Source organism: Catharus ustulatus, chromosome 2, assembly GCF_009819885.2.
Source record: "Catharus ustulatus isolate bCatUst1 chromosome 2, bCatUst1.pri.v2, whole genome shotgun sequence".
Classification (NCBI taxonomy): domain Eukaryota; kingdom Metazoa; phylum Chordata; class Aves; order Passeriformes; family Turdidae; genus Catharus; species Catharus ustulatus.
Window position 1 is genome coordinate 32,238,793 of NC_046222.1, and position 285,629 is coordinate 32,524,421.

Genomic DNA, 285,629 nt, shown 5'->3' on the forward strand with positions numbered 1-285,629 from the left:
GGTTGGGCTTGGTGATCTTAACAGGCCTTTTCCTTCCTAAATCATTCTGTGATTCTATGACTCACTTCTGTGACATCAGCTCCACTTCTTCACATTAGCTCCATCCAGCTGATCCCACAATAAAGTAGGGTCCTGGGTAGAAAAGATCCATAAAATGTCATTCTTTCCCTGTATAGTAATGAACTGTCCTACTGAGGAAGCACATCAGCAATTTACTGTGGAAATGGAGGACACAAGTCACCCCAGAAGAAACTGGGATGTGGAAACATACTATTGTAATTATTTGTGTTTCCTTTTATCCCCCTTAAGTTCATAGGTCTGAAATACCCAAGCTATGCTAACAAAGTAAGTTTGAATTGTCTGAGCAGCCTCTTCTATTAACGACTTGTTAAAGAAAAGAGTTTGGCTGAGGTGTAAGTTGATTAGCTCACTGGTAATTAACTGATACCCAGAAAAGTAACAAAGGATTTTGTCAAGTAAATAATGACATGATCTTTCCTTTCCTTCTCCTTCCTGCAATAAATGAAAGAAATATAACATTACATGAGCAGAATGTGCTTCATTTCCAGGCTAAATAGAAAAATTTGCATATGCTTGGGGTAAATATGCCATTTTCCTAGAGATCAAGGAAAAGAATAGCAGCTGCCTTCCCCACTGTTGGTGCAGTACAACTGAAGATATTTCAAAATTTTAATTTTTTTTAGATGTTTGACATTTTAATATATGTGCATCTGCTTACCACTGAGACTTTGCTTGTTGCTAGTGGTTTTCTCTTTTTGTTCCAGAGATTTTTTTGAGAGTAGCAATATAAGGAAATTGCTTTTGCTGTCAATGAGACCAAGTGAGAAGCAGCGCACAATTGGATGGACAGGGTTTATAGAGTATGATAAATCATATTTCATGTTCAGACACTAACTGATTCATGACACAAAATACAGATGATGAATGGTTTATGCATGCTTTCTTCCTTCAACTGAAAGTTATAAGAAAAGGGGAAACACTTGCAACAGCTAATTATTCCAATCTATTCCTACTGCTGTTTTAAGGTAAAAAAAAGTTTCAGCCCGTCTCCCTCACAGACCAGATTAGCCTGTCTTCACCCAGTTTCTTGCTTCTTGACAATATTTTTCCTTCAAAATTTGCCTTAACTAATCCTTATATCACTGGACTTCCATTCCTGCAGTAGGTGGTCACTGAGCTGTCCTTGACTAATCTCCAACTGATCACAAGAGCTGGGCAGGAACTTTTTACAGGGGCATGCAGTGACAGGACAAAGGGAGATGGTTTTAAACTGGAAGAGGATAGGCTTAAATGGATAGTAAGAAGAAGTTCTCTAATGTGAGGGTCGTAAGGCACTGTCACAGGTTGCCCAGAGAAGCTGTGGACACTCCATCCCTGGAAGTGTTCAAGGCCAGTATGGAGGGGGCTTTGAGAAACCTGGTCTAGTGTAAGGTGTCCCTGTCTCCCATGGCAGGGGTGTTGGAATGAGATGATCTTTAAGGTCCTTCCAACTGTAACTATTCTATGAGTCTGTGATCATACACTTGAATTGGTATGACTGGGAAGGACAGATACATACCAGGAGCTCGTACTTGAAATCAGTGATACCCAAAATTTTAGCAGTATGAATGTAGATGGGAGAACGCCTCAGCTTGAAGACCTTTGGGAGGACAGGTTAGCAAACTGATGTTGACACCCCAAAGCTTGCTACTGATGGCCTCCTGCCTGCACAAGGTAGTTGCTATCACCAGGAAATTCCTGCCTAATCCACCCAATGTGTCAAGTCACATAAATCATGAATATTCCAAAATATTTCCTGCAGGGTTGAAAACATGTTTGTTGGAAAACAACTCTCTTACCTCTCTGCCACAGCAATATCATGATACTATGTATAGATTCTTACCTTAACTGCAAGCTGCCAGTGCTGTCCCTTCTCTTTGCCAAAAGGAGCTGATTGCAAGAGAGAACTAGTGATGTGTTCTCATCCACACTCCTTCTTGTCTCCATTCATGGGAAGGGAGCTAGGATAGGAACAAAAAAAGAGGCGTGCTACTGCTGTTCTCACCATCCAAAAAGTGCTGCTGTCATTTTGCATCCCAAATGCATTCTGTGCTGCCTGTTCAAGCACTGTAGAAAGCCAATGTGTCATGGCTCTCGTCCTCCAGGGTAGCTCTCCTCCCAGATTTCAAACAGGGAATTTATAATTTGTCCTAAAGACAGGTGACTGCAATGAATGGTATAATGCACAGAAGCAACAGGTTGCCCAGGGAAGTGGTGGAATCACCATCTCTGGAAGTGTTCAAAAACCTGTGGATGTTCAAAAATCCTAGCACTGGGAGACATGGTCTAGTGGTGAGCATGGTGGTAGTAGATTAACAGCTGGACTCAGAGATCTTAAAGGTTTTTTCCAACCTCAACAATTCCATGATTCTAGGATTCCAAGTGAGAATGCTTTCCATAAATGCCTCAATTCCAGCCAGCTGAGGTCAAAGTAAGTCCAAGACCCAATAAGGTCTTCCTATGGATGCTGTGAGCACAGAAAACCTAACAGGTGCTTCATTCACCTCAAACAAAGCAGAGTTCCTTTTCAGAAGAGAGTAAGGACCTGGGATTTATTACCTACCTGACCTCATCCAGCCAAAAAAGCCAGAACATCTAAGCTTAATTCAGTTCATAAAATCATAGACATTAAGTGGCCTTGGGGACAAAGCATCTGAGCACTATATGGGATAAAACACTGGATGTAGAGAAGTTCCAGTCATCCGGGCATCCTCCTGGCCTTCAGCTGTTGCTCGGAAAGAATCTCGAATGACCCGAGATGTCAGCATCTAAGAAAGTGGACTGAGCCTGTAAAGCAGGATTCAAACTAAAATTAACACACTTACAGTAATTTCATGACTATAAGGCGCACCCTTTTGACTAAAATTTTCCCTCGAACCCGGAAGTGCGCCTTATAGTCCAGTGCGCCTTATCTGATGTACAAAGTTGAGAAATTTGCCAAACCGGAAGTGTGAGCTGTGAGCCGTGGGGGGAGCCGGAAGTGCCACGGCAGCCAGCTGGGGGCAGGCCTGGAGGCCCTCAGCACCGCCCCTGCCGGGTGGAGGCGGGCCAAGGGGACCGTGGCACCGCCTCTATCGGGTCCAAGCAGTCCCGGGGGCCCACGGCTGCCGAGTGAATTCCGCCCAGAGGGGCTGTGGCACCCCCCTTCCCGGGTCCAGGCAGTCCCAGGAGCCCATGGCTGCCGGGTGAATGCAGGCTAGGGGGCCCGCGGCACCCCCGCTCCTGGGTCCAGGCAGTCCCGGGGGCCCATGGCTGCTGGGTCCAGGGGGGCCCGGCAGCTTGCGGCACCGCCCCTGCCGGGTGGAGGCGGGCCTGGAGGCCAATGGCTGCCGGGTTGAGGCGGGGCCTTGGTCAGCAACCGCGTGGGGTGAGCTGGGGGCGGAGCCTCGCTGCAAAAAAAAAGTGCGCCTTATAGTCTGGTGCGCCTTATCTGATCTACAAAGTTGCGAATTTTGCCGACTCCGGGGGGGTGCGCCTTATAGTCCGGTGCACCTTATGGTCGTGAAATTACTGTAAATATTCTTGCAAACTTTTTATGAGTCTCTTCATTTTGAGATCTGTGTATGTAAATTAGCAGGCAGCAAAAGACAGCTTGCTAGGCTTTTTCCTGAAGAGAAAGGTGTTTACAAGTGTAAACAATGAACTGTTATGGCATTTGCTTTTGCTATTTTAAAGCACTAGAATTCCAAAACACAAAGGCAAACCAATTCCCAGACTACTTTGAGAGTCAATAAGATTGAGGCACATGACATTTGCGCTTTTGAAAAGTCTCCTTCCCTTGACAGATTTTCATTTGATGTTTCAACTTAAACCAGTGTACATTTACCATAGACATTTTGGAGCTGGTAAGGGTTCTGATTCACTTATAAGGGTGAATTAAGCTCTGATAAGTGGAGAAGAGCTCTCCTTGCACTGCTTTTCCCTTGGGAATGGATGAGCAGCAGGTTAATCTCCTCCCTTACCAACTTCAACCCTGAAAATTTATGCAAAGTGACATGAATTTTACTTCAAACTAGTACAATGGGTTGAAAGCTGCAGGTGCTTGGAGACACCTACGCAGGCTGTGTGCTTGCAGAGCAGTAACCACCAGGTGCAGAAAAGCTTCAGCTTAATCCACTGCTACAAAAAAGCAAATATCCTCATTTTGGTAAAATAGGGCCTGCTGTGGATGGTATAACCTGCCTCAGCTTTTGATTTCAGAGGGTTTGGGATACATCTTTATAGACCTCAGCAGACAGGCTTTTGCTGCAAAAGGGTGGAGAGGAGAAAATACCTCCCTAAAATCTGCTTTGAGGATCAGTTGTAGGACTGAACCATCCTCTGCATGAGGAAATATTCTGTCCCTGGCAAGTCACACCTCCTTCCCTTAATATCTGCACTCAGGAGCCCCTGTTTCCATCCCACTCCTTTATAACACTATTCAGGTGGTTGTATTCATATCTGAGCCCATCAGTGCTGGCTGCTCACAGCATTTATAGAGCTGCAATCTGTGATGCTGTCATTCATCACCGCAATCAGTTGCCAAAATGCAACAATAGCCTTGAGAATATGACTAAGAACAGCCATATCCCACTGGTGAAATTATGAATATTTATATGGCTCTAGGACATGAGTCCCCTTGTTGATAATTTACAAATGCCTGACTCCATTTAACTGCAGCACAGGCATTTCTGCTTTACCTAGGAATGAGCAGGCAATCAGATCTGTTAAAGTCCATTAAAGTTTCTTGGATCAGATCCTTCATCATGTCAGGAAACCACTTCTCTTTTTCACTCATTCAGGTGCCAATAACTTAGCATGATGTTACTCCAGGTGTAATTATCATCATCTCTGCACCAGTGCTCATAAAGAGTCCTCAAACTTCAGGGCACATTACAAAGAGTCTGATTCGATCTCTAATAATCCTACTTTTAGCATCTTACTCATGCTATTTGCATATAAATCAATGGGATAAATTACATGTTACACAGGATTGGGCTTGCAGAATCTAGATATGTTGATGCCCTTTTCCTGTAACCAGTATAGACTAGGAAATTCAGAAAGCTGCCAATAATGACTTTTGGAGCTGCAGTATTTAGAAACCATCCTTATCATGGAAAGTAAGACTTGAGAGCTGAGAGTCACACCTCAGGATTCCACACCTAAGATGGTGTAAATGCTACCCAATAAAAAAAGTCCTAAGAAGAGGGACAAGTTCATAAGATGCATAGAGGGCTGGAGCACCTCCTCTGTGGACACAGGTTGAGAGAGTTGGGATTGTTCAGCCTTGGAAAAGGTTCCAGGGAGACTTTAGTGCTCCTTCCAGTACCTAAAGGGGCCCCAAGAGAGCTGGAGAGGAACTTTTGACAAGGGCATGGAGTCTTAGGGCAAGGGGAGATGGTTTTTGAACTGGCAGAAGGCAGACTCAGATTAGATACTAAGGAAATTCTTTTATGTGAAGGTGGTGAGGCACAGGAATAGGTTGTCTGGTTAAACTCTGGATGTCCATCCCTGAAATTATTCGAGGCTTTGAGCAACCTGGTCTTTTAGAAGGTGTTCCTGCCTACAATGGGGGTGGGGGGTTGGAACTAAAGGATCCTTAAAATCCCTTCCAACTCTAACATTCTGTGGTAATTACCTGTAAAATTTGAACAGGCAATATGTAGGACAAAATTCAGTTTTATTTTTATGACTGATATCTTTATTTTAACATTATGAGAACCAAGCACTGAAAACATCTTTGAGATTTTATATCAATTTTATCTTCCGCTTTGCACACATACACTGATAAGAGGGAATAAGTACAGTCTTCCCCAAAATATATCTCCATAACGAGTTCTAAACAATCTGCTCATTAGGTCTCATTTTATGCAGAAATAAAACAACCAGCAGCACAAGCCATGATAAAGTGTTTGCACAAAGCAGAGATAAAAGTGTTCCTCAGGTGTCATTCCCTGAATTTACCTGATCACAAGGAGCTGAACACGTGCCATTCTTGCACAGCAGTGCTTTCCCATTGCCAAGCAAAATACTACTGGATCCACACACTAAAGTGACAGGACTTTTCCCTCTAGTGGTGTAAACTGACATGATTCAATTACCCACTCATCAGTTAAGCCACAAGGTTTCAGGGCAACATTAAACTGGATGGAAAGAGGATCCTTTGCCACAGGCAACCTGAGGCCACAGGAAACCACTCCATCGGCATGACAAGCACATTTTTAGTAATACTGAAAATACGCATTTCAGTAGCACTGTTTGGTTTTTGCTATTTCAGAAACAAGACATTCCCTCCATAGATTGTACAGATCAAAGAACACCCAAAGCCCAGACAGAGGTAGGTTTGATCCTTTAATCAGATAGACCCCATTTAGATGCAAAGAACTTTATGCTGCCACATTATATCCAATACAGTAATGGACAGAACAAGGCGTAGCTCAAGGTTACAGAGGAAAAATACTGATTTTAATATGTATACTTGTCACAGCTGAAGCACTCAAAGTTGGTTTTGTGGAAGTCAAGTTTACCTCTACAAAACTTTCAGGGGAAAAAAAAGTATCTATTGCAATAGTTTGGGGCTGCCTCTTCAACACCATCCTTCTGAGTGCAGTGACTGAAAGGTTTGTCAGAGTTCAAAAGCAAAGGACCAAGCCACAGAACAAGGCAGAAATAAATGCATATTGTGATGAAGATGACTACATAAACATGCCAAATAAATAAAAATTCCCTAGTGAATGGGATTAGGGCCTAGCTATGAATTTTTCTTGTATTTCAGCAAAAATCAGAATGGATGATAACCTACATTGTTGGTATCTACCACATAAAATCCTTCATTAATTTATTTTGCCCAGTTTTAAAGCTAATTTCATGTCTGACTACTTTTCCTAGTGTGATGGCAAATCCTCTCATGGCCAGCACGCACATGATGAGAAAAGAAACAAGCACCAATATTTTAAAATATTTATTTAAAGCAACTGTAATTCAATATTATAAAAGTTGCCTACATTTTTCCACGTTTTTGCCATTTTTGCTCCTGGTGAATAAATATTTAACTATTAGTTAATATTTTAAATATTTCACTGTTCTCTCCTTAGTTTCTGAACAACTGCAATTTCAAATTTTTAATCATTTTTCTATCAAGAACTTCTAATCTTAAAATGGTTTATCATGAGAACAAAAATCAGAGTCCTACAAACTTCCTTATTATATAAACTGAACCTTCAAAAGTCTGAAAAGCTAAAGTGTATCAAGCAGGCCAGAATCCTCCTCATTGTTTACAGCTTGTTTTATGTATCTCAATCAGTCTGGTACTCTTCCAGACCCCAATCTTGAAAGTCTAAATCCGTGGAAGTAATCTAGGACTGAAAAATATAAGAAGACAGGTCTGCATATAAAAATCTACAGGGATTTGATATGTTTTGACAATTTAGGTGCATTGTCATTGGCATCACTAAAATAAATTTTATTTTAGTGCTTTATAGCATGATGAAAAGTAGTGATATATGTTAAATACATCTGTACCTGATGCTGGAAGCAATTATATACAAACTGAACTTCAGAAGGCAAGATAGTCTTCAAAATAGATGTGAACATTCTGAAACAGCAGTATTTACAGTATGAAAGGTCTGTGCTTAGACTGGCATTTCTTAGCATACAGAAGGAAAGGTGAGAAGAAATGAGATGTGGAAAAGGAAGCCTGTGTATTTATATGCAGGTATAACAAATTCTGCTGGCCAGCAGGGTGTAAGCAGTGTGTACAGCCCCCAGGGCCTGCTCAAAGGTTCTCCTCAAGTCTTTGGATTGCCTTCTGAAACACAAAACCCACGCAGTATTATCAGGCCTTTACTGGTACACTTTATTCTTTTCCCTTGTGTCTCAAGTCTTTCCATTTTTAGATTGTACTTCCCTCTGGATACCAACTCTGCTTGAGAAGCACTTTGCATATTATGGGTGTAAGTATAGTACACACGTAGTAAGCACTGAGGAAACTAAATAAGGCATCAGTGAGAGGAAAACCCCCCTTTAGTAGGCAGTGCTATAAAAAAACTCCTTCCGTCTCCCAGCCCACGACTATGAGCAACACTTGCCTCTTCATTGCCTTCAGGAAGAAATTCTTCACTGTGAGGGTGGTGAGGCACTGGCACAGGCTGCCCAGGGAAGTTGTTGATGCCCCATCCCTGGCAGTGCTCAAGGCCAGGTTGGATGGGACTTCGAGCAACCTGGGATAGTGGAAGGTGTCCCTGTCCAAGGCAGGGGGTTGGGACTGGGTGGTCCTTAAGGTCCCTTTCAACACAAATCATTCTATGATGTTGTGAAGCTGTGTTTCAACAACATGAAGGCAGCAGGCTGCCTCGCTCGCCTTACATGAAATCTTTAAGGAAAATCGGAGTGGAAAGCTGAGGAAAGAAACCTCCTCACTGCCCCCGGACCGGCTTGAAGAGCGGATAAGGAGAGCGCCGTGATGTTGCAAGTCCCGACTCATCCTCACAGGGGCATCGCGCGGGTTCCCTGAAAGCCAGGCATACGCCGCGCCGGTGTTTCCCCACAGACGTTCCCCGCAGAATTTCTCCACAGACTTTCCCCACACCCACACTTCCCACCACGCAGCGTTTCCCGACCCCGCCTGCTCCGTCCGGCAGGCCGCAGCCCGTCCCCATGGCGACCGCGGCTCCGCCCCGCCGGGCGGGCCCAGCGCCGGCCCCGCCCGCTCTCCCGCCGCCGCCGCTGCGCTCCGGGCCCGGCGCCCTTCGCTCTCCGCTTCCCCTGTGCCCTGGCTCCGCTCTAGCCTGGAGTGGGCGCCGCGATGGCTCCGGCCGGCGACCGGGAGGGCTACTGGGGGTCGCCGACCTCTACCCTGGAGTGGTGCGAGGAGAACTACGCCGTCTCCTACTACATCGCTGAGTTCTGTGAGTGGCCTCTCCGGCCCCGGTTCCTGCCCTGGCCCGGGGGCCGCGTCCCACCGCCGCCTCCTTCTCCCTCTCCGCAGCCCTTAGTGCTCTCTCCCCGCGGCGGCGGAATCCCTCCTTCTCTTTGGCCCCTCTTTCCTGCGGGGTGACGGTGCCGCTGCCCCCAGCCGACCCTGGTGGCTGGAAATGGGTGTTTTCCATCGCCTTCCCCCACAAATCCGTGTCGGAAGCACGGGCTGGTGTTGCCCCTCTCTTCCCAGCGCGTTGTTTGGGCCCCCATCCCAAGCGTGTCCCTTCGGCCTGTGTCCGTAGGGATGGCGGGGCTGGAGCGGGGGTGCCGGGGGCGTGCGGGGGTGGCCGGGATGGGGTGGCCCGTGAGGTGGCTCCTGGGGGCTGTCAGGGAACTGCGGTGGTTGTGTGGCACCGCAGGCATGGTGAGGAGAGGGGTTCTGGCTGGAGTCGTGCTTGGGATGCACGCCGTGAAACCGCGTGAAACGGGACTGCTGCTCTGCTCCCCGTGAGTGGAACCATCTGCCCAGCCTGCACGGTCAAACCGGGTGCAACTGCTCAGGGAGAGAAAAGGTATCTTCCTATGCAAGATGTGTCTTCGTCCAGGGAAGACACCTTCCCCCAGCTGGTCTTCGGTGCCTCGCCATGAGCGTCATCAATCAGCTGGCTCTGCTGCAGGTGCTGGGAGTTAAGCGAGGCTTGGAGGGTCTCTCTGTTTCACGTAGTTGTCTTTCAGGATAGCTCAGAGCACTGGCAAGAGAGCAGGCCATTGGTTTGACATCAAAACTCTGTTATTCAGAAACAGTCAGGATTTAGCATGTTTTAGGGAAAGAAAGAAGGGGCTTCAACTACAGGGTCATCCATCAGATGCTTGAGAAAGGAGTGTCTTGCAGGTGATAAAGATCAAGCCCTATGTCACTGAGGTTTTGTTGAAAAACTAAATATTTTTGTGTCCTGGGCAGTGACTTTAAAGGGTGTAGTAATTATAATTATGAGCTGCTGCCTGGCAGACGCCCTGTACTACAAAAAACTTTCACACGTATAAGGTAGGTGGCTGCCTTTGAAGTGTTAGGGCCCTGGGTGCTAAAGCGACCAGGCTCACCTACCCTGAAGTGCTTGAAGTGGGCAATCTGCAGAGGCCTTTCACATAGCTGGGATGCTTCAGCAGCGGTTTGGAAGAGCTTGGCATGCAGAAGATGGAGGGTTCTTGGTATCCATGCCAAGCTGTGACTCCTGGTTGCAAACAGTGACATGGGTGAGGATCCAAAATGAATAGTTGTGAAAGAGGCTTCAGAGTGTAGGAATAGGAAGGAGAACAGGATCTGAAATGAACAACAGCAGCATAAGCAGCTTAGAAGCTCAGAGGAAAAAGGAAGTTGGTGTGTAGATTTATGACTGAGAAGAGGCAGGCTGGCTGAAAAGGAAACAAAATTAAATACTCTTAAAAAGGGACAAACTTAGAAGAATGAGACTTTTGCAGAGTGTGTAATTTTTGTGTTTTCCTTGTTGTCAAGCATAATTTGTGAGATAATTCTCATAGGGAAGAGGAAGTTCTGTTTCTTCACTAATGTAAAAATAAATTTGACTAGCATGTAAATTTTTAAAATAATCCCTGCATTGTTGGCCTTGTTAACTGATACTTTTTGTCTACTTTTGGATTATTCAGGAGAAGGGATATGAGGATGAGAGTAATGGGAGGCAAAAAGACTTGTGTTCTGAAGAAAAAGGGAGTAGCTATACAAGGTCTAGTCCCTCCTTATGGTTTTGGTATTTCGGACTGTGGTTTGTTGGTCTGTCAAGTTGCACTGAAAAAAAACCTGTGTATAAGGGCTGTGCTGTGTAAGATAAAGCGTTTAAATGGTCTAAGTTAAAAATGCAAAGCAGTAAGTAAGCCTGCTGTGGGTGTAGGGTTAGCTTAACAGCAGCTAATTTCAATCCAGATGCCAAGATGGGTTAGATTTTCTTCAGCAGTGGTTCTGTAACAGTGCTTTCAGGGTCTGAGGCAGTAAGTGTTGTGAAGATATTATTTGAAGTTTTACCTTACAGAAGACTGAAAATCAGTTTCTGACTTGGTACAACTCAGCTGATTGTAAAAGTTTTTGCATTAAATGTTTGTTATTAATGATTTATAAGAAACTTTGGAGGCCCAAAGATTGAAGAATACTGGCAGGTCCAAACCAAATAGGTAGCAGGCTGAAGAACCAAACAGAAAACTTGTTGTGAAAATTACATTTTTGTGCTATTTAGCAATTTGGTTTTAGCATGCTACTTTTAGTACAAAATTGCTACATTGTGTTCCAAAAGCCCACATGCAATTCCTTGCCATTCGCTCCTTAAAGAACTAGTGTAAATGATGGCAGCTTATCAATTGTATCTAGTGAGTCATGTGGAAGTGAGGCAAGGTGGTGGTACAGCACTTCATACTTGCATTTCCTTGATGTACCCCAAACACAATGGCATGCATTCAAAAGTTGTTTGTTTTGGGTTTTTTTTAATAATGAAAAATGTTTTTTCTTGCCTTTCTGAGTCTGCACCTAGTCAGTTTTTCTCCCCTGTGGAGGTGGATGACTAACTGCTCTACATCCGTCTGTGGAATGTTAAACCAATCGACATGGAAAGCCAGTTGAAAACAATTGTTTTGTGAGCTTAACTCTGTTAAGCCTTAAAGTGAGTCTTACATCCCCCACTGATCAAACCTATTGTATGGTGCAGTAATTCCTTTTTCAGGGTTTCTCATTGACTCCTGTGCGCTGGATGGTGAGTAGGCATGGTTTTGGGTTTTCTTCATTCTTTAAAACTAAACTTTTCCAGGTCCCAGTGCTTGAAAGCTGAATTATCCAAACTTTTGTACACTTGATTAAGAGAAATAGTAAAGGATAAACCCACCATCCTCCCACATAAGCAAATAGAAATAGGGCAAATGTAGGTTCTGGTTTTTAGCACTTATCCCTCAAATGTTACAGCTTACTCCTTATTTTAGCAGGGTTGATGTTTCAGGCCAGTTTAGCCCACATAGCATTGAGTTTTTGGGTCTGTTTTGTTGTGAATGTCTGTGACAGGAGCCTTACCCTTCTTGCATTCAGTCATCCCTGTAAGAAGAGTTTTTCCCGTAGAATATGATCAGTGAATATGACTAATCTTCACACATTCCTTTGCTGAAAGCATGTAGAGTAGTACCAATTCAAACAAGTATTTTAGGTTCAAAGGAGCCTTGTGTGGTACATGAGGGCTTATAATTCTCAGTCAGGAGGATTATGGGGGCGAATTTGTTGTTGTTATCAACAAAATGCTGTGTTCCAGTTTTGGATCAAACTTGACTCATGTTTCCAGTTATGTTGCTTTGAGCTATCATTGTCCACAAGTAATATGCATCATCTACAATATGTCTGGTTTAGAGATAGTATATCCTTATGCTGGCATTTACAACAGCAAGCATCAAGAACATTGCTTCAGGCTTCCCAAGGAATTGGTGAAATTGTTTCTTTTTGGCTTCTGGTCTTGTCTCAACATGTTCTGATATCTTTGTATAAGAAAATATTTCTTTTATTATTATGATTATTATCATTACCAGAGTTAAATGCATTAGCTTTTGTTTTCATTAGAGATCTGGTAAGCAACTTCTTGTAACTGGGATTTCCTTAAGGGACTCTTATTTAGGAAAAAACCTACCCATGTCATGAGAATCTGCCCATGTTTCTAGCTATTTTTGTTCTGCTTCCTTAAAGCCTTCTGATTTTTGCCTCAGACAAGAGATTGAGATAAGATTACCGTTACTCGTGTTGTTCAGTGTGAGATATCTCATTATCTCACATCTTGGAGGGCGCGGAGTGCCGTCCAAGCATTCTCTACATTGTGAACATTGACACAAAAATACTCTTTTTCTTTTTAGGCATTGTTCAGAGAAGACAGCTGCCAAAGATGCACAGATCTCTATTTTCCATGGGGATCATTACTTTAAAACATAAAAGCTTGCAAAATTTGCTTAATTTACCTCTCTTAATTTAGAAAAAGGTCATTAATGTTGAATTTGTACTGCCACGTATGGGTTGTCACTTGTTCCTTGCGGGTGTCCTGTTGCATTTTGCATTTTTTGCCAGAGGCTTTGGAAAGCAGCCAGAGACTGTTGGGCTAGGTACTCGCTATGTGAGAGTGAAAAAACTAAAATAAAGCTGTCTGCCTTCAAGAGCTCTGCCTGTTTTTTCAGTGATAAAGTGATAGATGAAGGAAACATCATCAAGTTTAATTGGGTGTGATCAGCCCAACTGTCTGGCTGAGATGGAGTGATTTAAAGATGACAAGACACAGATGAGTTCTAAAGAGTGGTTCAACAGAAGAAAATGTCACAGGCCTGTAGACTTTAAGACTGAAAGGGATTTGAGTATGCAAGTTTAATGACCGCATTGGAGGAAACCACATCACAACTTTCCTCTGGAAATTTATCTGGCTTCTTGAGGAAGCTCCCTCAGGTGAGGAGACACTGCAAGCAAAAAGGTTAAGGAAGCATTAAACTAATTGATGGTGAGTGTAAAGTCAAGTGAAGTGTGCAGAACAGTTCTCGTCTGTGCAGTGCATTTTAGGATGAACACTTCTAGCCTTTTATGCTGTGGACAAAAAGAAGTTGAAAGAAAGGCTTCTTTCTCCAAAGAATAATATAGCAGAAGCAAAATCATAAGCCAGATGGTCTCTGCTGTCATTTTTTTAATTATTTCTTTCTGTTTGATTTTGAACCAGTGGCAAATACTGTTGCATTAATTTATTTCCTTTCCTAGGCTGTAAAAGTACATTCTTGGCTTAAGCCTAAAAATAGTCTTGTCACAGTGTTTTGATGCATTTTGCCACCACTTGTGATTTATATATTATTTTTAATTCTTCCTTGCTTTTTATCTTTCATCCATGATGCACCTCTGCCTTTTATCTCATGACAGTTTAATTTTCAGTTTTCCCACCAGCCTTCATTGAAAGATGAGGTTGAAGGCTTTTGGAAAGCTGATTTCTCCAATCATCAGTTCTTACTTATCCATCATTTTATGGATATGCTTAAAACCTGGTAGATGCTGTGCTAATGGATCACATGTGTGTTTATCTACTAATATGTGTGTAGTTATTAAGCAACAATAAAATTCTTAAATATGGTTTAACAAAGCATTTGATTACTCTATAATTAGTGCTTCATATTCAGTACTTGTACAGCTGGCAGTTGGACATCTGCCACTCCAAATGGTAACAGAGCAGTGACATTTGTAAAATTTAATTTTTCTTATATGCAAACTGAGGCAGACAGATTTATGAGCTGCATTATATGAATTTATATTCATATAATATATATGTAATGTATATTTGTAGCTAGAAATAGGAAGATTAATTTAAAATAAATGATTGTAAAGGATCACTGCTGACTTTTAAGTTACTTTTAATGAGCTTTTAGTCACAGATTAAAATCTTTTGTCTTTTCAATCTTAATTGAAAGACAAAAAGTCTTTGGTTGGATTTGTTGTGTTGTATGTGTGAAACTGCTATTTATGTAATGCATTTTCTATATTTGCTGGTGCATTTCACAGATAAGTGGGAAAGTTTTGTTCTCCTTTTTTTTTTAAGAAGAAAGATTTAATTATCGATGCAAACATGTTCAAAGGAAGTCTGGTAATTGTCTCGAGTCCCAACAGCTCAGCAGTGTAGGGTTGTTTTATCTTGTGACACGTGCGAGTGCTCACACACTTGGCTGTTCCTCTGGCTGTCCCAGGACGATCATGGAAAGGTTTGTGGCTCATGAAAGGTTAATAGAAATGCAAAGAGTTCTTTTAATTCAAAATGTGTATCAAAACATGATATTATAATGCTAGAAGAGAACCCACTTGGAAGTGATTGTCAGGGCAAAGCGACTTACCTTAGATTGCCTTTAGCTGGGGGAATCTTTGCACCTGCCTCATTAATTGCACTCATTCTTCCATCCATTAGCAGAGAAGCTGAGCTGCTGCATGAATTAAAGGTACTTGCTTATTCTGTCTTTGTGGAAATACTACAAAGAGCAAAAGAATGTGTCAGGAAGAGAGAAATTCTAGAGAAGGTTGCAATAAAAAAAAATCAGAGCAATACTGTTTTAGTGTAAATCATTTACCATTGATTCATCTGAATATGCCCACATAGGCAAGCTCAGGGTAAAGGCGCAGTGATTTTGCTGGGTACTGTTTAGACTTAAGGTTTCAGGCACAGACCCTTCTTTGTACTTGAAAATGCAATTACAAATTTTCAGAGTTTTTGTGCTAGCTCAAAAAAAATGCAGTGTCTAACCTTGATATTTTTTTTTCTGTTTCTAGAAATTAATTTCCTTGAAGAAATATGCTGCATGTGCACTGTGACCAGTGACTAAAAAACTGATATTACTAAATGATCGTTGCAGCCTTCACCTCCAGGATCATGATCTGCTTTACAGTGAGGTCCATCATCCTCTGGCAGAGTACATACTTCAGCGTGTCTGGAGTTTGGGAGGCAGAAGTTGTTCTCTCTGTCAGTCTCGGTGGAGAGAGTCCACCCTTTGTACCCCTTCCTCAGCCTTACAAGATTCCTCTTCAGTTCATTGCCTCTCCACCAACTGGTGACTCAACCTGCCCTGCACATTGCAGTGCTTTCCTGAAGGAAATTCCAAACTTTATTTCAAATTTGAGATTAGTGTCCAGTCGCATGTCTATTTCCCAGCTGTGTCCTAGGGCTTTAGTTTCTTATATTTGGTTTCACATTGTTCCTTGGTTCCTTTGGACGTGTTTGTGAATGTATTGTCCTTGGAGTGACCCTGAAATGGTATATGCAGAGTGTGTGTCTCTTAAAGGATCTCTGTCTGGCTTTGTGAACAGGAAGGTATTTTCCCTTAGCCAGTCCAGGTTATAATGCGATTCTCCTCTCTAACCAGAGGAACTGGAGTAAGGGACAAGAGTGTGGCCTGATTAAGCTAGGCAAGGTTCAGGACTTTTATATTTGAGGAGGTGAGATTTAGATTTTTTCAGGCAGGTAAGCAGACAAGCAAAATTAGGAAAAGACATGGTGATAGGAGTGAGCTGAACATCTGTATGTTTTGTATGAATTTGGTATGAATTTTATATGTATTCCAACTAGTAGGATTTCAAGGTATCAACTTAATGGTCATAAGACATGACCCTAAAAGCTCTTTATACAGTGCTTTAATGAGCTCATTATTTGCAGTAAGCTAATGATGCCACTGCTCTGTAGGCCAGGTTTTTAGTAGTTGCCAATTCCAGTTTGATAAGGATTTACATTTGAACAAGCATCTGGAAAACAGATACAGTATTAGCTCAAAGAAGTCCTTTAGAGCACTGAGCATTAAAATTAGTCTGGACACTTTTCAGTCTTGGGACAGAGATATGTCTGTGTTAACCTGGCGAGCAAATGACATCTCTTTCTTCATCTCTTCTGGTCAACACCATTTGTTTGTTCAGGCAAAGACCTGCTTCCTGACTGGAAAGCATGCTATTGTGATCCCTTCAAATGGGTATTTTAAGCTTCATTGAGGAAACTCAAGGATAACTGAAAAATTACTTGCTTGTCTTTGAGAAAGAGGATCTGCAATTCTGGCTTGCTCTGAAATCAAATGGGTCATCTGCAACAGGAAGCTATAATGACCAACAGAACTGATGAACTGATTTTGTTGTCACAGAGTTTACATTTCTTGAAGGTAAAATGAGCATACCTTTCTTCTACAAGAACTTACCTTTTCTTGCACAGCAAACCTTTTCATGTTTGTGTAAGTCTCATTACAGATTTGATTATTCTTGGAGGGTGTTTGTAGTACTGCTCTCTTGCCAGATACTTCCAGGTCTGGTGCTGACCCCAGACTGCAACAGCCATGCTGCTCTGGGGGTTATTGCACACAGCTGCAGAGTGTATTTCTACTGATATTCCTGCATTCCTTCCACAGGATAATGAAGTTATTTCTTTTTTTAGATGTTTATTCTTATAGGCTTAAGAAAAAACCCACAAATATATAAATGTGGAGTTGCTCCAGGCAATATTTTGTTCATTAATGAAAAACTGATGTCTGTCTTTTTTTTTGTTTCCTTTTTTTCCAAGTCATTTCACAGTTGTGAAAATGAGCTGTATAAGCCAAAAGAATAAACTATATAAAATGTGCTGACCCCAGTGTGTGAGTAAACAGCCTGTAAAATCATAGAAGCAAAACTTTTTGATTTATTTTTTTCAATTTAGTAGCAAAAATGTAGAGAAGAGGTTGGCAATGCATTTCTGTTTGTACCAGTTTAATGCCATCTCCATAAGCTGCTACTAGCAGCAGCGGAGTGAGAGTTCAGGGCTTTCTTTAGAGGTAACAGAGCAAAAACCAGAGGATCATTGCTGGTTTGTGCTGGTGGTGAGTGCAGTGTCTCTCTACGAATCAATTCAATTGAATTCTGTCAATGCCTTGGAAAGCAGCAGAGAAATGCACTGTGGTAGTGAAATCATACAGCAGATGTTGTTTTCATTCACTTAAACAAACTGCTATGCCTTTGTGATCTGTGATACCACGGTTGCTTTTCACTCAGAGTTTTGGTGGCTGTTAAATCTTTCAAGGCCCAAGTTTTGTAATCCTCCAAGGCTCCTCAGAATACATTCTTCTGCACAATACATAACATCAGTGCAGTACAGAAATGCTGAAACTCTTGAGTCTATCCAAATTTAATTTTTTGTGTCCTCCCCCCCCAATTCTGTGCTGCAGAGAAATACTGTAAAGCAATTTCCATTTCTTAAACACATATCCTTCCAAGCTCTTCAGTGCTGATTTCCACTTGACTTTTGTATTTTTTATTTCTACAGTCTCAAGCATTTCCTCTGAAAGATATCCTCTGCCTGCCTTTGGGCCACCATTTGCATTGGGAACATGGTTAATTTGTATATGGTTTTCAACTATTTTGTATCTTATTCAGTAAAACAGATTTCTGCCCAAATTCCTTCCACCCAGTTTATGAACTATTATTGTGTAGGTACTATATTAATTTATATTTGTAACAAAAAGATAGTGTTTAAAGCTTGAACCTTCAGTGTATTTTATATCTCTTCCTTTATTTGGTTTAGACTGTGAGATACTTAAGGTATGAACTTTGATCTTACTATCTCTGTGTAGAAGCTTAGTTTTCCTTCCAGATAAATAACTTTTGCCAAGGTTTGTGGATGATAGATGATTGCCAGTCTTTTTCTTCTCATTTTTCAAGCATGAACAAGAGGGTTGTCTTGAAATGACAATTGGACAGTGACTAAAGAATACAGTTGGAATTAGTTGTAGACTAGGAGTGACAACCTTTGAGTCTTGCATTATTGAATTAATTGAGTACTGTTGAAAGTTCTTGCTGTAGGTTGTTATATTAACTGGAACAGGTTATTTGGAGAAATTAAGTATCTAAAGAGAGATTAGATATTTAGGAGTGAAGATGATGACTCCAGGTCACTTCTGTGATCAGTTCAGTTGCCTGTCATCACAGGTTTCGGGTAGCCTTAGGGTTTTTCATTTAAGGCAGCCCTGACAAAAACCAAAAGAACCCCCCAAAAAATAAAAAAAAACCCCAAACAAACAAAAAAAACCCACCAAAAAAAACCAAAGGGTGAATATCGCCAATCAATATTTCAGTTACTGCTGTGTGTCTGAATCAGGCTGGGGTTCCTGACCAGTTTCGTCATCCTCATGTGTTCTCCTAGAGTTGTCACGTAGTATCTCACCTTTAAGTTCCGGCTATCCAAGTAGAGCAAAAGAACAGTGTGAGTCATTAGTAGGACAGTCTTTAATTATTCTGGACACCCAGAGGAAATCCATATTGATAGTAACAAAGGGGGAAAAGCGAAAGGATTTGTGTTTTGAAGTCTGGAGCACTGGCACACCTTATTGAATGCTGCTCACAGTCCAGTGAGCACGTTGGGCTCCCCTAAGTCTCAGCTCTCCTCTGTCACTGCATAGTGCCTGGGACAGTGCTACCAGAGCCTGTGGGCTGATACAGCTTCTGTGCCTCAAGTTGGTTTTTCCATTGTAGGGAGGGTGACAGATGCTGTGTTGGATGTACTTGGTAGCTCAAAGCTGTCAGGTGCTAAAAGCTATGCTTGCTGCTCTGGACAGATCCTTAGACTTAGAGCAGTTGGTGCAGACATGGAACAGGAAGCCAGGATGCTGACACTAGCATAGGAGAAGAATGTCTGGAAGGAGTTAAGAATGATGAAAATTAAGTGGATGATCAATGTAATATATTGGTCACTGCTTAGTTTTAGCAGGGGCTGAACAGTAATCTCCATGTCTGTTATTTCCTTCCAGTCTAACATCATCAACCTGCCTTAAAATAACATTTAAAATACGCTTTATTTTGTTTTCCAGTAAAGGATATAAAAGAAGCAAATCTGCCCTTCAGCAACAAGCTTATTGCATGTAATATTCCAACTTTACATCATCTCAGCCTAATCTCTTTAGACTTTGATTGCATTTTCCAGATGTAAGCACTTGCTTTTAGCGAGCTTTCTAGATTGGTATTTCAAATGATCTGCCTATGTCAACTGTTTTTACTTTAAATTTGCTTTCAAAATCCTTCCAGGTGTACTTCAAAGTAATTGGTGTGCTTGCTATCATCTTAGATTCATGTTTATTAGGGAAATTATGCTTTCTTTCCGTGTGGTTTCCCACACCGTAGGAAAGCAATATTAAAGTGAGACAGGATGGCATAGAAGCTGGCTGTAATGCAAGTTTATTCCTTGCAGTCTGGTTAATTGAGAATAAAATGTCCTGTAAAGAAGGTGTGTACTATACTATCATATTTGTCAGAGCTGCTTCCTGCAGTCTCAGAAAAAATGGCCATGAATAGATTCTAGCGTCTTTATTATTGCATTTCTAAATACTGTTATTTTTCACGTGATGGTACATTCAAAATGCAAAAAGCATTTATTAATGTTCTATGATGCCCTGCATTTGTGACAGGCATTGGTGTGATAAACATGCAACTACAGTAAGATAGTAGGCTTCAGAAGGGAGACAGTACTTGACTTTTTAATTTAGGTGTTATAGCTATCCTTATTCTGGCCTATCACTTCAGAATATTTTCATCGCAATTGCTTTCATAATTATCTGTTGAACTTCACAGCTGGTCCTGCATATTTTTAATCTGCCCTTTTAATGCTCTTCTGGGGAAGAGCAGTTAATCCTCATCTCGGACTTCAGCCATGAAATGTTTTAAGACAGATCCCTCTGAAAAAGGCAGCAGTCACCCTTCCTCGGGAAAAGAAAAAAAATCTTTACAAGTTCTGAGGCTTTAGACCCTTTTTCTTTTGTGATAGCCTTTACGAATTCCAGGAGAAGTTCATTACATTAAACATGAGAATTGGTAACCCAAGCACTGTTCCTGGAAAGTACCCAGCTATTACTGTGACTGTATTTTCTACTTCGAAGCTTTACTTATGAGAAGTGGTGTGGTGAACTCATTCATTTTTATTGTGGCAGCTAAGGATGGTCAAGTGGCTAGAGGAACACACTGGCGTTTGAAAGTCCTGGCTTCAGTTTTGTGCAGGTTTCTTTGTGACTCAGACAGCTTTATCCAGCCTGTCTTGCAGGGCTATTGAGACAAAAGACTAGGGTTGCTTAGACTCTGAAGTAAAGGAGACTAAATAGGTGACGAACATGTTTTAGATTTGAGGGGAAAGAGTAAAAATTTCTTTGGCCCTGCAATGCGTTTCACTGTCTAAATTTACATGTGCACCATAAACACCAATGTTGTATTTCAGGGATTGCAAGGGTATCTTCAAGGGTATTGGTTTCTTATGAAGAAACAAGTGGAGCTTTAAAATGTTAATTTGTTAAGTATTAGCTTTCTCTCATTTGTTTTTAGTATAATTTGCATAAGAAGCAAGGTCAGTGTTAGTGTAGTCTTGTGTTAGGTTGAAGTTTTCGAATGCCTTTACTATACAGTAGCAAAGCAGTTTGCAGAGATGAGGGTAAGGAAAAGGATAGCTTAATTGTAACCTAGGGCAATTCAGAAGCGGTTTATAATAAGGGCCTTTGTAGGATGTGCATACCAAAGAGGCTTGTGCATAAGAAAATACACCCACACTTTGCAGGTTTGAACTGAGCTTACTTGTGTGTGTTCTGTTAGTCAGCAGTCTCTTCTAAATACGTGTTGATTGTTTTGATGAACCCAAGTAACATGAAATAGTGTAATCAGACTAAAACCATCTAAAAATATTAGCTGGACTGGTATGATGAATGCCAAGGGAATTAATTCTGCAGCTGGAATATAAAGTACGTAAAATCATAAATCAGAATGTATCACTTGACACAGCATGTTGGAACCACTTATAAATGTGCACTGGAAATAAAATCAAATTGTGATGTTAATAATTTTTTTTTCTAAAATTGCCTCTTTACCCCTCCCCAATCCAATATATCACTGAAATAGTTTGCCTCTTCAGAAGGTATCAACTTACATATCCTGGAGAAATGGAGGCTCAGCAAGGGAGAGGCAGCCTAGAAGCGCTGCCCTGCATGCTGACTTTGAACACTTAAGCCTTCCAGCTGGCCACCAGCTCTGCAGCAGCAATGTTGCTTTCAGATTGTTTGGCCTTGTCTCAGCGCTTGGACTTACTGGAAGCAGCTCTGCTGCTGCTGGGGCTGAGACACGTGTGACAGGAACACACTGTGCTCACACCAGTGGTATGCATCTGAGTTGATGCTGGCCTTGGGAAGGAGCCTGTGTTCCCGCCTCGTTTGTCACCTTTCTTCACCCGCGGTGCTTTGTTTTCTTCATGTATCTTGCAGTGTATTGTCCATTCTGCTTGAAACTCTTCCAGGATTCATGGCTTCTTTTGAGAGATGTTGCTGCTGCCAAATGCTAGATTTCTAGATGTCCTACTGAAACTTCCCTTTGCCTTGGTTCAACCTGTGAGCGCTCATCAGAATGCTTTATTTAGTAATGCAAATAATATTTCTTTTCAATCCTCCCCCATGGGAATCCTTTGGATTCCACATTGCTTTCTTGTAACTTCTGTGTGGCGGAGATTTAGGTAGCTATTCTTTCTCTTTTCAGGTCTTCTTTTTCCTGTGTAGTACCCCTAGTTGTTTTATCTACTCCCTCCCTCTCATTTGTGCCTTACAGTTTTTCTCATAATAATATGACCACTTCTATACAGAGCTAGATTAATGCAGCATTCCTTTGTAATGTATTTCATGACATTTTTCTGTACTTTTTTATCTGTCTTTTATGGTTCCTATGATCTATGTGAACTTGCTTTACTAGATCTTCCTAAGTATTTAAAATAATATCAGAAATCTATAGTCTCAGTAAAGATCCATTGATTTGAGTTGTTTATGTTTACTGATTTTTATAGTTCCTCAGGAAGCTTTCATACACAGTTTATACAGTTCACTAGTTCCTTCAGTATTTGTATCCTTCAGTATTTTTCCTATTTTGTTATTAGAAATGTATTGGCCTATACAAGTTGCAGCTGAATTGCTGAAGTTGTAGCCTCAATTAATGTCTCAGTAAACAAAATCAAGACCAGCCTAGTGTTTGGAAAGGAGAATTATGCAACATAAGAAATGGATCTTGTAGCTTAAAAGCAAACACCCCACAATCCTTTTTTACATTTTATTTAATAATTTGATTTTTTAAGTCAGCATTGGTCCTGTGTTCCAGCCTGCAGTATTGCTGTGCTGTATTTCACTGAGTGACAGGAAGTTTATATTGATCCTTCACACACATTACCAAGTGGAGTGTCCAGTAATTATATATTGGCAAAATTCCTGTCAGGATGACTTGGTTTTCTCCCCTTGAGGTCCTTCTGAAATATCAAATGGAAACAGGAGTTTTAATTTCCTGACACTCTGAAGTGCAGTTATTGTAGATTTTGAAGTGGAATATATTAAAACTGGCTGGTGGAAATGAAAATCTAATTGCTGCTCTCCCCTCCTGGTGATAGGCCAAAAGCAAAAGTTAAAGGGTTGAAGCTAGTGACCAAACCAGGTGATTCTGCATAGTTGGTGGTTCTGAACAAGAGAGCATACCTAGTGGTGGATGGTTATGCTCTCAAATGTGCCTGAATTGCGTTGCTTTGCAATTTCTTGAAACTTGGCAAACTCCCTAATAGTGAGCTGTAGTTTACACCAGAACTGCATGAGATGATTCCAGAAACAAAACCATGAAATAGAATTCCTTATATCTGGAAGCAGATAGGATAAATCAAGTTCTGCATGATGCCATCTGACAGGTTTTGTTTTTTATAATTATTTTTAATTTCTTCCTGCAGTTATGGAAAAAGATAAAGCTACATGATCCAGGAATTGACTGTGCAGAGCACCATGATAACCAGACAATTAAATGGATGTTTTCAGCCTCAAAACCTTGTTTGTTTGCCTGTGTGTTTTACTTAAAGGGATACTTTGACTCTATTACAACTTAGTAAAGTGGCTGCTATTTTCTAAAATATATACTTTTCTCCTGTTTCACAGTGAGATGCAAAAATCTTGCTGCTGAAAAATCTTACTGTGGTTAATGTTGTGTTTGTTAGTCCAGATATTAAATGAACTCTTATATGTACAGCCAACTTTTTAAACAGCAAGTGTTTTCTTCTTTCCTCTTTGAGGGTAGTGTTTATTTCTATTGGTTTTAAGTCTTGTACAAACCATAAGAGAGTGAAAAGTCTTCATTTATTTGACAGAGAGAGCAAGAACATTTTAAAATTTTAAAGATCCTTGTGCTTGGTAAATCATGCTGTCATTCTGTGTACAAACATAGGAGAAAGCATCTCTTAACACAGGATAAATCACACTGATAAGCTTGTCAAAAGTTGAACATGATAATTTTTGCTTCTTTTTTATGATAGCACTTTTCCTCCCTCACTGAAAACAACATCTTTATTCTAACTAGCAGTGTTTTTCCTTTTTGCATCCTGTTCATTATTCCTTTATGACCATGTTCTTTTACAACTTATTTACAACTTTGCTTTTTTTTTCTCTTTTGGCACTTCATCCAAATTTATTGTAGCAATTGCTTTCTAGTGTGGAATTAACTACATATTTGGAAAAATAGAAATTTTATGAAACATACTTCAAATTTGTGTCCTTCCCAACTGCATGTACTGTCTGTACAACAGTAAGCTCTATATTGTACCTGTGTTTGCCTGTAGAAACTTTTCCCCCTTTAAGTTATTTTTCTTTGTATTTGTGGTCAGTCTTTGTACAGATGTTTGTGTTAATGATAGTACACATATATTTTAGTGCCTGAAGGTGACTGTGAATGTACATGCATTAGGAAAAGATTAGGTTTTACTGCTGTATTTGTACAACGGGGAAGCTGTACAGTACGGGGAGCAGATGTGGTTTAACACTCATACTGTTCTTCTTCCTACAGACAGACGCTTGTTGAAAAGATGTTTTGCATAAATTTGATTTTGTTCTGGTATCTTATGGCATTCTCAATGAATAAAACATTGCTTTGAAACAATGGTTTACATTAAAACAGTCTTGAAAGACCTCTATGGAAATTTGTGCAGACAGTCACATTATCACAATTAGACATTAATTTAGCCCTGTACCTAGTACCATGTTCAGTCTTTGTGGGTGCTCTGGTTTAGTACTCTGATAGGCCACTGCATCATGTAATCTGATTGTGGAGCTTCCTCAACTCCACCCTGAAAGCAGGTTCATCGTGCTGCTCATTTCTGTTGGGAAGCACTTGTAAATATTTCCTCTCTAATGGGAAGCTTTCCTCTTTATTCTAGCCAGGATTTATTTAGGGTTAGTTTATATCTATTTAGTCATTTTCAGTATTGTCCTTCAGTTCAAACAACTCCCTTTTGTCTTTGGCATTGACCCACAATGTCTTTACAGAGCACGCAGTTTTGTTCCATCCAGCCATTGTTTTGTTCAGTGAGCTGAGCAATTTTTGTCCCTTCTGAAATTGTAGGCTCCCATTCATCACTCCCATCTGAGCGGAGCTTCTCTGCACCTGATGAGCTTTTTCTTTTATCAATATCTAGAGAACAGTGTATTCTACTGTCGTCTTGCATGAAGACATAACTGTTTTCACTGTTGGAAATATACTATAACTTTTCCAACAGAAAAATAACTATTTTTCTGTTGGAAATAAATTTAAGGGGTTTGGTGTATACAGTGATGGTTTCTGGCCAGTTATGAGACAGTCCAAATTCACTTTTCTGCCTCTTCAAATAGATTTATTCTACATAGGGAATAAGGATTCATATTCACATTGAAAGTTGTGTTTGTGGCCATCATATTTAATCCTGTTCTTGTCATTTCAGTCTGCAAGTTCATTCATTTCTCCCTCAGATAATGTGGTTTGCCTTTCTGTTTGATGGACATGCTGAAGATAAAGTGTTGAGAAGCAGTCTTTGGTCACTAAAGAAAAATTAGGTCACTCCCTGGACCAGTATTCAAGGAATCCAGTAGTGAACTATAAGAATGCTGTACAGAGTTAAACCCAAGTCTATCCATGTGCATTCATCAAATTTCTGATGTACCCTATTTCTTGTAGGCATAACCAATAATTTCTTCTTGAACTATTTTGCATCTCTTCTGCCTTGTTAGTTGCAGTTTCTCTATCATCTGGTTTTCCCATGGAGTTCTGCAGAATTATGTTCCCTCCATTGTTAAAAAAGGAACTTTAGTGTAAAAAGATGAGATTTTTTTTAAATTTTATTTTACAGTTTGAACTGTTTTCGCATTTTCAATTTCCATATTTATTTCCTTCAAGGCTTGTTTCACTTCCTTGTTTTTTAAGTAACTTTAGAGTTATGGGTTTGCATTGTGTCACCTTTTTTTTTCTTTCTTGGTATTCTTTGCTAATCTCTGTGCATATCCCACTGCCATTTTTTTGATGGAATTAGTAAAAATCCCTTTTAATGAATTTATAAACTATTCTGTGTGAGGATAATCCTGTAAAGACTAGCAAGACTTTTATGAAATATGCATTCCTGGAGACCTTGGGTTTTCAAGAGGTCTTGGAGTTTTTGTTCTTGAAAAAAGTAATTTTGCTAGCAGCATGCCAGAGGACTTGATTGTTCCCCTGCCCCCATTTCCCCTTTTAACAAAATGTACACAACTTTCATTAAGTATGTTTGCAGATAGGCTTGCCTAATCCATGCTGCAAATGTTCTGAATAATGCAGGCCAAAAAGTGCAGAGGAGTGGCAGGAATGTACAGCTAGATTAGGTCTATGGTATTTCCTCTCTCAACAAGATGGTCCCAGATTAAATGCTCGTAAATTTTCGATAATTTAATGTAATTATAGCTTTACAGGAAGTGTTGAAACCTTCCCTTCCCTTTCCTACAGAAGAATCTGTTTTCTGCATTCTTACACCCATCTGAGTTTGTTATCCTACTGCAACTCTCTTCCACAGTCATGTGCCTTCCCAATTGTGGATAAACATCATGGTATTTCTTTTGTTTGGCATTTTCATATTTGAATTTTTGCCAGGCTTTTGACAGTTTCATAACTAAGTGACCTTGAACACTGACATTTATATAATATCTACTGGCTTCTATTGAAAATGGGCATAGTTGAGCACCGCTTTAGAAAGCAGAAGTTTTGCTATCCAGAATATGTAACCTTTATTCTACTTTTCAAGACTCAGTGACATGTTTGCATGACTTACAGGAGGACATGGCAATGGTCAGTGTGTCACACAACAGCATTTGAGTGTTTGTACCCATTGCAACACTGTGGGAATGTGGTAAAAGGCTAAGGATGCCACAAAGAATTTAAACATTAAAAAGATCTTTTATATTGGTGTGAACTGGTATATCCTTGCAGAAGGTTTTTGTTTTCAGCTGGGCTTCTTTTACATGGAGGAACTTACTTCAGAGCTGACTAGAAGAGTGAGATTTCTGGCACATTTGACTGTTAAAACTTGGTGAAATTCATGGTTGGGCAGGATATGATGTAGAATCAGTAAGGGAATGATTTAAAGAAATTATGATAAAAATTGGATGAGATTTTTAACTGGTTGAGAAGCCTGTCTCAAAGTAAGATTTGTACATACATTGTGAGAATATAGAAGAGCTACCTTGCTCATGGGAACTAGGAACACTTCCGCTACGTGTGTTCTGAAATAACCTTTTTTCCATTTGAGTGTGAGTTTTCTTTAAAATTGTGAAGTATAAATTTTTGTTTTTAGAGGTGCTTAGGGTTATATGAATACAGTTTGGTATGTTTTGCTTTTCTTTTGGATGGATCTTGGCATGTAGTACTCCTGAAAAATAGCTGCTTGAATTAGGGGTGTAATTCAGAAAGGACCTGCTCACTCTTTTCTTTGTTCTAGAATGTGAAATGCTTCTGGGGTTTTCTGCTGAATAAAAAGTACAGAAATAAGGGGGAGTTTGGTGTCTTCATAGCCTCATAAATTGGATATTCCATTGGGATATTTGCAAATTAGATTTCAGTTTTATATATATTTAACTGTTGGTGTGTGAAGATGTGCAGTTTGTTATATAAGTGTTTTTTAACAGATTTGCTCTTTCCTAAATTGTATGGCATTTAATTCCCATAACATAACCTCTATTCTCAAAATTATGATTTGTGGTTAAACTAAAAAGCTGAATCTGCATCCCTTCTGTTGAGAGATGCACCATTTCCTTTTGTTTCACTTAAACTTTGCAGGATTTCACTGCATTTTTTCGTAGGTCAGCACAGTTTGGAAAAGAAAAACAAACCAAATCTAAATCAGTGTACAAAAGGTGGGCTCTAGACATTTGTTTTGGCTTTTGGTCTCTGCAACACATCATTTCTTTGCATTGGGTAGAATGTAGGATAGAGTCCTGGAAAGGTTTGGGTTGGAAGGGACCTTCAAGACCACCTAGTTCCAAGCCCCTTGCTGGGGGCACAGGCATGAAAACTGTTGAACCTGTCTGTAATGAGTGAATGTAATTTTGTTATATTTAGTTAAAGTGCACAGTACCCAGTTCTAAATCACTGCTTTGTGTTTCTGTCCTACAGGGAACACAGTGAGTAACCTGATTTTCATTCTACCTCCAATCTATGGTGCGATTCAGACCTATAAAGATGGCCTTGAAAAACGGTATTTAGCTGCGTATTTGTGTCTTACAGGTATGTGTAAAACTTAATTTGCTCTTTCATTATAAAGAGGGCTCAGGCAATGGAAAATATATCTATATATTAATAAACCTGTAGTTAAATCCAAGTACTATGTGTGAAAAGTAGACCTCAACTTGCTATACTTGTTAATGCTCACAGAAAATTTATATCTATTGGAGGGACATGAAATTAGAATACACTAAATAATTCAATCAAATTTTAAAGTGGCCCTTTTTTGGCTTTGGGTCCTGCTCAGTGTGTCTTGGTTGGCTGTGTACTTTTCTGACGATTTACAGAAGGTGTCTTGTGTATTCTACTTATAAACAGTTTCACACTGTTTTAATACTTTTGTGACATTTGTATGGGAGAGTAATATAGGAAGTGGCTAAGATATAGAAGGAACTGGGAAGGTATTCTTTCATGACTTTGAATTTGTTTCCACTTCCTCTTTGGCATATATCACCCAGCCATCGTGTCTGGGAGGTTTTGGGAGAATGGAAGAACAGCATGATATTCATGTTTAGATCAACTCGAGGGAAATCTGTCCATTCTAAAATAACAAAATTCAGAAAAGAACCAACATGCTTTTAAATGTTAATTGTGTGACTAGAAGTCTTGTGCCTTATGAGAAAAGACAGTTGAAGATGGTTCAGATTTGGCAATTGAGTCTCAAACTAGATTTCATAGAATCTCTGTGTTTCACAGGATTTCTGTGTTTGCTATAGCTCCTGTCTTTATGGGGATTTTCCCAGTCTTCGGAGTGGTAAGGGATTGATAAATGTTATTTTTGATAGTGGCATGTTAGGTATTTAGGCAGACATTGTTGAAAAACACATATCCATATGCTAAATGGATCCTTGATACCAGTTAAACTGTAACATATACAAGGTGCAAATTCACAAGTTTTCAGTTATGTCAGCTTTGCTTAGCTATGTGAAAGATAGGCGGGACAGTGCACTGCTTTGCATGTTGTCTGAGCACTTTCTAATTAGCCATTTGTAGGCTTTCTGTGGTTTCAAGTAATTACTAATTTTTGTCTCAGTATGAAATAGAGAATTCTTAAAGGTCAGGGTTTACTTTTAAAAAGACGTGGTAGGAAATGGTGTGTAAATGTTTGCTGAAGTTGACTTTGGGTGTTCTTGAATCAAAGTGTCCATACTGCCATTCTTTTTAAACTGTGAAAAGGAACCTCTTAAATTAAAACTCAGTTTGAAACTGACTTCACTGTGATTTGTGGCTACCTCTGTCAGTGACAGTTTATGATGGACAGTGTGTACTGCTATCTGACCAGAATATTGGACTGGCACACCAGATGGGCATTTCTCATATCCCATTTAATGTTTAAAATATTTTAAACAAAGCAAAAAAACCCCTCTCTTTGATCACACTACATACTTTGGATTTCAGTTTTTCCTCTCTCGTGTTGCTGAAGGCAAGCTCAGCCTGCATTTAGACAGCACTGCTGGAAGGCAGTCCCAAGTTCCATCCAGGCCCTGCTCATCTGTGACTGAGTTGGCTTTGATTCCTGTCTGAAGTGATAAATGGCTTGATTTTTATCTCATATGTTGGAACCTAGCATTAAAGGTCTCTCCAAAAGCATTTCCCTTCTGCTTTATGTCTGCTTCAGTATTGGTAACCCAGTTTTACAGCAGTTGAAAGATGTAAAGAAATGTAGAAGGCTTTATAGTTTCTCAGTGAAAAACAGGAGCAAGATGATTTTGAATCACAAACCACTTAACATTTGCTCTGCTACAGAATAAAAGCAGTGAATGAAAACATTAAAAAAAATTAAATATGGTTTAAATGTGTTAGGAACATTGGCATTCTCTCTGTGAATGTGACAGAACAAGAAGCATACTGAAGTGGAGATAGAGTACAGTAGTTTCACGAATACAAGCCGCACGGATTATAAGCCGCACTTCCGGTGCCTCGGCAATGTTGCTGTCTTTGTCAATAGATAAGCCGCACCCCGAATATTAGCCGCACTTTCGTTCGTCGCGAGAATCCGTGCGCAGCTTTCACAAATTGGCCAATTAGTAACAGGATCGCGGCATAGCGGGCTTTACTGGCTCGGGGTGGGGCCAGGCAGGCTCGGCCCGCTCATGGTTGCCGACGGGGCCGGGTGGCCCAGCTCAGCGCCACGGCTCGGCGGGGCTGGCCGGGTGGTGCTGCCGCCGCCGCCGGGCTCGCTGGCCCCCCTCTCCCGTCAGCACCGCCCCGCTGCCGCGTTCGCTCGCCCGGCTGGCAGGGCTGCCGTTGCCGCTGCCGGGCTCGCCGGCCGCCCCGCGCCGCGTTTGCTAGCCCTGCCGGCAGGGCTGCCGCCGCCGGGCTCGCCGGCCACCCCGCGCTGCGTTCGCTCGCCCGGCCAGCAGGGCTGCCGCCGCCGCCAGGCTCGCCGCCCGCCCCCTCCCGTCTGCACCGCCGCCGCGTTTGCTCGCCCTGGCCGGCACTGCAGGCCCCCGCACCGCCAGGCTCCCCCACGCTGCTGGCCCCGATTCTGCTGGGCTTCCCCCGCTGCCAGGCAGCCCCACCCGTCGGCCTTCCTGCTTCTGCCATGCTCCCCTGCACTGCTAGCCCCAGTTCTCCCAGGCTCCCCCGCCCTGCTGGCCCGGGCTCTGCCACCCCCCTGCCCCGCCCTGCTGGCTCAGGCTCTGCCGCCCGCCCCCCCACACTGCTGGCCCCGCCTCTGCCAGGCTTTCCCACCTCTGCCGGGGCCGGCCGGGCTCCAGCTTGGCTTGCGGCTGCCGCGGGCTCTCACTTCCGTGTTGGCAGCTTTTAGAATTTTGTTAATGTATTAGCCGCCCCGGAATATTGGCCGCACTTCCGGGTTTCCACCAAAATTTTGGTCAAATTGATGCGGCTTGTATTCGTGAAATTACTGTAAGTGTACAGAAAATTCTTTTTGTAAGAAAATACCAGACAGAATTCTTTCAATCATATGAATTTTATTTATTAATAAGTTTCACTCTAATTTGTAACAAATAATTATAGACTTAACTGTGAAAAGGTAGTGAATTTAACACAAACTTGTGATTTCACTTGAGGCAGCATGCTTCATTAAAGACCATGCAGCAGAACTTCTAACTGAGGGTTGTTTTGTCCAAGTAGAAATTCTTTAACAATTCTACTGGGAAGATGGGAGTGGAAGGGAGGGCACTTTAGTTAAGTTTCAACAATTTAGAGTAGTTCCTGAGACTTTACAAGATACAAGACAACTGTCAAAGCCAACGTTAAAATTAAATCTGTTAGCATTTGAGAACGTAAGAGGTATTTTTTCTAGACATTATTTTGATCCAAATCAGCTGGTTTTTTGCATGCTTCCAGACATTTAGCTGATTGTCACTTCCTTCATGTTTTTCCACACCATGTTCAGTGCTTGACTTTTATACCCACAATTTCTTTGTTTGACATTTATTTCCTTTTCAAAGTAAATGCATTTTGAATTATGGAAGCGGTGCTTGTTTTGCATACACATTGTAAGATCTTGGTTGCACAACCAGGGGCATTTCTAAATTATTGTTCAAGTAAATTTTTTGTTCATACTGGTGCCAAGACTGAGTTACACTTTTCAGCAAGGCCTTTGGGATACAGCACACTGTTCTCAGCTCTTTTTTCTACTGCCTTTCACGATAAAGTGCATGTTCTCAATTATCTCAGTAGGAATAGGATATGATTTTTAAGCTGTAGAGAACCATTTAATCAATGTATAAATTGTGAAGAATAATCTTAAGCCATTATTTCAGTATGTTGTGGCACCTGAAGTAGGTGGAACAAATAATCAGTCCGTTACTACCTCAAGAAATAAGCAGTTGGTTTTGAGTAGTTCCTTATGATTTTGGGGTATTGTATCAGGTTCTACACATGCCAGTTCCTCATGCATCCTGGGGAACTGTGATTCTGAAATGGTTCCTATTCTAGAAGGGTCTTGATTTTTAAAAAATTGTGTGTATGTGTGTGTGTATATATATATATAAGTATATATAAAGAAGTGTAACTTTCGGACCTAAGGAAACAAGAAAGCACTCAATGAAGCAATGTTTGCTAGATTCTTCACTTGAAATTTGGAAGGGTTGTTCTGATTTGTGTTTCTTGGCCTGTTTAATAGGGCTCAGTCGTTCAAGCAGTACTAAAGTGGAGGAAAGAAAAAAGGTGCAAAAAATTTTCTATATTAGGCATAGCCATAGGAACTCTTAAGCAACTTACTAAATTTAATTTCCATTAAAACTCTGAGTCTGTGAGAACAGTTGTTAAAACCTCGTCAGTCAGAGTTAATTCCCTTCCTCTTACCTAATACCTGTAGAGAAGCTCCCAGAGCTGTGTCAGTGTTGGTAAATCAGCTGTGGTTGGGAACATTCCTGAGTGCTGAACCCAAGCAGCATGGAACAGCCCATGTCTGTTCATCTTGGCCTCCAAAACAAGGTGACCACGTACAGATTCCCGCCTGAGTGCGGGCCCTGGATTCTGCTGGCTGCTGGGCTGTGCCTGGAAGCTGCCTGGGGAAAGTACTTGTTGGAACAGGCCAGATTCATACCACAGACTGTTCCAACAACTCACTAGTGCAGACACTTGTGCTGCCATGTCTGGGAGTAGTACCAACCAAGCCGGAGTTTAATTGTAGAGCTGTACCTCTGGAGTAACCAGTGTCTCTCCTCTCTCTTATGTGGTGGAGGGAAACCATTACAGCACAAAATAATCCATTAAAAATGGTTAATTTAATTCTACTTTTTCATCTTATTTCATTCTTTAACTTTTATGATGCAGTGTGATGTTGTTAATGTTCAATTAAGTTTCTATCATGGTAAAAAAAGTAAAATGGAATTCAGCTCCAAATTTAAACACCTAAATGTATGTGTCTATCTGTGCAGAGGGTTCTGTCTGCCAGTGCAGTCAGTAAAGCCAGGAGAATTATTTGATTTGTCCTAAAATACCTGTTTGGCCAGCTGCATTACTCTTAATAATGACATTCCATAAGTGAAAGCTTTGACACCTGAATCATGTGTTGATATCTAAATAAATGTGTTTGCATCTGTGAAATCCTAATAAACTGCTTTTTTCTATAGAGGATTTAGGCTCATAATGATAATTTTGAGTGCTGATGGATAGTTACATCAAACTGAATTATCACTGATTATGTAATGCTTCCTAAAACTATTGAAAAAAATTCCTCTAGGATTCAAATCCTGAAGGTTTATAGGGTTCATATATACAGCTGAATCTTTTGTATAATATTAGCTTATTTCTAGCCATAGGTATTGCCTGTAAGTTTTTTGACAGTATGATACATTGTTTTTTACATCATCTTATCACCACTGTTTTATCTGCTGGCAGTAACCACGCTGCAGGACAACAAAAGACCCTGTTAGTCTACATAGGGCAGCAACCATGACTTTAATTTCTAGTCTTCTGAAGTGCCATTTTGATCTCATAATATTGTGTTAGTACATAACTTATATATATCCCCTGTAACTTGGGAGGTTCATTGATGTAAAAATGCCAAGTGACTTTTAGTATTTATGAAAATTTAGTTACAGTAGTTAGAGAAGAAATGGTACTTACTGCTTCAGATGATACTAAAGCTTCCCAACCAATATTCAGCTTTTAGTGAGTTAAACTCCTTTGCAAAGGAAACGCCTAAAACATGAAAACTGTAACCCCTGCTTGCAAGGTAAGGAACAAATTTATTGTTCAGTGTGTCAGTGTGTGTATGGGAGAGTTGCTTCTCTTGAAGTCTTGTGTCATTGCGGTGATCGTGATCACTCATGTTTTGAAAACTAAAAAGCTGGCAGAATGTCTCATTGCAGATGGTTTTTGTGAAATAAATATTTCTTAGAAATGCCTCAAACCTGGAACCAAAAGATCTGTCCCTGTAATCTTTGCTTCTTTCAGATATGTTTTATATGGACAGATACTATAGGTAAAACATTGTTCTACAATGCATAGTAAAATTTCATAATCAGAGAAACTCCATATGTGATTACTACACGGAAGCAAGATGGGTTCATTCATTTTAACTCTAGAAATTAACTCTAGTCATGGGATTAATGACTTGAAACTCTAATATCTACTGCATTCTTGATTTTTTCAAAGACTGAAGAAGAAAAATTAATCTAGAAATAATTTCTCCTTATCATATAGGAGGAAGGGAAGGAGTTCAGTTGCTGATTGTTGAGATTTATTACCCCAAATAACATTAAAAAAACAAACAAGAAAACCCCAACAACATGTTTTGTTAATTTAAAATGTGTTGAAATTTCTTATGCAATGATTTTGCCCATACTTGAAAATGACATTTGTTACAAATTGTAAGAGTTTGTATTCTTTGACAGCCAGGAGAATGGATGGCACTGTTTTAATGATGATGTTAATGGGTTTTTTCCTCCAGAATGAGCAGTTGTTGTCATATATTCTGTATACAAAAAAAAAAGGCTATGAGAATTTCTCATTAGAATCTCAGTGAAGGTGAAAGCAGTTGTTTCTTATTGTTTGGAAGGATTTTTCAGAAGCAAACCAAGATAATCACAGTTTTTTATTTTCTGGTACGAGCTGTGCTTAATTTTCCCAGAGAAATAATAACATTGAAGTGTTTGGTAATACATTTCGAAATGTTGCTGTATTACAGTTTTGTGTTTCAATAAAACTACATGGTTAGGTATTTAATTTCATTGAGTAAGTGTAATAATCACAATTCTAGTTAATAACATCTGAGGAAGCATCTCCAGACATGTCTCTTGACTGTCCTGGCAATCCTTTACAGAGTGCACAGAGATAGAATTATTGTTTGTCCATCAGTGAAACTTGACTGATGTGTAGGCAGGGTGATACTCTAGCCACAAAATATGACAGCACTACTCGCTGATCAAGGTTTGAGTGCAAATTATTTGGCTTCCTCTGAAACTACAGTCTGAGGTAAAGCATAATTTCTTGAAGGAAGGCATCACATTACTGTACTTGTTCTTGCAAAATAAAACTGAGGTGGTGTTTAATGAGAGTGTTTTAGTGATATTTCAAAGTAACAAATGATGCATTAAAGACTGTACCAGCTTTGCTCTAAACAGAGAAATCCAAGAAGCGTTATTCATGCCTGACTGAAAAAAGCTGTATAGGCAAAGCATATGTCTCATAAAATAATTTCAGATGTGAATTCAAAATGTGTAAAGAAAGTATTTCAAATAAATAGAGATCATTTCTTAGAAGCTCATCTTTCTATAGAGAAGACCCAGAAACAGTGATCTCATTTCACAAAACGAATCCATCCTTTGTGGGGTTGGTTTGTTTACCTCAAATTTCTGGTTCTGAGTTCTAGTAGCAATTCACTTCTGCTTTTGAATCACAGAATAGTCTGTGTTGGAAGGGAGCCACAAGAATCATCGAGTCTAGCTCTTAAATGAACAGCCCCTGTGGGGATCAAACCCGAGACCTTGGTGTTATTGGCACCATGTTTTGTGGAGAAAACAAAATGCTTTTGGTGAAATACATGTTTTAAAACTGGACAGTAAGCAGAAATATTGAGAGGCTTGCAGGAGGACTAGTTATTGAATGATGCCTTTACTTATAAAAGGGTTGGAACAGAGAAATATTAATTTACTTAAAATTTAAAAAAATAAAAGGAAAATGATTAGCTGATGTATAATATTCAGTTTGGGTTCCCTCTGCTCCTCTCCTCTTTGAGATTGCACCCAGCTCATAGAACACAGTATTGAGAGGCGGTAAAGAGGACACTCACACCCAAAGCCCCTAAATTCAGGGATTTCGCTGATGATTAATATATAAAGTAGAAGACTGTGGAAAACTTGGGGTTTGTCTCTGCAGTGGACTGCTGATATTCTAATTTCTTTTTCACTGTTAAGCATGCACTTCATGCATTTAAGTTAATGTACCTGAACTGATGATAGTTTTGATTTGGTTTCAGCTGTAGGATTGGGATCTTGGTGCTTCCACATGACCCTGAAGTATGAAATGCAGGTGAGTACTGATAAGTAGCTGTGAATCATTTTCTGTGTGTATCTCACTGTGCAGTCATTTTGTCATTTCTTGGCTAGATGAAACTTGTATAAAATGAGTTAATCTGCCTTAAGTATCATTGTACATGACTCCTGCTCTCAACAAGGCAGTAATGCAGGTCTTGTTTCAATAGGTATTTTCCACTGATTATATACAGAAATATATACAGTAAATTCACGAATACAAACCGCACTGAGTATAAGCCGCATCTCTGGGTGTTGGCAAATATTTCGGTTTTTGTCCATAAATAAGCCGCACCTGAATATAAGCCACTCTGTCGTTCGCAGCGAGGACCCGCATGCAACAAAGTTGCCAAATACTAACAGAACCACGGCATGGCGGGGTTTACTGGCTCAACTAAGGCTGTGCAGGCTCGGCCCGCTCGGGGCTGCTGACGGGGCCAGGTGGCCCAGCCCGGCGCTGCCACTCGGGGCTGGCCGCCGCCTCTGGGTTCGCTCGCTGCGGCGCCGGCCGGGCACGGAGAGAGCGCCCCACTCACGCCGCGGCACTGGCCAGGCACGGAGCACCCCCTGCTCCCGCCCCCCCCCCCCCCCCCCCCCCCCCCCCCCCCACCGTCCTCCCCAAGCTGCAGCAATGGCGGCGCAGGGGCCCCGTCGGCTCCCCGGGCCGCGGCAATGGTGGCGCGCCCCTCCCCCCGTCCTCCCTGGGCCGCAGCAATGGCGGCGCAGGGCCCCCATCGGCTCCCCGGGCCGCGGCAATGGCGGCGCAGGGCCCCCGTCAGCTCCCCGAGCCGCGGCAATGGCGGCGCAGGACCCCCCGTCGGCTCCCCGAGCCGCGGCAATGGCGGCGCAGGACCCCCCGTCGGCTCCCCGAGCCGCGGCAATGGCGGCGCAGGACCCCCCGTTGGCTCCCCGAGCCGCGGCAATGACGGCGCGCCCCCCCCCCCCACTCCTCCCTGAACCGCGGCAATGGCGACGCGCCCCCCCACCCGTCCTCCCCTGGGCTGCGGCAGAGGAGGAAAGAGAGCTCTCCCACCTCTCTCCCTGCCCCCCGTGCTGCCTGCAGGGAGCCAGGGCAACACAGTAACACTGTAACAATTGCGAAATGCCGGATTTTACTGGCAGGTGCTTGGCTCGGTGCCCTGGCTGGCACGTCTGGGGTTGTAAATGTCAGAAAATTATTCACATATTAGCCACCCCCGACTATTAGCCGCACTTCCGGGTTTCCACCAAAATTTTTGTCAAATTGCTGCAGCTTGTATTCGTGAAATTACTGTACTTGCATCTAAAATAAGAGCTATCATCAATTGCTTATGTTGGTAGAGGATACTTTATCCTTTGGGAAATCATGTTATGTTTTTCACAAGATGTTATTTTAAAATTCCTGCAGCTTTGGCATAACAACAAGTAGTATAAACTAGAGTTACTGCTATTTATTGTAACTTGTCTCATCTTTATGTTTCTATTTATCTAGATGTACCTGTAACATTAATACTGAAATCAGTATCTCCTGAGTAGCAGTAATTGAGTCATCTTCTCTCTTATTTTCAAGTAGGCAGCATTCTGTAACAAGGCACAGGATATAGGGATTTTCCTGGTATTTCCTGTTTTCTAAAGGGACACGGGGAGTCTTGTCCTGTCGTCCTCTGTCAGGCCTGCAAAGATTAAGGAAATGCATCTTTGAATACAAGTCACAGTGAAGCAGGATTTTGTTCAAAATTAAGAAACCTACATTTAAAAGTGTTCTGGAAGTCTGTGTTCCCACCACAGTCAATGGAAATCAGTGGAGTGGAGAGAGGGAGTTGTCTGGGCTGGATCATTCTACAGACTCCACTGGCAATCTTTGCTCAAAAGAGATTCATTTGTCTAAACAGAGATGTTTAGTGTTATTTTAGACCCTGTGAGTGTTCTCGCAAGCCTTCAACTTCTATCCCACAGTGGTGCAGGTTTCTTAGACTCCCATCATATCTGCCAGTCTTGGATGGGTGTATTGGAGGTGACAGAGCATCTCAGGTGGCAGTAGGGAACTATGCTGTGGCAGCTGAATTAAGTCCTGCATTTCTGCTGATCATAGTGGGACCTACATATTGCTGGTTGTTTGCCTCCATAATTCTCTGGTTTGTATTTCTGGCACGTGGTAGAGACTGTCAGCTTCCACAGAGCATACCATTGTCACCATGCAAGAATATTTGGTGCTTTTCTTACCATGAAGAAGGTGGTTTGTAGAGCTGTTTCACCACTCCTTCCCAAATTAGGGTGCCCTGTGCCTATACTTGGTGGTGAAACTGCCTTGAATTTCCACCTTTTTCATATTATGTCCCCATCTGCTTGTTTCTGTCATGGCCAGTATTTCAAATCCTCTTTCTCACACTGATGCAGACATAAGCAAGGGGACCCTGAAGTCTCAATCAGTAAAATGATCCAGACTTGAAACCTTTTATGAAGGGGGAGATTATGGGTGTTTTGATTTGGGTTATTTTTTGATTGTTGTTGGAGGCTTTGTTTGTGTCTCTGTGTGTAGTGGCTTTATTTTAATCAGAATCAGTTTGCTGCTACTTGCCAATAGTTCAGGTGTTGCATCAGAGCAACTGAGGGGCATGTGAACTGTAGTAAATAAAGTGGGGCAAAAGCAGATGAGAGGGAAGCAGGAAATGTCTTGCATCATCTTGTCAACTGATGTAAAAGGCTTTGTGTGAGGTGGAGAAAGTTTATTTTGCCAGCCAAGTGAAATCCACAAGTGGTCCAAAGTTATTCCAATTGTTTGTTTACTGATCGCCATAGAGAAAACAGTTCAACCAGTAAATAAACTTTTCTTACTCACTTTATCTCTTGTGGTTAAAAAAACAGCATAGCTATTCAAGGAGACTTTTTTACATTTGTTTTGCAGTCTTAATACTGTAAATTATTGATTCAATTTGCTTAATTAAGAAAACAGGAAAGTTTCTGTTCTTGAAAGCAATTGTTTAGAATATTTCTGAGGAGATCACCCCTTTTTCTTTTTTTATGGGAATCTACTTGATTGGATTCTTGAGGAATGCACAAAATGCTTATTTAGCCAGTGAAATCAGCTCTGCAAGTTCCCTTCTTTCCATGGTTCTTCATTGTCTAGGCATGCCTTTGACAGTACTCCTAGAAACATTAATTCCTTTGGATACAGAAGTCATTGTCTTCTATGTGCAAATTCTAGTTAAGATCTTTTGAGAGGCTCTTTGTTGCTGCTGTAATGTCCCTGAGATGCTGCCAACGTATGAACTTACAACTGTAATCATCTGTCCAAATTTGAAAAATTTTTCTGTATTGTATTTCTTGTTCTTCCTCAGCTTTTTTCTTTTATGAGGTGTTAAAATGACTCGCACTCTTTAACAGGCATGTGAATTAATCCTGTAACTAATTCCTATCAGACTTGGAGGAGCACATCTCTGAATTTGTAAAATACTATTACTATAAAGCTGAATTCAGCTATTGCTTCTATTTTGTCCCTTCTAAGGCATCACTGTGAAGGCGAGGTGCCACCAAACATGCCTGTTAGCTTCACCTGCTGCCAGTGTTCCTGATACTGTCTTTGTCCTGCCTGTTGTGGTCCCTGACCCTGCAATGCACAGGTGCTGGGATTTAAACCTTGCTCTGCAAGGTTGGTTGTGTGCTGGCTCAACATCTGGACCTGTTTGCCCATAAGTCAGACCAATCTGATCTCCTCAGTGGAGAGAAGCAGTGGCAGTGTGGGGGAAGAAGCAACATTTGTCCTGTCAGTGGCAGCTGGACAGCAGAACTGTTTCGCATTCTTGTGAAACAGTTCCTGAACTTTATATGACCAAAAATCACAACAAGCTAATAGTTCACACTCAAGATAATTAGATTTTTGTTAGTTAGATTTTTGTTTTGTTTTGTTTGCAATAGGAAATTTCAAAGCTAAAATGAAGTTTTTAACTGTGCGGTTAGAAAATTATCCCAAAATGAGCAGAATCAGGCTGGCTTTATAAAAGTGTTTGAGTAAGCTGCTTACTGCTCTTACCAAGTCTCTTTGTTCAGAATAACATAGTTAAGAACTTGTTAAGTACACTGTAGCAGTAGTAGGAAAGCAATTTCTTTACAGGCACAGCTACCAAGAACTTTGAGTGATCAAGGAAAAATGTCAAAATCTTTTTTGCATCTAGTTCTTGTTTTTCTTAAAAGTCAAGCTCTAAAAGTTCTGAAAGCCCTAACTATTAATGTTTGCTTAACATATTAGAAATCAGAGGCTGTGGATCTTCATTGATCCATTTGTATCCTTGTTCTTTTCCATGGTTTTCAGTCCTTCTTAAGAGGTGGTAAGTTTAACTATGTATTTATAAGCAGAAATTCACAAAAGTTCTTTGATGTGAAGTTTTACAAGAAAATTATGCTATGATTCACTTTCCTTCTAATGATGAATGGCAATTTTGAGTGTACCTGCTATTGAGAAATCAACTCTCTTCTGATTGCAATTTCAATTCCATTCTATTAAGGTGGCAAGTTCCTAGAGAAATAACTGTTTTAGTTGTAACACACCAGTCTTCTCCCGAAGTATAAAAATTATTTAAGACAATAAAACATTATATGTCTCCATAATTTCCAGGGGGAAAATCCAACAAAACAGCCCACAAGAACCCCACATCAAACAAACAAAAAACCGTGTCTCTGAATTAAAACAACATAAGAAATTTCTAAAATTAAGAAGCAAACATGCAAGCATATTACCCATCCTAATAGACTAAAATTTTATTTTGTGCTATGGAAAAATTATGTTTCAATTTCTCTGTAAAGCAAGAAGATGCTACTGACTGTAAGGTCGTAGATGGGATGGTCTTCTTCAGCCTGGCTTTACAGAACTAATTCCTACAAACATTTTGAGAGGTATGAGCAGCAAAAAAGTCAAGATGCTTTGAAGGCGTGGGTGTTTGTGAAGAGTAGTATTCAAAAGATTCAGAGTAATAAGATTTTTAATACAAAGGCTTTGAACAGGGTTTGCTGAACAGGGTTTGACAGTGCTACGTGTTAGAGTGCAGTCGAGAAGATATCCAAATAACTTAAATACTCCTGTTTACTTAAGACTTACCTCTCCTTAATTAACTTAGACAAACTTGTGAGTTGAAAGTAGCTTTCATGTTTTGATATCTTTGCTTTTTATAGCTGTTGGATGAACTGCCGATGATATACAGTTGTTGTGTGTTTGTCTACTGCCTGTAAGTATTTGTTAATCTTTTTTCTTGAATATTTATGAAATGTTCACTTTTGAAATACAGAGTCTCTGAAGCCAAATGTGGCATATATGGAGAGAAGGCTTCTACTGCTTTCAGTGAGATCTGTTTTTGTATAGCATTATGATATTGGAGTGCCAGGCTGACTTTAGTCCCAGTTTTTGCAAATTTAGATATATTTTACCAGTTTTAATTTTAGTAGGGAAAAAACCCCCTCATTAAAGACTTAGTATAAAAACAGCAGACACAATAAAATCAACCTTAGTAATGCCTACAAAATTAGCAACATTATAATTTATTGGAGCTGGATTTCTGTGATGTAGTCTGGCTCGAAATGCAAATTTCAGGTTTCTGGCTAAACCTGCTTTTCACTCATCTGGAAAATTAAAGGGACAAGATTTTATGAGGAGTTAAATTCATATTTTGGGGAAAGTGTCGTGGAACATGCATGACAGCTTAATGCAATGGCAGGATGTGTTCTTCCATTTAATTTTGGGAGCAATGTAACATTTGACAACTGTAAAGATACCCTTTGGCTTTTTCTTACGTGTTGCTGCCAAGACCTGGATTTAATATTTGTTCTATCACTTGGCAAATCCAAATGATAAATCTGCTTGTTGCAGACAAAAAGAAGGAAAAAAGATCTTTTTGCTTTTGAACATATCAAATATTCAGCTCTTGAAAATTTTGATGTCTTGGTGAAGATTACTGGTAGCTTGCAATGGAGATGAGATGCTTTAGGACTAAACACCTATCTGTGGAAATTGCCCTCAGTTTGTGACTCATACATTAGTGTGATTTGCTCAAACTCAGGACAAGAATCATAATGCCTCTTTTAGTGGAAATATTTCCATTGTAGTTCCCTATTGCCTTGAAATTGCCTTTGCGTTTGTCTGATTTGAATGTGATTGGAAAAAAAGGATGAGAACTGGCTACAAAAATCTATCTGAACTTTTTTTTAGTGCAGTGATTACTTTATTATCTTCAAAAGCACTGAAGTTTGTTACTGCTTTTATGCCTCCAGTAAGATTCTGTGTATGTATGTCTGGTAGCAATTAAAATGCTCCAAAAATTGAGCTAATGTGTCGTTTAGAAGGCCTTTAATAATTGTTTTAGTTTCCTTTAGGTTGCAGGTGGTTGTGCACAGGACATTCTCTTACACATCATTCAGTTCTGCTCATTCTCAAGCTGTATAATTTAGCAAGCCTTTTTGCAATGTCGTACATTGTGCTACCTTTAGACTCTTTGTTTCTCATATGTGTTTTTATTTTATTTCTTTTTATCAGTTCATAATGCTGTCTATTTCTCCAAGTTTATAAACAAAGAAACTAGACAAATGTAACTTGGAATTATATAGACAGCTTCCTCCAGCCCTGATCATAATGGGCTTCTCAAAATTCATTTTTGTTGACTTTTTTGGACCTTTTTTCCAATTGAGATAGTCTGGGATGTCTGTGTATTTCCATCGCAACTGAGACTGAGGTGTAGTGTAGAGATTGTGAAGTAATTTTAATTGGTTGTTTTACATACTGGGAGCAGGCAGGTGGTTTTACCTTCGGCTTCTACCAGTATCCCACCTAGCAAATTTGCTACACTGCAACTGTAGTGAAGCCATAAACAATCTACATTTTAACAGATCTGAGTTCACTGTTTTGCAAGGCAGTTCTTTTCCTACACTGCTGTTTGCTCAGTAATGTTTTTGACAGCTGTGTTGCATTTTAAGCTAATTTCTAAATTGCCGTCTGTTATCACCCTGTAAGCACCTTCTAAAGACACTTCTGCCTCACAAACTTTTCTGAGAGTGGGTTACTTCTTGGCATATGCTTGAACTTATTGGTGTTAGGGTTTTTTTATTTTAGTTTTTTTTTTTTTAACATTTATTGATAAGAGCATGTTGTTTGGGTTTTGTTTTTTTTTAAATAATGTATCTTTATTGAAGGAGTTAGAATTTCTTGAGGGGCCTAAGACTAATTTGGATTAATTTTCTTGCAAATTTTTTAATATTATACATTGGAAATTGCATCCATTATATGGTGAGTGATGAATGTTATCTCTCTCCTTTATCCTCTCTTCTAGGTATGAATGTTTCAAGTACAAGAATACAGTCAATTATGCACTGCTTTTCTTTTTAATAACATACAGCGTCGTAGTCAGCATAGTAAGTAACATTTTCTAATATGGCATTTTCACCCTTAGGTTGGCAGTTTTTCTGACAGTGGAGGAATGTTATAGAGCCAATACTAAATCTCTGTCACTTCCAGTCAAGAAAGACAAATTATTCTTTTGTTGGGGAAATTATGTTGCTGGCCAGAGAAAGCTGAAATCTTTCTATCTAAACCATGGTATAGAATAAATAAGGAAGAAAAGCAATAATCCAGTTGCTAGAATAGGAATGTGAGAAAAACAGTTGTCATTAACTCAATATGAGACCTTGGATAAGCTGTGTTCCTCACCTTCTCTCACTTTAATTTATCTGTAGAAATAAAAACCATTCTGTTTGACTGTGAAAAAGTGAACTGTGATACCCAGTCCAGGATGCAGACTGGTGTTTTAAAATAGGCAGAAAAAGAGAAGAACATAGCTATTAGTTAAAAGGCTTGTAACTTTTTAACACACAGCTAAATTGACCCTCTTTGTCAGTGGAGTGTTCTTCCTTTATGAATAAATTTAGTTTCATGCTGGCTACCAACTACAGATAGAATTTCCTATGTAATTTTTTGTTGATAACCATTTCTTTAAAAACTGGAGTATTATTATAAGTCATCTTCAGCTGCCAAAATACTTGCCTTGCCTCTTCTGTTTCTCCTAATACTGTTTAAGCTTGTGGCACATTATGTCTAAGGTCTAGTGCCCTTCCTTCTTCAAAAACATAAATTAACTGTATTATGACTAGGAAGAACTGCTAGCTTTTTGTGAAAATAATTGAAATGTTGAATTATTGTCAAAAACAATAATAGCAAATCAAAGTTGAGTATGTTTTCTTCTTGCAATGCATATTGAGAACATCTGGTAACTTCAGCATCTTAATTGTTTTTGTATGTGTTCAACTCTACTGAATAAAAAGCCTTATGTTAGATGTTATTGTTTCTATTTGTGCTTCTTAGTTTAAAATAATTCCACAGTTAAAACCTCAGGTTCTGCCAGAGGAAACTTCAAATGTTTGACTGACTTTAATGATGCATGGATAGGCACTCATGGCTTGATTCTAACAGGAGAAGCCTTGGTAATATTTAGATGAATAATATTATGATGGTTCTGTCGCAAATTATTTCTCTTTTTTAATGTTTCTAGGTTTACCTAAATTTGAAAGAGCCTGTATTCCATCAGGTAAATCTTGCTCAATTGGAACAGCTAATTTTGTTTTTTAACGATGCTATTTTAGTGGAATGTGTTAACAGTATTTTACTACTAGAAGAAAGATGGAAGGAAAGTGCAATTTGCCATTTGCTTTTTCTTTAAAAATTATTGCTACCTGTAGTTTTACCATCCTCTTACTTAGTGAATTATTGCTAAGAGTTTTAAGAATTATTGCTACCTTAGTGTCACTGTCCTCTTACTTAGTGACCTGAAAAACTAGAATGCTTCAATGTGTGTTGTGTTCCAGCTTTTGACCTAATATTTCCCGTGGTTTTCATCAGTGGTAAGTGTAATGAGGTGACCCTAAGGTGTGTGCCATTTTGAGTCTTTTTCTACTGCTTTCCATTAGCAGCTGCTTTGTAACTATGACCTTACATCATAAGATGGCTTGATTGACTTAGCACCACGTTCCTCTCTCTGCTTTAATACATTAGCTTATTGGTTTTTTTCACTACTCAGTCTTACTTTGTGGAAATTCAAGGTGAGTTTAAGCACAGAATGCCTTCTAGGGTTGTGTAGCAGAGTTCTTTGTGCAGGCTTAATGACATATTTGGTACAGGCTCTTTTGTAGCAGCCCAAGAGTATTAATGTGCATCCCCTGCCTGTGGGGATAGGACTTGCATGGCTTACCTCCTCACAACAGGTTAGAAATTATGCTCATTTCTGTATGCCATGGGTAGTTTTCCCTCATTTATGATTTTTTTTATTAGGGATAACAGCTGAAAAATTGCCAAGTAAAAAACACTGAGCTCTTTGCAGGACAGAGCTTTAAAGCCTTGATTTTTGAAATTGGTAGTGCCACTGCTTGTCAAAATGTGCCTTCTGCATCAGGAGTTGTAAAAATGATACGTGGCTCTTGTTGGTGGATTAGTGATGTGTCGATCAAGAGAATAAATTTTCAGCTGCTCCAAATAATCTCCCCTAGAAACATGAATTGTTACTCTACCTGTAGTTTTTTTTTTAAAAATTGCAGTGTGGGGTTTTTTTTGGTTATATTAATTAAATCCTTTCTTTTTTCCTTTTACTTACATTTCCAGCAGAAAGATACTGGCTGGGATGAAAGTGACAATTTTTGGGTTTTTTTACTGAGCTGATCATAACTGGTTTTGAATGAAGTGACTTAGAATAGTTTTGTTATCAACAGTGGCAAAATTTACTTTTTGTAGTGAACTTTTATCTCTTAAATGAAACTTGGGCAAATAATTGATTAATTGGAATAAATACATCACAGCTTCACTATAGTCCAGTTTGATGTATCAGCACAGGTATTGCCCATGTCACAAAAACTAAAACAATAAATATCATTACTTTTTGGAAAAGAGGGAAATAGGGAAACTTTAAACTGTTCTCCCAGACCTTTCATTTTCTGCATCTGGTTTCTCTTAGGTTCAGAATATGAATTCCTTGTAATAAGTTTTACATGAGGAATCAATGTAGAAAATATTTGGATCCCATAAAAGTGTTGGACTTTTTACAACAATTCTTTGCAAATTGATTTTTATGGAGAACATACAGTTGTGGCCGAATGCCAAATGTTCAAGTACTGTACTCATTTTTTCACAGTCTTTGCCAAATATGTTGTAAATCCTGAGGAAAATTTTCCCTGACTGCACAGCTGAGTAAGGTTATTTTCTTAATACTTGTACGTTATTTTAGAGTGCATTAAAAAAAAAGTTAAATAATTTCTGTAAACATTTTCAAACTTAATGGGTCACTTAGTCTTGAAGTAAAATTAAATATGCTTATGCAATCATAGTTTAAATTACAATCTTTCTGACTGGGGTAGAAAGCAGCATCAGGAAATAAAGCAGCATTTGATTGCTCTAGGTGTTTGTGATCATTCTAAGTTGTCAGCCTTGCAAAAACAGGAAGAACTACAAGGATAGCTTTTTGTTGTTCATTGTTTCAGTATGGATTGCGAAGTTTTTTCCCTCTGGAAGGAGGCCAGTAAGAATGGAAAAGAAGATCCTATTATATTTAGCAAGCAGAATCCAAGCCTCATTTTTCCCCAAATTACTTTCTACTTGTCTTTCCAATTTAGGCTCATAAATTGCCAGCTGCCAGCAGGGCATAAAGGTGATTTCAGTTTGTTATCCATGGCACAGTGGCAACAGAGACCAACTTCTTTTTCTGCATCCACATATTAAGAGAGATCTGTAAGAGTTTTAGTGCTTCAACTGTAGGAGGGGTGAGATGCATGTTTTGGGCTGTTGGAGGCAGCACATCATTAGAAGGAAGAAACCAATTCCTGCCTGACGAATGATCATCTGTTTTTTGCCCCCTCATCAATTAAATGAAATATATTAATGGGCTTTACAGGCATATGTTGTCTTGTTTATGTTCAAATCTCTCAGGCTAGAGCACTATTAGTCCTAATTTTCAAGGTGCTAAACAACCCTACATCCCAGCTGCCTGGTTGTTTTTAAGCCAGCATCATTGTCACTGAAAACATCTGTGCCTTTCCCCTCTGTTCCATCTGGCACACAAATTTATTTTCTGAATTTGATTGGGAAACTCAACAGGTTTTAACTCTCCTTGGAATTAATTTTAAATCAGATTAGTTGTTCATCCCTGTTTACCACATGTATACAAAGAAAGGGACAAGGAAAGAATGGCTGCTAGTGTGAAGTGATCCACAGACATACAGAGACAGCCCTGGAAGTAAAGTAGTTACTCTGGAAGTTAAGCTTTCAACTCACGTCTTGCAAGTAGCCTTCTTTCTAGTATGATGAGGCTTAAGAAGCTGTCACAAACAAAGCATCTGATTTGTCTGCTTGCTGCGTACCGTATCTGTTCGCTTGTAGTGACCAAAAAAACCTCGTTCAGCTAGTGGGCCAAATTATGTGAATAGTGAAATAGTTCCAAAAACCTGTTTTATTTACGTAGTCAATCTACTCTGACAGCTTGAGGTAAATTTTAGCAAACAAATAATAAAAAGGTTAATGGAAAAATGGATTAAATAGCTGTTTCTTCTACATTAGGAAATGTGAATGTAAAAAATAGGTATTCTAACATATTCTTGAGGCATCTCATGAGAAGCCAACTGAAGAAGCAGATCAGTAGGAGAGTTGTAAATAAGGTAAGGTAGTGACTAGTGAAAAATGACTAAAGGATATGATGAAAAAGCCTGAATTTTCTTGGAATCAGTAGTGGGATTGTTTTGTTTGGTTGGTTTCATTTTTAGCAACCTGTAGCAGGAGAAAGAAGAATGTACTGCTGGTATTTGTGATGATACAAAGTTCAGAGTTATCACTGTGTACTGGGCAGGAAATTAAGAGATAACTGAGAGGCCCTGAGGACAAGGATGAGGACTGTTTCAAAACGGAAGAGGTGCACTGATGGACGAATACAAACTGTTCTTGTTCTAAACTGTTCACAGATCTCCAGAGGAGGGGAGGGAGTGCCTGGATGTGTTCACTGTTTGCAGCATAACAACATGACCAGGAATTTTTTTTAAACTTTTGGTAGACGTAAAATACAAGTATTGGATTTATGTCTCCAGGTGACTTTGAGTAAGAGGAAGAAAGTAAGCATGACAGGAAAAGGTACAGTAAATTCACGAATACAAGCCGCACTGAGTATAAGCCGCATCCCTGGGTGTTGGCAAATATTTTGTTTTTTGTCCATAAATAAGCCGCACCTGAATATAAACCGCTCTGTCATTCGCAGCGAGGACCCGCGTGCAACGAAGTTGCCAAATAGTAACAGAACGGCGGCAGGGCGGGGTTTACTGGCTCGGCTCGGGCTGTGCAGGCTCGGCCCGCTAGGGGCTGCCGACGGGGCCAGGTGGCCCAGCCCGGTGCTGCCGCTCGTTGGGGCCACTGGGGGCCAGCCGCCGCTGCCACTGGGCTCGGTCACCACGGCCCGGCACTGCCCTGTGGTGGCAGGCAGGGACGGAGCCCCCCCCCCCGTTCCCGCGGTGGCGGGCGGGGACAGAGCCCCCCGCCTCCTCCCAGAGCCACGGCAGTGGCGGCCCGTGTCCCCCGCCGCCTCCCCGAGCCGCGGCAGGGGTGGCCCGGGTCCCCCGCCGCCTCCCCGAGCCGCGGCAGGGGCGGCCCGGGTCCCCCCTCTCCTTCCCAAGCCGCGGCAATGGCGCCGCGGGGCCCCCTCGTCTCTCCCCCGGGCTGCGGCAGAGGAGGGAAGGAAAGAGCTCTCCCTCCTCTCTCCCCACCCCCTGTGCTGCCTGCAGGCAGCCAGGCTCCACCTGCCGTGCAACAGAGTAGCAATTTGTAACAATCGCAAAATGCCAAATTTGCAGCAGCTTGGCTTGCCACTCTGGCTGGCACTTCTGAGGTTGTAAATGTCAGAAAATTATTCACATATTAGCCGCTCCTGAGTATTAGCTGCATTTCCGGTTTAGGAGCAAAATCTTAGTCAATTTGGTGCGGCTTGTATTCGTGAAATTACTGTATTTAATTTACCTTAATACAAAAATGAATATATTTTTTTCTCTAGGGGTGTTTTAAATATACAAGTGCAAAGAGGAGAGTGAAATCAAGATAAATGTATATATAGAAGTATGTAAGGGAGCCTGAAACCGCACGAAGAATATGTTATGTCCGGGCACAACCTGTTCATACTTGCAGCATTCACCATTTTGGGGAATCTAGATGGATCACTGGATGTCTTACAGCTCCCCAGAATCCCTTCTGCTGCTAAGGCAATAGTTGGTTGTAGGCTTGTGGCTAATATATTGTGCCTTTTAGTGGAATGTGTTCTTACTTTCTGTACATTCAGATTCCCCAGTGTTGTCTTCAAAATGATGTTTTCAAACTTGTCTTCAGCACAGGGCTTTTCCTGTTCTGTCATTGTCCTGCTGATGAGCACGTATCAAAGTAACTTGAGTGACATTTCACTCCTACACAGCTCATTTGGGGATGTCTTCCCATGTGAGTACAGCTTTCATTCTAGCTGGTGCTTCTACCTGCACAGTAGCTTAGGGACTGAGGAAGGATATTCTGACTCTCCAAAGGTTCAACTCTACAAGTTGCTGAAGGGGAAACTTGACTTTCCATGGCAGTGTCCCAGGAGCTCTACAGCAGCAGTGACTTGTGTGTCATTTTGCCATCACATACATACATCTAAACAGGGCCAAACCCAGTGAATCTGATTTAGTTCATTCGGGAGCTGTAACTGAGTTGAGTTACTTGGTATTTCATTGTAATCTTGATGATCCTTTCTTTTCCTTTCAGCTCAGATTTCTTCTCCAGAAATCCACACTCACATAGAACTCAGTTTTCTTTGTTGAAAATTGCAAATACGGTTTCCACATTCAAGTGCTTAAGTAAATATCTTTGGATAGCTGGTTGGGGTATTAGATAACCTGGTTGCCAAGAACCCAAAATCTCTCAGTGCAGTGCCCAACATGTATACTAATATTTGAGGCTGATAAATTGACTTTATTAAACAAGCATAGTAGAAGGCCAGCAGAGGAAGCAAAAGTGGGAATAGCAGGCTACTGCTGCTTTTTGTGCTAGAAGGGTAGATGAACCAGTTTTGCATGCTTCCCTTCTCAGTATGGAGTACCAACCTTGCTTCTGACTTACATAAATGAATTTGTGTATCATTTGTATAATTGCCTCCTCATTAAAAATGCCACCAGACATGGAGCCCTGAAGTGCTTACTTCCCATTTGTGAATTAGGAAGTGCTTCATATTTGGCCTTCTTATGATATAATCTGCTGTGTATTCATCAGACTATGGGTTTTTCCCTCAATTGCAAAGATACCTTCAAAGCTGAAATATGCACAGCTTTATTTGCATCTGAAACAGCAAAGAGGGAGCTGTCTAGTGGTAACAGAAGATTGAGATTCTGATCTTTCCTTTTGCTTCAATTGAAGTACAAAGATGTTCTTTGGCTTACAATTTAATGACAGTGTGAGACAAAATAGCAGAAAACTTGCTTGGGCTGTCATCTGTCACTTAAATGATGTGTTAAAGAAAAGAAAAGAAGGACAAAGGAAGCTAAAGGAATTGAAAAATTTAACTTGAATACGGCAAATTTTTCTTTTTTTACATAATACTGTACTTTGTCCTTCTTTGGATGGATGGGTAATACCTAAGAAAGTTTTACCATGATAAAAGTAGTTGAACCATGGATGGTAAAGGAGATAAAGTAAGCACTGCTGCCTGACATCTCAGCTAAGTTGTGCAATTTGGTGTGTAGCCCTCTAGTAAGAAACAGCTGAGGGAGGTGTGCAGCTACAGTCTCTGTATATCACAGCAGAACCTCCTGGGTGCTCACCTTCAGTGAGGAGGATTGGAGCATGCAGAGCAGAACAGCTTGTTGTTCCAGTCTTTCACAGGCTTTTAAACACAAATGTGTTTTACTGCTAACAACCTGTTTGGGTAGGGAAGCGGAAAAGGCAAGAAATTGAAGTGTCAGCTATGGGCATGTTTTTCTTATTTTTCTTCAGTCACTGCTAGGTTCTTTTTTTTTTTTTTTTTCCTCCCTCCATTAATACTGTCCTCTTCTGCAACCCATTAACTCACTAGGAAATACCAAGCCGGAAATGCTGCAAAGAAAGCTTTTCTTAGCTTTTGCTCTTTCCTACTTTTAGCAACTGCTGAAAAAGGTAGCATTTTACCTAGACTCTAGGCACATTCTGACACTATAGGACGCCCTGTACAAAGAATCCAAAAGCAATTCGGATACAAGCATAAGGGTGGTCACGACCCCTGATGTGTATGACAGAAATTGCTCTTAATGGGTAGGTTTTTCCCACATCTCTACTGCAAAGGAGTGTTTTAGCAACGGAAATTTTAAGAAGGAGAAGATCAGCAAAGAGAGATCAGCAAATCAAACTGTAATTTGGATTCTGGAGGAGCCTTTCTATGAGTATCTTCCTCTGTACCATCCCTCTCTCTTTCAATAAATTGCTGGATTTGATTAGAAAAAAATGAAGAGGGCCATTTTAAATGAGGCTGATAATGTATTTATGTGGTGGGATCTTTTTAGGCAAAATGTCAGCAGTGAAGAATTGTACCAGCAGACAGCACCTAGCACACCTGAGCACTCACTCCCCTTCCTACCCTTAGTTTGGGACTGAGATGCACTTGATACTCAGGCTGTGTCTACCAGGTTTTGTTGGTTTTCTTTTTTTCCTGGTTTATGTGCTGTACCCTAACAAAGGGGACTGGAATTAACTAACAGCTTTGTATAAATTGCAAGCCAGAACCAATTAGCCATTCAAATAGTTTTGCTTTGTTTAGCTCTACAGAGCAGAGCACACAGTAGTAGTAGTTTATTTACTGAAGTTCTTTAATCTTGTACTGAATGCAAATGAAGAGCTGCTGTGCTGACTGACTTTGAATAGTCAGTGTTGGAGCTTACTTTTACCTCTTGTCAAACATAAGGGCTCTGTTGTCTGTCTTGTTCTGTATATGTGCACTGATAATACAACATGTGCTGCTAACCTTATCCTTAAAGCTGAAAGGAGTTTGCAAATTTGCCTTTATGGACTTTTGGAAGGCAAGTTTCACTTTGCATTATTACAGTAACCTATTACTAGACATGCTTAAAGGATAGTAGGATCTGAACACCCTAGTTACAGCAGAGTGAGAGAGAGGCAGTCCCTGTCTCAAAGACAGTCAAAAAGAAGGAGGTTGTGAGGTGGTCAGTAGAACATGGTAAGGACACCGGTTTTTAGCACACTTGTTTCTGTTAGGTGTAACAGCTTTTAAAAATAGATAGCAAAGGTTTATAATTTTTCTGTTTCATGTAAAACAAAGGCAGAATTAGAAACTAACTAGAAGCAGATGAGAAATCTAAGTCAGTGAACAAAGAAGAAAAAATTACTGGGAGGCCTGTGGGCCACTGGAAAGAGGCAAAAAGAGCAAGGCACAGCTGCTTGGAACAAACTGCCTTTTGGCAGGAGGAAACCAGTGTTCAGAATAAAAAGTATAGAAAGTAATTGAATGTCACCAGTGTCTAAAAATTCTCCTTGCTGCAGTGACTTCTGCATCACTCTCAGGCATGACTGGCCACATTTTTTTTTCTTCTTTAATCTGTACATCTTGGAGGTGGTGTTACATGGATTTTAAGTTAGTGAATAAAAAAAAAGGAGAGTGATTTAAAGATCACGAGGCAGAAAATAAATTATTACTTTGACTTTTTATAAGTCAGGTGATAGCATTCAAATTCATCAAGTCTGCAGTGAGTCAGATTTTGCTCATGGATCTTTTCAGAGTGTGCAGCCTTCCCACTATATAATTAGATTGAATCCAAACAATCTGTAACAGTTGTTTGAAATGCTTCCTGGAAAGTTCTTCCCCATGCTCAGTGTGGGAATAGCACATAACCTATTCAGGTGTTTGCTTTCAGGAAACATATTAATCAAGTATCAATGAAAGAAGTACAGCTTTCAAAAACAGTTTTAGCTGATGCTTGTACAGTCCTGTGTTAAAATGCACGGAGAGAGAAGAGATAGTAGGGGTTAGTTACCGTTTTTGATTTCAGGATGCTTTCCGAGTGCCATCTAGTGTTTGCTTTCTGATTCAGAACAGTGGAACATTGGTTTTACACAACTGGCTTTTCCTGTAATTGTATAAAGGACATGCTTTATAATCATACTTGTATTTGAAACTTGAACAGAAAACTTTCTGGAGATGAAGTTAGAAGGAATTATATTTTCCGAAGACTTAAAAATAAAAAAAAACCAGAGGCTTCAAAAAATTTTTACTCCTGTAGCATTTTATAAGGTCTCTTGAACCCAATTGCTGAATTTTATCTCTCTTTTTATTTTCAGATCATGTATGGAACACTAGTTTCCATCATAGTTCTAAGATCTGTTTATATAGTATTATGGTAAGTAACCATTTAATTCAGCATTGCAACTTACAACATAGCATTTGCAGCTTTTTTTTTTCTTTTTGTCAGCTTAACATGAGAAATTGGCAATGAGAGAATTCCTTTAAGTAGGTGCACAATGTTAGTTCCTGGGCACCCCTGGGCTGAAAGAGAATGGCTCATCACCTTGCACTTTTTTGAAGCCACTGGGATAACATTAAACCAAACTGAGATTTCCACACTTACAATCAGTGTGTACTGTCAGTGTTGTGCTGGTGGCTTCAGCTGTTAGCCTGGGATTTAAACAAAAGTGGAGTTTGTCTTCATATTGCTGGGTAGTGTGAAATGTGTTGCTAGTGTCCAGACTCTAATGATAATACTGGGAGAGTGGTAAGACTGCAGAGTGGAACCATCACTTAGTAATTTCCTTTCCTCTTCCCTGCTCAAGTATTTAAAAAATAATAATGCATGATAGTTTTTCTTTCAGTTTTGATTGGATAAAGTTAGGCATAATGTTATGGAAATTGAAATTAAACTGTAACAAAAGGTATTAAAAGTGCTTGGAGACATTGAGAAGCATTAGAATTGTCAGAGCACAGACTTGTTAGGTAAAAGGGAGTAAAATGGAATTTAATCAATATTGGAGTAAACATACACCTTTAGCTCTCAGAGTCTCAGTTGATTGTCCGTTTCTGTCTATCCCCTGTGCTTATTTGGTGTTCTCATGCATTTGGGGATTGCTTCTGAAAATTACTTATTTCTTTTTTCTGTCATCATTCTAAATGTGCTTTTTGTTAAATTTTGTTTCAAGTTCCACATGTGTCTGTTCAGAAACACAAGGAAGAATTTAACAAAATGTGAATTTGAAGTATTGTAGAATCCTCAAATATTCTGGGTTGGAAGACACCCACAAGGATCGACTACATCCATTGTCTCACCTTCCAACTGCCGTTTCAGTTCATGTGGTTTGGCTGTCCCCAAGAAATTCCCACAGACCAAGTGCAAATGTTTGGACTTTTTTATTACGCAAGAACTTAAAACTGATAGTGTGTTGCAGCTTTAGAAACAATCATCAATTTAAAGACACTTTTCAAACCTATGGACTGGAAATTTTAATCCTCTCCTAGAGATCTTCAGTGATACTACATTAATTCACCTCCAAGGGGAACTAAATTGAATCAAATTGAAGTAATTTTAATTCTTATTCAAGGATTTAGCACAGTTCTAGTCTCTTAGATTAAATGTCTCTGTCTCTGTAGACAGACTCTTGGGCCTGCTATTTTTCTACTTCTGCAAATTCCACACAGTTATGGGTTCTCATTATTTCTGAAGCATTTCATAGTCTTCTGTCTTTAACAATAACATCACTACCTTCCCTCCCAAAGTATCATTCATTATTTTGCTCCAACAAAGTCTGTCTCTGAAGTTCCACCTGCTTTTCACTTCAGTTTTAGGGGCTTGGAGTGTATATTCTTAATTAGCTGGATCACTTCATTGCAACAGGGCCTTACAAACACTTATTTCCCCCATTGGTGTTATTATGTAAACTGGGTAGAAAGTTGGGATGGGAGGAGAAGGAGGTTTAAATTGCTTCTAAACTTTAACTAAACTACTACTAATTTTAAATTAGTTCTGCTAGAGAAGCTCTGCCAACCTGAAGGTACCCTTTCTTTTCTCCAAAATTCATCCCCAATCACACTTTATAGGTTTACTTTCTCTGCACTGCTAGAACATATTCCTGTATTTCCATCAGTAGGACTAGCACTTGGTCAAGCCTCTTCCAGCTCACCTACTGACCCTGATTTCTGCTTGTTTTTTCTTACTTCACTTCCTATCATTCATATTTTCTCATGCGGGCCTTGAAGTCGCTCTGAGATTAGAGTGAAAACCCAAAGAACAGCACATTATTCCCTCCAGGCTATTTCTTCATCATATCCTCACCAGTTGTTGCTCTTCCTGCCCATTCTCCCCACACTTTTCATCTCCTTGTTAGGTCTGCTCCCTTCCCATGATTACAACTGGGCAAATGTTATTCTCTGTTCACAAAGCATGTTCCCTATTAATAAGTCATGCCAGTTGATTCCTTCACAAAACACCACTGTTTATTCCTCAACAATTCCAGCTATAATTATCTAATTACCAGCATGTTTAATATATCATTTAGTACTCTGTCATGTCATGGTCTCACTTATGTCTCTGGACCACTGGAGGGGGGTAATATTACAGTGTAGTCTTTGCCATGACTGCATGGTGTTCCACACATTTATTAGACTAAACAAATAATAATTTTGCTATTTTATATTGGCAGTCAATTTGTGAATATGTGCAGCTTGTATCTGGTTAGAGCTTCCTGCCCTAGGCAAGCTACCTGTTGTGTTTTGCACTGTTTCCCAGTGCTTGCAGCTCTGAAATGTGCTGTAATACACACAGTGGAGGAACAGGCAGCTCAGGAATGTGTTTTAACCCAGAATCTCAAATGAGTGTTCATAATACTTAAAAATAACTTGAGCAGTATTTCTTGGCAGCCTTTCAGGGCTGGATTTGGGTTTGCTTTTGGGCTTGTCTTATTATTGGGAAAGGAGCCTTCCATGTAGGAAGCTTACAATTTCATGGTCCAACCTGAATGAAGGGAAAGTAAATTTATTAATGCTGCACTTTCTTTCATCTGATTCTTCAGTGTTTTTCCCATATCGTAAAGAATATTTTTTTCTGCCAAAATTAAATTAACATTTTTCTATTCCCAACAACATTTAGCTCAAAGATGAGCATAAAAGTACTGGAGTTTAATACCATTTATTTGCTTAGTTGTTGGTCATGGTGGTCTATGTTCACAAAAGAGTAATTTTGAAAGACCATATTTATACAAATTCCATAGTATAGAGGTATTGTTTCTTGGCAAAGACCCTCTTCTTTTGGGAAAGGGTACTAGTTGGTAACAGGACCTTTTTTCTTTCTTTTTTTATTTTTTAAATTAAAGAATATACATGGGACTGAAGAGTTAGTACATTTTAGTCAAATTCAGTTTTCCCACTTTTTGGTTTTGCTTGGAGAGTGCAATGTTTAGGAAAACAATTAATATTATAGAAGCAAAAGAACAGTCTTGGAGAACATAAGATCAGGATAGGGGAGGAGTAAAATACAATATTTAAACAGACAAAATTTAAAGGATTTTTTTTTTCTTTTGGGGAAAAACCTAATTGATAAAGATTTTTATTTATATGTAACAACATTTCTGTATGTTGCACATAATTACTGTAGTGTATATTAGTATATTTCTGTATCTTAGAGCATTCTGAGCTAAACTTTGCATTATTTCTCTCTCTAGGGTATACCCATGGCTTAGAGGTCTAGGCTATACATCTTTAACTGTATTTTTAATGGGATTTTTTCTCTGGAATGTGGACAACATTTTCTGTGATAAATTGAGGTGAGTTTTTTCACTTGTCTGGATAGCTCTAATAGCCTTTCTGTATAAAGATTGGATTATTTTGGAGGTGCATATTCAAGTCCATCTCCTTGTATGTATTGTATGCTGCCTACAAAACATTCATGAGATTTTATCCAGATTGCTCATGACTAGAGTCAGTAGTCAACATGAGTTTTTTTAAACATTTTTAACAATTTCTAGATTTATTTTTTTGTTATTTCTCTTTAACTTCAAATTAAATTGAGAGAAATAATGTCACTGAAGTAATTTTGAGAATCTGTGGCGGACTAAAGTAATTTTGAGAATCTGTGGCGGACTAAAGCCTGTTATTCACACTTGATTTCATCTGAATGTGGTTTTATCCTGCTTGATTGGGTTTTCTAGGTTTCTGCTCTTGCCATTTCCCAGGAAAATGTCAAAAGCAGTAGTTCTGCATTACTGTTCAAGAAATACCTATAACAATATCCATGTTACCCATAAACAACACTTAGTTGCAATCCATGTGTTGCTCAGCAAGCTGGAGGAGCTGGTAAGGTTAATTGCAGCATGGAAAGGTTAATTCCAGCATCCAGAAAAATACATTTTTGACAATTTGAAACACTGTTATGCCATGGAGTTTGTGTTGTACAGAATTGTCCTAGTAGGCTGGTTTGTCAGAGCCAAATAACAGTGTGCTGTAAAGAAGTCTAAAGTTTTCCATCCCTTTTGGCTCTGCATTCCCTGTGCTAGGTTAAGCCAACTGAAAGTTAATTCCAACAAAATGTTCTTGAAACTTTTTTTAAATTAATATAATACATGATCCTTATCCCTAGGAGCACTTGATACAGATGAGATAGAGTAGTTATTTGGCAGCACAAGTAGCTGGGTTTACAGTTACTTTGCAAATATTGGCATCAGGGTTGATTTTTGCAGCTGCCTCACATCACTGGTGAGATCATAACCCCCAGGTCACCAAACCTACTGAGCTGCTGTGAGTCCATGGGGCTTTTGAACTGGTTCCTAGGCCCAAAAATGACACCAACTGCTGAGGCACATTTTTCCATCCTCATTTCATAAGGGGAAAAAACGTTAGTGTCTTTCCTGTAATACTTGTTTGGTTGTGGTGCTGGAAAAAAAATGTACTTGTTTACTAGCTTTAATCAGACATCTGCAGAGACTTGAATTTCTCCAGGAAGTATTATAATTTGAACCTTTGGAGAAAATACATTTCAATTCCTTGAAATTCTTTATTCTCTGAAGGTCTGACTGGTGAATCATCCACCTACCTACTCTGTTTGCTTCTAAAGTTCAAACCTGAGTTTTGATTCAGGGTTTTTTGTTTTGTATTTCATTAAATCTGCAGCTTGTTTTAAAACAAGTCTAGCAAAAAATCTGTAGCACTCAGTTTCTCTGGTTGGAACCACACACTTGAATTTGAGCTTTGAAATTTCCTGCCATCCAAAGGCTCAGAGATTGTGCCAGGCTGACAGTATATATGTTCCAGTGGCATTGCTGGGCTCACTCAACTGAAGCTCTGTACTAATATTTTTGACTGAGCAGCTTTGGAGCAAGCACTATAACATCAAGCAGTGAGGACATATTTCAGGAGCTGCAGATTTTTCTTCCTAAACACGTGAAATCATTGTTTTCCATTTTTTGTTTTGACAAGTGAAATTAAAGTGAAAATAAAAGACCAGCAGATGCAAACAGTTCCTTCACCATCAACCAAAACAGGCATTATCTGCAGAAGCCTAGTGAGCAGGAGAAATAAGAGCAATGTAGTTCCTTCTCTTTCTTTATCTCCATCCCTTAGCCACTTTCCATGTTGCTCACACCCCATAACTACAAAATACTAAGCACATTGGTGGAGTATTTCAGACCCTCTACTTTAATTGCTTCCACTAAACACCCATTTTGTCCCTGTTTTAGAGTCCAACAGAGAAATGCAAATTGAGCTTCCCTGGAGCTGCAGAATAGGTGGTGTGATCGCTGGATTTAAAGTGATGATGTCTGATAAATCTCATTTCCTCTCTTGGACCTTAAACTCAGAATTTCATCCTATGGACAGTAGTTCACAGGGTTTTGTGGAGGAGAATGGTAGAATTCATTTGGGATTGTGGGATGCCATAAATATATTCCCTGAAATTTGTGTCCAGAAGTAATTGATCACTCATCATATGAAGAAACATCTGTTTTCTTTGAATGTATAAGAAAGTCAATTTGCTGATATCTGTACTGCTCTGTACTGGCAGTGTGAAGTATAACTGCTGCTCCTCACCTGCTGAAAGCCTGACTCCATGAAGCCTCACCTGTCAAGCACATGCCTGAGATATGGAAACTATAATGGATGATCTGACAATCCAACATTGTGATTTGAGATTGTTTAGCTGGGAAAAATTATTCCATTGCATGATATTTCTTCCTTTCAGAGCATTACGAGAGAAGATGCCTCCTGTGGTGGGAGCTGTGACACAATTTCATGCATGGTGGCATATTCTCACAGGCCTTGGTTCTTACCTTCATATCCTGCTGAGGTAGGACATGTTTTCTAAACTGGATGTTCAGAGATCTTATGAGTTTTCTGAAGTTCAGACATACTTCAGAATGTTGTATCATCCAGAAGAGCAGGAAAATTACTTATTAAACTGATGTGCAGTCTTCTTTTCTTTGCAACTGATCTAAAAACTCTCTAATTCATATTCTTCAAAATGTAATCACTAGTCTTTAAATAGTCATGGTTCTACAAGAAAATTTAATTCAGAAATGGGAATCCTGTGGCAGTTAAACCAAAAATATTTGACAGTATATTAATTTCAGAATGTAAGCCATTAATACCTGTCTGTTCTTGAGCAGCAATCCTGAAGTACTTAAACATGTTTAGATTTAGGAACTTAACAAATCTTTTGATAGGCACTGTTGCTCCTGAAAACCAGCAGGCATCCTGCTGTAATGCAGAAGGGTGATGGCTGACATAGTTGTAGTGGAGCTGTTCCCAAAGGGGCAGGGTATTAATTTGAGGAAAAGATTTAAACAAGAATGTAAGTTAGCAAGTCTGGAGCCAGTAGATTTTTGTCTCATTTTTGCTCTGTACCACCATCTAGTGGAACCAGGGGCTGGAATACAATGTAAGCTGAAATCTGTGAGGAATTACTGCTGTTTGTTTGTCATCTTATGAAATAATATTTTACCACTTAATCCATAACAAAGAGAATATCTGTTTTACGTATACATCCTCTGTGTTCAAGAAAACTTGATTACATATCAATTTTTCTACATGTAACATAGTATTTACCTTTTGTGTCAGATGCTAAAATACCTAATAAAAGGGAAAGAAAGAAGAAAAATAAGTACATTTCTATTAGATGATCTAATAGCTTATAGTTGCCTTTATGTGTGTGTATATATATGCAAATATTTACCTACACATATGTAAATGTATATATGCATACATACGTACATAATTAAATATGTCAAGGTATATGGAAAACAGTTGCTCCATTTTGGTTTACAGGTTGTCTGCTACCCTAAAGAACTGGAGGTAATATTTTAAAGAAAATTCCTTGCAGGAATCAAGCATAGGCATGTTTTTCCAGCATACCACAAAGTGGCATTGCCACTTAAAAAAAGTAAGGTCATTCACAGGAACAGATATACTGAGAGGAAAAAATATCTGAGAACAAAAAATAAGATATAGAATCAAGCTATGCTGCTTTTTCCCCTCTTAACATCTGCTTTAATTTCATCCTTCTAAAATTATTTTGCTGATTAGTCTGATATAAGGGGATTTACTGGAAGTTGATGTCTCCTATGTTGACTAAATCTAGGCAGAACGGGTAACTCTGCAATCACAGACACAGTTCTTTTCTAGTTGGAAAATAAAACTGGGACCAGGACATCCTTATTTTATATGCTGTCTTATACTTGAAATTTTAAGCATGCTTTTTTCCTTCTCCTCAGTTTATATACAAGGACACTTTTCCTGAAACATAGGCCAAAGGTGAAGGTAAGCAAGCAGTATTTTGTGCTTATTAATGTACATTTGGATGTCTTGTGCTTTGAACTCTTGGTGGGGCTCAATAATCATGCCTGTTAGGATACTGTCTTTGACTTCTGCTTACATCCCAAGAAATGCAGTTGAAATTTTCCTAGAATTACAGAATGGTTTGGGTTGGAGGGGACTTCAATGATTATCTAGTTTCACACCCCCTGCCTTCCACTAGACCAGGTTGCTCAGAGCCCCCAGGTTACTCCAGCCTGGCCTTGAACATTTCCAGGGGTGGAGCATCCACAGCTTCTCTGGGCAAGCTGCCAGTGTTTCACCACTCTCAAAGTAAAGAATGTCATAATATCCAATCTGAACTTACTCTCTTTCATTTTAAAGGCATTCCCCTCTTTCATTTTAAAGCTGTCTTATCATTCGATTATGTTTAGTAGTGTTTGGTTTCTGTTCCAAAAAACATAATATTCCAAGGAATCTTTCCCCTATTCCTATTTTTCTTTTGACAGTTTGTTTTTGGAATATGGCCTGTTCTGTTTGTGGAGCCACCCAAGACACTTTGACTGAGCCCTGGGCAGCCACACGCGATCACCTGGCCTGGCAGAATAAAGCATTTCAACAGTTACTCTGGCTGAAGTGTCAAAATTATGGATCCACCCAAGTACCATTGCTATTAAAGGACTTCTCTGTGCTACAAGGCCGGAACAGAGCAAAGAGCTGGCACACTAGGGAAATAGCACTTAGTGCAGCTTTATTCTAAGTTGTTAAAACAAAGATTAAGACACAAGAGGTTTATGTATATATTGTATAGCTGATGATATTGAGATCATATTTCGTGCTGGTCACAGAAGACTAACCAATTTTGAAGTGGATTGCATATGTTTTTTCATTCAGTTTTCTGTTCTTTCTGTGGTCTAAACTAATATTAGTAACTGAATGACAAAACCAGGCCATTGATGGCCAAGCTAAGCATTTGTGTGGCCTATAGTGAACTGAATGCTTAACCCAAACTACTTTAACCTTGCACTTTTATACAATTAATGAAGTATGTAACGGTTGATTTAGGCCTTTATTCTACCTTGCTTTTCCACAGCCTCCTTTGCAATTTATATTTTAAGCAAAATGGTTGGGATGCCTGTGCCATTTAGTTCATTTTGTACCAAGCTTCCATTTTCTCTTTAGTCCAACAGAGAGGTTCATCATAGAGGATGTTCCAAAGGGTGACCAGCAAAAGACACTGAAACGGTGAAGCCTTATAGGTGTTCCTGTTTGTGTCTGGGAGCTCAATTCCTAATTTGTTTGACCAGTGATTCATCACAGAACTCAATAGAGTGACTTTAGAAACATACAAAACGCTCTTTATTATTTTTTGTTAGTTATTTACATACATTCCTTTTCTATCCATTTCTTTAACTTCCCATTTCCCATTCATACTACAGATTGACAAGCACCTTAGATGTGCTTTAGTTCAGCTTTGAATTAATCTTTCTCTTATTTTACAAGTCTTAAGTATTGGTCTGACTTTCAGAAGCATCTTCTTATTGGGAGACTTCATAGGAGGAGTAAAGAACAAGACTGAGGTTGAAAATATCCCCAAATACAAGTGGCAGTGCTTTGTTCGCTTTTAATCTAGCACGTGCTTATTCTGTGAGAAAGCTGACCACCTTTTAAAGCCAGACTTAGGGGATTAATGGGGGAGACAAGCACTGTTTTCTGCATTTGTTATGTACACAGCTGATGAAAGTTAATAAGTAAATGTAAAGAAAACAAAGCAAATACAGTTTTTCAAAATATACCTCATATGAAGGCTGTAGTTTTGATGCTCTTGATTTTGGGGCAACTAACAGAGTCTATCTCTGTGCCTACTTGCTGCCATTCTATGCAATTTTTGTCTGCTTTTGATGCTCTGGAGGATTTCTCCTTCTTGCTATGAAGAAGGGAAATGCTCAGACTGATCCAAAATCCCATTCTGTATTGATTTACAGCATGCTCACAGCAGCAAAGCGTGGTAATGTAGCTGTAAAGCTGTCTCCCAGGTCTCAGAGTCCTGACTATTGAATAATCAGTGCTGGTTAAAATGGTCTCCTCCCTTTAATGTTTGCAGTTTCTCTGCTTCTTTGACATCCATCAGTAAATCTCCTACTGATGTGAACCTCCAGATAAAAATATGTCTTCTGTTATATGATGACCCTGGACTCTTGAGATCAAATAACCTCAAACTGTCTGGAAAAAGATACTTAACCTTTAGTGAGTTCAATGAGGTTTAAGCACATGCTGATAGTGGTGCATTTCAACCTGTACACCCCTATACAGACACCTGAAGGGTAATTTTAGAACAGCTTTGGTATCAGTAGGCTCCAATTCCATAGACAAGGTCAGCATCTGTGTTGGGAAATCTGAGTGCTCTTCAGCAGAACTAACACAGAGGTAGGAAAAAGCTGTTATGGATCAGGTGTCTTTAATTATCCAGAAGGCATATTTTTTGTAAAGAGATTTGAGAACTGTTTCAAAAATGTAGCTTGAAAATAAGTGCCTGCCTGTTCACCTTCAGTCTTTTTCGAGCATTTTTCTAACACTGTATCTCATTTTCTTATTTACTATGTTTACATGTGCTCATAAGTAGGGAAGGATTCTTGTAAGAGAAGCAGTACAGCAGCAAGACATATCAACAGTCGCTTGTGACATCTGCTAGGAATGACATTATTTTTATGGAAATGAAAAAAACCCATTATTTTAGTTGCCTTAGTTTTGTTATTGAAGGATCTGGGAGCTCTGTTTATTTTAGTAATTGCAAGAACCAGAGTGTCTTGAAAAGCCACTTTCTTATCGATCAGGCATCTCTGCATTGGTATATTTTAAAGAAATTTGTTGATTCTTCTACACATTTTCAGCTAGGAAGTCTGTGATGGGGGGGTTTCAGATCTTGTTGAATTGTCAGGATTTAAAAGAAAAGCTATTTTGATTTTATACTGCTGTTAGTTTTTTATTCATGTATTGTTTTTCATTTATTTTTTTTCCTTTAAAAAAAATGCAAATTGGCTTCTTCCTACATTCCAAATGACTAAAAACATACACACCTCTACCACCCTGCCAGCAGCCTTTTTTTTAACAGGTTATATTAGACTCTGAAGAATGTAATTTACCTGTGTATCCTTCTTAGGATAATCTAAAATCATGGGTGCTTTGGTTTGACTGCCTTACTGATCTTGTGAGTGATACTGAAAATGACAAGCTAGTTTTAACTGCATGTCACTGAAATTCAGACTGCCTTTTCTAGTGCCTGGAGGGACATACATTCTTACTCCTGTAATGTGTTAAATGTCTGTTAATTATTTTTTATTGCTTGTATGACAATGTTGATTGTTTTTCTCCAAACCTTAGAGCAGTATATCCCAAACTTTTCTTGCACTACATCTTAACAAGTCTTGAGATCCTATTATTTGAGTAGGATTCAGACAGCAGCTATTTTAAAGAGAATTATGGAAGTAGCAGGTGTCGTTTGATATGAATTCTACAGGATGTGTTGGAGAGATTTGATAGCACTGAACTCTTCTATTCCTTAACATCTATGAAGAACCAGGAAATCTGCCACCATATGACCATCAATTTGATACAGATGAGCAGCAAGTAGCTCTGCAATCCATGAGCTTAAAAATTCTTTCTTGGAAATAAGATGAAAAACTTCAAAATTACTCTCACAGGACAGATCAAATCCATTCCTTATTCTGGGAATTTAGAATTTTTAGATACAACTCAAGACATTCTCCAGAGCTGAAGATACGAGAAGAAATCTCATCCATGTTTCAAAGGCAATGTTGTTGGCTAGCAGTATTAGCATCTCCAGACTTCATCTTAATGTTTTTTTTCTATTAGCACAGGGCTGATGTGCTGCCCATGAGTGTTTAAAAACTTCCCCCTAGTCAGAGTTGGAATATGCAGTGTTACCACTTGCCAGTCTACCTCTGTCATTTATTGTACCATGCCTGTACCCTTAATTGCATTTGCCTGAGTGTGTGCGCATCAGAGCAGCCTGACTTAGACCATGCAGCCCCTGGGAGTGGCAAGTGTTGTATTGATTCTGTTCACTCCCCACAAACATCCTTCCTTTTTTGGTGTCTGTTATTTACAGCTTGTGCTGTCTGGCTACTTTAGAGAGAGATTTGAGTAGGAGAACTTCAGACAGGTGTAGCAAAATCTTTTGGGAGGGATATTGGGAAAGTGGCAAATATTGTTTTATAATTAGTTTAAATTCTCTTTTAATCCTGTTCTGTGCTGTCTTGCTTGGCAAAAGCTGAATTGTATGATTTGAAATGCAGTTGATTCTTTTGGCCAGCCTGGATTTGCTTTTAACACCTCTTTTTCAGGAAACACTTCCACATGAATCTCAGCAACAAAAAATCCTCCAAATACCACCAGTGCTTCTCGCAGTCACTATCACCTTGTTTAATTTGCATTCAAGAATTTCAATAATACCATATTTTAAAACCTGTTTCTCTCTATGGATATATTACACATTTTAATAGCAGGTGGTGAAACAATTCAGTCCAGCACTGCTCAGTTAGAGGAGCTGTAAAGAGCAGCCCTGCTGTTTTCTTTAGTAGACATCAGAATTTGGGAGCACACATCTATTTTGGGGAAATGTGTGCCCCATAATTTAGATTAACATATTTAGGTAAAACTTTCAGTTTACCTTCAACTCCATCTGCACTTTATAAGTAGGGAGTGGGAGGTTTTAACTGCGAAGTGCTGTTTGACTGTGAGACTTATCATGAAGAGGGATAAATGATGGAGTCTTTATTACACATGAGGAGAGCAAAGCCAGAAGGAGATTAAGAAATTTTACATGAGAAGAGAATAACAAAAGATTAAGCACAGAATCTCATAGTATTACGTCAACCACTCTCCTGGTATCTGCTTTAGATACTTGAATGTTTTGCTATTTAGACATTTAACTTTCCTCTCTTCACCACAGAAGTGACGTAGTTTCTGTTACATTCAGTTCGTTATAGATGACTTAGGGGCTGTTTTATGAGGATGGAACATGACATAGATTGTTTTGTACATGAATGAATACATTTCTAACCTATCTGGAATGTCCTCTGCCAGCTTTGTTTGAGAGTCTGTAACCTAAAGACAGAGAACATTCTATATAACTATTAAAGTTGGTTTGGGGATTTTTTTGTTGAGTTTCTCACGCACAACTGCCTACAGCTGCCAAGTGCCTGATCTTGTTGTTACAAGGCTTTTCTGAGAGCTGGATCTATGTTTTCTTCTGAGGTCTGTAGGACAAAGTCTTTGGTAGGAGAGGGTCAATTTTTGTTAAAAATTCTCCTTCTGCAGGAATCGCAATACTATTCTTAGTCGCTTTCCAGATATACAGTACTCAAACTTGAGCCTGGCTACCCACCTTCCTGATGCTGTTGCATCTTTCCAGCCTTTGAAAGCTGGGTGAGGGATTTAACTGTACATGTGGTGTTTATTTTGGGTTGTGTAGTTCAGTGACAGGCAGTGTGAGGGCACAGCAGTCAAGCAAGCACTTTAGGTGGAGCCCCCTTGTTGGAGCTCCCAGCCAGATGCTTTTAACAGGGCTGGGGACAGGGGGATTTGTATGTACAGTTTGAGAGGCAGCTTTGATGCCTGAACTTCTTACTTTACTGCAGAACTCTCCGATTTTACTTGTTGAAATCATTTAGGTTTGGTTCAGAGTTAATGTAAGACACTAAACCAGTGCCTGCAATTTTTTTTTACACATATATCACACAAATGGAATCTGCCTGATGTTTAAGAGCAGATTGTTAAGATTCTTAAAATTGTAAAGATAAAGGGCCTTTTGCTTATTTTTCCACAGGAATAGCTATAAGCACAATCTTAGATTCATCCTTCTGTCCCCAAAGCTCTGGAACATATATGTGTTTCTCCAAAGACAGTGCTGAATAAAATGGCTCATAGCAAGTTAAGTACCAAAGTGTTTTCTACATTAAAGCTGTGGAAGAACTTTGTGTATACTTTTGCTCCCTAAATTTTGTAAGAGAGGGTTTCAAGCAGCATAAGCAGTAGTTACTCCTTAGACTGAAGAGAAGCTATTTTTTCTCTTGATTTCCCAAATCAACGCTGAGTGTTTCATGTTGGTTGTTGATCTCAGCTCAATGTACAGATGATGTTACAGTCTGGTCAAACACTATCTGTCCACCTGGAGTGGACAGGAACTCTGTTCATTACCTGACCGAACTTCCTAACATTGACGCTGTGAGTACAAGTACATTGTTGCAGAGAGATAACACTGTGACAGATGAGAAGCAGTTGACTTTAGAACACAGCTACAGTGAGAAATGCTTATTGACAATTTTGATACACTGAACTGACTCTTCCTACCAAACCAGCTGGTAACTAACATCAGGCTTATATGTATCAGCATATCTTGTTTTCCAAAGCACAGTAGCTTTGAAATATTTAATATGTTTCATTTGTTATTCATGCTGCATTCAAGCACTAATTTGTGTCTTTATAGTACAAACTATTAAAGAATTTTGTTTTAAATACAACTTTTCCCAGGTGGTTCTTGGCTTATGTGCTGCACAGGGCTGGCTGGTTCATCTGGATGGTGTTCAGTAGATGGGTGGTTGTACACCTTGGCTGGTGGTGTGCAAGTAGAATAGCAGAATTTGTGTGTCCTGCATGGATGGGGAAGCTGCCTGCCTGCAGCAAAGAGCCTCCATGGCAGCAGGGTTCCCCAGTCTTTCTGCCTTGTGCTGGGGCCCTCTGAGCACTGGGCCTTGCTCAGAGGGGTAGTGTTGGCTGTAAATACTTCAGGACCATCTTCCCTTCAAAGCTTTCCCCAGGCACACACCAGTTAGAAGGGATGCAGGTGGGAGAGGAAAAGGCAGGAATCAGGTGAACATGCAGGGAGTCCGGAGTATGCAGTTGCATACCCTGTGCTTCAGCCTTTTCCTCTTCCTTTCAGTGAGAGAGGAGGATAATCACTGCAGGGCAGAACCTTTCCAGGTAGGAATTGTGGACAACCAGGCACTAATCCAGCAAGTCTCATCACACTCCCAACAACCAGAGTCTGGTAATGACCATAAGGTATTTTCCCCATTTCTGGCTGCTCTCCCAGCTGCTCAGAGACCCTTTTCTCCTGCTTATCTCTCTCAAAGCTGTGTCTCTGCAGGGACAACCTGGAATTGACTATTCAGGGCCCAAGCCACAGAGCAGCAAACCTCAGAGCCAGTGGTATAAATGGCTGGGGCAAGCTGTGCCATCTCCCCTCAGTGGTGCTGTGTACAGAGGCACATCCAGACTCTGCAGACAAGCATTGCCAGAACTCTGGGGCTGGGTGAAATCCAGCTTTGCATACTGAGCTTGTGGCTGGTCTAGAACTGAGTAATACTTTAAAATTTCCCTGGGGATAAAAACATTGTGGTTCTCTGTGAAAGCACACAAACAGAAAATTGAATTTGGAGCTTGACAATTCCCTTTTAAGACTGCTAATTTACTTTCAGCTTTATTAATTTTTCTCTTTCCCCCCACTTCAACTCCCCCCTTGTTTTTTGTTTTTGTTTGTTTTGTTTTTTATTTTTTGGGGGGGTGGGTGGGGCAGTAATTCAGCCTGATCAAAGGCTAAAAATTAAGGTCTATACTTGCACCACTTAAGTCCCAGCAGTGGCTCTAATAATAAATTTGGCTGTTCATGGTGCTGTATGGAGAGAAGTTGCTTCCAGTTAGCAGAGGAACTGACTATCCAGCCTGGATATTTGTTGCTAAGTTCATGGAGATGGATGAGACAATGGAGTCACTAATGAAGCTGTGGTGGGTCTGTCTGTTCTGTGGATCACTTTCGAGAGCTCCTCTGATGGGTCCCCATGGGGACATGGACCATGGTTGTGCTGGCATGGGAGAGGATCCACAGAAGTAGGACAAGGACAAATGTCTGGATTCTAATTCAGCCACCCAAGAGGAGATAATGTGATGAGCTCAAGAAGAGGACTTTTGCACACTCAGCAGGAACAGAGCTGGGATGATATCCTCATTCACCTTTTGTATGTGAGGGACACATAAAGCTCTGTATTTGCCCAGACAGAACTAATGTGTGAAGCACTGTGTGTGATGGATAAAACATCCCAGCCTACAACCAGAAACTGTGGATTTACTTTAGACCTGTTTTGCAAACACTATAGTTAATTTAGCATCCTGGCTCCTAAACTCCTTTCCAAGGTGAGTCACCCCCAAGCTGGATCTCTCACCTTGCTCACATGCAACACCCAAGGCTCTCAGTGCATGACATTTTCCAGCTGCTACAGCAATACAAATAGCCACTAAAAACATCCAACCTCATTAATCACCTTCGCTCAGACTGACTTTATAATGCATGCAGGGGGAACACACCAACTTAATGAAATTAGCAGTAGTTAGTGGCCCTGACACACATGTAGAGCCAACACAGGGACCAGCTGGAGCATGGGCTGTGCAGGTCCTGTGGACCCCGTGCCCATGGCACAGCACCCAGCAACACCTTGGGACATCGAGGGTGCTGAGTCTGATCTCTCAGCCTGGAGATCAGGTAGGTGAATGCTAATCAACAGCAGCTTGCATGATCCCACAGAAATGGAATTAAGCATGTTACTCTGCTGCTGTAAACTGATGTCAAACCCCTAATATTTATAGGCTGGCCAAGTATCAGAGCTGCAGTGATTTATGTGGATGTCTAACCTTAGCACTGCTTTTTTCCTCATAGCTGGTGTGTTGACTCAGTGCCGAACAGCGGAATGGAGTACATTTGTTAAAATATAGCAGTATTGTAGAAGCCTGGGGACAAATCCGACTTCACAGGTAGGAGAAGTGATGAACAGAACAACCAGATCCCCTCTGCAGCCAGGCAAACCTGTCCAGGCACTTGTGACTCATTGCTTCACAGGATTTTATTGCTTAACAGGATTTTGTTCATTTGGAGTCCTATAAGGGTTGATTTGTTCTGGCATTTTTTCTTCTATTTGTTTAGGATTTTTTCTTTAATCATCTCATTTTTAACATCCCACCTCAGCTGAAATGAAAGCAAGATTAAGTGCTAGTTACAAAATGAAAAACAACAATGAACTTGCAAGCCACAGCATGAAAACAGAGCTGCTACAGAAGGGATATTTTTACACAGGTTATCCAAAAAGCAAACAAACTCCAGCTGTTTACTTGCTGCTGACATTAATTAAAGCAGGAGGGCTGATTAATGCTGTGGACTTGTTTCTGCTGAAAATCTCTCTGCCACATCCCCCTGGATTTGACAGTTCATTATCAATTTGCCTTGCAACTGAGGCACTCATGCACATCCCTCCAGAGTGGTTGTGGCTCTTCAGTAACGCCCAGGACATCTGATACTAAATGGCATTGTCCATATACTCGTATCATGTGGTGTTCGTGTTCAGGATGGAGTAAAAAGCCTTTTTCCCATGCCATGAGCTGTGTTACATCCCAGAAGATCCCCTCTTCTCCAGGAAGCATCACAGGGTACATCAGCAGCCCTTTGTCAGGTATGTACAACCATCAGAGCAACAACCCCAGGTCCAACTCATGATGATCAGGCTTTAGGGGAAATCAATGTTTAAACATATTAAAGGCAGAATCCTAAATCAAAATAAAAACCTGGCCATTCTTGCCTTATTTAGATTCAACAGTGCTAAACACAGGGCTGGAGGCAATTACCTCCAGCAAGGGTGGTGATTATGTCTGGAGTGGAAACATCCTCATGTGGGAAGGCTGGAGGTAAAGAACATATCTTTACAACCTTCCATTTCAAACTAAATCCGGGTGTTATTCTGCCTGAATCCATGGCCAGCTTGGCTGTCCGCTTAGACAGCCACAGTTTAATTGTATATATATACTGTGTGATAATACCAGAGATAGCAGCTTGAAGGTTCAAGCTCCTGAAGCTTAAAGTTGGAAGTCAGCAAATTAGAGAGGGCAGAAGGAGTCTTGTTTTATTCATTAAATTGTGACAGTAGTTTTAAGTCTCATACATGGTCCTAGAAAGGAACATACATCTCTATGAGCTGTGAAGGTATGGTTCATGTCAATGTGAAGACTAAAACTCTACTGCTCTTGCATTAAAGGATAGATTTTTCCCTAGGTTTGGCAATGAGAAATGACTGATATGATTCCTGCAATCACTTGCACTCACCCAGAAATGAGGCTGTGGGACATCTCCTGACAGAGACCTCAGGCTGCCAACATTAATCTGTGGGTATGACTGGAGCAATGTCTCTTCATTTAAGGTGTTCAGAGGAAGGGACGAGCCCTGTGTCCCTGGCTGAAGTATCTCACTGGTTAACTCACCCCTAGATCAAAAGCACAGGGGTGTTTGTGCCTGGTACTTACCCTGTTTCCCCTTGGGGGATGAGATGAGCCAGTGAGGGCTGGCACGATGCTCCATCCCTGCAGCTGCCATGCCCTAGCACAGCTCAGCCCCTTTGAAACGTCTGGTGACAGGGATCCTACAGCCTCCCCTGCCTGCCCACTCCAAAGGCAGACTTGGAAAGTATTCCCCAATAGCTCAACTAGATACAAGCCTTGTCCCTCCTTTGGGCTGTTTACCTTGTAAGACGCTGAATGCAAAAGGGAATTTCATCTTCCTTTGTTCTCTAAATTACTGATGCTACTAAACTAGATTTTTAAAAAAAAAAAACGTTTTTCCTAGTCTTCAGAGTTGAAATAGAAACTTTTGAAACACTTTTTCCTCTACCTCCTTTTGGATGTAATGCCTTCTTTTTGGCAAAAGCATCTAACAATGAAAAGACATCACTGGCTCTGTGTATCATCAGCCATTAAAACACCATATGCAAAGATGAAGTAATCTAAATGCTTTGAGATGGATTTATATCCTTGGGCAGTGAGATTTCCCAGCCTTATACATGGTGATTGGTCTTTCTGTGCTATGTGACTACTGCTGGGTCTGTTCTTTCTCTCTTTTTCCCTTTTAAAATACAGAAATGTGCATGTGAGACAGTGCCATCCCCCAGGGAAAACTTTGAGCAAGACCAGGGGCTCTCAAAGGATGCAACACCCAGGTAAAGTATCCCAAACCGCTCCCACAGGCCCCATGCAGCAGAAATTATCTCCTTCTACAGCCCAGACTACCTAAGGTCCACTACAAACACTGTGGCAGGTGCTGGGCATTTAGGTTGCAAACACTTGCCCAGGTGAAACAAGAGGCTCCACAGAGAATAAAAGGTAGGGCTATTAATTTTCTCTTTGTTTTTCCTCACCAAGTGCTTCACACAGTTGTTTGCTAATTAATACAACTGGAAAGTAAGTCAGATGACCTGAATTACTGAAAAATAAGGAGGACTTCAGATTGCAAGGAGGATTTCTGGCTGCTGTCTCCAATTGCTAGCCTGTATATTAATTATTTTCCTGCTGATTCAGAGGGGAGACAGCCAAGCTGTGAATCAGCCCTACCTCTTCTTGCAACACCTATCATTTCCCTAGATCTCCTCTCCAAATCCCAGCCAGGTCTGGCAGTGCTTTGTTAATGAGATCAGTAATTGCAGCACGAGGTGCACAGTTGCAGAGTCAGGAGAGAATTGGAATAACTCTGCTTTCTTCCACATTGCAAGGAAAAAAAGCTAACTGTGAGCTGGATATCATTTTCTCCAGAAGATGGATTAATATTTACTTTTTTGCAAGATCAGAGGGATCCTGATTTTTTTGTCGTTGCATCTACAGACTGTGCAACACCAACTCCTTTAAAAACAAACACACTGAGAATCTGAAACACAAAAAAAGCCCAAATTCCCAGCTCCTGACCACTGTCCAGTAGCCAAGACATGCCTCCTCGTGTGAGTGAAAGTAGATATGGCACAGATTTAATGAGGCAATGCTTCTTGGCAGCACCACAGCTCTCCTCAGAAACAGTATCATTATTAGTTTTCTTGACTAATGCAGCTGTGTTGTGCAAAAATATTGGAGAAAGCTATTTGGAGGGCCAAGTAAAAAAAATTTTAAAAAAATCCCATAGCTAAATCAGCAGGGTTTACTGAAGTTTAGGCAGGTTTTTATATCATAGTTTTGGGCGTTGTGGAGAGGCATTTCTGGGAATCCTCTGAAAATGTAGGGAGCCTTGTCACCATGTCAGCAATGCCTGAGGCTGCACTGGTGATACAGAGCATCTAAAATTAGAATCATGGAATGGTTTGGGTGTAAGGGACCTTCAAGATCATCTAGTTCCAACCCTTCTGCCATGCCCTCCTGCTAGAGCAGGTTGCTCAGAGCCCCATCCAACCTGGCCTTGAACACTTCCAGGGATGGGGCAGCCATCTGGTAAAATATTATTGTCATACTCTCCTGAAGACTGGAACATTCCTCTTCTCTAAGACGTTGTAAAAGAGGGAAAATGAGGTATATAAGATACCATTGGTTTAATTAGCATCCAGATTACTGGTGTGTAAGAGGACTGTCTGCTGGTAAGCACTAGTCTCATCAGCTGCCCTGGATAATTGCTGCTTTTTCCAGTGCATTTTAAAAAAGCATATCCACAGTTTTCTAAATTACGCTTGAGTTCGTTTCTCAGACTGGCAGCAATGAAAAACTACTGGTGTCAAAGATCTCTGAAAAAAGTACATTTGGGAACATCTCCTTCTCCTACATAGTCTTTTTGGCTACAGTACAGCATTTTTTCCCTAAAACATAAAGCTTGGAGGGGAGGAAGCGGCAGAAGTCAATCACCAGACACTGCAAGAAGTGAGGATGATTTCTGAGCAAACGTTGAGTACCCAAGTCCAGGCTCTTGTGAACTCTCAAGCACAGCATCTCAGTTACAGTTCAGGGCTTAGATGAGGACGTTAGGAAGTGTTTTGCTCCTGGGGTTTTCTCAAAGCATTACATCACTGTTGTTTTTCCCCCACAGCCTACCTTTCCAGCCTGTCTGTACTGCAGCAAATAAATCTTGACTGCACTGATGGTTTTATGCTTGCCTTGTGTTTGAAGCTCAGCCTGGTTGAAGCTGAGGAGTGGAGGTGACCTCTCCAATTAATACCCAAGCAATTTCCCCTGAGTTCTGTAATCAGAGACACCTGGGAGCAGATTTTGGCGTTGGTTTCCTCACCAACTGCAGGAGTCAGCATAAGTGCTAGAGTTGGCTGAATGCTGATGTTAGGTCAAGGTTAGGCTGATAAACAATCCATAGAAGGAAGTACCTTACAAGCCTCCTGGACATGTCCTAGAGATGTTCCTTGCTGAAGAAGAGAAGGTTGTAGAATGAAAATATCTGCCTTGGAGGTGGTGAGGAAATTCACAGGTGTCAAGCTCCCATGGGGTGATAGTAATGAAAACATGCAGACGTGGTTCCTGGTGCAGGGGAAAAAAGGGGCTGTTGGAACACATGGCCACTGCAGCAAAGTGTCCCCAGCCCCTCCAGAACATCCATCTCCTTGAAATGCAATGGATGTCAGTGGCCAATCCATGGGTCCTGGAGTATGTTGGAGGTAGCTCAGTAAGAAATACATTACACAAAATTAATAAATTCCTGGGGAGATTTGTCCTTTCAGATCCACTCATCTTACTGTCTTTTCTTGCAGGGAATAATCTGAGTCACATTTGTCTTCTGGGAGCTTTGCTCCACATTAGTGGTAGCAAGGACTTGGCCAAGGTGTTCCCATGAGGTCCAATATTTGCCTGCTCCTCCTCCCCAGGTATGGCCACTCCAAAATCCAAGGAAGGCAGTCCAAAAGTAACATCCCCAGGCAATGCTTTGATGTATCTACACCTTATAAGTGGGCAATATTGCTAGGCAACTGGGAAACAAGGAGAAACTTACAACACAGCAGGATTTTCCAAAATTTCCTTAGGAAAAGCAAATTCTGCCTTTCCGTGAGTCCTTCAGGAACAAGCCACTGCTTTTGCACAGAGAGCACCTCAGGTAGGAAAGGGAAGCTTTTATCAAGCAAAACTAGGTCTTTGTTATACCAGTGTAAATCTAAAGTAATTCGAGTGATCCCAGGGATGATTTTGGCTTGTCAAGTCAAGATCTTATTTGATCTTATATCACAAGCTATTCATCTGCAAGAAGAGTTTTGTAGAAAAGCCTTGATATGTAGCTCTGCCTTGCCCAGCTCAGGAGCTGCTGGAATCAGGAGTTTCCATGTCTCTCTGTTGGGAGGTGAAGGCAGAGATGGTGGCAGAAGGGGAAAAAAATTCCTTTTTTTTTTTCTTTTTGTGAAGAATAGGATCAGCAAGCAAATTGCCTGAAAAATGCTTGTCAGGACTGTTTGGAGTCAGCATTTGTTAGGCTTCTGACCTGTCATAAACAAAGAGCAGTTGAGAGCACAGCGGTGCCATTTGCTCCTTTCATTCCTCTCCACTCTAGGGAATGTAGGATTGCTGGCAACCTGCTTGTTTTCCAAACAGTCTTGCTTCTCACTGTGGAAGATTCTGTGTAAAAATCAAGGTCATTGACTGAATTTCTATAACACTGTCTGCTCTCAGGCAGAGGGGCACCCCTGCCAAAGCAGCTGAGCCCTGGCCCCCTCCAGGAGAGTGGTCATGGCTGAATGATGACCAAAGTCCTGGAGGGTTTGTGGCCAGCAATTGTAGAATGGTTTGTGTTGGCAGGGAACGAAATGGCCATTTAGTTCCAAACCTCCTGCCATGGACAGAATACTTTTCACTAGACCAGGTTGCTCCAGGCCCTCATCCAGCCTGGTCATGAACACTTCCAGAGATGGAGCAGCTGCAGCTTCTCTGGGCAACCTGTGCCAGTGCCCCAACATCCTCACAGGAATTAATTTCTTTCCAATATCTAATCTAAACCTTCCCTGTCACTTTGAAGCCATTCTTCCTTGTCCTAACACTCCATGTCCTTGTCAAAGGTCCCCCTCCAGCTCTCTTTAGCCCCTTTAGGCACTGGAAGGTGCTCTGTGGTCTCTCTGGAGCCTTCTCTTCTCCAGGCTGAACAACCCTAACTCTCTCTGCCCGTCTCTGTAACAGAGGTCCTGCCCATCCCTGGGTGTGTTCAAGGGCAGGTTGGATAGGGCTTGGAGCAACCCAGCCTAGCAAAAGATGTTCCTGTCCATGGCAGGGGGGCTGTTATTAAGTGATCTTTAAGGTCCCTTCCAACCCAAACCATTCTGTGGTTCTGTGAAGCACTCACGCAGCAGACCAGAGTGATGCAGAGTAGGAGAGGTGTTAGAGTAAATCCATCTCTCTTCTGATAATGCAGTGCTGAGCAAAAGACTGCTCACATGGCCATGGGACTGGAGACCTCAACCCCATTTTCCATGCCTGTTTCACCTGGTGTCACCCCTAAAGAGAAGGATTCAAGGAAGATTCAGGATAGACAAGAAAATTAAATGCTAAAGCAGCCAGGTGCTGCCAGAGCTTGGTTTGTGATATCTGAGTTACCTTCTATAGATACAATCCCAGATAGCCTTTCCTCTGCTGATTTACCTTGCTAGATTTTCAGGGAAAGGCCACTCTCTGCATCTCTCAGGACCACAGCTCCCACCCTGATCTCAGGAGCAGCATCAAACCTCTCCTCAAGTACAAATTTCGATACCATTATTTCATTCCTCTAATCAAGGATCTTCTTGCTGTTTGCCTTCCGTGTTGCTTTACTAGCAGACAGCCCATTAGAGAGCTGCTTGATTTGTGACTGTGCAGAAGTGTGTGCTGATAAAGACAATTAATTAATGGTATGGATTTCCCAGCAGAGTTCTCAATTAGCGTGAGCTGTTTGCCAACCGGCCGCACTGCAGATCAGAGTGCTGTGCACCCCAAACTGTGGCCAATGTATTCAGTGAAGCAGAGGGTGGGGTCCGTCAGGAACCCTTATGGTTTCCACCTTGCATTGCAGAAAATGCAGAAACTGGGACAATAGGGGTCCTTTCATGATGAACAGTTCCAATACGGATCTTTGGGTAGAGATGTTGCTGCTGCCATTAAACTTGGGTGCCGTGTTCCTGCTGCTCTCCTGGGGATGGTTGTGCAACAAGCTACAAAGTGAGGATCTTCTGGTTGCCAGTGGCCTCAGGCTATTCCTACCCAGCTGATGAACTGAATGTCCTACTTAAACTGGTCATAGACATACTTAACCTGGGAAAGTGCTCTAAGGTCATTGAGCCCAGCCATTAACCCAGCATTGCCAGGCCACCACCAAATCATGTCCCTGGCAGTGCATGGTAGAGGAGAATGGAAAGGGAGGAGAGGCCTTACTCTAGGCAGTCTTAAACTAGGAGGAAAAGGGTATTATGAGGTCTCATAGTAGCATAAAGATGCCACTGAAGTTAAAATGGAAAATGAAATACAAGTATGAAATACAGGTATGAAATACAGAAACCATATGGAGGTTCTGAACTGTCTTCCGAGAGAGGTGGCAAAATCTCAGGCAAGGGCCTGTCTGCATGAGTGACCAAAGTTAACCCCAAGTATCTCAGGCGCCCTCTGAGACCTTCCCTCTGCTAAGGACCTCTCCAGCCTCTGGCAAAATTTTTTTGTGGAGGGAGCATTGCTGAGTTCAGCCCTGAGACAGGCTTTGAAAGGGGAAAGTCCTCCACCCATGCTTTGTGGGGCTCCACAGGGTCTTGCTGAACATCACAACATTGCCTTTCAATAGCCTCAACTTCTCCATCGTGGTCAAGGGCAGCAATTTGGCTTCACATCCAAGAGCTGCTTCTGCCAAAAATACAGAGTTGCTACAGTTTGCCTTTTTGTTACAACTGCTGGTCCTTTGGTCCTGATGACCCCCCATAAATAAAAGAGCTAATTAATGCCTACCTCCTCCCACCAATGATTGACTATGACCTTGAGTGACCTTGCTTAATTTAACTTTCTCAACCAGCTATTTTTGACGGCGAATAATTTAACATCCTTGTGACCCCAGTCTTGCGTCTCTTCTGCCAACTGGCTCTGCAGTTAAAATGAACAGCAATAAATAAATACATATCTGCAGAGGGACCTAAATGACTCCCATTACTGGAGCATCTGAAGGCCTGGTTAAATAAATCAAGTGAGTAGGAGATTATGCTGCAATCATGTGGAGAGGGAAAGGAGAGAATACATTACTGGTATTCCAGAGGCTGCAACAAGGGGTGAAAAACTTTGCAGAATTCAGAACAATGAGGTTTAATTTAAGTGCAGATGGACAAACAGAGGCTCATTTTGTGATGTCTTCAAAGAGGAGCAGCAGATTGCAACCTGATGGGATCATCAGTGCTTAGAACTCTCATCAGGCAGCTCCTGCCTTGGGGATGGGGCTGTTGGAGGTTGCTCCCTGTATCTCCATGGCATGAAAGTGAGGACACCTGCAGCCACTCACTTTTCTCATCCAAACGTGCCCTCAGGAGGGGAAAGCTGGCATTGTAGGAGCAGGGATGGCAGGATTGAGCAATTCTTCAACTCCCACTGCTTTGGGCAGGCAGACATCCGAACCATCCCAGGATTAAATCTCACCTTGGGGTTGCCCTGCATGAGGAGGAACAACAAATGTTCCTGGGAGGAAGGAAAACTTCACTAAGTCATCTGCTTTGAAATCCCAGAGTGAATGATGATATTCTGTTTGTTGGAGGAATTACCGGCTGCAGCTTTCCTCATCCACTTTGCCTTTTACCTTATTCCTACTTATTTTGGGGGTCTAGTTTAAAAGCATCGTTATTTCATCCTTTCCCCTGCACAGCCTTCATGTCAGCCCTGTCACTGTGGCTTCATTTGCATGACACTGAGGAGATGTGAAGTGTCGTTGTGAATCGTATTTACATAATTTTCCTTCCCTGCTGAGGCTGAAATCGAAAATGCAAGTAAGTTAATCAGGAAGATCTGGGCCTGCCACGAGTGCAGGCTGGGGCTCCACGTCCCTGTGGGGCAAGAGGAATGTCTGGGGACCCACTTGCTGCTTAAATGCAGCGGAAGAGCTTTTCCCTAATGTTTTCCAGCTTTCCCTAGTGCTTTCCAGACTGCTAACAAAATAAAAGCCAGGCTCCAGCTGTTGATTTGTCTCAAGGGTGAGTCCTTTGTCTCTTTTCATTTTTCCTCTTTTTAATCCTTTCACCCAGCTCTGCACAACATCACTCATCACCCCTGTGGGTGACAAACTCCACCCAGTGCCCCACTGTCGCCATGTCCCCAGCAGTGAGATCTTCCCCCTCAGCAGCTTTGGGGTCAAATTGGTGAAATAGCTCAGTAGGAAATTACTTTTTATTAAAGCAAGCCCACAGTGGCTAACTGGGCAAGAGGGTCTCACCTCTCTACTGGTAAGAGGAAGGGTGGATGATCAAATTAATTAATTTACACTGATGGAGTGTCTCTCAATTAAAGCACATCAGAAATCAAGAGGCTCTATGCTCTCCTTGCCCTCCCAGGGGGCAGCAGCAGCAGCATCCATCCCTGCCCTAGTCTGCCTGGCAGCTTGGTTTTAAGGCTATTAAGGGCATTCTGGGGTTGGAGTCCTGTTTAGGGTCGACTCTTCCCCCCTAAAAATCTTCAGAGACTGAAGGGTTTGTCTTTTATTTCGGTCTTTGCCTTTTGCTGCTGGAGTTTTGCACCGTGGAGGGGTGATGGTTCAGCACTGTACATGGACAGGCTTGAGACCTAAATGTAGCAGGGGTTAGGGTTATTTTCTTGGATAATTTTGATGCAGGGAGAGAACAGAAAGGTATGAAACACCTGGTTTTGAGCAGCCCTGAGATCTCTGGGGGAGAGGGGAAAACAAGCAAACAGAAGGAAAATGTTAGAAAACAGCTATTGCTGCCAAACAAAGCCTTTGTGGAACTAGATTTTTGGCCATCCTCTTCATTTAACTAATAAATGAATTAAAATAATTGTAGCACAAATATTGCATTAATTGAATGAGTAATGAAATTACAAAAGTAACAGGAAAATACCTTAGTACAAAAAGTTCAGGAGGGTTTCAGATAATGAGAAACTGGAGGAAATGGCTGGTCCTAGAGGAGGTGAATCACTCATGTGATTCGTGGTGACCACGTACAGATGCAGGTGACACCTCGATGGGAACAGAAGCCTCTGCCAGGCCAGTGCTGCTCTGGGCACAGCCTCCTTTCTAATTTTATCACCAAAATTTCACTGCATTACCACTAATGTGGCAAGCAGATGTCCTTAAGCATTCACGCTGTCGTTGGCAGGCAGCAGCTAACACTTAGCCCTGTTTTTCTGTTGTTAAGAAGAGTCTGACCACCCATGATTTTAAATGTGAGAAATTTATTCTTGTCGCTTCCAAATGTTTTCTTTAATTGTTCTTCCCTTGCCATCTATTTTTGGCTTGAATTATGACCCTGAACACTACCAATAAAACTTGTGTGTCAAGTCAGTGCATCAGATCAGAGCTGTCCCTGACAGAGGGTGTGTAAAACCTCACTGGTTCCTTCCCACTGAGGGGGATGAGTTTTTGTGTGGTTCTTGTTTGGATTTCCCCTCTCTAAAGTCTCTAATGTTTTTTGGGAAAGCTTTCCACCAGTCTGGACACCTTGGCTGCATCACCAGCCCCACGATGGGCCAAGTACATGCCCAGCCTTTCATGCCCAGTACATTCCCAGTGCCTCAGCTTCCCTCTTACAAAAAAGAGAAAAGGGGATTAATTTTGGTCTTGGGCTGGAAAACCCATCTCCTCAAGTGCTATGATCATACCCCATGCTATTCCTTACAGGGATGTGCCCTTTGCACCCAAATCTTGCAACCTCTGATGACTCTTCCCTGCACCCTCCGTGGGTTGTGTCCCAATCCTCCCAGCTCCCCGGTGTCTAGGTGGCCCAGCTGGTGGTGGAGCATGGTGCTCCACTTTGTCCAGTTCCCAGTGCCAGGACAAGGTCTCAGGCAGTGCCAGCAGGACCTTGTCCTGTTATCCGGTGCCAGGGCAATGCTGGGCCAAGTGCCTGTGCCTGGAAGGTCCCACTGGCTAGTGCCAGTGTCCTGGCATACATGTGCTGGTCCCAGTTCCAGTTCCCAGCTGGTGCTGCTGGTGTCAGGGTAGCCCCAGTTCCCCATTCCTGTTCCCTACCCAGAACGGTGCCAGCTCCTGTTCCCACTGATGGGCCCATTTTCTGGATGATCCCGTGTCTTGGTGCCCGGGCAATGTTGGACCTGGATCCCGCTTCCCAACGGGGTTCCCAGTTCACCAGAGTGATTCCCAGCTTCTGGACCAGGGCCAGCTGGCACCGTTCCCATTTCCCACTCCTGGGTGGCGCAGGCCCCCATTCCCAGTGGTGACCACAGCTCCCAGCAGTGGGGAGCGCCGGTTTCCGGCGCCGGTTTCTATTCCTAGTGAGAGTTCCCGGTGCCGATTCGCTCTCCAGTTCCCGACCCCGTTCCCGGTTCCCAGTGCCGGTTCCATTATTCCCGTTCCCGCTTCCCTGGCGGTGCCGGTGCTGTTCCGGCGCCACTCCCGCAGCGGTTCGGTGCCGTGTCCCGGCGGCGGTGCCGTGTCCCGGCGCGGTGCCGGTTCCGCTCGGAGCCCGGCGCGGTGCGGGGCGCAGGCGCGGTCCCGGCCCGCCCGTCGGGGCGGTGCTTGCGGGACGCGAGAGCTGCGGGCAGCGGTGCGTCCGGACCGGCACCGCCACCGGCACCGGCTCCGGCTCCGGCTCCGGCACCGGGCAGGTAAGGCGGTCCCGGCCCCGGGAGGGGCTGGCTCGTCCCTGCAGCCCCGCCGCTGCTCCTCCGCGGGGGGACGGCTCCGCGCCCCGCCCGGGGTCCCGCCGCGTCCTCGGGGGATGCTCGGGGGCACCTGTGGCTTTGGGAGCGGCATTCCGGGCTGGGGGCGGTGTGCGTCTGTGTGTGAGCGTGTATGTGCGTGGAGGGCTTTGGGGAAAAAGCCCGAAGCAGGCACCCTGCTCATCCCCTGCGCGGAGCTCGCTGCTGCCCTCGCCTCAACAAGCGCTGGTGCTTGGGGGTGCTGGCAGTCGGGGTACCCGGCGTGGTGCGTAGGAAAGTTGCATCCCGGATGGCTGAAACCCCACAGCTGCCCCCCAGTTCAGCTTGTGGAGGCCAGGCTGGACAGAAACTTTGAGCACCGAGGCCTCGGCGCTGGCTGGAGAGCAGGATTTCTGTGCGGAGAAAAAATCCTGAGGTTTCAGTATTGTTCTTTGTTTCCTTTTTTTTGGGGGGGACAAATGCAGTGGTTTTTAGAAAGTCTCCTAGAAAGTTAAGGCGAGAGAGAGCTCCGGCTTTTAAGAAACTTGCTGCTGGGGTACAGGAGACTGATGGCTTTTGGGGTTTCCAAGCAGAGATATGAATCTAGATTTTCCAAATCCCATCCTTTTCTTCCTTTCCTGAAAAATGTTATTTTGAGCTTGAGACACCAGCTTGGTACTTTCTAGCAGAGGGTGTCCCATTGGTCATGGCTCTGGTCTTCTATCCCTCACCTCCCACTCTGGTAGCTGCAGGTGAGTGTGGGCTGCACGCCTGGCTCTGCAGATCCACCCTGTGTCATGCTTGGATATATTACCAGTTATTTATCACCAGTTACCATTTCTGCCCGGATGCTGTGTTAGCCCTGAGCTTGGTGGGGAATGTAGCCACAGCAAATGGAGCTGGAAGCAGAGCAGCGAGCTCAGTGTGTGGTGGAGAATGCTTTTAAATCCTCGGCTGCTTGTCTTCTGCATCCAGCAAGGACCATGCTGCAGGCTTTCCCCAGGACACCTTTTATCTCCCTTCCATCTCGTATCTTGAGGGATCCTCCTGCCAGGGTCAGCCTGGGTTCAAGCACGCTGACCCAGTGTTATACTGGAGGGAAGGCAACGCAGGGTCCCTGGAACTGCATCGCTCACCCCTTGCTCTGCACATGGACAGTGGGTAGCCCAAGGTGCAGGGAGCCTGGCTGGCCCTGCTGCTCAGTGTAGCAGTGAATCGAGGAGGAGCAAATTTTGGGATACGGGTGAGAGCAGGTATCACCTGTTGGCAGCATCCTTGGGGCAGCAAGGACTAGGGCAGGGGAAAAGCAGCAGAGGCAGGCATGGATGGAGGTGCAGAACCTGATCTAAGTGCTCACCACTTAGCTCCTGCTCAGTGCAACATATTGCTACAGGCACATCTGTCCTGGTGGGATCTATTTCCCCCTGCCCTTCCCAGGAACATCAGCTACCTCCTACTTATTTAAGCAATTCTTTCATGTGCATCACTTGGGGCTCAGCTGCAGCCCATGACCCAGGCAGTGGGGTTGTAAAACCCAAGAGGGAGTGAGGGTTACTCTCTCAAAAATCCTTTCTCTACCCTTAGGAGTGGGATGTGAGGACTGAACCCCTCCTGCATGCAATGGGTGCATGTGTACAGGTGTTGCTGTGGAGGCTGACTTGCTCGGTGGCTGGTGCTTGCCAGCAGCCATGTGCCAGAACTGGTTGGGAAAAACTTTCTTGTCGGCACCAGAATGAAGGATCAAGTCATGAGCAAAAGGGAAAGCAGGTTTTGAGGAAGCCAGAAGTGCTTGCTCTAGCAGGCCCTGCTCAGAGTAGAGATCAAGTCCCTTTGTCATGTTGTAAGGACACCATGGTGACACACAGAAGGAGTAATGCCATCTGCAAAGCAGTGACACATGAAATAGGGGCAAAGTGAGTGACCAAGGCACTCAGGAGCTTTGTGGCTGACTCTGCTCCCTGCCATCAGCAGCCGATTCCTTGTATGAATTGACTTAGGTGTGGCTTTGACATGGCCATAAGCCCAGGAAAATCCCTGCCCAGCTGCTGTCTCCACCATGGCATTTTCTGTTCAAGGGAGCTTGAAGCTGGTGATGGACAACTACTGTGGGTATTCTCAAGCCTCTGAGGTGAAGGGAGATGGAATCCTGGAACTATTACTGAAGGGGACTGAGCTGTAGCTGTGTTCTCATTTTTTAGGGGAAGGAGATGCTCCAGGTCTCCTTTACCTGGATGTGCCAGCAGTTTACATGGTGCATGTGGGAGTGTGTCAGTGGAGAAGATTGCTGCCGGGAGGGGGCTGGGGGAGGTGACAAAGGGCACTGCTGGACAGATTAAGCCCACACAGCAGAGCTTAAATCTGCTTAAAGCCTTTAAGGGAGGATCTGAGCTCATTCTCATTTTTCATGCTGAGATTCGCCTGCAAAACCAAGCTGAGAGGTGGATGAGGTGCTCAACCAGAGGGGACCAGCTGACCTCAAGGAGGGGTTTCAGGCTATGGGGATGTCCCCTAAGTTGCGTACCAGCTGGTATAGTACAGCCTGCACGCTGTGTCTGGGCTTTGTGCTATGTTTAGAGATTGAATCATACTGGGATAGCCGAGACCGGGGGTTCAGGGCTGTTTGGGTCCTGGATGCCCCTGGGAGCACTGCAAAAAGGTGAAGGGAAGCAGGCAAAAGGTGTTTGTGGGACATGGGTACGGAAGAGTTAACTGGAAGGACCAGGCTCTTCGATCTGGTGCTTGAGAGGGATTAACTCAGCCTGGAGCAGGTGCGGGGAAAAGGGCTCTGAAGCTGCTCAGAGGGCTGGAGAGCTATTATATGAGGCTATAAAAGCCCAGCGAAACAAAGGCAGAGAGGGGATGTGCTTGCTGACTCCAAATGCATCCAAGGGGTGAACTCCAGGCAGGCAGAAGAGCGATTTAAACTGGGGGCAGTGTTGGTGCTGGGGTGTGAATTCATTCAGTTCAGCTTAGGAGGCTTATCTAGAGGCTCTGCAACTGTGTCACATCAGAGGAAAGTCGGAGAGCGTGAATTAGAGCCCATCACCTCTCTTGCAAGGTGCTTGGCTGTGATATAAGGAGGTCTTAGCATTTGTCAGTGTAGGAGGCCAGGACTCTGTGGTCCAGACACCCTGTCCTGGTGTTTCCTTTGGGAAGGGCTGTGTTAGCCAAGCAGGTCTCACCATCTTCCCGATGTGGGACCAGACCAGCCATGAAGCAGATGACGCCCAGCTGAGATAATTTTTTGTCTTTGATAATGCCTCAAAAAAATGAATCCATCTCTCCTTTTCCTGGTTGCTGTGTGGATTAATAACAAAGCATCAATGCTTTAAAGAAGGCTTTGGCTCTGATCCCAAGAGGAGATTTAGACAGCGTTTGTGCTGGGGTATGATAATACGAAGAACGGGTGCATCCTCTAAATCCGTTCACGCTTGTGCATTAATTATTGGATATTTTTGGCTGTCCAGAGATGCCAAGATTCTTCTCCTAATGCTTTCTCCAAGCAGGGCAGCATCAGGTTAATACAGAGAGAAGGAGAAGGATGCAGCTGGGATTGAGCGCTCTCTCTCTCTTCCTCCTCACTAATCTCCAGAGGTCTTTTCTCTGCAGATGCCCAGAGGTGAAACCCCTTCCTCAGCCCACACAGAGGTGTTTATTGTCCTCTGCTCATGCTGGTGCAGGGCACACTTGGGCACCTTACTCATGTCTTCACCTGCTCTTCTGAGGGCTGTGGGGCGCAGAGCCTCGGCACTGGGCTTGTGCCGACCTGCTCCGGGCCAGCCGGGGCTCCTGCATCTCCCAGCCCTGCAGGCAGTGCCATGGGTGGGGAATGAGGGGCCGTGATTACTCCGGCTCTGCTCACTTCCAGTTGATTACCCAGGGAGAAAGGGCCAGGCTCTGGGTACTGCAGAAAATGGACACAGACCCAGTGGCTTCATGGAAGCTGTGTTTTTCACCAGTCAAGCATCCGTCTGGCTGCATTAACCCTTTATCTGCTCTGAGCTCTCCTTTTCACACCATGGAGAATTTTCATCCATAGCTTATTCCTACTAAATTGGCTTACACTGTAGAAGGCACCCCTTCAGCATAGGGGTGACTTCCTGAGGTGGTGGAGGGAAATAGGAATCGTTACCATTGAGTTTTTCACCCTATCTGGGAAAAAATCCTTTCTGCTCCGCACTCTGTGGCCAAGGAGACTTCACAGTTTTTGCTTTTCTGCATGATGCATTGGTTTTTCAGCCAATATTGCAGATCCTCAAGCTTTGGGGATCTTCCTGGGCTGGAGATGCGACAGATGATATCCCTGCAAAGCCGTGCTGGGAGCCCGCGGGGTTTGCAGCATCTAGGTCAGAGACTGGCTCCTTTGGGCCTGGTCCAGCCCTTCAGAGGGGCTGGGCTGAGCTCCTCAGCCCCTGCCTGCAGCTTCTGTGTCCCAGTTCAATAACACTTTGATGCATTTTGCCTTAAAATACTCCTCTGACAGAGAAAAGCTCTCCCTACCCCTTGGTTTGCCCTTGTGCAGAAATGACCAGTTTTAGTCCTTCCACCTTCCATCTGAGCATCAGCTCTGTTCCCTCCTGTCCTGCAACTTCCATCCATTGGGAATGAAGGTTAAAGGGAGAGGGGACTATAAAGCATCCCAACCACCTTAAGTCTGCCCCATGCTGGGAGGCTGGAAACCTTAATGTGAAGCTCTGAAATTATCTGTGGGGGAGGGCTCCTTCTCTGTACCATGAAGGCATGGAGCTTTCTCAGCTTATCACGGCCCCCAGAAGAAGACAGATGTGTTGGAAAGACACCAGAAGAGACCATCAGGATGGTCAGAGGGCTGGAGCACCTCCACTAGGAAAACAGGCTGAGGGAGTTGAAATTATTCAGCCTGGAGAAGAGACGGCTCCAAGGAGACCTTAGAGCGCAGTCCAGAACATAAAGGGGCTGCAAGAGAACTGAGACTTTTTACAAGGGCATGGAGAGATAGGAGAAGGGGGAATTGCTTCAAACTGTCAGAGGATAGATTTAGATTAGATGGTAGGAAGAAATTCTTTCCTGTGAGGATGTTGAGGCGCTGACAGAGGTTGCTCAGAGAAGCTGTGGCTGCCCCATCCCTAGCAGTGTTCAAAGCCAGGTTGGATGGGGCTTTGAGCAACCTGGTCTAATGAAAGATGTCTCCTGGCAGAGGGGTTGAAACTAGATCATCTGTAAGGTCTTTTCCAACCCAAACCATTCTATGGTTCTCTGATTCTTATGAAATTTTCTCCTTGCCTGGCTGCTGCTCATGCTTATGTGAGGGAGACTGCAGCCCTGGTTGATTCCTTCAAGGTTTATGCTGTAACCTGGGCACAACTGTCAAACAAGGCTGCAGCAAACCAGGGCAGGGCTTTTACCATCAGGAAAGGTACAGAATAATTACACAGAATATTGCTTCCATACAGCATGACAGGCAGAGCAGGTCTCTCTAAGCTCTGGGTGAAAAGGGCAAAGCTCCAGCTCTGCTCCTGCATTACCTTCCCTTAAACCATGATGCACTGTGTTTTTGTGGTTGTTGCTGGAGTGTGTTTGTTATGTCTCCACATAATCCATACAGTGATTTCTCTGGGTGACAAAAGGCATCCCTCCCTTGCAGTGAGCACCCTCCGTCCCAGTTTTCATCACATTTCCACTGGTTTGAGCTACCCTGACTCCATGGTGCAGGATGCAGGTGGCTCTGGTGGCTCCATCCCTTCACAGCCCCTCCAGGGCTGTTCCACCATTTCCTCCAGTCCTGTATAGAGAAGAAGGACATGTGTCGTTTTGCCTCTCAGGGTTTGGGGTTCATTTGTTTTATTTTTTCTGAGGCACACCCTGCTAATCAAAAGCTTCCAGTGAAATGTTTTAGGCTTGTTGCTCCCAAATCCTTGAAGAGCTGGTCCTACCAGTTGTCTGAGCATATGTAAATACTGTGAGGATTGCTTAGGGGTGATTAAAGGAGGTGATTTCTCTGCTGAGCAAAGGGAAGCCTTGATTTGATAAAAGCTGCAGCTGCAAACTTTGCTTTTTCAGAGCCAGACCACCACTGCTACATGAGTGCAGGATGGGGATGGTGGCTGCTGGCTGCTTGCCCAGCAAGTGTTGCCTTTGGATCCTGGCAGGGCTTCATGCAGGACCAGGAGAGTGGTGGTTATTGCATCTAACACGGGGTTGTGTCAGGGTCCTGTCCTATGCAGGGGAGTGAAACTCCTCCCTGTGCCACAGGGTACATCTCATACATCCTCTGCTGCTCCAGCTCGGACCTGCTGGAACTTGAGAATGTCTAAAGAGGTAGAGAGCAAGGACTTGTGGTAGGGCAGTGCCTGGGAGAGGAGGAGGGGGCTTAATCCTGATCCCAGAGCACTATGCTCAGCCCATGCTCTCCTGCTTGTGTGGGTTAGGAACATGCTCTGAGCCACCTCCTGAAGATAAGCCAGGCTGTGCAGAGATTGCAGACAGACATCAGAGCAGTGATGGGCATTTTTGTTTGGGTGAGAGCAGGGTGATGGATCTGGCTGCCAGCCATGGTAGCAGGAGCAAGCACCAGCCATGCTGGGGTGCAGCAAAGCAATAGGTCTTCATAAGAGCAGGAATCCTCATCTGAGAAGTGAGAGGTGTACCTGTCCATGGCAGAAGGTGTTGGACTTCATGACCTTTAAGATCCCTTCCCACCCAAACCATTCCATTGCTCTATGATCTGGAACACTGACTGGAGATAACGTGCAGAGCTCAGCATTGTGACCTGTATCCATGCCCCTGGAGAAGGGAAAAAGCTTATGTCCAGTCCCTGCCTGGAGAAAGCAGCAGCCTTTCTGCTCCAAGGGTTCTATGGCAAACTCTTACCTCTGTGTTTAGAGAAGGTTGGCGCTGCTGAAATGAAGGAATAACTGGGGGGAAAAGCTGGCTGGAGGTTGGGGGAGTCGCAGTATCCAAGGCAGAAACAATTTGAAGAGCTCAAATTAAGACAGTGAGAACTTGCATTCAGACCTTTCAGGTTGTAAGAACTGAATGGATCCAGTAATACAGATTTCTATTAAATCTCACAGATTTTAGGTGGTCCAATCTGCTTAAGAGAGGCCTGTTCAAAAGCACTAGCACTATCATTTGCTGCAAACCTATAAGTATTACTTTTGTGCTCATGATGCTTTAGAATAGTCACAGAAAGAAAAATTCATTTAAGACAGAGAGGAAAAAGGAAGTAAAATAAATTTAAAAGTATCAGATCATGCTGGGAAATCCTGAAAGTTTTACAGACAAGGAGAATGTTCTTATCAGTCAGTACCCAGGTGTGGTCTGATATTTGCTGTTGCGGATTTGGAATTTATAGGATGTGGGTTTCAGGAAACGATTGGCAAGGGAGTCGAGGGCCTATCAAAGAGAAAACTGAACATGGAGGACCCAAGTCAGAAGTGGACCAGAGTGCCGTGGTGCTTTTATTCAGGTTTGGGTCAGGCAAAGACAAAATCCTAAAACTGATTATTAGCAAAAGTTGGGAGTCTTGGCAGAGATTTGAGATCTGACTTGAGGCCAGCAGCTGTAGGGCTGGGGCAAAGCCTGTGGTGTGGAGCCTGTTGTCAGAAGCAATGGAGTGACTCTACCAGCTGGAATTGCAATAGATGGTCCTATCCTGCTTGAAGTGGAGCAGGTCAAGGGATACATTTCTGGAATGGCCAGGTGCCTCTCAAGGAGAGGTTGTACCTCTAGGCCTCTATTGGGACAGAGTTTTGGGCTCTGCCTGCAGCAAGGGGTGAAGGTGATGGAGAGAGAAGAAACCCATTGCCTTGTTACTAGCATCACAGAATGGTTTGGCTTGGAAGGGTCCTTGAAGACCATCTCATTCCAGTACTCTGCCATGAGCAGGGACATATCCCACTAGACCAGCTTGCTCAAAACCCCATCCATCCTCACCTTGAACACTCCCAGAGAGAGACAGGGCGTGTTATGAAGTGATTGCATCCTGAAACTGCAGGAAGGATGCTCTGGATCACCCAGAAGGACAAATACCTCAGCTAGCCTGGGAGGGATGATCTTGAAGCATCCAGCTGCCTCTCCTCACTCTCTACAGAGTAGCTGCAGCTCCGTTATCTCTTCTGCTCCTGAATGCTCTCTGTGCCTTGTTTGAAGTTCAATTGCTTTAATCATCCCAGAGGCTGCGGAAGCTATTGAAGGCAGAACATTTGCATGGAGACGTGCTGCATTTTATCTGCACTAATGATGACTTTTCTGAATGGATTTTCCAGTTCCTCGACATCTTAAATAAGCATCTCTGTGACCCATAATGCCCAAGAAAAAGGCTCACATGGCTACGTCAAGCAATGTCCTGTGACTCTTTTGTCCTTCCCTCTGTCCACCTCATAAAGGTGTAGACCTGCCTTTTAGACCATAATGTTTTTTGCCTAGCTAGCAAGTAAACAGTGTGAGTGTATTGATGTGGTGCAAGGCTTCCAGTGGACTGGATTTAAACGGAGCTGGTCTAGCTGTTCAATTAGAAACACTGAATAAATAATAAAAATACATTCTCAGTCCAATCCTGCAAAGATAGCCTCCTCTCCTCTCCTCTCCTCTCCTCTCCTCTCCTCTCCTCTCCTCTCCTCTCCTCTCCTCTCCTCTCCTCTCCTCTCCTCTCCTCTCCTCTCCTCTCCTCTCCTCTCCTCTCCTCTCCTCTCCTCTCCTCTCCTCTCCTCTCCTCTCCTCTCCTCTCCTCTCCTCTCCTCTCCTCTCCTCTCCTCTCCTCTCCTCTCCTCTCCTCTCCTCTCCTCTCCTCTCCTCTCCTCTCCTCTCCTCTCCTCTCCTCTCCATCAAAATGGATGCTGAGAAGGGCACAGCAGCTCTGTAAGCTCATGAGGTGTGTGGTTTTTGTTTAGCATGATTCTCATGTGGGCTGACAGTCCTAGGCTAACCAGGAGCCATGTGGCTGGATGACCATAGGTGCAGGTGGCTCGATTCTGTATGTGTGAGTCTGCTCTTCCTAGGTTGTGTTTTTCCAGTGCCTGAAAACCTGCTCTGTGTGAGTAGTGTCATGTGCTGGAGAAGGTTCCTGCCTTCTCCCGCACAAAGGTGTATTTTTGGAGGCTGCATTGGCTGCTGAGTGAGCTTGGGAGTGCTTTGGTGTTGCTGGCACTCTGTGCTGCTCCTTACAATTATTAACCAGGGTCAAGGTGTGCTGGGGCAGAGGGGTTAGCGAAGTCATGGCTGTCTCCAGGGACTTGGCATTGGTAAAGCCCATTAATTCACCTTTTGTTACTTGTCCTGCAACTCCTTGTGATCTCCAAAGGTTTTTAACCCTGCAGTGGCCTGGGAGACAAGCCTAACATAATACAACCAGTAATACTGGCCCAGGGATCAAACGGCATGTGGAAAGGTACCCAAAACTCAGCTTCTGTGTTCACCCCAAGCCAGGAGTGGATTGGGGTGAGCTGGACCCTGAGTGGTGAATATATTCAGCATGTCTCTGCTTTCCTGCAGCCAAGGCTGGTTGCCTGGTGGCGTGTTACTGCCTTGCTCTTTCCACTGCTTTTGGGTCTTTCTGCCACCAGCTTTTGCTGTTGCTCCATCCCTCTCCCTCCTATTCCTGCATCCCTCCAGCCTCCTGCATTTTCTGATCCAGTGGGAGATGGTGCCACCAGCTTTGCTTTGAGCTCGTTACTCCTTCCTCTGCCAGGATGCCTTCAGACATGTGTCCTGGTCCCTTCTTAGAGTCTGTGCTGAGGGAAGGGCCAGTCTGGCTGGTGCCACAAGATTTGTGTGCAAAGCTCTGGCCAGGCAGAGCTCGAACCTGCCAGGGTTATGAGAGTGTTCCCAGTGTGGGGCTGCCTGTTCTCCTGCAGTTCCAACATCTTACTGTGTTTGCAAATAGTGACTCATAGCTGCAAGGAATGAGGAACTCCCGGGTCAAAGGCCTCTGTCCCAGTGTGAGTCATCCAGGCAGAGAGGGAGCTCCTGGCCAGCACACCCGCTGGCTCCTGAAGGAGATGAGTGTTCAAGGATGCCCAGACCCTCCTGTTCACCCTGGCCTTCCCAGGAGGAAATTGTTCCAGTCCTGCACATACATGCAGACCCACTGACTGGCTGTCATCTTGCTGTTAAGTAATAAAGAGGTGGAAAAAAATCCAGAGGAAATAAAGCAAATATGATAAAAATCACTGCATTGCCAGAAACAGTCTCCAAATGTGTCATCTTATCTCCAGTTGATTTTGTGCAGATGCTGACAGCCATCTATGCTATGGAGTCACTTGCAGTCACTTTCTGCCAGGATATGTGACCCTGCCCTTTCCCTGGCCCGGGTGCAAATGCACTTTTTAATGAAAGATTGCTCTTGATTCATACAACCGTAGAAGGGTTTGGGTTGGAAGTGCCTTAAAGACCTTCCAGTTCAGCCTCCTGACATGGGCAAGGACCTCTTCCATGAGAGCAGGTTGGTCAGTGCCCCTCCAGCCTGGCCTTGAACACTTCCAGGGATTGGGCAGCCGTAGCTTCTCTGGGCTACTGTGCCAGTGCCTCACCACCCTCACAGGGAAGAATTTCTTCCTAATATCAAATCTGAACCTACTCCTTTTCAGTTTAAAGCCATCCCAGATTCTCCTATCACTACACGCCCTTGTCAAAAGGACTTTTTATTGTTGTTGTTTATTTTCAGAAATAGCCAGCTGTTAGACAGCACCTTCCTTTGCAGGTCTTGGAGTGCTTTGCAGAAGGGACCAGGATCTCTGCAGAGGGAGAATTATGCATTTTTCTTGCTCCATAGAGGAGGAGGAGAATTCATCAGGGAGCATTTGCTGTATTTATACGCTTGCAAAAAGCCAGAGGGTTTACTCAGAACAGCCCTAAACAGCCCTTAGCCCCATCAGGATGTTTTTGGGAGCTAAATCCACTGCACTGAGTTTCTGAGGGGGAGCAACTAGTTCCTGTGGTTGCTCATGCAAGATTAACCCTCAGGCTGAAAGGTGCCATGTTAAGGTGTCCTGATTTGGATGCTATCTGTGCTGTAGCAAATCACTGATTAAAATCAGAGCTTGATATAAACATATTTAAGAGTAAAAATTATTATTTCACCTTTAGCCTAGCAGAGCTTTTTGCTCTTAAATGAGAACAGAGAAATGACCTGATGAAGAAAAGAGATAAAGGCCAGAAGGGACATTCAGTGCTCTGTTCTTCAACAGTGTTGCTTCAGCAAATAACCATTGTAAATGTTCAGTAATTTGCATTTTGGCTAAAGTAGCTGCTCTGCAAAGATGTCCAACTGTGCCCAAAAACATCTGGACACGAGCTACCTGTAACTTCCCATGGGAATTAGCTTCCCTGGTTAACCGCAGTCAATTTGAGAAGAAATGATGTCTTGTTTTCTCATTTCCATCGATGTGGTTTTATCTTCCCCTCCTTGTGGACATTGCTAATGCAGGATGCTGCTCTGTGCTGCTGGCTCTGGACCATGCCATTTGGGGTCCAAAGCACAGCTACAGTGAATGCACAGCTGGCAGTGGGAAAGGGCTTTGGGAATGGCACAGGCACTGGCACAGGTTGCCCAGAGGAACTGTGTGAGGAGGCCTGGAACTAGAGGATCTTGAAGGTCCTTTCCAACCCAAACCATTCTATGATTCTAAGATGACTTGAGGCCTTTTCATTTGTGGGTGGCATAGAGTTGTTGGCCAAGAGGTGCGGAGTGCTTATCTTGTGTTCAGTGTAAACAGCGAGTGACAATTCAGCTGTTTCTTCTTCCCTGGGTCCTGCAGAAACAGTATAGAGGTCTCCTTGCATTGACAGGGTTTCCTCTGCTAAGCTGGACTTGGTGTTGGTAGGTGAGAGGATAACCCTGCTGTTGCCACATGTCTGTCAATAGAGCCCAAGGAGGCTGTAAAAAATTATTTAAATTACATTTTTAGAAAAAGCCTGGCTGCTGCTCTGAACACCCCTCTACTGAGCCCCAAAACATTGCACCTGGTTGAGGATTGGGCAACTGCCTGGTTCCTGCTTCATCTTTTCCTTGGCTGATCCTGTGCTTTTGCAATGTGATGTCAAAGCCCTCTCCTGTTTACTGAGAATGGAGCTGAAGGGCAGCAGAACCTGTCCTTTAGAACAAAGTGTTTTGTCTCACTTGGATGCAGACAGCTGTAGGATCTACTAGCAAGGAGACTTTGCTCCTGGCCAGGCTGCAGCCGTGCGATGACACAAGCTTGGTGACCCCATGCCAGCCGCCCAAGAAGCCTCTGAACTGGAAGGCAAGGAGAGGAAGATGTTTTAAGGGGAGGAGGGAAAAGCCTTTCAGCAGGTATTTGGTCCTGGCCAATGCAAACACTTTCAATCCTTCTTCCTGCTGCAGTTCTTAGAGCCGTGATTGTTACCAGCTGGCAGGAGCTGGAGCACCTGGATGATGCTGGAGGTAAAAAGGGGAGTCCACAACACCCCTGAGTTATAAGTCTACCTCAGTCTTCCAACAAAGTAGTTTCTTGTTTAACTCCTTCATAGCAGGACTGAGGTTGCAATCAAACCACTGGTTATAGAAATTCATGCTAAGAGTGGTGAATGCAGATTCCCCTCCCTGCTCGCATGCAGACACATGCATATGCAAGTGTAGGGTTGTTAATTCAAATCAGGCATGAAAACACTCAGTTCTAGCGCTCCTGGAGCATATGAGCTTGGTCCAAGAAGGCAAAGAGTAATTAGACAGCCTATGAGCATTTTAATGTGGCAGAGGTGAAGTTCAGCCTCGTACGCATGAAATGCTGCAAATTAGACAGAGTAATGAATTTTAACACTGCCCTAAGAGCATTTCCTCTGCCCCTTCCTTTTAATTATTTTGCAAGGTAGGTTGGTTTTTTTTTTTTCAATTTGTTTTTCTAAATTATCCTGAACAGTATCCCGTCCCCTTCTGCTTGGCATTTCCTTTGCAACTCAAATCCATCTACACGCTGTCATGTGAGAGTAGCCCTGCAGCGAGGACAGATGGCTGGCAAGGTGACAGTCACTGTAGGGTGGGATAGCAGGGCAAAATTCAGGCAAATTTGGGCATCAGAAAGGCTGGAACTCCTTGGCTGAGATGACCGCAGTTCTGTTCTCATAGGGATGGACATTGCCCAGGGTGTCTTGTGAAAGTCAGTGTTGCAGGGATCATTGGAAAGCACAGCTCCAAGCTGCAGGGTGTAGCAGTAATTTTATGAATGAGCAGCCAAGTGCCAGCCCTTGGCCACGGTACAGGCTGCAGAGCAGCATCCAGCATCTCCTACATCAAACCCAAAACTCCTGCCTTTAACTTGAGTGTGGCTTTTAGAAAACCTCCCTCCTCCCCTCTTTCCCATGCTCCCTTACTAATCTCACTGATTCTTTCTGTACAACCTCCCATGAAAATAACCTTTCATGTCTCTCAACCCAGTTCATGCACCAGTCCAAGCAATTCATCGTGCATACCAGCTAACAGCATCTCCCTCCTCTCTCAGCCTGTTGTATTCCTGCAGAAGGCAGTTGCCAACCGTCTTTTCCCAGCATTGCTGCTTTCCCCGTGTTTCTCTGTAGCAATGAGTGCTATCACTGTGGAAGTCTTGGCCTGACTGTCACTCAGAAGGAGCTTGTTCTGTGCCAGGATGTCCCCATGACCTCCTTGGGTACATCTGCCTTATTTTTCACCTCTTCCTCTGCTGTAGAGCTGAAGGCCAGTGCCTTCCCTGGCCCTCTTAGCAGAGTGGATTTGACTACTGGGTGCATTCCCTGACTGCTCAATGAGGCTGTCAGCCTTTCTACATGGAGTAAATTTGATGTATTATTTGGGGGTTTATATCAGGCCATTTATTTTTAAGGTTTTTCTGAGGGCAGGTGATGCTCTTGGGCCTCTTTGTAGCATCTGGGATGCTACAAAGCATCTGGTACTGATGGGAGGGAGAAAATCCCCAGGAGCTGCTTTTGCAACTCCTCCTCAGTAGCACAGACCTGTGGAGCAGCGAGCAGAGGGATTATTTTGGGTTCACTTAAGCTCTGAGTGATGAGCACTTGTGCTGCTAATCAAGCTGATAAATGTTGTCAATTAAAACCTGTGCTTTGCTCTTCAGCTTTCTGTAAGTGAAGTGTTTTTGTCTCTCCCAGAGGAGAGAAGGCTGGCTGGGTGGGCAGTGCTCCTGCAGCATCAGAATGGGCATTAGTTTAGCTCTCAGACACCTACTTTCCTTCAGCTAATCCTATCGGTTCATTAACAAGGGATGTGACACTGCTACTTAGATTGGTGCCAACCATAAGTGATCATATAATCCTTGGGATTTTGGATGTTTACAAACTAGCTGCTTCCAATTAGCCATTATCACAACTTCATTATCCCACCACATGTTATGATACCACAACAAGCATATGGTTTCTATATGTCTCACTAGGAGGGGTGAGAGGTCAGCTTGCTGGATGCATCCCCACACTGGATGGGGCACCCTTAGTTCTACCATGTTGGAGACTAAAGCTGAGATTATGTCACTTAGGGACATGCTTTAGTGGTGGACTTGGCAGTACTGGGTTAACGATTGGCATAGGTGAACTTAGAGGTCTTTTCTAACCTCAGTGATTCCATGCTTCCATGGTTATGTGGCGCACACATTCCCATTCCTTTGGGAAACAACACTAGACACTTCCAGGCTGAGGTCAGAATTGGTCAGCTCTTGAGAAAGGACATCCTGTTTTGGGGAGAGATAAGGATTGTACATGGCTGTTATGAAAAATGCAGAGAAACTTCAGGGAAGGAGTTTTGAAAAAAGTCGGTGATTAGGTAGTAGGGAGCTGTGCAGAACTGCCCTCTTCCTTGTGCCTGAGCAAAGGAGTTGGTACCCAGTGACCAAAAGGCAGGGTTGATGGAGCAGTGATGGAGAGGTGCTGATCTCTCTCTAGGGGGCATTTGAGCAATGGTTTCCTGCTGTCTGCATTGCTAAATTCACATCTCTGCCCTGGAAGGAAGACGCTTGTCAGGAAAGAATAATTAATCCAGAAACACGTGGGGCTCTGCCAGGAGACCTTTTTTTAATTAAAACCCAATCTGATAAAGTCTGCAGAGAAATTGAAAAAATCATGAAATGCATGATTTTGTGAGTTGAGGCTCCATGGTGGGGGTACTCTGGGTAGAGCACAGCCCCCACAGCTGCACACACCCTTCATGCAGGGGGTGTCTTTTCCTCCCTTACCTCTGAGGGCTGTGTTTTTCCCAAATGAGCTACAAATTTGTTAAGAAGCAGGACACCAGTTTTTATCTACTAGTATGCCTGGTTTGGTGTTGTTTGGTCAGCTTGGGGGGTAAATGGGAGCCCCGGGGGATGAACAAGGTAGGCTTGGGCTCAGAGGTGTCTGTCTTCAGCCACGATGTCTTGGTGCTGCCATTCAGATGCTGCAGAGGAGGATTGAGTGTCCCTGGCCAGACTGTGCCCCGTCTCATTCCTGCTCTGCCTGTCCTCCAGAGCTGGTGAGGAAGGATGTTTTCCTCAGTGAAGCCGTACGAGAACCAGCGCTACGCCTCTCTGAAGAAGGAGTGCCAGCGGCAGAAGCAGCTCTTCGAGGACCCGCTTTTCCCTGCCAACGACGACTCCCTGTTCTACAAGTCAAGGATCCAGGGCATCCAGTGGAAGCGACCCAAAGTAAGTGCATCCATCCCCTTGCCCCTCAGCACTGCTTTCTACCATCTCTGCCCTCAGGCGTTCCTAAAAATGCACAGTGCACCCTTCAGCAAGGCTGTCAAGCCCCAGCTGATATCTTCTCTCCCCAGCAGCATTTATTTACCCAGACCTGATATTGTGAGCCTCTAGGGTACCAGGAACACCTGCTGCACTCAGGTCCAAGCTTTTCTGCATCCAGTGAGGTCCAAGAACAAAGGAGGCTTTTCTGTGACTCAGTTTCCCCATGCATAAACCAGAGAGATGGTTTGCAGCTGGGTTGGTATTGTTTAAGGCTGGTGGGTCCAGCAAGGCAGTGCGTTATCTCTGAATCACAGAATGGTTCGAGTTCAAGGGGACCTTAAAGATCTAGTTCCAATCCTCTTGCCATTCCACTAGAATACTCTTGGTGGTCCATTTGGTCAGGAAAAGAAGCTAAGGTTTGGGTAGGTGAGGTGGTTTTGGGATCTTTGGGGAAGAGGGTGGTTATACCCATCCCCCCTCTTCTGTACAAAAACCTTGTCCTCTGCCTCTCCTCAATACCGCTGTCTCTGTCATGAAGTTGAGGGAGGCTGGGGATAATATTGCCTGTCCAAGGTGTTGCCAGTCCCTCTTCTGCTGCCCTCAGTGCCAGCCCAAAGAATACACATCAGGACCTGAGGGCACTGTGGGGAATTTGTTTGTCTTGTTACGGCTGTCTGCTTGGAGTTGACTGAGAGCAGTGCTCTGACTGCCTTGAAGCACGAGGAGTCCCAGGTAGCAGTGATAATTGTGGCTGGGGAGTGGCAGTATCCCAGCCTCTCACACACCTGGGTTTCCTTCCTTCCCTGGGGGAGCAGCAGCCCTCTCTGCCCAGCCCGTGCTTTTCCACACATGACTTGGTGGCATTTGAGCATTGTAGGGTTGCCTGAGCTGCCGTCATCGTCTTCACCCCCGCTGACAGCCCAGAAAATCAGCTGGCTTTCCACAAGACAGTGCTGTGTCTGTCTGGGCGAGGGCAGTCTGCAGGGGGGTGGACAAAAGGCTTTGTGTGAAGGGAGAGATGGAGCTGAACTGACTCGTGTTGTGTGGCCAGAGGGGCTGAGCCCCCAGCATCCCACCGGGCCCCTTGTGGGAGGAGGCCTCGCTTCCCTCTGCTCTGCCTTTGTCTTCCACTCCAGCTCTGCCTGGATTTGTGCAAAGCCCTGTGTGTGTTTTAGTTTATTCCCCTTGTCTGCTGGAAGGAAAAGAGGCTTTGTGCACAGCTGTCTTCTGAAGACAGGGCCAGTCATGGTTTGGTCTCACTGTGGGGACCAATGTGAAACACACCTTACACATCCTATTTATCAGCAGACAGGTGATAGCTGAGACTTCCTGAAGAACTTTCTCTGGGACTAAAAGGTGGGGATGTATTTGAGACCCTCTTGCTGATTTGCAGTCAGGTCACACACATTACTTCCAGCCCCATGTCTAAAGACAGAGGGTTGGATCCCTTTGTGGAGAGATGAAGATTGCCTGTGTTCTGCTGAGCATCTCAGAGCTTTTCTCCATCTGCTTTTCTGGCTTTCATCTCACTTGCAGCCCTTGGAGTTCAGGCAGGTATTATCCTCTTGCTGCCTTGCTCTTTAGAGCATGGGGTCTTTCTAAGAAAGCTTTCTGTACCTCACCTGCAAGGTGTCATACTCCCCTAGTCCAAACCCATCCCTGCAGAAGCATGGAGGGAATTCAAATTTTTTCCAGCCTCCAGCTCTGCAGTTTCATAGGGTCATAGAACTGTTTGGGTAGGAGGGGACCCTTAAAGCAATTAGCATAGAATGTTGGACCAGGGCTCTTTCTGGCATGGGTTGTTAGCGGGAATGGAGGCTGGAAGTGGGTCTCATGTGCCAGCAAGGTCCTGAGGCTTAACAAGACATAGAGCTGGTCCTTGTTTTGCTGCCTCTGCACCAAATAAAGGGAACTTTGCCAGCAGTTTGGGGGCCAGAAGGAATGCATGCTGAGCAGTAGCAGACTCATGATGCCACTGTCTGGTAGGATTGTTTGATCATACTTACCTAGCTGCCTTGACCACAAAATCACCATTAAGAAAAGAATTTGAGCTCACACCTGCCCTCTTTTCTGTTAAAGTTTCGAGAAGTCTCTTTCTCAAAAGCATTTCTCTATTTTTTTTCTCTCAATTGTTCATTTCAGCAAAAGTAACTACTTTTCACGGAGAGAATTGCTTTGTGTCAGCAGACAATGCAAATTGACATTTTTAGTTGCTGGACCTTATTCTGCCTGAATTCATACTGGCTTTCTGAGGGAAAGAGTCCAGGAAAAATCCCAGCATCTTCTGCAGGAAAGCAATCACTGTCAGCTTTTCCAAGTTGTTAATGCAGGATTCAGTAGAGTCCAAAATGTCCATGAAGTTTAAATCAACTGTACTGCTTGTGTGCTATTGAATGGCATGGTACAGTTATTAAACCACAACATCTTGTTTCTATTAAAATCAGCAAATCTTCTCCTAGGCAATCACAGTTAAATTTCTTTCAGAAAAAAGCAAGTAGTGATACTCCCAACTTTTGGCAGATGCTGTTTTGGGGATTTCCTTACCAAGAAATGAAGTCCCCAGTCCCAGGGATGCTGTCTGCAGGGAAGGGATGGTGTACACACACTTTTATCTCTCAGGGCCATGACCATGGGTTGTTTTAGAGAGTTTCAGCTAAAACTGTGATAAAACATAAAAGCTCACCAATTTTGCTGTGAAAACAGAGTGGGTGGAGAATGGAAATAAAAGCTGACCACTGTTAAAAACAACCACTTGCTTTCTCGGAAAAGTTGTCACTTGTGATCTCCAGAAAGAAATCAGACATAGGACATAAATGGTAAAGCACTGAGAAGCTGTAGTTGCCCTGTCCCTGGAAGTGTTCAAGGCTGGGTTGGATGAGCTTTGAGCAATGTGGTCTAATGGAAAGTGTTCCTGGCCACAGCAGGGCCATCAGAACTGGGTGGTCTTGAAGGTCCTTCCTTACCCAAACCATTCTGTGATTTTTCAGATAAAGCATGTGAAAAGTAACCATAGTGAACTTTGAACACAGTGTGCTTTGGCAGAGGCAGGATCTTATTTCCATATACTTCCATGGTGATAGTATGGATCTAAACAGTCCATCCTCCACGTATGCATCTCTACCTTCCCAGCTATTCTTCCAGCATCCTCTCTGTTCCTGCATGCACTCCCAAAGCTTGAGGCTGCTTTGGCAGAAAAACCCAACAAAACCACAAAACCCCCAGTCTCTTCTTTCCCTTTTGCTTGAGGTTTTTCTGAGCAAAGGGGAAAAGGAGAGGCTGAGGAACAGCTCGGGTCACTTCCTCACTCAGGCAGTTTTGCTTCAACTTCCTCCTGCATCCGGCACTGCAGCCTTTCCTGGAACAGGCTCAGCCTTATTATTTCCAGCAGGGTGTCCTCCCTCCCTCCCTGCTTTCCTTGGCCTCCAGCCCTGCTCTGGATGCCAGATCTTTGCAGAGGGAGCAGCTGTTTGAGCCCTCTAATCGTGTTTTGGCTTCGGTGGTTGTTTGCTGGACGCCTCCGTGATGCGGCCTGGCAAAGTCAGAAAGCCAATTACTGCAGGAGGGAGGGAAACCACAGCACCAGCCCCAGCAGGGAAGGGGGTCCTGAAGAGCCCTGTTTAGTGAATCCACTTAAAAACAAAGCTGGCTGCTCGTGGGCTAGCCAAAGCAGATTTTGGAGATCACTCAGACAGCAACTTTTGGCAGCAGCACCCAGTTGTTGCATTAGAAATTAAACAGAACTTCTGAGCTTAGCCCAAATCCCAACACCTTGCTTGAAACTTGTTTCCCTTGTGCTCTATATGCTGCTGTGCAAAGGAGGGGGAAGTTCTGTACCTAGGCAAATAGTACTACTCCCAGTGGAAATGTCAGCCTGATCCTCAGGCTCTGAGTTTTGCCTTCCCCTTTTGGGACAGGAATGCTGGCAGTGCACCTTGGAAGCAGGAGGTTTGGTCTGTGCACTGGGTGAGCTGCTCTGGATGTTTGGGAGGTGGGTAAATAAGAAGGGGTGGCACAAAAATGAGTAGAAGGGGCTGGATGAGGTGCAGGATGGATGGCAAAATTAAGGGGAGATTTGGGGCATCTGCTGTGTCTGTTGATCCCCTATGGAAAAAATGATGCTTGTCTAAGGTATAAGAGACTCATCTACCCTGTGGGAAAAGAGTTAATCTCTCCTTAACATCACCGTCCCAAGCTCTCTTCTTGGCTGCAGAGTGCTTCCAGTGATGCCATGGGATTGTTACAGGCTTCGATTAGGGTCTGTCTTTAATACCTCTGGGCCTTACCTAGGGTTTGCTTTCTCTCTGCAGCAAGAGGACCACTTGGTTCAGGTTCAGCCTGCCAAGCTATGACCTGCTGCTGGGATATGTCACCAGCCAGGACAAACTGCACCTGTGGGAAGCAAATGAAGCCTGGTGAGAGACTCACATCATGCACAGATGTGATGTTGAACTACATGAGCTGCATGCTTTGGTCCTTCAGCTCTTCCCAGGGAGCAAGGTTGAGCATGGAGAAGGTTTTTTCCTCCCTGTTCTGGGAGGCAGGTGGGCTGCTGCATGCTGAGTGTATTCCTGTCCACAGCAGTGTGCTGCAGCCATTGCAAGAGCACCTCATGGTCATCCCTAAGATGCTGAGTGGCTGGGACATGAGATCCCAATGATGCTTGGAGGGCTCCAGGTGGGATCTATGTGCTGAGCTGTGCCAAAGGGTCTGTAACAAGAAGCTGTGGCAACCACAAGGGTTTCCAAACCAGTTGTTGTCACAGTGACTGTGTAGCTCAAGGTGATGTGTGGTAGTTGAACCTGAGCTGCCTCCCTCGACTGTGAGTTCAAGCCTGGATGGTTGCATCCACCGGAGAAACTATTGGATTAAGTCTACACCCTGCCAATCTTCAGGGGAAAAGTTTTTCTCTCTGTGACTGTTTCTCAGTATTTTTATCTCTCTCCAGTATTTACTTGCAAGTGCTGAATTATCTCTGCAGGAATTAATTGTCAGGGGAGATTGTCACTGATTAAAGAGCAAAAAGGTAGATTCTTCCTAAATGGTAATAGGTTGAGGGCAGAGTCTTCCTAAATGGTTCTGGATGAGGGCAGTGTTATTTTGAGGGGAAAGCCTAAGACAGTAGTTGTGGGGGAGAGAGGCCAGGTGTTTTGGGAAAGGTTTTGGAAGCAGGAGATCTTAGGGCACTAGGACCATGGCATTTTCAGCCCTACAATGGCACTGAGGAGAGATGCTCTCAGTCACAGCCCTGAGGTTTTTCCCCAGACAGACAAGAGAAATCTTGTTTTAGAAACCAAGAAAACATGATTTTTCAATAACCATTCCCTGCCTGGTATATATCTACTGTGACTTGTGTATAGGGGTTTTGTGCATTCACAGAATTATAGAATGGTTTGGGTTGGAAGGGATCCTGAAGATCCTTTAGTTCCTTGAGCAGGGACACCTTCCACTAGACCAGGTTGCTCAGAGCCCCAGCCAGCCTGGCCTTCAACACTTCCAGGAAAGGGCAGCCACACCTTCTCAGGGCAACCTGATCCAGTGTCTCACCACCCTCACAGGGGAGAATTTGTTCCTAATAGCTAATCTAAATCTACCCTATTTCACCTGAAGCCATTCTCCCCTGTCCAGTCATGCAGGATACATTATGTCCATTGTCTCTTGAACTGGATGCTGTTGTCTTTGGCAGAGGTGTTGCAGGAAGAGAGAGCATCTCTTAGCTCCACTTTTCTTTACATTATTAAGCACTTAGCTCTTTTCTCTTGCTGAGTGAGGATTATACAATCAATCCCCTTGGGGGTTTCCTGGAAGGGGAAGGGAATCAATGAACTAATTCACTAATAGTAGGACCAGCACTTCCCTGCCCACAAGTTTCTGCATTAAAAGGTCTTTTCCCCAGTGTCTAGTGCAAACTGGGAAGCTGGCAAAAACTCAAGAGTGAAGATAATGGGGAAGGCAGAGGTTAGGTTCTTGCAGTTCTTTGCTCTCTGAAGCTCACCATGAGTTTAGCAGGGAGGCACTTAACGCTGGCAGTGACCATTGGGTGTAAAAACCCTCTGGTGTCCCACTTGGAGGTGTTTCTTCCAGAAAGACTGAAGTACTAACTTCTGTGCTCCAGGGGTGTCTTTACTGAGCTTTTGCAGTGTCTTGGCCTGTGTCTCTCAGTTTTGGTGTCACCCAAAGAATGCTTGAGGTTAGTGTTGGCGCTGTGGCTCCTCTGTGCTGCTGGATTGACTGAGGGATTGTCTCCTCTGAACAGTCAGCAGACTCTGTCTGGGGTCCGTCACAGGGGTCAAAATCCTTCAAGGCCTTTGCATTTCTCAGCTTAAGAATTTATGAGCCACTTGCCTATTAATTTATCTGCTGTTTTCAATAAAACTGGAGCCGATTCCCAGTCTGGCTGTTCCTTGCCAGGAAAGGATTTGGTCATCATTTAATGCAATCTCTGAATTGACCTTGTTTTTACATTTTTAAGCCATTCATAGGCTACCCCATCCCTCAAGGATGAACAAGAGATTCATTGTTATTATTTGTACTTATGCTAAAAGGTCTCTACTCCCATTAGATGGGAGGGTGACCCTGGCTACATTCCAGCAGGTCTTGCCAGATCCTCCCAGGGCCACAGCCTCATGGTGCTAGGCAAGCACACTCTCCCCCTTAGCCCCAGTGAGGACTGGATTTGATAAGCTGCTTGGCACTATCACAGCCTTTGATAAGAAATTTCCAGGCAGTCTGCTCTGTCCTCAGCATCAGAAGGACATGGCCTTAAAAGCAAAAGTGACGGTAAAATCCCTGAATTAGATTCATTGCATGCTTCTTAGTGCAGCCGCGTGTTGGTGACAAGAAATTATTGTATTGGTAATGAGGAAGAGCAGAACAATAGCAGAGGCTGTCTTAGAAAGGAGTCCTGGGCATCCACTGCCTCTGAGTTCTGTGGAAGGGAATGTGCAAATTCTCCCAAACTGGGATCTGGGGTCCTGGAGGGGCACATTTGACCTGTGGAGCAATTACAGAGCTGCTTATCATAGAACCACAGAGCGATTTGGTTTCAAGATCACCTAGTTCCAACCTCCCTGCCATGGAAGAGACACCTTCCACTAGGCTGGGTTGCTCAGTGTTAAGGAAACTTCCCTGTCCAGCCATCCAGGAGCCACTCTGGCAGTCACATTCCCCCCACCTGAGCTGGGACCAAGACCCCCTAGTAGCAGGCAGCTCCAGGCAGACACTGTGTGCCCCACTTGATTCCTGCTCTCACAGTCAGACCAGGTTTTCTTACCATGACCCCAGCTTTCCCATAACAGACATCTGGATCATTAAAATTATTTCATCCAGGGGCAGTGATAGAAAAATGACTCAAGCTGGCTCCTCTGAGGAAGAACGCCAAACAAGGGAAAACTAGTTTTTTATCCTCTCACAGTCCCAGCATGGGAAAGCCTGGAGAGTCTCTGGGTGTCCAGTCACATGGATGGGACACAGGTGCCCTTTGTTCTTTGGTCGGCAGTTCACAGCCTCTTGTCTCAGGCTTGGGCTCCCTCTCCCCAGAGCTCAAACTGCGGCTGCTCACCGAGATACCTGCACTGAATGTTCCTCACCACTCAAAGCCCGATCCAGCCTGTCCTGGGGATAGGGCATCCACAGCTTGCCTGGGAAACCTGTGCCAGTGCCTTTCCACCCCCACAGGAAAGAATTTCTTTCCATTATCTAACTTAAACCTGATTTTATTCAGTTTTAAGCCATTCAAGACATTCCTCCTTGTCCTGTTACTTCATGCACTTGTCAAAAGTCCCTCTCCAGCTCTCTTGGAGCTGCTTTAGGCACTGGAAGGAGCTCCAAGGTCTCCTTGGATCCTTCTTGTCTACAGACTGCATAGCCCTATCTGTCTCAGCCTGTCTTCATAGCAGAGCTGCTTCAGCATCTTTGTGGTCTCCTCTGGACTTGCTCCAGCAAGCAAGGTCCACGTCTTCCTTATGGTGGGGGTCCCAGAGCTGGATGCATGCTCTGAATCATCCAAGGCTTTTAGTCTTGGTGCAAGCTGGGAGTTTCTGCACTGCCTGTGAGCTCTAATATTTGAGCCCTAAGAGAGGATGGGATTTTGGGGTGATTTGCCTGTGTTAAGGGCAGGCACTCCTTCTGGAGCAAGTGTCTTTCACTGAAGCTCTTGAAAAGACCTTATAAGGCAAGGTGATGCCTCTTGCAGAAGGAAGATAAAATGTGAAGAGTGTGTGAGAGGAGAGTGTGTGTGAATTTGTGAGTGAGTGTGTATGAGTGGAAATATAAAACAATGCTTCTTTGTTATTTCTGGATCTTTGTGAAGAAACCACTGCTCAGTGATGCATTCTTCCCAGTCCCCATCCAAGAAGGAAAATGATGAACAAACCATTTTAACAGAGAGTGGTCATGGATGGTTAAATTTTGACTGTGGTCTGGTGCAAATGCCACAGACAGTGTTACATAAGAATTAATGTCCCTTCTCCCAGTTAGCAGAAGCTCATGACTCCACATCTCTAGAGGGTGGTTTTCTCATAGAACAGGATTTTGTTTGCAAACCTACACCCAGTGTATGAATAACCAGAATAGGCGTGGGCTGAAAGTAGTTTCTTTAAATGGCTTAAACTCATGATAACCTCATTTTTCATCATCATTGCATAGTCAGGGATTAATTTAGATTGTGGTGAGGTCAGGTCCTGTTTTTGAATGGAGGTGCTATGAATGGGACACAATCACAAACCAAAGGGTATTTCCTTGCCTTCGGACAAGGAAATGGAGAGAGTATGGCTCAAGGGGGTGTGGGGAGGTGTCCTCACGGAAAAGCAGTTTGGAGATTTTTGATCTGAGATATGCACAATGGAGTGTGGAGGTAGTTTTCCTTTGCAGCTTCCAATGCTTCTCCCATCAATAACTTGACTCTTAGGTTAATTAAAAACAAACAAACAAAACCAACAAAAAAACCCCTGCACAATTTAGATTTCTAAATTCTGTTTTAGAAGATTGGCTTTCAGCAGGACACCAGATTTGGGATTCAGGCAGGGCAGCTGCTGATTTATGTTGCTTGGAGGCAGAACAGTGCAGCTGAGCTTGTGGCTACATCAGCTTGCTCCAGGATTTCATATTAGCTCTGTGATGAATGGCTGGGTTTGGACCATTCCTCCTGAAATACTGTAGTGTTTCACAGCAGGACTTACTTGGATAGGCTTCTCCCTTTCCATCAGCATGGCCCCACCTCTGCATCCTCCAGGGTGGGGACTGATGGCTCAGAAGTGGTGCAAGATGTGGAGCATCCTTAGGACTCCAGTTTGTGGCCCCTCACTGTACCTGCATGACCATGATCCTCCAGCTCTAGAGTTTGATGCTTATAGTTTCAAACCAAAACAGTTCCTCTGCTTGAGGTTAAACCCAACAACCAGAAGTGTTGGAGCAGCTGAGAGCATGGTGTGCCATGTGAGAGGACAGGCTTTGGGGTGTGGGTGTATTTAAACTCACAATGCTGCCAAACCAGGGTTAGTTCACTCTGCAAGTCCTTCCCAAGGGAAGCTGGTCAAAGGAGATCTGTAGAGGAGCTCAGGATTGGGATATGATGGAGGATGGGGGAGTTTGGGCAATGGTGGCCAGCAGCACTGTGCTGAGTCAGACAGGTGTATCTGTCAGAGGGTGTTAAACAACACTGGGAGCTTGTTTTTTACTTCTTCCTACATCTCTCTGGTGTAGCTCCCTAGAGCCCATGCCTACATGGACTAGGATTTAGGGAAGGAGATCCAGGTGGAGCCATCTCTGAGAGCTGCATGTGTCCTCTCCACATCTCAAGACTAGTTGTGTGCAGCTGTAAGGGTCTGGCTGGCTCAGGTGATGCAGCATGAAAGGGATCCAGGTCACATCATTTCTGTGAAGGAAGGATGGTTCCCCTGGAGACTGGGCTGCGCTGGGGCTGGAAATCCAGAGGGACCACTTCTCGAAAGGGTGACCGGTGGCACATCAGCTCACTGCTCTGAGCATCCCATTCCCCGGTGTGTCAGTGAGCCATGTGAAGACTTTCCTGCTCTGGCAGTGACTTCTGCAGACCTCGAGGCTGTTAGTATCCAGGGAGTATTTTTTTTCTTAGTGGCTTTGCCACCAGACAAAAGCACTTGCTGTGGGAGAGATGGCCTGGGCAGGGATGTGTCTGGATGTGTGGTGATGCTAAAAGCCAGGCTGTGCCAGCCTCTGCATCAGTCTTGGCTGGGTAGAGACTGAAGAAGTCTTGGGTGGAGTAATGGTGACACTTCCCAAGAGTGCCTCCCTGGAAACAGCATGTGGGATGAATGACAGGTCTGGGGTCGCTGTACTTGTGCCATTCTCCTTCCAATCGATCTCCATCGGCTTCTGGGAAGTGCAGTACTCTCACAGCCTCTTGTGTCTCCACCTCTCATTGCTTTATCCTTTTTTGGGTGCCTTTGTACTTTGGATACCCGGAAGATAAAATTACAGAGGGACCTGTCAAGGTTCTGCAAATTGACCTTTAGATCTTGTTTGCCTCTGTCCCTGCTCTTCCTGGTGCCAAAACAAACACTGCCCCCACTCTTCCTGGTGCCAGAACAAATGTCGTTGCATGGTGCTGTGGTACACAAACTGAGTCAAGGAGTTTGTGGGGAGTGTGTGTTTTTGGATGCCTCCCTTCACAAGCAAGTCCTGTTTGCTGTGGGTGGAGTGTCCAGTGCCCTCTGCATGGTGTGAGAGCTGATAGCAATACAAATGTGTACACACTGAGATACTGTGAGTGGATTAGCATTAGGGATGCCTGACTGAGGCAATACAAACCCCCACAAACAGTTCTGTAGGGTGTAGATACTCCCAACCAAGCCTACCCTTCCATGTGCATGAAGCTGATCTGTCAAGTGTATATTTTTTAGAAGAGCCTGTAGTGACAAGACAAGGGATAATGGTTTTAAACTGAAAAATGATAGATTAAAAGTAGATATAACAACACAACTTTTTGCAGTGAAGGTGATGAGACACTGGCACAGGTTGCCCAGAGAAGCTGTGGCTGATGCATCTCTGAAAGTGTTCAAGGCCAGGTTGAATGGGTTTGAGCCACCTGGTCTAGTGGAAAGTGTCCCTGCCCATGGCAGGGGGGTGGAGAGAGATGATCTTTAAGATCTCTTCTAACCCAAACCACTCCATGGTTCCATGACCCTATATTAATCCATCTGAAAGCATAGACCCCCAGTATTCTAAACTCACCCCATTTTCCTTTCCTCCGTCACCTTTGTGCAAATTTTATTAATTCCCCTTTTTGCAGAATCGCATCCCAGTGGCAGGAACCTGCAGCAGGGCAGCACAGGGACCTTTGTGTCTGCTGTGTCACCATTGCTCACCATGCTTGGGTGCCTCTTGCTCTCTTGTCTGTGTGAGTGACATTTAAGACAGGATCCTTTCAGTTCCCAGTTGCCCAGAAGGGAGGGAGGGAGTGCAACCGTGCTAATAGATTATTTTGCTGATTCTGCAAGTCTGAGTGAAGGCATTGTTCTGAAACAGCCAGGCTCTGCAGTGAAATTAGACTAGTCTGTTCCTTACAAAATCTTGTTAGCAAAAAATGGTCCTGGCATGCAGCAGATGTTGCATCTCCCATGGTTATTCCTCATCCTGCTGTAGCTTTTTCCCTCCACGTATCTGATTTGACATGATCCAGATCCCCAGTGAATCTGAATCTCAGAAACCTGCACCAGGAAACATTTATGGTAAAACAGCCACCAATAATAAAGCAAATTAGAAAGTGGTTTTCTTCTTACAGCCCTGTGTGGAATTGGACTGGCTGGAGAAGGTGAGGAAGATATTTTCTGCTTTAAATGCATTTGGAAGAAAATTGTGTGAATTTTGGGAAAGTGTCCCAAAAGGGAGAGAGGGGGGAAAGACCGCTTACTTTTGGGTGGGAGGCAAAAATACAAGATAATTGCTCTGATTGTTTGTTTGTTTGTTTGTTTGTTTGTTTGTTTTTGGTGGGGTTTTTGGCTTTTTTTTCCTTAATGAGCTTCAAAAACCCAAAGGCAGAGGGAGCAAACTGTCTCAATCTGGGCTCTTATAAGCCAGACCTCTGCAATCAGCCCCTCATCAACCTGCTCTGGCTCTGATCTCCACTTCTGTCCCACATCCATTGGAGGAGGGAGGATATGAATCACCAGAACTTTGAATCACTATTTTGGCTCTCCCTGTGTTATCAGTCTGAATCTTTCCATGGAACCATCCTCACAGGCTTTCTCTAAATTGTGTATTGTTGCCTGGAGCTCAGCAGGCATTTCAGCTGACAATTTTAGGGAGGGCAGATCATCTCTGATGGTGCTTAGGATCCTTGGAATAACCATCTCCAGAAACATTCAAAGAACATGTGGGTGTGGCACTTGGGAACATGATCTAGTGGTGACCATGGAAATGCTAGGTTAGTGGTTGGACTTGGTGATCTTAAGGCTTTTCCAGCCTCAGTGATTCTGTGATTCCTGGAATCCTCCAAAACAGGTTCTCCTTGGAGATAAAGAGACATGGATGGCTCCCTTGGCCAAGGTGGAGTTAAGAACCACACATTAAAGTCATAGCTTCCCTGCTGTGACTTTTGGCTTCCCCTCCCTGTTCCTGTTCTCCATCTGTGTCCAGACTGGAGCAGCCAGGACCCAGGATCTGGCTGTGATAAACGAAGGACAGGGTGGATTTCCTGTCTGCTGAAGCCTCAAGTGGCAAGAGGCAGTTTGAGTTGGTTCTGTGGTGCCTGAACCCTGAACTCAGAGGGCCCCAGGCTGTGTGTGGGTGTAGATGTTGGTGTGCTGCCCTCCTCTCTCGGGGTCATGGTGCTGGGAGGGTGACATGGTGTTTGCTGCCTGGATAAATGTTATTGTTCACCTGGATTCTGTGTGTTGCATGGCAGGGAGGGGAGGAAACCAAAGTCATGACCTCCTCGGGTCAGGGATTCTCTGCTTCTCTCCTCCCTTTGCACATGCAAATCCCAGGCCCTGTAATTCCGTCTGTCTGCAGAACAAGCTCCTTATCACTTCCAGCACTTTGCACAGGAAAAGGAACACTAAATGTTCCAAAGGTTTTATTGGCTTTTTGACCTAGTTCCCACTCATATCTTGTTCATCAGCCACCTCTGTAGGTGCGCATGGTGCTCCATGGTTCCATATGTGCACTGCATCACACACCAGGTCCCCGCTGTGCTCCATGCAACCCTGGCCATTGCAGCCTGGCTGAAGCAGTGCCTTGGTCCTTGGCTCCCACTTCTGTGCAGCCAGAGAATACAGGGAATGGCATCCCACTGGGCTGAGGCCACACAGTCTAGACCAGGTACAAAACATGAGTGGAAATTCAGCAGCTTCAATAGGGACTGAAGGATCCAAGTAATTTAATATTGGTAAGCTCCAATCTAAGGAACCTGGCAAACCTTCCTGGGGGGTTTTGTTAGGGAGACTGAACCATGGATGAGACTCATCCTGATAGAATCAGTTCCACAGCATTAGAACAAGGAGGCAGTGCTGCCTTCTCTTTTACAAGGATTGGATATTAAGAGAAATTTCTTCACTGAAAGGGTGCTCAAGTGTTGGAACAGACTGCCCAAGGAAGTGGTGGAATCACCATCCCTAGAAATGTTCAAGAAAGGTACAGATGTGGTGCTGAGAGACATGGTTTAGTGGTGGACTTGGCAGTGCTGGGTTAATGGCTGGATTCTTAATGATTCTGTGATTCTTCACTCTGGAGAAAAGAAGGCTCAGGGGAATCTTAACAATGTCGATAAATATCAGATAGCCAGGAACAGAGACAGAGCCAGACTTTCCAGTGGTGCCCAGTGACAGTACAAGAGAAGTGTGTGCAAACTGAAAATCAGGAAATTCCATTTAAGCATGAGAAAAGACTTTATGCTGTGAGAGTGGTCCAAAAAACTAGCACAGGCTTCCTAGAGAGGTTGCAAGTCTCCATTCTTGGAGATATTCAAAGCCTGACTGAATACAGGCCTGAGCAACCCTCTGTAGCTAACCCTGCTTTGATTAGGGGGTGTGGACTGGATGATATCCAGAAATTCCTTATAACCACGTTGATTTGGTGATTCTGTGCTTAGGATCACTGGGAGTCCACTGGGACCAGGCTCTGTCCCAGGGCTTGAGCGTGGTGTGTGGCCTTCCGCAGGGAAGCATGGTAGCCCCACTCTGCCCTTACTGCAGTTTCTCAGTATTGAAAAGGGCATATATGAAAGATGGGGACACTTTTTAGCAGGGCCTGTTGCGATAGGACAAGGTTTTGAACTGAAGGAAAGTTGATTTTAGACCACCTATAAGGAAAAGTTTTTTACAATGAGCATGGTCAGACACTGGCACAGTTTGCCCAGAGAGGTGATCAATGTCCCAGCCCCAGAAAATATTTAAGGTCAGGTTGGACTGGGCTCTGAGCAATCTGATCCAGTTGATGATGTCCCCACTTATTGCAGGGACTTGGACTAGATAGCCTTTAAAAGATCCCTTCCAACCCAAACCATTTCGTGGCTCTGTGTTTCTCATGATTTCATGTTCTCATTCTCACCTGTCTGTGTAATATCAAGCACCTCCTTTATTGTAATCTGCAGATCCCTGCAAGGGCAGAAGGGACAGCTGTGGGATAAGCTCAGATGGGATAAAGTGCCTGTGCTCCCCAGAGCAGGATCACAAAGAGCTGGTCTCACAGACACCCCCACCACCAGGCACATCCCCACTGCTGGGTGCTTCCCGGTGCTCTGAAACAGGAGCTGGATGGACCCCGCTGCTCCTCTCGCATCCCTGTACGCGCTCAGGGATGCTGAGGCACAGGTGCTCCTGCCTTTGCTGGTGTCAGCTTGCCTCCCCCTAGCGCTCATCCCAACATCCTGCAACACCAGCGCTAGGGCGTTAGTCCTTTTCCCTGGATCTGATCCTGGCCGGTTTGTGTCAGGTTAATTCTGAGCTATTTGGTGCTGGCTGGGCTAGGTGGGAATAGCAGGAGGTGCTTACAGTTCCTTTTCTTCCCTGTGATGGGGCCCTAGGCCACTTAACATAGTGAGTGGGGTCTCTGCCTTGAGTGCGGGGTTTGGAACTAGATGATCTTTAGAGTCCCTTCCAACCCAAACCCTTCCATGAATCTATGGTTGGAGGTAATACTATTCTGGGTACAACCGGCCTGAAAAACTGGGAGGTGTGGGGGAAGAAAGGTAATCTGCTTTTCCTCTTTTCTCTTCCAACTGAATGTAGTAACAAAGGGGGAAGGGTTCTTTCAGCTCTTTGTCTGCCCCATCTGCTCCCAGCCTCCAGCTGGATGTGAACTTACAAAGTGGATTGAGCAGGAGAAAATGCATTTTTAAAAAGCATTGTGTCACCTGAACTTTGCTCAACACCCTCTGTTATTTAAGTGCTTTCTTGGCCAGGCTCTAAGTGGGAGTGGGAAGCAGGGAGGGCGGCCTGCCAGGAGCCAGGCAGAGAAAAGCTGATGGCCTTGGTGCATGGTTGGAGGGATGAGCTTACCTCCCAGCTGCCTCTGACCCAGGTTTCTCCATTCGTGGTGTCCATGCACCATCCTGGTTTTGGTGGCAGAATGAGTATTTAATCCGTCTGGCCCAGCTACAAAGCTTTTGGCTCACCAATTTTTTTTTTAATCTGCTGTGCTAGAATCTGGAAGAGCAGATCCCTCACCCTTTGTAAAACAGTCACGGAGCAGAGGCATCTGAAAGAGGAGTCTTAGGAGGGCTGTAATGGTGTGAAACTGTACTATTATCGACAGGGATCATTCTAACAAAGCTGCACTGGTCTGGCACAGAATAGGGAGTAGGTTTGTGATGTTGCCCATGTCCTGGTGAGAGCAGAAGGCAGGGCAGAATCCTTCTGCCACCAGCCTGATGGGCGAGGCCAGCAGAAAGCTGCAGGTCAGGTTTACATGGAGTTTGAGGAACAGAGGAAGTGACTTTCCTTTGCCAAGAAGCCCTGCTCCTGATTTCCCTGCCTGCTCACTGACCCAGTGTGGCTTTTCCTCCTGTCCCACAGGAAATCTGCAATGATCCACGGCTCTTTGTGGATGGGATCAGCTCCCATGACTTACACCAGGGCCAGGTCGGGAACTGCTGGTTCGTGGCTGCCTGCTCCTCCCTGGCATCTCGGGAGTCTCTGTGGCAGAAGGTAAGAGGTTCCCCGTGCCACAGGAGAGCCTGTCAACTCCTTGGCTTTGTGTTGTGTTTGTCCAAGTCAAAAGCTGGTTCTCAGGGATGCCTCATGTCCTGCAAAGCTGACAATGTGCAAAAATCTCCCTTAGAAGACTGACTTGCAAAGGGCATTAGTCATCACAACTGCAGTCACCACACTCCAACCAAACCCTTGGCCAGTTTCTCCTTAACCAAGTGGATCAAATCCCATTCTCTTTTTCAGATCCCAAATTTGACCCTTTGAATTCCAAAATAATCTAAAAATTAACAAGAAGAACAAAATTCAGGATGCTCAGCTGCAGCATTAGGCCCCATTTCCCTCGTTCCCATGGTGGCCCCTCTCTTTGGCTGTTTACTGTGTTCCCACCTTGGCAATGAGACACCTCATGATGGGGCAGGTAGGTTGATTTCAGGGTGTTGGCATCTCTCCCAAGTCATCCCAAAGCATCCATCCCCGGCATGTCCCATGGCTGGATGTAGCAGTGTTCTTTCAAGTGTGGGGTGCAAAGGGAATGTACTATGGGCCAGAAAGCCACCAAGGAGCTGCATCAGAGCAACTTGGGGAGCAAGCAGAGAGGTATATCCTTGGACAGTCTGTGCCCATCTCCACCATGGCCTCAGCCCTGAGCAAGCCAAGGCAGGGGAGGGAGACTTCAGACTCTGGTGCAGGTGTGTGTTATTATAGGGCAAGACACCAGCAAATTGCGAGCAACTTTTCCCAGATTTTCCTGTAAAAGGCAGCCAGTGTGTGCAGGCAGCACCACCTGCTTCACCCACACCCTCCTACAGCCACAGGCCTGAGACAGTTTCCTCCACCCCACACCTTTACATCTGCTGTGGTTCTTCCAGTCTCTGCTTCCTGTGGGGAGCATGAACACCAAGCTCAGGAATTTCTTGCAGCATCCCCATTTTCTGTTAAAATCAAGGTTTCTCTTTATATGGTAACAGGATAGTTGTTGTTGCCTTCTAGATAAGCAACAAGGCTTCCTGCCATGGTGGCTGTGGTGACAGCCATGGCTCTCATTACAAGGGTGATGCACAGGGTTGTTTAGCCTGTTCCTCACCATTAACATCCCCCAAGGGGGAGTGGGCAAGTTGTCATCCTTCCTCACCATTCACTTCCAGCTCTGCCCTGGGAAATGCCAGCCAAACAGAGGCTGGGTCCCTTTGGACACTTCATTATTTCAGTTTGCTGGGCATTGCTTTTCCTCCCTTGGCAATTTCACTGTGGGTGTTTGTGACTTCTCATTTTCCATTGCTTTAACTCTCAGAGGGCTTTTTTTTTAACCTGGCCCTCTTTTCTTTCAGAAAGGTTTGATTATAGAATTACGCAGGTTGGAAGGGACCCTAATGACCATCTAGTTCCAGCTCCCCTGCCATATGCAGGGACCTCTTCTACTTCCAAGGTTGCCAAAGCCCCATCCAACCTGACCTTTAACACTTCCAGGGATGGGGCATCCACAAATTCTCTGAGCAACTTGTGTCGGTGTCTCACTACGCTCACAGTAAAGAATTTCTTATTTGCTGAAGATCTCAGAGACAGAAATAATGGGCCCCTTGGTCGTAAGTGTGTTTACACTTACAATTGTGATAATATTGCTGGACACTGTGACCTCTCTGTTTGGGGTCTGGCAAGAACTGATGCAGGCTTTAGTATCTCTGAAGTATCAGCCCAGGAATCTTGGCCCAAATCACCCATGGCCACTAGAAAATGTGTTCCTGTTGTTCACCAGGTTGTAACATGTCCCTTGCTCTATTTCACACAGTGAAACTGTCTCTCTTAACTGTGGGGAGGGAAAATATCTTCAAGAAAATAAGGCAGGCCAGCACATCCCTGTATATCCCAGGAGGTTATTTTATTCAAACGTTTTCTTCCACCTTGCTTTCCCCATATCCCTGCTTCCCATTATGCCTGTGTGGTGTGAATCACTGAGTGGGAATGGGGTACTGAAATTTAACTGAGAGCTGTTTTCTAAATTGCTGAGTCTTGGATGACCCTATGTGGATGTACACGTCTCTAGGTGTGATCTGGCTCTGTAACACCCTTTCTATGACCCTGACTTTTATTAAAAGAAATTGAGACATTAAAATTGGGGACAAAACCGTGTCAGGATGGTGGTGCCCACTTGCTGCTGCAGGATCAATGTGGTGTCTGATTCCTGCTAGCCATGCCATCCAGAAAAGGGCACGATGGTCATGCTAGTTTGCTATTCATTGACTTAGAGTCAATTTGTCCCTTGGGACCCTTATGTCCTTTTCTGGATGGCACAGCATGATGGAGGCCCCCAAAATGGTCAGGAGGAAATAGGTTTGTGCATCCAGGAGAAGAGAAGGTAAGAGGGGAGCTTATTGCTGTGTGCAGCTACTTAACCATAGAATCATGGAATGGTTTGGCTTGGAAGGAACCTTTAAAGGTCATCTAGTTCCATCCCTCCTGCCATGGGCAGAAACATCTGCTACTGGACCTTGTTCATGAGAGCCCCATCCAGCCTGGATAGGGGAGTGTGGACAAGATGGAGCCAGGCTCTTTCAGGGATGCAGTCAGAGGACAAAGGACAGCAGCACTAGCTGCAGCTTATCTTCAGCATGAGCTCATCAGACACTGGAGCAGGACTCAGAGATGCTGTGGGACCTCTGTCCACAGAGATACTCAAAGATGGACTGGATGAAACCCAGAGAAACATGTTTTAGCCCTGAAGTAAGTCCTGCTTTGAGCAGTAGGTTGGACCAGACTCTTCCAGAGTCTCATTCCAGCCTGAATTAGCCATGAACATACACTCAGAAAAAGTCACTGCCACTCATCCCTACCTTGGTGGCATCCCTGGCTTTGTTTTGGGATGATGAGCCATGGTTGTCAGGGAGGTTGCCAGGGAGGCTGACATCAGACATCCCTTCCCTATAGATTATCGTGCACAGCAGCACCAACAGTTCTGAATCTGCAAATGAGTCGAGAGGGCACTGAGGAGAAGCCCCAGAGGTGTCTTGCGTCACTGGCCCAGGTTGCCTAGCACTGCTGGGACTGTGGAGAGGGGGCACCAGCTCCAGGGGCCTGTCTGATCTTTCCTGTCTGAGAGCCACACACTGCTGAGGACAGAGCAGAGGAGCAGCCAAGGTGATGGCAGCTGAGGCAGGGATGCTTGAGCTGCCCTTCACCTGCGATGAGCAGCTCACCCGGCGCATGCGGCTGCGATTCCAGAGCCTGCAGCAGAAGAACGGGAGGCCCCAGGATGGTGAGAAGCTGCTGCGTCCCAACGAGCACATCTACCGAGTGGATTTCATCCAGCAGCACAAACTGCGCTTCCTCCGCTGGGACGTGCAGCTGGACAGACCCGGGAAGGTCACGGTGACCGGCACCTCCCAGCACTGGACTCCTGATCTCACCCACCTGATGAAGCGGCAGCTGCTGGAGCCAGTGGGCATCTTCTGGAAGAAGCTGGGGGCCAAGGAGGTGGAGAGCAATGAGGCAGATGCCCAGGAATTTGGGGAGCGGATAGCAGAATTAGCCCAGATCCGCAAGGTGATGTATTTTCTCCTCACTTTCACTGGCGGCCTCGAACCAGCTCAGCTGAAAGGCTCCATTGTTTTTAAAGTCTGATCCCCTCTTGCTCAGCTTTTCTCACCCCAGCTGTGCTTCTTTCAGTTCTTTGTTTCATTTTTACATCTGGGGTTTTTTTTTCTTTTCTTTTTAATGAGAGACAGCACTGTGGTAAAGCAGAGAACAGCTCAGTGCTTCTGGAGCCCTTCAGCCCTGTGAAATATTCCCCAAATGTGCTGCCCTCTCTCTAAATGTTGGGGAGAAGGGGAACCATGAGCTTGCTGCTGAATTTGCCTGGAGTATAAGACTGTGGGCTTGTGAATTCATCAGAGATTTCACGCAAGATCTTACTGGCTTGGAAATACAAGGCTGCCCTAAGTCACTGTAGCAACTGCACACCAAAAACCCACTGGAAAAATAAGTAATCGCCATACCAGAAAACAGCAGGGACCCCTGGAGAGAGTCCTGCTCTCTAGTTTGCATCCTAGCCATTAAAACAGGAAAGCTTGTTTATGATGGAGCTCCTTTCCTTGCAAGGTGCTGAGTGCTTGCAGGCTCTGGTGACTTGTGCTGCTGCTGTGGCTGCTTGGAATCTCTGAAGACCAGTCCCATGGAGAATCCACCTTGCTGTGAAGCTGAAGTACATGCACTTGGACTTGCTGTATTCTGCAGATTGTAAACCCACTGGACTAATGGGGAGGTTGGACCAGCCTTTTCTGACCACTGCCACCGTTTCTTGCTGGGGGAAGGGTGGAATTTGTTGGTCCAAGATGGGTTGGAGCAGATGTGTTCGTGTGTGTGTATGGGCAGAGCCAGCAGCTCAGAGCAGCCTAGGCCAGCAATGAGTCCTCTGCAGCAGAGCTAATTTGTGCTTTGTTCTGTCCTTAAAGCACTCATGAAAATATTTACTCTGAGATGTCCATGGGAGCCATGAGCTGCAGAGCACTTTGCAAGCCACAGAGCAGGAACATGGTGCTTCTGTCCCCAAAAAGCAGTGTCTCCTGCCCTCTAAAACAAAGGAAAGGGTGTCTGGGTGACCACAAGAGCAGAGGGGAGTGGCACATTCGTAAGTATTGGAACAGGAGAGTGTTTTGTCCCCAACTTGCCCCATGACTGCAAGTAAACTACTAAGTTTGGATGTTTCCTTTTCCTCCACCAAAAAGCAGAGAGTAGTTCAATGAAGCTTCTTGAGACACACAGATAGAAAAGTCCCTTGAAAGTACTAACTATTATTACAGTTGGTCCTTTGCCCAGATTGCACTCAAATGTGTGTGAGTAACTCCTCAAGGTGTGGCCTGACATCATCCCAAGACGAGAGGGACAGAGCAGTGATGGGAAAGCCAGGCCAAGGTGACTTTGTACCTGTCAACTTATGCAGACCAGCCCCAAAAGAGTCTGACCTCTTCTCCAAAATCTCCAGAACCCTATGCCTTCCCCAGCCCAACAGTACTGCACAAAATGATATGCACAGATTATGCCAGGCAGAGAGGAGAAAGAAAGCAGAAGATCAGCTACTGGCTGGAGAGATGGTGGGAGCTCTGAGTCTTGATCAAACCCAAAGCTCAGCAACCAGCAAATCCTACAGCCATGCCATGGCCATTGCCAGAGAAGTTGATGTCTTTGTTTAGACCCCAAGAAATGCTGGACTTGGTGAGTGGAGAGAAGAGTGGATGCATCCCTGCTTGGCCAAACACACCTCTAGGGTCCTAGCACACTCTTCCATAGAAGACCCCTCCTTGTACATCCCAGAGCAGAGTTCCTGATTACAAACCACTTCAGACAAATAACAAGAGCCACTGGCAACATCCAAAGAGTTTTTTTGCATGCTGAGTCTCACAATATGCCACTGCTACATTGCTAGGGTAGAGTTCTTGCTGCAGGTATCTCACTGGATATTGGTGTACCACAGTAAATAAAAGCCTAGGCAATGGATTCCCCTTAAGGACTGGGGCTGTTTGTGTCTTCTGCATGTTCCCTTTGGAAGCTTCATGTTCCCTTTGCAATAAAGCACCAAATATTGATATTCTTGAGCCCCTTTTAACTTCCTGTAAAATGTAAGGTGAACATTTACTTTCTTCTCTCTTGGTATGAAAGGATTCATGGAGTATTTGTGCAGGGTTTCTGTGGTCAAGAGGGGGTTGAAGCTGGGCATTGAAGGGGAAATGCTTCTCAAGTAGGTCCTCATTTCCTTCAGAACTGGGGAGGGAGGTGAGTGGACCAGTGTGATCTCTCTCTGCTGCAGGGAAGATGAGCCTCATTTTACCAGTCACTGAAACTATCCCTACACAGTTTCAGCATCCCATAAAGACTTTCAGATACACCACCCTGTCCCATCGTCCTGGGGAATTTCATCCCAGTTTGTACCACAGTTCAGCAGATTGGTATACCTGGGTGCCTCTCTCCTTGTCCTGAACTGGCAAGTTCCCAGCAGAAGGCTTGGAGAACTTGGCATGTACCAATTTCTCCTTCTGATCACGGACTTTTTTTCCAGGGTCACAGGTGCCTTTTCTCTTAATTAGCCACTTTTAAGAAAATTGAAAAAAGCCCTAAATCAGCTTAGGGCAGCGAATCTGGTGTTTCTGAGCTCCCAATTTACCTGTCTCTGAACCCTTTCACAGTAAATTTGTCACACTAAATGGTGTTGCAGCTCCAGATTTTATAAGCCCCTAAGGAAAAAGCAGCACAGCTGGGTAAAGGAGAAGAATATGGTTTCCACTGCCTCAGTGTCATGCAACCAAGCTGAGTCCTGGACCTTTTGGGATCCTGGGATGGGTGGTCCGTGGCATACTCTCAGGCAGGGAACACCTGTGGAGATCAGACTTCTCTCATTTCCTTGTGGGTCAGTGTAGAAATACAGCCAGTCCTTGCTCCTGGACCCTGCTCTGGATGAAAGCTGACCAGTTTTGCTGCCTTCAGTGGTGGAAAGTTCTCCCAGAGCTATCCTCAAGTGAAGAAATGGAGGAGGATGGTGGGAACCTGTGTGTCCTGCCACCAGCGATAGTAGGAGCAAGTGTCAGACCCAGCCAGCTGGAAGCTGTCAGTACCAGCTCTGGCTGACAAGCTGCCTCTAATCAATGCTGGATCATTTCTAAGCCCACATTAATAGTGAGTTGATTATCACAATGGCCCTCTATGACAATTCATTAGGATGAGCTCCAGTCAGGAGGGAATCAATGGACACTGGTGGAGGCCTGGCTGACCTTTCCTGGCAGTCTCCAGAGAGGACTCTGGGACATAGTTGTTAGCACTCCCATAAAGCACCAAACCCTCCAAATGTGGCTCTTTCTCATGGCTCTGCTTCTATTGATCCAGGCAACTCAGGAGTGCCTGTGAGCTTGCAGGGCTGATACCATCATTAATATTTCAGTGTAGGAGCAATAAGAGCCCTGGGCTGGATCATCACTGGTAGCTAAGGAGTCGGGGGGCTCTTCAGAGCGAATTCTCTCTGCTTTGTGACGGCAGACAAAAAAAAAAAAAAAACGGCAAAGGTCCAAAGCACAGTAAAAGTGGTTTCACCATGTCCTGTGACTTCTTGAAGAGGCTCTTTCCATGCAATGTGTTTGTGTCCTTTCCTATCCCACCCCAACACACTCAGCTCTCCCCAGGAAAGTGATTATTTGGTGTATTGGAACATAATGCATGCTTGCATGGACACCTTGGGGTTTTTTGTCACTGAGCTGATGATCCTTTGGGAGCAGGTAAGTGAAGCAGCAGGGGTGTGGACAGTCAGTCACATTACTGCTGCTGTGTAAGTCAGTACTTGTCAGCCATCAACTACAGTAACTACACGTGGCCTCACAGCCCTCCCTGGCCGTGCAGTAAAACCACATTGCCTCCACCCTCAACAAAAGCCAAACTGCAGTGGCGTAGTTCTTTGCTGTGTGCCTGTGTCCTGGTCTAAACAAGATGCAGATCCTCCTACATGTTGTATCTGTGTCTGACTCTGCTTATTTCTGTCCTGGCTGTTGGATGAATTTTCCATCCAAAGCAGAACTGGTGGTGCCTGCAGCCTTGACAGGCTATGGGCTTTGGTAGTTACCCTCTGCTTGTGCCTGTCCTGCTGGCAGTGACACCAAACCTGTGCCTCCTCAGACCCTCAGCTGCTCTAGGGTTTCTTTCAACTCAGGCCTTCTTTTCTGTCTTTCGTCAAATCATCTCCCTATGCTTGCCTGAGCAAGTGTGGTAGATCTTGACAGGGAAGAATGGAGACCTTGAGGGAATGGGTATCCTGCTTTTACTTAACAGAGTAGGTTCATGCAGATTATCTGCTGCCTGTTTGTTGGCACCAGGTAGATGAATACCACACTTGCTTTTGGGCCAGTCAAGTCACACCAAAATCAAGTAGGAGAATCAAAGAAGATGCCCTTTGTTAATAGTACCCTACTGACACTAAACAAACCCTAAAAAACATGGTCATAAGAATAACCATCCCTGGTTAGACAAGGAACTTATCTGCTCCAATAGCCTGTCTACAGAAGCAGATGGCAGCCGGTGTCCAGGGTAGGGTTATAAGAAAGAGGACAAAGGTCTTTAACTCCACTTTCCGAGGGACAGTGATTCCAGTACATGTTAATCTAGTCTGCATTGGCAGAACCAGGTCCAAAATTTGGCCCCAGCAGACTGTAAGCAAGTCCACCCCCTTCATATTCTTCCTTGTCTTTGATATTGTCTGCATTACTTCCAGGATGAGAGTCAGCCCCAGGGAAAAAAAGGAATAACTTGGGTATATGTGCCTGTTCTTTTGCAGGTCATCCCAGACTGGAAGGAGCAGGAGTGGAACCCTGAGAAACCTGAGAGCTACGTGGGGATCTTTCACTTCCAGTTCTGGCGTTTCGGTCAGTGGCTGGACGTGGTGATCGATGACCGCCTGCCCACACTCCACAATCAGCTCATCTACTGCCACTCCAACTCCAAGAATGAGTTCTGGTGCGCCTTGGTGGAGAAAGCCTATGCCAAGTAGGTACCCAGGCAGTTGCAGGATAAAGTGGGACCTCTGCTTTTCCTCTGTCTTGATTCACCAGCTGGTTTGCAGCAGTGGAAACATCTTTCCTGCAGAGTAGTACATAACTTAAACAGAACAACACTGAGGAAAAATAACTTTCTCTAGCCCTAATTTGCCCTCAAAGCCTTCAATGTTTCTTTAAGTAACACCTATTCTAGAGATTTCGAGTTCCTTTTACTTTGGTCCTATGACAACAAGAGTGCAGCAAGGAATGTGGGTCTTATTTTTTCATCTAGTTTGCTGTCCTTTCCCACTTGAAGTTCAACTGCAAATCTCCATTTTTGAGGTTTCCACAAGAATCATCCCCAGCCCTTTAAAATGTCAGGCCAGTATTGTGCCATCCCTGTCACCCTCTTTCAGGTTGTCAGGCTGTTACGAAGCCCTGGATGGAGGCAACACAGCTGATGCCCTGGTGGATTTCACTGGTGGGGTCTCTGAACCCATTGACCTGACTGAAGGGGACTACATTGCTGATGAAGCCAAGCGAAACCTCCTCTTTGAGCGCGTGTTGAAGGTGCACAACAGGGGAGGCCTCATCAGCTGCTCCATCAAAGTAAGCAACATTACCAGGATGATCACAGTCCCATGGGAATAGGCGTTTTAGGATGCAGTTGTCTTACACAGTCATAAACTTCTAAATTAGATCAGATAAATGTGGCCAAGAGTTCTGACTTCTTAATGATGTAAAAAAGAGCAAATGTCGTGTTTTGGTGTCTGCATCTGGGCATCTTTACAAGTGCAGGTTGCCAGACCTCCCAGTATAACCATTAGGATGGGCTTTATTGGTTGCCAGTATGGGAGCTCGGAGACCTCATGAGGCAAATGAAGACAAAGAGGGATCCAGCACATAAAATGGCATCTGAGACTGGCTCTCCCTGACTACTGATGCTCTTCCTTTTGGCTTAAAGAAACCTGCAGGGAAATCTGGGTTGCTTTCTTTCTCAGCCTGCACAGAGATGGTCATGTCCCCCTGTCTGAGCCCTGTCTGTGTCCCCTGCCAGGCCACGTCAGCAGCTGACATGGAGGCTCGCCTGGCCTGCGGGCTGGTGAAGGGCCACGCGTACGCGGTGACGGATGTGCGGAAGGTCCGCCTGGGCCATGGCCTTCTGTCCTTCTTCAAGTCGGAAAAGCTGGACATGATCCGCATGCGCAACCCGTGGGGTGAGCGGGAGTGGAACGGCCCTTGGAGTGACACGTGAGTTGGGAGGCACAGCTGGTTCCAGTGGGAAATTCTTCCCTCTGAGGTGGTGAGGCACTGGCACAGTTTCTCAGAGAAGCTGTGGATACCTTGTCCCTGGAAGTGTTCAAGGCAAAGTTGGGTGGGGCTTTGAGCAACCCGGTCTAGTGGAAGGTTCCCCTACTCATATCAGGGGGGTAAGAATGAGATGATATTTAATGTCCTTGCCAACCGAAACCATTCAGTGATTCTATGGTTCCATGTTTGTTTGTACCAGTGAAGGATCATTATAGGTCACCTTTGTGGTCCCAGTCGTATTCCAGCAAAATGAGCACCCAATAGGATCAGGCTCTGCCACCACTGACTGCTGTGATGGCTGTGGATGAGATGAGGGACCAAGGGCTGGAGCAACCAGAGCCTTTGTCCAGAGTCAATTTTGTTATCCTTATGGATAGGGCTGTGATTGTACTGGCCAAATAAAACCTTGCCAGACTGGGCTCGACTCCGCTGGTCAGGAAGGAAGTTGAAGTTCCAAGCTGTACTGCACTTCCCCCATGTCTGGCACATGACGTATACAGTCTTTGTGTGCCTTGAATGCTTGTGTGTCCCTTACCTCTGAGCAATGATCCTGTTCTCTTCCCACAGCTCTGAGGAGTGGCAGAAAGTGAGTAAAAGTGAGAGAGAGAAGATGGGAATGACAGTGGAAGATGATGGAGAGTTCTGGTGAGTCCCTCCTGGGTTTGTCACCACAGGCCATGCTCACAGCATCCTCCCACCCCATGGAGCATCTTTTCCGTGCATACAGCTATCCAGAGAAAACAGGCTTCCAAGCCATAGGATTTCTAGGGAGTTCCCTCCTTGAGCCCATGGCTGTCAGCTTTTGATGATCATGACCCTGGAATTGGAAGGTGCTCTGCATCACTCAGGCACCAGACCATTTCACCAGGGTACTGAGAACCTGTCATAAATGTGCTGAACTTCACAGCCTCACCAGGAATATTTCGGTACAACATTTACCCTTGTGTGGAGAAAGGGCCACTGTGCTCCTTCTCCCACTCCAAAACACAGAGATCTGTTGTTTAAACTCAAGAAGTACTTACTGCAGGCATAGAGAAAGGCATCTCTATCTCTTTTGGAGATATTTGGTTACTAACTTTTGTTATTCATCAGCCATCAGAGACAACCCACACTCTCTAACAGGTGATCAAGAAAATCCCTGCAGTCTACCTTTCCAGGGAATGAAGCAGCATAACCCAGTTCTGCCCTTTCCTGACTCAGGATGACCTTTGAAGATTTCTGCAAATACTTCACGGACATCATCAAGTGCCGTCTGATCAACACCTCCTACCTGAGCATCCACAAGACCTGGGAGGAGGCAGTGCTACATGGGGCGTGGACCAGAAGCAGTGACCCCTTGAAAAACCGCTCTGGAGGCTGCATCAACCACAAGGACACTTTCCTGCAGAACCCCCAAGTGAGTAATGGGGCAGAGGGCCTTCTGGAGCCTTCACGTGTGCTTCCAAGTGTTTAACTCGCCTACGGGGACCTAGAAGGCTGAAATGGCTACCAGACCTCAAATAGGTTATTTGGGCTCATGGCAATTCTCTGGCACAGCATGACCAGCATTGAGGCCAACTCTATTAACATCCCTCTTATCAAGGAGACTGCATCCAAGTGCTTAGTGTAGAGCTTTCCCTTGTGCTTATCTTGGCACAAGGGGAAAACAAACTGTGCCACAGGGTAGAAATGTTGGCTGGTTACAGTCAAACAGAGTCAGGAATCATTTACAACAATCTGGACAGCTGAATGACCAAATTCCAGTTTTTGAGCCCAAACTTTGACGCTGTTAAATTTACCAGCACAGGTGTAGCCCATAGAGCCATCTCCTTCTAGCTTGAAATTCACCTCCTGGAACAAAATTTTCTGGAGAAAAGGAGGTTCAATGGCGCCTTAGGGCTCTCTACAGTTACCTGAAAGGAGATCATATCCAGGTGGGAGTTGGTCTCTTCTCCCAGGTAACAGGTGGTAGGACAAGAGAAAACAGCCTCTAGTTGTGCCAGGGTAGGTTTAGATTGAATATTATGGAAAACTTCTTTACTGGAAGGGTGAAGATATTAGGAGAGACTGCCCAGGTGAGTTGCAGGAGTTCTCATCAAGGATGTGGGAGAGTTGTTTCCAGCTTCCAGCTCTATATTAACCTTTTGAAGCCAGGCTGTCCCTGCATGGAGGTGGATTGGGTTAAGCTGATGTTAGATCTGTTAAATCCACCCCCACCCATGCCTAGGGATCCTGTATTAATAAATATCTTGTATACCTTCCTGTCTTTGCTTCTAGTATGTGTTTGATGTGAAGAAGGCAGAGGATGAAGTGCTGATCTCCATCCAGCAGAAGCCCAAAAGGACCAGTCGCAAAGAGGGCAAAGGAGAGAACTTGGCCATAGGCTTTGATATCCATAAGGTAGGCTGGGGTTCCTGCATGTTGGCCTGAATGCCACTGTAAATTTGTGGGGTGTGGAGTGGTACATCAGTCCTGCATGACTGTGGATGATACAATTTCTCCAAAGCCATCTTCTCCTGGCCCTTGGAATTTGCTGTAATAGATAAGGTATCCTAGATACCAAGGCTGAGCCAGATGCCTTAGGAATTTGGTCACTCTCTTAACACTTTGGAAGATAATTGGTTAGAAATTAGGATGTTCAATTGGTCAGTTTCTGTTCTTTGTATAAACTTCTATTGGTTGTAGTTGGATCCTTCCTGAATCTGTAAATATAGGTGTCTGCCCTTTGTTCTGAGAGAATCCTGCCTGACCCCCTTTCGCATGAAATAAACTCGTGTGGAAATCGTCAAGCGTGGCCTCCGGTCTTTCTCAGCTGATGTAATATGGGTTTCTGAGAGATAGCTACGTGTTAGCACTCTCCGGTCCCATTGAAATCCACCAGGGACCGAAAAGGAGAGAAACTTATACATGACCATATCATTAATTTAAGCATTATCCGGGGCTTCTGGGGTGCCATCAGCGCAGCCTGCCCTCCTCTAGGGAGGAAGAGGGATATCAAAGGGACAGCAGGTTGCCCAGAGAAGCTGTGGATATCCCATGCCTGGAAATGTTCAAGGCTAGGCTGGATGTGGCTTTGAGTAACCTGTTCTAATGGGAGGTGTCCCTGCCCATGACAGGGGATTGAAAACAGATAATCTTGAAGGTCCCTTCCAACCGGAACCATTCTGTGATTCTGTGCTGTTCTTGCTAGAAGCAATGATTAGTCTTTTCTCTCCAGATGTTGAAATCTGTTAGACTAGTCCTTATGTGTTATTTGCTAGGTGCACAGTGTTAAGCTGGGATGCAAGAGATGAGTCCCTGAGTCAAAAGAGTTGAGAAAGCCACATCCACACTTGTTTTCTACCCAGCACAGTTGGGACCATTTTGCTGATTCTCTTAACTCCAGGTCTCCTGGCACTGTGGGCTCAGTCCTTGCAGTCTTTTCCCCTCCAAGGTGGATACCAGTACCTTTTCAGCCAGTGACAATGCACTGACCTTCCCACTGTGGTCTCTGCCCAGGTGGAGTTGAATAGGAACTACCGGATGCACACCCTGCAGCAGAAGGTGGCCAGCTCCATCTACATCAACTCCCGCAGCGTCTTCCTGAGGACAGACCTGAAGGAAGGACGCTATGTCATCATCCCCACCACTTTTGACCCTGGTCATGAAGGCGAGTTCCTTCTCAGGATTTTCACAGATGTGCCTTCAGATTGCCGGTAAGGAGTGTGAGCAGGGATGAGGAGGGATTGGCTCTTTGGAGACAGCCCTGTTCTTTTGATTTGTGGTTTTCCTGAATGGTCATAGCAGCACTCTGCTTCTCAGCATGATATGGGAGAGCATCCCAAACCCAGGTTGAGGAGATTGGGGTGGGGAGCAGAGTCTGACAGTGGACAGTGTGTAGTCACAAAGTCACAGAATATTCCAAGTTGGAAGGGATGCACAAGGATCATCCAAAGATCATCGAGTCTAACTGTTAACTAAATGGCCTGTACAGTCCTTCATCATGCCAGAGCAAACTCTTTGGGATAAGACTGGGCACCTCTCAAAGGCCACGTGTTTTTCCTTGCAGAGAGCTGACTCTGGATGAGCCACCACATACCTGCTGGAGTGGGATGTGTGGCTACCCACAAGTAGTATCCCAGATCCATGTCCTTGCTGCAGCTGGGCTCAAGAATCAGGACTCCCAAGGAGGTACTGACCTTTCCCTGCCTGTCTGGCCCTGGAGGAGTTGGGAGGTGGTTTATGAAGTTGGGCATTGCTGGAATTTATATCCTCAGAGGTTTTTTTCAGTGAACATGCTTGATTCAGACACCAGAGGAGGAGAAAGTCTGTGGAGAACTAAACTCACTTCTGATCTGAGAGCTGTTATATTTAGGCTGTTATCTGAGACCCTCCCAAAACTTTTCCAAAGCCCTTAGCAGAGGTCCTGTGACAACCCAAGCTTTCCTCCCACAGTGAGCAGCTGTGAAAGTCAGGAATTTTATTTAAAGGCTTTTTAGTAAGAAGGACAGAGAAAGAGCCTGATATGTGGTATTCACCACTGGAGGCTGGATAAATGTCTTCTCAGCAGAGGATATGCCAAATTTAGCTCACTTTGGGATGGTGTGGGTCTAGATCAATTCTGACATCCATCACTTTTCCTGCATGGAGGACAGCAGCAGGACCATACTTCCCTGTGTCCTGCAGCCACACAGAGGCTCAGGGCAAGCGATCCATGTTCTGTCTGCCTCTGGCAGTGGTAGTGATGAGTTGTACTAGGAGCTTGCTAAAGTTGGAATGAAAGGTCTAGTGGGTGCCATTAGAGAAGCAAATATCTTTCCCCCATGGAAACAGACCAAATCCTAGCCTTTCTCCCCCGTTTCCTGAATCAAGGATATGTGGTAGTTATGGCAAGATTTAGCCAAACAATTTCAAGCTTAATTAAAAATACAAAAATTGAAAAATTAAAAAAAAACTAAATCAAACCAAATTAAAATTATACTTATTTTTTCACCCTAAAATTATACTTATTTTTTCACCCAATAATTATTATCAGGGCTGCCTGTCAATATATCCTTGAAAGTAACAAGCAGATTCTTTTCTAAGCAAGGACTTGTGCTTATTTATCACATGCCACACATGGAGTCCTTATACCCTGTCTGGTGTTTAACCCTAGGCAGGTGGCTTTTTCTTGTGTTATTCACAGCAGGTCAGTGCACCTGTAGTAATGCAGGGAAATCTGTAGCCAAAGACCTGAACTGTCCACAGAAACAAGGAGGTTTAGCTTTCCTTCAGACAAGAAGACATGTGGATTCTGGAGTCACAAAGCACTTTTTCCACAAAACCCCCTTGGGAATTGCTTTCTTCCAGCTTTTTTTCCAGCTGTTCAGCTGTACCACCAACAGTGTATTTGGTGTTTTCCAATGCAGTGGCATCTCTCATGCATCCCAGGCCAGGCCTTATAACTACTATGAAAATAGTGATTTACAGCTAGGAATTTGGCTCTGGTTGATGGAATCTGGGGATTTAATGGGACATCCCAAAAGACGAGGTAATTTGGAAAAACAGCTGTGAAATCCAGCAGCTGTGTCTCACCAGGGGAGCCAGGTCCTTGCAAACAGAAAGCTAGCAAAGAGGTGGTCTGGCAGTCAAAATCCCTGACCCTCAGAAGGGTCTTGTTTTTTCCTCCTCTTTTCCACATTTCCTTTGGAGAAGAAAACTCATCCAAGTAGTCTGTATTTCCATCATAGCCACTAAAGTTCATGGTAAGAAAATGCATTCTGGCAGTTAAATTTCCACAGCATTAGCTCTTTCTCTACTGAAATTTCCAAAACAAACACTTGTTTGGCAAGATGGAAGTATTCACTAATGAGGGACTCTTTCCTTCTCCTGGAAGCTCAGGTCCCCTCCAGCTGTGGGTTGGTAGTATGTGAACTTGGTAACTTTATCTTCCATATGGTATTTCCTTGTGTGAGCCTCTTTGCCTTTTCCATGGTTTTATTTCTGCCTGCCTCTAGGAGAGCAAATGCTGAAATGTGGGTTGAGTAGGACAATGTTCTCCGTGCAACATTTACTGCAATGGTCAGAACGGTGTGAGGTGATGAAGGAGTGTTCCTGTAAATATGGAGACAAGAGAGGCAGCCCTTTCATAGAATTGTTTCAGCTGGAAAAGCCTTCTAAGATCATCGAGTCCAGCCCTTAACTCAGCACTGCCAAGTCCACCACTAAATCATGTTCCCAAGTGCCACATCTACACATCTTTTGATTTCCTCCACAGATGGTGATGGTACCACTGCTCTGGGCAGCCTGTTCCAGTGCTTGATAACCCTTTTTCATGAATTAGTTTTTTCTTATATGCAGTCTAAACCTCCCCTCCCTCAATTCAAGTTGCAATTTGAGACCCTTTCTTATCATCCTGTCACTTGTTTCCTGGGAGAAGACCAACCCCCACCTCATTACATTCTCTGTTCAGGAAGTTGTAGAGAGCGATCAGGTCCCCTCAAGCCTCCTTTTCTCCAGGCTGAGCCCCCCCAGCTCCTTCAGCCTGCTCCTTATCAGATTTGTGCTGCATCCAGACCCTTTCCCAGCTTCACAGCAGCCCATCAGCACCTACTGCCCAGAAACAATGTCACCTAATGGAATTAAACCTGAGCCAAACAGCTGAGCTCCATGGACCTCATCTGGGGTGTGACAAACTCCTTGGCAGATACCCATCTCCTCTGGTGGGATATGGAGGCAAAGTACTGCATGACACTCCTGGAAAAGGACTCTTAGGAATTACAGAAGCTACAACAAAGAAAAAGCTCCCTTTTCTCTCCTTAGGAGCTGACCCTTATGTGATCATCAAGTGTGAAGGACAAAAGGTTCGCTCTCCAGTGAAGAAGAACACGGTATCACCAGAGTTTGATGTGAAAGGGCTCTTCTACCGCAAGAAGCCAGGACAACCCATCATTGTTCAGGTACCTGGCAGGCAAACACTGGGCTGAGGGATGGAGACCCTCTCTAATTTGACCTTCTGCCCTCTCCTCACACTGTGCACAGCAGATCTGTTCCCCAGGCTGAGCATCATTAGTTAATGCGGCTCAACCTCTCACCATCACCGTGACGTCTGGTACATGTCCTTCACCCCTCTCATAGCAGAGTGACACCCCCACACCTCACCACCTCCCTGGCTGCAGCTCAGGGCATGTCCCCAGTGACCCCTTCACTCTAGTTCATGAAGGCTGGCTGCATCCCTGAAGGAGCTGCCCTCATCCCTGTTTTGTTTCCACAGATCTGGAACCACAACTTGATAAGTGACGAGTTCTTGGGCCAAGTGGTGCTCACGGGGGATCCCAGCGACCGGCAGTCGGTGCACACGCTGCACCTCCAGGACAAGGGGAACAGGAGGTCAAACGATCTCCCTGGAACCATTGCTGTGATGCTGCTCAGCAGTAACGTCCTCACTAATGTCTGAGTACTCAAGGATGACTCTTCTGGTGCCACATATGTGAATATAAACATGCACACATACATATATACATATATATCGAGACACACAGAGCCTACCTACCATCTGCAAAGTGTATATGAACCATGCATGCATTCCACTCCAGGGAGCCAGTCTTGTGTTTTCAATGTTAAAAAATGGTGCCTTTTTTTTTGGGGAACCGCAATGATCCTTGTGCTGGCATCCTCTGCAGCCCCCTTGGCTGCCACGTGCGCTGTGGGACTGCTGTGAGCACGCTGTGTGTCCTGACAGCCAGAGCACGATGCCCTGGGGCTGTTTGTTTACACAGGCTGGCACACACACGTGCCACCACGCACACACGTGGCCACCGTGGTGCCACCAGCTGCTTCAGTGCATCTGCAGTGTGTCTGCTTGGGCTAAGAGTAGTGTGCATGGAGTTGTCTCCCTTGAAATTGCCATGTAATCGCTTATCCATGGAGGCACCACAGCAAAGGAGAAGTGGAAAAACAGATTGGGGCCTGTTGGATGTTTTTTGGGTATGGGTTTGGATACTGCAACTGCAAGGAAAGTGCACCAAGGCAGCCCAAATCCACAGAGGCAGCAAGACCAAAGGCTCCATAATTTTGGGGACAAGCTGTCTCCACCGAAGCCTTGTTCAAGCCCATGCAGCTCTGAAGTATAGAAAGATTTTGTGAACAGCTGTGGTGGGATAACTGTTCTCTGGGGTCAAGTTTCTGAATCAGTCTGGACCCAGCTCCTGTGGGTGCCTCCTGAACTCCTGTGGTGCCTGCTGTCTCCATGTCTCCATGCTGTCCCCATCCCCCGAGCTCACCCCAGGAGCTGGGGTGGGTTGTCTGCTGGGGCAGTTCAGTGCTTAGGTAAGAGAAGATTCATTCTTTTGAAGGCCAAAGTGTCACATTCAGGGGATGAGGAGCTTTGCTCCATGGGTTCCATCTGTACTGCTGCCTACAGTGCATCATTTCTCAGTGCCTCACCTCAAATTCTTTTTTAAAGTAGTGGGATTTTAGCTTATACTAGAGGAGCACTGCTCTCAGTGCAGCCTGAAAATGCTGGGAATATTTAATTCATACCAATGTCCATCTCTCACCTTTAATTTCCACTCTCCTGTTGTGGAGGATGAGTTGCACAGTCCTAGAGCCAGTCTCATGAGCACAACCCAAATGCATCCTTCGGGATGTGCCTAGGGCTACGGTCTGCTCCTGATTTCCATGAACACTGAGTTACTCTTCCTTATTCCACTGGGTGGCAGAATCTGGCTTTTTATAAACCATCCCAGACAAACCAAACAACAACCTGTTGTCTGGCCTTTCAGCAGCTGACTAGGACAAGTTTCAAACCATTTTTTTCTCCTTTGTTTGGGGTTTTTTATTCATGTGCCTTTAAAGTGGTGCAAGTTAAGGGATATTTCTGTCAGATTTTCTAAACAAATATTTTGCACTCACCTGCATGCAAGTGGAAATTAATATATATGATAAAATCTTTGAATCTTGGTAAATTTTGACCTGGGCAGAGTCCTTTTCCTGCAACAAAAATGAACAGGAAAGCCTTCTTTTGCTAAAGGAAAGAGTTTCTGCTTGTCCTACTAAATACTCATGTTTGTCCTCAAAGTCTGTTTGGGGTTTTTTTTAAGTCCCTAAAGGTCTGCTAAGTCTTAAACATGGTAAAGTGTTCCCCAAAGTACCTGATAGCTCAGTTCTTGGTGGAACCAGAAGCAGACAGTGCAACTGCATTGATTTTTGCAGGCTGCTTTTCCCCTCTCTTCACTTCCTGCAGTAATGAGTTAGCTTTTTTACCAAATTTGCTTATGTTCTTAGGTCTTTTTTTTCAGGACTTAAAGGCAAGCAGCAGTCGCATGATGCTCTTTCCAGATCTCAATTATTCCCGGCTTGCACTGAGCATCCTCCAACTCCAGGTGCCATCACTGGGACCAAATTTGGTTCAGTGTCTTGCAGACTTGACTTAAATGCTCCTAGTTAGGTAAAGCAACTTTTTGATCCCAAGGTCAAAGCAAATCCTTGAATTTAGGAAGATCAATTCAGAGATATTTTGATTTTATCCTAGTTTTGTTTGTGACACTCATCACTGAAAATAAATGGAAGCAAAATTGTGGGGTTAGGAGGTATGATTTGAGTCTTAGGAGAAGGTCACATAGGCTTATGTTCAGAGTCATATGTGAGAGGGATGCCCAAAGATACCTCACCTGGCAAGGGGATGATCTATTTCGCATCACAGGAACATGACAGGAGCTTTGCACCATCATCAACAGATGGAGGTGTCCAGCCTGTCTGCATTAGCCTTGTTTTCTCAGGAAATCAGGCTATGGATAAGCTTCAGCACAGGAGGTCCAGGAGTGCCCTACCATGTGCCAAATGGCACAATGACCACCAAGGAGCAGTGTCAAAGCTCACCAAGGAGTTGTGGTGCCTTCGTACCCATGGGCAGCCTCCTTCCTCCCTACGTGAATCAAGCCATAAAGAGGAAAGGCAGCTTTTTAATAGCTTCTTAAAAATAAAAAAATCACTGTATATCAGGACCAAATTGTCTTAATATCAGTAATAGTTGTCCTTTTTTTTAAAGAAAAAAATAAAGGTTTGGGAAAGTTAGAGCAGAAGCCTTCCTCCCCTACATTTCCAATGAAAGAACAAAATTTACCTTTCTTACTCTTCTTTTTCTCTTATTTGTAGAGCAGATGAGGGAGGGGAATTATTAAAATGCCATTCCTATTGTTGATGCCTTTTCTCTTTGAATGAAGTAAACAGAAGTATTCAGGGGGTTTGGGTTTGGTTTTTGTTGGGTTTTTTTTTTTTTTTTTGGTTGGTTGGTTTTTGGGGTTTTTTTTGAGAGAGGAGGGCAGGTCTGAAAAGCACGTTTCAGTCCTTCATGAGTGGGGTAGGACATGTGTCTGATTTATTTCACATATCTTTTGTTAATCATTTCAATGGTTGCAAGCAGCCTGGCATTACACTCTGTAGAATCCATTTCTTTTTGACATCTGCCTGTTAAAAAAGGTTGTGACTTGTCTTCATTGCCAAAGGCACTGACGTGTCGTGCTGCACAAGATCAGAGAGTGGTCCAAACAGAAAGCCAACATTGTACAGCTGTAAACCTCCTATAAATAAATAAATTGTGTATATTTTATTCAGACTCATTTCTTTTGAACTGCTGTGTTCTTCCGGAATGCTTTTGATGGACACAAGGTGGCTCTGCAGAGCCTTTTGAATTTGCTCAGTTCACCAAACTCCATTCAAGTTATTTTCCCTGTAGACTTTGAGACTGAGGCAAAGTGATCCGTATGAGTCTTTCTCACAAAGTTACACTCACATTTGCTGAGAAAATCCACGGTGGGGCTGGGTAACCTCCTCTGGCTGTAAACCTTTGCATCCTATGCCCCAGACTCACTACAGTGCAGGGAGCTTGGTTTTTTGAGGCTCACCTGACTTGAAAAAGAGCTCTGTAGATGGCTAAAAAAAATAAAAGGAGGTAGCGAGAGTTTATGGGCGAAGTAGGAGGAAGAAGTGGATTTTGTATGGCTTTCCCTCAGAAAACAAGCCTGCAAAATGCACTTGGGGAGCATTTGAAAAGCCTTGCCCTGCCCATTAGAATCTCCAGTCTTGCTGCTTTAACTCACAGACCCAAAGCTTTGGCACTGGGATCTTGCTTCCATCTCAGCTTCCCTCCACCAGCTGCCTGTGCTCAAAGGCTTTGCAGCATGAAGGAGCTGTGTGCTTCTGCAGCCCACCCTTAAGAGCCTGAGCAGACATCTGGAAAAAGCCCTTTTATTGTGGGGTGGAGGTATATTCCCAGGCTCTTCGGCTTCTGGGATCATCCTCTGGGACAAAATGTGTCACCAAATAATAGACAGAGAATGAGCATCCTACTCCTCTGCGTCCACCACTGAAACAGCTTGCAAGGACCTTTCTTGTGGGGAAAGCCTTACAAACACCTCAGTACCCCAAACGTCCTGATACTCTCCTGGAGGATGTCCTCAGCATTAGACCTGGCTGGACACCTATGGGGCTGTGATGCTGGACATAGCACCTGGTGTAGACCAGGTGGCTTTACCGAGTCTGACTTTGTGCACATTCTGAAAAAAAGGTCTATGCAAGCCTGGATAAACCACAGACCATCATATAGACATGGAGGTTGTGCTTTTCCACCAACATCCACACCTCAATTTGGCTGGTACTGGGGCAGTGTGCTTAAAAGTGTCGGTTACTTTCCAGCCCTGCCTGTGTCTGCTGGTGGTGCACACCAGCATGGAGACAGGGGTGCTGGAATTGGTGTGGGACCTCAGCACATCTGTGGGGAGGTGTGCAGAGAATGTGCATGTTTGGAAACCAGCAGCAAGTAATAGAGTAGTGTATAGCTCCAGGCACAATCCAGCCCAGGATCACCAAGGGTCCTGTAGCATCTGCTCATCCCTCCAGCATGGTCGTTTGCCAGGGATTTCTACTCACAACATTAGCTTCATGTAGTTTTATATTAGTTTTCATAGCAGACTTTTTTTAAAAGGGCTTTTTGTAAGGGCATGTTTTGACACAACAAGTGAGGAAGGGCTTTAAAGTGAAAGAGGGTGAGGTCAGATAATCTATCTGGAAGAAATTCTTTACTGTGAGCCTGGTGAGGCACTGGAACAGGTAGCCCAGAGAAGCTGTGAATGCCCCATCCCTGGAAGTGTTCAAGGCCAGGTGGGATGAGGCTGTGAGCAACCTGTCTAGTGGAAGGTGTCCCTGCCCGTGTCAGGGGGCTGGAACTAGATTATGTTTAAGGTTCCTTTCAATCCAAATCATTCTGTGATTCTATGATTCTTTGGTTCTATGATTCTGTGATAAATTGGCAGTTCAGAGTCTGCCTTAGACCTGAAAGAGCATCTTCACAGAGGAGCAGACATCCATCCTATGGTTGAAAGTTGGTGCTGAAGTACAGTAATTGCACTATTATAAGCCGCACTGAGTATAAGCCGCAGTTCCGGATGCCAGCAACTTTTCATTCTTTGTCCATATATAAGCCACACCTGATTATAAGCCATATGTTATGATACAGGGTGTGATAAAAGGTATCTATTCTATCACCATCTGTTGAGGGTGAGGTTAGTGATCCTTATCTCAACAGCAGACATTCTGCTAATGGGCCATCCATTGAAACCAGGCGGGGCATTGTTCTTTATCTTTTCACAACCCATCCTTCCTCCTGTGAGTCATTTTCTGCTAATGGCCATTGAGTCCCACTGTGGGACTGATAAAATTACTGCATCCCATTGGAAGTTGCTCCAGCCAGGGGGAAGAGCCCAACATTTCTTACCAAGATAAAAACAGAGGTTTTGGGACGCTAAGGGAGCCCCTTTCTCCACTGGACTCCAGAGGAAAACCGGATTTCTGCACATCACCACTGGACCTCCAGAGGGAAACTGCACCTTCTACAGGAGCACTGCTTCACTGAATCACATCTGTCACTGCAAGAGGATGCAGCCACCATTTAATGGGACTGCTACCAACACCCTGCCTGACGGGGTGTCAGGTTGTACTCTGACTTTGTCAGGGTTTGGAGTTTGTTTCTTTGTAGTACTGTATTTTTATTTTAATTTTCCTAGTAAAGAGCAGTTATTCCTAATTCCCATATCTTTGCCTGAAAGCCCCTTGATTTCAAAATTATAATAATTTGGAGGGAGGGGGTTTACATTCTCCATTTCAAAGAGAAGCTCCTGCCTTTCTCAGCAGACACCTGTCCTCCAAACTAAAACAGCAACTTTTTGATCTTTGTCCATATATAAGCCGCACCTGATTATAAGCCGCACTTTGGGTTCGGACCAAAATTTTAGTCAAAATGGTGCGGCTTATAATCGTGAAATTTCTTCTTGTACCTGGATCCCCTATAGCCATGATCTTCCCACCTGAAGCCTGTATACATTCCCTGGCATATGAGCCTCCTGCCGCTCAAAAGGATGAGGGATTTCCAGCAGGAAGGGCTGCAGAGGTAGAAGGGCCTTCAGCAATGGGATGGGTTCATTGCCCATCCCTCAGAAATGTTCAGATGCTGCTGCATCCTTGGCCAATAGCCCGGTTAATACCCGGGGATTGGCCATTGGAGTCTGTTCTGTGCAGGTGTCCAAAGGCTCCTTGCACTCTGCAGATCCCACCTCCAAACCCAGTGGTGCAGTCAGAAGGCATGTCCAGCCCTGTGTTCCTGGCAGAGCCTCCCTCACTGCCTTTCCACACGTGCATGGGTCCTGTTGGGCACAAGGCAAGGCTGCACAAGCCATTCCAAGCACATCGGATGCAGTCCAGAGCAAAGCCCAGACACAGCCAGAACCTGCCCTCTCATCCACACCAACTATACTGACAGTGAGAGGGCTTGAGTGATGGTCACAAATCATCTGTCTTGAGCTTAAAGTCAGTTGAGTCTGTTCACAGCTGAGGGCTGAGCATCAGCAGGGCATTTCTAAGGGCTGGGGAAGGGACCAGGTGACTGTGCTGTGACTTCTACATTTTGAGCAGAGTTCCTGATTAGCTTTGAAGCAAGGAGGCTCCCTTTTATTGCTCCTTACTTCTGCAGTATCACCAAAAACCAGCATTCAATTGGGTCCCCAGGAGGATTTCCAGTCCCCTCATTCCAAAATGGATCTTAGAAACAACTTTTCTGGTAACACTGCAAATAAAAAGGTGTATTCTGCACCTTTCACTTACAAGCTTTATACCTAAGTAGAAAACTTCAGTGGTGTTTCTAACCCCACCTTTCTCAGCAGGAAGGAAAAATGACACTAGCCCAGATTTGGGCAGGCAGTCACCAGGTCAGAGTTAAGCTTCTAGGCAAAACTTCAGCTCTGAGTTTCCTGGTCCTCAAGTGTTTTCCTGTCCCATTTTTCCCATTTACAAATACACAAGGCTGGTGCATTCAAACAAGGACTCCTGTCAGCTCCTGGCCTCACCCCACAGGACCTCAGCACCATCCCTTGCACAGCCCAGAGACTTCTTTGCACGGGGCAGGAGGAGCTTTCCAGCCACACTTCTTCCTAGGGATCCATCAGGGCTCTGCAGTATCAACGAGGACTCGAAGCTTTACTTGCAGCTAAACTCATAGCATGGGTGCCATGAAAACATTTTACTTGAGCAGACAGTGATAGGAAAACAGGGTATGGTTTTAAATTTAACTTGGATTCGATATTAGGAATTATTTTTTTTTTACTGTGAGCATGGCGAGGCACTGGAACGGGTTATTTGCCCAGCGAAGTTGTGGATGCCCATCCCTGGCAGCGATCAAGGGCAGGCTGGATGGGGCTTTGGGCAACCTGGTCTAGTGGCAGGTGTCCCTGCCCACGGCAGCGGGGTGGAACTGGGTGATCTTTCAGCTTCCTCCCAGCCCAAGCCATTCTACGATTTTATGATACCGTGATCCGGGGCAGACCCCAGGGCTGCAGGAGGACGCATCTTCGGGGAGCGGGGGCGCGGCGGGAGCGCGACGCGGGCGGTTCCCGGGATGGATGGAGGCACCGCACCCACACACCCCCACAGCACACCCACACCCACTCCAGGGGCTGGCTGCAGCCCGGCTCCTCCCCCGCTAAGAGGCTCAGCCCGGACAAGGCACTGCCCTCGCTCGGAGCTGGAGGCAGCGCGGCTCCGCTCCGCGCCCCGGTGCCGTCCCGGCCATGCCCGCTGAGGTAAGGCGGAGCGGGCAGCGGCACCGGGGAGCCCCAGGGCTGGGGGGCTCCGGGAGGGTGCGATGGGTGCTGCGGGATGCGGTGGGCGCGGCGAGGTGCGATGGGTGCGGTGGATGGATGGGTGGGATGAAATGGATGGATGGATGAATGGATGGGGATGCCCCCGCCGGGGCTGCGGGCGGCGAGTCGGATCAAACCTGGACAAGAGGCTGGGCTCGATGGGAGGGGGGAGACGACATGACCGCAGGGCTGCCAGCAGTGCCCGGCAGCCCCGAGCCAGCTCGGCTCCTGCAGCATGGATTAGCGGCTCGGTAATTTCTAGCTGCTGCTTAATTTGGCTGGGGTCACCTAGCAGTGAGCTGGAGTGAGGGGTGGAGGGCACAGCCCTCCTGTGCTGTGGTGTGCAGCTCTGCACCCCTTTGCTCCACAGCCCTTTCACATTCAGGGATGCCTGTGGACCTGCTTAAGCATGGGAGAGGCTTTGGGGGATGTCCCTGCTACATGGATCCACTGGCAGTGTCACAAGACCCCAGTCCCTCTCACCCTCTCCCTGCTCTCACACAGCTCCAAGCACACCATTTAGGTGGATAAAGCCCAGCCTGTGCTCAGGCAGGTGCTCCTCTTCAAGGGAACACCACAAGTTTTCCCTGGCTGCAGCACAGCACAGATTGTGCCCAGGCTGGTTTTGGGAGGTGTCTCCTGGGTCACACTGGTGCTGGTAAGCAGTACCTAGGACCTTCCAGGATATTTAAATTATTAGGACCATCCCTGGGAAGGGACTGAGGCTTGATATGGGATAGGCAGTTCCCACAAAGCAGTTTGCATTTTGCTGCCTGGTTTGAGAGTATGATGTTTTGTACATGGGCTTTGCTGAACCAGCTGAGCCAGAACCAAAGAAAAATCCCAGGATTTCGTGGGATACTTACAATTACATTTTCCTAGGGAAAGTGGAACAGTGGAACTGATATATCTTGGTGTCTCTGGGAAAGCTGGGGTGTATGGTGGAGGACCTGTAACATAGGCAAAATGGAGGGGGAGTTGGAAAGGCAACACCCCGGTGGGTCTAAGACTGCCTGGTTGTCCCTTGCTGCTAAGTCTCCCCTGCAGAAGGAGGTGGCAGAAGCTAGAGATGATTTTCTCACAGCCCTAGGGCTGTGGTGTTGGTGTGACTGCTTCTCTCCATAGTCTGGACAAAAGGATGTACAAGAACCAGCCCTGTGGGACTAACCTATACATTACATAAAGATGGCAAGGACATGGTTGTTGCAAGCTGACTTCTCACCCATCCTCCACTATAGGATGCTATGGCTCTTATGCTTCCCATGAGGTGAGGGACTGCAAGCTCCCAACACTGGTAGTGTGAAGGTATGGAATGCATTTGCAGCTTTGACTGAGCTTTGCCTAAGCTTTAGCCAAAACCTGCATCCCTGTGAAATCCTGTGAAGTCTTCTCATTACCCTGTGCCTAAACTGTCCCAGAAAATACCAAAGAGGGAAAAACAAGTACAAAAAAATCCAGGACAGCACTTTTCTCCTGTTCATCGATGGTCAAAATTGTTTTCACCTGTGGATTTGCAATTTTTGAGCCCATACAATTCCCAAATATGTGTATCTGAGTTGTGTTTAACTTTGTGGTGACAAACAGTCTTTCTTCTCTCCCTGACCTTATTGGTCTTCTACAAAACTAAGATGTAGGGTCAAAGTCTCTTTGGGCTTTTTGGGGTGAGACTGGAGAAACTTCATGAAGCTACAGGATCTCTGCACAGACAGTCGCATTTATGAGATCTGAATCCTGGCCAGGGATGACCCTCTTTTCAAGGCAGTATTATTTCTAACTCATTTCCCCTCCTCAGAGCAGCCAATTCTTCTTGCTAGCTGTGAAGTTTCCCCGGGCTGAGGGCTGCTGTACAGTGCTCCTGTCTTACGCTTGCTAACTTGTGACTTCGCAATCCTTGGGTTGCCATGGAAAGGATTATGCTGTGATTAATGAAGGCATTGTCAGCTAATAGTTTTTTTCAAAGCCTTTCCTGGAGCTGCAGAGAACAGCTTCCAAGCCTGGCAGAAAGGGGCTGACAGGATAGGTGGCTGCAGGCACTCAGTCCTGGGCACATTTTTGGTTGTCCACATCAAGACCATGCTGGCTCCAGTCAGTCACATCAGCTCTGCCAGTTGCTTTTGAGGGTGAGAGGAAGAACAGGGGGGTTTATTGTTCTCTTGGAACAGAGCCAGTGTTTTTTTCTCCCAAAGCAGAGTGGGACAAGTGTCACCGTACCAAGGGTTTGGCAGGATGTGGACACAGCATGTAAGACAGCTTTGCACTGTGAAACCTTCCTCTCTGCTAGGCGGTGTCCAAGGAGAACTGATATGGGATGAACCTATGTGTTTGTGACTTTCTGGTCCCCTAGTCAAGTGCTAGCTAGAACCAGAAAGCTTATCAGGACAGCAGTGTCCATGAGTATGCTGTCTGTTCAACCCCAGGTAGACCCTCCCAATCCCTGCTGTGCCTGGAGCTGTGCGCAGAGCCCCTGCTCTGAACTGTAGAGACACAATGGTTGGAAAATCCCTCTAAGGTCATAGAGTCCAACCCTCAACCCAGTACTGCCAAGTCCACCTCTAAACTGTGTCCCCAAGAGCCACATCTACACGTTTTTTTAAATACCTCTAGGGATGATGACTCCACTCCTTCCCTGGGCAGCCTGTTCAGTGCTTGACCCCCCTTTCTGCAAAGGAAGATGTCCTGGTATCCAATATAAAGCTCTTGTAGTCAGGCCCTTGTAGAGAGCACAGTGCAGTTGTGCCCAAATGCACAAGGGAGCGCAAAATGTGAAAATCCTTCACATGAAATGAAAAATGGGCATTGGAACTAGATTGGGTACCAAATGAAAATAGAAAAGTTAGAAATCCATAGCCATAAATCTCTGGGGACCTCTTCATTTCTTAACATTGTTAGGTGAGTTCCCCCCAGACCTGCCCAGCTTGAGCTAGGTAGCAGCTTCTATCTCAGCCCAGCTGGCACCTAAAAACTGAGTGCTTGGTCCCAATGTCAGGCTCAAAGCAGTCACAAAAAAATCATTGAGGTTTTCTTAGACTGCAGTCCCAGCAAATGCCTTTCCCAGGATGTTGGTCCAGCTGCTGCCATCCCCTTTCCTGCATTTAACCTGGTGTGATGACACAACAGATGACCTGAACACAGTTTCACATCCATAAAGGAGTTAAAACTTGCACTGTAAGATTGGCTGTAGACTGACAGGTGCCTGGGGGGAATGTTTGTACTGCTGTTGTTGCTGCACAACTAGCCTGGTCTAGAGTCTTTATGAGTGTGGGGGGAAGAAGACTTGCAAGGGGGATATGCCTGATGTTACATGGAATGTTGGGAGAACAGAACCTCTGTGAATCCTGGTTTGGCCCTTTCTCCCCATCTGACACTGGATTAGTGGGAGCAGTGTTTAGAAGGGGCTTCACCCCATTAGAAAAAGCCAGTCTCTTCAGCTGTTCTGACTTTGGAAATGGGAAGATGAATCTGGAATCATGGTAGCTATCAACATCTCCATGTAAAGACTTTTAGGAATATTATAGAATCATGGAATGGTTTGGGTTGGAAGGGACCTTAAAGATTAACTCATTCCTACCCATGCTGCTTTGAGTAGGACACTTTCTACTAGACCAGGTTGCTCAAAGTCCCCTCCAAGCTGCCTTGATCACTGAGATTTAGTCTCATAAGGCTTGCAGGTTGCAGCTGGGAAACACCTCCCACCTGAGCAGGACTCACCTGCCCAAAACACCAGGGCACAGAGAAAAGATGCTCTGGATTGTACTAGATTGGGACTAGGACTCAAATATTGGAGCCAAGCCCTTCTGTGCTCCTTCTCATATTGCCATTGTCCAGAGGGAACATTACACTCCTCTGATGATTTATCTCATTTCAAGTCATTTAAAACAAAAATTATTCCACTGGGGAGAATTCTGAGAAAGGAGAGGTAGTCAGAGGTATGGAACACCTTCCACAGGAGGAATGATTGTTTAGACAAAGGTTCCAAGCTGAGAAGAGATGGGAAGAAGGTATGTTATAGATCCTGGAAGATCATGTTTGCATGGTGAATGCAAAAGAAAGATTTTCTTTAATTTTCCTTTGAAATACAAAAATTAGGGAGCATCAAATAAAGCTTCTGGAGACAAGGCTCAAAGATAGAGTTTTCACAATCTGGCATTTGTAGTGCTCCTTATGGCAAATCCCTGTGGATACTCAAAGTATTGGGTTAAAAAAAGCACTTGGGCAAGGTTCATTTACAAAAAGCTTCTAAAAACTATAGAGCATATATATTAAAGGAAAAAGAAAACTACCCCTTTTTGGCTCAAATCCCTTTTGGATTCTTGAGCTGCAAATTATTAGTTTCTGGGGGAATATCGCAGAGTAATGCCACTGCATCTGCTTTTATACTGCTCCTTAGGCATCCTCTGTGAGAGAAATATAGTAGATGGGGAGCCCACAGGATGGAACCAGTGTGGGCTATTTTATGTTCATGCCCAGAGATCATCCTTCAAAGAATCCTTCTGAGATACCAGTCTCACTGCACTTCTTAGTTATCTTGGAGAAGATAAAGTGTCAGCACATCATTTTAGTACATGTGTCATGTGAGTTGAGGGAAATACAACATAACCTGCTTTCTTCTTTTTTCATTGAAAATATTTTTATTCCAGCAGATACAGAGAGGAGCTTAATGGGATTTCTTGCAGGTTCTGTATCAGATTTCCTGAAAGCCATTAGGGAATTGCCACAAAGATATTGATCAGCTGGTTCTCGGCTAGAAAAGCTGGGGTTTGTGTGTGGATTCCTGTGATTTCCAGAGCTGACCCATGCTTTTGTTGGGGTGAGGCTTGCTTTGTTAAGTCAGTTTTCCATGTGCCTGGTCTATGTTGGTGAACAGGAGTTTGAATTCATGCCAACAGGAGAGGCTGGGAGAAGAAAATGCTTTGCCTCTTGGTGGCATCAAGTTGCCAGCCAAGGCAAAGCTCCCACTGAGCTCAGTGGGCTCAAACAGCTTCACAATGGCAGTGGGGCTGGAAGGGAAGGGGGAGCACCCACGAACCACCTCTCATCACCAGAGGTAGGGTGCTCTTCCCTGGCTGAGGCTGGGGGGTCAGGCAGACCTGCACGGGGACAGAGGAGTCCAGCAGGTGTGCTGGGGTGAGGAGTGAGGAGTCCTGCAAGCCCAGCCAGAGCACATCAGCGCTGCCTCCCACGTCTGAGCCTTTGGGTGTTTTCCAGCATTAGGCAGAGGTTGTTGTTACGTTGTGATACCCCAGCTATTTCTGTCCTGCTTCTTCTCATCCTCCAGCTTTGCTGGATCAGTGCCATCAAGGCCAGCAGATTTACCCTGGGCTGAGATGAACTCCAGAAACCACACACACACACACTGGGTTTGTCTCTCCTACAGCCCACAGAAGGTTTTGGTCTGGAGAAACAAAGGAGTGGCTATTTCATCTGTAATTTCTGTGTAAGAGCCTTCCTCAAGTCAGGTCTACTGAAAGTCTGCATGAGTTCTCCATGGCTGGGAAAAGACTTCTAAGATCTTGGCCAAATGATGAAGTAAATCAGGACTGCAATTGATTCAGGTTAATTGTACCAATACAAATTAGGGTGGTGGACAACAGAGGGTGAAAGCTATCAGGGCAGCCTTATTGCTTTTAGAAAAAAAAAGTCTAGATCTCCCCAGTGCCCTCTAATATCTGTTTTTCTCCCAGGGCAGACAACCCTTCAGAGTAGTAAACCTGGTCCTGTCCTCCCAGCCCCAAGCTCAGCAGTCAGGGAAGATATTAAGTAAACAGGGCTGGAACAAAAGTCAAGCTTTTCAGATGTAGCTGTGATGTTGACCTCAGCCAGGGAAATGAGACTTGTCTCCAGAAACCACCAATTTCTTGTGTAGCTAAGAGCAAATGGCAACTACCAACAGCCACCTCTCTCTTTGTGTGGGTATCTCAAAGTACTGCAAAAACGGGTAGGAACAGAGCATGTTAATGCTGGAATAATTTAAGGATCTGATTAAAGCTGGCTTTCTCATCTAGGCTGATTTCCATAGGAAACAAAGCTTGTGTGGCCACTCTGCTTGTCCCTTTAGATGTGTCACCTAATCGCAGTAGTTTGATGATAAAGTTCACTTCAAATTTGAGCTGTAACAAGGAAAAAAAGTTCCTAGACACTTCCTGAAAAGACACAGGTGAGCATGGGAGAAATCTGGTGCCCTGCAGCATGATGCCAGTGCCTGTTGGACATCTCAGGGGGGGTGACAAAGCTATTATGGATGCCCAACCTGCAGGAAAGTCTTCTTAGGAGGAGTTGTACCCTACTGACCATCTAGAAATCTTATTATTTGGAATTTTGTCATTGTAGATGAGGCTTTGCTTCTTGCAGACAAAGTTCTATCTATTTCTGGCTCTGCTGTTTGCCAGGTGGGAATTTGGCATGCAGCAAAGCCACTTTACTTCCTGGAGACTCCAGTCCTTTTCTCCATCCAGGCCATTTCAGGATGCAATGACTTCTACTTTATGCCCATGTACCACCTAACACATAAAATCATAGAATGGTTTGGGTTGAAAGGGACCTTTTAGATTATCTCATTCCAAGCCCCCTGCCATGGGGACCAGACAGGGACATCTTCCGCTATCCTAGGTTGCTCAAAGCCCCATTCAACCTGGCCTTGAACACTGCCAGGGATGGGGCATGCGCAGCTTCTCTGGGCAGCCTGTGCCAGTGCCTCACCACCCTCACAGTAAAATGTTTCTTCCTAATATCTAATCGAAATCTACCTTTTAATGTGCCCTTTAGTCTAGCTCTGCTTTGACCTATATGAATGACTTCAGCTCAGCTGGATGCCCTTTAGAGCAGAGCATCCCATGCACTGAATATCACCCAGCAAGGAGAGCAGTAGATCAGCAGCAAACAGCCCCTGTGACTCAGGATCCCCAGCTGAAAAATTAATAGAACTTTTTGCATGTGCAGCCAATGAGTCAGGGAGTGTCTGTCCCCCTCTCATCCGGACTATTACAGGGCTGATGTCTCCCAGCGCTGCCTGATACTGCCCTGAGGGGTGTGATGGTGATTGCACCAAAGGCATCCTGAAAGGGCAGAGCAGAGTCTCCACTTAATTTTACAGTCCCTGTTTAAGCAAAACAACCTCAGGAGTCAGCAGCAGTCTCAGCAGAAAAAAGAGGGTTGGAATCTTATGATTTGAACTCACTTAATCCTAATAGCCCTTGCATTTGGAAGCTGACCCCAGCCTCTTGAAGCGCCACCCTGAATTTCTCCAAGACCATGAGAAATAAGAGGATAGTGTTAGGGCAGGCCAGAGGAGGATTTCACTAAAAATCCTAGCAAAGGGGCTCCTGCTGAGACAAAAGCTCTCACAGGATTACAACAGCTTGCAGAAGTCCTGCTCCAGCCAGCATTAGTGGCACCAAAAGGAGAGAGCCAAGGCCAGATCATTAGAGACCAACAAAAGTAGAGGTGAGACAGCTGCTTATTAGGCCAATTTAAGGATAGAGAAGAGTAGAGGAACTGCCTTTAATAAAGACATTCTGATCTGGAGTCATAGGCACAGACTTGGGTGCCCTGGTTCTACTGCGTGGCCTTGGGGAAAGTGGCATCCTCCCTCCATGCCTCAGTTTCCCTCTGTGTGAAAAGAGGATAGCATTAGCCCCTCCTCCATAAACAGGCTGGGATTCAAGAAGGAATAACACAGGATAATATCTTGCTAGAATTGTTGCTAAAACAGTGACTGCAGTAAAGACCCCCTTTAGAGAACATTTCTATAGAAAAAAAAAAACAGAAGAGGGTTAGTAATTAATTTACTGAGCTGAGCTAAGTTCAGTAAATTACCTCTGCCATATATTGTCTGAGTGGTGGAGGGTCATCTAGAGTCTGTTGTAAAATGGAACACCTTTCCTTAGAGTTTTGGTTCCCAAGCCTTTGCCACAGGCTGCCCAGATAAACTGTGGATGCCCTATCCCTGTTGGATAGCTCTTTGAGAAATCTGATCTAGTGGAAATGCTCCCTGCCCACAGCAGAGGGGTTGGAACAAGATAATGTTTAAGCTCCCTCCCAACCCAAATCTTTCTAGGATTCTATGACCTTTACAGAGTTGTTTTCAGATAAGATGGTCTGTGTAGGTGCCTGAGCAATACAGCCAAAGGGTTACACGTCCATCTAAGCTAAGAGGTAATGTTTGTGGTTCCACTGCAGGGCTGGCAGAGCCTGGGTGGCTCAGAAGGTTGCAGCCTTCTGAACCTGGCCCAAAACAGGATGTACCATGCATGAATCTCCTCCCAAATCCAATCATTCAGTGTAAAACACAGCAGGTTGAAGTCAACCAGCACATCTGGGTGCATCATTTGCTCTATAAACACCAAGAATTTACCAGCCCCTGAACGGGCTAGTTCATGGTGACCCCACTGGCACTTGCTGGTCTGCTCAGTCCAGGCTAGTTGGGCTTCTCTGAATCACAGGTAGGCAGATTCTGAGCTCTGGTCTTGGCACAGTGATGTCCAGACATCCCAATTTACTCAGGACAAGCAAGAGGGCTTCCAGTACATCCCAGCACTGTGCTGCTCCAGGGAGGAGAATCTTGAGAGCATGTTCATGTCTCAAATCACCCTCAGTTTCACACAAAGACTTTACTCCTAATTTGTTCTTGTCATGTGCTGGGCCCTGTGTGTAGGGGCAAGACTTGGGAGTTCATGTCCAGGTACTTGAGGAGATGAAAACAGTTGCAAACACCATTCAGCCAATCTGCAAGTGCAGCATTTTCCCTAGATCAGCTCAGCCTGCTGCGTCTGGATTATGCTGAAATTACACCTGACCTCCTTGCAAAAGGATACTTTATTTGATTAGTTATTGTGGCAGTAGAAAAATACTCCATGGCGGGTGGAGGCTGGTGCACAAAAGGAAATTGCCCTGCTCAGGAGGCTGTGCTGAGTGCTCTGCGGAGAGTCAGGATCGGATGCCGCCGTGGGCCATTGTTCTGCTGGGGCTGTGTGAAAGCACAGGGAGGGAGAAAAGGTCAGGTCTTTTGTTCAGCTCCTCTACCTGCTGGACTTTTCGAGGAGATTGAATGCAGGGCAAATCTATTGAACTTCCTGCTGAAGGCTTAAAAAATTGATGCCTGTTTCCTGACCACTCTCAGATGAACAGAGGCTACTACATATCGATTCTCTGACTTCCCAGAGGGGGGAGTTTTCTGTGATTTCTTGTTCTAATGTAACATTTTGGCTGGGACTCATTCAGTTGAGGCGTCTCTTTCCATGGCACTGCTACCAAAACCCTCCAAACAGAGGTTTGGGGATCAAACCCTCAGAGTCAGCTAAGTGGTCTTTTTTTCATATTCACAGCTGCTCAGTGATGAGAGAAAGGAGGAGACATACAAATGAAACTGGTCACCTTGGGCTTCTTCTGTAGTCTATGGAGATAAATAATCCTGACAGATGGAAAGAATTGCCTAGGAAGCACTAGTGTGTCTCCATAGTCATGGAGGTGATCTCAGTGAATCATAGAAACGTTCAGGTTGGAAAAGATCTCTAAGGTCATCAGTTCCAACCATTAACCCAGCGCTGCCACGCTCATGGCTAAGCTGTGTCCCTAAACGCTCTATCCACATGCCTTTTGTCCAGTTCTAGGGATGGTAATTCCACCACTGCAATGGGCAGCCTGTTCCAATGTTTGAAAACCCTTTCCATTTAAAAAAATTTCCTAATATTCAATTTAAAACTCTCCTGGCACAACTTGAGGGCATTTGATCCTGTCCTGTTGCTTGTTACTCGGAAGAAGTGACCGACCCACACCTGGCCACAGCCTCCTTTTAGGGAGCTGTAGGGAGAGATAAGGTCACCTCTGAGCCTCCTTTCCTCCAGGCCAAACACCCCCAGCTCCCTTGGCTGCTCCTTATCAGGAATGTGCTCCAGACCTTTGACCCTTCCAATCTTTGTTGACTTGATCTAACCCAGTGTCTGCATATAAACAGCTCAATCCCACTTTGGGTGTCAGATGGGACTTGGAGCATGAAAAGAGAAGGTTGAGAGCCACAAAGACACCTAAACAACAGCACTGTCATGGGAGAGGGGACAATGGATGCTGATGTGAAGCATAAAGCCACAACAGAGAGATGCACTAATGGACTTCCATTCTAGGATTTGCATGCTTCTGTCTTGCTCCACAGTCCCCAGGCTTGTGTGGATAAACACATTGACATGTATTTGCTCACAGCTCTCCTCTGATCTGTGGTATGGCCAGGAGGAGGCAAGGAAATGTTCAGGCATTGCTTTGCACCATCCCTAGCTAGTGAGTGCATCACAAAGCAGGCTCTTGGCTTTGTGGAAACTTTTACTTCTGTCTTGAGTTCTGCTTAAAATCCCATCCTGAGGTCCGCAGTGTTTTGGGGTTAGTCTTTTGAGTAAGCTAGTTTATCACCTTTTGAGACATGGTGTCAACTCAGAGTGTTGCACTCCAGCACAGAATAGCAGAATGAATTTGGTTGGAAAAACCTCTGACATCAAGTCCAACCTGTGACCGAACACCACCATGTTAATGGACCATGGCACTGAGTGCCACATCCAGCCTTTGCTTAAACACCTCCAAGAACAGTGACTCCACAACCTCCTTGGGCAGCCCATTCCAATGTGTAATCACTCTTTTTGTGAAGAAACTCTTCCTGATATCCAACCTGAACCTTCCCTGGCACAGTTTAAGACTATGTCCCCTGGTTTTTTGTTGCCTGGGAGAAGAAACTGATGGCCACCTGGCTGCATCTGAGGAAGACATAGAGAATAGCTCAGAATGCACCCCAAACACAACTAAACACACAGGGAGTGTTAGCCTCTTTGGAGAACTGTCTATTTTGTACTCACCTGAAATATGAAAGAGTTTGGGTAACTGTTAGGAGATTGGTAGTGACAAAGCAGAGGATCAAATGGACCCCAGAGGTCCATGAAGGCACTCAGAGGACAGGAGCACCTCTCCTATGAAGACAGGCTGAGAGGAGAGATTTGGTTTGTTCAGTCTGGGGAAGCGAAGGTTCTGGGAGATGTTAGAGCCCTTTCCAGTAATGAAAGGGACTACAAGAGATCTAGCTGAAGAGGGACTTTGGACAAGGGAATGTAGTGATAGGACAAGGGAGAATGGCTTTAGGCTGAAGGACACTATTTAGGCTAGATATAAGAGAGAAAATTCTTACAGTGAGGATGGTAAGGCACTGGAAAAGGCTGCCCAGAGAAGTGATCAATGCCCTATTGCTGGAAGTATTCGAGGTCAGCTGGATGGAGCTTTTAGCAGCCTGACCTACTGGAAGGAGTCTCTGCCTGTGGCAAGGGGTTTGGACCAGAAGTCCTATAAAGGTCCCTTCCAACTCAAACTATTTTATGGTTCTAAAAAAGCTCTGAGACCCTGCAGCTAGAGATGAGTCTCCATGGTTCTTTCACTGACCAGTGCAGTGCTTTGCAAATGCAAACAATATGGCACAGCCTGGAGCTGTCATCACAGGCTCTAATTAGTGCTGCAGCTCTTGGTGGAGGAAGGCACAGAGGATCACATTCCTTTCCTTTGCTGTCTTTTCAAACCCTTCACAGTCTGAGCAGAGATCACCACCTCAGCATTTCATGGTGCTGCATTTCACTGCTTGTGGAAATCAGCACAGTTTCAACCAAAGTAATTTTATTTCAATCATTTGATACTGCTGGGGATCTGGTTGTGGAGATTTTTAGCTGGGTCAAAAGAAACAATATTGTTTGCATTTTTAGCTGATCCACAGTGAGCCTGACCAATGAGGAGAGCTCAGCACATGGTTTATAAGTGCTGAGTTTTCAGAGAGAAACCACATTTTTCATATTGTTCATCTCTACCCAAGGTCTGTTGAAAATCATACCCTATTTTTGGGTACTGAATCTGGCTGGAAATGCTGCTGCACAGCCCCTGACGCTCGTCTGTCACTCATGTTGTGTAGATGACACCCTGTTTATTGGTGGTTTCAGTTACGAGCATCATTTCCCTGGGTTTCAGTTGCACTCGCAGAATGACAGACTGCAGTGTGCATTAGCACTGCACTTTCTTCCTGGAGCTACTTGCACAGAAAAAAAAATTTAAAAGCCTTTATGTACAGAAATGCAAAGTGTCTGTGTATGTAATGCAGCAAGGCTGCTCCTGTGCTTGGCTGTTTTACTGCAGAAAGCCACCTGTGGTCTTTTCATCCTGTATTATTTGCCTAATTTATTAGCAGGTTCTCTGTGTTCTTTTGTGTAGGGAAGGTTGTTTTACTCCAAGTAGCAAAGATTTTATGGGTTTGGAGATTCCAGATCTGTAGGATGGCTGGAATATCTCTTTTTGTAAAAAATAAAAGCTAAAAACAAGCCAGCCAAACAAAACCCGACCACAATTAAAGACTACCAGGTCTTCCCTGCATCCACCCACGAGAAGGAGAAGCCTGGCAGGAGTACCCTCAAATCTAATTAGCACCTAATCCTATGCCTTTCATCACTGTAAGGCTGTGTTGCAGGAATAGCTAGAGAAAAAGCTGCCCATCTCCTGGAACAGCCCTTGCAGGCTGCTGTTTGGTTGCACAGTGTTGCACACCAGGGAGCCTTTCCGAGGATCCAGGGCTTCCCAATGGCTCTTACCCACCCTGCTATCACATATACCTTTATGTCAGATTGCAGTTCCGCTTGAATCCGTCTTTTTCCCTCAGTTGTCCGGGAAGCTGGATGTGCAGCTGACAGGGAGGTAATTCTTCACACCAAAATACACCTCTTGTTCAAGCAGCTGTTCCTCTCCCGAGACCAGCATTCACTGGAAATCTGGTAATCACTCAAGTTCTGATGCAAAAGTTGTAGGGAAGGCTTTTCTTGACCTTCAGTGAATTTGGGTCAGAGCTTTTCCAGGAAAACAGGCTCTGTGCTGATCATGGTGCAGGCAGAGCCCGCAGGCAGGCTGTGTCATGGATGCACCGCTCACATGAGCAGTGGTAATTCCAATGTTTTCTGCAGCTTATTGCTATTGTGACCTGCCTTGCTGAGGTGAGAGCTTCCTCGCATTCCTCACGTCATTTGTCAGCACGACCTCAAGCTGATCCGCCTGTGCGGAGGCGGCAATTAAGGCATAAATAAGGCAACTTTCTCAGCACCGGTAGCAGCCAGCATGCAGCCAGGTGGTGCTTGCCGTGTCCCCACATCCCTGCCACGAGAGTCCTGCACTGTCTGCTCACTTGGAAGAGCTCAGGGTGTGCTGTCCTGTGTGTAAAAAAAACCAGTGAATACTCTCGGTGAATTCCCATTGCTGAATGGGAATTAATTGCACTCCAGGCAATACCATTGCTTTCCATGGGAATGCATCTTTTCTCCACGTTAAAGGAGATAGTGGGTAACAAAACCAGAAGGCTGGATTTTGCTTTTCTGGAGGAGCTAGAAATGACTATTTCCTCTGGCAAGGATGAAGATACTTGTGCCACGGGAAGGGAAGGTGTAAGTGAATGGCCCCTACCATAACACTTCAGCCAAAAGCTCGGATGGGAGAAATGGGGAAGATCATCGAGTTTTGGAATGGGTTGGGTTGAAAAGGACCTTAAGGATCATCTAGTTTCAACCTCTTTGCCATGGACAGGGACACCTTCCACTAGATCAGGCAAAACCCTCCATATGGGCCCCTCTGTGTGGTCAGTTGTAGTTGGTAAGCTGTGACTGCCTCAGGTGAGAAGCTGAAGGCAAATACAGATGATGATAAGATACTTAAATAACTTTTAACACTGAGAATTGTTTGAGCTGGAGCAAATTACCTAAGAAGTGTAGTGGATTGTCTCTGTCAAGAGCTTGCTAGTTGATCAAGCTAGCAGGGAAGATTCCTGTTAGTCAAGAAGAAGATGAATGTCTGATATATTCAGACTGATAGCTTCTGACTTGAAAGCCCTGCTCCCACTCAGAGCTCTAGGAAGAGTGCAAAAATACGAACTGTCATAGCTTCCCAACCATGCCAGCTTCCAGATGGACAAAGACTAGGAGGTGTAGCATGTGGTGACATTGCCTTCCTTCTTTCTGCTCGCTGTCACCCACAGTCACTGGTTAGAGATCCCAAAAACTGGCAGGGTTTGTCAGCTTAACAGCATTCAAGAGCCATTGTTTTCCTCCCTGGTTGTAATCCTGGTTTTGGTAAGGACAAAGGTGCTTGTCTCTGAGGGTGTAGGTCTGACCTTTTTATTCACCATTTCTCAGATGAACAGTAAAATACACTGGAAAATCCTTAATCCTTCTCAGATCCCTTGCAGGAGGGCAGGAGGTGAAAGCAGTGGTGTGCAGAGAGCACTGTTGTGTTAAATCTCTTTGCTCAGCCAAGGTGTTCTCTGAAAGACAGGCTCTACACCAAGATGGGTACAGTTGGGACAGGCATTGAATTTGAATGCACACACCCCATAAATTAATTATTCTTTTTTTTTTTTTTTTTTTTTTTTACTGCACTTGCATTCAGGAAAATTTAGGGTGCAGAACTCCACGAGAAATACCTGAATTTCTTCTGACCAGTGCTTAATAAGCATGTGCTGTGAAGGATTAGCACTGTGGAGTGATCCCCCAGGAAGTATGGCCAGTCATGCGGTTGGACTCCGGTCCTGAAGTCCCAACAAGGGGCACAGGAGTGCCAGTTAAAGAGATTAGAGTAGCACCCCCCTCTCTGCAATTGCAGGATAGTGGCTTTGTCCAGGTTCCTCAGACTTTCTCCCTCCAGAGTCGAACTCTGTCAGTTTCCTTTGTACTGAGCATCCCTTCAGAACCAGGAAAGCCATGGTGGAGATCACTGTGGTGTGACCTCATACTGAAGCACTCCTTGCCTTCTGTTGAGCACTGCTTGCAGGCGAGTGGCACAAGTATTGTTCTGTGTCACACATCACTCTGCATCCAGATGTAGTTTAAAGCCCCTTCAGCCTCATGCCACTGCCTTCCTCAGATGCTCAGTTAAGATGCTCAGTTAAGATGATGCTCAACCAGTGATGGCCAGAAAGCTTCAAAATGAGCCCTATTTACAAAAAATGCAATTTCCAGAGGGTTGTCTCTGTGCCCTTGTGTTACATATGAGTGGTATGGGAGAGGTGCTGGGTATGTTTTGTGTAGCCCAGCTCATTTCCCAGACCATCTGTGGAGCTTCTCACAGGATTGGGATTGAAGTGCCCCACACTCACCTGCCAGCGAGGGTCAGAGGGTCCAGATGGCTGTTTTGTTCCACCAGGGCCCTCACGAATTAGTAGGCAGCTGATCTCTCTGCTGCTCAGACAAGTCCAATCCTTCTTACTGATCCCTGTGGGAAGAACAGGCAGGGGAGTCTGCTGCCTCCCCTTTGGGGTGTTCCCTGCTGAGCAAGCTATGGGGAAAGCTGGCTCTGTGTTGTGCACACCTTCTCTTGCAAAGGCATCATGAAGGGATTGACAGTGCACTGAACAAGATCAAGCCTGGTGGCTTGAGCTGAGGCTAGACTTCAGAAAGTAAAAATAAAAATAAAAATAAAAATAGCTCACAAAAGATTCTGGGCACCAAAGTCCTGTTTAAAACCAGACTGGATTTGGTATGTAAATACTCTTCCAAACCCAGCACAAGTTTTGGAAGGGTATTCAGCATCACCACAGGCCAGGCTAAGCAGGATGCCCACACAAGGCTAAGCAAGATGCCCACACACCAGGTAGTTTTAATGCTGGGAACCCAGATAATCATGGAAAAATGCTTTGCTTCAGCAGCAGCAGGACAAAAACTGAAGGAGCAGTTCTGAGACATGGACTTGCAGCTTTAGCTCAGCCTGTTGGAATGGATGTCCCATGCACAGTTTCTGCAGTGTGGACACCCAATGGGGCCAGCTCACCTAGGTCACTTGGCTAATTAGGTAAAATTTATGCCTAGGATATTTAGGAGCTTCCTTGTTTGGCAAGATCTCTGTTTTTCAGAGAGGAAAAGGGAAGAAAGGAACTATGAGATGACTTGTCCATAGCAGATGTCCTTCAGTCAGGAAACTCCAACTGCTATCCAACTACCCACCCCAGTGTCCAACACTGACCCCATGATCAGCATGTACAGACCTCTGAAGAACCTCCCCCAGTGCCTGCTCTCAGCCTGGCTAAGATTTCACCAGCTATTCCAAGTGGAACAGACTCTTCAGCATCCCTAGGCAGTCTGCCTCAGGGCTCGCTACTTGGCAGGGTTAGAAAGTTATTTTCAGTCCACGTGAATTAAAGAGAAGAGTAATCATTTAATGTGCTACAGAGAAGGTTCAATCTTAGAATTAGGAAAAGTGCCTGACAGGCTTTCTGTTATTAAAGTGTGCACGTGATTTTCCACCATTCATCTACCTTCTAGGAAAAGCAAAATTAATTCATTAAATATGGCCTGTGGCCAAAGTTTGCCTAGTGAATATTTCCTAATGAACAGTGATGCCCTGGCTACTCTCAGGACACCAGTTCCTTTCTTAGGCAGTGCAGAGGGTTTGTGGATCATGTAGATGGTTTTAGCAGATGGATGTTTTCATTAAGGTGGTTGAAGGCACTTGAATGGCAAAAGCCTACAAATTCCAGTGGGCCAGTTATTTGCTGAATATATGTGGTCTGTGAAAATGTAGAGGTGGTGCATGCAGGCTGGTGAGGAAAAGGGAGTAACTGGAAACTCTGTTGAGCCTTTACAGTCTCTGCAGGAACTAATAGAGATAAATTCTGTCTTTCTAGCTAGGACAGGAACACCTCTGTTTCCTACTGCATCTGAGAGACTACAGAAAGTCCAGCCAGCAGGCTCAGCACCAAAGTCCCTGACTTGCTGAATGGGATACAAGCAGTTGCTGCTGGTGGGGAAGAGAGATCACTTTCCTTGCCATGGGGGAAGTGTGTAGGGACACTGGCATGGGACATTATTGTACCTTGTTATTGCAAGACTGAGCCTTTGGGTATCACACCTGGAGATGATTGTGGGGAGGGTGGAAAGACTTCTTCCTCCCATCCCCCTGAGAAATATTTGCTTTTTTAAGGGGGGGAGCATAAAAATGAAAATTATGGCTAAAACTTAAAACACAGTATTTAGGTTTTTATGATGAGTCTAGATTATGTTGCTGCTGTGAATGGAAATATCTTGTGTCCTGCAAGATTATCCTTCATCAGCCTTGAATGTCCAGTGTCCTGTGGGAATTGTGTCTCTGAGATTGAGTGCCTTTTCCCCTGCTTTTAAAGGCATGAGTATTTTTACTATGCTGAAAAATATTCCGCACCATAAATCCAACTATTATTGATTGCCATGTAGCAAGGATGATTCAGAGATTAAAAGCTGCAGAAATTCAATTCTTTGAAAGCTTTTTTTATTCATGCAAACCCAACACATTTAATTTTGGAAGCCATGAAGTGGCACCAGAGCAGCAAGCACAAACTCAGGAGCGGCATGGGACTTTCCTATGCAAATCCCACAAAGATACAATTTGCACAACAGCTGGAGCAGGGAGTAGAAATACTCCATCAAATCCAGGTCTTAGTTTCAGGCTGTGCTAGGGGACTTGATATTTTCTTTCCTCTCTTGAAAGCAGTCTGGATAGAAAGATGAAAATCCATCCATCCAGTGATGTGTAAAGGACAGTACTCCCTGTCTCCATGTGCTTTAGTTCATACCACAGGATTCAAAGACACATGTAATAAATCAGTATCAGTGGGTTTGCTGGGTTAATCCTTGGATAACTTTCTAGGACTCAGTTTACAAAATATTTCTTGCATAAGCGACCTCCAGTCCCGGTCTCATTCACCACGGTGCCAACATTAATCTGGATATATTTAAAGGATTGTCTCTCACTGTCTGGAATTAACATTACAAAAGCATTGGGAGTTTCACTGCTACTAGCTCTCTTCTACACCTAGGGCTGTGGAAATGCTATGGGATTGGGACAGTCCTCAAACTGGATCTCTTAAGTCAGGGGGAGAGTCATTAATTGCTGACTTCTTTTGATTTAGGTCCATTCCTGGTGATTGCTGATGTGTTTATACAGGAACCATGGTCATTCTACGACAGGTAAGTGAATCATTCCTGTCTTCAGCTTCTCTAGTTTTACTCCATCACTGCAGGCACTGATAAAAATATTTTTTTGGAGGGGAAGAGTCAAGTCAGGTTATTTTTGTCCTATCTTATTTCCCTAAAAGGACTGTTACAAGATGCAGAGATACTCATTAGCCTTAATCCTTGATTGGCTTAGAGAAAATCATTGCTCTGTATGTGTAGTCCAGATTAACCTCACACAATGTTCCACTTCTATTTTCTCATCTGGGATGGCCCAAAAGCTACACGTGAATCGTGGACATGCAGAAACATTAAACAACTTACTGCCTGACTTAAAATAGGATCTGGTCAAAAACTGATTTGCAATTTCCAGGAACAATTCTGCTTTGGTTGTATAAAAATGGAGTCTTTTTGCCCATTTAAAAGAAATGGAAGGATATAGCACCTCTGATATGAAGACAGTCTGAGAGAGTTGGGGTTGAGAAGAAGGAGAAGGTGTTATATCACCTCACAGTGCCTAAAGGGAGCTTGTAAGAAAGGAGAGCAACTTTTACATTGGCCCACAGTAATGGGACCAGAGAAGAGCTTTTAAACTAAGAGAGGACAGGTTTCGATTAGATATTAGGAAGAAATTCTTTCCTGTGAGAGTGGAGAGGCACTGGCACAGGTTGCCCAGAGAAGCTGTGAATGCCCCATTCCTGGAAGTGTTCAAGGCCAGATTGGATGGGGCTTTGAGCAAACTGGTCTAGTGGAAGTTGTCCCTGCCCATGGCAGGGGGTTTGGAACAAGATGATCCTTAAAGTCCCTTCTGACTGAAACCATTCTATGATTCTATGAATTGAAGAATTAATTGCATAGCAGGTCTCATGTAGATTCTGCAATAATTTAGGGCTTCATATTGTAGTGTTTTTCCTTTGTCTAGTATAACATGTCTCACTCTCAGCTTCTCATTGCCTTGTCTCCCCTGGGAAGGACTGACAGTCCCATCACATGTCCTGGCCACGTGTCCTGGGTTGGGGCTGCAGATTGAGACTCAAGTGTATTTGTCAACATGGTCAAGCATTGACACAATGGAGAAAACCTACCCAACTATTTTGATTTAATTCTGTGTCTTGCTTGGTAAATCTGCTTTTGTCCAGCAGACAGCACTGGACCTTTGAAGGAACTCACATAGTTTCAGTTTATAGCAGTGACACAAAGAGCTGAGGATAGCTTTGAGTGGAAGGAATGCCAGAAATCTTGTGGAGCAACTGAAATGCTTTTTTATAGCGTTTGCCTAACCTGCCAGAACCTGAGCCTAACAAAAACAGGCTGCACTTTGGTAGGGGTGTGTAGGAGCTTGGTCCTCCTTCCACAGGCTCCAAGGTGTTGGCCCCATGCACAAACTGGCTGATGCAGTTTGTGATGCCAAGGAAAATGGGTGTGGAAATTAAAACAAATCAGGCAAAAAGGTCAGAATAGCAGTTGAGAAATACCCGGTTACAACTCTGTCTAGGATGGTATCACTTCTAGCTGCCTGACATGTCTCTCTCTGGGGGTTACCCCTCTGTGGTTCAGTCTTCTGTCCCAGTCTGAATTCACCCTTTGTGGAGCTTTAATCAAATTAAGCATCTTGCTCATTGTCTAAAAATGAAGTGTCCTGTCTAGGCGAGGCTGCAGCGTGCTTCTGAATACCTCTGAGCACTCTCCCTGTGGGTTCAGATGGCAAGCACTTGCTGGCAAATATCAGGGAAATAGGTTTGTGTTGAATTTGTTGCTTCCTGCAAACATCTCTGCAGTATGGATGAGCAAGATGAATGAACTAAGGTTACCCAGTTGTTAGCAGATACAGGCCCTTTATACCAGTTTGCCCCACCTAAAGGTCCTGTCTGAGTCACACAGGAAACACTTTACTCTCTGTTGCCCTAAAGACTGCTGTTTATATGATGCTTAATTACAAATAGCAGCAATATTCTAATTTTGCCACCTTCAGTTTTGCTGTAAGATTTTGGAAATACATCTGTGTTGTTCATGACCTGTATTACTTTTCTAGGAGCTTTCTCTCCTTTTTTTTTTTTTTCTTGCTCATTCTTGAATGTGAACAACATGCTTACAGCTTACAGTCCTGCTCTTTTTTCCCTGAAAACTTTCTCCAACAAGGTCAAACAAAAACCCAAATCATCACCTGGCATAGATGATGAGAGAGCATTTGGCCCTTACTGCTTGGCTTCCACCCAACTGTAAATCCAGGAATTTTGAAGATGAGCCTGTGACATTGCTTCTCTTCCATTCTCCCATCAGAACAATTCATACCAGGATCTCCCTTAGGGAGAACTGAGCACCGAGGCCAGTGCACAGCTCCAGCAAGGAGGAGAAAGCACACAGAGCTTTCTGCCTGCCCTGTGTCTTCCACCCGGTAATCCAAAAGAAAAGCCAATATTGTTCCCCAGCAGGGGCCTGCAGGGAGCCAAACTTATCAGCTTTAGTCGCTAGCAAATTACTAGTGGCAAGTCCATTTCCATGCACAAAGAAAGGGAAGATGGAAAAGGAGGGCTTCCTGAATTCCTGCCTTGGCCGCCTGACAAGTTTGTTTGGCTCCACAGCACAGCAGCAGCTCATTCATGCATGTTCTGTCTCTTACTTAATTTAGAGACGTTTCTGGAGCTGGGGTAGAGACAGGGAGGGTGTGGTGGTCCTGCCCACAGCTGATCACACAGCCTGGACAGGAAGAGGGCTCTCCTGGTGGCTAATGGCAACTGGTGCTTGCTGCATGGCTCCTTTTTCCAGATACAGCTTCTTGCTCTTGTAGGCAAGAAGCTCCTATAGCCCAATCTTAAATCCAAGGTGCTGCAAATTTGCTGTTGCTGGGCCAGCCCAACAGAAATCAAACCTACTTGTCTGCTGGGGAATAAAACCTGCTGCAAATTTAAGTATTTCATGGAAGGCTGAGTTCTGCATCAGGAATTGGACTGGATGATCCTTAAGCATCCTCTCCAACCCAGGATATTCTGTGATCCAGCAAATCTCATCCATTAAGCTAGACTTTTCAGATCATTGTTTCTGTCTTACTGTAGTTGCCTGACTATGTCCAGACATGAAAAACATCTCTGCTGCTGCAGGTTTCTCCATTCTTAGTGTCCCCCTAACCTGCTTCTGCACTTACAGGGAGAAAAGTGGAAATAAGAGCTAAAAGAAAGAGTGGAAACCTAATCCAAGCAGATAGAGGAGACCAAAGTTCAGCCAGATGTTAAGTTCCTGAAGGATCAAGCACAGTGGATGCCTTACACTGTAAAATTCTTTTTAGTTCAACAGCAAAACAAGAAGTTGTTCCAACTATTTTGAAACCTTGCAGGAGCTAAGGCTTGGTCAGAGACTTCAGCTCTGCACTCCTGGCTTGTCAGAGCTGCTGGGGGCGTGACTCTTGGGGACAATGCCAAAAGTTCCCAGTTTCCTTGCTCCTATCCATTCTGCAATTCCTCTGATATTTGGCATTTGGTGACACCTCTAGCAGTTATTTGAATGTAAAGTCTGCAGTACAGCTTCAGCTTTACACCCCACAAGGCCTACATGAACACAATCATCCTTGATATATTCATGTTTCTGGTTTTTGAGGATATTTGTGGCTTCCTGCTGTCGTGTCAGGAATGGCCTTTAGAAGAATTAATTCATTCTATTAATTTCTTCTTGTTAAGACCAGAATTGCACATTGCAATGCAAGTGAAGGGTATTTGAGTAGTTTGTAAATGAGCAGAAATAGATGTTATTGTTGATAGACTTCCAGCATTTGCAGAGTCTCAGTTTGATGCTTCAGGAGATGTTTTCCTGTGCTGGGGGTAGGAATAGCAGAGACCAAGTTTTGAAATCTTTCACATCTTCCACTTGGGCTGTGTGAGCACTGGCTTTACCTGGAGCTGACACACACCACACACTGTTTTGAGCACACATTCAGCTTTGCCAAGTGATTTATTGTGTTGTGAATTTTGCTATCAGGAAGGAAGAGGCAGGGGAGAAAAACAATGGTATTGTAGGTCTGCTTGGGGCTCATCTGTAATCATGTTATTATAAAAAGCAAAGTGTAACTCTGCTGTTTGGATTCTCTTTCTCATAAACACTGAATAATTTAAGTCTTCTCCCATTTATGCCTTGTATCTGTCTGATCTATGAGTCTGAGGCTTCCCTGGATAGCTGTAATGCTGCAGTGAAGAGTCCAGCACAAGCCAACCAAAGGGCACATTTGCATATAGATTGAAACATGAATCGTTGGGAGCCATTCATTAGTTGCAGTGCTCAAGACATTTGGCATTTTAACAGCTCTTTGCATCAAATCCTTTCCATCACGTTTATGGGACAATTAAAGTGCTGGGGTTGCTGTGTGCAGAAAATGAAGCTGCAGGCTAGGGAGATGTTCTTGCAGCACTATGGCTGTGGAATATAAATTGTGTGATGTCAAATAAAGGTAGAGCCAGCAATCTCAGCCCTGGCATGGAGTGGAAATACCTTCTGAGAGAGCCTGACTGAAATGCACTCATTCCTGCTTCTTGATACCTCAGGCAAAACCCCAGGATCCATCTGCCCTGAAGTGTATGCACTGAAACCTTCATCTGTTTGAATTCAAGACACAGAAGGCTTGGAGTGAGAGTTGTTGGATGTGTGGCTGAGTTTAGTGTTGCTTTTTTAAGAGGCAGTAACAAAATATCCAGCCAAGCGGACATTCATTTGGGAGTATAGGAAACCTCAAAGGACTCAGTAACAAATTTTACCTTGACTCAATCTTTGGGGCCTCGTGTTTCCCCACGGAGAGCTCTTGCAGAAAAGTTCATATATTATCTTGTCTTACTTGATGGTAACTTCTCCATGACTGTCAGAGCCCTTAAAGATGCATTTAACTTGCTCAGACCTGTCATCTGGAGCAAGAAGAGAGAAATTCAGCTCTTCAAACTGACTCTTTCTCTTATACCCTCCAACTCGTCATAGCCTCAAGCTGTGCCAGGGGAGTTGAGATTGGATATTAAGAAAAAAATTTCCTCACCATAAAGGATGGTCAGGCACTGGAATAGGCTGCCCAGGGCAGTGGTGGGGTCATCATCCCTGGAGGTATTTAAAAGATGTGGCACTTGGGGATGTGGTATAGAGTGTTAGGTTAACAGTTGGAGTTGATTATCTAAATGATCATTCTGTGATTATACAACCTGACCCTGAACAAGCCTCCCTGTATTAACATGGTTTCTGTAAAAAAAAAAAAAAAAAAAAAGGGTTCCTGTCATGAATCTTGAACTTCACCTGGCCACTCTGCACCAGATAGTGGAGCTGGGGGCTGCTGGCCCATCTATCAACCCCTTTTACAGGAGTGAGGTTTGGAGGAGGGAAATCAGAAATCCTTCGCTCTCATCCACCCCACATCTTATCCTGCTGCTAGGGATCAACACAAGAACGCAAGTGTTGGTTTCCCTTGGTCATCCAGCTGTAGAGCCTCTGATTAGTGTTCTTAATGGGAAGCATCTTCATCCCAGCTGTGCAAGCAGCAGAGCAAAGGAGCTCCCATCCCATCTCCTTGCCCTCGTACCCACCTGCCCGTGTCTGTCCCAGATGTGTGAGACAGCTGTTAGCTGGACGACCTTGTCCACAATTTCACCAAAATCATATGATTCACATGTACTTTTAAAAATCTTTTACATAAGTTATGATTTCTTTTTTTCCTTGTTATTTTTACTCAGGTCAGTTCACAGGTGGGATATATAGGGACTGACAACTGGAGGGATTTGAGTGAAAGGCAGACATTTGAGCCAACGTGTCTGCTGTAGGGAGTGTTTGTGATGTGACATCCTCAGTGGAGTGTGGGACCATGTTTGCTGTCTCCTCCTTGTACAAAAGGCTGTGCAGCAGGCTGGTGTCTCTCCCTGTTCAAGGGACATGTGTCTTCATCAAATTCCTCTAGCAAGATTAGAAAACATTAGACAGCAGGGCATTAAAAAAGGAACCCTCAACATTTCATGGGTTTGGGGTTACAGACACTTCTGTGGAATGACTCTGATGTACAGCAGTGAAAGATTTGGCTCTTATGGTGTAAAATTCACTCCCTTTTCAAGACACAGCATCATTTGCTAGCACAGAGTAGACTTGACAGCAATTTTCCTAAAGAAACCCACTTAGCTCTGGCTTTTGCAATCAGGTTCAAGAGGCTGAGCACATCTCCTGGGGCCCAGGGGAAGAAAAGAAATAACAGACCTTTTCAAATAGCACAAATTGAAAAACAGCATTTCTTTCTCGATAGAAAGTTGAGATGGGGGTGTAGAGAATGTCTGTCAGATGTAATTTCCTGGTCAATAAATAAAATAGTTCCATTGAAATTAAAAGCTGAATTTGGAGAAATAATTCCAATCAAAATTATACTCTCTATGTCAGACTTTAGTGAAACACAAGTGTTTTCCCTAAAAGCTTTGTTTCTGTGTTTTTCCTGTTGCATTACAGGTTTTGGTGAAATGGCAATCTCTAAGGAAAATTTACAGTGAGAATTTTTGAAGAGTAAATCTATTCTGAGTTGGTTCATAAATGTAGCCAAAATAGTCGGATAATTTAGATGTTTGCTCGAATTCACATAAGGAGACTTCTGAAAAAGAATTCAAAATCCATTTAAGAACAAAGAAAATTCAGAACTGGCAGTGAAATAACCTAAGATAGGCCAGTGAGTCAGCTGCCACTTAGATACTTCTGCTGGAGTGTTCAACAATAGGGAACAAGATGAATAAGTGTGGACTGGGACTTGGGAATTTGTATTCTGATACTTTAGCATTTCCGTTTTGCTTCTCCTGGATATATTTACAGATACTGCTCTAGTGGTCAGCAGTACTGCCCAGCTTGTGCAGGGGTTGTGCATCAGTGTTGCAATGTAAGGGAATTGCCCTTTCCCTGTCGGCCACACCCACATGGATGAGTTGTACAAGCGTGGGGAGGTGATACGATGGAGGATCAGTCCTCCTTGCTTCACAAATCAGCCCTGTCTGGGAGGTGGCACAAGGGAGGTGGCATTGGCAAAAGGAAATCAGCTGCTTTCTTGCACTAGGCAAAGGTCAATCTTAAAAGTTTATAAGGATTTCATCCTCCTTAAGGCAATTTTTGTGAAAGGAGAAAACTTCACTAGCTCTAAATTACAAGGACTCTGTTCCTGAACAGAAACAATTGTAAAATTCTTAAGATAATTACCGTGGGCTGAAGTTGGGAATGTATATCAAATGTTCAGATTTGTTCTGACCCAGGTCTGTCCCACTTGGCATTCTGTATCCAGAATGACTGTTGCTGAACACCAAGGGACTAATAAGCATACACTGTTATTTCCCAAAAATATTTTCCTATCCTTCAGCTAATTTCCTGGCCTTCACCTCTGACTTTTCAGCTTGGTTATTTCCCAAGCCTGATGTGACTTATTTAGTTAGCAGTCCCTAATGCATCTCCCTTCCAAGCACTTGTACGATGTCCTTACTTCTCATCCACCTCCATGGCTATTTTCTGAACCTACCCACCATTGAGTTTGATATCCCCTTAATTTTGGACCAGAGGATCATTTTAAAGAAGTGTCTCGTCCAGTCTGTCCTGCTCTGCCGCTAGGCAACCTCATGGGCCACTGGAGAAAACAAGATGCTGCCTGCCATAGATGGTCCTTTGGTGTGCCTTAACCTTGCACACCCATTTGCATGTCCTGCCTGGGGCAATCCTCCTTGCATCCTGATAGTATTGCTCCCTCCCTGCTCTTCTACCAAGAGCAGATGTCCTCCATCCTTTCCTCAGAGCCACTTTAGCAGAACCCAGGAGAAGGAGATATTGGCTTGTCTTGCATGCTGAAGAAAGAACCAAATGCTGCTTGGTTTTAAGGTCAGGAGAAACACCTGTCTGGGATGGTGATTTGCCCACCGTGACTCAGAAGCCTTTTTGCAGCCCGTGTGAGCAATTTATGTGCATGCCCTAACACCCAGCCAGGGTTTTATTGCCAGCACAGTTGCTGGCAAATGACTCTTAAGGTCACACACTGCATTTTCATGATCTACAAATCACTTTGTGAGGGCATTTTACTGCCCCTTTACCCCATAAAATTGCTAGATTCGGTGTGAGACAAACAGGCAGTCTTTCCAATTACATGGATGCTGGAAATTAAACAACATTTGCATCCAGCAAAATGCATGGGGACATTAACCATATTTCCATGCTGATACTGTCAGCTAATTCCTGAAACATAGGCTTGATTAATATTTCTATATGATAATACTCTTGGCAGTTTCAAAATTAAAGCCGTATGGCAACTAGTGAGTTTCTCAAAGCAAGTATAAAATTGATGAGTGTTATTCACATGAATTAATTTCCCTTCACATGATTTGGGTTTGCACATGAGTACCCATTAGCTGCCAGTTTCTGAACAAGCCTCTATGCCATGGTAGGCTTCCTGAAAACCCCTCAACCAAACCAAAACTTTGGTTCCAGAAGTAACATTTAACAAAACTTACTTGTAACGCAACCCTTCACAAAATTGGTTTTAGAGCCCATGTCCACCTTATGTGCATGTGCAGAATGAACTGTCCATGTAGTAAAATATCCATGAGGAATATAAGAAGTACCAAAACTACAGGAATTATTTGCTGTGCCAAAATGCTGAGCTTATTTCTTCTATGGTTTCATTCTTCTAGCTACTAGAGTTGAGGATGCCCATATGAAAGTCTTATCCCACTGGCAATCTAACCAGCCTTCATTCCTTAAAAATTACATGTAAGAAATAGGTCCAACTTCCTTTTCCAAGCTGTGACTATTGCTTTGTTTGCAGTGGATGGGGATTATTTGGTGGGACTTGGATTTTGAAACAGATTTCTGGTTTCATGTGTGTAAAAAGGACTGATGTCTGGTTGGTGGTCACCTTCTGAAGGCCAGGTCTCTTCAGTGTGTGCCCAACAAGCTCTAAACCATTAGCTCACAATTTGGAGGCATCCACAGTGCACATCTGTGTGTGTCCTGCTCCAGCAAGTCGACTGTCTTGGCTGGATCTGGCCATTGCAGGTGTCATTTGAACAGTGATGATTGTCCCAATCTCTATCACCTAGTGCCAACCTAAAAACTCCACCTCTGTTTGCACCCTTTTAGGGCTTGTCTGGCTGAACTTGCCAACTTGTCCCTTCAGGCCCTTAATAAGCTGGATTGTGCTCTGTGGTCTCTACGTTATTCCAGCCTTCTGGAATTTGATGTTCTATTAGCATCAAAGTTTAATTAAAACTCGTGGAGAAATCATCAGAAACAAGTCTCCTGATGCATTTGGTAATTCCAGAGAGTTACAGCAGATGGGGCTGGTATTGTGCTATGCAGCTCTGTGGCTGGTCCACCTGCTCCCTCAGACGGACCCACCACCAGCACTTTGGTAAGTTTTTCCAATACTGTAGGCACAGGGATTGAGGAATCCAGGCAAGTTGTTGTAATTAGCAACCTGCTCTGAGTTTCCTTTTCAAGGTCATCTTGTACATAGGCAACTCTGGAGTCTTCAGAACCTCAAAGCAAGCAATGAAACACAGATTATTTTTCTGGGTTTTGATAAGTACTCATAGGATTCTTTTGTTTTCTGTTTCATTATGAAAAAAGAACTATGTGCTTCACATTCTCAAGACTTTTTAAATAGAAAAATAGTATAATAGAATGGTTTGGCTTGGAAGGGACCCCAAAGATCATCTCATTACAATTCCCTGCAATGGACAGGGACACCTTTCACTGGATCAGGTTGCTCAAAGCCCCACCCACCCTAACCTTCAACACTTCTGGGTTTGGGACTGCCACACATTCCCTGGCAACCTCTTCCAGTGCCTCACCACCCTCACTGTCAAGAATTTTTTCCTGATACCTAATCTAAACCTAATCTAAACCCGGGGTTTTTACATCTTGGAGTGTCTTTTCTCCTTTTGGAAAGACGCTACTTATATTGCAGTATCTCTGTACCTTTGTTGCTGGCACCTAAGGAACAAAGCCCAGTATTGAGATGTTTTGAATTGCATCACAAGCTTTGCCAGCATGGTTTGTATGTTTTCAGTTATGTTTTCTCATGCCATCCTTTCCTCTCTGGGGCTGGCTTTTCAAACACACCCCTGGAGTAGTCAGCTTGTCCCTTCAGCAGTCATATCACAAACTCCCTGAGGATGCCACTCTCTGAGCTGCAAAATAACCTCCCTCTAGAACCCCTCAATCTCCTCAGTAATCGTCACAACCCTCAGTGGGTAAGCATAGGTGGTGTGCAAAGTGGACAGATCTGCTCAGATCTGGTGTGGAAATGAAGGAAAAGTAGCATTACTCCCCTTTCATTCAGTATTTCCAAAGATGAGATAATCTATTTAAGGAGCAGGGCTTGTCTAAACAGATGAGTGTGACTTTGGCTAATGCAGACCCTTAGCACAGACACATTTCTGCTGGGAAGATTGCATTTACACAAGACTACTACTATATAGGAAAATAATATATTTGCAGTACAATTAAGCACTCCTTTGTACTAAGTCTGCATCTTTGTTTATGCATGAAATGCTGTGCAGATTGCAATAGTCCCACATCTGTTTGGTACACAGGAACTAATTGCAGACTAGGTCTCAGTGAGGTGGTGAAAAAGCAGGGAGGAGCAAAGGAGAGCCTGAAGTCAAGAAAAAAAGCAGAAAGCATCTTCCCACAGCATGGAAGATAAAGCTAAAACTCTGAAAGAGAATTTGACAAGTTGTGTGTGAAAAGTAAAAGATATTTTTATTGGAGATGGTGGGAAAATATTCTTTGTTTCCAAAGGAATAAAATCAGCCAAAACAATTAAATTCATGTGGTTGTTTTTAGGCTTCTTTGAACAGTCTGCATGAGCCAGGATTAGAAACATCCCTTCCAATTTACATTTCTGCGTATCATCTTCTTTTTTTATTTTTTCCCCTTAATCAGTGATGTACAGTGTAATTCAAACTGTCCTTTCTGCAAATCATTGTGATCTTGAAAAGGCTGTATGCCTCAGAGGCAGAGTAATGTTTTGTAGACATACCTATTTACCTCCATCTGTTACATAGTTCTGTAGCTCTCATGCTCATCAGCTGGGATTCTGCTTTCATGAATCAAATCAAACAATTCTCTGCCTTCATCCAGGGAATAAAGCTCATCCATGAGTGTGGCAGAGCCTCTATCAGCTCTGCTCAGTGGTGCCACAGCAGGTACCTCACAGGCAGCAGCTCCACTCCCCTGGCCATGCTGCCAGCTCTGTGTTCTTGGTGCTTTCCCTGCACCTGCACTGGGGCTTTGCTTTTTGCCTGGGGAGTCAGCTCAGGGAATAAACCAGCAAAACACTTTGCAGAAACACGTGAAAATGTTGCTGTTGGGTTAATGCCCTGAGATGGTCTGCTGGGGATCAAATCAAAGAAAAAAATCATAGATTCTTTGAGGCTGATCTAGTCCCCTACAACAAGCACAGACATCTTCAACTGGATCAAGTTGCACAAAGCCCTGCCTGACCTGATCTTGAAAGCTTCCAGGGATGGAGCATCCACCACCTTTCTGGGCAATGTGTTTCAAAGCAGTGTTTCACCACCCTCATTGTAAATTAACTTCTTCCTAACATCTATTCTAAATCTCTCTTCTTTTAGTTTAAAACTGTTACCCCCTTTTCCTGCTAAAAAGTTTGTGCCCAGCTTTCTTGTAGCCTAAATCAACCCTACTTCAATTTGAAGCCATTCTCCCTTGTGATATCACTACATGCCCTTGTCAAAAGTCCATTTCCAGCTTTCTCTTGGGTCTTCTTTAGGTACTGTAGAGGCTCTAAGGTATTTTTGGAACTTCCTCTTCTGCAAAGAGAAATTATCTCAGTTTGTCTCCATAGCAAAGGTTCTCCAGCCTTCTGAGTATTGTCATGGCCTCCTCTGGTCTCACTCCAACAGGTCCATGTCCTTCTTATGCTGGGGGCTGCAGAGCAAGTGGGGTCTTACCACAATGGAGGTGAGGGGAAAGAACCCCCTCCCTTGGCCTGATGGCCACACTGGTGGGGATGCAGCCCAGGATGCGACTGGAATTCCGGGCTACCAGTGCACATTGTTGGGTCATGTCTAGTTGCTCATCCATCCTGTTCTTCTCAGTGCTGCTCTCAATCCCTTTATCCCCCAGCCTATAGGACCTTGCACTTGGCCTCGTTGAACCTCAAGAGGTTCCCATGGGTGCGCTCTTTGAGCTTGTCCCTCTGGTGGCATCTCATCCTTGAGGTGAATCTACTGCACTACAGAGCTTGGTACCATCAAAGGGATGGGAAGACATAGCTGAGTAGTATTGTCCAACTTAAGAGTCCATTGGAACCAGCATCCCTCCCAAACTCTGCTTAGAGAAGGAGATGGCATTCCCTTAGCACCATCTTCCTAAAACTTGACATATAGAATAACATTCATTTATAGAAAAATATCCGAAGTGTTTAATTCTGCAAGGAGTTTCCATCATGCCTGCTCCCGCAAACTAAGGACGATTTAGCCGCACCCTTGGCTCTCTGGGGATATGGGGTTGACTGTTCCTGGCAGATTAAGAGTGGATCTGAAAGTTCCCAGAGTGATACCCATCAGCCTCTTACTCATAGGACCTGAAGGAATATGTCTTGGTAAACAATGCTAAATTATGGGCTCCCATCCTAAAGTGCTCCCCTTCTGATTCCTTCTGTTTTTATTTTCCCTCAATCCAGTTTTCCAGATTTGGACTTCTTATGATTTCTCTGTTGTCTTCATTTGGACTTCTTCCATTTGCATTTAGGCAGGACCCAGCCATGGGGCTAAAAGGCTCAGTCTTCATTTCCTGTTCCACTTCTGCATCTTAGTAGATTTTTCAATCACATCCCAAGCAGCATCCATCAGCTTTTTGTATGAGACCTGATAGGGCTCTGGCACAGGTTTTGGGTGGGTGACACCCGAGGACAGCCTAATCTGCTTGTAGCATCAACGGATTGCCGGATTCTCCACTTCACCCGTGACAGTAATGCCACAGGAGCCATGGATTAAATCTTCTATCTCCCTGTTTGTCTGCATGCTTAAACTCCTCTCTTGAGCCAAGAGGTCCCAAACAGTCAACAACAAGCTCCTTGCCAAAAGCCAGGGAAGAGGTCAAGCATCACTGGGAGCTGAGCCTCATTACACCGCACTAGGTTGCACCCTGGTAAATCCGACTGAATCCATCATTTTTGCTCCCAGAGCCTTTGACTATCTCTCAACACCAAATGGGAAAATGTTGGGATGAGTGTCACATTTGTGGGAGGTTCTTCTCACTCCTGTCAGTATCAGAGTTACGGGGTGAGTAAGCAGTGCATCAATTACTGAATTATTTAACAACTCCTCTTGTATCTCTTCCCTGGCTTCAGGAAGCCTTTGTGTGTAGCTCGTTACCTTGGCTGACAGCTGGTGCCTGATGTACTACAAGAAATTGTGAATTGAATCTTCTTTGAAACAGGATAATTATTAGTGTTAGCAGCCACCAGCATGTGCACTTCTCTACGTTATCATTTGCTATTAAACAGAAATGCTAGTTTTTTCTTCCTTTTCTACCTCTTCCTGATGATAGTGGCAAATGCACAACTAGACATGAGTGCAAAGAATAGCGATGAGCAGTCCTGGTTCTCCCTTGGGTTACACAGCTGTGAATCCAGGAGGAGCTCTGTTAAACTGAGCAGGGTACACCTGTGTAATTGAGAGCTGAACTGAATCAGGTGATACCTAGAGGTGATGATATGTGGTTTTAGTAGAGCACAAACATTCTACTGCCTGAAGGATTCAGGCAGCTGCTGCAAGTCCTAACCAGCATGATCAGCTGCAGTGTACCAGTACATTTGGATTTCAGTGTGCTCACTAAATCACACTGAAATTTGGAGCTGGGGGAGTATCCTATGTTTCCACTGGTATCATGTGCACTAAGGATTTTCTTTCTTCAAAGATGAGCAGGAAGTGAGTAAAGGACTCAGCTCTGGAAACCTGGATGTGTGATTGTGTCTGTTTCCATAAGAAAAAAAAAAACAACAAACAACTGCACAAACACACAAACAGGTTGGTTTACATCAGTTGTCAGAGATAAGGCCCACAGATAACATTTGGCCCACACAGTGCATCAACAACCATTCTGCAGGGTATCTTTCTTGTTTTAGAAAAGCAAGTTTTAGAGCTGCAGGGAGTAACTGCTGGCCTGAGTCCACAGACAGCTTTTGCTAACCACTGATTTTTCCATATCCTTCAGCAATTTATCTGAGTATCAGACCTTAGGGATTTTCAGTATCCATGCAATGGATAGGAGCCACCTTAGCTAGCCTTGGACACATGTATTGTAATTCTGTAGCCCCAAACTGTTTTCTTCACACTCTCATTTAGATCAGCATCTGCCCTAGTTTAATTAACTGCTTTAGTGAACATAGGAGAATGCCACTTTTTTTTTTTTTTTTTCTCTTGAATGTAGAATAGGCTAGGCTAGGATATTTCATTTGAAAAGGATGATCATCTGGAAAAGGTCTGGATATCTTGCTGAGAGGTGAGCACTGGGTTAAGTTGAGCTGTACCTGACCTTTTGTCACTGAATAACTTAGCTTTTCAGTGCTAGCTGCAAAATAATTGATCCAAGAACACTTCTTCAGCCCCGGCCTGATGCGTTTTCTGATGCATTTTCTTTGGGACTGAGAAACAGTCTGGGACAAAGAAACCCAAGCTTTAATTAAATTAGGTGTTTCAGCTGCCGTGAGGGTGCTTCCTGCAGGTGGGATTTCCCTTTTCTCCAACAGTAAGGCCCATGCCACTGCAGTAGCACTTAATGGGAACTCAGGCCTCAGCAGCAGCACAAACTTATTGCCTTGTGCCACATCAGTTCTTCAGGATAAACATTTACCCCTTTCTATGAGTATGCACAAAGCGTGTCACAGCAGGACCTTGATCTGTGCCTGCTGCTGCAGAGGTGCAGTAAATCATCAGAGCAGGGTCCAGCATGGCTCTTCTGGCTCATACTTCTGTCTCTGCAGGGAAGGGTCTAATGTTACCCCCGGGGGCTGTAATCTAAACCGGATGGCATTGCTGACAGGCTGCCAGCCAGCTAAAGGTTTATTTTCCTCCACCGTGGCCCTCCCCTTATTGTACTAAGTATGTGTATTTGTTTCCCACATAAGGCATAGCACATTCCCTCAGAAAAAAAGCAGGCTTAATGCTGTTGCTCTGCCTTTTGATGCATAGAGAAGGGAGGCTGGTTTCCAAGCTGGGTCATCCCTTCCAAGGAATGGGGTTTCCCATTTCCAGGAGCAGCTCGGGTCGCTCAAGCAGACCTGCCTGCAAATGCCAGGTGTCTCTGGCTGACACGTGTGACTCTGCCTAAGTGTCCCCAGAAAATCTGCTGCTAGCTGAAGAGCAATGTGAAAAATAGAATGATAATGTGTGAAAATACAGATCTTCAGCAGCCTCAGGAGAAAAATAAGCACACTCATATAATAGGACTGCAGAGACAGGATTCAGTCCTCTAGGGTCCCATCTGTCTTTTGGATCCTATTCCAAGGATAACCTAAAGCAAATCATTGCAGTCCTCTGCTCTTTAGCTCACTCTTTGGCAGCACACTGGGATACAGAGCCTCATACCCTACAGGGTATGGCTGGGCAATGATGGCATTGTCTGCTCCAGTGCAAGGTGAGAGAAACACTCCAGCTGCTCTCTTGGATCTGCTGCTCCCACACTGCTCCAATTTCTGTGGCACAGCACAGGAGAGGTGTTCTGGTGAACAAAGAACCTCTGTAGGACCCCACTCAAATCCAAAGAGCCCAACCTATGGGTCCCTTTATATATATTTAATCAGTTTTTCCTTCCACATGGATCCTCTCATTTTGTTTTTTTAGCTTTGATTTGACAGCTATCTTCTGCTTTCTAGGGGAGCAAAACTGCAGTCATTTACACAGCACTGTGTGTTCAGGTCATGCTGAAGGTAATCTCTCTTGGGATTGCTGCATTCACTCTGTCCCCTTCTACCTACAATGCTATCATGCCTCATGTATATTTTTGCTTGCTTCTTTGGTGGGCATCCAGCTAAATAATCTTCACTTGGCTTCTTATCTATAAGACATGATCTCTTCCTTACTTTCCCTGCACAACTACAAGAATTACGTACCTTATTGTTCCAGGGCTTTGTAATACAGCTTAAACCTTCAACTTTGCCTGTCCTTTGGGCAAAGGTTGCCTCACTGTTGTCACTGCTGCTCATTCTGAGTTCAATGTACCCATCATCTGCTGTTGTCCTTGGAGACTGTGTCCATGAAGGGTACCTATGAAGCCTTCCTTTGTCTAGAAAGCTTACCTTCAAGCATATAAAATCACAGAATCATTAAGCTTGAAAAAGACCTCTAAGATCATCAAATCCAATCATGAATGTAACACTGCCAGGCCTACCAATGAACTATGTCCCCATGCCTTGTTCTTCGTGGACAAAAGGATTCAAACCCCTGTGGAATCAAGGCATCAGTAGAGCTTTGCATTGAAACAGTGGTAAATGAGAATGTCTTAGCAGCTGCACTGTTTTATCTAGTCATGCATTGCTCTGGTCTCTATAAATGGCACTGCTGTAAATTCAAATTTTAATGGAAGAAATTGGGCCTGAGCGATAGTGGTCTGAAATTCTCCAAATGACCAGAAAAGCCTGTCTTAGCTGAAAATGAGGTATTTCAAGTATTTCTAATATAGAACAAGAAAAAAACAAATCTGAGGTAACTGTAAAATGTCTTGTGTTCTTCTGTTTTGGCCAGTGGTCCTGATTAGTCCTTACTAGAACAGTCCTCACTATAGAGAAGGAATGATTGCAGAAATGTGTTTGTGGAGCTGGCAGGTGTAGAGTCAGTGGAACCTCATTATTTCTGTGATACCTCCTTGTATTGAGCCCATTTTCATTCAGCACAGGCTTTCCTCTCACCTATAGGCACAGAGGCCGTGCTGTGCTGAGCACCTTCCACTCAATTATTTAAAATTCTGTTGCTATGGATCTGCTCAAGGTGATCAGTTTAAAGAAAATGCAGATGGCCTCTGGTTTTGAGTTCCCACTGCGCTTTGGTTAATTTGGTATGTAAAGGTATTAGGTTAATTAAATGCCATGTGTTGCATGGGGACTGACTGCATTTGTGGATTAATAAGTATCCCAGAGTGTTCTGTGCTGAAAGTCCTCAAGCTGGCAGACGGTTATTTCACTAAGAAAGGAAGGTAACGGAGAGAAGTCCTGGGGAAATGAAGAGGTTTCCTGTTAATCCTGCAGTTGTTTTTCCAGAACACGTAGTTGCTGTGTCCTTCAGGTCCTTGACAGAGTATCAGCCCTTGCTGGAGAGCCTGGAAGAATTTAAGTGAAGAGAAGCAAAGTTGTTCAGTTTGCTCTGAGATTCCCACAGGGTTGTTCACATACAGTGAGCATGTCAGCTGGCCAGGGGAGGACCGTGGCTGGTGCATGGAAATTTTCCTGCTAGGAGAAGATCTTTACCAAGAGCCATATTGTGAATCAGGTCAGAGGGTGTCCTGTGAGCGGCAGGTATGGTCGTGCCGCGGGGCTAGAGCAAACCAGCCACTGCATTTGGGCACTCGTGGTGGAATACACCATGTAGAAAGCAGAGAGAGGGACAGATACCACTGCAAAGTTTTGGAGATGTTGAAGAAGAAGAAAGTCGTTTTCATGCAGCCATGCGCTGAGGTGGTGGAAGATCAGGAGAGAGACCAGGGCAGATGGACACTGCTTCGCAATGTCAACCAGGTCCTGAAGCCCACGACCATGCTAGCGGTAAGAAAGGGGGTCCTAAGCCCTGAGCATGGCTGGAAGTTTTCAGGCTGCTTTGAAATCTGTCTTGCTGTTGATGGGATCCTTGTACTGCTTATGCCAGCTTCTCTCACCTTCCTCCTTTGTCCCCCCCACCAAGCACTGTAGCTCCCCTGCAGTGCAACCTCCTTGCTCTTCACATTTGGAAGCTCCTCCTAAAGATCTTCTTTGTGAATTGTGTGGATCTGTGTGTGCTGTTTCCTCCTCTTGCACCGTTGTTTGGTTGTCAATGCCCCCAGTTTGTGAGGTCCTGAGGGTCTGCCCCAGAGCAGTTTGGAAGGTTTTTCTGCTTTGGAAGGGTACTAAAAACCACTGGCTGCACTGAGCAGGAAGAGATGGACCACACTGACACTGTAAAGGGTCTGGTGGTATTCTCACTTCTCCAGTAGTCTGTCATGTATTTTGGGAAATAAATGGCACCAATATAGGCATGCCTCTGAGGCAGGTTATGCAACTCACAAGCCACAGCTGGTATATGCATGAATCACCCTGATTTGCCCTGAAATCCCCAATATATCTGCTGGGTTTGGGGCTGATCCGGAGGGATTGCTTCCGCAGAAGGAATGTAACTCACTTCCATGGGGTTTATATGAAATTGATTAAAGTCAGAAGAGGAAATAGGTCGGCATTCTTAATAAGTGATGTTATTTTATAACCCCTCCCAACCTTCCTGAGCTTACCAGCTTAGCCCATCCCATAAGACTTTTTTCACCAGTATTAAGAACTGCACGTTAATGGATTTAAAAAGAGCAGTTTGAGGGGATGAGCTCTCTGCATTAGGCAGACAGAGCACAGAAGTTGTCTTAGTGGTAGCAGAGTATCAATTTACCTTGGGGAGGGCAGACTGCCTTTTATCTCAGCTGTTCAGTAATACACTACACAAAGCAGACTGCTTTTTCAGCTATTTAGTGTTAGAGATTTTAAAAAAACCCACAGCATTGCAATTCTTAGATTTTTGATCAAGAGCAATTTTTACAGAGCTGCTAAGGTGTTGGAAGGGTTTTCTGCTGAGCAGGAACTGAGCAACCCAGCTCATCTCTTGCTGACACCTTGATCAGGTTACCTACCATGTGCATGAATTTGCCCAGTGATGCAGAGAGGATAACAGTGCTGAACATTCTGAAATGCTTTGAGAATCCTGGATCAAAGGAGATAAAAAATAAATATTAATATAAATTGATTTATAATGTATCTGCTCCTGACACTGCCTTCATTAGTTGTGATTTTATTGCCTTTTTAACTATGTTTTGAGATGTGAGGATAAAACAGTTAATGAGAAAAATATATTAATATTATATTTTCATGATCTGGATAAAGATACTTAGAGCTGGAGCACAACCTTCTGAGGAAATGAAAACCTAAACTAAGGACTGGATCCTGAGCTCCATGAAAGCATGATGACTTTGTTAATATCCTAGTGGAAATCTAGCAAGCAGCTGCCAAGGGTAGAGTCTGCCACAAAATGATTGGGAGTTCCTGGTGTGTAGTTTCTCCATGTGTGGTTCCCTGAGTGTAACCTCACATCCTGGTGTACTCACAGGTTTGTGTGTCTTGGAAGTCCTAGTGAATGATGACTTGGAAGGTGATGTCTCCAGTTCCCCCCACCCAGCACAGAGATGAACATGGTTTAGCAGCCTATTGGGCCAAACTAAATCTATAAATATGCTCTGTCCACAGAAGTGGTTGATAGTTGATACTCAAGAAAGGGGTTATATCGGAGCGCATGCAAAGGTTTTCCCTTCTCCTTCTCCCAGCAGTTTTTCAGGACTTCAAAAGGTAGATACTGCATTTGCATCACACTTAATAGGTACGAGTGGAGCTGGTCCCCAAGAATGTGGTGTTAGGTGGGGCTACAAGTCCACAGCATCATCATCAGCTGCATGAATGAAAACATACCTGACAACTAGATTGCTCCCAATTTCAATACCTTTTCACCTTGAGAACAGAGGTGGGAAATAATTCTGCTTTGTTCCAGTGTGGGTCCTGCTTGAGGCTTTAGTTTGTAGTTATTTTGGAGTTTGCTTTTCTATTGAGGAAAACAGCTTCTTTAAAAGCTTTTTTGCATTTGAGTAATTTAATAGCCACAGAGCTGATGAGCAGATAGTCCCTGCCCAGCAGGACTGACAAAGGTGTATAGGATCAGTAGTGACATGAAGTGAGTGGATAGGGGTCAACTGCCTGCTGTGTCTTTCAAAATGCAATCACACAGGTCTGAAATGAAAGAGGTAAAGCATTTGAAACATTTAAAAGGATGTAGCCTTTTGGGATTATGGATGCTAAAACTTTGCGCAGCTTCAGGACTCAAATGAAAGTGCTCAGAGCAGATAAAATCCACTTAGAAGTATTAAATGCAAACAGTCCACCCACACACTGCTGTAGCTGGAAGAACTCCTGAAGAACATATATCTGCCACTGTGTTTATGTTCTTAACCCATCTTTAGTCATTCCCTTTTCAGCAGTCTCCAAGGAATAGTGGGTATTGGTTATCTGCAAGTAAGAACGGTGCTACAAGCCTCCAGATAAGGCTTAGTAAAGCTCAAAACTATCTCCTAAATGTGACTTCCTAGGTTTGTACATTACACAGAGAATAACCTCTGCCTGGGTGGGTTTTTCTGCCTTTATCACTGTTCTGTAACCACTCTGTGGCCAACAGCCACTCATGAGCCTGAGTAGCAGAGAGTTAGGGCAGTGGGACAGCAGAGAGGTCCGTACACTGTGGACCATGCCCTGCTGCTGGCACCGTGCAGGGGATTTCACAGAGCCATGGAATCATTCTAGTTGGATAAGACTTCCAAGATCTTCAAGTCCAACCATTAACCCAGCAGCAGCATGTTCATCACTAAACCACGTCCCCAAGTGCCACATTTGCCTCCCTGAGCCTCTGTGAAAAGGGGTGGTTTGTGAGGGAAGTCATTTGACTCGTGCTAATGACTTGTGTAAAACAAGGGATGCTGAGCTCCCTGCAGCGCTGAGTGTAACTGTGCTGTCTTTGGTTCCAGGGGGATTATGTGTGGATGGACCTCAAAACCGGACGGGAATTCGATGTCCCCATTGGAGCGGTGGTTAAACTGTGTGACTCTGGGCAGATCCAGGTCGTGGATGATGAAGGCAATGTACGTATAAAGAAAGGCTTGTGATGTCCCTTCTTCAGCTCTGTGGCCAGGGGTCCCACGGCCATGATAATCAGCTTTGTTGTGGACTTCCCTTATGTCCTTGGGAATCAGCTGTGCCATGTTTTTCTATTTGTAAAGACAAGATAATGTTGTGTCCCTGTTTTTGTGGCTGTACTGGGAGTACAAAATTGAGAGCCTTCTTGACAACAATGATAGCAGAAGCCCCCAGAATACATTTAGGTAGTTACTTGAGCAAACCCATCTCAACCTGAGGTTTCTCTGTTGTTATCCAGTCCCTCCTTACCTCCTGCCAATACCTGAGGTGCCCAAACACCAGTTCTCCTTTAATTTCCCCCCTCTATTTTTGTGCAGTGGTGGCTATTTTAGAGTGAGGTCTGTATCAAAGTGTTTCTCTGTGCTTCTTTTTTTTTTTTCTTGCTGAGGTAATTGTAAATGCTCTCACTCCCTTCAAGGGTAATAGACATCTGGTTTGGCAAGATCTTTGTGGGCAATTTGTAGTGGCTTTTGAAGCCTTTAGAAGTGGTGAGTCAAAATTGCACTGCCAATAAAAGTATGACTTTACCACCCCTGTACATCCCTTTCTCTTTTCTAAATTATCTTCTCTCTGCTCAATAGTATTTTTTAGCAGAGGGTTAACCAGTGATATGAAAATGCAGTTATGAAGGGGAAGACAAATTTTCTGTTTGTTATAAACTCCCCTGATATGCTGGATGACCATGTTGCCCTGGAGGAGGCTCCTGCCAGAATGGCTTGTGTCTCTTGTCTCTTGTTGCTCCAACAAAACTCCAATAAAAAGATGTTTTCCTCCTTCTATTACAAATCTTTCAAATTCATCACTGCCTTGCCCCAGGAACAGAAGCTATGCACATGTGCTGATGATACCCTGTGTATGTTCTTCTGTCTGGTCCTTCTATTTGTTCGTGTCTTTAATCCAAGTGGTCTTTCATTTGGCTTAACTTTCTGTGGCCTTGCTCTTTTCCCAGGAACACTGGATTTCCCCACAGAATGCCAGCCACATCAAACCCATGCACCCCACCTCCATCCATGGAGTGGAGGACATGATCCGCCTGGGGGACCTGAACGAGGCAGGAATTCTCCGGAACCTGCTGATTCGCTATCGGGAACACCTCATCTATGTGAGTGTCTACTTCACCTCCACCTCTGGTTCTGCACCCCACCCCCTGCTCTCCTTAGCTGTGGAGAGCCCATGTGGTGGGGAGCCCTGACTGAACGGAGCATCTAGGTTTCCACCTCACCTTGTCCCAGGTGGTGAAGGGCTCTGACTTTGGGGGAAATTGCAGAGCTTCTGGATGCCCCAGCAGAAGACCCCATGAGTTGGGTAATGGGCAAAATCCGCACCACCTTGCTGTCCCACCCCTGTAGAAGTTTTAGGCGTATGTATTAGCTTTCTAAACACAGAATAACCAGTTCAACCCAGGCCATGAGCATGTTGTAGTCATCTTAAAGCAAAAGCTTCTGTAGAGGTGTAAACTACATGCTGAATGTGATCCTTCTGCCCTTTTCCCCTGAACTATTAATTTATTTAACCCAAGGGGGTGAAGGCAACCAATGCTGGAGGTGGAAGGGGTGGAGAAAGGATGAAGAGGGGCATGCATGAAATAATTGGGAACAAAGAAGGGAGCAACTCCCAGAATATCCCTAAAAACCTTCCCAGTCTGTGTTCATGGCTCTGGGTTGCCCTGGGTTGCCTGGGATTCTGGCAGTTGATCTCTGAGGACAGCAGTGTCCTTTCTTAGGTCAGCTCAGTCATGTCATGCCCAGTGTACGCAGTGCAGCCTTGCCAACCCTAACAGACACTCACAGATTGAGGGGTTTACAGGGAGCCAGTCAGAACTGCATCTCTTTTCTGTGACAGCATTGCAAAGGCCACCTCCCTGGAGGTGACAGGAGTCAGCATTCAAATCTCTGTGCTGGTTTTCTCTGTGCTGGGTAGACTTCTTTCTGTTCTTCAAACAGAAGTTCAGAGTGCACATGTGTTTGCTGCTAGATAATGTTCTCAAACAGCCTCTACAAATACAGAACATTTGGTATTACTCTTAAATCCTACAGTTTTCAGATGTTCAGGTGAGTGCCTGCTGTGCCTTTGAAGGCCTTGTCAAAGCCTTCTGGTCATCCAATTTTTAAAAGGCTCTAGGGACTACTAGATTTTCAGGCCAGAGGGAATTGCAACACAATCAGACTTCACAGCTAAAATAAGCTAACAGAGTATGGGTGGGATTTTCCCTATCAATGTTTGTTCATCACTGCTTGATGTCCAGTGCTTTTTGATAGGATGGTTTTGGATTAGGGCTGGGCAGTGATGGAGAAGACACCACTGCTACACAGGCTGTTAATATGATTGACAGCTCCTTGCCTCCTCTCTGGGAGATATCCATCTCTTCTTTCAGAGATGGAATCCAATTCTGGAGGAAGGGGACATGGGTGCTGAAAAGGCACCCATAAGTCTCCAAAGTTTGGAGGAGAATAGAGACCTCCAAATGCATCTTTTACTCAGACACTTTATTTGTTGTGCATGATCCTAAGTCCCCTGTATTGTCAGTTTAGAGAAAAAGATTATAAAAACTATTCCCACATTAGATAAACTGAATTTCTGCTTTATAATTAAAATTTCTTGCCATTTATAATGATAAACTAGCAAGTTAACAGCCCAGATTCATACTTGAGGTGGTGTCTCCACGGGCATCCGTAGCAGTCACCAGAGCTGTCAATAGAGCCAACAGAGACAAGGTTGCCTTTTAGCTGTGCAAACAGAAGTGCCTCTCAGATGCTTTAGAGCTGACTGGAGCTTGGATATCATAGAGGACTCTATTTTGGAAGAAAATTTTAGGCTGGAAGTCCAACCTCCCCCAGCTTAGAGCACGTCTATCTTCAAGGTTAGGGCAGTACTCATGTGGATAACTGAATTCAAGTTCATTCACCTTAATGCCACCTGAGAAGTACAGATGGCAAATAATTTTTAGCTGATTGGCTCATTCAAGGAACTTGTGTCTACCCATTGAGCATTGCCCCTTTTCCCCTGCTTGTGGGCACCCTGCAGGGGCACAAAGTGGATTCCTGCCATTCTCTCTGGGAAAGCTTGGGTCATGTTCGGTATTTTTTCAGTGCTGTCCGTGTGTCTCTTCTGGAATGTCTGTATTATCCAGCAAGTGCCTGTTGCCTCTCCAAGTGAGCGGAGGTCCACAGATACAATTCTGTGTGTGCAGTATTGGATTGCCTGTGAATACACCAAGCTCCTTTGTAAAAGCTCTGTCTTTGAGCTCCCTTGCCCAGCTATTCACAGGCATCCAGGAAGATTAGGAACGCAAACAAGCACTAGACAAAGTGTTGTTTGGCAACATCATCTTAATAAGGGCTGATGCAAAGGGCAGCTTTTAGCCCAGAGGTGAGTGTAGGTGGTGATTTGGGCTGAAATGACACAATAACCACATCAGTTTCTCTGCAAGTTCTTCTGGTCCGATGGTGACAGTGCAGTGTGTCCTACAGAGTTCCTGCCTAAGGGATGGCCACATCCCACAAAGACATTTGCATCACAGTGGTTCCAGGTTACTGTGTCTTGATTGCTCCACACCACTAATGGCTTTAGAGTGCCAGCCCAGGAACTGGGCACAGCACAGCAATTAATGCAATCCCAAAATCAGAATGACACTCTCAAAATGACAGAGAGTGCATAGCTTGATAGAGAGTTATGCAGACCACTTCTGTCTACAGGTGTGTAGTTGGAAGCTCAGGCACCCAACGTTAGGTTAAGGTTGCACTCTATTAAGAGCGATGGCACTAGGAGGAGTGGATTTGTGTCGGATGTGGTAACTACTGATGACAGTCTTGCAAAGCCAAGGTACCACCATATGGATGCCATGTGTGCAGGGGACACCCAGTCTCCTGAGGCGTTTTTTCTGTGGTATAATTACCCCTCTCTTATAGATAGTGAAGTTTCAGTGCTTGAAAGGATTTCTGAGCCTGCTGAGTAAATGATTACTTTTCCAATGGGACTTCTATTCCTCTTGTTTCCTCTTGTCCTTAGCTTTGTGGAGGATGTAGTTCTGCTGTAATAAAATATAATTTCGCTTTTTCTTCTCCCTCACATTTTACTCCTAAGACAAACTGCGGCGGGAGGGTAAGTATGACTCTTGGCAATGCCATTTGCAATGTCATGCCTTCCACTGGATCACCTTTTTCTGTTCACCATTGTGGCCGTCTCATTTACTTTGCACCACCATTGCTGCTGCTTCATAAATGCACTGAGAGCATCCATCTGCTTTGGTGCAGAACTTGACCCATATGGTGAAGTTGTGACACCTTCCCAGAGCTGGAAAGTCCCCAACCTGTGACTGTGGTTAAAGCTTTAAGTGCTTCTTAGTAATGACCTTAACTTGAAGGAAAGAAATGTCTGCAGCAAAATATTAAGAACTTCAGCAAGGGCTTCTTGCCCTTAGTTTGGCTTGCAGGCAGCAAGAGAAGCTATGCAGAATAGCAAGAGAGCCTGGTGGGGAGTTTAGACTCGTGAGTAAGGTTAGATCTCTTTATCTGGAGATGAAACCAGTGCCTGCTGCTGCTCTCTAAGGGCTGCCAAAATGCAGTAATGTTTGGTTTGGTAGAGCTTTAACCCCATAACAATCCAGATGAAGTCAGCCATGGTGTTCTGGGTAGCGAGGGAAGCAGGCTCAGAAAGGATTTGTTTGGGGCTAATTAAAATGTAGGTCATGCAGGCAGTAATGAATTTGCTGTGAGATGCAGTTCCTGTGGTCAGCTTCAGCAGAGTCCCTGCTCTCAGTAAAGCTTTCTTTTTCCAATAGAAAAGGGCTTTGACATCACCCAGCAATAGAAACCAGTAAGCTACTATTTCCTTGGAAGTGCTCTTTGGCCCCTCATCAACAGAGTGAACAAAGTTTTGCCTTCTGTCAGCTGTGAGAACTGGGCAAATCGTGATTATTTATCAACTAGGAATGACCTACAAAAACAAGCAATAGGACAAGAGTTCATGCTGACAAAGTGTTTTGTGGATCACAAGGGAAGGGTCAGTGAGAGCATCCAGAAAGCATTCCTAATGGTTAACACCTTTAAAAGCCTCTCTGTTTGTATTTGTGGCGGGGCAGACCACTGTGACTGAAATGCAGGGATTTCAGCGGCCTCTGCAAAGAGTTTGATTTTTTTGTTTGTTTTTAGAGAGGCTCAAGGTAGATGAAAAACATCCCTAAAATTAACCTGGTGATAAACTGTAAAGAGGAAAAGAGCTTTTCACATATCTCAGCTAGGACTCATAGGAGTCTTCATTAGGGATCTTGGTGTCATAATCCCATTCAGAAATTGAGTTTCCTCCTTCTCTGAGCACTGAGGTTACCTTTTCTGTCCCCTTTGAAGGCTCCTCTGGGATGTCTCTGCTCCCTATTTTCAATGCCTTCTTTTTCTAAAATCCAGTCTAAATTATTTCACAGCCAGTTTCTACCCTTTGGAGTTGTGACAACATTGTTCTTGAGCTAAAAGAGCTTTTTTCCCTTCTGGCACATAATCCCCTGTTACAGAGAAGAGTATTGTGTCCTTTCTCAGTTACCAATGTAAAGTCAAACCTCACATGGGATTGAACTGAAAGTTGCTCTCTTGTGTTGGCCATGAGACTAAAGAGTGAGGAACCCCAATGGCTTTCATCTCCCTGCTGTGGGACACAATTGCCACCTACTGGCTGCCTTCAGGATGCCCAAACTGGTGGCAAGCTTTGTGTAGATGGTGGCAAATTACTTCTTCTCTCTCACAGGCATCCTCAGACGGGCCACTTTGCTGCTTTGTGCCAAAGTCTTACTGGCTTTAGGCCATGCAGATGAAAACCCGTAAGGATTATATGAATGTTGAAATTACTTATTTTGTTTCCTGAAAAAATATATGCAGTAGTTGGGGGCACTTTCACAGCTGGTTCCACCAGGAAGGAAAGGTGAGATTAATCTTGTAACTTCAGTTGCTAAAGATTAGCCTAGAGAAAGTGACTTGAATTCTTTGAAGTCACAGAGTGAAAGTAGCCTTCATTTCATGCCCCTTGGCTAACCCAAGATGGAGGCCCACCTGCTCACCTTGACTCACCTGCTTTAGACACTGACTTTTAGATGAAACAGGGGAAGGAGGTCCTTATTCTCTGCCTTGAGCTTGGGATGTGGCCAAACCTCCTAACCTCAGCACTGCATCTGAGCAAGATAGCAAAGTTTATGAGTCCTTTGATGAGAGGCTTGAGAGAAACAGCTTCTGGAAGGGCAGAAATGAAAGAGCAAGATACTACAGAGGTTTGCTATCCAAGGTCCAGACAGCTGGACCAAAGACTGTTTACAACATTTCAGAAATAGATGAGAAGGGATATGTCAGGACTTTGTGGGCAATATCCATCTATACAGGACGGGTTTAAACTGAACTATGGAGAGATTTGGTTAGGCAGAGATGGTAGAGAAGAATGCATTGCAGAGGGAAATTTAGCAGCTGCTGTGGATTGATAAAAACAGGTTAGATAGTCATCTGTAAGAATGGTTTGGATCCAACTGGTTCTTCCCTGAGATATGGGAATGGTTGTCAGGTTTCTTTCAGCTGTGGTTTCTCATCGTATGTGCAATGCAGTAGATGTGTATGGATATATGCTGGCTCTGGTGATAACTTTTGCCAATATGAGCTTCTCTTAAGACTCTGACTCTTAACTTAGAGCACACAAAATATTAATTAAGGCTTGAAACCATGCTGTGCATGAGCAAGGCTGAATATGAACTGATTTAGGTATTTTGGGACTTTTGTCCCTATTTTACTCCAGGCTTCCTCTGCAAGCATCTCTGACTTGAGCATCATCTTTCATCCAGCTTTTAAAAAGCCTTGATTTTTCTGGCCTCCATCCCCATCACATCCAAGCTCCAAAGTCTCTCAGCTGCACCTCACTGTCCCCATAAATCTTCGTGTGCTTCTCCTCCAGACATACACTGGCTCAATACTGGTGGCAGTAAACCCCTACCAGCTCCTACCCATCTACTCACCTGAGCAGATACGCCTCTACACCAACAAAAAGATTGGTGAGATGCCACCACACATCTTCGCAATTGCTGACAACTGCTACTTCAACATGCAGCGCAACAACAAGGACCAGTGTTGCATCATAAGGTGAGTTGCTGAGCTCCCAGGTGGGCCATATCCTGAAAGCAGATGCTGAGCAGATGCAACATGCTTGATTTGGATCAGCTTATCATACAGAATCAGACACTGAATGACTGATTAGATCTTCCATCCACATATTCCCAGTGCAGAGATTGTCTCTGCAGTCACTCTGTTCCTAGTAAAGGTGCTTTAGAAATATTTTGATGTTTACCCTTACAACGCAATAGATCTCATATTCATTTTTAAATTGAAGCTTAATACTCCTACAGACATCAAAAATGCAAACATTGATACTTTCTGCACAAGAGAGGGTCAGGGACAAGCTTGGTCACTGCACCTGTGGTCATTCACACTCCTGAATGGTGTCTCCTTGCATAGCTCTGCTCTGGACCGATCAGCCTTGGGCACCAAGAAGTCTCTGGTCACAGTTATGGGTATAGCTCCTTCCAGTATCTGTCCCAAATGGTGCTGTGAGCCAGATTTGATGTCCTCAGCCCTCCAACATGACTCACAGTCTTTTTCATTTGAGGCACCCTTTTCCCCAAGGCATGCCTTCTCTAAGTTTCATTGAATAAAAAAACATAACTCTGGAACGTCCCGTGTGCAGTATTTCAGATACATGGGTCTGAAAAGGCCATTCAGCAAGGCTTATTTTGCTGGTCTAAAAAAGCATCATGTGGGGCCCATAGAAGAGTCAGTGCAGTGTGCCAGTGGCCTGGAAAGTGAAACAATTTGCCCATGAGGCCAGGGCTGGATACTCAGTGTCAGGAAGATCTGTTTTGGTCACTCATTTTGGCTACCCCATGTATCAGACACGCCATAGATTCACCCAAATATTTGGCAGGGATGCAGCATGGCTTCCACTGACCTCCACTCCTGTTGTCTCTGCAGTGGGGAATCCGGAGCAGGGAAGACAGAAAGCACAAAACTGATTCTGCAGTTCCTGGCAGCAATCAGTGGTCAGCACTCCTGGATTGAGCAGCAGGTCCTGGAGGCAAATCCCATCCTAGAAGGTGAGGCCTCAGATAATAAAGACTTATTTTGCTGTAAAAAAAAGAAAACAGATTCAAGAACCACAAAGTATAACCAAATGTTACAAATGTTATGTCACACTTTAAGTTTCCAAAAAAGTGACAAAACTTTTTTTTTTTAAGTACTCTTTTACTAAACAGCACATTCAGATTCTTTCCATCTGAATTTATTTTTCACAAGGCTAATATTCTCTGATTTGAGTTCTCAGTGTTTCCTTTAATATTTTTGACAACTATTGTTGAAAACAAAGCATTTCAGCTGACCTGAGTTATTTTTTTAACTGTTCTGTTACTTAAAAAATTGGAAAAAAAGTGGCTTATCACTTCAAAAAAGTGTTTTTTTTCCCCAAAAAAGCCCATACAAAACCATGAATTTTACCTAATTCTGTGTGTAGTATGTAGAAGTGTTGATCAATACTTTTTTGAGTATCTGATGTTCAATCAAAACTCATCACCTCTTCCAGTGCTGGACTGCATGCAGAACTTCAATATCCCATCAGTGCTGCATTCAGCTAACTAGCTATTTGCTTTTTTTGGCCATAGTTGCACAAATCCTATTATTCTTTGATGGTTCCATAAAACATCAGTTTAATAGGACCTGAGCTTCACAGCACCTTGTGCTGGCTGTATACAATGGCAAACCTTTTTCTTCCAAGATCAGTGAATGGCAGCAGAATGCAGAAAAAGAAATAGAGGAGTCAAGAAAGAACCAGATAATGAGAATCAGCTTGTGGCCTTAATAGGTTCACTGGCAAGCTGTCACTCTGATCAACCCCACTATTTTAATTGGATACCTGTAAATTAAGTAGGTTGTCTGACCCTCTTGACCCAACATGATGCCAGATGTACCTTTTATGCAGAAAAATAGCATTTTCCTTAAAGAATAACATTGAGGTTGCTCTCTATGGATAGAGGGTTGATCAGCCTGGTTTGATCAGCCTGGCAGAGGGGATTGGAAGTAGATGATCTTGAAGGTCCCTTCCAACCCAAACCATTCTGTGATTTCTACCTGCTCTTCTTGGTAAATAACCCTTCAGGAGCCAACAGAAATGTGACAAGCACATAGGGCAGTATTGAATAAGCACTTAGTCACTGCTGAGATTCAGGAGAGAGAGGCTCTGCAATCCAAGCACATGTCCATCACCTGCCAGAAATCCTGGAGCAGGAATTGCAGGGTGTGCTGGCTTAGGGCACTCATTCACACCCAGCAGAGGATGGACATGGGTACCTTTCTCTGCACAGTCTGTTTGTAGGGAGAAGTCTCCCACTGGAGGTTGGCTTAATTGTATTTCCTTTTTGGATGTATTTTCCCTTTTCTTTCCCTCTCAGTCATCAAATCACTCGCCAGCATCTCTGTCATTTTCTGCACAGTGTCACCTTTCACACTGCAGCCACTCTTGCTCAACTCTCTTCTATCTCATCAGCTGCTGCCAAAATCCTGCTGTCCTAGCCCTTGTTCCCGGATAAGGTCACTCTATTCCCAAGCTTCCTTCTCTGTGCTCCTCTCTGTATTTCCAAGGACAATCATCTGATATATATCTTATTTCCTCATGAAATTGATCCAGCCAAACTTAAGGGAAGGCTTTGGGGCTGATTTTAACCCTCTCAGTCTCACTCTTTTGACTTTCCCCCCGACATGAGACCAGCTCCATCATCCTCCCTGTGTCAGATTCTCTCTAACGCACCATAATTCCTATAGCTTTTGGGAACGCGAAGACCATCCGTAATGACAATTCCAGCCGATTTGGGAAGTACATTGATATCCACTTCAACAAAAGGGGAGCCATAGAGGGGGCAAAGATTGAGCAGTACCTGCTGGAGAAGTCCCGGGTGTGCAGGCAGGTAAGGTGATGCACCTGCAAGGCGCGGGAGCTGGCACTTGGGCAGCCAACCTTTTCTGGGATGTTCTCCTCACAGAGCTGACACTTGCTCTTCTCCTGCAGGCCCCAGATGAGAGGAATTACCACGTGTTCTACTGCATGCTGAGAGGAATGACCGTGGAGCAGAAGAAGAAGCTGGGTCTTGGGAAAGCCACGGACTACAACTACCTTGCGATGGTGAGAGAGCAGTGAAACAGAGGTTTGGTGGGGAGATGTGGTGGAAGGTTCTTGGGAGAGGAGAAGGAAAAGAGAGGTGCTTCTGCAGCCAAGAGCTGCTTTGCTGGTTATGACCTTCCTGAGCCTTAGCCACAGGGTTTGACGGATCTCTTTGTCTCACCACCACAAGGTTCATGGTCTTAGTGGAAATCCTTAATCCCTGTGTCTAGACCAGGCTATTTCCACACTTTCTGTGAAGTGGGACACAAGCCTGGATGGGATGGTGTATGGTGCCCATGCCACGTGTTTGGAAGTAACCAGGGTATTAGAAAAACCTGCTGCTCTTGAGGCAGTGATGGGTATAGAGGAGTGCTTGTCTGGATGGCACATTCTCAGCAGAATATGGGGCTGAGCTGTGTGTGCTCCAAGTGTCTGACCAAGCCAGCAATCTCTATATACCCCACTCCCTATATACCAGTGTTGACATCCAGAGGAGCTGATAGAAACAGGTGTAATCAAGGCTGGTGCATCATCAGCAAGGCTGGGACCCAGCTTTCTATCTGGATCAGTGGGAGCCTCCAACTCTCTATCCCCATCTCAGAGAGCTTTTTATCTTCTGCTGATGGCAGTCAGACACAGGGACAACAGGGTAAGTTTAGGTCGCAAGGCTGAGCACTGAATCATAGAATATGACTAAGGGCAGAGCCAGATCCACAAGTTCAGCACCATCCCTTAAACAAAATACTGCTGGTTTAGGGGAAACCCTGATAGCCTAGAGTGCTCCCTGGCTTTGTCCCATGCAGTGTGTTCCCTATTTGCCTCCCCAGGGTAACTGCACCACCTGTGATGGCAGAGATGACAGCAAGGAGTACGCCAATATCCGCTCTGCTATGAAGGTCCTCATGTTCACCGACACAGAGAACTGGGAGATCTCCAAGCTGCTGGCTGCCATCCTGCACATGGGCAACCTGCAGTATGAAGGTAAAAGGGCAGAGTACAGGGGTGTGGTCCAGTGCACTGCTGCTCTTTATTCTGCATGCTGACAGAGCGCCAAGCTTAGGGATGGAGGGCTGTATCCAGAACACCTGCCATGGTGCCATGCCAGGGACTCAGGTGTTTATTGTGGCATTGTGAGGACGAGGAATAAGGAATAATTCCACCTGCCCACAGCAGGGCTGCCAGGCTGCAGTGTGCTCAATGGCATCCACACTTCCTGAATGTTGGGAGGTTGAATATGGCCACAGGCCATTCAGTAGACTCAGGTTCTACAAAGAGAGACTAATGGAGTGCTTGACAGGTGCCTGTGTGATTGGATATGCTTTTGTCAATGTACCAAACGGCTCTGCTGTCAGAAATGAAAGTGATTTTTAAACCCTCTTTGGAAGACAGAAGCCTAAAGCACTTAAGTGCAAGAGACATTTCTACATTCTCTACTATCTGGTCTGGCAGAGCAGAGTAGAGGTCCTTTGCAGCCAGTAGCAGGGTGCATGAACTTTTCTCTCCCTTCTGATGGCCAGATTTTGCCAGGACATCACACAGAGGCAGTGAAAAAAGACCCTTTCCCTCACCCCATCCACTTTTTGCAGACACACATCCCATGCTGATGGCTTTCCCTCCACCTTTCTTTCCCCAGCTCGGACCTATGACAACCTGGATGCCTGCGAGGTTGTTCAGTCAGCATCACTCATCACTGCTGCAACATTGCTAGAGGTCAGTGACCCTGCAGTACGGCTGTTCCCTTTCTGATTCGATCCCAGGTTTTAGTATTGTGGCAACGCTTTGTCTGAGCCAACCTCTCCTTGCACCACCAGCTCTAGGAGGCTGAGGAGGCCTGGATAAACCATATTGTGTCCTGCATTGGCAGCACGAAGGTGAATGTCTCCATCAGGGCTGAGTAGCCACAGGAGGCTACAAAGATGCTCAGAGGGCTGGACCACCTCTTCCATGGAGACAGGCTGAGAGATTTGGAGTGTTTCAGCCTGGAGAAGAGAAGGCTCTGGGGACAGCTTATAGCCCCTTTCAGTACCTAGTGGGGCTACAAGAGAGCTGGAGGAGGAACTTTTGACAAGGGCATGGAATGACAGGACAAAGGGAAATGGCTTCAAACTGAAAGAGGCCAGTCTTACATTAGATATTAAGAAATTCTTCACTCGGGGTAGTGAGGCGCTGGAACAGGTTGCCCAGGGATTTTGTGGCTGCTCCACTTGCAGGAATGTTCAAGGGCAGGTGTGATGACTGAGCAATATGGTCTAGCAGATACTGTTGGAGTGTTGGAACTAGATGATCTTTAAAGGTCCCTTCCAACCCAAACTATGCTGTGATTCCACGATCTGGTTATCTGAGCTCCCCTTCATACCAGCAGATAGAAACAGACCCTCTGGTGGCACATCATCCCAGAAAGGGCATCCCAAATACCTCAGTACCCACTCACTGACATAAAGTTCATAATGGTACTTGAGACAGATGTCATATATCCTCTGTGTGAGGTGAGATGACCCTCACTGAAACCATCCATGTGGTGAGTGACTGGAACATTCTTCAGTGGCCTTCTCAAGAGCTAACAGGGATCCCTCAGGGACATCATCTCATCTCCATAGGCACAGCTGGTCCCAGAGTGGGATCCACAGTTCTCTATCCACTTAGTGAGTGGACATTTCCCTGAAGAAGTATAAAAAGGGGTCAAGGTGATGCAAAGCTTCAACCCATGCTGGTGGCATACAGCTTTGCAGGCTTTGCTTTGCTTTTTCGTCCAGTCTTCCCACACCTCATTAACATCTCATGCTAAGTCACAAGAACACCTTCCAGATTAAAATATGGTATAAAAATGTTATTTTTTCTCTCTGAACATGCCTGTGTCTTCACTTGAGATACCTCCCCTGTAGAGCAGCTGTGTTTGGTGTTGTCTCTGTCAGGTTGAGCCTCAGGATGTGATGAACTGCCTTACCAGCCGGACTATAATCACCAGGGGCGAAACTGTCTCCACCCCTCTCAGCATGGAACAAGCGTTGGATGTGAGGGACGCTTTTGTAAAGGTGAGTCTTAGGGCATTTCCTTAATCCTTCTGTTGATAAACTGCAGAAATCTGCCCCTTCTGAAACTGTAGCATCCACTGCACAGAAAAAGGGTCTCTCTTGGTGCCTGTGTGAGCTCAAAGAGCCTTGAAACCATGTTCTAATTGGGATGTACAAAGAGTTGAGATGGAAGGAGTCTGGGTAACCTGCTCTGCAAGGGATTTACAGTCTGGACTGGAGATTGTCTGTACTCAGAGGAGACCTGCAGAACGACCCAGATTCTGAAATTACTTTACCTCAGCTTCAGGAAAGATCCTCAGCTGCTGTAAATCAGAACAACTCTACCAACACCTCTAGCATCCACACCTGCATTTCAGAATTTGGGAACATTAGCAGCAGCAAATACAGCTAACAACACAGGGCCAGGGATAGAGCAGTCCAGAAGCCATTAGAGCACTTGGAACATCTTGAGGCTTTGGAGTGATGAAGGTTGATGGGGTGGGTGTGTGTCACTGCTGTGCTGTTTGCAGCCCTGTGTAAAACTGCTAGACAAGCATTATTGGCATGCTTTGGCCAGCTTGGGTCCTCATTTAGTCTGTGGGGAATTGGTAGATAAAGCTGGTTTGATAGCTAACTAGCTTCCAAATTCTGACAGTGTCTTCTCTAGTGGTGACAGGCCTTTGAATTGGGCTTCCCTCTTGGTCGCACTGCTGTAGCTTATAAAATAAAAATTGATAACAGTTTAAAACATGAAGTTCTGGAATTACTGAAGCAGTAATATCTGTGTCATTAGATCATCAGACTGTTCAGCCAGTGCTGCAATGTTTCAGTTGCATCATCTTGTTCAAGTGAGCAAGATGTTCTCACAGCATAACATGGCTCTGCTGATCAGTAGAGAGAAATGTGTGGAAATCAAGGAAAGGACTGTCTGGCTTCACAGCAAGCCCATTGATCCAAAATTTAGCACTATTCAAATGTGGGGTTTTGCTCTCAGTTGTGTTTTAACTAGACTTTCAGGTCTGGTTTCCTTGATCTACATAATGGTTCTTGAAACTTTAAACTATGCCAAGAGTCTGGTCACATTGGTGAGCAGGTCCTCAGGGGCTGTCTTGTTGTTGGCCATACTTGAGGAGAGCCTGTGCCATCAAGGGTGAAGTGGTGACACAGACTAGCAGGACAAACTGCTGAACTGTCTTAGTGAGCTCCATCTTTGGGATGTTGCAGGGAATTTATGGGCGACTTTTCGTGTGGATCGTGGAGAAGATCAACGCTGCAATTTACAGACCTCCTTCCCAGGAACTCAAAAGTATCAGGAGATCCATTGGCCTTCTTGATATCTTTGGCTTTGAGAACTTCACTGTGAACAGGTATGGAGCCTGAAAAAGGAGGACCAGGTCTTAATCCTCCTTCACAAGCCCAAACTCAAGGTCTTGCAGTCCTTTCACCTCTCCTGAAGTGAACTGGACTGGGTTGGACTAAGCCTTTTTCTGTATGAGAAATTATCAGAGCTAATCAATTGCAGCACACAGTGGAGTTCCTAAACTGATTAAGACCACACACATAACATTGTTTTGGGAGAAAAAGTGATTGTCTGAACCAATAAGGAAATTCTAAGCCATCAGCAGCCTTACTGAATGGTTGACAAGGTCTGAGAGTATTGTTTCAAGCGTGGAGAGAGATGTAAAAAAATTAACCAGGGTGGATGTAACGTGGCCTTTTCTTGACCTTCCCTCCACAGTTTTGAGCAGCTTTGCATTAACTTTGCAAATGAAAACCTGCAACAGTTCTTTGTGCGCCACGTCTTCAAACTAGAGCAGGAGGAGTACAACCTGGAGAACATCAACTGGCAGCACATCGAGTTCACTGATAACCAGGATGCCTTGGACATGATTGCCATCAAACCTATGAACATCATCTCCCTCATTGACGAGGAGAGCAAGTTCCCCAAGGTGTGTTTTGGGCTCAGCCTTGCTGCCAGTCACTCTCCCAATTTTATCCCTTTCGTACTTGCACGCTGGCACCCTCTGAGAGATCTGCTCAGCCCCAAACACACATTCATCAGTGGCCTGCCTATTTAAAATTTTTATTGCTCTCTTAAATTTTCTTCCATCAGTGTCACAGCCATGCTAAAACAAGTGTTTCTGATGGGAAAATATGCCTACAAGAGGCTCAAAAACATCTGTTGGCAAAGTCTAAGAGAAAATGGTGTTAAATATACACTCCTTTTGGAGCATTATTTTGAATACAGCACTACATACCAGTGATATTTAATCAGTTTCTGTAATTTCTGCACTTGACATATCTTCTCCAACATATCACTTCTCAACATAAATGCCCATCATCACTAAGACAAGGAAGAAATGTGCTATTGACTGGAAAATTATTTCAGTGAGAATAGCCTTGGTTAAATGTCAGATCTTTTCATGCATGTACAGGGTACAGATGCCACCATGTTGCACAAGCTGAACTCCCAGCACAAGCTTAACACCAACTATATTCCTCCGAAGAATAACTATGAAACCCAGTTTGGCATTAACCATTTTGCTGGAATTGTTTACTACGAAACAAAAGGTAGGGGGCAGCTCCTAGGGTACTGCCACGGGGGTGAGGGGATGTTTGTGGGCAGATGAGCTGCTGCTCTGTTGGAGCAGGGCAGGCTGGTAGTCCACAGTAGCGTCAATGTATTCCTTTTCTGGCTGCAATGACTTGACCCTCCAGCTGTGCCCATGAGCTGCAGTGTGGTGCTGTTTCATTCGTGTGTGCCTGTGACAGAATGACAGTGCTTTGCACCACTGCATCTTCAATCCAGCCTGAAGATGCACCTCGGTCTTCCTTCTCATGGTTTCTCTCTCTCTGCCTGCTCATTACTCCCATTACCTCAGCAAGAACATCCAGTAATCCAAGAGTCCAGAAGCTGCTTACAGCTCACATGCTGCCCATGTTGCACTGTGTCATCTATGTGTTGTCCCATTATTTCTCTAGGTTTCTTGGAGAAAAACAGGGACACGCTGCATGGAGACATCATTCAGCTGGTGCATTCCTCAAAAAACAAATTCATCAAGCAGATCTTCCAAGCAGATGTGGCGATGGTAATGCAGGCGGGAGAAGATCTTTATTCAGGATGAGTTCCTGGAAGGGGTGGGAGATTTGCAGAATCACATTCCTCTGATGTTCTTTGGGGTGTTTCAACCTGTTAGTGAGAGTCAACCATCAGGAAGTGTTAATGCAGTGTCATGGGTGCATCCACGCTCACACTCCCAGTTCACTGCATTTGGTTCATCAAATATTATTTTTTTTCTGTGATTGCCCCTCTAAATTGTGTAGGGATTGGAACAATTAAGTTTGTGACTGCAGAATCTGAGAGAAAAGTAACTGTGCCTTCCAGTTAGGTCGTCCAGATGTGTGTATAATAAAATGAGAAGTAAACTAACAGAGGGCAGGTTTAGATTTGGTGTTAGGAATAAGTTCTTTCCTGTGAAGGTGGTAAGGTACTGTCACAGGTTGCCAAGAGAAGCTGTGGATGCCCCATTCCTGGAACTGTTCAAGAGTTCAAGTCATCTGGTCTACTGGAAGCTGTCTCTACCTATGGCAGGAGGGTTGGAACTACATGACCTTGAAGGTCCCTTCAAACCCAAACCTTTCTATGAGTCTAAGTAAAAGCCAAATACTTGGCAACCAGGGTAGAACAAAAGGACAATCTTGCTGGTCCTTAAGCACTGCAGTGGGACTTGGAGGGAACAGTGTTCTACTGTTACAACAGCAGAGAGAGGGAACACCACTTATGAAAGCTGAACTTCAGTTGCTTTTTTTAAAGGGTTGCTTTAACCCTTTCCACCCCATTTGAGCTTTTTTTACTGGGATACCAGCTTAAATGCTGGTAATGAGATTAGTGGCCATTTCACCTTTAGTAACACAAATGGTTGTTGTGTTTAATAACAAATGATGTTTTCTTCAGGAAGCTTAACATCTAAATCTTTCTACTCAGCCCTGCTCCAAAAATTAAAGTAGAAAGTGTTTCAAAATATCAGTCTTGCAGAATCTGAAAGTCTATACAGATCAGTCACTATGGCCAAATTCCCCAGTCTTTCCCAGAGCAAAAGCCATTGGATGCAGAGGGTATGGGGATAGCATTTTTCAAAGCAAACACACTTTTTGGCAATTGGAGTCCCATTTCCAAATGCCAGCCAATGCCACTGATGGACCAAGGGACTTAGGGACTTTCAGGAGTGCCAAGTTGTAAGTGCTGAATTCCTTTACTTGCCAAGGGAAAAAAATATTTGCATTCCCAAGACATTTCTTTGAATATGCTACATGCTGTTTTGCAAGCCTTGTTCATAACCTTTAGCCATTCAGTTTTGCTCCTGCTGAAATTAATGATCATTATCCTTTTGACTTCCTTAGGAGTAAGAGAACATTTATCAATTACTAATTAAGCTACCAATTGGCATGACACTCCTGTTGGGTTCAGAGCTATCCTCAGAAGTGGATACTCCTGTTGAAGTAGACACTAACTCCCTTAGCATCAGTGCTGCTACTTAATTTGCTTTTTATTGCTTATTCCTTGCTGCTTTTAATTTTTGGTGTAAGCTTTGCAATTGACCTTGGAAGTGATTTCCTGCTTCTTTGGGCAGAGCAGAAATATACTCTGGGTCATCAATGAAAGGATTTTCACAGACACACAAACTTTCTCACAGGGATCCCTACCAAAGCATCTTTAAAAGATGCTGGAAATATATAACAGCAAAGTTGAGATGTCTGCCTGGATGTTGTCTAGGATCTGAGAACTGAAACCTTTGAAAGCATTGGAACCCCCCTACCCTTTTTTTTTTTTTTTTTTTAACATTAACTGTTTGGGGTTTTTTTGTAGTTACACTGAACATCTTCAGAATCTGTCCCAAGTGGTGGTCTCTGTGCTTTGATAATTTATGATGTCTGGCTTTCTTTTTGGAATGAGGAATTTTTAGCCTGATGACATGGAACTGGAAGAAGAGCCAACATTGTGTACCAGCTCCCCTAGTCATGCACAGTGTCACTGTGAACCTGGAGAGCACTAATTCCCTGAACACCACCACACAAAAATCCTCAGACGAGCAGGATCCAGCATGGGGCTGGGATGCTTTTGCCATTGCTTTCCACCAACATTCAGTAACATTTGCAGCCCCTTTCTTAGGACATGTGCCCCAAAAGAGGGAGCAAGTGAGCCTGGGTCACAGAAATTACTGCATGTAGCAAAAATCTGTGGTGAGGTGTCCTTGGAATGCCTTGGAACTGTGCATACCTTCCCTGAGCTTCAGCGAGGCAGTCTGTGGAGGAACTTTCCAGAGACACTTAGGTTTGGTCAATCAAATATAACATCTTCTCTTAAAGAGATGGCTGCTCTGCTAAGGCCTAAATCAAATCACGAGGCATTTTGCTCAACACCTTCCAAACTTTGGTCCCCAGGAGCTTATTGATGAGTTTGTAGGATTTTGTAAGTCCATACGTGTTTTACATTCAGTCTTTCAAATGGGGTCCTTATATTCCAGAAACTTGAGAAAGCCACAGATCAGAGAAATATGAAAACTGGTTGAGATTGTGTATTTGAACATTGTAGTAACTGTTTGGTCCCTGAAAGGCCTAATATTTGTACACAGTGAAACCTGTGTGGTGAACTGGGTATTTCTGGAGCACATGGGGCTGTAAAGTCTCATTTATTCATGGTCATCACAGAGCAGGTTTATCTGCATGTGTTTCCTAAACAGGAACATTGCTTTGAGTGGTGCCAGGTGAGATTATGGATTGAGTGGGAGCTGAAATTATGGACTGAGTGGGAGTTGTTCCTCTGAGGAATCAGCTGGTATAGTAGCACTGCTTGCTCGAGGAGCAAGTAGAAGGAGCAGTGGAGGATGGAACCTTGTAAAGTGAAAAACAAATGGGAAGCTTGGGGAGGAGGAGTGGGGAGGGGGGCTTTCCCCTTGGTAAAAGTTTAAATTTTATCAAAAATACCTGAATTTTGGAATTAAAATTTAGGGAGGAAGGGAAGGATTTCTTTTTTGTTTTGTTCCTGGTACATTTCCAACCACTGTATATTGAGAGCAGAAATGTGTGAGGAAGAAGAGTGGGAATGGCTGAAATTGGATGGACAAAGAGTGAGGTTTATAAATTTATGAAGTTTGTTTCCAAGAAGCAAGAGCTGAACACGGCAGTTCCCTCAGATTCAGAGTAGTGAACATCAAGACAAAGGAAAAAACTGGGAGAGGGTTAGATAAAAATCTAAGAATTAATGCATTTTGTTCCTGAGATATGTAACAGCTGGACTTCCAAGACTAAAAATGTCAGGCTCCCATTTCAGTTATTCCTTCTTTTCACTATTTGCTCTTCTCTGTCTCTGTTTTGTGTTTTGTTTTTGTTTTTTTTTTTAACCTGTGCTTCGTGTAGTTTCTCTGTGGCTATGCATCCAGCACATTTGGCCAGTCGCCCTCGCCCACACCCACACCAAAGGTAAACTGAATACATGAGTTCCTCTGTTGTCTACTCACCTCTCCTTGGCAAGGATTGTGCTTTACTCCTGTTGGTTTATTCCTCTTCCTGCACTATCTATAGAGGATCCATTTCAAGTGACCAATGTGTTGGAGAGCATTTTTACAGCTTGTTGAATAGGTATAGGTCTATGACTGTGTCACTTAATTCTGGGACTCAACTCAGAAGAACTTTGTAATGATGGAAATTTGGTTTGGATAAAATCAGAACCAGGCTCAGCCAAAGTTTTGAGGATTTTTTCCTGATATTTGAATCATTTTAAATAACTTCAGATGGATCATCGGGGATTTGGCGGTTGTTTACCATGGTGTCACCACTGGCTTCAGTGGGACATTATTCCTCCAAACAACTGCAAATCTGACCCTGTTTTGCACTTTTTAAGGCAAGACAGCTCACATGCATGGTTTGATGGTTTGCATTTCTGAGTTGTTTGGAAATGCTATAATTTTTGGAGGTGGAGGGTAGTTCTTGTTCGGGGGGATCTCAGATCCCTTCAAAGACAACATGAAATTTTGTCATGATCAGCAAAAGAGGCTTTTGGCACCTTTTTTGGTCTTTTCTGTTGCATCTCATCTGCTGACTGGTTCTGATAGCTTCCCAAACCTTGCTTGCTAGTTATTTGGCCATAAGGTAGCATTTTGTGTGCTAAAGATTTTATGATACAAGCTTTGTGACTCTGCTCACATTTCCACAACCCCTTGATAACCAGAGGATTAGCCTGCTTTTCAAAATTCAGCTCTTTGTATGGGGCTGAATTTCATCCCTTTTTACTTCAGCAGTGTCTTGGATGTTTGGATTTAGAATTCCAGTGAGGAGGATCTGACCCAAAATGACTGAAAGCCATTCATTCTAGAGATGGACTCCTTCCTCTCTGTATCATGGTTAAAACTGTTTCGGTTGGAACATATCAGTGGGCCCTGCTCTTGAATTGTAGCAAAAAATAATAGTCTTTCCTGAGTTAGGGTATGAGAGAGCTGGGGAAGGGTTTTTGACAAGGGCCTTGAGTGATAGGACAAGGGGAATGGCTTTAAACTGAAAGAGATAATGTTTAGTTGAGTATTAGGAAGAAATTCTTTCCTGTGAGGGTAGTGAGACACAGATTGCCCAGAGAATTTGTTGATACCCCATCCCCAGCAGTGTTCCAGGCCAGGCTGGATGGGACCTTGAGCAACCTGATTCTAATGGAAGGTGAACTGCCCATGGCAGAGGGTTTGGAACTAAATGAACTTTTAAATCCCTTACAGCCCAAACTAATAATTCTGTGATTCTATGGTTGGATTAAATCCAGGAGACAAACATGCAAAATCTGTCAGAATTGTTTAGACCAGTTTTTTCCTCTGAAGATGTCAACAGGTGATACAGGGAAAAGGGAATTTTGTTGTCATAGTTGATCTTACAACTAAACTTCATGTTTTGTAGGTTTTCTAATGAATAATAATTGTCCATATTTGTTAGACACTGAGGTAAAGGTGGAACAGCCAAGATAAAAATGGTTTTTCAAATATATATATATATATATAAAATAAGCTTGTAGTTCAAAATAGTGATATTTGGCACTGTTACGTAGCCCATGTTTTTGCATTGGAAGGCACTTTCCAGACTGCACAGCCTTTAGGAGAAGGACTCTCTTCACTATATGACACTGCAGAATGAGGTGGCCTCAGCTTTAAGTGGTCACCTGAAGGCCACCCCAGTGACATTTCATACAAAAACATAAGAAAGAAAAAGCATAATTTTGCCCAGAAACTGCATGTCACACTGGCGTGGCTCAATTTAGTGACTTCATAATCCTAAAGAGATGGGAGGATGGTCCTTTGTCCAGAGCCTTTCCCCAAAGTATTGTTGGTGGTACATGCTTCGCCCTCCTTCCCTAGCTCTCCTCGAGTATTTAATCTTTCTGCATTTCCACTGAAGCAGGCTGCAATCTCCTGATGGTGTTTCTGGTGCACCAGCAGCCTTGTTCTTCAAGGAGGAGAAGGTGTAGAAGGAATAACCTCTACTATTCCTGGCTCAGTGACATTTCTCCTTGCAGTTGCCATTCTCCTTGCCTTTTTCCTTGGTGTTTCTGCAAACAGCCACGTATGTGCTTGCACTTGCAAAGCCCTGGCTGGCTGGAGATGGCAGAAAGAAGCAGAATTGAAGCATGTTCAGATGTCATGCTGGTCTGCACATCATTCTAAACTCTCTTCTGCATGCTCCTTCTCTGTAAATCATCTAATTCTCTTTGGGTTTTTTGTTTTTCTTTTCTGTTTTTGAGTCTTTTTCTCTTTTAATGTTGAGTACAGACTGAGTACTCCAGTACTCAGGCTCCAGTCTGGGCTACAGCACCTGTGAATCCTGCTCATTCTTCCCCATGTTACAGAGGTCTCATCCTCCCTTCTACTGGGCTTTGTATGGACATAAGTGAAGAGATGGTCTGAGTCCCAAAGATGTTGCAGTTTGAAAGCTAGGAAGTGTCTGGCCAGGGAAAAGCAGAATTTATCAGCCCTTTCTCCATCAGGCTTTGGGGACTGGGTCTGGTTTTAGCTTTAAAAATGCATCTCCTCTGCAGTAAATACTATTTTTTCAGTGCCTTGCTAGGCTGTATTGTGAGGCTGCTCCACTCTTTTTTTGGGGTAGTTTTGTTGAAGTAAGGGAAGAGGTGTGGTTCTTTCCAAGCTGGTGTTGAGGTGAGGCAGAAGGAACCACAGTTACTTGAGTTGTGTCACACCCATCCCTGAAGGATGAAGCTGATACAAAACACTTGTCAGAGTATTTATTGTGTATCTAAGAGCCCCCAGGAATGGTGCCCACCATTGAGAGGGGTCTGTGCACAAATGTCAGGCCCTGAAATGGTATTCCTGAATGTGATGACCTGGTCTTGACAGGGGGAGCCCAAACCCCTCTGACTACTTGGACAGGAAGACAAGCTGCTCTCTGGTCACTGTCCCTTCCTTTCAGCACCTCCCAGCAAAAAGCTCTCAGATGTAAGGATGGAGATGGCACCACTGCTCTTTGCCAGATCTGGATGCATGCAGGAAAGAAATGCAAGGCACCAGCAGCCGGAGAGGCATTTCTTGCTGTCTGGGAGCAAACCACTCGTGCATTCCCCTGTAGACCCTTGTATAAAGTTTTGCTCTCTTCCTAACACCATGGCTTAAAAAAGATCTCTCCCAGCCAAGCCCAAAATGACTAAAATTTGGCTAACATGCAGTTGTTTCTGACTGCCAACCCTGCTCCTGCATCTGTTGCCGCTTCTAACCCCTGTGGCTATCCTTTCATATCTCATATGCATAATTAGCAATGTGATAAGAAAATATTCATCAAAGCCTTTCAAACCAGGATTCTTGCTGAAACAGCCTTTTCCACAGAAAATCTGTGACAAAATATGAGCATCAGACTCTACAGTGCTCCACAGGCAGCAGCTGTATCCATTAATTACCCTAGATTTGTTAGCAGTTTGTGCTTCCAGGGAGGATTTTGCTGGGAGAGATCACTGGTAGCCCCCCATGCTCCTCTTGACAAGCAGGCCAGGTTTTTGTGGTGTTTGCATGAGCTGAGTTTCCTCTTGCTGGAATTCCATGATGACTTTGTGTGTGTCTTGACTGGGTTTGTCTCAACATCACATTCAATGTGAGCTGTGTAAGCTCCCTGTTCATGGCAAAGGGGTTGAACTAGAAGGAATTTGTAATCCCTTCTGATCCAAACTATTCTGTAATTCTGTGGAATTCCTCGGTTTTGAAGGGTGGGAATGTTAAAGGTTATTTAGTAATATGTGATGAAGCACGTGTAAAGATTTTAGCAAAAGTAGAAATAAACACGACAACAAAAATGTGCAAATAAACACTGCAAAACATGGCAAAAAGGCCATTACAGATGAGGATTTTGTGACTCCCCGTGTGGCTTGGTCACCTACAAGTGAGAGGATGTTTGGAGGAAAAATGCATTAAAATCCTGCTGGAATCCTGCCTTTGGGAATTCTCTGGCCATCAGGTCATGTCACAGGTCATGTTACATGCTCACCCTGTTTTTAATTAAGAGGGAGTTGTCTCCTGGTGCCCAACTCTTCTTCCAACCCTCCAGCTTTACCTGCTGCCCCATAAAGGCTCCCTGAACACCAGACCCCACTAGACACACAGCACCACTGTGATTGATGTGTAACGAGCTCAGGTGATAGTGTCTGGCATGTGAAATGAGCCAGGGACTTCATTTGGAGCTGGTTTAACAAGGTTTTCCCAGAGCAGGGAGAAGGGACTATAAAGGGAAACATAAACATTCTCATTTAGAAACACTTGCCCCAAAACAGAGATTAGGTTATTAATTTTGTCAGGGGAGCTAAACTGAGAAAAAGATTCCAAATCATCCAGATTCCAAATGAGGTGACGCGAAATCACCCCATTTAGTCTAGTTGATATTCTTTTCCAAAAGCAACTCAAATCTGTGGTAGTACAGGCTGAGGAATCTCAACAGAAGTTTCTGGAGCTGTTGCAGATTCACACTGCAGCAAGCATTCTCCTATTTTTTACTGTAAATGAGTCTCTGGTTCTTGTTCCAGGGAGCAGGAGCCCTGCCTGACACAAAGAACCATGACAGAGGGTTTGCAATGCCCGTGCTGCAATGCATGGGGACAGGGAAGCCCATGCTGCTCCTGAGAGCATCCCTGGGCACTTGCATTGCCCCAAGCTGTGATACAGAGAATTTTGATGGTCCAGGAGAGGCTGTTTGCTCTTACGGGCAGACCTTCCTCATGGCTCTGTGCAGCGAAGATGGGTGTTCCAGTCACACAGGGAGGTTCAAGCAGGAGAAATTAAATCCTGGCACTTTTCTTGCCTGCATAGAGCCATATGGAGCAGGCTGCCAAAGCCTGGCCATTGCAAGTTCACAGACTCTGCCCTTCCCCTCTCCTGCCACAACTTTCAGCCACCTCTGGCCCCACTCCCGGCTCCAGCCCCGGCTGTTGCAGGAGGTTCCAGAGGGGAAAGGCAGTGTTATCCTTTCATTTCCTGAGCGCTCCGCGCTGCGGTTTTGCAGGGAGCAGAGACGAGGAAGCGCTCGCCGACGCTCAGCAGCCAGTTCAAGCGCTCCCTGGAGCTGTTGATGAGGACTCTCAGCGTGTGCCAGCCCTTCTTCGTCCGCTGCATCAAACCTAATGAGTACAAGAAGCCCATGGTAAGTCCTGCTTTTCTCTCCTGGTTGTTTTTGTACAGGACTGCCAGTGGGGTCATTCTGCCATGGAACTACTGGAAAAACTCCTTTGGGCATCAGTGGAGTCAGGATTAACCCTGCACACTTAGAAAACCAACCCACAGCCTGCTGTGCTAGCAACAGTCACAAAAGGGTTGGCAAAATCAGGCACTTGTTTTGCAGTCCAACAGCACCCCAAAACTTTTTGCAGGGGGTAGCTGATCCTGCCTGTCTTCCCAAGGATGATCTCAAGGAATTCACCCTGCAGCCCTTTATCCTATAGGAAATGCCTCTGCATTTCCATAGTGGGTAGGCTCCTTCCTGCCAGAGACTTCAGCTGAGCCATGGGTTTAGTTCTGTGGCAGAGTTCAGTGCTTTCTAAAACTCATCTTCCCGTGGGTGTTTTCCTGAAAATCTTTGTTTCCTCAGTTTAAATCCTGTTTGATCCTTTCCACTCCTTTTTATTTTCTCCAATTACAAAAGCATGGTTCTAAAAGCAGAGGAACAAAGAGGCAAAACAGCACAAAGGAAATGTGAGAGGAGTTATTTTGCTCCAATTCACAGTGATTTGCTTCAGAAGTAATGAACACTATGGAAGCAAACTTATAGGAGCAAACGAAAATGAAGGAGAGGGCTCTCAATCCCCCTGACCACAAACTGCTTGTGGAAGGGACTCTGAGTTTTGCAGCAGAAGGCAGGTGATAAATGGGTGCTACACACCCTGATCCCACTCCCCACACCTTGCAGGATCAGACGCTGATGTTGTGAGCAATCACTGTTACCTACTCACCACACTTAATAGTGGTACTGCTTGGAAAGGAAGAGCTCTGTTTAATAAATGATCTAGCCAGGGCTGGAGCTTTATCTAAAGTCAGTGTCTGTTAGTAAAGCTCAGCTGAGTGCAGAAAAGCGTAAAACACTGAATTTCAGAACTGTTAAGTACAAACAGTGTTTGTCTAAAACTTATTTTTTCTGCTCAGTGAACCTAATACGATGCAGAGTGAAAGGTTTTGTGAGTCTCTCAGATCATTTTATTGTGCTCTTATCCTGGTTTTGGTGAAAGTAAAAAGACACCTATTAGCCTGTTAATGGACTATTTTGGGTAAATATTTAACAGCATGTCTGATCTTTGATTATCATCTGAGCAGGGATTAGAACAAGACCTTCTTTTTGAACATAGGTGATGTTGAGAAATAGGTGTACATCCTGAACTGGCTTTAGCAAATTATTCTAAATGACCTGACTCTGAGCTGTTTTTACACCTGGATGCCTGGAATTCAGTCTGGTACTTTGTGTCCTGCATAGGAAGTCTGTATTTCATCAGGTCTTGCTAGTGCTAAGACAGAAGTCTCTGTTCTACCCATTTTTCTACAAAACTTTCAGTGGGACAGGAAAGTAGTTTCAAGTTTGAAAGAATTAGACAAAGAGAAATTAATCTCCCCATTAAAGAAATGAGTGGGTGAGCTAATGCTGAATCAGAGACTGCTGTGTGATATGAAATGTGATTTCTTGCTAAATTTAATATTGGTCTTGGTTTAATAATCTAAAGGAAAAGAAATCCCAGATAAAGGCACGCAGGGTGTGCAGGGTGACTGCAAAAGAGAACATTGTCTGAGAGATCATTTTGTGTCCCTGCTTTTGAAGGAAAACATACTGATAGTGATAGGAAATGGGATAGCGGAAGCAAAAGGTCAGTGGAAAGTCCTGGCTGTTTGTTACTTTATGTTATTCTAAAACTTTTACTTCCTTTTATTTTACATTCTGAAATGTGCTTAAGGGAGGGAAAAATTGTTTGTATCGGGATACTGGCTGGAGTTCTCTGGGTCTGTACATCATCCCACACTGCTTCTTCTGAGTATTGTTCTGGTTAGTCCAAAAGAAAGGCGTGGGATGAATTAGATAACAAAACCATGCAAAGAAAATCAAAACTGCCTCCAGCAGTCTGTGCCTCATCAGGCCCACACGAGGAGCGCATAGCTGCCTATGAGTACAATGAACTAGCCCTAAAAGATTTGCCATCAAGCCCCCATGTCCTGTAATCCTCCAGCTGTTTGATCGGGAGCTGTGCGTCCGTCAGCTGAGGTACTCCGGGATGATGGAGACCATCCGCATCCGCCGGGCTGGGTACCCCATCCGCTACACCTTTGTGGAGTTTGTGGACCGGTACCGGGTGCTCATGCCGGGGGTGAAGCCAGCCTACAAGCAGGTGAGAATCCTCTTGCACTGGTAACAAGTGCTCTCTGCTAGGTGGTCTCCAGAGATATTTATGGGGTGTGCCGCTTCTCCAGAAACAATTATGCAGTATTTGATCCCCAGGCGTCACAGTGCTCTGGGCTTCCCAAGTGAAGGAAAAATGGTTACAGGGCTGGCAGGGACAGGTAGCCATATTCAGTCTGTTCATCTCACTCATCTTAAACTGACAGTAAAGCCATGAGAACCTCACTAGCAGAAAACTGCAGGATTTGGGACCAGAAGAGGTTTACCCTGGGCTTGGGAGGAGCAATGGGTGAGTCTGGTCCTGGTGAATCCCAACCCCTTTTCTGTCAGGGTGACCTGCGTGGGACATGCCAGCGCATTGCTGAAGCAGTGCTGGGGAAGGATGATGATTGGCAGATTGGCAAGACAAAGATATTTCTAAAGGTGGGTGGTTCTCCACATTCCCCCTGTCATCTTGGATCCTTGCCTCTGGGGACATGTCCTACCATTTCCTTTCCATCACAAGACATGGCCCTTTTCTATGGTCTCTAGGCTGGCATGTCAGTGGGTAGAACCTGGCTTAAGGCAGAATATTTGGGGCAGGTTTAGGAGCAGCAGCAGGCAGGAGGAAGTCCTGACACGGTGCCAGCACTGATACATTCACAAATCCATACCGACACAAAAGTGGTCACATCCAGTGCACAGCCTTTTTCCTCCTGGGCTCAGTGGTTCAGCTTCCTCTCCTGCCTTCACCCAAAAGGCACAGCAGCAGGAGGGATATCCATGCAGAGCCCTGCAGAGAGAGAGACATGAGCATGACAGGCTCATTTTGCTTTCTGCACATCCTTATGCAACACAAGATGTGCCTACAGTCTCCTTTTCTGCATCAGTCCCGCTGACACAGAGCAGTCCAACACTGCAGGTCCCCTGCAGCTCCATACACACTCATCTTTTCTTACAAACCCATTCCTGTGCTGTTCTGGGAAGGTGAGGCTTCTCTTGAGCAAAAATCACAGTGATAAACCCTGGCTGCTTACACCTAAACTCACCCCCAAATCCCACTGCCAGCACAAACACCCCCATCTCTTCCCCAGAACTTGCTCCTACTAGTTGCTCTATCCAGAGCCTGTTATCAAGATTTCACAGCTGTCAGGACAGGAAACAGAGAAATTGGGAGGCCCCAAGGGGCCGCAGAAGGTCGAGCAAACCAGGAAACGTGTGGAGCTGCCTCTGCTGCATGCAGTGCAGCATGGCTCAGCTTGCCATGACTGGGAAAGAAAGCTGAATCACACACAACATGGGAGGAATCAGAATAAAGCGTGGATTGGTGCATCTGAAAGCCTCAGGGCAAAGGAAATTTAGTGTTTTGAAGAGCCTTTTTTTCCTTATGTCAGGGTGGCATTTCAGTCTTGGCTGGAAGAAGTAATGGGACCCAGGCAGCCTGGAGTTTGTTTGCAAAATTTTCCAGTGCTCCTAGTAGCTGCTCCCATGGCTGAGAGCACTAGGAGGGAGCTCTGCAGGGAAGGGCAATGTAATTTGTTTTCAGACTGTGAAGTATTGCATTTCCAGCTTCTGGATGACCTGGTTCATTTGGGAATGAAAACTGTAGATCACTAAGGGTTTATGTTAGGACTTGCCCAGTGAGCAGGTGGGGTAATACTTGGGATATAAAATGACCCAAGAGATGTTTTGAACAATTATCCTGGAGAAGGGTCTTATGCCACCTACATATCAGGCAGAGGGAGCTTGAGACATTGGTGCTGTGTTGCTTCCTCCCACAGGACCACCACGACATGCTACTGGAGATTGAGAGAGACAAGGCCATCACGGACAAAGTCATCCTCATCCAGAAGGTGGTCCGTGGGTATAAAGACAGGTGGGTGTAAACGCCATGGCCAAATGGGAGGTGGGCTATGTGGGATGCTTCATCCAGCAAGTAGCTCCTGGAGGCTGTATCACTCCTTTGGTGCCCGGATGACCAGAGGAGTCCCTTGATGTGTTGACACTCAGGATCAGCAAGTACTGGAGGAAAACAGTAGTGGAAACAAGGGGATAACTGTTGTTTTCTGCCTCAAACCTGGACAGAACAGGACCTTCAGTCCCTGTTCAGTGCCTTCTTCAGGGACGTGGTGTTTGGTAGGACAGCACAGCAGTGGACTCTGAGCCAGCTGAAGGCAAGGCTGAGACTCCAATCTATGGAGATCCCCACAAGAGGGATCTTGCAGAGGGAACATTGAGTCCCCTACTGCTACCCCAAGGCTCAAGGACTTCAGAACTCTTCCCTTTGCAACCCAGTTTCCAGAGATGGGAAGAGGACAGGTAGCTCATGGCACTGTTGTGGATGAAGAGGGGGACAAACTTCACCTACGGAGGAGGGACAGTTCTTGAGGCTCTATGCTCTTTGATTGTCCAGACCATGGCTGTGACTCAGGCTGTGCATTTCAGAGAGGGCATATGCTAAATAACTCATCAATCTTTCACACACTGATCGTAGCGAGAACCACCAAGGCTCCCAACACAATTGTCTCCATGTTGTCTGCAGGTAGAATCAGATCAGGCTGAGAAAGGCTGGAGGAGCAGATAGGGATAGCAGCATGGTGTTAGTGAGGTTTGCTCTCAATCATTTGGGTGGGATTCAATTCGTTTTCAGGTGCTAAAACAAAATTTAAAGGACACGCAGGAAAGAGATTTTAGGTGTGAGAAGAGGATGCGGGGCTGGGGAAAGGAGGGAACCATTCCTAGCATCTCCTGTTCGTTCCATTCCCATCATGTAGCATAATCTCCCTGCAGAGACCTCTCAAAGAGAGTGCCTACAGATGTGAAAAACAAGGAGATCTGGGGAAGGACACATTTTCTTGCCAAAAATGCAGTGTTTATTCCATCTGGACACTCAGGTTCAAATCTCCAAGAAATGAGGCCCAGGAGATGCTGTAACTTGTGGCCAAACCACAGAGACGAATGATTGAAATGCTTTTGCAGGTCCAATTTCCTGAAAGTGAGAAATTCAGTCCTGATGATTCAGAGATACTGGCGTGGACATAACTGCAGGAAGAACTATGGTGCTGTAAGTACAGGGCTGCTTCCTCACAGCTCTGCCTTCCTGCCTCTTTCACCTGGGACATGCATAAGGGTTTCCTGGTTCAAAATGTCCCACTGAATGTCAGAAGTGGTGAGGTTGGCTTTTATCAGTTGGAGCCTTGAATGGAAGTTTGTTCTTTTGCTTTGTTGTCTCATTGAAGAGACCACCTCCTAGCTCCTTCTTTCCCCTGTCACTTACATGTCCTTTGCACCAACTAGTCATCTGGGGGTTTGTAAGTCTTCCCCTGGTTTCCAGATAACTGAAAACTCAAGAGCAGCTTCCTTTAAGAAATGGACTCCATCTCCATGTCAGACCATATTTGGGTTTCTCACCATCCCAGTCCATAGTCCTCTCCCTATGGTTTTGACCCAACAGCAGGGTCTTTTGGAAAGTGTGTTAAGGTCCAAAGTATCTCAATATAATCTTTCAAGCCTGCAACTTGATAGAAATAGCAACTTCCAGGCTGGCTAGGATGCTGCCTTCTGCCATCAAACAGCACCTTGGCTGTCAAGCAGGAGTTTTGCGGATGCTGGACTGCCATGGGAGCAACCCTCGAGGGTTGTAGCTACTTTGGGATGGCCAACCAGACGTCCTGAGGCCTCTCAAAGGTCCAGTGGGGAATAAACTGTGTTTGGCCTTCCTGGGCTTTGAATCAATGCAGCAGCCAGGGGGATTCATTTCTCCACCCTCTTGGAGAACCTCCCTCCAAAAGGTTTGCTGTCATGGGGACTGATTTCAATGGCTCTTACTTACAGGAGATTAGCAGTGGAAATCTGCTTAGGGTGGGTGAGCCCCTGGCTGGCAGGGTGGTTTCATCCTGCTCCATCCCTGCTGCAGATGCGGATTGGCTTCCTGAGGCTGCAGGCCCTGTACCGCTCCCGCAAGCTGCACAAGCAGTACCACATGGCTCGCCGGCGCATCATTGAGTTCCAGGCGCGCTGCAGGGGCTACCTGGTCCGTCGGGCTTTCCGCCACCGCCTCTGGGCTGTGCTCACTGTCCAGGCCTACGCCCGGGGCATGATCGCCCGCAGGCTCTACAAGCGCCTCCGCGGGGAGGTAAGTACCGTCTAGGAGACACGGAGATGAGGAGAGAGGAGGAATGCACGCTTCTGCGTCATGTGCTCTTGGGATCTGTTGTTAAAGGGAAAAATAAAAAATAATAATAATTAGATGCCTGTTCAGAAGGGCTCTTCTGTTTATTCCCACAGTATTATCGGCGCCTGGAAGCAGAGAAACTTCGACTGGCAGAAGAGGAACGACTTCGAAAGGAGATGAGTGCCAAGAAAGCCAAAGAGGAAGCAGAAAAGAAGCACCAAGTACATGGGGACTGTTCTCTTTCTGGGGTTCTGTCTGTTCTCCAGGAACTAGTTTTTTCCTTTGAGGGACAATGACAAAAATATCTAAGGGATTTCTGCCCTGCTTGAGTGGTTTGTATTTAATTCTCTAAAGTACTCTGTACTCTATTAGTTTGAATCTGCTCCAGAATTTCTGATTTGCTGCACAGGAATGCCAGAGATTATAGTTACTATTCACTTTTGGTATTGTATAAAGGGGAAACTGGGACTCTCTGTGTGTGTGTGGACATGCAAGACTGTTGTATAAAAGAAAAGAATTAGGTCAGTGAGAGTTTCTGTGCATGGACCAACACCCCTAAAAAGGCACTAAGGAATGGGGAAAATGCATTGCTTTGTCCTTCTGCAGTTGGGAAACTGAAACATGGATATGTCACTGATTTGCTCCAAGTCATGATACAGTTATAATGCCATAAACACCAGGCAGCCTGACTTCCTAAAGCCAGGCCCTGCAGGATTTACTGCCAGTTCTTTAGAAGAAGCACTTCAGTCCCTGCACTTCTCCTTTTGCAGGTACGCCTGGCCCAGCTGGCACGGGAAGATGCAGAGAGAGAAGTGAAGGAGAAGGAGGAAGCACGTCGGAAGAAAGAGCTCTTAGAAAAAATGGAGAGAGCTCGCAATGAGCCAGTGAATGACTCAGAAATGGTGGACAAAATGTTTGGATTCCTGGGGACAACCTCCTCCCTTCCTGGCCAGGAGGGACAGGCACCCAATGGCTTTGAGGTACTGGAGGTGTACAGGAGCATGGCTATCACATAACAGGCGTGTACAAAACATTGATTCATCAAGAAAGAGTAAAGTAATAAAAAAATGTGTCTCTGAAGGCTTCCTTCAAGGCCAGGCTCTCCTGTGTGGCCCCAGAGGGTTACTGTGCTCTGGCTAGAGATGGGCAGGAAGCCTGGCAGCTTTCCCTGGGACTACCAAATGGAGGAGAGCAGTATCCCTGTAAGGTCATCAAGGACTTGGGACCTTTGAGATCTTTCCTTTTAGGTTTGTCAGAGCTCAGAGCATTTAGCTCTTCGACATCCTTTCCCCATGCTATGAGTGGGGCCATGCTTGTTGCTACTTCTGCTGCTCTGGGGACGTTCTTGGGCACAGGCCTGTCCTTCGGAGCTTGGGCTTTGCATGGACTCTAGAGCTATATTCCATGTGTTTCCTCCCGCTGTCTTTTCCTTTTGGGATGGAAATCAGACTGACAGGAAAGTCAGGCTCAAAGGGAACTGGTAGTTTGATATCCAAAGCCATGCTGGGTGTCTGACATGTGCTTCCACAACAGGATCTTGAGCAAGTCCAGAGGGAGCTGGAGGAGGAGGACCTGGATGCAGCATTGCCTCTCCCTGAGGAGGAGGAAGAAGACCTCTCAGAGTACAAATTTGCCAAGTTTGCTGCCACGTATTTCCAGGGCACAACAACACACACGTACATCCGCCGGCCCCTCAAGCAGCCTCTCTTGTACCATGAAGATGAAGGAGACCAGTTGGTGAGGCAGGGAATGAAAAACCTTGAGCAGGGCTGGGTGGGTTGGAAAAAACCGGGGTAACCCTCCAGCCAATGGGCACCAGGAGTTTCCATTTAGGGATACACTCATCTGCTGCATGTGGCCACTGTCCCACCAGTAGGGTTTGAGTGGTGGTAAGACAGTGACTATTAGGGGGATGGAGCATTAGATCTCTGTACATTGGTGTTTGTGTTAAGACAGTGAGGTGCTCAGGGCATGGGCAATGGAAGGTGTTGCTTGAGGACCACTTGTAAAGCTTCTAGGGAGCTGGAAACACTGCTTCTTACCTTGTCATACACACCAGTGAAGAGCCAGGACAGAAGAACTGCTTGTCCCATAGCCAGCAGTACAAGAGCGAGAATGGATTGACCCTGCATGGCTTTAATGCATATTACATTATCCATGAACTTGCCTTCACTGTGGTTCTTGCCCTCTGCAGTGGGTTAGGAGCTGCCAGTCTCTGCCCCTTAATAAGGTTGGCATCTCCTGTTAAGAAGCAAACCCTTGTAGGGTTCACAAACACATTCGTGGTGGCACAATCACAGAGCTTGAATGTGTGGTCCCACCAGGAGCCTGCCCAGCATTCAGAGAGGATGTTCACTGCAGGCAAAACTGCACATGGCACAGGGAAGTATTTTATCTCCTGCAGATGTACAGAGAGACCATGGTGGGGTCCTGATGGATTCAGCATGGCTTGACCACCACCTCCACTGTCCTGGTGTGAGCTAATGGGGTGTAACTTTCCTTTGAAATAGGCGGCACTTGCTGTATGGATCACTATCCTGCGTTTCATGGGAGACCTCCCTGAGCCAAAGTATCACACAGCCATGAGTGATGGTGGTGAGAAGATACCAGTAATGACAAAAATCTATGAGACTCTTGGGAAGAAGACCTATAAGAAAGAGCTGCAGGCTCTGCAGGGAGAAGGAGAGGTAACTGCTGCAGCTGTAGAAGAGATGTTGTTATATTAGGTGTCGGATATTGAAATGTGTTGGAAAGAAACAACTTGCAAGGTTTGCTGCAGGCAATCAGTTTGTTGATTTTATTTGCACTTACGCTATGAAGGGAGAATTGCCTGTGATCCTGTCCCTTCCTTATAGGGAGAAGTGAATGTCTGCCCTCTGAATGTTCCCCAGTGAAGGAAGTGCGCTGGTATCTCTCGTGGGACTTTGATCTCTCTCCTCCACCCTGCAGGGCTAAAGTACAGGGCGGGGAATGCAATGTCCTATGCTTCTTATTTGGGGATTTCCTTTTGATCTGCCCCGAGTCAGAAGAGTCTAAATTAAAAATGTGCCCTTAATCTTGGAGCAGGAAGTAATTAGTTACCAGGAGATTAAACTGTGGAAATAAAAATTAGAAAAAAAAAATCCCTATTGTATCCTGAGTGCCTTCTGGATGCCACTGGAGGACTTCATCTTAGTATCCTTCCCAGACAAAACATTATTCTGGATAAATCAATGTCCACAGTGCTGATACATTTTAATCTTTGACAATTGCTTTATTCAATAGGACAAGATATAATCTGCTATTGACATCTTCTGGATGCCACTGTTTAATTTTGACAAATCTCTGCTGTATTTGCAGAGGTAAATTAACTTTGACTAACTTAGAAATTACAATACCATTCAGCACTTCTAGTGAATTACCTGATGAGAGTAGCCTCAGGATAATAATTCTGTAAAAATATACACCAGGAATCACCTTTCATTCCATCATTTCTTGCTTTTTTATTACAAAAAGATGTATTTTGACCCACTGAGATATCAGGTAGTACAGAAGAGAAGGAAATTTTAGCTGTCCTTTTTCTCTGTGGTTACATCATCTCTTCACAGTACAAAGAGATGCCTGAGCAAAATGATATGCAAATCCTGCATCAACTCATATTTACAATGGATATAAACCACCACAGCCACAGGACTCAAAGTGTCAATTGGGTGTGAAATCATGGTCTTTTCAAAGCTGTTTAAATGAGTAGAGATTAACTAGGTCCCAAAGTTTGCTATAAAAGAACTTTGCTTTAAAAAAACTTCCATAACAAACTAAAGCACACTTCTAAACTTTTCTATACAAGTAGAAAACCAACAAGTAATTTGATGATATATAGTCAGTGCCTGGAACTGTCCCACATCAAAGATGTTCTTCTGGGAAACCTGATAGAGCGCTGGTTAAAAATTATGAAACCGCAGTGGGTAACTACCTGTCCATGAATCCCTGGTTAGATGACTTTCAGCTAAAAATGCTGTGCAAATGGCTTGTCTCAGAGAGTGGGAGTGCTCATCTCATTTCCACTGTCACACAGCAGAATTGAGTGGACCTGGGTTAAGCACAAATCAGCTATGTATTCATAACAATGAAAACATAAGTTTTTTCATGTGTTCCCAATATATAATTTTTATCTGAGAGACACCTGCTGATTAGAGAATATCTACAAAATTCAGAGCCATCCCTGGGTTTTCAAGGGGCACAGGAATATGGGTCCAAACTTCTGGTTCCCACCAGTCTCTGAAACACTCTCTGCGCAGGATTAATGGTCTTTTGCAGGAGCCCAGGGGAGGCAGAGAGAGCACTTGTTCAGCACTTGCATCTCACCACTTCGCATCCACCCCTCTTGCTTTGCAGAGTACTCAAATTGATGGGCACAAGAAGAACAGTGTGCGGCACAAACTGGTCTCCTTAACACTCAAGAAGAAATCCAAACTGACGGAGGAGGTGAGGGGAGACGCTTGGCCGCCTGGCAGCACAAGTGCCGTTGGATTGTCTGCAGCCCTCTCTGACTCTCTTCTGCTTTTCCCTAGACAACATAGAACCAGCCCTCCTCTGGGTTTGGCGCTACCTGTCTCTCTGCCTGAAAGATTTAAGGAGTGTTTAAGGGGAAAGGTTGGCTTCCCGTGTCTCCTTGAGTCATTCTGCACCTCGCACCGGCCTCCCCTCGGCTCCTGTTCTCCATTCATCCAGCACCTTCCCTCCCCTCTTTCACAGCCCTCCATCCAGCTGCAGATACCTCTCCCCACTCTGTGATGGTCTGGTTGTTATCCCTGCTTTTAGTTTTCTGCCCTCTACCATAGATAGCAGAGGTGGGGTCTCCAACTGCACTCACCCGTCCTCTGCCCCACTCCAGTGCCAGGGACAAAACTCCCCGTGGGAGCAGTTACCCCAGGCATAGAGCTTTTGAGAAATGCCATCTCAAAAGAGTGAAGAATGATAAATCTTTCAGGTGGGAGTGATGGAAACAATTGATAGACCGCCCATTTCCAGAGCAGGCACCATCTTACCTAGCTATAGCTCCTTGAGAGCACAAAGATTGCTCTGTGAGACACTCCCTTAGGGGACTGTGGGGAGAAACAGGACCCAATCCAGCTCACCCTAATTGACTCTGAAGATGCTCTAGAAATGTCCATCTCTCTAAATGGAGATGGGGTTGACTAGCTGAGACAGTGAACTGCTAAGCCAACAAATGCCATCTGTGTTTTCACAAACAGCACCATGCTTATGCATTTTCAGCTGCATCATTAGCATGGGGAATGGGTCCATTTCTCCAGTGAAAACACTGATGGTTATTTTAATGTGATTAAGGGACAGGACCTCTTTGGCAATAAGATGGGTTTATTCCAAAGATCCTTGGTGGCCCTCTCCCAGCAACAGGACCATCTCAGAGCTGGGATGCAAGGAGGTACCATTGTACCTGGGAAAGGACCAAGCAGGTGGAAGTGTGACTAGACAGGGCCATTTTAATTTCACCCATACATGACTAAAGCCAACGCAGTCAAACCCCCTGTTACTGTTAAAATCCCAGATTGAAGAATTTCTGAGAGCCCTCCTGGCTGGTGGAGGAGTCCTGCTGGGGGAGTACCACACACTTGGGATGGGGGTGGGGGAGGGACACAGTAACTGGCTGTCCTAAAAGAGACCAATATATCTGGTTGGCAGGTGACAAAGAGGCTTCACGACGGAGAGTCCACACTGCAGGGTAATAGCATGCTTGAAGACCGACCCACTTCCAACCTGGAGAAGCTCCATTTCATTATTGGTAATGGCATCCTCAGGCCAGCCTTAAGGTTAGAAATCAAATCAAAGGCATGAACATGCCATTCTTCCCATTCCTTCTTCCTTGAGCTTTTCTTGAGCTATTCAAACAAGTTTGATATTATCTGCAGCTTTACAAAGCTCTCATTTTATCATTTTTATGGTCATGTTGTATAATGCAGGCTGAGCTGGGTCATGTTCCTTATTGTACATATCAGGCCCAGTGGAAAGACCATGCAAAGGAATTCAAACATTTCTGAAAGTCCTTATGACACTGGACTGTTTTTTTAATACCCACTCTTGTTCCTCACTACTCTGTTTTCAAATTGTCCATTGTATCTCTTTTGTTTGTGTGAATATTTTTAATGGTCTGCTAATGAAAAACTCAAACTCATCTCAGCAGCTAGATGAAGCATTCAGAAATTGGAAAGTGTCAAATGAAGGCCACTTGCACATCTCTGGTTTAGCCAATTTATGTGTGTATGCTTATTAATAGAAATTAATGTTAAATAATTCTCTTTTTTTTTGTTTAAGTTTTAATTATTTTTTTCCTATTGTAGGGATGAAATCTACTGTCAAATCTGCAAGCAGCTGACTCAGAACCCATCCAAAAGCAGCCATGCTAGGGGTTGGATCCTGATGTCCCTTTGTGTGGGGTGTTTTGCTCCTTCTGAGAAGTTTGTGAAGGTAAATTGTAGATTACATTTGTCTAATGAATTATCTACCAATATATTTTCTTTTTGACTCATGGGACCAGCTTTTCTCTTGGGTTCCACAGTAGAGGGAATCTCAGTCTTTTCCGGAAATGAAGATGGTAGAGGTCCTAAGGAAATTGTTCAAACTCCCAGGTTCAATATCTAATGTCAATCAGATGAGTCACTCCTGGAAAGTGACTGCTTCTTTCCTTTGACTCTAAAGGTAATGTAAACAACCAAATTAGATGATGTCTCCTGCTTGTAGATGTGTGGAGATGTGATCAAGTGACTTCTGGTAGGAAATTTGTGGGAGGCTGCAAGTGGAATTTACACAATCTGAATAGCCCACATTTCTCCTCTGTTTCTTACATGAAAAAGTCTGTATATTCAGCATCTACTGGGTTTGACAATATGACCTCAGGTATCTACTCTACCAAAACTGGCAAGGAATAGAACACAGTCAATTATAAATATTAATTTATACTTTAAAAATTCATAGAAAGGGAAGGATTTCATTTATCTGAAGTACATTTGCAAAGGAGTTCTCTCAATGACATCCAATTCCAAACAGCCACATGAGATGACATGTAACCCATCTTCAGCAGCACTGTGGATCAGCAGGACTGAAGTCAGTGGGAGATGCCAAGTGTATGACACTTTTGAAAATCAGGTTGTTCCTAAGGATTTTCTTTTTTCTGGGCAAAGTTCTACTGCCTAGATTTGAACAGTCCACTTTCCAAATGAGTTACAGAGTCATGGAATTGTTTGGGTTAGAAAAGACGTCTAAGAATAGGTCCAACCACTGCCAGCCCTACCACTATGCCATATCTGCATTTTTTTTTTAACACTTCCAGGGATGTTGATTCCACCACTTCCCTGGACAATTTGTTCCAGTGCCTGACTGGAAATAAAGATGTTCCATTAATCTCCATAGATATTAGATTAGGTACTGGGTGTTCAGCACTGAAAGAGCTGAAGTCAAGAATAGAAGTGCCTCCTTCATCCCCAGACCTTGTCAGTGTGAAATCTAATAAAGAAGATAAATCACTGGCAAAGTCACAGAAAATTAAATTATGTGTGGAAATGAGATCTAAGAAATATGGCACAGGAAGTTGTGTTGGTTTAAATCTTTAATAACAGAAGATTACTTTAGGATAGTGAAGCACTTGTCAGAAATAATTTATAAGTAGTTCTGGAGACTCAGACATAGAATCATACAATCAGATGATCATAGAATCACAGAGGCATAGAATGGCTTGGGTTGGAAGGGATCTTTGTAAGTCATCTAGTTCAGCGCTGTTGCCAGGAGGGTGTTCCTTCCACTGGACCAGATTGCTCAGAGTCCCATTCAGCCTGGCCTTGAATATTTCCAGAGATAAGGCACAGTTTTTCTGGCTAACTTGTTCCAGTGCCTTACCCCATCCTCATAGGAAGGAATTTCTTCCTAATGTCCAGTCTAAACCTGCCCTCTTTTGCTTTAAAGCAACTTTCCCTTGTCCTGTCATTCCATACCCTTATCAAAAGTCCCTCTCCAGTTTGCTTGTAGTCCCTCTAAGTTCTGGAAAGTGCTCTAAAGTCTCCCTGGAGCCTTCTCTTCTCCAGACTGAGCAATCCCAGCTCTGTCAACCTGTCTCTATAGCAGAGATGCTCCAGCCCTCTGAGCATCTTAGTGGCCTCCTCTGGACTTGCTCCAACAGGTCAACATCTTTCTTGTGTTGGGGTCACCAGAGCTGGATGCAGCACTACAGCTAGGATCTGGTTAGGGCAGAGCAGGGGAGCAGAATCTCCTTCCTGGCCCTGCTGCAGCCCAGGACATGTTTGGCTTTCTGAGCTGTGAGTGCACACTGATGGGTTGAGCTTCTTGTCCATGAATACCCTCAAGTCCTCCCCAGGATTCGTCTCAATGCATTCTCTGCCCAGCCTGCATTTGTGTCTGGGAATGCCCCAACCCAGGTGCAGGAAATTGCTCTTGCCCTTGTTGAGCTTATGTGGTGAAGACCAACTTAAGACCAAGTCTTAAGCATGTCCAAATGGATGGCATCCATTTCCTTCTATGATTCCGTCATTCAAAAGTATCAGTTAGAACTGAACATTTTGAGAAGGATTTCACTGATAATGAGGCAGGTCTTCAATATGTATTCCAGGTCCCAAATATTCAAGTTATACTTTGGATCCCATTAAACACCTTTATTGCATGATGTGTTAAACGTGGGCTGAGACACATTAGCACTCCTGTTCTTCGCACCTTTCTTCCAACCAACAGTGGGCCTAGGAGGGAAGGCTCAGTCACGAGGAATGTGAAAAATATGTAATTGCATAATTCATTATTAGCAACAGCATAATTAAAACTACACTTTTACATTGCATCGACCACTTATGATCATTTGTAGCAGATCTCATCCCTATAACCTGGCTATATTACATAGGTATTTCATAGTGTCTCTGTAAGTTACAATTGACAGAGATATCTGTCTCTCCAGCTGTGTTATTTATGGCTGACAGTGTTAGAAAGCAGTCTGTCTTTCTGAAGGAATAGCTGTGTGTAATTGTTCAGAGTTATCTTTATCTTTCTATAAAGTCTCTCAGAAAAATTTGATTTACGGATTTATTAGTCTTAGCAAACATTTTGGCCAAGATGTTTGTGTAATATTTTTAAGTGTGTTATCTTTCATATTGTGGAAATCACTGGATTTAATTGTCTCTACAATAATGTGGTTGTATTTTTAACATACACTGAAGTTCTTCAGATTTGCGTTTAGGCCAAAATGCAATTTAAAATCTGACTAAGGAGATATCTGTTTAATGTCACTGTGAAAGATCTTTTGTGCTGTCGGTTAAATGTTCTGAGTGGCATTCACTTACAGCTCCCCTGAATCACTACTTACACATCTTTTTTCATTCTCTCCCATCTTTTTGGCCAATACTCAATAACATTTTATAATTCATCTTTCAAACACAATGATAAAAATCACTGGCAGCAATAGCAGGAACAGAAAAGATGCTGCTCTGGCTTCAATCAAAGGTCTATCTAGTCTGGTATCTTATCTCCTCTGAGGCCAGAAATGCACAGTGGACGAACAAGGCAGGGGTGCAGACTGTCCTTCTCTCTCTCAGCTTCCAGTGATGTGATGTAGGAACATCCAAGCCTGAGTGGTGTCATTAGTCATGGAGGACTTTTCTCTAATAAAACTTTTTGCAAATGCTTGGCCTCTTAAGCCAAAGGTCTAAACAAGGTTTTCCCTGCTGCCAACAGTATTTGAGGAACTTTATCAACGGAGGGCCCCCCGGTTATGCTCCCTATTGTGAAGAGAGGCTGAGGCGGACGTTTGCCAATGGGACAAGGACACAGCCACCCAGCTGGCTGGAGCTGCAGGTATGAGCTCCTCCATGTCCTCCCTAGGGAACTGAGACTCAGGGTTTAAGCCTTTCACTGTCACAAGAACCACGTCTCTGTCAGGACAGAATGTGGGACAACAAAATGCCTATTATTTTTGCCAAGAATTTTCATGTACAGTAATTTCACTATTACAAGCCGCACCTAATTATAAGCCGCGCTTCCGGGGTGTCGGCAACGTTTTGTTCTTTGTCCATATATAAACTTCACCACATTATAAGCTGCACTGTCATTCGCAGCGAGGATCCACGTGCAACTTTCACGGAGTTGCCAATGAGTAACAGAATCACGGGATCACAGGGTTTACTGGCTCGACTCGGGGCCAGGCGGGCTCAGCCTGCTCGGGGCTGCCAATGGGGCCGGGTAGCTCGGCGCTGCCACTCGGTGGGGCCGCTCGGGGCCGGCCGGGCGGCGCTGCCGCTGCTACCAAGCTCACTCGCCCCCGCCCGACGCCTGCACCGCCGCCGCCTCTGCCAGCCCGCCTCTGCCGGGCTTCTCCACTTCTGCTGACCTGGCCTGCCTCTGCCAGGCTTCCCTACCTCTGCCTGCCCACCTCTGCTGGCCCAGCCCACCTCTGCCGGGCTTCCCCGCCTCTGCTGGCCCGGCCCGCCTCTGCCGGGCTTCCCCACCTCTGCCACCCCCTCCGCCTCTCCGGGGCTGGCTGGGCTCCAGCTCGGCTTGGGGCTGCCGCGGGGTCTCACTTCCAGGTTGGCAACTTTCAGAACATTATCCATGTATTGGCCACTTCGGATTACAAGCCGCACTTCCAGGTTCAGACCAAAATTTTAGTCAAAATGGTGTGGCTTATAATCATGAAATTACTGTAGTAATTCCAACATAGTGCATTTCCCCTACATCCTGGATTTTCTCCAGAGTACATTGAAGATGGATCCTTTCGGTTGCATCAGTATTTGTAAATTAAATGTGCGCTGTTGGCACTGAGGCCAGCTGGCACAGAGCAAGCCCCCGTGTGTTCAAAGAAACTATCTTCCAGATGAGGGGTGGCTGCAGGCAAACTGCCTCTGGTGAGCGGTGCCTGGGACTTGTTTGGGGGTGATTATAGTTGGAACGGGCAGTTTGTTCAAAAATTGCTCATTTTATGAACTGGTTTGCAATCATATACAACTATGCTCCAGTGTCTGTGAGCATTCCCAAGCATGCTTGTATTTACTGGATTGGGCACCTGGATGACTGAATGTATTAAATAAAATATCTGTGATTTTCAAGTGCTTCCAGTGGCTGACTGTACATTATCCTGTCGATAAATATGGTGTGGTAGCACTGAAAAGCATCCAGTCAGGGGGATCAGGAATTAGTAAGTGGTTACCAGAGTGGGGTGGAAGTGTATGCATGTAAATAGTATTGAAATACACGTAACATTATAATGTTTGACTTTAATCCTTTAGGCGACCAAGTCCAAGAAACCGATAATGCTGCCTGTCACATTTATGGATGGAACAACAAAGACTCTGTTGACAGACTCTGCAACAACTGCTAAAGAGCTCTGTAATTCTTTGGCCGACAAAATCAGCCTGAAAGACAGATTTGGCTTTTCACTCTACATTGCACTTTTTGACAAGGTATATCTTAAGTTCTGTTCCTGAATAGTTCTGGGAAAGAAGGGGGAAGATCTCCTTGCTGTCACATAACTTCCAGAAGGCAGAGGGATTATTCTACAGTGCAAGTGTCAGCATGATTTTCACAAAAACAGCGGTCAAACTCTGCATCTGGGTTGTATGAAAATCTCTCTTCTTGAAGATATTCAGAATTTAACAGGAAAATGCAGAGAAACACATTCAAAAATGCATCTGTTTTGACCAGTGTGGTGGACCAGAGACCTTCAGAAAGTCCTTTCTTCCTACATGCTTACATGATGCTCTTACTCTCAGTTAAGCTTATTAGAGATGAATTTCCAGTAAAACATCGTACCTGGATTTTTATGCAAGGAAGCCAATTAAATTTAATTGGAAAACTAGCAGTTGAAATTAAGCTTCCAAAATGAGCTAAAATACAAACTGCCATGCCTGCTTTGGCATTTAACCTGATTTATTTAAACTAAAAACATGTCTTTGTCAGAAATCCTGTTAAAATAAAGGTGAGCATAAATGAGAGAGGTAAAGCTTCATAAGGTGAGACAACAGTTGCAAGTCAATGAAACTCAAGTATTCCAAGAGCTGCTGTATGAGAGGATGAAGTATATTCTCACCTACAGATGTGGTCACCTCTGCCTCTAGGTGGAGAAGAAAATGGTTTAAACTCTGTCTTCTTCATTTTTTTTGAGGAGACATTCAGCAAGGGATGTTAAGTCTGAGGAGATATAGTGCTTTGGGTGCTCCATGGCATACCCCAATGAGAAGGCAGATAAATTTCTGTAACAGGACAGGCTTTTTTATTCTGGGTTTTTCTGATGCTCAGCTAGGTTGGATCCAAGCCCATGACTTTGAAACAGTGTGTTTCAAAGCGCAGTATGAATCAACAATAGTTTAAAATGGGACCATTGGCTCTGCTGATTCATGTTGATGCTCTCCTTTCAGTCTGGATGGGAAACTGGAGCTCAAAATGGAATGGCTTGCCTGGCCATACTGCAGAACTTGGCTAACTAGATGACATAGATCCACTGATTATTTTGATTATTTGGATTGTAAAGGTAGTCTGAGTGAATCAAAAATAGGTGTCTCTATCTAAAAAGGCCTGCATTTGGTCAGGTGAATGCCACATTTCTCTCTGCCCTGGCTAGGTGTCCTCGCTGGGAAGTGGCAATGACCACGTGATGGATGCTGTGTCCCAGTGTGAGCAGTACGCCAAGGAGCAGGGAGCGCAGGAGCGCAACGCACCGTGGCGGCTCTTCTTCAGGAAAGAGATCTTCACTCCCTGGCACAACCCCAGTGAGGACAACGTGGCCACCAATCTCATCTACCAGCAGATCGTGCGAGGGGTGAAGTTTGGGGAGTACCGGTGTGACAAGGTGTGTGACCTCAGCAGCTCCCAGTCTGGTCCAACAAGTAGCTTTGAGACAGGGAAATAGGTTACAACAAAGGGCATGATAAATATTCCTCCCTAGAGTCCAATTAGCTTGAGCATTATGGTATTCATGTGGAGAACAGGAGCTACAGCAATCATATCCTCTTGACTGGGCTGGATGGTTCCATATGCTGCATGAGCACTCTTAACAATGAACATGTTAAGGCTTAATCATAGCTTTTAATGGTCAATGTCCTGAACTTTTGATATGTAAAAAGCTGCAAAAGGTGAAGTTCTGCCAAAAGGAAACATCCCCACACAATTCTGTAGTACACCCAGCTTCCACAACAGGCTCCTTGAGTGGTGGAGGATGGATGTTGGCATGACTTGGTGACAGTATTAACTTGGTTTGTTTGGCTCCCACAGGAGGAAGATCTGGCAGAACTGGCTTCCCAGCAGTACTATGTGGACTATGGGTCAGAGATGGTACTGGAAAGGTTGCTAAATCTGATTCCATCCTATATTCCGGACAGAGAAATCACAGCCTCAAAAACAGTGGAAAAATGGGCTCAGCTCATTATAGCTGCACATAAAAAGGTGGGGATGATAGATGGTCTGTTGAGGGCCACATTATGCTTCAATAGTTTCATGTGCCTTTTGAACATATGTCAGCTCTTAGCTTGGCCTGAAGCTAAAACAATGAGAAAGGGCAGGGCTTGCACTAACCATATTCAGCTTTACCGCTGTTTTTTATGCAAGATCTGACAGAAGAAATTCTGCAAAATTTTACTGTGAGATGGAAAATGCCATCTCTGAGGTGGTATTCCTGTTACACGAGATTGTGGTGTTACCAGTTGTATTACAGAGGTAGTTCATGTCTCTGGGAAATGTCAGGACTTTATTGTGCCAAGCATTGTATAAAGCATCCCTGACTTCAGTTACAACATTTGTGACACTCTCACACAGCACCAGTTTCTATAACTCATTTACCAGTATTCATGACGCCTCTTGAGAGGTGATGCTCCTGGCTTGAGGATGGGCATTCATTTAACATCAGGAGCCAGCTTCAGATTAGGATCCCTACTGTGGAAACATCTCCATGTGCATTAGGAGTCTCACCTCAATTTAACTGACAGTGGAAACACAGGGATCCACTTGGATCTTCCACATCCTCCATTAACTTTGTACAGAAGTGTCAGGTGTCTAAGGATACCCTAAATAAGGGGCTTAAGTGTATATGCTTCCTGAGACCTCCATTAATATTTGTTCCAAGGTCTTCAGGTTACATGACTTGATTTTCCTTGCTCTCTTCCTGGATGTAACTGTATTTTGCTTCATGTTGGTTGTGGTTTGTTTTTTCTATAGGGAATTTATACTCAGAAGAGGGCAGACCCAAAAAAAGTCAAGGAGGAAGTAGTGGATTTTGCACGTTTCAAGTGGCCTTTGCTGTTTTCTCGGTTTTATGAAGCCTTCAAATTCTCAGGTGAGTCATTACAGCGCATCCCCAGAGCACAAGATGCTCTAAAGGAAAAGTAAGGAGACATGGGGATTCCAGAGACAAGAAGGGGACAATCTAGCTGATATTTTTATGATACTTTATTTTTCGTTCCATCCTGATTAGCAATGGCTCAGGCCATGGGTCTGCCACTATTTATCTCCCTTAAAAAAACAGAGCTTTTTGATCATTGCATCCTCCTCTGAAACACTTTCTGTATCCTAAGACCCTTCATGAGCTGATTGAAAATCCTGTCTTCAACCCAGGCCCAAGCCTGCCTAAAAATGATGTGATTGTAGCCGTCAACTGGACAGGGGTGTACTTTGTGGATGAACAGGAGCAGGTTCTCTTAGAGCTCTCTTTCCCGGAGATCACAGCTGTGTCAAGCAGCAGGTAAGGAGGGATAGGCTTGGCTGGCAATCTCACCATAAATCAGTCTTTTACCAGGCTTTGCCTCTTTATGTCATTATGTTTCATGTTTATGTCTCCTATAAAAATATATCCCAGAGGAGGAAAGCTGCAAGGGCAGAGTTTCACACTGGCCACCATTAAAGGTGATGAATACACTTTCACCTCCAACAATGCAGAGGATATCCGGGACCTGGTGGTGACCTTCCTTGAAGGACTAAGGAAGCGATCCAAGTATGTGGTCACTCTCCAAGACAATCCAAATCCAGGCAAGTCAATGGCCCAGCTCAGTGGTAGGCATATAGATAGATTTAATATTCCTGAGGAATGTGGGAAAAAAACCCAAACATTCAAATCTATGGTTGGTTTTCTTGCAGTGGGAGAAGAATCTGGGTTCCTCAGCTTCCTTAAAGGAGACCTGATAGTTCTGGACCAGGACACAGGAGAGCAAGTGATGAACTCAGGGTGGGCGAATGGCTTCAATGAGCGGACCAAGCAGAGAGGGGATTTCCCAACTGATTCCGTCTATGTCTTGCCTACCGTCACCATGCCTCCACTGGAGATTGTGGTAAGCAGTCTTACGGAATTACACTACTTGGTACAATGTCCAGGGTGGTCAAAGCCTCCGTGAAGTGCTTAGATCTGGCCAGAGTCTCCCTGAATGTAAGGCAGAAACCAAAGTGGATGAGAGAGATGACAAGTTGTCCAGGGTAAAAGTGATCTCAGCCTTTCTTCTGGTCTTGGCACTCAGGACGGCACAAACTTGTGACTTGGAATAAGCATGTATTGTGCTAAATTCTTCCAGCTGGCATGATTGCTTAAAGGTGTATTTGTGGTTGGAGGGAACTGCTACATTCACATATGGAGCTGTAGGTTCCAGAGCACATTCTCTTCCTTAGGAAATGATCCACACTGTGGAAATATTTGTTATTTCTTGCATTAATGACTGAGAATGGCAGAGAGAAATGACAACTGCACAATTCTAACTGACTGTTAATGGGAATTGATGGCTTATTCTCATTTTCACTGTTCTTGTTTTGTATCTGCTTCCTTTCTTTGAATACATCAGATATAATTAATTTCAAATATACCAGGTAACAGAGAGCTTTTCATCCCACAGGCCCTGGTCACAATGACCCCTGACCAACGACAAGATGTCATCAGAACCTCTCAGATGGCAGTTTCAGACAGTGAAGAAAGAGTAAAGCCATATACCTTGGAGGAATTTTCCTACGATTATTTTAGGTGATTTTTTTAAACCATTCTCAAAAATTATAGGAGTCCACTTGCAGGTAGCTTGGTAATCAGGAAAATATTGCTACAAAAAGACTCTGAATACCTGATTGTGTGACTTTGTACAACTGCAACTTCTGTTTTAGGTCATGGCATTTGAACTGCAGGTTTTCCACAGACAAGGTTTTATAAAGGATTTCTGCTCAGCAGAGATGTAGCAATTTGAAATTTAATATTATGTGGGAGGATGTGCTTAGGCTATATAGGCATTTTCATCTCAATTCCGGAAATTTAAATGTGCACCACTGGTGAATGCACCTAATCAGCTCCCACTTCTATTTGGATGAGCTGGCAATCCAAACAGGCAGATCAGATCCTCTGGGATGTCTTCCCCTTGTCAGGCTTATATTGCTGGGTGATATTCTTTCAGTGTGGCTGCCCTGACCATTCATTGCCATCATCCTTCCTGTGGTTAGAAGCTTTTTGGGGTAGCAGAGGTGACTGTGGTGTCATTACTGGGGTAGGGTCTATAAGAGACTCTTCTGAGCCATAGGAAAGTACAAGTGGTTATCTTTGAGCAGAACTGGAGCTGGGCACTTGCTAAGTTGTGATGTCCCGTTTGGTGTAGGAGTTCATTAGCCAGGTGCTGTGAGCAACTGTCCTAGGTGAAACATTGGCCATAAGCTGTTCCTGTTATCCCTGTAATCTCTCCACCTCTTGCTTTGCATCTGCCACCAGACCACCTCCAAAGCACACCCTCAGCCGGGTCATGATCACCAAGAGCCGTGGAAAGGACAAGCTGTGGTGTTACACCCGTGAGCCCATCAAACAGCCACTGCTGAAGAAGATCCTGGGCAGCGAGGAGCTGTCCCAAGAAGCCTGTATGGCCTTTATTGATATCCTTCCTCTGCTTGGGAGTGCCCTTGGGCAACAAGTCTGGCAGACAAAGAGCTGAATAGGCTCTTTAGGGCCCCAAGCAAAGCCCAATGAAAGATTTGTGGTCCCTCTTAAGGGCTGTGGAACCATGTCACAGGCTTGGAGATGGGTTTGCACCACAAATCTTAAGCATCCTTGAAATATGAGGTGTGTCTACTTCTTAATCAATGAGGATTCAGGGACCAGTTATTGAGTCCTGCTGGTCCACACTCACTAGTTTGGTTCAGCTGACTCTCTGCCAGGTGCACCTGCTGTGGGTGCCCTACTCAGTGTGGATGCAGACCAGTCCACATGGCCGTGGGGACAGAGCTTGATGCCTGAATATCCCTCTGCAGGCGCTTCTGTGGTCATGTGTAGGATGTCTTTAACAACATAATCAACAGAGGGGCTTCACCAAATATCCCAGTTAGCTCATCCTTGACTCCTACCTCCCACCTGTGCTGAAATATATGGGTGACTATCCATCCAAAAGGACCCGTTCAGTCAATGAGCTGACAGACCAAATATTTGAAGGTGCCTTGAAAGCTGAACCCCTAAAGGATGAAATCTATTGCCAGACCCTCAAGCAGCTCACAGACAACCACATCAAGTAAGAGTTGTTCATTCCCCTTGGACCAAATGCACTAGACTGTCTTGGGCAAAGCAGATCTGAAGTGTCTGGGCCACGAGTGATCTTCTTCCTCCTGGGTCTCTTCTTGTGCAGATACAGTGAAGAGAAAGGCTGGGAGCTGTTGTGGTTGTGTACAGGCCTTTTCCCTCCGAGTAACATCCTCCTGCCCCACGTCCAGAGGTTCCTACAATCCCGGAAACATCACCCTTTGGCAGCAGACTGCATCCAGAGACTCCAAAAAGCCTTGAGGTATGGCGCTGAAAGATCTCCTCCTAATCCTGACTGTACCACAACATCCAAATATGTGTGAAATACATAGCTGGGAGATACTTTGGTGACTAGGGGCACAGTGAAAGCTCACAGCTCTCTCCCTATTCCACCTAACTGATTAAAAGGGACATTGGGTTGCTGATAAGCAGTGCAGAAAAATAGAAATTAATCAGCTTTGTCCAGGTGCATTTAAGTCACTTCCTTCTTTTTAGGAGGGAAAAAAGTCTTAAGAGAGTAGCTGAAGTTACTCAAAAAGTATATGCATTAAAAAGGGAAGATTTAAACAAAGGATTCTTGGTATGATGATGTTGTGATACTTGCCACCTCCTGTCTTGCAGGAATGGATCCAGAAAATACCCGCCCCATCTGGTAGAAGTGGAAGCCATTCAGCACAAAACAACTCAAATTTTCCACAAAGTTTACTTCCCTGATGACACCGATGAGGTAAATGGGGGAGAAAGAAATTATTTTCTGTCAGGATGGCTGTCAATTTTCTTATTAAAATCTCAGAAGAGGCTAATATTGGTTCTGATTCAGAAAAGCTCAGCCTTTCCAGAAGCCTCTGGGCTAAGGCGTTACAAGGAAATTCCATTCTTGTCTACTTGGATTTGTTGCAAGTTGTGTTTTTCAAGGCATTTGCTTTGCTGGTGTTCACTGGAGGCTTTAGAGTATGATTGCAAAAAGAGGGAAACTGGGGCTCATCCAGTCACTCACGGTAGCCCACAGGCCTTGGTTCTCAGTTATTTGGAGCCTAAACCAACAGGTATTGTCCACCCAGTGATACCCAGAGGGGTACCGTGATGGGCTCCTCTGGGAACTGGGCAGACTATTGCAGCACTGGCAATTAGGTGACTGGAATTACCTCTTCCAACCTGAGGTGACACAGAAATCATACCTGCACTCAGGAAGCTCTCACTAAGCATCTTACATGCTGATAAGGCAGCTAGTCGTATTGATGACAGAGCAGATAGGCATGTCCTTGCAGATACTGCTGTCTCATCTACTGCTTACTCTTCCTATGAGGCTTACATCTCTCTCTTCCCTCATACCCTTGGGTACAACTAAATTTCTGTATTTCCAAGTGGGCTTATTTGTAAAACAATCCACACCCATGGAAGGAAAAGGATGATTCCTCTGCAGCAGTGGTTTATCTGTAATGGAGTTGAGAGAACTCTTGGGGTTTCTCATCACTTTGAGTATTTTTTCCTACATGACCAGCACTGAGCGTGACACTACTTCATACACATGCATCTGTGTGAGAGCCAGTAGAAGGAGGCAGTGGGGGCTTCTGCACTTGGATGGGTTTGCAGTGATCCATTTGGCCGTGGAAGTCACCAGGTGGACTGGCAGAGTAGCATCATCCTAGTTCAACATGCATCTGCACTGAGGTGCTGCTGAGCATTAGCAGCACTGAACCCCGGATCTGGTGGATTGTGGAACGTGAATCCTGGTACTTTGTGGTTCAGGTGTGCATGTGGTGGTCAGAAGCTTAGGTTCCTTAAACTGCTGTGAGCTGAATCTTATTAAGTGAGCAGAGCAAAACAGGCAATGTAAATGCTGAGCACAGCCCAACAGGCAAAACCAGAACTAGGATGTGCATACAAATGGGACAGGCCTTTAAACATCCCTTCCTTTAGATATCCATAAAACAGGAATCATTTTCCCTCTTTTCAGCTATCTGGAAACCAGGCATCTGGTTTAGACCTGGTCCAAGCCAGGCATCTGATTTCCTCATTATCACTGGAGAGACAGCTGGGACAAATCAGCCTGGAGGTCTCTCACTCTATCTTTCCCACCCCTCTTCCCTCAGACAAATACTTCTGACACTTCACTGTGAGATCAGAAAACTCTTGCATTGCCTAGAGAGCTCTGGATAAGCCAGCACAGGATATAGATACAGCATCACAAAGCACAGTGGTACAACAGTAGCATGACTGAGCTTCTGCAGACATCCCTTCCAATGCCCAGAGCCCCAGTCCACAGTGTCACTGATTTCACTGGTGGTGGGCATCTAAACCCCTCTGTGCATGTGTGCCTGGAGCTCCTCAAAGAGACCAAAAAGTGGAAATTAACCCTTAGATAACAGTGGTGATCTTCCTGTCTTTGTAGGCATTTGAAGTGGAATCCAGCACGAAAGCCAAGGACTTCTGCCAGAATATCTCCAACAGGCTACTCCTGAAGTCCTCTGAGGGTTTCAGCCTCTTTGTCAAAATCTCTGACAAGGTGAGTGACCCACCCAGAGGCTGAGGTAGCCCTGAGGTACTCACGACAACCTACCTGCCAGTGGGTACACATTGGTGGAGTCAGAGCTGTGTGGTGAGAAGCATTTTTCTACAAGCTGTGTGGCATTTCTAAGTCAGATCTGACCTGATGCAGGTGAGGTTTGCAGTCCCACAGCCCTGATTTACACCAGTCACCCCTAAGGACTTAAAGCATATATAGGCAAAGCTCTCCTAGTCTGTTACTGAGTTGAGTTTATAAGAAAGGACTAAGTAAGAAAATTGTGCAGCTTAGAGCTGCCTCTGGCAACTGGGAGAAAACTAGGGAGATAGTCATCAGGAAGGGAAAAGAAATGTTGTGGTGAAACAAGTTGCAGTAAGGAGTAATGGTTGAAATCAGAGACAGAGCCTGAAGTAGGGTGGCATTGGCTTTCTCATATCAGCAGTTTATAACTCATCAGTGTAAGAAGTACAGTAATTTCACGAATACAAGCCGCACCAATTTGACCAAAATTTTGGTGGAAACCCGCAAGTGCGGCTAATATTCCGGGGCGGCTAATACATTAACAAAATTCTAAAAGCTGCCAACACGGAAGTGAGAGCCCGCGGCAGCCCCAAGCCAAGCTGGAGCCCGGCCGGCCCCGGCAGAGGTGGGAAAGCCTGGCAGAGGCGGGGCCAGCAGTGTGGGGGGCGGGCGGCAGAGCCTGAGCCAGCAGGGCGGGGCAGGGGGGGTGGCAGAGCCCGGGCCAGCAGGGCGGGGGAGCCCAGGAGAACTGGGGCTAGCAGTGCAGGGGAGCATGGCAGAAGCAGGAAGGCCGACGGGTGGGGCTGCCTGGCAGCGGGGGAAGCCCAGCAGAATCGGGGCCAGCAGCGTGGGGGAGCCCGGCGGTGCGGGGGCCTGCAGTGCCGGCCAGGGCGAGGAAACGCGGCGGCGGTGCAGACGGGAGGGGGCGGCCGGCGAGCCTGGCGGCGGCGGCAGCCCTGCCGGCCGGGCGAGTGAACGCGGCGCGGGGCGGTGCTGACGGGAGAGGGGGGCCAGCGAGCCCGACGGCGGCGGCAGCACCACCCGGCCAGCCCCGCCGAGCCGTGGCGCTGAGCTGGGCCACCCGGCCCCGTCGGCAACCATGAGCGGGCCGAGCCTGCCTGGCCCCGCCCCGAGCCAGTAAACCCCGCTATGCCGCGATCCTGTTACTAATTGGCCAATTTGTGAAAGCTGCGCACGGATTCTCGCGACGAACGAAAGTGCGGCTAATATTCGGGGTGCGGCTTATCTATTGACAAAGACAGCAACATTGTCGAGGCACCGGAAGTGCGGCTTATAATCCGTGCGGCTTGTATTCGTGAAACTACTGTACAAAGCAGTGAGCAACAACTACAGGAAATGGGCTGGGCAATGGCCAACCCTGCCTGTGGAGTCCTGCCACTTGTTTGGAGCACCACCATTTAAGAAAGAAGTAAAGCTGTTAGAGAGGGCTGTGACAATGGTGAAGGTCCTTGAGGGGAAGCCACATGAGGAGCAGCTGAGGCCACTTGGCTTGTTCAGCCTGGAGAAGAGGAGACTAAGGACAGACCTCACTGCAGTCTGCAACTTCCTCTCTTGAGGGGAAGAGGAGGGGAAGGCACTGATCTCTTCTCTAGGGTGATGGTACTCAAGGAATGGCATGAAGCTGTATCAGGGGACATTTAGGTTGGATATTGGGAAAAGGTTCTTCACACAAAGGGTGGACCCAGGGTCCCCAGGGAGATGGTCATGGCACTAAGCCTGACAGAGTTCAAGAAGTATTTGTACAATGCTGTCAGGCACATGGTGTGGTTCTTAAAGATATCCTATGCAGGGCCAGAAGATGGACTTTGATGGTCTTTCTGGGTCCCTTCCAACTCAGGGTATTCTGTGATCCTATTTTATGACTCACTTGCTCAGCCTTTGTGACTATGTGCTGTGTTCCCCAGGTCATCAGTGTGCCAGAGGGAGATTTTTTCTTTGACTTTGTGAGACACCTGACAGACTGGATAAAGAAAGCAAGACCAGCAAAAGATGGTAATGATGACTTTTTTCCAGTACGGGTCACACACAGCCTTCCTACAGCCCTCCAGCCCTTTCGAACAAGATTGACCACATAGTCTGCCACAAGGATTGGAGCACACTGTTCACAGGAGTGGTGGAATCACTGTCCTCTAGTGCTCAAAATATGTAGAGTGGTGCTTAGGGACATGGTTTAGTGGTGCTCCTGGCAGTGTTAGGTTAATGGGTGAACTCAATCTTAGAGGTCTTTTCCAGCCTTGGTGATTCTGTGATCTGTTGGGCCACACTGATGGGGGTGGTGCTCTCTGCACCATCCCTGGGGACATCACCTGGGAGGTGATCCATCCAGGAGCAGCAAAACCTCTGTTCCAAGGCTAGTCCTGGCCCCTGTGCAAAGCACCTGCTGGAAGGCATCTCTCCAGGAAGTGCCTGCTAGAAGGTTTCAGTGGTGGGATTCATCTCACCTCCCAGGCTACATCCAAAGTGGAGCTGGCTGCAGCTCTGCTGAATTTACCAGTGGCTGCAAGACACAGGTGCCTCCAGGGTACAACCCCTCTGTCCTGTGTTATTATCAATGAAGTAAAGTTGTGCAAGTGAACCCAGACACTTTTTCCACTTTATTAAAGCTTTGCATGGCAGTGATGTGGTTAGTTCTGCAAAGGCAGGGCCCAGTTGGCCTTGTGAATGCCTCTGTCCCCCTGCAGGTTGTGATGGCACATGGGCACTGCTGGATGCAGATACCAATTGCCAGCTGATACTCACACCATTGCTCTTATGTTTGCTTCACTTGCACAGGTATAGTGCCTTCCCTCACCTACCAAGTGTTCTTCATGAAAAAACTATGGACCAACACAACGCCTGGAAAAGACTCGATGGCAGACTCAATCTTCCACTATTACCAGGTGTGCCAGGACTCTGCAATAGCAGTGGAGACTTGGGAGGGATTAGGAGTAGGTTGCAAAGGCTTGTCCATCTGCAGATGTTCCCAGGGAACAACCTCTTAGCCGGGGGTTGGATACCTCCCAAGCTCCATTTTACATCTGAGGGTGACGGTCCATGGATATCCTCTCTATCTTTCTGTTGTTCTTCCCTCCATGCAGGAGTTACCAAAGTACCTGCGTGGCTACCACAAGTGCTCACGGGAAGAGGTCCTGCAGCTGGCGGCTCTCATCTACCGGGTCAAGTTTGAGGATGACAAGTCCTATTTCCCCAGCATTCCCAAACTCCTGAAGGAGCTGGTGCCTCAGGACCTCATCCGGCAGCTCTCTCCAGATGACTGGAAAAGGGTAAACCAGCAGCTTGATTCATATGCCAGGCCTGGCTGGGAGAAGCCCAGTCTCTCGGGTGACTTGTCTGACATTCAATGTTGAAGTTGAACTTCCAGAATCAGTGACACCTGGTCCTTATTAAGCCTTACCAGAGCTTCAGCTTCCCTGGCAGCACTTAGAGGAGAAGTTGCACATGAATGTTCACATACACATGCCTTGCCCTGGGTTTTCTTTGTCCTGAGACTGTGGCCATACTGGTGGATGCAAAGCCAGACAGAAACATGCTAAGAGATGGTCTTGTGAAGAGGTGGTCTGTCATTTAATGCAGACTACTAAGGGGTCTGCTTTACATAGGGAGAGGTGTGGCACAGGTGCAAATTGGTCTAGCCTTAAAATATTAGAGGTGTGTCACTGTCAAGAAATAGTCTGTTAAGTCCTTTCTGTTTCCTATCTGATAGCAGCATCTCTGGGTTGAAAATCTCTCAGTCTCTGCTGCATAAATTGGAAAATTAAATTTTATAATCTCTTTAATGGAGTCAGCCCTCAGCTTATCTAAAAAGGACCTGCCTTGGTTTCAGGCCCTGCTCTAGTGACCAGCCAGCACTTTTTTGAAGTGTTATCGGAACAGAGGCTAGAACCAAACATCAAGGTTGGACAGGACCCAGAGCGACCTGTTCCAGTAGAACACAGCCCTGTCCACTGCAGGAAATGACCTTTCAAAGGCCTCTTCCATCCCAAACTCTTCTATGAGTCTGTCATTGTGGAACTGATGCTTCTTCCTTACAAACATCCCTAGTGCCAGGTACTGCAAACCCTCCATCTCTGCTGTGTTCTCTGTTGCAGTCCATCGTGGCATACTACAACAAACACGCAGGCAAAACAAGAGAAGAAGCCAAACTTGCCTTTCTAAAGATTATCTTCAAGTGGCCTACATTTGGATCAGCATTCTTTGAAGTGAAGGTACCCACCCTGGGGGTTCTCTAGAGGGCAGCTTTTAGCCAAGATCAGAAGCCCTGTACAACAGAGGGGTTCCAAATCTGAACCTGACTGGGGCAATCCTGATGAAACAGGGAAAAATGTAATACTCTTCATCAGTAAAGGGCAAATGAACTCAATCATTGCTACCCTGCCTCTTTACACAGACAGCAGCATTGTAGAGCTTCAGCTTATCTCAGTCGTTGGGGCTGTTCGCACAGATGTGCTCCTGAACACACAAGAGCTCTCCTCTGTTTTGCCAAGGCAAAGAGCCTGTGGTGTTCCAAGGTTTCCACCACAAACCAAATCCAGACCATCCACTGTAGCGCTAGGGTTCCATCAAGGACAGTAGAAGCCAGTGCTGTCAGGAGAAGACAGCGAGAGAGGAAATAGGAAGGAGTCTGATTTTGCTTGACATATCCCCTAACCAGTTCATCTCATTTCCAACAGCAAACTACAGAGCCAAATTATCCAGAAATCCTTCTAATTGCCATCAATAAGCATGGAGTCAGCCTCATTGATCCCAAAACCAAGGTAAGCAAAACTTGGGTATTCACCAGATGCCCCTGAGCCCGGTCCCCAAGCTCTCACAGAAGACATCCCAAAGACTGCATTGTTCAGTACCTAGTGAGTTCTCTTTAAGCCAGGTTAGAAAGGCTGGATAGACAGAAAATTTTCTGGAGGCAGAAATGCACTTTTGCACAGAGCAAGCCCAGACTTTTTCAAAATATGGATTGAGAGCATCAACTATTAGGGCATTGTACCTGGAGGATGCACAGGCTCCTTCCTTAATCCTTTCACAGGCAATAGGACGGGAGTTGGAGTAAATGAGATTCTTCCAGTTACTTCCACCACCTGCATGGTCATTCTAGTGTAGCAGTCCTTCACAGGCTCTGGAGGATCTGGAGTCTTGATCTCACTGCCATTCCCCTGAGTGTCATCACAGTAGACATCCTTGGCCTGCTCTAATGGAAAGTGAACAGGGACATGACAAGTGTCCACAGCCCCTCATGAAAGTTGAGGTTCTCTTGCATGTTGAGCGTCAGTTTTGTGTTCCCACCAGGATATTCTCATCACTCACCCCTTCACCAAGATCTCCAACTGGAGCAGTGGCAACACGTATTTCCACATAACCATTGGCAACTTGGTGAGAGGAAGCAAGCTGCTCTGTGAGACCTCCCTGGTAAGAAGTGTTAAAGATCAGACCAAATCCTGACTTTGGCAGCAAATTGTTTCTCGGGGATTCTCTGGGCTGAAAGTGGTCTCTCAGAAGAGCTGCTGGTATAGCTTTTTTCTTCTGAATTTCCCATGGCTCTGCTCTATGAATCAGGGTCTCACTTGATCCATCATCCAACCAACAAGCAAGCCTAAGGTGCTTGGGATGTTGTTGGGTCAGGAGCAGGGGGACTGCTCCCTATCACTGGACTGAAAAACACATTAAAGCTTATATGGGCTCAAGTGGTACTCTTGAGCCTTTTAACCAGTATCATTTACCCACCTTGTCACTAGTAACAATCACAGCAATAAACCTCCTCTTAGACTATCTTAAACTCAAAGCACAAAGGATAAAAATTACTTCTGGATTAATTGTTACTAATCTGAGGCATTCAGTATTTTTTTGGCCATTTGAAACTTTATGTCCTATCCAAATCTCCCTATGTCCTTAGGCTCAGCATCATCCTGGGACAGAGAGTTCCTCCATCACAATGTTGAAAATTATGTTTGGGCAGTGTTCTGTGGTGGTGACATTTCACCCAAGGAGAATGGTGGAATAGGTCAAAATGTACCTGAAAATTTGAAAGTTGAGCCAGTGTATTCAGGAGGCACAAGCCAGAGATTGTAAGCTGTGCTCTAGAGGCTGGTAACATCTTCCCTCTCCTCCTCAGGGGTACAAGATGGATGATCTTTTGACGTCGTACATCAGCCAGATGCTAACAGCCATGAGCAAACAGAGGAGTGCAAAGGGTAGCAAGTGAACTGCAAGAAGCCACTGGCACATGGTCATGGGGCTAATTCACCAGCTGAGGGCTGTGGGATACCCATGCAGCTGGGCAAGAACCTTTGCCTCCCAGATGTGGAAGATGAGCCGAACACCATCAGGGAGTTCACTGGACTCTGACCTTGAGGGCTCCAATCCCACCTCCCCTTCCAGCGAAGATGACTATCTCTGACCTCCTACTCACCTGCCTCACCCTGCATCCCAACTCAATCCTACACCTCAAAGATTTCCAGAGGACACCACTGCTCTCAGAGAGTGACCAAGGCAAAGACACTCCAGCAGCAGGTTTTCCTGAACCCAGTGGTTGGCATCACAAAGGCTCTTGGAAGAGGATTTGTGTGTGTGTGTGTGTGTGTGTGTATGTGTGTGTGTGGCTTGCTTTGTTTTCATTTGTTGTTTTTTTTTCTTAAATATGAGAGCTGTTTGGATGCTAACAGGTTTTTGGTGAAGTTCTGGGAATTTCAGGTTTGAAGAGGAATAAGAGAGCCCTGACCCATGCTTGAAAGATGTCCAATGAACACTGCAGGTCTTGTTTGTGTTTTTGTCATTACAAAAGAATACACCGTGTTCTTAAGATGTACAGAAAGAAGGCTGGGAGGAGCACATTTTAACTAGGAATCAGAATAAACAAACTACTGATCGAACAGGCTAGAGTACTGAAGTGCTATCTGTACAATGCTGGAAATATTTAAGGAACAAATTTTAAAGTTTTGTTTCTTCTTCTATTTATTTTTTAATATATTAAAAAGGAAAAAAAATCCTGTATTTCGTGCCAGTATCTGGATGCTGACTCGGGGCTGAGGGCAACCTGCAGACCAATCCCTTGCCCAGAGATTCCCCAAGAGCCATGACTGCCAGAGGCTGAGTAAGGCACATCTTTCCCAACCTAAGGGTTCAGCTGGAAGTGAAGCTTGGAAAATGAATTATCTCCTTTTGCTCCCTGTGTCCAGAAAAAATAACCTTGGGAGGACTTTTACTGCAAACTTCAATATGGTATGGGGATTTTGAGCACCCCATGCTTGGAAGACTGAAGCTGAGTCTGTGTAGGGCTGTAATTTAAACATGAACTTGGCCATCGGGTTTGTACCAGCTGATGATTTTATTGTGCTTTGTGTGTGTATTTCTGTATAAAGCAGCTCTTCATGAGTCCTAGCTGGACCTGAACCACTCACAGCAAGGGCAGACCCTTGATTTTGGTAGGCTTTTCTCTGTCTTTGATTGGCTGTACCCATCTGCTGGCTGTTTGTCTCATCTGCCACCCAATGCCACACAGTGCGGACCAGCCTACTTTGGAGCAGAGGTGGAACCTGCTGGCAGAGAGGAGACTGAAACCATATTGTGGCTGGGAGGATGAAGGGAGAGAAGCCTAGGGGTGCCTTTCCAAAATCCAGGCTTCAAAGGAACACATGGCTGGGTGTGGGTTATCAAGAGAAAGGACAATGGTCCACCAAGATCTGGTATTGGTGTAACCAACACTGAGTGGATCTCAGTAGATGTTGAGGCCTCTCTTGGTCCTGTGCACTGGGCTGGATTTGACTGCTTTTATAGAAGTCCCTATTGAGGAGTGTCACATGCTGCTCTGTTCAGCTTAGCTGGGCTCAGGTCTCCAACATCATGGTGTGCCAGGCAGAATTGGTAGCACTGCCAACCAGACCTCAAGGACTGTGACAGTCAAGTGGGATGCAGCAGTGACTTACAACTTTGGTTGCTCCATCAAAGTGAATGAGATGGTGCACAGAGACATCCACCAGCCAGACAGGGCTGCTAGGAGATCCCCTTCCTCCATCGTCCCCTACCCAAAGCTGGTGATGGGAGCATGGTTCACCAAGCAGGGCTACATTGGGAGCCCAGCTGCCTTCTCACCATCCATCTCTGACATTTCTCTCCCTTCCCCATATGCCATGATCCAGCTGGCCAAGGGATCCCACCTGTTCTTAGACACATGCCTATCATCACCATGCCATCACTGCTTTTTCTGAGTCTCCAGACATCCCTGCCACCCACTGCACATCAGCAGACAATGCATCACAACCATGTTTTCCAGAGCTGTCCTGGGTCATCTTTCCCCTGCCTCACCCTCATCCCTCCACTTACAGCTCTGTAGGCATCCCATACACCCCATAATTTTGGGCAGGACTGAGGCTCTGTGTGTGTGTGCCTGTGTGTCTTATGTATTAGCATCTGCTGGCCTCTTTGTATTCACACCAAGCAATGTAACATGAAAAAACATATGTCCAAGTGAAATACTCAAATTAAAAAGCATCAAGTGGCTTGTGGGAGGCTGTTCTGCACTGTGCAAGTTGTGGTGACATCTCCAGGGGGAAGGGTGGGATCAGGGCTCCTGGGTTCTCGTGGACAAGACTTCTCCTCGCACTGTGCAATTTCTGATGAGAGCATCCAGCAAGGGGGAACAAAACATCATTGTACCCAGACTGGAAATTACAGTAATTTCACGACTATAAGGCGCACCCTTTTGACTAAAATGTTGGTCTGAACCCGGAAGTGTGCCTTATATCCCGGAGCGCCTTATATATGGACAAAGTTCGGAAATTTGCCAACCTGGAAGTGCGAGCGCGCAGCAGCCCTGAGCCGAGCCGAGCCCGCCTGGCCCTGAGCCGGGCTGGGGCCGCCGCGGGGAGCGGGACCAGGGCCAGCAGCCGCAGGGAGTGGGGTCGAGCCTGCCCAGACCCGAGCCAAGCCAGTAAACCTCACGATCGCATGATTCCGTTACTAATTCATTACAGTAATTTCATGATTAAAAGCCGCACCATTTTGACTAAAGTTTTGCTCTGTACCCGGAATTGCGGCTGGTGTTCCGGAGTGGCCAATATATGAAAAAAAGTTCAGAAATTTGCCAACTGGAAATGTGAGCACGCAGCAGCCCCGAGCCAAGCCGAGCCTGCGTGGCCCCGAGTAGGGCCAGGGCCGCCCCCGGCGGCCACAGGGGAGTGGGGCCAGGGCCGACGGGGGAGAGGGGAGCCGTGTCGGGCCAGGGCAGCTCCCCGGCAAGGGAGGGAGAGCCGAGTCAGGCCAGGGCCTTTCCCCGGCAGGGGAGGGGGGAGCCAATCTGGGCCGGGGCAGTTCCGTGATGGGGGAGGGGGAGCCGAGCCGGGCTGGGGCAGCTCCCCAGTGGGGGAGGGGGGAGCCAAGCCAGTCTGGGGCCATTTTCCAGCGGGGAAGGGGGGAGCCGTGTCGGGGCCGCTCCCCAGCAGGGTGGCTGTGCCGGACTGGGGCAGCTCCGCAGCGACGGCGGGGGGACTGGGCCGAGCCCACACGGCCCCAAGCCAGTAAACCCCGCATTCCCGCAATTCTGTTACTAATTGGCCACTCTGTGAAAGTTGCACACTCGCCGCAAATGAAAGTGCGGCTTACAATCCAGTGCGGTTTATAATCCGGTGCGCCTTATTTATGGAGGAAAAACGAAATGTTGCTGACACCCCGGAAGTGTGACTTATAATTGGTGTGCCTTGTAATCGTGAAATTACTGTACTTTGTTGCGCACAGATCCTCGCTGCAAAAAAAAAGGTGCGCCTTATACGCCAGTGCGCCTTATATATGGACAAAGTTCAGAAATTTGCCGACACCCGTAAGTGCGCCTTAAACTCTGGTGCACCTTATACCTGTGAAATTACTGTAATTGAAATCTTTTCTTTTGGAGCAAAAAACACTGAAGTCTGGGAGTCTCCATTGCTTGTCCTCTATGACAAGGGCTGAATATTCAGTTTTGAGCTTAATTACTGCATGTAGGAAGTGTTGGGTGAAGAATTTGTGTGTGGGAGTCAGACAACTAGCCACCTGCTTAACAAGGTTCCCAGACCTTGCCAGCTGTGAAGCAATGAAAACAGTAGCTGAGATGTGACAGAGTAAAAGGCATTAAAGGAAACCACAGGTCTAACTGGCCAGATGATGCCTTGGCAAGGTTTCTGAGGATGAGGAGGGCGAGTACAGGGAGATACCAGTGCACACTGGCCAAGCAGCAGCTAGATACATGGATCAAAGAGCATTGAGGTGGCTTTTCGCAATGCATATTAAAGGCAGTAGTTGAGCAACCACAGCCAAGTCCCTCCCTTGAACACCAAGGCACAGACTGAGGAGCCCATGGTGCACACCACACTTAACCCACACACTCCCCACCTACTTGTGCTGCTCACATACCCTGTGAGTGGTACCCATGAAAAGTTATGAACCACCTATGTATGCAAGGCATGGGGAGGGGGATTTAACCCCATCCCCTCCCCATATTTCATAGATCTGGAGCTGCTTTACAACAATTCATCAGTCCTTTAGCCTTTTTCCAAAGGCAGATCTTCATTTTTTGCATTTTTAGCCTCCAAAATACTCCAAAATTGCAACTTGGAAAGGTCTGTGTGCTTCTCAGCAACTCTGAAACTTAATTCTGCCCTCTCACTTGTGATGACTTCATTTAACAAAAGGCTCATGTATAAGAAATGTTTATAGTCTGGATCAGGTAAAGACTACTGTATTCTTTCTCTTTCCCAGTTTGCTGACATAAGAACAAAACAGGATAGGAGAGATAAAATGTATTTAAAACATCAGTTGCAATTTACAAAAAAAACATATTATCGCTTCAAGTAGAAAGATATGGCTTAAACCTGAGAGATGTTTACATCTCCCTTACAGAGCATGGGCCCCCTCCCCTGTGTGCCAGCAGCCACTGGGAGAAATGAAAATTTGAATAAATCCCAGGTTGTAGTACAGGTTCCCACACAGCTCCTTCCTTCTGAAGAAAAGTGGTTGTTACTGGTCATGGTCTCAGTAGCTACATGGTCAAGACACTAAAAAGTCCTTCAGCCCCCGTGGGAATTACATGCCCTCATCCACAGACAAGGGGAGGAGATTGTTCTGTTGTGCTATGGCAGGGCAAGAGTGGGGAAAAGGAAAACCAAAGTTGGCCCTGCCTGCCTCTGTTATAGAAAGGTACTGACTGTAATGACCCAGCCAGCCAGCAGCACCTAGCCATGGTGGTGAGGATAGTGTGCTCTTGGGGATGGAGGACACCTGCAAACAGGGGAGGACAGGAGGTAGTGTGTGGAGAAGAAGCTGGTCTGATGGGAGAAATCTGGACACCTGAGAATGAGGAGGACTGGAGGATGCTCAGATGTTTGAAGCATGTGTGGAAACAGGGATTACACACAGCAGGAATGATTGCCCTGTGGGATGCCAGTGGTCTCAGGTAAATGGTGGCTCCCATGTGGTTGCTGCATCTTGCCATAATGCAGAGTTTCTTCATGGCTGCAACTCTATCTGTGCTCTCCTACACCCCAAGGATCCCTGGCAGCCATGGGACTGTGAGAAAAGCTATAGAGAGGAAGGTTGGTGCTCATCTCCAGCAGGGCCACGAAGGCAAATGGCTCCTCCTCACCAGGTGGATCTGAGCCCCCACCAGCTGGTCTCCCCAGCCTCATTGAGATGGCAGGTCCATGTCCCTCTCTGCCCATGTCAGGCCAGGACGGCAGGCATGTCACTGAGCTCTGGAAAAAGAAACACACAGTGAGCTACCAAACATCTGCATCTATTCTGACAGCCACTGTCAGCAAACAGAACCTGTTTGAAAATGCATCCAGCCCAGGCTGGGTCATGAGCATTGGAGGGGACATCTGGAGGTGTCTGCCCCAGCCTCTGCTTGAAGCAGGGCCAATTGGATTGAGCTGCTGCAGGGTCCGGGGCTGAGGTAAGACTGCATCCTTCCTCATAACCCTCCTCATGACTATGGACACCCATCACCAACCCATCCATCAGGATCTTGGTACTCCCACAGAGACCCCCCTGAGCAGGATGCAGCTGCTCTCCTTGCCCTGCTCACCTGTCTTGAATTTGTTGTAGGTGCCATTCTCTATCATCGGGTTACTGTTCTGGGCACAGCAGGAGAAATTCTTCTCTCGCCACCTGCATGGGACAAAGCACCTGGGTTAGGCCATGCCTGCTGTGGTGTTTCTCACAGCCCCCTGCTGCCTTGGACAGCTTTTTCCTACTTTGTGAGGGCAGGTATTTTGGGATTTTCTCAGGTCCTTACCAAGAAAGTACTCAAGTGCATGGCTGATGTCCATCCACACTTCATGTGTGCAACAGCATTTTGAAGGCAACTTTCTGAATAAGCCCTGTTTTCTAAGCAAAATTTAAGAGCTCCAAAGCCCCAAAAATGTTTACAGACACTGGTTCTAAAGCAACCAGGGAAAATTAAAAACTGATTTTGGTGTGTTCATAAACCTGACAAGACTACACAGGGCACTGAAGCACTGCCAATGACCCTTCAGTCCAGGAGGGCTGGAGATGCCCTTGCTGCAAGGCCAGCCCAGAGGAGTGTGTTGTTTGGTTGGCCCAGAAGCATCCACAGAACCCTGGGAAATGCACACAACATGAACATGATCCCGGAGGAACTGAGCATGGCAAGGTCTGGTGGTGCTGGTGGTGATGCTTTGCAGGGGTGATTGTGCACCCTCCTGAAACCTTCAGCCTTGAAAACAAGGTGAAAGCAGGACCTGAGGAGAGCAGAGCAGGGGAGCAGGGGAAGGAAGGAAGGGAAGGAGCCACCTTGCCTTGGGAAGGGAAAAGTCTAGATGCCCAGGAAAAATGCCTGTACAGCTGCTAGTTCATCACTGTCAAACTGCTACTAATTAAATTTTTCACCATCCCAGAGCAATATTAGCACGCCAACCTTTTCCTATGCCTAAGCAAGTCACAGTTAACAGTAGCCCAGAGTGCTCACCAAGGGGCTTCCCAGACTTTCTACTTGCTGCACTGACAGCACAGCCATACTGCCAAGCACCCTGAAAAAAACTCCCTTGAGCTGGCTGTTCTGATCCTCCCACCCACCCACAGCCAGCCAGCTGAAGAGCTGAGCCCAGCACATCCTGCTTTTCTGGGGCGCTACTGGGATGAGAGCATAGGCACATTCATCATATAACTGTGGAAGAGCAGAACATCCATCAGCCAAACATGACCAGCTGGGGTGAGCCTGTTCCATGAATCCCCAGATTTCCCAGTTATCTCTGACAGAGTGGAAGGAAACAAAATGTGGTGTCCGTGACACAGTCAGACATTTTTGAGTGGAAGGATGGATTTCCTGTGGGGCTCTGTGATGTGTAGAGAGACACAGGGTGCTCAAATATTAACATTGGGAGCTTTCCTAACAAATCAGTCCAATGAAACATTGTCAAATAGTAATAACAGAATAATCAGTTCCCTTCTCAGCCCATCAGTTTCCATAATTGGTTTATGTTGCTACTATAAATCCACCAGTTCTCCACTGAATCCTCATGGCAGATGCCTGAGCTGCCAAAATGGAAAGGGAAAATGAGAGCAAGCAGGAGAAACAAATAGCTTTTGGGAGACTTTCTAGGCTTTCTTCCATTTCCAGAAGGGAAAGCTAATGTTCTCAAGTGTACAGTAATTTCACGACCATAAGGCGCACCGGATTATAAGGCGCACCCCCCGGGAGCCGGCACATTTTGCAACTTTGTAGATCAGATAAGGCGCACCGGACTATAAGGCGCACTTTTTTTTTTGCCGCGAAGATCCATGCCACGCGCAACAAAGTAACGAATTAGTAACGAAAACCCGTGATCATGGAGTTTACTGGCAGGGGCTCAATTTGGAAACATTTTTCACAGATCAGTGTCGGCTTTCAAAGGCAGCCCCAGGCGCCCTCCCCGTGCAGTGGGCCCTGGCACTCCCGCCCGCCCCCAGTGCCGGCTGGCGCGGCTCGGCGCAGCCGCGGGGCCGCCTCCCCCTTGCGGCTCCGTTCTGCCGTGGTGTTGTTCCCCCTCATGGCTCCGCGAAGCTGCCGTGCCGTTCCCTCGCTCGGCTCGGCGCTCCTGCCATGCCACCTGTCCCTCACTGGGCTCGGCGCTGCCGCCATGCCGCCCGTCCCTTGCTCGGCTCGGCACTCCTGCTGTGCCACCTGTCCCCTTGCTCGGCTCGGTGGCGCAGCCGCCCTGCCGCCCGTCGCTCGCCCGGCTCGGCGGCGCCGCCGCCATGCCACCTGTCCCTCGCTCGGCTCAGCACTCCTGCTTGTGCCGCCTGTCCCTTGCTCGGCTCGGTGGCACGGCCGCCCTGCCGCCCGTCCCTCGCTCGGCTTGGCGCTCCTGCCGTGCCGCCCGTCTCAGCGGCGCGGCCACCATGCCGCCCGTCCCTTGCTTCGGCTTGGCGGCACCGTCACCCTGCCGCCTGTCCCTCGCTTGGATCGGCTCCGCTGCCGTGCCGTTTCGCCTCGGGGCTCCGCGGAACAGCCCTGCCTCCCATCCCTCGCTCGGCTCGGCGCACTGCGGCCCCGTTGGCCCCTATCGGGCTGTGGCCCCGCTGCCTCCAGCACCGCAGCCCCGCTGGCCGCGCCTGCCCCTATCAGCTGTGGGGCCGCTGCCCCCAGCACTGCGGTCCCGTCGGCCCCTATCGTCCTGTGGCCCCTCGGCTCAGGCTGCCGCGCACAACAAAGTAACAAAGTAGTAACGCCTCCCTGCCTGCACTGCTCCCGGTGCCTGGGGCCCCCAGGGCTGCCCCCCACCTTCCAGCCCGCGCTGCTCCCTGTGCCTAGGGCCGCCTGGGGCCGACCCCCGCCTTCCAGCCCGCACTGCTCCCTGTGCCTAGGGCCGCCTGGGGCCGCCCCCCCACCTTCCAGCCCGCGCTGCTCCCTGTGCCTGGGGCTGCCCAGGGTGGCCCCCCCATGGCTACTCGGCGCTCCCGCGGCGCCGCCCCCCCTCGTGGCTCTCACTTCCGGGATGGCAAATTTCGCAACTTTGTAGATCAGATAAGGCGCACCGGACTATAAGGCGCACTTCTGGGTTTAGGGAAAAATTTTAGTCATAGGGGTGCGCCTTATAGTCGTGAAATTACTGTACTTTTAATCCTTCAGGTCACCTGAAAGCATCCCTCCTCCTCTCCACCTGGTGCAAAAGATCAGGTTAGGATGGCCATTAACAGCTTGGTAGTTACCAGTGCAGAGCAAAGATGAGTGAGATGAGCAATGCAGAGGTCACATCTGTCAGGATCCACATGGTGTTGTACTGCTGTGGAGTCTGGAAGAAAACAGCAGAGGTTGTGTCCACCACCAAGAACCACAAGATTTGCAAAAAAAGTTACTCAAGCTCTTTCTTTCTGACTGAATATGACTGTTCAGCTGCCTGGTTTGCATGTGCAGTAAGATCCCTTGGGTGTTTAAAGCGTTTGGTGGCATTTCAAAGTGGCCACTCACCACTGGGTATTGGTGCCAAATCATTTTCCTTCATAAAAGCAGGTCTGGTGTGTAGCCAGGAATATTTTACCATATTACAGTGAATGTCACAGAGACCTCTTGTTTGTACAGGCAGGCCTTGCACTTCTCTTCTTCACCCCAATAATAACATCAGCTGGTGGCATCTCATTTTCTCTGGCAGAACTGCCCTTAGTGAACACCACAGAGAGCCTGGGATGGCTCCCTCTTTAAGCTAAGAGCATTTGAAGATTTATCCTTAGACTGGATCTCCATCCAAATTTAGAATTTACTGAAACACTGCCGTTTTCTGGAGGGGAGCATTGTAAAATCTAATTCAAGACTGTGAAGCCAACTGTTTAAAGTCCTTAAAGAGACTCCGGTGGGACGAATGCCCCAGGTGCTTCTTGACCCTACAGTTGGTTGTCCAAGACAGGATAACAAATAGAGAAATTATACGAAAATTCCTCCCAGAAGGAAGGTTTATTTCTGTGGTTGTTTCCTGTGGACTTGTGAAACAAGCCCAAGTTTGACAAGGGCAGTGGGATGCTCTGGGAAAAGAGAAACTTCTGAAAATCCTCATGTGTCAGCTTGTGTCCCCAATGGCCCTCCCTTTTTTCCTGCACAAGTCTCAATATGACTTCTTCTCCCTTATCTCAAGGCCTAAGGTGATAATCCTAACAAGCAGGGTGCTTCATCCTGCGCCAGGAGAAGAGAGAAGGGTAATACTTGTAGTGACTTAGAGGTTCCAGGTAAGCCAGGTTTCAACTCAGGTCCTTCTCATGCAAAGGATCCTTAAAGGATGCTTTATCCATGTGTGAACTGGCCCATTGTCTCCAAAGGTAATCATGAACATCCCAATCCTATTTCCCACCCCTGAGACAGAGAGGACTTCCACTCACCATGAGGAAGAGTGGCTGGCTGAGATCCTTCAGCAAGTGGACGGCATTGGTGGTCACAGAGTGTGCCCCAGAGCACCATGCCAGGGAATAGAGCCATGGCTCGTTGACCACATAGAAGTTGGTGGTGATGTTTGCCTCAGCATATTTCCTTTAAAAGACCAAAAAGCAACAACCTTCATTGAGCAAGGAGATTAGTACTTCCCTCAGGCTTACTTAAGGAGATTCAGGAAGATCATGGGAAATGGTTGTAATCTTCTGTAGGAAGTGCTTACTTTGGGACCTAGATAAGGAACATAAAGGAAAGCCAACCAGCCAATAATTAATCATTAACAATTGGTCAATACAGAATAACTGAATAGCTGGAAACCAATGCAGGTAAAATGCCCAAAAGGTCAAAATGCTTCTAATCTTTCTACCAGATGAATCAATATAAAAATGTGTTTGTAAAGGAGGCTGTATCCAGGTGGGGGTTAGTCTCTTCTTTCAAAAGGCAACCAAAATATTCTGCTCTACCATTATTTCAGCATGAAAAATCTTCAAGCAATAGAACAAGAAGAAATTGTAAAGCTTCCCAAGTTTGACCAAGGAATGTTTAGATTGGATATTAGGAAAAAATTCTTAATGGGAAGGGTTATCAAGCTTTAGAATTGGCTGTCCAGGGAAGTGCTGAAATCATCATCTCAGGAGGTGCTTAAACATGTGGGTGTGGCACTTGGGGACATTGTTTAGTGGTGGGTTTGGCAGTGTTGGGATAATGCTTGGCCTTGATGATCTTAGAGATCTTTTAAATCTAAACGATTCATATTATTCTAAAATCTTCTCACTGTGTTTTCCAAACCACCACAGAATCACAGAATAGCCTGAGTTGGAAGGGACATAGAAAGTAAGAGTCCAACTCTTCAGTCAATGGCTCATCTAGGGATTGGACCCACAATGTTGGTGTTGGTTAGAGAACCTGAGCTGAGCTAATCTCCAAAGCTTGCCACCCAAGTTTGCTTTGGTTGCTCCACCAATGCATCATTTCTCGAGTTATTGAAACTTCATCTGAAGCAAGTTCATTCTTCATATAAAGGTAATGTATCATCAATATCAGCATTTATAAATCTACCTATGACCTATCCAAGGTTTACCCAAATGGATCTCCCTATGATTTTTTATAGCCTTTCAGACTGGAGAAAAGAAGGCTCTGAGGAGATGGGCTACAAGAGAGCTGGAGAGGAACTTTTTACAAGGGCATTGAGTGACAGGACAAGGGGGAATGGCCCTAAACCGAAGGAAGAAAGGTTTAGACAAAACATTAGGAAAAAATTCTTAACTGTGAGGGTGGTTGAGACACTGGTACAGATTGCCCAGAGAGACTGTGGACTCCCCATCCCTGGAAGTGATCAAGGTCAGGCTATGAGGCTTGAGAAACCAGGTCTAGTGGGAGCTTCCCTGCCCATGGCAGGGAGGTTGTAACTAGATGATGCTGAAAGTCCCTTACAACCTAAACCATTCTGTGATTCTATGATTTTACATCCTATAACAATTATAATTGAGAAAACATGAACATTACTCTTGTCCAAAGGATTAAAGTTTTTTATTTCTTTTTCATTTCAACTAGACTTCAATGGTTTTGTGCATTGGAAAGAGCAAAAAATCCTATTTTACAAAAGGAGAACTGGACAGGTAAAGCTGGGTTTTTTTGGTGGTTTGTTATTTTGCCATGTAAGAGTAGCATTTTGAGAAATCCTGCAATGACTGTGCAGCCTTTCATCACAGAAATTACATTTTCAGTGTGTCACATGCAACAGTGTACTGGTAGTAACAGACAAGAAGTGATGTCTCCACTGGCTACAAGAGGGTGATGGTCTCTCACCACAGCATTATGCACTCCCACTGGTGTTTGTGGAAGAGCCATGGAAGGTTAAATAGCTGTTCATTCTCCTTGATTCGGCATTGGTGGAACTGGAGATGGCACCAATAAAAATACAAGAAATCAGGATACAGCTGTGTTGTTCTTACCAGAACATCCTCAGATCCTGGTCAATAATGGAATTGAGGACAGTCAGATTTTATTACATTATGTCCCACTCCTTAATCAGCAGCAGGAGTGAACTGCAGTCTGTCACTCCTAAATACATCAGGGAAGAACAACCTATTCCCAAAACATTATAGTCTCTGGAACTGGTCACTGGAGGGAGACATTGCCCCATGCATGAGACAAACATAATCCAGATGAACCCCAAAGATTGTACCTGGGGTTGAAACCTACCGGATATCTTCACTGGACATGTCAGTGTAGACCAGGTTGAGTTTGCCGATATTGTGCAGTAATAGGTATTCTATTGGTGCCATTCTGCCCATCGCGTGCTGAAACCCAGGAGCCACAGACTGAACAAAGGACCTGACGCTGTCATGCAGCCACAGGACCTGCAGGCAACAAGAGGAGCCAGTGAATTCTCAGCAAAAGAATTCATGCCTCTAATATGCCCCACTGTTCAGACAAGCCCAGTAAAGACAATGTCTTGAGGGACTTAACCAAATGGTCAAATGGCATTTCTCCCACTGATCAAATAATATTCAGATGCAGGGTTAGAACTTGCAAGTCACTTTTATCAAGAAATAAGTATCTACTGTTCCTTGCTTATCCACTGGAAATCAGTGAGTGTGTTTCACACAGCCCAACAAAAGATGCAGTGTTGAAAATTAATGAAAAGAGAGCTTTGGTTTGTAGAAAAGGCAACCAAAAATATTCCATTCCACCATTCTTCCAGCATGGAAAAAAACATCTTCAGCAGATACAGATCAGCATAACTCCCGAGACATCAATGGGTACATAACCTGATTCCCATGAGTTTAGCATTCATCCACTGCCAGGGGAAGGAAGGCAATAAAGACTCGCAATTTATTTTAATTTAAGCCAGGAATTTTGATACAATATATAAAACAAGCATGGGAATAGACTGACAATTATTATATTTATGAAAGGGTGCTGTTTAGGGGCTATGGCATCAGTTGGTATATACACGCCTTTTTTCCTGTGCTGCTGAAGGATTACATGGGAACCTTCTGAGGAACTAATATCAGGAATATACTCCAAATGATGCCTTTTAAATCAAGTGAAATGCAACGGGCCAATTTTATGCAGTATGCCCCAAAGTGCCAATGAGGAGAGCAAGAAAAAGGGATATGGAGTGAGGTCACCCTACCAGATGGCGTTTAATCTTCGACTCATTGAGGATGACGTCCAGGATCTTGCGGAGCCACAAGTTCCTGTAAGGATGTTTCTCTGGAGGGCGGTAGAGATCAAATATCACAAGTTTATTGTGACTGTCTGCGAGGCGCAAAAAACTACTTAGCGTGTAAATGGACTGATTCATTGCCTGGTTTTGATCTGCCTTTGACAGCGAGCCCATCCCTACATATGGTTTGTTCTAGAAATAAACAGATATAAAAAAAACCAAAATCAATCAGGCAGTTTGTTCTGGAAGTCAGTTGTATCTCTAGGAGGGAAAACGTTCGATGTCAGTCCTCAACAGGTGGGGATATTTTATTTTGCTTATTTCTTCTACATAAGAAATGGGGGAAGTTAACCCAGGCTGTGAGAACTTTGCTTCTGGGACTTAAATTGCATGGTTCAAAGCTAGCTCTGCTGTTTTTCTATGTCCCACCTTGTTAACTCTAAATATTATAAACAACACATTGCACAAGTAGCTCTTTTCTTCTTTCCCCAGCCCATGAGCTCTGCTGGTGCCATGATAAGGTGACACAAGAACACACACTAGCCAATTGTTACGGGTCTCCTTAGCCTGAAGGCAAACTGGACAAAGCAAAGAGACCCAAATTGAAGGATTTACACTGATTTATTTGAGTTTTGACTCAACTAGCAGTTCCTCTTCTAACACTGATTCTGTTAAATAATAGACATCTGGTGTCTCTTTTACATCCAGTTGGTGATAGTCATGAAATCATAGAAAATCTCTTCCATGGATTGGAAGAGACCTTTAAAGCTCATCTAGCCCAAGCCCCCTGCAATAAACAGGGATGCGTTCAACTGGACCACGTTGCCTAGAGTCCAATACAACTGACCTTGAATTCTTCTAGCGCTTCATGATGCTCACCTTAAGGAACCACGTTCCAGCGTTCAATTTCTGCAGGGCATCCCAGGAGAAAAATGAAGCTGCTTTACCAGTGTCATTAGGGTAGACCTCTTGGATGTTAGTTGTCCTCTTCAAGGTGTCATCATGCATGAGGAAAGGAACCCCATCATAGCTGCCAGAGAGCAAGAGTTCAGGTCACCTGGGGAGCACGTTCATTCACAGCATGAGCAGACTCAAGGCACGTCAGAAGAACATGTGGGCCACTGTGAATGCAGCAGTACAGCCTTCCTTAATGCAGAAAGTGCAATATGGAGGAATGCTGAGGCTCAAGACACCAGGTTATTTCCAGCTTAAGTACTTCTAGGAGACCTCACAGAAGTCATGCTTGTCTGTGCCTCAGTTTCCCTAGGGGCAACGTGAAGGAGATGACCTTTTTGCCATGCTAACTCCCTCCAAAATGGTTATTAACTTATGATTGAAATCACTTTTTGCTGATATCAAAGTGTTTCTGTGGTTTTTAGAGGACTGAATTCCGAATGCATAGTGACAGAAATGCAAAATTTTCTTTTACAGAAAGATCTAGTTTAGCAGAACGTCTAAATGTTAGTTTTTTTCTCATTCAGTGCCTGGAAACAGCTCATCCTGCACAGAATGTTAGCATTTCATGGTAATGGGTTCACCAAAGGCAATTAAATAATTAGGGCAATGCTGTCACAAATCTGAACACAATTTTCTGTTGGTTTGTAGACCCGATATAACCCTCACTGTGACCTGGAAATCAAACTAGAGTAGGGGCTTGTTTCTATACTCTGTCAAGCATGTAAAACACACTGTAGAAATAACAACTGTTCAATCAATAGCTGCAGCTTATTGGCTTGCCTGAGAACAACCATGCCCTACAGCCCCTGCCACGTGACAGCTGAGGGACCCTGTCCCAGCCATCAGTAAAACCCAGTTGCCTGGAGCTGCATGTTTCCAAAGACAGCTCTTAGAAGAAGCAGCATATATTCTGTGAGATGTGATGTTTTGCCCTCACCTGATGGTGACATCTGTTTCAAGACCATCCCCACCATGCTCAATTGTCTTCAGAAACGACATCTCAGTGTTTTCTGGTGCCAGCTGAAAGAAAAGGCATATGAGTAGATAATTTTCAAACCCACTTTGGAGGACTCTGCAAATACTTTCTGCCTTCTTGTAACATCTCTGGTTTTTATTAAGGGAGCATCATTATATTGTTGAAGTCTACTGTTTGTTTTCTTCCACTTTAGCCATCATGCAAGAGAATAACAGAATTCTAGAATAGTTTGGGTTGGAAAGGACCTTGAACATCACCCTGTTCCAATTCCCCTGTCAGGGCAGAGATGCCTTTCACTAGTCCAAGTTGCTCAGGGCCCCCTCCAACCTGGTCTTGTCCCTCAGGAACAGTGTTTCCCTTGTAAGCAAATCCATGCAGTGATGCCTTTGGCCTGCAGTCCCAATGACCAGAAATGTATCCCACCCGCCACATATTTCATGAGGAGGTAAAAAAAAAAACAACAACAAAGAAACAACAGAAGATGATGACAAAAGCAGCGACACAGAGGATGAAGAAATGACATAAAACAATTTCTTCAGACCTACCATTGGTGCTCCACGGTGTCCAATGAGGGCTGGCTTTGGTCCAAGTGTTCCCATCTCTCTGATGCAAGGAGAGTACATCCCCAGAGGTATCAAGAAAAGAAAGAGAAGGATAGCCAGGTATGGACCAACAATTATCACCTGAGTAACTGAAAGAATTTGAAGGAGGAAGGCTAGAGTTAATCCACATCGTAATGTATGAGTCTGCCTTGCCACTTAACTTTTAATACAGTCCTCCAGCTAAGTACTTTTTGGGCTTTGTCTCATCCCTTTTTCCTTTCCTTCTTCCCCTAATTTTCACTTTCTCTTCAAACAACCCAGGAAACCCAGGAAAACAAATTGGTGAAAACGAGGATGCAGGCTGTCTAAGTCAGGACTGCAGGTTTTATGCTTTAATTACATCTCACTCTGCCTGACAGCAAGATATGGCTTTATTTCTTTTTTTCTTTAGACATGATGCAATGAAATCCCCTCCAGTCCTCAATAGAAGGATGCTAATTTTTTCTTACTCAAATGAGAATAAGCAACATTTTCAAGTTTCATTCACAATGAAAAAGAGTAGGTACCTCTCCTTCAACTATGTTGCATCTCCTTACTTTGAATACTTCCCTGGTTCATTCAGATAATTGCTAGTGACCTTCTGTGTGTGACCTAGGTAATACTACAGACCCTGAGAGCATGGATATTGCACCTCAGAAACTTGCCAACTCATTATCTACACTTTTCTCTGGAATCTGCCGACTCATTGCCCAAAAGCCCCAAGAGTCCTTCTCCTCAGGGAGCAAAACAGTTCTGAGAAATGGGCACCTATGCATTAACACCTCTTTCTTGGATGGATACCACCATCCCTCAGTGCCAGTGGCTCTGGAGGAACTTGGGCTTACACTAAGATGATGATGTACTGAGCTAGGAGTACTTCAGGCATGGTGGTATATAGAGTCCCTGGATATTCTCCCCCAACCTCCCCAGCTGCAGTTCAAAAAGGAAAGTCTTGGACAGGAATAAAATATGCTTTCACCAGTCCATTCCATCTGTGATTTTCATTGCAAACCAATATCCAAAGATGGGTGTCACGTAGGTAATTTTGGCTATATGGAGAGACAGTAAGAGAAAAACAGCCACTCCCAGTCAGGTTTTTCTGCAGTTGTTCCTGGCATCTGGCTTTATCCTTACAACATTTGGTCATTCTTCCTAGAGGTGAGCAGGAACCTCCCATGAAATAACATTAGGAACTGACCAAAAAGCTCTTTTCCCTATCTCAGCTGGCTTCTCCTGAGATATTCTAGTCTGAAGTGGTTTGTCTGCCTGAACATGCTTCTGTACACAGCAAGCAAAAAATCAAGGGAACTGCCACTGGCTGCTTTCTCCTGCAGAGGGTTAAAAAAGTTGCACTCATGACTTAGAACATAGGTGCTTCTGCTAGTTTCTTCTGTTTCAACGCAGATCACTGCCTCAGTATAGGGCAAAACAGTGCAAGGTAACATGCAAACCAGTAACCACTGGGACAGCAACAGGGCAGTGCACAGCCCAAGCCCCAGCCCCATTTATTTCCCTGGGAGATGCAGAATTTGAAAGTCTCCTCCAACTGGAGTGCAGGTGTGGGAGGAAAGGGCTCCTGCATGCCTCTTTTCCCATGCTCATATATATCTTTATCATACAGAAAGCAGGAATCAGAGTTGCCATACCTTTCTTATCTGCTCTGATGGCATGAAGAGCCACAGGCCAGGCAAGAAGGACCATGATGGCAATTGCCCCTATGTGGAGATAAGGAGCTGTGACCTGGCAAGGAGAAAAAGGTTTTAGTCAAAGGATGAACTGTGCAGACAGATGGAAACAGTGGCCATCACAGCTACAGCCCTTACACCTGGATGGGCTCCTGCTGCAGGTACCAGCAGTTAACCACTCTCCCCCACCCATGTTGGATCCACCAAACACTTCAGGACTCAGAGGAGAGCCATGTGCCCCTGGCCAGGCCAGGGAGGAGCACGTCCCAGCCTAAGGAGTGCTCCTCAATTCTTTGCTCTCTCCTAAATCAGCTGAAGGGGACACAACTACAATGTCCTCTCCATGAGGACATTATTGCCACTACTGATATGCCATAATCTGTGAGCATCTTCCAATTTAACCTAATATAAACCATTCCAGTCTAATCCCATCCAGGTGATAGTTGTCTCCACACTATATCACACAGCAGGTAAATCATTAAACTGATGTCAACAAACCTGAGTGATAAATTGTGGTATTTACTAGCTGTGGTATGAAACTAACTACAGTAATTTCACAACCATAAGGTGCACTGGACTATAAGGCGCACCCCCCGGAAGCCAGCAAATTTCGCAACTTTGTAGATCATATAAGGCGCACCGGACTATAAGGTGCACATTTTTTTTTCAGTGAGGATCCATGCTGTGCGCAACAAAGTAACAAAGTAGTAACGCCTCCCTGCCTGTGCTGCTCCCAGTGCTTGGGGCCACCCCCCGCCTCCCTGCTAGCGCTGCTCTCACCCCCCGCCTCTCTGCCAGCGCTGCTCCCGCCCCCTACCTCTCTGCCAACTCTGCTCCTGCCCCCCGCCTCCCTGCTAGCGCCGCTCCCGCCCCCCACCTCCCTGCTAGTGCTGCTCTCGGCACCTGGGGCCACCCGCGGCTGCCCCCCATCACTACTCGGTGCTCCCGCACCGCTGCTCCCCCTCGCAGCTCTCACTTCCAGGTTGGCAAATGTCACAACTTTGTACATTATATAAGGCGCACCAGACTATAAGGCGCACTTCTGGGTTCGGGCCAAAATTTTAGTCAAAAGGGTGCGCCTTATAGTTGTGAAATTACTGTACTGTGGCATACTAGAAGCAGATATAGTAGATAATATTGCTAGACAGATACAGTGAATAGATTTTATTTCTTTAATCCTAAAGACTAAACAAGAAGATCATAAAACAAGAATCACTTTTATGCTTAGCATGAATTCATCGAGTTGGAAACCAAGCAAATATAGACTCTGAATGGCTGTTGGTGTCTAACACATTTTTCCTAAAACTAGGTAAATCTGAGCTAGAAGTCTAGTCCATCATCTTCTCACCCTCATCACAGCCCTATGGCAAATATTCCAGCTAGAGCTGACAGTTATTAAGGTATGTACTAGGAAAAAAAACCAACTCTCCAGATTCACGCCTTTCCTATTTCTTAGTCCTGATGCTCGATTCTCTAAGCTGGAAGGGTTGAAGAAAGCAGCAGTCACTGGGAGATGTTACTGCATGTGACACTGTGTGCCCTGGACACTCGATACCAATACCTCCTGACCAGAAGCAGGATTCAGTTGTGCAACAGAGGTGCCACCTGAGATGTCCAGAATGCCTGAGATAGATTTCAGGGCTAATGGACATGACACAGTATCTACAAGTGATTCATGTCCTTTGGGAACAGCAATGGGAGGCCATCTCAACGGGCATGGACACCTGAAATAAACAGCACCTATGGGGAACCCAAAGGCTTTTGTATCTCCTTCTCCCTGTCCATATCCCCTGGTGTGTGTCAGGGGGAGGAGAAGCTTGTGGTTTCTCATTACCTTTGCTAGTGCATAACCCAGTGGCTAGCAAGCAGATTAGTAGAGCAGGAATGTGCCATTAACCACACCCTACAAACACCACACCTTCAATTCCTCTGCCTGTCCACTTGCATTGCTCTCCCAGCCTTCACAAGCACTAAGCCACCTAGGGGAGAGCTAACAGACCCAAATAGCATAGAATCATAGAACTGTAGAGTGGTTTGCATCCTGCAAAGTAGCTGTGTAGTCAAATGCTTCTTCCTTCCCAACACACATGGGGACCTGGATGCTCAGACACTGAACAGCACTGGACAGCTCTTGCCTCCACCTTCAGATCTGCTGAGAGTTGAGGAGGCCAGCGACCATGAGCTTTGACCTCCTGCATCCAGCATTTTGTCCCACCTGACACCAGCGTTCTCCACCTGCTCCCCAAAAACACAGCGCACTCATGCCCTCAGGAGATTAAGCTCTTCTGAGTCACAAAAGACTGAAACTGTGAAACTAGCAGATTGGGAGGAGGCATGAGGGACAAAGGTCTTGCTTCATCAAACCTACCAGCCTAAGAGGTTGGATACACCTGCCCTGGACAGCTGAAAATTAACAGTAGACCTACATTTTCAGGGAGGAAAAAAAAAGGGCTGTAACTTTCTATATCTTTCTAAACTGAGACGTGTTACATCACACAGCTTGAAACTCAGTCTCAGTCCTTGGCTTCCTTTCCTCCAACAGGAAATGTTAAGTCAGAATAAAAGTTTGTTCAGAACATACCCTGCTAACAAAAACCATGTGAAGAACATCCACCATACGGAGTATCTTCTGTCAGTTTTCACAAAATACTTCTACAAACAAGCTTCTCTTTCAAACAGACATCCTAACCCCTCTTACCTGGAATGAGAGGCGGACAGTTTTCCTGTGATCTCGCCAGAGTATAGATAACGCAAAGAGGGATGAGATAGAGAAGCCCAGGACGAGAAAAGTACCAATCTGGGGACACAAAGAAGACATAAATTGGCTTCAGCATTTCTGCATAGGGTACACCATCCATCTTAGTCACAGCTAATTTAAGCAGCTTGAAAAATTGTTTTGATGCATGAGATTGACTGTGCCAGTTCAGAGACAAAGAGATCCAGTGGGACTAGAAGCAAATCCTCAATGCTATCAGTATGGCAAGGCTGATTTCAGGAGTTGGGTACTCAATTAAGTCAGCTCTCAGGATTCTCTGTAATCAGGGGAGAAAGAGGAATTTCAGAGGTGATTCATTCCTGTTGCATTATGATGGAATATGCCTCTCTCTCTGTTGATATAGATGGAGCCTAGGTGATCAGCTCACATTAAATCCCTAACCTGCAGATGGAATTCATCACTTCTAAACTCAGAAGTGACAAATTCTACCCAAAAGGGACAACAACACAACCTCCTTGTTTTATGAGCTGCCTTGTAACAGGCTTCAGCAATAACAAATTACATATAATATAATTAAGAGATGAGAGTTCACTTTTTAACCAAAATGGTGAGGCAGTGTCTCAGTCAATTCTTCAGCTTCTTGTTCCGTTTGGTACCGCACTGTGGCAATGGCAGACACTTCTCGGTATATCATCTTTCTGCTGGCAACTAAAGGCAATTGCACCAAGGCTCTAACCATTCTTCAGGGGATCTTCTATGGATCAATATTTTAATAATCTATCCCTAATCCCTTGCACCCACGAATGCCTCTTTTCTATTATTATTCTTTTTAACTTTTTTTTTGGTTGGTTGTTTTTTATACACATTGTTCTACAACTTTCTGGTTCTTCTGGAACCTGTTTTTCAATAGATCACTCAGCTTCCATTACTTAAATGAAGAAACACAGGATCAAGCACCCACATGTTCAGCTATTCCTTCCCCCTGAAGCATCTGCAGTTGCATTGATCCTACCATAAACTTCATAGATAGAGAAGCATTTTTAAATGCCTCACATAGCCTCAAAAATTACTTCAGGAAGATGATTCTAACCCATCATTTTACAGCAACAAATACCTGATAATTTGTTTCTGTGTCTTCAAAACTCCAAAAGGCATTTCCCATACTCTAGAATAGAATTATGAACTATAGAACAGTTTGAGTTGAAAGGGACTTTAAAGATCATCTAGTTCCAGCCCCTCTGCCATGGGCAGGGATGCCATGCACTAGATCAGATTTCTCAGGGCCCCATCTAGCCTGGCCTTGAACACTCCCAGGGAACCATACAAAGACCAAAAGGCATAAAGCACCAGGATGCCTTGGAAAAGCCATCTTTCTCTCCTGCAGAGAGAGCAGACACTTTTTTCACTGTTGCTGGGAATTGATCCAGAAAATCATGCAGTACTTCTCATGAAAACTTTGCTTTTGACTTCATGTTACCATATGTAGATGTGTCAAATATAGACATCGTCACCTGAATGAGTCACTGCAGGCACCTTTTAGAGTCAGTGGGGAAAAAATGTTCTCATCTTAATTCATCTCATCTTAGTTTAGACGCCTGTGACCAGCTGGATGAACTGTATCTGCAGAGGATTCATTTCCTTCCACTGAGTGCAAAAGGAGTTTGAGTGATCCACTCAGGTGGAGATATCATTTCCATGGGTATCTCAGTGTTGGTTAGATTAACTTCTTCCCTCTCTTCCTTCTCTCCCATAGTCTAAGAGGTTTTCTGTGCAAAGAAACACCACAGACTCAATTAAAAGCACAGATAAGAGTTACCAGAAAGCCCTGACTCTCCCCACCTTGTGACTCCAGTGCAGGTACAGCTGTTGACCTTCTGCAAGCAAACACATCGCAAGGACCTGGGAAATCAAGAAGAGATTGCATGGATCTTGGTGGAAGGTTGTGATGTGTGCCAGTGAGACACTTCTGGAATTATTTTTGCATTGGAAAGTTACTTTACACTAGGTCTTCCTGCACAATGTCAAAGTTTGCAGGACAGGTGTTTGGAGAGAAAAGTTTCATGCTACAGTAAAAACACTTCTGAAATGACCAAGCACATAACAAGACTGCTCTCCAGGATCAAAGACATTTTCCTCGGTAACAGATAATTGGGCACTGGGGTACTCTCTTACAATGACTTTTGGTGAGGAGAGACTGAAAGAGGAATGGCCAGGGCCAAATATTATTGTATAAACCAATACAACACTAACCTTGACTATTTTCTATGCATTTATTGTGATTAGAGGCATATTGACCACGGGAGAGAAGTCAGGGAATAAAATTGCCCCAGAGCAGCACAAAAGTACAGAGCAGACAGCAAAAAAGCAATTCTTCCACATTAACCACAGGGAATGTAAGAGACATCTCAGACCTGTCTCAAAGAAAAATGTCTTGGGGATTAAATTACTCCAGGTTTTGGTGGTTGGCATGTCCCTTCCACCTGATGGCAAGTCGAAGCCCTTGGGAAGGGTTCTTGTGAAGTATGCTGCAAACCTCAGCCAGGGCAGAGGATGACCCAAGATGCCTTGAACACCAACAAGCCAAGAATGAGGCAAGTCAGGCCATGGTTCTCATGCACAGCTTCTTCACCTAGTTCCATACCTAAGTAACCAGTGAGTGTGGAGATGAATTTCACCCAAAGAAGCACTTTGCTGCTGTGAAAATGCACAGGTCTATGCTCAGGAGTCTTCTCTGGAGAAACTTCTCAGCCACTGTAAAGGATCATTTCAGGACCAGTATCATCAGGTATCAGGGCTTAGAGAAAAGTATCTGTTAGTAGACATCAGTGCTCCACTGAGGAGGATTATTTATGATGCAAGTCCCTCCAGACTGTAGGATAGTGGGACTGTATGAAAAGATTTATAGGTTTGGGGGAAGAGGGTCTTCTCCCCGAAACTCAACTGCAAGTGAATGTAAGTTGGTTCCTATCCATCTACAAACACACTCTCTTTCCAGGATCATGCTGATTTGAAGCAAGATATAAGGCCAGGTTGGATGGGGCTTTGAGCAACTTGGTCTAGTGGTTCCTGTCTATGGCGGGGGGCTGGGAATTACCTTGAAGGTCCCTTACAACACAAACCATTTTATGATTCTATGATAAACTCAGTAGTGAATACAAGTGCTTCTTGACACGTTGGCTTCCTTTAACGGAATAAATGCACCCATTACATGATGAGTAACATGGGAGCAGTTGAGAGAAAACTGAAATATTGATAAAGGTCTTATGATCAGCCCCATTTAGATAAGCTATTTCAGGATGAAAAAATGGGAGCAAAAAGCCACTCTGCTCCTTTGCTGCAAGTGGTGTTACACAAAACCCTGGTCCTTGCGTACAGTAAAGCCAAACATTTAGAACATTCTGAGCTAGAAGGCACCCACAACAATCATCAAAGTTCATCTTCTGGCCCTGTGCAAAATCGCAGTAAGAATCACACCATGTTCCTGAGAGCACAGTCCAAATACTTCTTGAACTCAGGGCACTCAGACAGACTTCCCTAGGGAGCCTGTTCCAGTGCTCAAAAATCCTCTGGGTGTAAAATCTTCTCCTAATTTTTAACCTAAATCTCCACTGATGCAGTTTTATGGTATTCCTTCGTGTCTTCTCACTGGTCTGTCTACTCCAAATTGCTTCCACGCTTTCTGGGATTGTCTAATATACGTACAGAGGCATGAGGGCTTAGGTGACCACTATGTTTCTGACTAATACTGCCAAGGTTAGAGTCAAGGTCCCTCTTGCCAATCCCATATCTTCCAGAACCTTACAGCCTCCAACTCATGCCTTCTTCTCTTCTTAAAAAAGAGGTGTGGAAGTATCTCCCCTCCACCATCTACCTGCAAAGTGGTGATTAAGGGATGCTTCCCAGTGGCAAGAGAAATAGATTGACTGCAATGAGAATTTATTTTGTCTCCCTGTTCCTGAATGGCTGCATTGACCACAAGGTTATGCTGCAAAGGGTGGACAGCAGATGCTTAACTCCACTTTACTTCAGCATGGGAACAACCTTGTAATCATCTCAGTACTTCTGGTGAGGTGTGGGCAGGCTCTGAACCTACACTACAAGGACATGAAGGCAGGCACTTAGCTCACTTGAGACATCTTCTCACTCAGATGTTCACAGCAGCTGGATTCAGGTCCTTATATTCATTCACTTTATGGCAAAAAACTTAAAAGTTGTCGGGTACCCCAATCTCTTAGGGATGGCGTTTTGAGGTCACATTTTAGATTTCAGTGTCAATGTACTCTTTTGTGTCCTCTCCATCTATGAACGAAGAGGCCACAATGAACCTGAACCTCTTTACTTTGTACAGTCACAGATCACCTCCTCACAATCCTTAGAAAAAATGTGGTTGAAGTGCCGAAAGGCAAATGTTATCCGTTGGGGTTTGAAAGACTAAACAAGAAAAGATTTTTCTTCTCCACTGAGCATGAACAGTTCTGTAATTAGACACCTCAGTTTAACCTTTTAGCCATAATGGGGGTGAGAAAATAGTCTAGGAGAGTGATTGAACAATTAAATTAGATTAAATTGATTGTGTGACAAAATGGCAATGATGCATGTGGATGGAGAGCATGTTTGTCCAGACAGTTAGTGCTCTCTTGTGCAGCATTTTCTTCAGTCACTTGTGGCTGGTGGGCAGAAGTCTGTATGCTTCAGTGGGTCACAGTAAGGTCATGGAAGCAGGCTTGCAGGTTCCAGCTGGGTGCCATTATTAAGAAAGAGGGTATGGTATTCACAAGCAAAGCTAGACCAGCCACTGGTTGATATAAATTTTTTTTGCTCCAACAAGGGCATTAGGGTGTTCAGTTTTCTGATGTGATGGGCTGTTCATGCAAAACACCACCAGAAAACATCGCCTAGGTGAAGGTACTCTCCATCCAATACTGTTCAACCAGAACCTGGGATGTAATTCATCATGACAGAAACCTATTTGGCTTCCAGTTGTCTGAAATGTATTAGAGCAACCCATGTACCATAGAGAACCCACACTGAACGACTTACTTAGATGTGGAAGGGCTGAGTTACACTTACCAGCCAGTGAGGCTCCTAGTGTTTTGCTGGGTGGTCCAAATAAGCCTTCTGTGAAAGGGAAGCTCTGAAAACAGTGGTGGAGGGGTGGATTCCTGGTAGAGACCTTGTCTGACAGAGCCCTGCTAGGATGAGCTTTGCCCAGCCACAGTTTTTACAATATTCTTCATGTTTTGAGATAGCAAGAGTGTAAGTGGTGGCAGTGATAACTTTCCTTTCTCCCCTTTCCCTCAAGACCTATTAACATTTAAGTAGCAGCCTCATGCCCCCAGCACCCTCTGCTCAGCATGGATGCTTGCAGCAGTCTTGCTACAAAGGATGTGATGGCATGATGATGCAATCAAGCAGGACAAGGATCCTCAGAAATACCCAACAGCTTTGGTTCGGTCACTTTACAGCTTCATAAAAGCAAAAAGCAAATGGACCTTCACTGCAGGGGCTGTTGCCAGAGCAGAGGAGCCTCTGAAGTGTTTATTCTGTTTTCTGACACCGTCCAGACTACTTACATTCTGTCCGGTTTATCCATGCTCTCCCTTCTGAGGAGGGCAAATGTTGTCTGCCTTATTAGACAGAACTGAGAGGCTTGAGAGGAAGAGGAAGATGTAGCTACATAATAAAGAGTGAGACCAGGACTGAACTAAACCATGTAGGACACAATTTCACCTCATATTTTCCATTTTCCTTTCTGGCTTTACCACCTGCCCTGATAGCTTGCAGTCATTCATGGTGACAAAAACCTGAAAATGCTCTAAGAAAGTCCACTGCTTGAACACTGGTTGACATTTGGATCCAGACAGAGCACGACCAAGCTGACACATCAGCCTCAGTGGTCTTCAGGTTCCTGAAGCCTAGGAAATCCTGTAAAGTTAGTTTCTAGCATGGACTATGGTGAGTTAGTCTGATCCTGAGGTTGACTCCAGATCCACAGCCTGCTGAGGCACCATCTCAGATGTATCCATGTCATATGGGCATCTTTGGCAAAGCTCTGAGTTGCCCCAAGCAGTATTGTAACCACCAAACTACCCACACTACTCCATGGCCCCCAGGAAAGCCAGGTAGGCTTTGCTGAATAGTCCATGAGCCATCATGGTGTTACAAAATCCTTGCAATTAATTATTATTGTTTGCCCCTTTCAGAGCTCAGTCAGTCCACACCTCTTATGATGCTCTTGACCACTGTGAGCATGAACAAGCACCTGTCCTATTTATCATTTTGTGTTTTTTATTGCTAGCATTAGAATAGAAGTACCATTTATTTGTATTTCATCAGGAAAAAAGGACTCCAGAAACCAATTGTGATAGGTACTGCATGGACAAAGCCAAAAGAGGTTCCCTGTCATGAGCAATTTACAGACTGACTGTATGATGACACATCAGGGAATGGGTAAGAACAGCAGGAATGGAGGACAAAACCGGTTGTCTGGGTCACAGACAAAGCCATAACCTCACCTTCAGCACCTGGCATTTCCAAATGAAAGTCAGAGCAGGCTTGGGACTGATGGGGACTCCAGTGCCTGGAGTCAAAGTGAATTCTTGGCCTATAGCTCTGGATGAAGAAGATGGAAAAACAGGTGCAAATCTGTCTTTATTTGAGATCTTTCTTATGAGAGAAATATGAGAGGAAAAGTAAGTAGAAATTTTAGGAAAATTTTGGGGTTGGTATGTTTCCCTAACTAAAGCAGACATCATATTAGAAAATTTCAGGATTTGGAAAAGTGAAGATTTCAGGAACCTCTTTCAGCATTAACTTCAGCAGCATTTTGTGACCACACTGTAGCCTCTTCTTAGAGAAAAACCTCCAGCAAAGCAGAGTGAGTCAGGTGATAAAGTTCTCCTTCCTCTAGTAAACCATTTTACCCAGGATTAGAAGAATAACTCAGCTGTGGTGATGTATCACCACCTCTACATGACTCAGAGACCCATATTTCCCTGCTGCCAAAGCAACAATTTTAGCTCCCCCTAAATTTAAATCCAGCCACTGCTGGGTCAGCTCTCCTTGGGTTCAAGGAGGGATTGTCCACATTAATCAAAGAGAAATCATTGAAAGAAATCACAGAAATGACATTTGACTCAGAGCCTCCTGAGCTGAAACTGGTCAATTGCAGGTGGATATGGGGAGAAAGTACTGTAAACGCTCATTGTGCTCCAGATCATCTCCCAGCTTTGACTGTCTAAGGATCATACAGAGCACTAGACTGAGCTTTTGTGTGACACATTAAACCCACCCCTATGTTTACCTTTCAGGACTACAAATCAAGGTCAGCTTACAAGGAGCATTACTTACGAGTAAGAGTGAGACGTATGTGAACAAGACTGCAGCCACTATCAGGATAACAAGAGACCAGAGGAACCAGAAGCCCAGGTTCCCATAGTTATACCTAAAAATAAACCAATAAAATACTGTAAGAATGTTTTTGGCTAGCACGTGGACTAGAGAGGACCAACAGTCCTGTTCCTTCAAATTCTGAAATTTTCTAAGCAATGAAACAAATGCGAGGGAATACCCTATGCTGTAACATGCAAAAGTGATTAAGAGCCTTCTTCCCAAAATCCCTGATTGCATTAACCAGCAGACTAAAAAACATTATTATACCTTTCCTTCCCATAATATTTGAGTAGCTTTAATTTAATTTTAGGGGCCAGATTTGCATAACTGCTGCCTACACACTACAGAAGGAAAAGATGTGTGTAAATCCCTGACGATTATTTCTTACTTTTGAATCTGGGAACATGGAATTCTCTTTCAGTGAGATAGTTGCTGCAATGCCTCTGATTCCAGCCACTACACTTCTTCATGTGGAATGGGGGAGAAAGGGAAGGGGGAAAAGAAAGACTCAGAGAAGGAAAGAGTTATTTAGTCTCTTCTATTCACAATTTGTGTGACAATGATTCTCCCGTTTCTCCTAAATTCACACTTACACCTAAAAATTTTGTGCAAGCAAAGGCAAAGTCTCAGCACCTCCAGAGTCTCTGGACATTCAATTTGGATGTTGTAACCAAGAGTCTAAGGTGCCAAATATTTGCTTAATGACTAAATTGCCCTGTAGCACCACAGCTGCTCCAGAAGGTGCTCATCCCTTCCCCGTCATCATAGTGACCTGTTGAAGGGGTAGGAGTGGAGGAAAAGATGTTACTTACCAGTCAAAGTTATTGTAGTCATTTTTACCTTCACCCCACGTGTACAGAAAGACCAGAGAAAAGCAGAAAGCTGCAACGAGCAATGGGAAAAACATGCATTCCCGCTGGAGAGGGAGAGGAAGGACAAGCAGTCAGAGCTATGGCCAGCCCAGAGCAATCAAAGCAAATGGCAGGCACTTTCAAGCTGTCCCTAAAAATATGTAGCTTGTGTTGGAATTCTAACTGGAGTAAATATGGAGAGGAATTCCCACCCTGTCCCTTGCAACCAGGAAAATGTCCTCAAAAGCATACTGTGCACTACTTGTTCTCAGGGAAAACTCATGACTTCCCAAATGAAAGAGATTTTAACCTCCTCACATGAGAAGAAATTGCACCATAGAGCGATCTTCTTTGCAATTTTTACTGCCCACCCAGCTTTCATGTTCTTCTTTAATTTGATTCCATGGCTTTGAGATGCTTCCCTGGCCAGGAGAGGTTGGTGTGAAGTCCATATTTATTAGTTGTGTAGTGGTACAGACAAATTGAGCCTGCCACGTAAGCAGCAATTCATCAAGCAATTACAGCAAAATTTAACAGCCCAACAGATCCCAGTGGGCTCCAAATCATACTGGGCTGGGATTCCACAAGACCAACCCCTTATCAGCATAAAGTGCCCTGTCCCAGTACAGAAATCCAAGTCTGTGCTGCCTTTGAGCTCACTCACCATGCTGCAGCAGCATTTCCCAGGCTCGGTCCTCTCGCGCTGGTACCGCCTCCAGCGGCAGCTGTAGAAGCCAGCCAGGCAGGAGATGAAGGGCTGGTGCTCATACCTCTGCAGCAAGCGCCGGCGCACCACCTTCAGCTTCCCAAACCTGAGCCTCTTGAGGCTGGTGGGACTGGCCTCCATCTGAGTGGCTTTATCTCATCTTCCTCCTGAAACAAGAACGCAACTTTTACAGGGACACTGTTAGGTAAGCTTGCCATATTTGAAAAAGGAGAGAATGTTTTCCCAAGCAGGTGCTGAGACCAGCAGGAGGTGATGCTGAGGACATCCCACATAATTTTATATACCAAATTGAGATGGCCAGCTGAGAAGGATGGTCACTACAAATCCTCTTAGCAGTCATTGGGGCTCCTGGCTGTAACTTACGTGCTCTGAACCACCTTTGAAGCTATCTCTGCCTTCTTTTGGCTATACAGGGAGATCTGGGAAACTAATTCATTAACTAAGAACATTTCAAATTATGTTATATGAACCTGAATCTAGGATTAGTATGGGAATTATTCAACATCATTGTGACCTGTTTGAAACATGCTATCAGTTTAACTAGCTCATGTAGAAAAGGCACTAACCCTCCTGCCCCCCAGATACACAGCTCCCTTATCCTGGCAAAACTGCAGCACTGCAGAGACTGATCCTTAAGAAATAATTATTACCTGGCTGAAACAACTTTACTTGGAACAGATTTTCAAGTGTAGAAAGACCAGCTGCAAAGATGTACATGTGGGAGATCTATTCATAATCATAATTAAACACAAAGAACTTGGTGGTAAATTGCAACCAGTGTAGTTACAGTGAAGCAAATAGCACAGGGACTAGTGCTAGTTGAAGAGTGGCTCACACAGCAGGGCACTACCAAGACTTCAAGGAAAGATTTAGGAAAACAGTTTTGTGTGGGCATGTAAAGAAGCCCCATTATGCAGCTCTTTGGAGTTGAGTTAGTCAGAGATAATTTTCTATTGCATTACAAGGGCCATCACATCCCCGAGTCCACACCAACCATGTTCAAATCCTGGAATATCTGCTGCAAAATCCCATCTTAGGACTCAAGACTTTTCAGATGTAATAACAGTAATTCAAGAGGAAGAACAAACAGTTTGCTCCACTATAAGCATGGATGAAACACATGTAAAAGGGTTTGTGTTTGGCAATAACTCAGATCCCAGTGTGACATCAGTAAAATCAGTGCGTAAGTCCTTGCAGACTGACACATCCAAATAAGTGACCAGTTTGCAGAAAGCACAAATAAACCAGAGACACCAGACACAAGTTAAAACAGAAAAGACATTCCCCTCATACCCCTTCTAAATGCTGCAGCTTATTGGCAGCTGGAGTACAAGGAAAGAGGATGGAAAGGAAATTAAAAGGGGGTTCTGTTTGGACCAGTACTAATTATGCAGCACTAGGAATGTCATGCCCTGAATGCCTTCCTGAGACAGATGTTTCTGTCCATCCAGCACAGTCATAGGGAACTGGAACACAAACTTGGATGTGGTGGGGTCAAGCTATCCTTAGAAGCTCAACAGTACCAGATCCTGGCACCAGCAAGTCACCCTTAGTAAAAAATTGATGCCAATCTCATGTGGCAAGATGGTGATCCTGATCTAGAATTCCCAGAGCACAGCTGGGGGGATGTGGTGCAGATGACAGTTGATCCGGCTGGTTTCATCAGCTGCCCTAAAGTACACCCGGCATAAACCCAGCAATTACCAAGTTACAACAGCCACAGCTTCTGAATATATTTGAACCTTCAGGGCTCTTACCAGAAGGTTGTCACATGCTATGGGATTGCAATATTTATTACCTCCTACAAGGATCCCCAAAATATGAGTTCCTGTATCACCAAAGCACAGTGTCCATTCTTGCTCAGGTCTTCTCCTTCAGCAATAGGAATTCAGGACGCTGGATCAAACTCATCAGTTTTGCTGTCAAAGGGCCATGAGATTTGTTACTCACATTCCGAGGAGTGAGTACAAGGCTCACACATCAATATTTGTCTATAAGCACACAGGATTTGACAGGAAAACAGATTATGGAGATCCTGAAGCACTGCCCACATCACCTGTCTAGCTACAGCAGCATGCCAGGTGTTAAAACGAGGTGTTACTTTACCCCTCGTGAATTTGTCAGTGATGGAGATCCCACCATCTCTCAAGACAGGCTGAACAAGTCCTAACTCACTTTATAATTAAAAGTTGGGGGCTTTAGTCCCAGTGTCTTGTCCCCTTAACTGTATTACAGTTAAGGACTTCATGCCTTGTTTATCACTGATATAGTGAACAGTTTAAACTCTTCCTCTGTTTGGTATTACATGTATTCACATATAGAGTAAACTTCCTCTTAAACCTTCAACTATCCCAGGTTTTCTAGTCTTTCCTTGTATGGACTGCACAGTCACCTGCTGTTTGTGATTTCTGTGGCATTTCCCATGGGTTTTGGGGCACAATAGCCACAGTCTGTCCAGGTTACATCTGTTCACCCATAGCACAGGCTACTCGATACCTGCAGCATCCAGTTTCACTCATGTATCAAACATCTTTTGGCCTTGAGCTTCTGAATGCTTAAATAATTCACTCTGGACTCACCCCCAGCAAAAAGGGAAAGGTGCTTTCAGCTTCATCACACTACAACAAAATTGTTTGGATTGGAAGGAATCTCAAAAATCATTCCGCTAAGACCAGGTTGCTCAGAGTCCCATCCAATCTGGCCTTGAGCACTTCCAGGGATATGGCATCCAAAACTTCTCTGGGCAATATCAGAGCTTCATCTATGCATGAGTACTTATGACACCACTATAATTAAGATTTTCATGACCTCCTGCCTTAGTCTTTTCAATCAAGTCTCTTCTCCAAGCCCATGAGTTATGGCAGAGGTGGTTGGGGAATGAGGGAGAGACAAACACAACCTGCTGTCCCCTCTGCCAGTCCCGGGTTCTCCAAAGAACATCAGGCTAGTCAAAGAAGAGCAAAATGCCTTTCTCTCTGGCATCCCCTGAATCCCCATTGACCCTGTTGTAGCAGTATCAGTATGGCAATAACACTTTTCAGTATCAAGAAGTTCAAAAAGCATAACTTGTCTCCTGCTTTGGGCTCTAGCTTCTGCTGGCACCCATCTGTCCCTCTTTTCCTATCCTTGCCTTTTTTTCTTTCCAGAGACCTTTTCCCTCCTCTCCCACCCTCCAACAGAAAGAGCTATCTGACTCAGCTGCTCCTTTGAAGCCTGCAAAGGGCCAAAGAATCCTACAAAGGTGACAAAATTTTATCTGGTCGAGGACAGATGTTCTTTAGCACATCTCCACTCAAGTAAATGGAGATATAAATGGAGACCCTATTGTACCTTCCAGTACCTAAAGGGGTTACTATTGAGTTCAAGAGGGACTTTTGACAAGGGCATGGAGTAACAGGACAAGAGGGAATGGCTTCAGACTGAAAGGAGGTAGACTGAGATTAGATCTCAGGAAGAAATATAGGTGCATTCTCGTCCAAAGCAGAAACTATCCTGTCAATCCCCAGACCATGATTTGATCTAAGGCTTCTGCTCCCTCTGGGCATACAGAGCTGTCTTTTTTTTCCCCACTTCTCTCTGAGGAAATATTTTCTGCAAACCACTTGGGGGAGGGATTGCTTGAATCTGTTTTCTAGAGGGATCCCATTCAGAGGGGTCACCTAGCAAATGGGACCAGGACAAGGGCTCACCTAGCAAATGGGAGCCTTTGAGCAGCTCTGCACCACAGCTTCAAGGACTGCTGGGTGTCTGCTGTGGAATGAAGCACAAGGCATGCTCGAGGCACTAGACAAAAGGTGATGCTTGCATGGAGATGCAAACCAAAGGACTGACAGGGAGAGGGAAGACCGAGGACAGCTCACCAAATCTGAGGCTTCACTCTGAAGGCAGTGACTCCTAAGAAGAGCCCATCTCGCTCTACAAGATTAATGTATTGCAAGGTTCATGTATTGCAATGTATTTACACTGTGCTGCTGCTGGTATCAGCAAACAGTCCAGTGGCAACTCCTAGGACAAGTCCAGAAGAAATCCCTCTTAGATGTACTATGTCCCACATGAGAATGAGGAAAACAAAGACAGACACAAGGACAGTCAGAAGGGTGCTTCTCAGTCTCATATTCTCCAGGCACTCCATTGTCATCTTTACATGTGTCCTTCCAAACAGGCATCACTCCTCCCTTTTTACCTCTGCATATTTTCCCTGCTTTCTGCCCTAAGGTTCATCTCCATGTTCTCAAGTAATTGTGCTTCATTTAACATAAGCTCCCTCCTTACCACTCAGCCACGCTTCATGCTCTCCATGACCCCTCTGTCCCATGGTTTCATCCTTCACGGTTTCATCCATGGTAACCAATTACAAGTCTGCTGCCACAGCTGGGACAAGGCAATCAGAAGCCATAAAAACATTATAACTCCCAAGGTCTGACTGAATCTGCAGTGTCTCAGACCACATCAAACACTGATACATTTGAATTCACAAGCATCTGATCCTAAGAAAGATAATATCCCAGTAACTGGGCCCAACAATTACCTAAGGGGCAAACATCAAAACAAATGACAGATGCAGAAGTCATAAAACCAGTTCAGTCCTTGGCAGGACTAGCAAGAGGCTTCTTAGTCCTTGCATCTAGATTTGAAGCACAGCTCTCTTAAAATTCAGAGATTGTCTGCAGGTCCTGCCGATCTTTACCAGGCAAAGTTAAATGGATAGAGAAGGGAAAGAGCAAACTTGCATCCATTCATTGGGAAAGCCATGGGAGCAAAGAGCAAGCAGGTAAACATGCATGAGTAGGATAGCAAAGTTTAGGACTCCTTAACAAGTGAGGTCTGAGAGCAGTAGCACATGTTTTTCTGCTCCATAAACCCCGGGGACTTCAGGTTTTTCCATGGCAAATAGAGACTTTGCTCACAGATAAGAGTCCCCATGATCACAGGCAGTCAGACAGGGCTGCTGCTTTCCCACTGCTTGGCAGAGAGTGAGGAAAAGCATGGGAAATAGCCTGGGGGATGAGAGAGGAAAGAGAGGCAGAGAAAAATCGGGAAATACATTCAAGCCACACACACAGCCTGAACGCTGAAAGCACTGAAAAGAGGAACCTGCTTGAGAGGCCAGCACATAAGCAAGGATTTAAAACTTGTGTCTTCTGGGGTGCTGGGGCTGGAGCATTCATTTTGCAAGGGGCAAAGGGATGGCAGCCAAATCTGGCATTGCCTATAGCTTTTTCCCTTGTGGCCTCTTGAGAATTTCTTTCCTTTCCCCCGCATCGAAGTACCTCCCACACCGTACCGAACAAGGCAGGAGGGGCTGTGAGGCACGGTCGGCCAGGCGGCGGCCGAGGCACGGCCTGGGAGGCGAGGGTCAGGTCAGGTCAGGCTGTCCCGGGGGAAACACCCGAGCAACAGCAGCAGCAGCAGCAGCCCAGAGCCCCCGCAGCACCGGGAAGCTCACGGCGGCGGAACGGGCCAGGAGCGGGCCAGGAGCGGGCGGAGCCGGGAGCACCGCGGCGGTTTCAAACCGGCCCGGGCCGCGCGAGCGGCGGGGCCGGCGAACGGGACTGCGCGGGGACGGCGCGGGGATGGCGCGGGGACGGCGCGGGGACGGCGCGGGGATGGCGCGGGGACGGCGCAGGGACTGCGCGGGGACGGCGCGGGGATGGCGCGGGGATTCTCTCGCAGACAGCGGCTGGCGCGGGCAGCTGTTCGCACGTGCGGTGGCTGTCCCAGCGGTGTCCCAGCGGCTGTCCCAGCGGTGTCCCAGCGGCTGTCCCAGCGGTGTCCCAGCGGTGTCCCGGCGGTTGGCGCAGGGAGGGCGCTGAGGCGCTCCGCACAGGCAGCAGAGTCAGTTGCCACAGACGCCTCGAGATGAGACGACCAAGGGGGGATCTCACCTCCGAGCGTCTGCGGGGAGGGTGACAAGATGATGGAGCCAGGGTCTTCTCGGTGGTATTATCCACAAGGACAACCAACTGGTGCACAGGAAGCTTCACCTGCCAAAGAACTTCTTTACAGTGCAAGCACTGGAACAGGTTGCCCAGAGAGGTTGTGGAGTCTCCCACTGGAGATACTCAAGAACCACCCAGTCCTGTGCAATGTGCTCTAGGGTGACCCTCCTTGAGCCACAAGGTTGGACTAGATGACTCACTGGGGTTCCTTCCAACCTGACCCGTTTTGATTCCATTATTCTGTGGTTGCAGGCTCTTTCCAAATCTTACCTTTCCCAGTTTGCTGCAAGAAGAGGGTTGGGGAAAAAGTTACATGGGCAACAGGCATCACATGAGGGACATGGAGATGGTAAATTCCCAGCCCCTGAGCATGGCAGCTTCTCCTAAGAATCTTGACAGTGTAGAAAGACAGCAGAAAAGAGTCATGCCTAGTCTGCCCATTCCACTGTTTCCAAGGGGTTTGGAGAGAAAGTGAACCTCATACCAGGACTAAGAGATTACTAGAACCTGTGCTGTGCATTTCCAGTGTCTGCAGCTCCTTAGCCTGGAGATTTCTGGCACCACTCTTCAGGACATCACTTCTTGGCCTTTCCCCTGCGATTCTTTCGCAGCATTACACCAACAGAAGAAAAGGAATAAAACCTCCTGGCAAGCTGCTAGTTGATCACCATCACTATGAGCTGCACACAGATCTTGCCACAGAGCATCCTCTAAACCTGCATTTCTACCCTACAGTCTGCCCAAGGATCATAGTCTAGGATCCCTTTTATTTGACTATCATTTGCCTTCAGTTTCTTTTCAGGAAATTAATGAGGTGTAACCCAGGAAATTAAAAAAAGATCGAATAAAATAAAGATAGTCGTAACCTCCCTATGATAAAGGATATAATCTATATCCTCTCACTGGCAGATGATAATTATAATTTATCATTACTACCATCAGGAGTTTCTTGATATGCCCTGGTCTGGGATCTCAGGGAGTGGTACAGCCCAGCACAAACATGTGCAGGGCATGTCTCATGCTTTGCTTATCTGTTGGCTTCTGAGGTGGAAGAACACAGCCATTAGCAGAAAGAAACAACACAGCTTAACATGGGAAACAACCAACAGATGTGGATGTAGAAGGGGTTAACAAGGAATTACATCTCCTGTGACTGCAGGGACAACACTTCTCCGTTCCATTTGTTGCAGCACACCTCTAACAGGCAGTGGCTGTGGCTTGACATGGAGAGATTTCCACCAAGGTTCATGCCCTACCTTTTGGAACATCCCACTGCATTTTGAACAGACAAAAATAAACAAGCCTTTTTCAAACACATACTGCCAAAATCCTGTAGCTATTACACAGGGACTTACCCCATCACAGAGGACGTGCAGCAGGAGCTGTGCTGGGAATGGGTGGTGTGCCCTGCTCAGCCATAAGCGCCTCAGATGTGGGTACATGCTTTAAGGCAAGATCTTCTCAGGCAACCAATCAATTTTGTGGGGTCAATTTGAGAAGCCCTTGAGGATCCCCCCACGGCTAAGAATGAGTGATATGGGTTTGGAAACGCTGCTGCAGCCCCAAATTTCTAAACATACCCCTAATATGTTGAAGCAAGCCTCACTCCAAGGTGAGATCTATTCACCTTGAAACAAAACCCGACATCAGCCATGGGAATTTAGCATACAAAAGGCATCTTAATCCCTGGGTTTATCTCAGAGTGATCATCATAGGAAATAAAGCTGTAAAGCTGAAACACATTTTTTCACAAGTCAAATTTTTCCTCTCCCAAAACCCTTCCCCAGGACTGTTTAGTGTCTCTATTTCTTCAATATTTCTTCTACCTCCCTCAAGAGTCTTGTACAATCAGAGGACTGCAGCATCTCTCCTGTGAAGACAAGCCGAGAGAGTTGGAGCAGTTATTCACTTTAAACTGAAAGAGGGTATGTTTAGATTAGATACTAGGAAGAAATTCTTCACTGTGACAGTGGTGAGGCACTGGTACACGTTTCTCAGAGAAGTTGTGGCTGCTCCATCCCTGGAAGTGTCCAAGGCCAGGTTGAATGGGGCCCTGAGCAACCTGGTGTAGTGGAGGGTGTCCCTGCCCATGGCAGGGGGTTTGGAATGACGTTACCTCAATTTTCTTTTCAACCCAAACCATTTTATGATTCTATGTTTGGAGCATGTTTGTCCCCAATGTCCAGTTCCCAGGGATGGCTCATTATTCACAACCACTTGCCAAAACCTTGTTTAATCACACTTATCATCATTAGAAATTACAGCTGTTTTTCTTAATTTTCAAAGCACTTTGCAGGCTACATTAGCAAATGTGTGCCCAGAAAATTATTGGCCAAGTTTCTGAGCATTTACAATGGGTTTTATACAAATGCTTTCAGCTTCATGGGGAAACAGGCAAGGGGAAATCATCCTGTTTGTAAAAGGGCCTCAAAGCGCTACAATAGATTTTCCCTCTTGCCTGCTAGGAGCAAAATTAGTGTTTCGAATAAAGTTGAATAGTTGCTTAAAAAAAAGAAAGAAAGAAAGAAAAAGAAGAGGTGGAGAAAGATTTTTTTACAAATGCCATGTCTTTGGCTGGACTCAGGCATAATCTGATCCAAGTGTTCTTGGGTACATGGGCACTTTTCCAGCATTGCAGAAATGAGCATGACGAACAGGTATCTTTGACTCTGTTGGTGCCAGACCCCTCAGCAGAGACTTTCCTCTGGTTTGGGCCCCTGATCAGCCTTCATATACCTCATACACCCATTATCTTGGGTTACACAGCACCTCTTATCTCAGTCTTGGGCTCCCACCCCAAAAGGACAGAGCCCTTTGGGGAAGCTGGCACCCTGCCCCTTGGCAATACAGGCAAGCAGAGGCAGAAATTAGCCCCAAAAGGGATCAGGAACACCTACCTTCCATCTGTGATCACACAGAGACCTTCCATGCCCCAGTCAGATGCTGGTCCCAGACACAGCTGCAAGATGCCCACATCTGGGTGTCACTTTGCTCCCCCAAAGTGGGAATCAGGAGCATCGCTGAGGTTACACCTCCCCTGGTCAAGCCTGAAAACAGAGACTCCACATGACCAGTTTGGGGTGAGACGCTTCTCCCCACACTCCAGTGTGGTCAACAGGAGAAGGGAAGAGTTTTGTTCTCACTGTGCAGTGAGAACGCAGTGTCACCAGCAGCAATCTGTGCAGTCATTTCAGCTAAGTCCCGTGCAGCATGTGGGCACAGCCCTGGGCTCTGCCCCTGGGTGGCCCACAGCTTTCTAAGAAGTCGCTCTCCCACCATTGAAAAGCCACTGTGGGGAGGCAAAAAGTGCTTCCACGCCTCAAAGTCTGCCTGGGCGGGAGAAGGAGGAGGAATAAATCCCTTGGAAAAAAATAAAAAAGAGCTCAGAAAGGAGGGAAATATTTCTTTGAAGTTATAAATCCTACTTTGTGCATTTCAGCATGCCCTGGCTTGGGTCCCTCTCTGCTCCTGGGAATGCCTAAGCAGCTCTTTGTGTCCTGCTGTTAAGGGGAGATGAGGAGATTGGGACACAGCGTGGGGGACCCTCTCCGGCTCCACAGCCCCACCAAGGCCTGTGCATCACCCCAAGCATCATCTCTGGGGGAAGACTTTGTCCCTGAGCCAAGAGGGGAGAAGAAAAGAACTTTCCAGATTGCAGAGTACTATTCAGTCTGGACAAAGGACAGGGGCCCTGGACAGACAGTGCTGAAGACCCCAGCCCTGGCCCTCTCCCAGACTGTGGGTGTTAAAGTTCAAGCCTTGGAGCAAAACACACTGCAAGGAGGGGAGGAAAAGGGAGGAAGAGATGCTTTCCATGGCACCAGACAGAAGTTTATCCATTTAATTATCGACAGTATCCAAATGCATGAGGGCTAGCCAGCTTTTGTACCAGAAGAATGTGGTGTTGCTGTTCTCAGAGAAAAATCCTTTTCAGCTAATTAAACACTACCACAGTTCCACATAAGCCACCTCAGAAAATTCTGAACTCATTGCAGAGCAACAGGATATTCTGACACACAAATCCCCTGACCTAACCTCCAGCTAGGGACGCAGTAGAACCATCACCCAGAGCCTCAGTTTCCGAGTTCAGGGTCGTGCCAGCAATGCCACAAGATCAGCAGGTGAGGATTGTATGGCTCATTTGATTTTTATCCATCTGCTGGTGTGAGACAAGGAGTTTGCTTAGCAAAACAAGATTGGCACAGATCACCCGTGGGCAGAGCATTGATGGACCTCCTCAGGGCCAAGGACATACAGAACAGTCAGATCTGCTGGATCAGCACTCAGCAGTGCTTACATCCCAGCATCCTGGAGGAAACAAGTGATTTCTTTAGCTGAGAGCTTGGGGTGGGCGTTCTCATTCTTCCCTTGGTCTTCTTGGAGGACTGGTTAGAATCATAGAATCATTCGGATTGAAAAGTCCTCTAACATCAAGCCCAACCATTAACCCAACACTGTCAAGCCTACCAACTAAATCATGTCCCCAACTACCACATACATGCATTTTTTCCAGGTGACTCCACCAGTTTCCTGGTCAATCTGTTCCAATGCTTGAGCACCCTTTCAATGAAGAAATTTTTCCTTCTATCTAATCTAAACCTCCCATGGTGTAGCTTGAGGCCATTTCCTCTCATCTTGTTACCTAGGAGAAGAGACAGTGCCTACCTGTTTACAGCTTCCTTTCAGGTGGTTGTAGAGAGTATTAAGGTGCCCCTTCAGTCTCCTTTCCTTGAGGCTAAACATTCTCAGCTCCCTCAGCTGCTCCTCATCAGACTTATGCCCCATCTCCTCTGTGTTTGGGTGGTCAATCTGATCACCCAGAACAGCCAGCAAAGAAAAATGGGCACAGCTCAGCTCATGCAAGGGCAAATGGCTAAACTGGCCAGATGAATGGCCTCACACACATCCAGAGTGCCAGGGCATGAACCCTGCCCAAAACGAAAGCGCATTCATCGCTTAAATCCAGCAAGCCCTGCCAGGTCACCTTCAAGAAACTTCTGCACCCTAGCATGGAGAGGACAAGGTCACAACTGCCAGGGGGTTCTCATCCTGTTGCCATACAAAGGGACAGCCACAGAAATTCTGCATGGGGTGACAAGAAGCAGTCACAGGGACCACAGGTGGGCTCATGGGTAGGACCACGTGTAAGGCACCAACAGGCTGATTGAGGGCAGTAGTACTTAACCCTACAGTGCCTCATTCTCACAGAAGGGCCAAAAACTCACCCCCCCATCCCCCCAAACAGCATTCACCATGAATTGCAAAGGAATATAGAATAGGCCCAGCCTGGTAGCAGGTTGCCAACTGGCAGCAGGGAAGGAAGGAAGAGGTCACAGCAGCAAAGCACTGAGATGAAGGCTGGAAAATCTGAGGGATGGAGAAGATAAAAGGGTTGGCGTCATTCACCTTCATTTCTTGCAAGGATTGAGCTGTGCTCAACGAAAAACTTCTTAAAAGCTTTGCAGGGAAAGAGAGCACTTAGGACAGAGGCACCATGACCCCACAGAACCTTTCTGACGGCTTTGAGGCATGAATCAATTAAAACAATCACAGAGCAAAGGTTAAGCAGTAGCAAGTACATCTTAAGAAATAAGTAGTCTTTTTAAAAGTTACTGGTTTTGCCAATTCCCCCCTCCCCATTTTCTGAAGTGTCTTTTATTTCTGCAACTCTGGAGACCTTCCAAAGTAAGGTCAGTGATTAAGAGCAGCTACCGAAAGGACCAGACAGAGTCGGTGGCGGCAGCCGGGGCTGCCGGAGCAGGGAGGACCAAACCTGTAATTGTCACCAAGGCTCAGTGCTCTAAAAGTGTCCCAGGAATTGAAAACCTTCCAGGGCCTTCCAGCCTAATTGGAGCAGATGGAAGCAGGAAAAACAAGAAATTGCTCACAGTTGCATTGGAGAAGAGAGGAAGTAAAGCAGGAGAGTAAGGCAGGGGCTGACTCTAAACCATTTCTGCACAAGCAGTGACACTCCAGCCTGACCACAGTGATGCTTCGAGCTGCTCCTGGCCCGTGCCCTGCTTGTAGATATGTGCTTCTTTCTTCTTGCACCCAACACTGAAGCTGATGTCAAAACAGCCCCCTCAAGCAGCAGCCACAGCCTCATTCACACATGTACTCATTGCCCCAGCCCTGCCCTCTTTCCCTGCCCGCTGCTATTCTCGTGCTCCCTGCTGCTACTACAGCACACCACCATCACAGCTAACCTCCTACCCTGCCACCTCTCCTTGCAAGTGTTGATGAAAGAAAAGAGCTGGCACACTCTGGTGGCCCCAAGAGCTTCCTTTGGCACCAGACCTGCAGAGGATGAGTCCCAGGACAGGGTTTCTCATCTCTCTTGCTACAGAACCATGTGCACTCACAGTAGGTTACAACTGCTCAGCCACCAGAAAGGACCTGGGCCACAAGCATGAAGAGTCCATCCTGACCCTGACAGCAGGTTTTAATCATGCTTAACACAACATCTTCCCTGGAGACACCATGAAGATTGGCAAGGAAACAATGACAGGAGAAAAGGATCAATATGAGACCAGGACACAGGCATGTAAATAAAATCAATGCATCACAGAATGGCTTCAAGATTAGCTGGTTCCAACCCTCTGTCATGCGTAGAGACATCTCACTGTTCAAGCCTCTGAAATATCACTGTTTCTACTTCCCTCCTCTTTTCCTGGAGAGAGCAAGAAATGCAGCAAATGCCAATGTCCTTCTGGTGGGGAGAGCAACAGGGAACGTGACCAAAGATACCCTCTGTTTACTGGGATTTTATAAAATGCCAAGCCCTCAGCCACCAAAAAGCAGCCAGCTGTGAGTCCTACTTGAATTCTGCTGGGAGAGCAGTGTTCAGCACAGGAAGAACAGGATGAGGGTGAGATGTTGAAGAGAGGAGTACCTGCAAGCTGGTTGCTCAGCTCCATATTGCACCACGTGTCTGTAGCTGGAGCAGAGAGTGCAACGTGGAGCAAAGCCTGTGCACCCTCAGGACTCATCCCGCCAAGAAGGCAGTGCCCAGGGTGCATCACAGGTCAGGTCTCCAAGCTGCTCTACCCACACCAGCTGGTTTTTTTCCTTTCAGAAAGATCTGTAACACAAAAGATCTTCTCCCAACTTTTTATGCTATCTGCTGACCTAAAACACAGCCCAAGACCCTTGTTTGCTGCACTCCACAGAGGTCTCTGGGGCAGTTCTACAGGCCAACACACAGCAGGTCACTCCAGCATGAGGCACAGACCTCTTCCTGCAAGATATCCTGAGACATGGAGTCGGGTTTGGACCAAAGCCAGGCTGTTGCTGCACATGTGCATGGTGTTGCAGTCTACAGGGAATGACCACTGCAGAGCTCCCTGCAGCCTGTCCCCCATGCAAAGCCACTGAGCCAGGGCTTTGCCAACAGGCAGGATCTGCTCCACACTGAGCACGTGTCTCAGCTGGTAAGTGGCAGCTTCTACACACAACTAAAAAGGTTTGCCTGAAGGAGGGCCTCTGGGTTTGCAAAGAAAAGAAGGTCATACTGTCAAAGGGCTACAAACTTCTGGGAAAAAAAAACAAACCAACTTTCTCTTTTATTTTAGCTGATACTTTATCACACTAAGTGGAACTGTATGGTAGCAACTTGCACAGAGGTACATTGTGAGCTGCAGGCATTCTCACAGCAAAGCTAACACAACTAAATTTAAAGAACTGTGTTTCCATCACCAGAAATGATACAAAAGACCATTTGCTCACCTCCTTAGTCCAATGCAATGGCATATGGAAGTCCCAGGACTGGTAGCGAGAACAAGCTTTGTGTTTGTATTCTCTGCAAGGATTACAAATTGCCCTGAAAATCTTGCACATCTTTTAGACATTTCTATAGTAAAGTTATAAAGCAAGTAACAGCTACGTCTCCTTTCACATTCAGACAATTTTAAATTAAAATCCAGCTGGTCTCATGGTACATTATGACTTTTCTTGTTGTTAAATGCAGTTTAAAATCTTAAGCACCTGTAGGAAATTATTTCTGCTGTCTCCTGTCCTTCCACCTGATATCATCTCAGAAATTATTAGGGGAGATGGTACATAGTGAGGTCAGGATTCCCAGAGAAAGTGTAGAAGTGAAGAGAAGGTGATGTACACCATGGGCTGGACATCCAGCTAATCAAAGTTTGTACTTTGCAACTTAAAGTTGTCCCAGTGTCAGTCCCCAGGTACACATCTGCTGAGTGCCTGATGCTGAATTAAAATTCACTCTTTCCTAGACGTGAAAATTCCCCAGTTTCATTGCTAATTGTGGTTATGCCTACAAATAATGTGGAAGCATTCGGACAATAGCAGCAGCCAGGGTCAAATCCTGTTTCAGCTGCAAACTGAGCTGCTCTCCAAACAGTTGCCCATCACAGCTCCCAGGGTGACTGCAGCATCAGGGCAGATGGTGGACTGTAGTGTTGCTTCCAGCCTTTCTAACCAAGTCGTGATTATTTACAGCTGTTCCCAGATGTTAGCCTTTCACGGGTTATTTGTTCCTGAGTCAACCTCCCCGTTCACACGCTAGGCAAGCTCAGGGGAAGAAAGAGAGAGGCTCCTTTCTCCCTTTTTACTATGGAAACAGCCCTTTATCCCAAGGATTGCAAGCGCTCAGCCGCCGTTTCCCTCCCACCACTGCCCCGGCCACAGCGACCCCATGAGCCGCTCCCGCCTCATCCCGGCTCCCGTTTATCCGCTCAACAGGTCACGGCCAACTCATCCCGCACGGACCCGGCTGAGGCAGGGCTGCTGGGCACCTCCTCCTCCCCAGCAAACTACCAGAAACCCCCTGCTGACAAACCATCCCCTTTTGTTACCGTCTCTCCCTATTCTCCGGCTCTCCGGGCTGCGCTTCTCTCTTCAGCCCAGGCGGGAGCCGGGTCAATCGCCCGCAGTCGCGTCCCAGCCAACACACTCAGAAACCCGCAGATAACAAAGCAAGAGTGGACAAAATCTCGGACGGCGGCGCTAACTTTGGAGGCGAGCAGGGGAGAGCAGGCAGGGGTGAGGCTGGGCAGCAGGAGCATCCCGGAGCGGCGGCAGGGAGCAGGTCACTCACCGCGCACCGAGGGGCTGTGCGCGCTCCCGCCGCGCTGGGGCTGCCGCGTCCCCGCTCCCGACACCGCGGGACGCCGATGGTGGCACCGCTCGGTGACACCCGCTAGGAGAGAGGCTGCGGCAGCCGGCCCTCCCACGGGAGGAGGGGCCATGAGACGCTTAATACATTCAGCCCCCAAGGCTAGAAAAATTAAAATCTCATCATGGGACGCAGAGAGCTGCTCATGGAATGGCTCTGGGAGACTTGGGGACGAACTTGGGATTGATTCATTTATCTCTTGCCCACCCAGAACAGAAGAGGTTGGTGTTGACATCCCACCTTGGCAGAATTAAGCGTCCAAAGGATGGAGTTTGAGGAAATATCAAAAAGGACATTTAGAAAGATGTGACATCGTTGACCCTCAGAACTAAAACTCCTGAACCTCCTCCATGAAAATATTTTCCACGGCTGTAAGCCCCAGGCAGGAATCCACTGCACCGGATTTCTGAGCAACCCTGGATGCAAAACTGCTTATTTTACTTGGGTTTTGCATGGTTTTGGGCTTTAGTGTCTAAATCCTATTAGGGTTATAACTTCCTTTGAAGGGGGAGAGGGGACAGGTCTGTACAACAAAAGCAGGTTGGATTTTGTAACCTCCAATGCACTCTGGGCTTTCAGAGAGGCAAAATCCCATAATAAAGTTTCTCAGGATAGGAAGCTGCACAACCTCATGCAGCTCCTCCTGCTCCATAAAAGCTCTTCACTGCATTAGAAGCTAAACAAACATCCCTTCCAGCCCTGGAGGGCTCTCTGAAACACCACTGGTGCAGTTTTTTCATCCATGTAGTTCCACACATTGGGATTTTTCTTGTTAGATGTAAAGACAGATCAGGGGGTCCCTCAAAAGCAAAATCAGCAAAGTGCCCTTGGAAACAGAGAGGGCAAGAACAGGCAGAAAGGATGGTCCAGCAGTTTTTGTGCAGTTCACATTACAAAGAGAAATTTTTCATTAGAAGGTGAGCTATAGAGATGACAGCCTGGTTCACTCCAAAACTGAATGATGAGCAGAAGGCACAGAAGAGTTCCACATAAAACAGCCTTGCTAATCCTTACTTAGCACTTGGCCTAAAATAACATCACTCTTCCTGTGGAATTGGAAGAATTGGAATTAAATAAATGCAGGAACCACAAGACATGAAGGTAGAAGCAGCTGGTTCTATTGCTGGTGGCTCTCCAGCCAACACTTAGCTGTCTGGAGTAAAAAATGAGCATCTAGAAAAATTAGTTGCTTTATGGTCTAATTCCTGGAAATCTGATGAATAGGACAGGAGAGGGTGAGATTAAGAAGACTGGTGGCACTAATGAGATTTAAGAAGCAGCAGCTTTTGCAGGTACCCAGCAGTTTTAATCTCCTGAGTTGATCCACTGGATTTTTCTCCTTATGTATTTGGGCCGTGTTGAGCCCAGCTTCGTCATGGGGGTCACTGAGGTCCTGAAGGTCCATGGCCAGGGGAAGCATGACATGGGGTTGGCCTAGGAGGCTTAAGGAGTAATGGAGAGCACAGAGAGCCAGAGCACTTTGCTCTGCCTTTGAAGACAGTAGTAGGGTCAGCAACTCCCCAAAGTAAGTTCTGAAGGGCCTTCATCATCATTGCTATTCAGGCTGCCATTCTTCCAGCTGCTGCATTCTCACGGTGTAGATGAACCCCAAGGAATACATGAAAATAAAGGGACAGGGCTGAACAATATCATCAGCCCAAAAAAAAGCCTCTTCCATGGAGGTAAGAGCCTGAACAATGAAAAAGCTTATTAAAAGCACTATCATAGTCTTAGCTCCTAATAAGCAAAAAAAGCCGCAGATATCTCTGCCCTGAAATATTGTTGTGGTTTTGCTTTCTCCTGGGTATAGAGATGCAAAGCATTCAGCATCAGTTTGCTCTCCAAACACCTGGCATAGGACTGACCAGCTGGGCAGGTGCTGCTCTGGCTTTAGTATCCTCAGCTCAGGGTTCACTAGCTTATCTCAAGCACAAAATCCTCACCCAGAGTCCCAGTCAATGTCCTAGACCTGCCAGAAACTGGGAATAAAGGCAAGCAAGGATCTGCTGGAGCACTGCAACCAGCAAATCCAGCTTTGGTGTTTGTGAGTCCGTAAAGGAAATGCCTGCAAGGGACTGGTGCTGTACAAACCATCTCCAAGGGGAGAGCAGGGCAGGTCAGCCTTGAACCCAGTGAGTTTTGCCTCTGTTTGTGTCAGAAAATAAACTCATGGAAAAAATGGCACAAATTGAGAATGGGAATGGTATCCCTGCCCAGCTGCCAGCCACATCATGGAGTACAGTAGTTTCACAACTATAAGGCGCACCCTTTTGACTAAAATTTTGGTCTGAACCCAGAAGTGCGCCTTATAGTCCGGTGCACCTTATCTGATGTACAAAGTTGTGACATTTGCCAACCCAGAAGTGGGAGTCGTAAGCTGAGCCACGAGGAAGGGGGCGGGAGCAGGTGGCCGTGGCCGGCAGGAGCCACGTGGGGTGGGCAGAACTGGGCAGCCCCCGGCCAGCAGGAGCCGCAGGCGGCCCTGAGCCTCCCTGAGTCGCAGGCAGCCCCAAGCCGCCACGACCCGTGGTGGCCCTGAGCTGCCCTGAACCTCAGCAACCCCGAGGTGTGAGCCATGGCTGCCCTGAATCGCAGCCACCCCGAGCCCCACCTTGCCAGCCAGCACTGGGGGCGGGCGGGAGTGCCGGGGCCCACGCACGGGGAGGGCGCTTGGGGCTGCCTTTAAAGGCTACACCAATCTGTGAAAAATGTTTGCAAATTGATCACCTGCCAGTAAACTCCACGATGGCGGAATTTCGTTACTAATTTGTTACTTTGTTGCGCGTGGCATGGATCTTCGGTGCAAAAAAAAAGTGCACCTTATAGTCCGGTGCGCCTTATATAATGTACAAGGTTGCAAAATTTGCCGACTCCCGGAGGTGCGCCTTATAATCCGGTGCACCTTATGGTCGTGAAATTACTGTAATTTGCTGGCAAATACGTTCACACCCTCCTACCCTCAGTCCTCCCCACCTTGGGACATTTGTCCTCTCACAGCACACTGCCTTGGCCGCATGAGGGGTCAGTGTGTGTCCCCATCATGTCCCCCATCCCACACAGCCCATTTGCCCAAGGAACAGCTGAACTTTCAGAGCAGGAACTCACGCAGGTAATGGTGTCCCCACAAGGTTTGATAGAAATGGCACAGTTTATGGCAGCTCCAGGAATGATAGGGGAGCTGGGGGGAGAAGGAATTGACCTGAACTGATCCAAGCTTCAGACCCACAGCCAGGGGAGAGCAGCATCTGCTTTTTTCAACAAGTAGTATCGCTCCAAAAAGCAGAATCATCAGTCTCTGGAGGCACACAGGATGGGTGAGGGGGGAGAAAGGGACCCTGGCCAGCTCCATGCACCAACACAAGAGAGCAGAGATTCCTCCAGTCCCCCGATGCACAGCATGTCTAAGAATAAAGATGTTCAGTCAGTTCTTCAGTCAGAAGACAGCCAGCTTCACATCAAGCCCCAGAGGATGAGCCTGCAAGGGAAGGGGCAAGCTGGGAGGTCCTCTTGCCATCTCCCAGCCTGAACCCTTTGACACACAGCTCCTACACACGAGAAACAGGGAGAGCATCAGCACCTCCCAAAGTGTTGGTGTGGGGAGATTTAAGGTAAAGTACAGGCACAGTGAAAATAGCGACCAGCAGGTTTTGCAGGCTGCTGGGAAGCTTCCGTGGAAACCTGGGCCCGGGCCTGGCCCTGCTCCTGCATCCTGGGACATGTTCTTCACTAAGACTTTTCAGGCTGCTTGGGTTGATCAGAGTTGTTTTTAAATGCACTTACTCCCAAGAAATGCTGCTGTGCCTTTCCAAGGACAGCAGTGGCTATGGATAATGGTGCAAAGCCCAACCAGTTGAACCCAAGACGTGGCAGTTTCTTCTGGAGTGTGAACCCACCAGATACAAAATGTACACCAAGAGTCAAAATAGAAACTCAAAAAAATCACCTCATGTATGCTGAATTGCCAGACAAGTGCTCCCAAGTCCTGGGGCTCAATGAGGGGCTCTGAGCACCATTTCTGGGAAAGCCACATCCCCCAGGTGGGCAGGAAGGGACACCAGGCAGATGCATCAAGAGCCTGGCTGTGGGGAACCAGCCCCCCAGCAGAACTTCAGGCTGTGTTGAGTGGATGGAGGGAGCTTTTACATCATCCTCAAAGCAGTGGTGGGGACAAACTCTGTCTCTCACAGCTGTTGCTGCAGCAGCTCCTCTGCCCATTCTCCCAGCTGGCTGCTGCTGGAGCATTGTGTAAAGGGAGAAAAGGACAGTCTTCACTCTTATTCCATAGTTTGTGGCTGTCCTTTAAGAAATTCTGTCATTCTATCAATTCTATCATCTATTCCTGGCACAAATCAGGGGATTGCAGCACAGCCAGGAGGATACAGCTAGAGGTACCCTGAGAGCCCAAGGGACTTCCAGAGGGGAAAATCACACAAGGACCAGTGAGGAAGAAGAGGGTGTGATAAAAGATCCCTTGGTCAAATTTTTCTATGTCCAATAAATGTAATGTGGTAAATGGTGAGGGAGGATTGTGACAGATCTCAGGAGTAAAGCACTTCAGCGTTTTCTTTCTTGGGCACACAGGCAGCTGCTCTGTGCTGTCTCCTCCTCCTCCTCTTTGGTCAGTGAACCTGCAGGTTGCATTAGCCCCTGCCCTGATGGTTCCTCCCTCAAGAGTGATGGGGACACTCTGCTGCTCCTCAATGGGGTTGTTGCAGCAACATCCCCCACTATCCCAGGGTAATAAACTGAGCAGCCAAAGAGTTTCATGGGGACTCGGAGTTGTTGTCCCATTTTGGACTAGCAAAAATGGTTCCCACCACTCAGGCTCTTAAAACTGTGCCCTGTGTCTCCCAGGCTGGGCCATGGTGCTCGTGCTGCAGCTTTGTCACCAAGGAGCCTCTCAGGAGCCTCTCGTTGTCGTCACCAGGGTAAGTCCAGAGAACTCACTGGGTGCTTCTTACCCTTCAAATGGTGGATGGCACAGCAAGGAGACATAGGCTGGCCAGTGGGACCCACCACCAACCCACTCTGCCTGTGCACAGGGAGACCTGAACTGGCTGGTGCCTGCTCTGGGGGCAACACCATCCTTCTGTACCCCAGCATTACCACTAATCTTGTGCTGGTCCTTCCTGGATTGGGACGTACCTGGTGGATTCTCCATGGTGCAAAAGAGATGGGACAATTTACAGTGTTCCTGGGTTGGGCTGTTCCCAAAGCCTGGGGGGCTTCAGAGTGGCTACAAAACACAAAGGCCTTGAGTAAGAGGTGGGGTGAGAGGCTGATGTGGTTAGAAAATGTGAGGAATAGAAAAAAGTGGAGAATGCTTCTGATCTAGGGACTCACTGTTCATGCAGCCATGAGGCTGGGGAATGAAATGGAGTGGGACTGAGGGAGCAGTTTGTCCCCCAGTTCACTGCCCCCCTGTGCCAGTAGAGACTCACTCTCCTGTCCACCTTTGAGCATTTCAGCTCTCCACTGGTAAGAAAGAAGAGGACGCTTATCTGCCCACTGCCCTCCAGGGCATGATCCATGCCCTGGGCACCATTGCAGCTGCACACACAGACAGCACAACTAGATGACCACGAGATGAGCTGTTAGCCACAAATTTATGCAGGTTAGTGGTTTTAGGGTGCAAGGTGTGGGATGAGGAACGAGCCAGGGCTCACTTCACCCCTGACTGCATTCCCAGGGGAGGAGCCTCTGCCCAGCAGCCTCTCTCAGCCCTGCCAGCCATCGTGGCACAGTGCTCCTTCTCCTTTACCAGGCTTAACCAGTCTGTCAGAGCAGACCTGGCACAGCAGAAAGTCCCACCTCAGCCGGGGGAAGCACAGGGGTGTCAGTGAGCATTAGGGACCCACGCTGGGATGGGAGCAGAGGCTCACACATAACCCATGGCCTGGGGGAACACAATTGCCTTGCAAGGCTGCTGCAACTTAAAAATGTGAGAGGAGCAAAGGTGGAGGTGTGGCGATCACAAGGGAACAGACATAGAGGGAGAGCAGATTCCACGTCAGGATGATCTCCTTACCCGTGCCCGTGTGCCCCGGCTGCCTTCAGCGTGCACCCTCCAAAAGAAACACAAAAAGTTCCTTTTCACGTTGCTCGTAGAAAACGAACATGAGAGGAAAGGACTCTTAGGGCAGCTGCCGGGAGAGGGCATCACAGCCCCAGGAATCAGGATCAGGCAAGCCCAGCCAGCTCCCTGCTTACCGTGTTCAGACTGCACACCCTCCTCAATGGTGAGCTCGAGAACCACAACTTGGAAGCATTCTGGCCGCTGCTGGAAAATGAGGGACCCAGTCCAAGCATCCTCTGCAGTGCACCTGCAGCATGTGATAAAGAACACACGTGCCAGTGTGGCACCTGCCAGGGTATTGCTGCTTCTACCACTTACTCCCCCATTTCATTCTTAAAAAAACTCTTATCATGCAGTTACACAGAGAATAAGTGCCCCTGCTAGGATTTAGCTGCCAGTTTGCTGTGGCTGGCTCAGACCCGAAGCTGTGTTTTCCCCAAAGCTTTTTCCTCTCTTTCCATAGATCAGCTGATCTAACAGAAGGCATTGTCACCTTGTGTCTATCTCCAGAATTATTTATCTCCAAAACTCCATTATTTAACTCAAATTATGTAACTCCAAAAATATTAATCTATCAAATAAGCCTTCAATAATTATTTTTTTATAAATTTGATTATTAATTTACCTTCAAGGAAAGCTGCCTTGGGTTCTGAAGAGTCTTCAGACAAGTTATACTTCACTGAAATCAACATCAACCATTTCCTAAAGCCTTGCCATCATTCATTGTCCAACATCTCCCATCCCCCATCCACTGCTGGGATACTCAGCCAAGTTCATCTCAAGAGAAG

At 45.2% G+C, this 285,629-nt stretch overlaps 5 protein-coding genes across 12 annotated transcripts; 4 read left to right on the forward strand and 1 right to left on the reverse strand.

The window, feature by feature from the left end:
• Positions 1 to 8,747: 8,747 nt before the first annotated feature.
• Positions 8,748 to 67,294, forward strand: ACER3 (alkaline ceramidase 3). Its single transcript, XM_033051486.1, has 11 exons — positions 8,748 to 8,945; positions 27,929 to 28,039; positions 35,937 to 35,989; positions 41,137 to 41,189; positions 43,281 to 43,362; positions 44,496 to 44,531; positions 53,309 to 53,367; positions 56,675 to 56,776; positions 59,185 to 59,289; positions 60,713 to 60,758; positions 61,262 to 67,294. Exons 1-11 carry the CDS (start codon positions 8,843 to 8,845, stop codon positions 61,313 to 61,315), a joined length of 804 nt encoding a protein of 267 aa, XP_032907377.1. The 5' UTR covers positions 8,748 to 8,842; the 3' UTR covers positions 61,316 to 67,294.
• Positions 67,295 to 81,246: 13,952 nt separating this feature from the next.
• CAPN5 (calpain 5) lies at positions 81,247 to 133,482 on the forward strand. Of its 2 annotated transcripts, none has more exons than XM_033051597.2 (13): positions 81,247 to 81,332; positions 96,785 to 96,961; positions 112,990 to 113,121; positions 121,427 to 121,635; positions 122,042 to 122,234; positions 122,683 to 122,876; positions 123,504 to 123,581; positions 124,137 to 124,332; positions 125,193 to 125,315; positions 126,414 to 126,610; positions 126,964 to 127,085; positions 129,696 to 129,832; positions 130,147 to 133,482. In XM_033051597.2, exons 2-13 carry the CDS (start codon positions 96,800 to 96,802, stop codon positions 130,327 to 130,329), a joined length of 1,926 nt encoding a protein of 641 aa, XP_032907488.1. In that variant the 5' UTR covers positions 81,247 to 81,332; positions 96,785 to 96,799; the 3' UTR covers positions 130,330 to 133,482. The 2 variants fall into 2 exon arrangements, with proteins under 2 accessions (XP_032907488.1, XP_032907487.1); XM_033051596.2 differs by having other exon boundaries at positions 81,300 to 81,332; positions 96,712 to 96,961.
• Positions 116,179 to 118,681, forward strand: LOC116992207 (olfactory marker protein). The gene has a single exon (XM_033051598.1). It carries the CDS (start codon positions 116,260 to 116,262, stop codon positions 116,737 to 116,739), a length of 480 nt encoding a protein of 159 aa, XP_032907489.1. The 5' UTR covers positions 116,179 to 116,259; the 3' UTR covers positions 116,740 to 118,681.
• Positions 133,483 to 137,905: 4,423 nt separating the features above from the next.
• MYO7A (myosin VIIA) lies at positions 137,906 to 235,220 on the forward strand. 7 transcript variants are annotated; one of them, XM_033051246.1, is made up of 51 exons: positions 137,906 to 138,001; positions 155,982 to 156,039; positions 176,809 to 176,922; positions 177,927 to 178,079; positions 181,061 to 181,078; positions 183,899 to 184,083; positions 184,969 to 185,090; positions 186,808 to 186,950; positions 187,052 to 187,165; positions 187,972 to 188,125; positions 188,778 to 188,854; positions 190,057 to 190,176; positions 191,380 to 191,522; positions 191,894 to 192,104; positions 192,591 to 192,726; positions 193,138 to 193,244; positions 196,573 to 196,635; positions 201,685 to 201,822; positions 203,885 to 204,043; positions 204,385 to 204,477; positions 205,815 to 205,909; positions 207,013 to 207,097; positions 207,950 to 208,168; positions 208,321 to 208,428; positions 208,978 to 209,187; positions 209,741 to 209,944; positions 210,718 to 210,894; positions 212,582 to 212,839; positions 213,890 to 214,017; positions 214,546 to 214,672; positions 217,934 to 218,053; positions 219,481 to 219,654; positions 220,812 to 221,039; positions 221,462 to 221,632; positions 222,401 to 222,518; positions 222,797 to 222,923; positions 223,038 to 223,207; positions 223,316 to 223,506; positions 224,059 to 224,183; positions 224,910 to 225,067; positions 225,543 to 225,696; positions 225,811 to 225,966; positions 226,326 to 226,431; positions 228,097 to 228,210; positions 230,157 to 230,244; positions 231,025 to 231,131; positions 231,330 to 231,515; positions 232,341 to 232,457; positions 232,923 to 233,006; positions 233,536 to 233,655; positions 234,359 to 235,220. In XM_033051246.1, the coding sequence occupies exons 2-51, from the start codon at positions 156,022 to 156,024 to the stop codon at positions 234,446 to 234,448; spliced, it is 6,783 nt and encodes a 2,260-aa protein (XP_032907137.1). In that variant the 5' UTR covers positions 137,906 to 138,001; positions 155,982 to 156,021; the 3' UTR covers positions 234,449 to 235,220. The 7 variants fall into 7 exon arrangements, with proteins under 7 accessions (XP_032907137.1, XP_032907141.1, XP_032907140.1 ...); XM_033051250.2 differs by having other exon boundaries at positions 212,582 to 212,671; XM_033051249.1 differs by lacking the exon at positions 196,573 to 196,635.
• Positions 235,221 to 238,969: 3,749 nt separating this feature from the next.
• On the reverse strand, positions 238,970 to 278,723 carry GDPD4 (glycerophosphodiester phosphodiesterase domain containing 4). The gene is made up of 17 exons (XM_033084358.2): positions 278,446 to 278,723; positions 277,352 to 277,424; positions 263,625 to 263,833; positions 262,922 to 263,025; positions 262,068 to 262,161; positions 256,557 to 256,616; positions 254,700 to 254,798; positions 251,963 to 252,056; positions 250,281 to 250,426; positions 249,697 to 249,779; positions 248,682 to 248,832; positions 247,770 to 247,994; positions 246,833 to 246,990; positions 244,579 to 244,726; positions 243,421 to 243,503; positions 240,296 to 240,378; positions 238,970 to 239,963 (listed from the first exon to the last, which is right to left on the reverse strand). Exons 3-17 carry the CDS (start codon positions 263,805 to 263,807, stop codon positions 239,932 to 239,934), a joined length of 1,743 nt encoding a protein of 580 aa, XP_032940249.1. The 5' UTR covers positions 263,808 to 263,833; positions 277,352 to 277,424; positions 278,446 to 278,723; the 3' UTR covers positions 238,970 to 239,931.
• Between the last annotated feature and the right edge of the window lie 6,906 nt (positions 278,724 to 285,629).

Excerpts from the sequence above, each read along its gene's own strand:
- ACER3 (XM_033051486.1), top strand. The coding sequence starts at position 8,843 with ATGGCTCCGGCCGGCGACCGGGAGGGCTACTGGGGGTCGCCGACCTCT. Across the intron at positions 43,363-44,495 it reads ACAGCGTCGTAGTCAGCATA|GTTTACCTAAATTTGAAAGA; the intron begins GTAAGTAACATT and ends TAATGTTTCTAG. Across the intron at positions 56,777-59,184 it reads ATTTTCTGTGATAAATTGAG|AGCATTACGAGAGAAGATGC; the intron begins GTGAGTTTTTTC and ends TCTTCCTTTCAG.
- CAPN5 (XM_033051597.2), top strand. The coding sequence starts at position 96,800 with ATGTTTTCCTCAGTGAAGCCGTACGAGAACCAGCGCTACGCCTCTCTG. Across the intron at positions 96,962-112,989 it reads TCCAGTGGAAGCGACCCAAA|GAAATCTGCAATGATCCACG; the intron begins GTAAGTGCATCC and ends CCTGTCCCACAG. Across the intron at positions 123,582-124,136 it reads GAAGATGATGGAGAGTTCTG|GATGACCTTTGAAGATTTCT; the intron begins GTGAGTCCCTCC and ends TTCCTGACTCAG.
- LOC116992207 (XM_033051598.1), top strand. The coding sequence starts at position 116,260 with ATGGCAGCTGAGGCAGGGATGCTTGAGCTGCCCTTCACCTGCGATGAG.
- MYO7A (XM_033051246.1), top strand. Across the intron at positions 207,098-207,949 it reads GCAGGAAGAACTATGGTGCT|ATGCGGATTGGCTTCCTGAG; the intron begins GTAAGTACAGGG and ends TCCCTGCTGCAG. Across the intron at positions 209,945-210,717 it reads AAGATGAAGGAGACCAGTTG|GCGGCACTTGCTGTATGGAT; the intron begins GTGAGGCAGGGA and ends CCTTTGAAATAG.
- GDPD4 (XM_033084358.2), bottom strand. The coding sequence starts at position 263,807 with ATGGAGGCCAGTCCCACCAGCCTCAAGAGGCTCAGGTTTGGGAAGCTG. Across the intron at positions 263,026-263,624 it reads GGAAATGCTGCTGCAGCATG|CGGGAATGCATGTTTTTCCC; the intron begins GTGAGTGAGCTC and ends CTCCCTCTCCAG. Across the intron at positions 249,780-250,280 it reads GACACCGTGGAGCACCAATG|CTGGCACCAGAAAACACTGA; the intron begins GTAGGTCTGAAG and ends CTTTTCTTTCAG.